The following is a 288,358-nucleotide window of genomic DNA, read 5'->3' as shown; positions in this document are numbered from 1 at the left end:
TTTATTTATTTTTGCACTAATATGCACAATAATATAATTCAATTTGTGCGTGTCATTTGTATTTACATCCTATATGTAACATTGTAAGTGTTCAATGTATGCAGTCATGAAAACAGTGTTTGGCTAATTATGTATTTTACTTTACGAAAAACAAATTATAGGCCTACTTACTGCACTTAGTTATTCAATACTTTGCTAATTTTCTATACAATGATCACTTTTTAAAATTGACATTTTAATCCAATTGTTCTTTGTTTATCATGTATGTATGTATGTATTATTGTAAATTGTAATTATTCTCCAGTTATTACTATGAATTTGTAAATGAAACAATGCAAATCAAATCAAAGTATGGTACCAATAAAGATATTGTACATCTTTCCTCCTGCGTTGTGCTCGCTTGTTTTATTTTTAGATACACGCAGGTAAGTTTTGTAAAGAAAATGATTTGGCCATTTGGCGAGTACGATGACAAAATTGTAATTCTGATACCTCATGGCCCATTCTACATTCGATTACAAGAATAAAAAGATACCCCCCAAAAAGAAAACAATCCTGGACTCGCACTTTAGTCTATAACTTGTTTCAAAATTGAAAGTTCCCTTTTTGCAAAATGATATATGCAGCCATTTTGTGTTCTCTTGTTTTCTTACATATTTTAAAGTATCAAATGCATATTTCAGTAAGCAACAAATATCACTCCTGCATATATATCTATATATATATATATATATAACTGCATTCATGAGTGCCTATACAAAAGATACAAGACATTTCATTTTACAAATGGCCTCGAAATGGAGGAGTCGCCTTTAATAGTTTTCTGAAATTCCGAACAGATGACCTCGCACCAAGTTATGTTGCTACCTTGGGCATGTTAACATTACATCAACAAAACCTACATCCAGTCACAGCAAAGTGTCAAATTAAGTGGTGGGCGGACTTGAACCTGGGGCGGATTAGCCCCACTCTTCCCTATCCGATTTGTTAGATGTATCCTATTCATCAGTCACTAAATGCTCGCGCTTCGCGCTTGTGTAAATTCTTTAGTTAATTTGATACACATAACAAAAACTGGTAGTAATTTTTAATTTTCTTGTCTTATTACATAAAATATCCAAAAGTTTGAGATGGTGATTCGCGCCTGTAACATCTCGCAAGGATGCTCTTTTGACAATAATCACCACAATTGACCAAAAATCGAATTTCACATATTCAGGTTTTAAATTTTTCCTGACCATTTGCTCGCGGAAAAAATAAAGCCTACGTAAAATTATGTAATCAATCACTAGTCCTAAAGGCTTTGCTCAACTTTAGTACCACAAAACTCACAACTACTTCACGCAGATGATAATCTCATGGTGAAAATATCCGTTTGCACCAAATGCCCATTTTGACATCTAAGTTCCCTTTTTTACTGCCCCTCCAACTTTCATGGGGTGCACGCCTTTTCCCTGTGTACTGCACTTGTACAAAGTGGTAGCTAGCGCATATATAAAAAAGGAAATGACTCATTGAACCCTTTCCCTTCTCAATATCTTTCTCTTTCTTATTTTATATTTATCTCCAATTTTGGAACTTTTGAGGGACTAGAGCCAGAGTCCCCTTCTTTACGACAGTGGTTTTAATTGTTAAAGGACAAGTCCACCCCAACAAAAAGTTGATTTGAATAAAAAGATAAAAATCTAGCAAGCATAACACTGAAAATTTAATCGAAATCGGATGAAAAATAAGAAAGTTATGACATTTAAAACTTTCGCTTAATTTAAAATAACAGTTATATACACATCCTGGTCAGTATGCAAATAAGGAGACTTATGACGTCATCCACTTTTTCTTTTGTATTTTATTATCTGAAATATGAAACATTATCATTTTCTCCTTATTGTCAAGTGATACAAGGATTAATTCCTCCCTGAACATGTGGAATTAGAATTATTTAATGCTATATCTATTTATTTCAGTTTTCACGCAGGGTAGCCCTTTCAGTTATAGAACTGATTTACAAAGAGGCCCTGCAAAATATGGCTTAGTCAAGTTGGTCATTAATGTTAAAACTGTAAAAAATGAAATATTTTATAATTCAAACAATTGAAAACAAAAGAAATAGTGAGTGATGGACATCATCGACTGTCTTATTAACATGTCACTGAGTTGTGCATATCACTGTTTTGTGAAAAATAAGCGAAACTTAAAAATGTCATAACTTTCTTATTTTACATCCGATTTTGATGAAATTTTCAGTTATGCTAGTTTGATTTTTCTCTACTTATTCAAATCAACGTTTTTCTCGGGTGGACTTGACCTTTAATAAGCTAACCATTTTTTCATAAATAGTAAACAAAGAAGGATTACACATATGTTATAAACTTCGGCATTTATTGCCATGTCAGAAATGAAAGTTAGCATTTCAAATAGTCGCAAAACAAATCCTCATTAAAAGAATGATCCGGGCTGAAAATATTTATATCTAAATAAATAGTTTAATTCACTGAGCAAAATGCTGAAAATTTCATCAAAATCGGATAACAAATAACGAAGTTTTATCAATATTTTGTGAAAACAGTTATATGCACATCGTCATGAATATTCATTAGGTGGGCTGATGTCACATCCCCACTTCCCTTTTCTTATGTTATTACATGAAATCATAAATGTTTCATTTTTTCATACATGTGTAAATGATGTGTCTCCATTATGATGAAATAAGTTGCGGCAGTAAATAACTAATGCACTTAATCAGTTGTCAATCCAATTGTTTTAGTTCTTGGTAGAAAATGTTTGAATAAACCTAATTTCATATAATAAAATACAAAAGAACAAGTGGGAAAGGATATCATCAGCCCACCTAATGAATATTCATAAATACATGCCTAGAACTATTTCACCGGCAAAATGCAAATCTTTAATATTCAATAACTTTGTTATTTGTTATCCGATTTTTATAAAACTTTCAGCATTTTGCTTTGTGAATTTTACTCTATGTATTGATATGTAAATATCTCCAGCTGGGACCATCCCTTCATAAGGTAAACTCTTTGGTAAAAATTGTTTATTTGTAAAAGAAGAAAAGCAAGATCTGCAAAGATATCATTTTCTTAATTTCTTTTGATTTTTGGCCTCAGTGCATAGCATTTCTCTATAAATTAGCTAAATCGAAGTCCTGGTTCAAAGATAATTTTAGATGTTTCTCAGTCTTCTCATGCTCATCTTTTCTCATATTCGTCACATCTTTTCATATTTCCAAAATACTTTTACTTGCCTCATACTAGTGCTGGTGCTCACACACATTATTCATATATTCTGTACTCTTATGGGGTGTTGCAAGAAACTTGCTATTGATCGCAAGTCAATTTCAGGTCCCAAAATCAATTGAAATTCATGCATTTCATTGCAAATTTGCAACTGACTGATGGCCTGCTTTTTGCATCAACAAGTATAAATTGATTTGCTTTAGTTTAAATTGATCTATTACTTGTAAAGTTGCATCATAAATTTGCAATTGATCGCAAATATTTTCTTGCAACACCCCAACATTAATTTTAAGGCATCTATGAATTTGACATACATCAAGTAACTGAAGCATCACCAGGCTTAAACATTATAAAATGAATGAATGTAAGTCATTATAATAAGCTTAAGATACAGTACATAAAGCACTCAAGAAACACATGTGCATATAAAGTGCTGATGTAACTTTATTGAAGAAAAATTCAACAAAATACACCGAGATGTAAAGCAAATCTAGTCGTCAATATACTTCATAAAACTCTTAGATTAAGAAAGACAAAAGTCATGTTATCTGTATGATATGGGTAACAAATACTCTACTCCACAAAACTATTCAAATAATAGTTTAAATTAAACTCCATATATCTCATACCATAAGGAAGACCAAACAATTTAGATTAGAAGGCCACACCCCGATGTGTACAAGACAACCTTTTACTTGAGGTGGAGTGGGCCTGTTTCTATAAAATATATGTACATAAAAGAAAGAGCAATCAAAAGGAACAAACGTACTAGCAAAATGATGCTATATATATCTTGTTAAGGAGAACAAAGCAGCAAAATAAAGCGAAGTATAAAGCAAATGAATACTCTGTGAAAATCCTAAAAACAAAACTAGACAAAAGCATTATATATACGACATAAAATTCTTAGAATACAAAAAAAATCATATACCCGAGTTATTAAAATACAATAATATGGCAAGTCAACTATATATTGTTGTTTGTGGGTGGGGGTGGGACGCAAAGCCAAATCCTCGACCACTAAGCCACAACCCAATCCTGATACATTCAAAAACCTGAAATTGATGATTGCACAAACATGAATATCCAAAAAATTATGGATCTATATAGCCAAAATAATAACAGTTCCATGTCTTCTGACTCCATAATTACCAGAGGAATACTATATATTGGATATATACAAATTTGATCAATAAAACTGTAAAAGAGATATTCTAATAAAACACTTTTGATTTGAGATCCAACGCGCAATGTTCACTTTCCAACAATGAGCAGCTCGCCACCAACAGAAGATAGGTACCAGTGACGCCCTGGAATAGACCGGTTTACTAATATAGTCAAATTTATGGATGTTTCTTCCATCGGGGCCTAGTAACGAGTTATTCTATTAACCTGTACCTATTAATGGTATTTCAATACTTGGAATCCACTTTGCATACATTAGTTGTTACTATTTTCGGCAAATATCAGGCAAGCTTTGTTAAACTGGTATGCATAAAATTTGAATATGTTAGTAAACCGGTCTATTGATCCTTGTTTAATTCATATAAAATTAGAATGCATATAATTAGAAATGTTTATTTTGCAGGTTTTATTCTTGCTTGCATTCATGTCATGAAATGATCAGCGTGATGTTTTTGTATAAAAAAAATCCCCAAAAAATAAGAGTGAAAAAATCATCAAAGTCACAAATGGCTTTTTAGGTATAAAATTAAGCATAACTCCCAGACAGTTTTATGACCACTATTTTTTAGTAATCTGAAGACTTTAAATACAAGAACAAAGTCTGATATAGCAGTAGTGTAATCTGGGCCTACTTGCGTGCAGTATAAAAGACATCACCGCATTGGTCAGATCATGCTGAGAGGACTCGCACTACTGCGTACGGTATTGATAAAAAAGATTCACGTTGCATGTCATGTAAGAGTCATATTAAAATCTTTGTGAAACACCCCTGACCTTATAGTGTAACCTAACTAAAAGTGCAACATGGCCTGATAATGTAGTCTTGCCTTGTAATGTAACCCAACATTAAAGAGTAACTAGGTTAAAACTGAAACATGGTCAACGTAACCTGGGGGGTGTTTCACAAAGATTTAAGTATGACTTAAATCGCACTTAAATGCCGACGCGTATCTGAAATGCAACGCGCAACCTAATTCATCAATACGCAATAGTGCGCGTCCTCTTTGCATGATCTGACCAATGTGCAATGCGGTCATGGCTTTTATACCGCGCAAAACTAGGCATTTAAGTGCGACTCTAAGTCATAATTAAATCTTTGTGAAACACCCCCTGGCCTATATAATGTAACCTGGAATTAAAAAGTAATCTGGCTTTGATAGGCTTTAAAGTGTGATACCTGTGCTTATTGTGTAACCTGGCCTTATAGTTTAACCTGCAAAGAGTTAACTTCTTAAACAGTAACCTTGCTTTAAACCTGGCTTTAAAATGTATCCTGATCTTTTAGTGTAATCTAGGCTGAGTTGCCTGATAGTGTGATACCTGTGCTTATTGTGTAACCTTGCCTTATAATGTAACCTGCAATTGAAAAGTCAAGTGGCTTCCATAGACCTTTTAAGTGTGATTCATGTGCTTATTGTGTTACCTCTCCTAATAATTTAACCTGCTTTAAAGAGTTACCTTCTTTAAAGCGTAACCAGGCTTTAGAAGGTATCCTGATCTATAAGTGTAATCTGGGCCTACTTGCATGCAGTATAAAAGACATCACTGCATTGGTCAGATCATGCTGAGAGGACTCGCACTACTGCGTACGGTATTGAAAAAAAGATTCATGTTGCATATCATGTAAGAGTCATATTAAAATCTTTGTGAAACACCACTGACCTTATAGTGTAACCTGACTAAAAGTGTAACATGGCCTGATAATGTAGTCTTGCCTTGTAATGTAACCCAACATTAAATAGTAACTTGGCTTAAAATTGAAACAACTTATAGTGTAACCTGGCTTTACAATGTAACCAGGGTGGTGTTTTACAACGATTTAAGTATGACTTAGGTAGCACTTAAATGCCAACGCAAATAGGCAGTAGTGCGCTGCCTCTACTCATGACCTGACCAATGCGGTCATGCCTTTTATATCGCACGTAATGAGGCATTTAAGTGCGACTCTAAGTCATACTTAAATCTTTGTGAAACACCCCCTGGCCTTATATTGCATGCGTGAGTAGCAGACAGCATGGTAGTCGGATCGCAAGGTGTGCAGTGTCGAAGCTTAAATCGCATGGTAGTCATAAGCCTCGACACCGCACACCTTGCGATCCGACTTTCATGCTATGTTGTCTTTGACTCACGCATGCTGCGCTTTTTGCCATAGCAACTGAGAAAATAGCGCTTACTACGTACAGCGTATGGATGTTGTATATCATATACGCGTCGTGCAACTCTGCTGTCTGATTGGTTGGAAGTTGGATTGAGCCTGCCGTTCAGTCATAAGGATTTGACATGTCAAATCCTTACGGTTTTCCTTGCGACTTGTCTCTGACCGGTCTGCGACTCTCAAGCTGACAAGAGCTGTGACGCCGGATCAGGTCACCGCATTGGTCAGATCATGCTGAGAGGATCTACCTTTTCCTCATCTAAAAATGGGCGGATATCGTTCCATAGGTCCTCTTCCCTCTTCTTGGAAAGTTCCATTGTTGACTTAACTGGGGGCATCTGAAAAAGTATTGGGATGTCCGCAGAGTTCACCATAAAGATAATTTTTCTTCCTCTGCATTGCTTGCCTTCATGTTCCAGTCATAATGCCTTGTTCCGATAACTTAAATCTGCATGTTGGATGAAAGCAAATGAAGAGTGTTATAAAGATACTTACATTGCTTCATAATTTGGAGAGCATATCGAGATTAGAGTAACAAGTGGAATGCCTCTGGCGGTCTTACCTGCATCACGCGATTCAATATAGCAGCAGTGCTGACTTTGAAAACTACTATAACTCGCACAAGATGTTCAGTGATATTTGATTACTCTTACGTCCACGTTTTATGAACTAGACCAATACACTTACAGAGATATGATGGTAATTCAACAAATACCCCCAACATGGCCAAAATTCATTGACCTTACATGACCTTTGACCTTGAACATGTGACCTAAAACTTGCACAGGATGTTCAGTGATACCTGATTACTCTTATGTCCAAGTTTCATGAGTCAGATCCATAAACTTTTAAAGTTATGATGAAACAAATTCGTATATTTAATGAGATGTGACCTTTGAACAGCGGTCTCCGAATTCAAACTTAGCCTGTATTTTGGTGTCATCTGCCTATACACCAAACATTTTTAAAATCCATTAAATATTTTTCGAGTTTTTGTGTGGAAACCAACTCACATATTTAATGAGATGTGACCTTTGACCTACATGCAACTCCAACTTGCATATTTAATGAGCTGCGACCTTTGACCTGCAGACTCCGAATTCGAACTTAGCCTGTATTTAAGTGTCATCTACCTACACACCAAACAGTTTTGAAATCCATTAAATATTTTTTGAGTTATTGCTTGGAAACCAAGTGGGGGGACGGACAAGGGCAACGCTTAATGCCCCCTACGGACTTCGTCTGCGGGGGCATAAAAACCCGGAATAGTCATGTATGTAACCAAAAATGTTGTAATAACACCAAATACTGTCAATTTAACACTGCGATAAAATGACTGGTGTGTTCCTCTATGTACACCGGTTAACACCACAGTTTTTGCTGTGTATCAACCAATGAACAAATTGAGACCTTTGAACCAACTTGCATATGTAATGAGCTGTGACCTTTGACTTTTTAATTTGAACTTAGCCTGTATTTTGGTGTCATCTACCTACACACCCAAATTTTTTTTTAATCTGTTGAATATTCCATAAGTTATCATGCGGAAACAAACGCGTATATTTAATGAGATGTGACCTTTCAACAGCGGACTCTGAATTCAAACTTAGCCTGTATTTTTGTGTCATCTACCTACACACCAAATACTTTTAAAATTCATTAGATATTTTTCGAGTTATTGTGTTGAAAAAAACTTGCATATTTAATGAGCTGTGACCTTTGGACTCCATTTCGAACTTAGCCTGTATTTTGGTGTCATCTACCTACACACCAAATATTTTTTAAATTCGTTAGATATTTTTTGAGTTATTGCGTGGAAATCAACTCGCATATTTAATGAGCTGTGACCTTTGACCTGCAAAATTATCCGTGCATTATTATTTTGTTCCCTCGAAATTCTATTTCGTTCCCACGAAATACTATTTCGTTCCCACGCAATATTATTTAGTTCCCACGAAATACTCTTTCGTTCCCACAAAATATTATTTCGTTCCCACGCAATATTATCCCCCCTCTCTCTCCGATCCGCACCAGCCGTGTATAACACGTGCAGCAAAGCAACATCATCACCCCCATCATCACCCCCATCATCATCATCCCCATCATCATCACCCCCATCATCATCATCACCCCCATCATCATCCCCATCATCATCACCCCCATCATCATCATCATCCCCATCATCATCACTCCAATCATCACCCCCATCATCATCACCCCATCGTCATCACCCCCATCATCATCATCATCATCCCCATCATCATCACCCCCATCATCATCATCCCATCATCATTACCCCCATCATCATCATCATCATCACTCCCATCATCACCCCCATCATCATCACCCCCACCATCATCACTCCCATCATCACCCCCATCATCATAACCCCCATTGTTATCATCCCCATAATCATCATCCCCATCATCATCACCCCATCATCATTACCCCCATCATCATCACCCCCATCATCATCATCACCCCCATCATCATCATCATCCCCATCATCATCACCCCCATCATCATCATCATCCCCATCATCATCATCATCCCCATCATCATCACCCCCATCATCATCACCCCATCATCATCATCATCCCCATCATCATCCCCATCAGCAACACCCCCATAATCATCACCCCCATCATCATCATCATCCCCATCATCATCACCCCCATCATCATCACCCCCACCATCATCATCACTCCCATCATCACCCCCATCGTCATCACCCCCATCGTCATCACCCCCATCGTCATCACCCCCATCGTCATCACCCCCATCGTCATCACCCCCATCGTCATCACCCCCATCGTCATCACCCCCATCGTCATCACCCCCATCATCATCACCCCCATCATCATCATCACTCCAATCATCACCCCCATCATCATCATCATCCCCATCATCATCACCCCCATCATCATCACCCCCATCATCATCACCCCCATCATCATCACCCCCATCATCATCACCCCCATCATCATCACCCCCATCATCATCACCCCCATCATCATCACCCCCATCATCATCACCCCCATCATCATCACCCCCATCATCATCACCCCCATCATCACCCCCATCATCATCACCCCCATCATCATCACCCCCATCATCATCACCACCATCATCATCACCCCCATCATCATCACCCCCATCATCATCACCCCCATCATCATCATCCCCATCATCATCACCCCCATCATCATCACCCCATCATCATCACCCCATCATCATCACCCCCCCATCATCATCATCACCCCCATCATCATCATCACCCCCATCATCATCATCACCCCCATCATCATCATCCCCATCATCACCCCCACCATCATCACCCCCACCATCATCACCCCCACCATCATCACCCCCACCATCATCACCCCCACCATCATCACCCCCACCATCATCACCCCCACCATCATCACCCCCACCATCATCACCCCCACCATCATCACCCCCATCATCATCACCCCCATCATCATCACCCCCATCATCATCACCCCCATCATCATCACCCCCATCATCATCACCCCCATCATCATCACCCCCATCATCATCACCCCCATCATCACCCCCATCATCACCCCCATCATCATCATCATCATCACCCCCATCATCATCATCATCCCCATCATCATCCCCATCATCCATCCCATCATCATCATCACCCCCATCATCATCATCACCCCCATCATCATCACCCCCATCATCATCACCCCATCAGCAACACCCCCATAATCATCACCCCCATCATCATCACCCCATCAGCAACACCCCCATAATCATCACCCCCATCATCATCATCATCCCCATCATCATCACCCCCATCATCATCACCCCCACCATCATCATCACTCCCATCATCACTCCCATCATCACCCCCATCGTCATCACCCCCATCGTCATCACCCCCATCGTCATCACCCCCATCGTCATCACCCCCATCGTCATCACCCCCATCGTCATCATCCCCATCGTCATCATCCCCATCGTCATCATCCCCATCGTCATCACCCCATCGTCATCACCCCCATCGTCATCACCCCCCATCATCATCATCACCCCCATCATCATCATCACCCCCATCATCATCACCCCCATCATCATCACCCCCATCATCATCACCCCCATCATCATCACCCCCATCATCATCACCCCCATCATCATCACCCCCATCATCATCACCCCCATCATCATCACCCCCATCATCATCACCCCCATCATCATCACCCCCATCATCACCCCAATTATCATCCATCCCATCATCATCATCACCCCCATCATCATCACCCCATCAGCATCACCCCCATAATCATCACCCCCATCATCATCATCATCCCCATCATCATCACCCCCATCATCATCACCCCATCATCATTACCCCCATCATCATCACCCCCATCATCATCATCACCCCCATCATCATCACCCCCACCATCATCATCACTCCCATCATCACTCCCATCATCACCCCCATCGTCATCACCCCCATCGTCATCACCCCCATCGTCATCACCCCCATCGTCATCACCCCCATCATCATCATCATCATCACCATCATCATCACCCCATCATCATCATCCCCATCATCATCACCCCATCATCATCACCCCCATCATCATCACCCCCATCATCATCACCCCCATCATCATCATCCCCATCATCATCACCCCATCATCATCACCCCATCATCATTACCCCCATCATCATCACCCCCATCATCATCATCATCCCCATCATCATCACCCCCATCATCATCACCCCCACCATCATCATCACTCCCATCATCATCACCCCCATCGTCATCACCCCCATCATCATCATCACCCCCATCATCATCATCCCCATCATCATCATCCCCATCATCATCACCCCATCATCACCCCCATCATCATCATCCTCAGACATCAGCGCATACCATACCAAAGCATGATGCTATGCTGCACGTGTTATACACGGCCCGTGCAGATTGGAGAGGGGGGATAATATTGCGTGGGAACGAAATAATATTTCGTGGAAAAGAAATAGTATTTTGTTGGAACGAAATAATATTGCGTGGGAACGAAATAATATTGCGTGGGAACGAAATAGTATTGCATTGGAACGAAACAGTATTTCGAGGGAACGAAATAGTATTTCGAGGGAACGAAATAGTATTTCGAGGGAACGAAATAATAGTAGACCGGCCAAAACGATTTTTTATACTTTGGACGGCAAAATTTGTTAATGCTTGCTAATGCTTGGCATCCCAGCTAATAGTCTTGCAAAAATACCCAGGAATAGCGTACGGTCGGATGCCAAGCGCAATTTTGCGTGAAACTGTCTTTTTTAGCGTAAAATCTGAAAGAATGTCGAAAATCACGCATTTTGATATTTTGACGGATTATTTTAATATTTTTGATTATCTTTGATATGCAATTATTTTTATTCAGAGTTTCAAATTATAAGTCTCATAAATATGCATTTCAAATTTGAATATTACACACACACATATGGCACAGGGAAACATAAAACCGCGATTTCCTCCAAATAAAAGTTTGTGAAAACTATCAATAGTTTAAAGTTTCTTACGCAACTTAAATTCTTCGATTTAAAAGCGTTTCTCAATCGAATGTATAGTAAATGTCCTAATGCCACAAAAATTAAAAGAGTTTTCAAGTAAGATGGAATATATCTCATTTTATGTTATCCGAAAGGAGACAATGTGCATTTTACCAGGCGCGCATTTTGAAAGAAAAATTGAAAATACCGTACATTATGTACATAATTACATGTATCAGTACATACTAAAGCGGGTTTTTAATTACATGTATAAGTACATACTAAAGCGAGTTTTTAATTGAATAGCACAATTTGTCAATTCTTTGCATCCCAGCTCAAATTCTTGCGGAAATACTGAGGAATAACGTACGGGCGGATGCCAAGTGCACTTTTGCGTGAAAGTATCATTTTTTGCGTGAAATCTGAAAGAATGTCGAAAATCACGCATTTTGATATTTCGACGGATTATCATCATATTTTTGATTATCTTTGATATGGAATTATTTTTATTCAGAGTTTTAAATTATAAGTCTAGTAAATATGCATTTCAATTTGGAATATTACACACACATATATGGCAATATGAAATATAAAATCGTGATTTACTGAAAATAATAGTTTGTGAAAACTATCAATAGTATAATGTTTGTGTTCCGCATCTCAATTTCGTCAATTTTAGCGCTAACCGAATAAATACATAATAATTGTTGTCATGGCACATATAGTGAAAACAAATGTTGAAATAAGATGCAAGATATATCATTTTATGTTATATGCGAAAGATAACAATGTACATTTATCGGATGCGCATTTCTGATAAAATACAAACAGCGCACAATATTACATCTATATTGCACATATATACTAATATTAATCAGTGCGATACTCGTCATGATAGTATATAGGATTATGTTTACTTTTGTAGAGTTCGATCTTCTTGCTATTTCCGCGAATTAATTGGTGCTGAACGTAAAATCTACCTGTGGCGATATTCATAAATAGGTCTGATATTTAATTTGCCGTTACCGTGGTAATATTAATTTTGTAGGAATATCTATATCCAAAATCATAGAAACAGTAGCGTACCTAGGATTTTCCACAGGGGGGGGGGGGGGGCAAAACCGTCGGCCAAAAAATTTGACGAGCAAAAAAAAGTCTTCAAGCTCGTCAGGGGGGGGGGCAAAAAAGGTCTTCAAGCTCGTCGGGGGGGGGCATGGATACGTCTTTTGCATGGGTTGGGACTCGTCAGGGGGGGGGGGGCAGACTGCCCCTCTGCCCCCCATAGGTACGCTAGTGCATAGAAAATAAACATGTATGAATAAAACGATCGAATTAGCATTTTTAAACTACTCTGTCAATCTACATTTTACTTCAATTATTGGATTATCAAAGTCTAAAAAAATATGGCCGTTGCCACGGCAATACCTATTCTATGTCTCGCCTGCATGAATAGCAGAGCAGGACTAAAGGAGCCAGGGGGGCAGGGGTACATCTCCTGCATGAGTTGTGACTCGTCGGGGGCAGTCTGCCCCCCCCCCTTTACGCTAGTGGTATATTATTTTGATAACGGGACACTTTCAGCTCCACGTAATCCTTTCAGACACTATACATGACCTTAGGAAGCGGGGGGAGGGGGGGGGGGAGAGGCAGTTGCGGTCAGAAATTTTGTAACTCGTTTTAAGTATGTACTTATTCATGTAATTATGTTGATAATTTACAGTATCTTCAATTTACATTCAAAATGCCCCCCCCCCTCCCCGCTAAATTTTGCATGCCCCCTTTCGCAAAATATTTCTTCCATCTTACTTGAAAATTCTTTTAATTTTTGTGGCATTAGGACATTTACTATACATTCGATTGAGAAACGCTTTTAAATCGAAGAATTTAAGTTGCGTAAGAAACTTTAAACTATTGATAGTTTTTACAAACTTTTATTTGGAGGAAATCGCGGTTTTATGTTTCCCTGTGCCATATGTGTGTGTGTAATATTCAAATTTGAAATGCATATTTATGAGACTTATAATTTGAAACTCTGAATAAAAATAATTGCATATCAAAGATAATCAAAAATATTAAAATAATCCGTCAAAATATCAAAATGCGTGATTTTCGACATTCTTTCAGATTTTACGCTAAAAAAGACAGTTTCACGCAAAATTGCGCTTGGCATCCGCCCGTACGTTATTCCTCAGGACTTCCGCAAGACTTTTAGCTGGGATGCAAAGAATTGACAAATTTTGCTATCCAATTAAAAACTCGCTTTAGAATGCACTTATACATGTAATTAAAAACTCGCTTTAGTATGTACTTATACATGTAATTATGTACATAATGTACGGTATTTTCAATTTTTCTTTCAAAATGCGCACCTGGTAAATGCACATTGTCTCCTTTCGGATAACATAAAGTGAGATATCTTCCATCTTACCGGAAAATTCTTTTAATATTTGTGACATTAGGACATTTACTATACATTTGATGGATAAACGCAGTTAAATCGAAGAATTTAAGCTGCGTAAATAAACTTCAAACTATTGATAGTTTTCACAAACTTTTATTTTGAGGAAATCGCGGTTTTATGTTTCCCTGTGCCATATGTGTGTGTGTAATATTCAAATTTAAAATGCATATTTATGAAACTTATAATTTGAAACTCTGAATAAAAATAATTTCATATCAAAGATAATTAAAAATATGATGATAATCCGTCAAAATATCAAAATGCGTGATTTTCGACATTCTTTCAGTTTTTACGTTAAAAATGAAACTTTCACGCAAAATTGCGCTTGGCATCCGGCCGTACGCTATTACTGGGTATCTTTGCAAGACTTTTAGCTGGGATGCCAAGCATTAACAAATTTTGCCGTCGAATCCTTATCTAGAGCACTTTTTGACTTTTGGCCGGTCTACTATAATGCATGGATAATTTTTTCTCCATCATGTCACCTGGCGGGCTCTGTACATCTGCCTACACCTAATGAGCTGTGAACTTTGACCTTGAGCAGACTCCGAATTCAAACTTAGCCTGTATTTTGGTGTCATCTGCCTACACACCAAACATTTTAAAAATCCATTAAATATTTTTTGAGTTTTTGGGCAGAAACCAACTCGCATATTTAATAAGCTGTGAACTTTGACCTACAGCAGACTCCAAATTCAAACTTAGCCTGAATTTTAGTATCATCTACCTTCACAACAAACATTTTAAAAATCCATTAAATATTTGTCAAGTTATTGTGCGGAAACAAACTTGCATATCTATTGAGCTGTGACCTTTGACCTACATGCGGACTCCGAATTCAAACTTAGCCTGTATTTTGGTGTCATCTACCTACACACCAAACATTTTTTAAATCCATTAAATATTTTTCGAGTTATTGCGCGGAAACCAACTCGCATATTCAATGAGCTGGAAACCAACTTGCATATTTAATGGGCTATGACCTTTAGTTTGACCTGCAGACTCTGAATTTGAGCTTAGCCTGTATATTAGTGTCATCTACCTACACACCAAACATTTTTGAAATCCATTAAATATTTTTTGAGTTATTGCTTGGAAACCAAGTGGGGGGACAGACAGATGGACGGACAAGGCTTAATGCCCCCTCCGGACTTCGTCTGCGGGGGCATAAAAAGCCTGAATTTTCATGTATCACGGGTGTACCATCTCACTATTACTTTTTTATTTTCAACTGGCTACACTGTAATAACTGTGGTGTTAAAACTGATACCAGTAGGTGTCTATAGAGGACCACACCCAGAAGTGCTAAAATTACACACTAGAGATTGAATGTCACACCAGCTAGTGTAAGTGTAACAACCAAAAGTGTTGTAATAACACCCAACACTGTCAATTTAACACCGGTGTAAAATGACTGGTGTGTTCCTCTATGTACACCGGTTAACACCACAGTTTTTGCTGTGTATCAACCACTGCCCCCTCCCTCAGGTCAACCATAATTGTTCCAGAATCTAATTAAAGATTACACATTTAAGTATAGGTTCATGAGCTCCAAACCCATATTGTTAAGCTGAAGGTAAAGCCAGCAAATCCAGCTTAATTATCCCAGCCCCATCACTGGTTTTGCCCCATTAATAAAGGATAAAAAAACAACCTTTAAAAAATTAAAAGGAAGGAAAAACAGTGACTTACTTCGGCTGTCATGCAACTCCCACTTCCCTGGTTTATTCAACTTAAAGTCTTAATAAATAAACATATGGCCATTGAGTCCCTGTACAGATTGAATTAGAACTTCGGTCTCTGTATTTGGTGAGTGGAGCCACAACGGAGTTCAGCGGAACAACCAATATAAGTTACAGAGACCAAAACTTTTGGTCTAGAGCCAGAGGTACACAGACAGTCAATTAATAATAAATTACACTGCTATAACAAGATCTATTCTCGAATAACAGAAGTGAGTCAACTTGACAGTCAGCATGCATGTATTAAACAATGTCGAGGATAGAACTTGTAACCCAAACACCGTAACACAGTTAATCCATGGCGATATGACCCGTTCCGCCTATTTGGAAACCGTATAAACCTAAACGAAATTTAGGTTAGTCATTCGCCGGAACTCTCCGCATGCACTGTCAGCGTCACACCGCTAGAGACAGATAGAGCAGCCAAGGCAAGAAGAGTATTCAAAGCAATCACCGCAATATTTGTTGGCGATGTTATTACATACAAATATCGAATGAAGTACATTAGATTGTAAAAATTCACGCCCGCAGTTATATAATTACTCTCTAACATTACATAACTGATATAGTACGATTCTTTCAATAATACTCACGTATTTTATGGAAAATTGATGGTACCGTGTACGGTACTGAATTGATTTTCTCGCACAAACTCCCCATTCAGTGCGCGCGTGTACATTATATTTGCAATAGAATACTTTTTCGCGAACTTACCCGGCGAGTTACACGTTAAGCCGAAGCGTACCTGGGCCTGGATTCAACCATCTATTGAATGATCATTAACAAAGTTAATGTTAATATCGGATCTCAATTCTGCCTTAATTTCCTTGAATCGGCTACAAATGGTCTCAATTTTGTACTTTGAAATCAAAAGCATTCAATTTCATCTGCATCTCCACCACCAATATTCCAGTTGCATCTGGAGATGCATATAGCGCATTTCACATCAACGCTAGCTAGCTATGCATGCAGAGTGAGTTATGGATCGAAAACGAAACACTCTACTAGCGCTATGTATCACAATTTTGCTGGTTCTGGCGCGCTGACCTTATTGTACTATAGCTTATAGCGCATATTTGCTCTGTTCGACCCATACCAGTATCAAAATAAATCGAGTGTGTTTCTATATGTGAGTTTCGCGCTATCTATCATTAATGGGCGTACGGCTATGCAGTATTTAACCCAGAGAGCTCCCGCCCGCACAGCGGGCGGGAGCCCAGAAGCTTACCGTGTATTTTACCATTGTCACCGGACTAGGGTGATTTATGGTCTAAATATTTCTCCAAATGAATTGTGAAAACAGAAAGTATACAATTACCATGATTATATGGATGAAGGTCTAACGAGTGGCAGATTCCTGACATCTGGGCACAGTCTGGAACCTCAAAAAAACGAAAAGTTCTCTCCTTCTACCCCGTCTCGATCGGCCATTTTTGTTAAAAATCGTAACAAAATGGCCGATCGAGACTGGGTAGAAGGAGATAACTTTTCGTTTTTTTGAGGTTCCAGACTGTGCCCAGATGTCAGGAATCTGCCACTCGTTAGACCTTCATCCATATAATCGTGGTAATTGTATACTTTCCGTTTTCACAATTCATTTGGAGAAATATTTAGACCATAAATCACCCTAGTCCGGTGACAATGGTAAAATACACGGTAAGCTTCTGGGCTCCCGTCCGCTACGCGGGCGGGAGCTCTCTGGGTTATGCAGTATTTAGCTTATAGTACAAAGCTCATGCAGTAATCCTGCGCGACTTTTCAGACGAGTGCCGTGGCAAAAACTCCGGTAAATAATCCAAGAATCTAGCTTTATCTATCTACCTGAAGTAAGTCATGTAAGTAGGATGGTGACCTGTATGTGAGACGGGCATCTAACTGTTAGAATTTAGTGTTGTAGGCATTGGAAATACACTATATACAGCAGGCGAAGTTTGTATTAACTAATCTCGCACAACAAGTGTTATAAAACGGCGATTATGTTATTGTGCAATTTGAATTGTTGCATCACGATTTTGTGATGTCCCGTATAACTTACCTGTGTATAAAAATCGCATGCGCCGGTGAGATCGGTAGAAAAGATATATTTTAACAAGTGTAATCTGCCAGCAGTGTGGATCGTATTGCCAAACACTTTTCACAAATTCAATCATATCATACACCATATTTTCTCCAAGTTCATTAAACCTTCGACCTTCACCATGAATAGAGATGATCTGCAGGCTGGCATGACGGGAAATTTTCAACATTTTCTGATTTTCTTGTCCTGTAAAGTGTCAGACGGATGTCGGCCATGGGCATGGGCATGGCCCATGCCCTTGGGCTTGCCCAAGTCAATGGCCGACGAAGGTGCCAGCCAATGGCACTGGCGCATCCACTCTGATTGTACATGTATTTAGGCCTAATATAAATTTATCTTTATTATTTCTTCCTTATTTCCATGTCAAAAAGCAGAATTTAGGAGTAATTGACTATTGAGGATTCTCCATCTGGATGATCTGGCGCACCCTCCTCAATCACTACTAAATTCTGCTTTTTGACGTGGCCGCCTGGTCGTGGGAAAAAGGAAGAAATAATAAAGATAAATTTATATTGAATACATGTACAATCAGCGTGGATGTGCCAGTGCCATTGGCTGGCACGTTCGTACACTCAGCTTTTTAACATTCCCTTATCTATGTTTAGTTTTTTGGGCACTTTGTTGAAGTATAATCTAAATTGTTTTTGTTTTTTTTCACGAAAAAGGGCATTTAAGTAAAAAAACTCTTTCTCATTAGTTACATCATTTCCATACAAACAGGTAGATCTATATTCAAGGGACAAGCCAATGCAAAGTCCACCCCACCCAAGGGTTCATTACATGCCGCCGCGCACAGAAAATTCAAGCCATAGAAGTCGTGTGTTGTGGACCCAAGAAGTGAGATCCCAGCACGCGCGACCCACTAGTTAGAAATCCACTGCCAAACGCGGTTCGTGGTGCGAGGTTAGTATACTAATACTAACCTCCCAATACGTGTGAGTGAGTCCACCCCAACATTATGTTGGTTTGAAATAGAATGGAAAAAGCAAACAAGCATAATACTGAAAATTTCATCAAACTCGGATGTAAAAAAAAAATACGAAAGTTATGACATTTTAAAGTTTCGCTTAATTTCGCTAAATAGAACTTTATAATATTGTAGCATAATGAGTTATACCTTTAAGATGTATTTCATAGTTTAGTCGTAGAGGGCGATATTTTCATGTAGTGTTATGCTTTACGGTTATTGGAGAAGTACGTCAGTTCGCTGGGAGCTGCGGTGGCGTGCGGTTGTAAGATGTAAGCTCCGAATAAATCAAGTTGAACTGTATACTGAATATCTCCCAAGTTGCTTCATTTGCATGATCGAGGGTGAGTGAGCGGGTGATCTGGTGTATTTCAGAGGAGTGAGAGAGTGTACCACGTTGCACAATATACTTTTGTGAGCGAACCTGCCCAAAAAGTGATATAAAAGTGAGGAGAAGCGTGGACCGGGTTCTGGAGACTGCGAGACGGCAGAACGCTACCCCGACAGGGCCCGGTTACACCACACTGGTGGCAGCGGTGGGATTGAACAACGTGGTATTGGAAGCTCAGACAACTTAGGCGCCTGTATTACAGGGAGCGCCACGTATATCGCCTATGAAGATTGCCAGGAGAGAGGGGTAAAGAGAGCGCCGAGGAAGGGTGCCTGGAGAGAGGCAAGAAGAGAGCGCCTATGCACGTTGGTGAATAGCACCCGGAGTGTGTGTGTTGGCGACAGCGTGGATAGCGCAGAGGAAGGGAGCCTGGAGAGAGGCAAGAAGAGAGCGCCGATGCACATTGGTGAATAGCACCCGGAGTGTGTGTAGGCGACAGCGTGGATAGCGGCTATGCATGTAAATGTATAGCGCCTAGGAAGGGTGCCTGGGGAGAGGCAAGAAGAGAGCGCCCTGGGTGTGTGTGGCAGAGATAGTGCCTACACACGTTGGTGAATAGCGGCCTGGGTGTGTGTGGCGGAGATAGTGCCTACACACGTTGGTGAATAGCGCCCTGGGTGTGTGTGGCGGAGATAGTGCGTACACACGTTGGTGAATAGCGCCCTGGATGTGTGTGGCGGAGATAGTGCCTACACACGTTGGTGAATGGCGCCTTGGGTGTGTGTGGCGGAGATAGTGCCTACACACGTTGGTGAATAGCACCCTGAGTGTGCGTGGCGGAGGTAGCTCCTACATACGTTGGTGAATGGCGTATTGAGTGTGTGTGGCGGAGGTAGCGCCTATGCACGTTGGTGAATAGCGCCCTGAGTGTGTGTGGCGGAGATAGCGCCTACACACGTTGGTGAATGGCGCCTTGGGTGTGTGTGGCGGAGATAGCGCCTACACATGTTGGTGAATGGCGCCTTGAGTGTGTGTGGCGGAGATAGCGCCTATACACTTGGGTGAATAGCGCCTATTGAGTCGGTGTGTAGATGACAGCGTGGATAGCGCCTATACATGTAATACCTTGGTCACATTTGCTCTACGGCGGCCGTACGGCGAGTCGAAAAAAGCCGTTTTCACATTTTATGTACGAGCTACATAGAGGTGGTTTGTAAAAAATGAATAAAACGGCTGTTTTCGACTCGCCGTACGGCCGCCGTAGAGTAAATGTGACCATGGTATAAATGTATAGCGCCTACGACGAGTGGCTATGAAGAATGGATCTGAAATTACTTGCAGGATAAGTGCAGCGTGGAGATGGGGATCTCTGAACGTCGAAGAGAAGTACTTGTTGGATATGCAGATACTAGCAGCGAGGGAACTGGAGCTGTCCTATGTTGGGAAGGAGCAAGTCATATCCTATGCTAGTGGGGTACTGCATTCAGAAAGCAGAGAACAACTACTATGGGGCTCATAAAGAGTCATGGGCCATGGTAGTATTTCGGAGCTGCAACATAACTTCTATGGGCGGAGATCAGGACGGAGCATCGGGCACTTGGTTGGATCTTTGCAGAGGCAAGGGTGGTTGCCGTGGAACTTGACATATCAGTAATGAGCAGTTACCAACAGAAAGAACGATCAGGTAGATCTTGAAAGCAGAGCATCAGTCAGTCGACCGGCCCGATTGGTCAACAATGGCTTCAAAGTCTAGTGTGGAGAAGTCCTATTGGAGGATGCACAGCTAGAGATGAAGCAAGACATACTCTACATGAAGTAGGAGTGTGACCAAGGTCGGAATGTAACCTGGCATGTGATGTTGTTCTTCAGATAGATAGTTCGAAGGAATTGCGTTGGATGCACATCCGCTGATTGTTACGACAGGGTAACGCCTTGGCCTCCAAAGAAGTCTTTATAGAGAGAGATTGAGATGATGAAAAGTAGTTCTAGACATGCGCCTTGAAGAAACCCCCAAGAAGAAATCCTCTAGCACTTAGAAATCTGCAGAATAGATATTGGACATAACTTTCACTATAACTTTGTGCCAGAAACAGTAAAAGACTCTGATGCATTTGATTTTTGTATTCAAAATGTTGTTTTATGCCTTGATGTATGCTTTATTTTTTGTTGCTTCCATGTTTTCCCTTTCCTATTTTCTAACCTTTCTTATGTAATTATCATCTTGACATTTTCCTGATCTCAATGCTACTCTCTTTACTCTTTCTATCTATTTCTGTATATAGATTATTTTGGTTGTTAATGTAAGAACGGTACTTCCTTTATGTACTATGCCAATGTATATACCTGTATATTTTTAACATTGTTTTAATGTTTTCTATAATTCTTGGGAAGAGCGAGATAACATTTAAAGAAATTCATGTTTATGCTTTGTTGTTAATACCTGGTCCGAGGACAGCCCAGACTTGGGGAGGGGCTGTGTAGCATAATGAGTTATACCTTTAAGATGTATTTCATAGTTTAGTCGTAGAGGGCGATATTTTCATGTAGTGTTATGCTTTACGATTATTGGAGAAGTACGTCAGTTCGCTGGGAGCTGCGGTGGCGTGCGGTTGTAAGATGTAAGCTCCGAATAAATCAAGTTGAACTGTATACTGAATATCTCCCAAGTTGCTTCATTTGCATGATCGAGGGTGAGTGAGCGGGTGATGTTTAGGGTTAGGATGTATTGTATATATTACACTGTATATATATATTTTTAACCCCCGGTGGCAAAATATTTGGTAATGTTGTTTGTGTATGACAGCATTCCTTTAATTTTGGTACTCTTTATTGACTTCAACCTAGTGTCATATTGTGAAGTTTATATTTTTTGTTCTTGGAGTGTTAAGGAGTGGATATTGATTTATATTTTGAATGATATATGGATTGAGCATTATGCTTGGTTTGGTATCTTTCCTCTGTTTTATTCATAGTTTGTTCATTTTTTTATTGAAGGACTTACAACTGACTTTATCCTTTATTCAAAGTTGTAAGGGAGGAAATATGGAATATACCATTATGTTGATAATTGCAGTTTATCAATTGTGTATTGATATGTCGATCTGTTGATGATTGCAGTTAATCAATTTGTGTATTGATATGTCGATGTTTGCAGTTTATTATTTTAATGTTCTGGCTTGGAAATGCCAAGGGTGTTTCTGTTTCTGAGTGAGTAATTTACTGTTGCTATAATTTACTTCAATACATTGTATGCACTAGTATGATGTATATGACAGTGATTGGCTTGTTATGTGAAATTGTACACTTCATGCTTTCATAGGGCATTATCTTGACAGAGGTTTTAATTATATGCTTACTAATGATTTTTATATTGTCAGATATGTTTGTTCTGAGGATATAGATTGAATTGAATGTTATCGGTTTATTCAAGGTTTTGTTACAAGACGAGGGAAGAAGAAAAGTGGTTGCGCCAATATGTTTGTTTGTGTAATGTCGCCCTCTGCGACAGTTTGTTGTTAAGTCGCCCCTTGTTCGGCCGGCGCTGTTCTGTGAGGTAAAGCCCGATGATGTTGGCTTAATAAACTGTATTATTAACTGTAACTGGCTACTCATCTTTCATTTAATTATTGTCGCAATAAAAAACAAAAATAGTGAATGAGGGGCATCATCAATTCTTTCATTGTTTAATTCAAACAAAAAACAAAAGAAATAGTGAGGGACATCATCAATTCTCTCATTTATCTCTGAGTTGTGCATATATCTTCTTATTTTACATCCAATTTTGATGGCATTTACAGCATTATATTTGTTTGATTTTTCACTATTCATTTAAATCAACTTTTTTTCTTGGGTGGACTTGACCTTTTATGGTAATTAGCCACATTCACATTTGAATTATTATATACCAATTCATGCCATCCATTTATTATAATACATGTACATGAAATAGAAGTAAATATCATCGTCCCATGTATCTCATTGAACTAGCGAGTAGCCAAATCATTTATTTTCAAATGAAATACAATGTACTCTCCATTCTTATTGAAATCCAATTTCAGAGAAGTACAGTGTATTGCTGTTTAGGGGAGCAGCAACTTGAACACACAATACAAAGGCATCTCTCAATTCTACTATTCAGCCCATAATATAATTTTCCAATATTTGTACATTCCCATATTCTACCATCTTTTTGTCTATAGAATTAGCAAGTGGAAGGAGACCATTTGAAGACCATCATCAGTGACCATGTCAGAAGCACAAGCATCTGCTCCTCCAGGTTCTCCAGAGAAGACATCACCGAGCAAACAGCATGCCAAACTGCCCTTCTTGGTTCCAAGTCCTGTTCCATGCAGACGAACCAGAACAACCTCCATGTAAGATTCCTCTTCTGTGTTTTTGGTCAATGTTGTTTTAATTACTGTGGTTGACACTGGTCCTGGCTTTTCCACTGCATCATTCCACCACTTTCAAACTGGCTGTCAATCATACTAAAACCCATCTAACTGGCACTTATACCCCATGAAACTAAATTCAGACTGTTCAAACTTTTGTAACTTTCTCATTTTGTAACAAATAAAAGTTACTGCTTTTAAGGACGTTCCACAGTTATGTTTGTGCGCATCATGATCTGCGCATATTTTACACTCTGCGCGCTGACGTCACAATGGATGAACTTGTGATTTAATCAGCTGTAGGTAATGTGAGCTGATTTTTCTCCTTATCTACATTAACTGCAGATCTGATGTGTTATTTTATGAAGCTAATAAACTGGAATTATTCCATGGACCATTTTTTAAAATTCCTCTACAATTTCAAAATAGTTTCTCTGTAGTGCTGCAAAGTATGATGATTATGACCCCCGAGTATGAATAAATGGAAAAGTGGTTCGGAATTTTTCCTCACAGATACTGCTTTTGGCGCATTTTCGGGTGTTTTAAGAAGCAAATTTGCTTTAATAAGAGTGCTGATAGTTTCAAAACAAGCACATGAATATGAGGCGCCGAATGTACCAATATTATATAGAACAATTATTTGTTATATAATCATTATTTATTAAATAATAACTATTATTTATATATAATTTACATTTTATTTGTAAATAACTACTATTATATAAAATATCATTTCTAATTATTTATATATAATTCCAAGTAATACTTCATTATTTGTAAATAATAATAGTTCGACATTCCATTATTTATAAATAATGATTATTTGTTTTTCATTATTTATAAATAATGATTATTTGTTTTTCATTATTTATAAATAATGATTATTTGTTTTTCATTATTTACAAATAATGATTATTTGTTTTTCATTATTTATAAATAATGATTATTTGTTTTTCATTATTTATAAATAATGATTATTTGTTTTTCATTATTTACAAATAATGATTATTTGTTTTTCATTATTTATAAATAATGATTATTTGTTTTTCATTATTTATAAATAATGATTATTTGTTTTTCATTATTTATAAATAATGATTATTTGTTTTTCATTATTTACAAATAATGATTATTTGTTTTTCATTATTTATAAATAATGATTATTTGTTTTTCATTATTTATAAATAATTTGTTGAGTTTTCCATTATTTATAAATAATGATTATTTGTTAAATAATGAAAACGTCTACTTCATTATTTATAAATAATTTTTTCGAGTGCACCATTATTCTCATTATTTATAAATAATCATTATTTCATGTTCGAGTTTTCCATTATTTATAAATAAAGATTATTTGTTAAATAATGAAATATCTACTTCATTATTTATAAATAATAATTTTGTTTCAATATCCCATTTTTTATAAATAATCATTATTTATAAACAATTTTTACAGTTTGCCATTATATACAAATAATCAGTATTTATATACAAATAACCATTATTTATTAAATAATGCCATTATTTATTAAATAATGCCATTATTTATTAAATAATGGAAAACTCGCTATAACATGCAAATGTGGGACCGCCCATGATATGAATATTCATGATGCGATTTCCTTTTTCGTGATTTTTCTTCACAAATTTTTGTCCATTTCCTCTTCATAATGACATTTCTTGAAGCAATTTTCTAGGGATATGGTCTGATTGTAATATTCTTCATTTTCTATATAACTTCGTCTTCGTAGAAATATCAAAAAGTGTAATTTTATACGATTTTTCCTACAGTTCACAATCCCCATAGGCGCGTGTGTATCGTAGGGACAGCCGGTGAATCGACTGAGTGCTCTTCATCGAAATACTACGTTGGTTGGTCCCCGGAAGTGGCGGGCGGAATTTAGCCCGAATCCTCGATGGAAGTCGATCAAGTGCACATGAGCTGAGAGAGTGAAATATCAGTGTACTTGTACAGGCCCTTCTACTTTTTATAAATATTTCTAAATACAGTTCTAATAATGCACTTCAAATACATTTTGGAGTGTCTGTTTGAGGCGTTTAAGCGTTTGGGGCGATTTCACCCTGGCCCCAAAATGCTCGCAACGACAATACGGGGGCATGATGACCCCTAAATTTTTAAAAACTTATTTTTCTATTGAAAATTATCACAAAATTCACCAAAAGTGTGCACGAAAGCCTTCGTATTTCACTTTTAAAACTCCAAAAAGTGCCCAAATGACAAGCTTGGTCGCTTCGCTGTGTCGCTTTCAACTTGAGAACGTTTACGCGTCTGCTTCCCCCCCCCCCCCCCCCTCCTCCGAAAGAAATTCTGTATACGGCCATGCTCTAAAGAGCCTGGCACATTGATTTATGTATACTTCATTTTCATTATTTTTATCTCATTATCATCATGGCCTTACGCAGAATTTTTTCCGGGGGGGGGGGGGGTGGGGGGAGCAGGACGCGCATAAACTTTCTAATAAAAATCTTGAAAAAGCGAAGCGACCAAGCTTGTCATTTGAGCTTGGTCGCGTCGCTGTCTCGCTTTCAAGATTTTTTTGAGAAACTTTACGCGCGTCCTAGCTGCTCCCCCCCCCCCCCCCCCCCGGTAAAAATTCTGTGTAAGGCCATGATGATAATGTGATAAAAATAATGAAAATGAAAAGTACATATAAATCAATGTGCCATATGCTCTTTTGAGCATGGCCGTTCACAGAATTTCTTTCGGGGGGTGGGGGCAGACGCGCGTAAACGTTCTCAAGTTGAAAGCGAGACAGCGAAGCGACCAATTAAGCTTGTCATTTGGGCTTGGTCCCGTGGCTATCTCGCTTTCAAGATTTTTTTGAGAAAGTTTACGCGCGTCATGCTCCGGCCCCGGCCCCCCTGGAAAAAATTCTGCGTAAGGCCATGTTGATAATGAGATAAAAGTAATGAAAATGAAAGTATACATAAATCAATGTGCCAGGCTCTTTAGAGCATGGCCGTATACAGAATTTCTTTCGGAGGAGGGGGGGGGGGGGAAGCAGACGCGTAAACGTTCTCAAGTTGAATGCGACACAGCGAAGCAACCAAGCTTGTCATTTGGGCACTTTTTGGAGTTTTAAAAGTGAAATACGAAGGCTTTCGTGCACACTTTTGGTGAAGTTTGTGATAATTTTCAATAGAAAAATAAGATTTTAAAAATCTAGGGGTCATCATGCCCCCGTATTGTCGTTGCGAGCATTTTGGGGCCAGGGTGAAATCGCCCCAAACGCTTAAACGCCTCAAACAGACACTCCAAAATGTATTTGAAGTGCATTATTAGAACTGAAACTTATCTCTACACCAGGAAAAATTAACTTAACAAAAAAAGCAACAAGAAATATTTATAAAAAGTAGAAGGGCCTGTACAAGTACACTGATATTTCACTCTCTCAGCTCATATGCACTTGATCGACTTCCATCGAGGTTTCGGGCTAAATTCCGCCCGCCACTTCCGGGGACCAACCAACGTAGTATTTCGATGAAGAGCACTCCGTCGATTCACCGGTTGTCCCTACGATACACGCGCGCCTATGGGGATTGTGAACTGTAGGAAAAATCGTATAAAATTACACTTTTTGATATTTCTACGAAGACGAAGTTATATAGAAAATGAAGAATATTACAATCAGACCATATCCCTAGAAAATTGCTTCAAGAAATGTCATTATGAAGAGGAAATGGACAAATATTTGTGAAGAAAAATCACGAAAAAGGAAATCGCATCATGAATATTCATATCATGGGCGGTCCCACATTTGCATGTTATAGCGAGTTTTCCATTATTTAATAAATAATGGCATTATTTAATAAATAATGGTTATTTGTATATAAATAATGATTATTTGTATGTAATGGCAAACTGTAAAAATTGTTTATAAATAATGATTATTTATAAATAATGGGATATTGAAACAAAATTATTATTTATAAATAATGAAGTAGATATTTCATTATTTAACAAATAATCTTTATTTATAAATAATGGAAAACTCGAACATTAAATAATGATTATTTATAAATAATGAGAATAATGGTGCACTCGAAAAAATTATTTATAAATAATGAAGTAGACGTTTTCATTATTTAACAAATAATCATTATTTATAAATAATGGAAAACTCAACAAATTATTTATAAATAATGAAAAACAAATAATCATTATTTATAAATAATGAAAAACAAATAATCATTATTTGTAAATAATGAAAAACAAATAATCATTATTTATAAATAATGAAAAACAAATAGTCATTATTTATAAATAATGAAAAACAAATAATCATTATTTATAAATAATGAAAAACAAATAATCATTATTTGTAAATAATGAAAAACAAATAATCATTATTTATAAATAATGAAAAACAAATAATCATTATTTATAAATAATGAAAAACAAATAATCATTATTTGTAAATAATGAAAAACAAACAATCATTATTTATAAATAATGAAAAACAAATAATCATTATTTATAAATAATGAAAAACAAATAATCATTATTTATAAATAATGGAATGTTGAACTATTATTATTTACAAATAATGAAGTATTACTTGGAATTATATATAAATAATTAGAAATGATATTTTATATAATAGTAGTTATTTACAAATAAAATGTAAATTATATATAAATAATAGTTATTATTTAATAAATAATGATTATATAACAAATAATTGTTCTATATAATATTGGTACATTCGGCGCCTCATACATGAACCCATATTTTTTAATGTTTGCACCTCTTATAGGTATACCTTCCTGAACAACTTTGCAAAGTTTGGTGAAAATGACATGGATTTTGAATAAAGTGCAGCATTTCTTATACTTCTCAAGTTTGTTATTGAAATTTGACATTTTTGAGGTTATATCTCTCCCGCAATTTCTAAGAACTGAGAGTGTTGTTAGACTTAAATGAGCAAACAATTGACAGCAATCGATAGATTATCCATCTTACGGATACAATTATTAATCATATTGCAAAATTTGACGAAATTTTCATGGATTTTGACTGATTAATAGGGCTTTAATCTCAATGTTGTGATCTCGTGAGGTCTAAAAATGCCGAATTCTTTTGGATGCGCAATTCTTAAGAACATCATCCATTTTGGGTTAACTTTTATAAAGCTCTATAGCAAAAAATCAAGCACATGGACCGATGTTAATTTTTGCATATTTGGAATATTCAGGTGCTAAAGTATCTACATGTATGTGCAAAGTATGATGAAAACGACATGGATTTTCAATGTTTGGGAGCAAGACTACGGAACCACCCGCATTTTAGACGGTATTAACAGACTTTTGCTTGTTTTCGGTGCATTTTGGGCTGTTTCAAGCCAACGCGCAATACTTTGGACACTGATAATTTTAAAACGAGCACATGGACCCCAAATTTGTAATGTCTTAACTTCTTTAGAATATATTTTTCTGCAAATCTAGAGAGTATGATGAAAATGACATGGATTTTGAATGTTTGGGAGCAGGACTAAGGAACCATTCATATTTTAGACATTTTGGACGGTATTAGACTTTTGCCCGTTTTAGGCGCATTATAGACTGTTTAAAGCCAACTCGCAACACTTTGGACACTGATAATTTGAAAATGAGCACATGGACCCCATAATTTTAACATCTTAACTTCTTCAGAATATATTCCTTTACAAATCTAGAGAGTATGATGAAAATGACATGGATTTTGAATGTTTGGGAGCAGGACTAAGGAACCATTCGTATTTTAGACATTGTGGACGGTATTAGACTTTTGCCCGTTTTAGGCGCATTATAGACTGTTTAAAGCCAACTCGCAACAATTTGGACACTGATAATTTGAAAACAAGCACATGGACCCCATAATTTTAACATCTTAACTTCTTCAGAATATATTCCTTTACAAATCTAGAGAGTATGATGAAAATGGCATGGATTTTGAATGTTTGGGAGCAGGACTAAGGAACCATTCGTATTTTAGACATTTTGGACGGTATTAGACTTTTGCCCGTTTTAGGCGCATTATAGACTGTTTTAAGCCAACTCGCAACACTTTGGACACTGATCATTTGAAAACAAGCACATGGACCCCATAATTTTAACATCTTAACTTCTTCAGAATATATTCCTTTACAAATCTAGAGAGTATGTTGAAATTGACATGGATTTTGAATGTTTGGGAGCAAAACTACGGAACTATTCGCATTTTAGACGGTATTATTAGACGTTTGCACGTTTTCTGCGCATTTTAGGTGGATTTCAATATTTTCAAGCCAACTCGCAACACTTTGGACACTGATAGTTAAAAAACGAGCACATGGACCCCATATTTTTAATATTTTAATGTCTTTAGAATATATTCCTCTACAAATCTAGGGAGTATGATGAAAATGACATGGATTTTGAATGTTTTGGAGCGAAATATGGAACCATTCGCATTTTAGACGGCATTATTAGACTTTTGCACGTTTTGGGCGCATTTGGGCGATTTTCATGCCAACTCGCATCACTTTGAACACTCATAGTTAAAAAACGAGCACATGGACCCTATATTTTTAATATTTTTATGTCTTCAGAATATATTCTACAAATCTGGAGAGAATGATGAAAATGACATGGATTTTGAATGTTTGGGGGCAAAACTACGGAACCATTCGCATTTTAGACGGCATTATTAGACTTTTGCACGTTTTGGGCGCATTTTAGGTGGATTTCAATATTTTCAAGCCAACTCGCAACACTTTGGACACTGATAGTTTAAAAACGAGCACATGGACCCCATATTTTTAATATTTTAATGTCTTTAGAATATATTCCTCTACAAATCTAGAGAGTATGATGAAAATGACATGGATTTTGAATGTTTTGGAGCGAAATATGGAACCATTCGCATTTTAGACGGCATTATTAGACTTTTGCACGTTTTGGGCGCATTTGGGCAATTTTCATGCCAACTCGCATCACTTTGAACACTCATAGTTAAAAAACGAGCACATGGACCCCATATTTTTAACTTCCCTACACCTTCGATATGCATTCCTCTACAATTTAGCCGAATTTGATGAAAATGACATGGATTTTGAAAGAAGTGCAGCTTACAAAATACTTTTTTAATTTTTGTGTAGATTCACGTCTTTGAAGATTTGTTTTTTCCGAGTTTTTGCACCATTCTTGCCAAATGAGGGCACTGCTGACTCCAAATAGATATAGTTCTACCAATTAAAAGACTTTCTCTTTCTTTTGTATACACTTTGTTATATATCTTGAAAATTTGATGAAGTTTGATGCGGTATCTACTGAGTAAAGATGATTTACACTCATTAGGTGAATTCGTGAGGTCTAAGAGAGGCATAATTCTCTTGATTGCGCAAGATTGCATATCATTCAAATACGGCGACTTTGAAGACCCGTAGAAAAAAAATAAGCACATGAACCTATGTTATTTTTTGCATTTTCATAATGCATAGATACCAAAGTAACTCTCTGCAAAATTTGGTGAAAATGACATGGAATTCATTTTAACTGTGGAACGTCCTTAAATTGAAATTGATATTTTCCCAGGGTTTCCCCTGTATTTATTTGCAGGACATGAGTGGAATGTTACGTCAGGCAACCTGTCTCTGATTTTCACTGATGTAACATTCAGTTGTAAGGAGATTGGTATCTACAATGTACCGGTATTGTCAGTGAATGCCACCAGACATTGACCTTCATGGACTGCCACCCTGAGGATGTTTCACAAAGAGAAAGCGTGACTCAAAATCGCTTTTAAATTCCCAGTTGCTTGTGGAATACCTGTGCAGATTATCATCGCATTGGTCTGATCATGCTCCTACCAAATTGTTTATGAGATTATATTGTCGGCCTCATGCCAAAAGGGCCTAAACCCAATTTTGGGGTGATTTGAATTATTGATATCATCGTGAACATCTTGACATGCTCTTTAGAATGATGTCCTTAATTTTTCAAAATTTGTTATAATTATGACGATAATTATGAATTCTATAAAGCCCTAAACGAGTATTACCAGCTTTTTCGTCTGCCAAAAGGGCCTTAGATAGGGCGACATTGAACCCAATGTCCTGTATTTCTCATTCATCTTATTGTTTTTTTATTTATTTTTTTAAATTTATTTTCAGGTCTAGGATAGCCTCTGAGGGTCCCATCAAGACCGGTGTAATCACTGAGTTTGAAAGGAGCAAAGGTCATGGCTTCATCAAACCAGATGATCGTGACTCAACAATATTTGTTCACATCTCAGAGTGAGTAGACAATACTGCCGTACAAGTTTTGGCAAAAGGAAGCAAGTTACAAAAGTATCATTTGTTGTAAATTAGCAATATGTGTTTGTCATTTACATAGGCATCAATGCAATTTAACAGCATATTTTTCTTCAATATCTTTCTTTCTCAAATTTTGCCTGAACGTGCAACATACAAAGGGTGTTGCAGAAATGTGTCACTTGCTTACTTTTGTCAAAGTTGGGCAGAATAGTTGTACCTGAGAAACTGCATTTTTTGTAACTTGAGGGAGACAAAAATAACCCCAAAAGACTTAACATTTTCAGGAATTAAACATGTTTTCAGCTGTTTACACCTTGTCATCCCTCAAATCATACAACAAATCATTTGTGGTATTTGTACACTCGATATCATATATACTTGATTACAGAAATATTTTAAGAATTTACTTCTTAGAAATAAAGCATAAGTCTATAATTTACAATTCATGAGATAGTGAATAAACATTTGAATTTTTTACCCACCCATGGCAAAGCAACTAGTCAGTATTAAACAATTAAATATGTCTTTTATCATAAATAATAAACAAATGAATAAATAGAGCAGTCAAGGAATTTTAATTTTTGTCAATAGAGATTTTGCAATATACAAGAAAAAGCATAAGACTTAACAAGTTTCATCTAAATCAAATTGAAATAAAGTTTATTAAAAAAAAAGTTTCAGTTAATTTCTTAAAACAGTTAATGCACAACATAGGTGATATCTGATGATGTTGAAGGCTTGATTGGTGGTATGAACAATCAGAGAAGTGGTTTACAGTACACCGTGTGTAAAGTCCTGGAAAGAACTGAGATAAAAGTGGATCGAGATGGAAGTGAAATGGAAAGGCAAGAAAGTGGAGGTTGGGAAGTAGTGTATTCTTTTCGGAATGAGTGCAGTCTGTAAAATTACTGTAAACCAGAGAGGTGAGAGAGGCTTGAGAAGAAGGCTGGCTTGAGTTGGTGAATGGAGCTGTATAGCAGGAGCAGGAGAGAAGGCTCGACGTTTCGGGGAGGTTGACTGTCTATCTTTTGGAGTGAGTGTTCAGAATGGGTGATATTATATGAGGGAACTTATGACACTGGCCACACATTGTAGTATAATTCCTTTTCTTATGAAAAACATGGTCTTCTTAAACATTGCTTCAATCAAGCACTTCATATCAATCTACAAAATCAAATAAAAATATTGCATATTCCTTGTAATAATATGCAAAACAAATTGAGGGTGTTTGTGATATAGATTCTCATTTGGTCATCAACCATAGTTTGGGTATTAACTCGGTTGCAAAATGGTCCTTAGGCTTAGTGCAAAGCACTTGCATTTAAAACCGCAGGAAAGTAAAGTTAAATGAAAACAATTTGTTCAAACACCCAACTCCCCTTCTTAACGATGCTGAATGAGTGAATCAAAGTATGGATCTTTATTCACACTTTAAAATGGGTTCTAAAAATACAGTTCATCCATGATTTTTTTCAAAACCTGCACATGTATGGGGCAAATTTTAAAAGGGGCCACACATGTATATAACAATACCCAACCCCATAAAACCCCCCTTGTTTCACAACGCCTATCTTTCTTAAAAGCCCTTTTTAAAGTGATTTGAGTTTATTTTTTTCCTATGAATCCTATCAACCCAATGTAATAATGTAGTAACCTGTCGATATTAAATAAAATGAAATATTTGGTGTGAGTTTGCATAATTTACTTGCTGCTATATTAGACAAACTTTCAGGTTAACAGGAATAGCCTCTGTTTGAATAGCGTGCATACAATTTGGGCAAGTCCAATAAATCATGCTCGTTATGTATGGGACATTTCAGAGGCTGGAATAATCTGAAAAATAGTGTTAAGGGGCTTTGATTAGATTAAATACCATCATGATAATTTGGATCCGTTGACATCTGTCAGTTAAATATGATTCTTTCCAGTCAAGTACTACACCCTTAATACCAAAGTATTTGTTTTATGCTGTAGGTAAGTATGATCAATGGTATCGAATGCACTACTAAGATCTAATAAAAGTAATATGGGGACTTATCATCCATAGCCATGAGAATATCACTCTTAATACTTAAAAGTGTCGTTTCAGTACTTATTATGAACTGTAGATCTAACTGAATGTCATGTGTATGGTATTTGTTTTCTTGGTTGAGTCTCAAGCATCACCATATAAACCCATCATAAATTCACAATACTATTATGCCATATGCCGATGGTTAAGTAGTGCCAATACATTTCAAGTTTAGATAATTTAAAGTTATTGGTAGATAAAATTAGTGCTTGGACAGTTGGGCTGCTGATGGTGACAACTGTTCCACTTGCTAATGGAACAAAAAGCATAGGAGTGTCATCCTAAATTGTAATTCTAGTCTTGAAGTAGCATCACTTATCAACTGTAAATTTAGGCATCACATCCTGCTTTCATGAAAGATTTATTCCCAAGTGAGAGCACGCTTTCAAACTCCTTTGGTGGATACACAAATAATGATTACACATGCATACACCTACATTTTGTTCGAATCATTTGGGTATTATTAGTCTTCACTTTTGTGTATCTATTTGCAGATTGTTTCTGGCTCACAAACTTATTTACATGTATACCAGGCAAGGTTACACCTGATGATAATGTTGCACTGAAATTAAAAAAAAAGTTTTAATTGAACTAGTCTCTGGTTTGCTATTATAAGTCCACTTTGACAAGGAACGGAGAATGATATGATCCTAGGTACAGAGCATCCCCAGTGTCTAGGACTTCGCTGACAGAAGGCACAACCTTTCCTGTGGGATCATGGAGACTTTGTACAATCTCTCCCTTCTGATTCAGCTCTATGATCAGACCATACTGGGGCATGTAGGGCACCAATGATGTAGGGTCAACAAGCTGCAGGAGATAAGAATATCATTATTATTTGTAATATTTAGTAATTTCATTCAACATACATGTAGCATGTGGAGATGAAGGTGGTACACATGTGTGAAGGCTTTGGTTTGCTTATCAGGGATAAAAATATTGTAACTTTCCAGGTAGTAAATTTTTAGCCAAATAAAATCTTTTATTGATTACTAGCCCAGGTCTTAAAAGAGCTTTCACTGTTAGTGGCTGTCCATACCTGAAATGGTTGGCCTTACCTGAAAGCTTTCATGCCTGTTTTATCAGTCTGGTACTTCCAAATAAATACTGAAAATTACTGTACAATCTGTTAAAACTTGTATTGGTTGCTCTGTTTCATTTCCATAGAGACATTACTGTTCTATTAAATAGCTGGATATTGTGCCAGCAACTTTTAGTAATATATACCTTAGCGACAATTTTCCTGAGCCAAGGCCTGGAGGCAACAACATCCATCTTCATCGGTCCCATCCTGGAGTTGGCCAGCGCGAATCCCACCCAGTAGCCCCCATTGCGACTGGGGCTGATATTGTCTGGCATACCTGGCAGGTTATTTGCAAAGATCTCCGTTTTGCCTTTCTTTGGACCTTTTACATAGTACCTGGGAGGCATGAAAAGGGGAGGAGAGATTATGAATGGAAAGATATATTTTTTATGACTGGTATTCCAAGTAAAGACAAGCCAAACTTCACATTTAGGTACTTTCTGGTGTCTCTGTAATAAAAAATTGACCTTTAATAACATATTTTGATTTAAATAAGAAATATGCCAGATTCTAGCTTTTAAATCTTGGTCTTGATAAAATTATTGTAGCTTTGAAATTATCAATCTTTTTTAAATGTAGGGATATTTTTATCCTTGGACTGGAGGTCATCTGCACTGTATCACTTTACCAAACTCATACGGAGACACTTTTTGTGAGCAGGAATGCCTGCTGATTCTCCCACTGCTGGAATCCTGTGCAGTAGTACACTGCTCGGATTTTTTTTTTCACTATTGAAAGACATGGACTCATCCTGTTCATAGAATGGTTGTTATTTTAATCATTATCTTGATCTTGAATTAAAGTGATGACAGAGTTTGTTTGTTCACTGCAATTGCAGAAAGACAATACATAACAATCCTTTCTTCTGATGAAAGCTTGTTTTTAGTCCATCAAGCTACTGTCTTATGACAAATTCTCCTTGATATCAACCCGAGGATGTTCTTACTTTGTGATACGATATCTTGTTGATTCTGCGATGAGGAGAAAGTCTTTCTGAGGAGAGAGTTGAATGCCATTGGGAGAGTAGAGTCCGTCCTTTGCTACTCCGCTGGTCTTGGTGTCAGGGTCGTACCAGAGCAATCTGATGGGGTACAAACAAAATCCATGAATTAGCAGGTTATTATTCAGCAATCGTGTCAGTCAGATATTAAACTCCAGGTGGGTGTTTCATAAAGCTGTTCGTAAGTTAAGAGTGACTTTAAGAACGACTGGTAATCCTTTCTTGTGGTAAATGGTATATTTATTGGCAATGGTTTAGCGTGTAAGAAAGGTTCACCAGTCATTCTTAAAGTCGCTCTTAACTTACAAACATTTTTATGAAACGGCCCTCTGGGGAGTGTTTCATCAACATTTTGTTGTGAGAACGTTCTTTGATTTAATTGACTGAGAAGCACATATATTGTGTATGTCTAAATGTTACTGTGGTAAGTGTCAGATAAAACAGATTTTGGTTCGATAAAAATCCAACAAATAACCTGTAATCCTCTTCTGGTGCTCCACAATTGCCCTGGCTTTTTAGCATACTGTAGCTGCCAATTAGATGCTCTTGAATTTCAAGGACCTTGCCTTGTACCAGAAATGAGTCTATAATATACAAGAGGAATCTAGTAATAAAAGCTGTGTGCATTCAATGGCCAATGTTAGATTAGCTTGAATGTTAGATTAGCTTGAAGAGATAATTTACTTCTTTTCTACAGGGGACAATCAATAATAGCTTTACCTTCCACATGCCTTGTTTTCTAAGACCAGTAGACCGTACTCTGTCATGTGCCACTTATGACTGGTATCGGAGAAGAGGAATGTTCCATTTTCAAGCTGCTGAAAATCATTGGCAAACTTCATTGTGTGGCCTCCGAGGCTTGTTTTAGTGGAAACAAGTTGTTTTGGTGATTTTCCTGATGGGGAGAAAAAGGAAGAAACAAGTTGCCATTTCATACTATCGATATGGCAGATAAAATTGGAAAGTACATTTTTTTAAATATTATTTTTATGTAATAAGATTTTAAAAGTAAAATGTATTTAGCTCCAATCAATCAATTATACAAACCTTGTCATCACTCAACAATTTTAAGTCAATGGTAAATTGTACCATTCTGCAAAACTAATGGTGTGTTGAATAACGGCATATCTGATTTTTTATATGCATATCAGACAAGCTAACATCATTCATGTATTGAAAGCCAACATTTCATTATTCCAGCCTGTGATGGATTTTAATGTGTCCTGAACTCTTTCCCCTATATGGGGGCATTGCTAGAACTTCCATTGTACGTTCAAGCGTACATGATGCAAATCCCTATATCAAGCTTAGTTTATTTGATCAAACACAAAATTGCAGTTCATTTTAATACATTTGGTTGCAAATTGGCTTTTTTGCTATGCCCAATTACACTTGATTTTGGGATTTACTTTTGATTTGCAATTAAACATAAGTTTCTTTTCACACCCCATTAGACTTTTAAGAAAGAACTGCCATCTTGCAGTAATTTCATAGGCTTTTAAACTTATTCAACCCCAATGGTAGAAGGTAGACCTCTTCATTTGCAATCTCCATACCTCCTGTTATGTCCAGCTGATAGAGACCAAAGAAAGCATCCATAACATAGAGCGTGTCATTAATAAACCGCACTGCTAGAGGTCGTCCACATCGCTCTTCTTCACCAAAACTGTCTGAATTTGCAACAAACGATATTGATTTGTGTGAGATTCAGATCACAAGCTTGAAATGATAGAAAACTCTGTTCTATAAAAATTTGGTGACACAACAATTGCTCAGGGCTTTATTTCGTCTAAGATATAGGGTTGCATGTAGGGACTTGGGGTTAAAGCTCGTGGATAGTGTTGGTAAAGGATACAAAAATTCCAGTTGAATGGATCTTTCCTATTGAATAACGATTGCTGATGATGATTCAATGCGAAATTGACAGAATTTCTTCTTGGAAATATTAAATTTTAAATAAACTCCGAGAAATAAAATCATTCTCCTCGGCTGAATTTCAAAGACAGTTCGCTGAATTTATGCGCACTTATATAGCGCCCACTTTCGTCCACGACTGATTTTTCCCCCTGTTAGTTGATCACTAGCCGTTCCACTTTTAGCAAACCGAAATATCCCTGCGAGAGCGTAGTCTGCTAATTCCGTGTACGCGCTCGTCGATCATTGTTCCTTAGTTTTAGCATGGCCTCCGTCGAGTTTCTCCCCCAGCGAGTTCGGCGAGGAGCACAGGAAACCGTTGAATTTTTGTTAGATGGGTTAGATAATTATTTTTAAAAATGTGGACTAACTTACCCCTTATGCTGTCCCTCCAACCTGTAGTTCACATGTTACAGTAGTTTATTTTGACGTTCATGAAAACGTATTAGAGATGAGTCTGTCAAAATTTTGGCTACAAATTTCCACGTGCGACAAGATTGGTTCATGGTTCTTGAAACTGCGAGATACATTATACTGCATGCGATGCGATGCGATGGACATTGGTCACGCTCGCTCAGCTCGGCGCTTCGGCCTGACATTCTCTCACGCTTTATCCGACTCTATGCATTCTGTTCATACACAGTTTTGCGTGTACGATGTGTTCATGTCTTTCACGTCATATTTCAGCGCATGCATTGGGGAAGGGAAATTAATTTGGAAGTGGGAAAAGGGAGAAATTAAAGAAGAAAGGGAAAGGTAAAAAAAAGAGGATAACAAGTAAAGGAAAAGAAAGAACAAATGAGGCAAGGGAAACAGGAAATAAGAATGGAACGAGCTAACATGATAGCAGAGGCAGATCAATTTCGCGGCCAATATCACGAATATGGGGGGGGGGGAATTTTTCACCCATTATTTTCCACGATCGACCGCTCTGAGTTGATTTTTGTTTCTTTCTTTCTTTGAAGGTGTAGACCTAACAGTCAGCTTTATTCTTATAAAACAACATAAATGCAGGGGCCGCAGAATGGTTTTCAAAGTGAGGGGGGGGGGGGGCTGAGTCAAATGTTTTATTTTTTTTGGGGGGGGGTGACCATGCAAAAAATCACAATCAAATGGTCATTTTTACTTTTTTGAACACGGTTATGGAAAAAAGCAGGGGCTGGAGCCCCCCCCCTCACTTCCGCGACCCCTGAAATGTATAATCCTATACGTACTATTCAATATAGTGCGAGTGATGCGCGAGTTAAAATTTTTCGTAAATGTCATATTTTGTCCTGAAAATAAAACATCTAACTAATAACTATACTGCAAATACGAAGCACGAGCAGATTTTTTTTTCATATATATTCTGGCCTGATAAACAAGGGACCTGTTCTGATTGTAGTATTGAAGACGATACATAGGCCTATATAATTATGATGGCCTATTTCAAGAATGGAATAATGCGAGCGCGAAGTGCGGGCTGAACATTTTTGACATTCCAACAAGAAAATTGACATTCTAAGCATTAATCCTGAACTGAATAGGTATATAACTAGACAATACGAGCGATAAGCGCGATGGGGAAAATTAAGATTTAGAGCTAAAAACGGGACACTAGTTCATGTTTTGTAAGGCGTGAAGATGGGTAATTAGGCATCTTCCTACGTAATGCGAGCGGGAAGTGCGAGCAGAATTCTAATCTGAAAACTATTTCAAACACTGAAAATGAAACTGACTGGATGTGGATCGCACTCAATAAATGATTCAAGCGCGAAGCTCGAGCGGATATTTTTCGGAAATTATTCTGACCTAGAACGGGAACATTCTAAGGACATTTTGTCATATGAAAATAGAAATTATCTACCTATTAAGTGTCCCCAAGCGCGAGATGAAAATTCTTTCAATTATAAAAAAAGACAATATAGTTATTAGCAATTCATGAAATGTTATTGTTATTATCTTATTTATTACTCTAATAAGCCCAATAAGAGCGAGAAATTTGTTAATATCAATTTCTGAAAACTGGATATTCTAAGTATTTTTCTATTTATGAATAGAAGGCATTGGTTGATATATCTTTAACAATTAATGCGAGCGCAAATCACGAACCGATTTTTTTTTTAATAAATTGTCATGAAAAGGGATTTTAAATAGTTTGTTATAGAGATAAATAACTAACCAATCGAAATGTGAGCGCGCAGCGCTAGCTGATAGGTTTTGACAATCAGAGCTGATATGTTTTGACAATCAGACCTGAATAAGAATATTTTGAGAATTTATTGTAAATACGAAGACTAGAGATTGGGTACTTGACAAATAATGCGAGCGCGTAGCGCGAGCTGCATTGATACTCGATCAGACCATAAACGGACTACGGCTGCACATTAAAAAAATCAATTTGTAAATCAAGCAACGTGATATTTTAAGCTCCATATCAGCCCATTGAGGATTATTTGTATCTCGATATCAAACATGCAAGTGCGAGCGAAAAATTCATATAGTGATATGAAAGATTCTTATTTTTTTTGTATTTTCCAAGTCTTCTTCTCACCTTATTTTTTTCATTTGTCTTCCTCCTCTTTTCCTCCTTTTTTTCTCCTCTCTTTTCCCTTTTTTTATTTTCCCCACTCCTAGAGGGACCCGGGAACTTCGCCCTGGATCCGCGCTCGCATTATTCATGTTATTAATCTAGAAAGATCCCAAATTACTCATCCTTTTCATTATTTACAAAACATGAATGATGTGTCCCGTTTTAGTCTAAATCTCTTTTTTTACGCTCGCGCTTCGCCCTCGCATCAATAGTTCAGGGATATACATATCCTGTTTACGTTTACAAAAAAGCTTAGAATTTCCCTTCTTTAGGTAAAAATGTACTTCTATTTGATTGTTGAAATATGCAACGCATTCATGGCTAACTGCAAGACGTCCTTGACAGGTGCATGGTTCCTTTTCGATCAGATCAAAACGTATATTTAAAATTTCTGTTCACGCTTCGCAGTAATTATTTAGTTGCATATATACACGATTCGTTCAGGCTCACAAACATTGCCCAGAATGTTAAAATTTCAAATACAAAATTAGCTCGCGCTTCGCGCTCGAACTATTTATATAAGGCTTATGAGATTATTAAATATTTATGTTGATTTATAGGAATACAGCTAATGGACTACCCCTTCAAATAAACATACATAAATCAACTTCGAGCGGCCGATTGTGGAAAATGTGACTGAAAAATTCCCCCCCCCCCCATATCAGCGAAGCTGGATCCGCCCCTGTACCCAACATATCATTTGTAAATATGCCTCTATAAAGGAGCTATATACAGTTCTTTACTTGTGTTTCTGCTCAGACTCATTAGAAAGGTGCAAATTGGAAACTTGAAACTGATCATGCATCCAGTGCCATTTGGCCAGGGTATACCAATCATGGTACAAGAGCGATTTATATAGTTTATGGCAATATCGAATTGGACTGTGTCAGGCAAGGTCGCCAATTATAGTAAAAAGATTCTTATAAAATTTTACGTTGTGAAGAAAGTTCAAAAATGGTCACTCGTTTCGTGTTAGATGTCAAGTAAGATTTTTTATTTATTGGAACGTGGAACAAAAGGTTACATGTAGAATAGGGTTTTATGATAGGTTTAGGGTTGGGCTTAAGGGTTTAAGATAGGGTATAGTTTTACAAGGTTTCAGTCAGCTTTGAAGTTGGTCATCCCATTAGTGTGTCAAATTTTAATACAGGCGAGCACTTGTCGCTGGAGCAAATGTCATGGAGCCGAAAATTCTACAACTGTTATGCTTCACAATGACTTATCTCACACCCTTTATGGATATGTTTTTATGTGTTCTGTTTGAGTATGATATTGAACGCTGTCTGAGTAACTATGATATTAAATAGTTTCTTAAGAATGAAATGTTCTTGTAAAATTTAAAAAAATGACAAGGTTGATCCACTTCCCTTGCTCTACATGTGATTGATTCTAAAGTCATTTATCATTCAAGATGAATTTTGAAAGTCCTTATAATCCTGATATCATTCATATAACTTTTATGCAAGATATGAATGGAATGAAATGAAGCGAAGAGTACTTATGCTAACCACCACATGTAGTTCCTCCCAGACGAGCTACAACCTTGATGTCTTTCTCATTGTTGATCTCAACTACTTTCCCATCAACAGTCCCAGTGTAAAGTTTGCCTGTACCAGTAAAAAGAAAATAAAAGTAGAAAGATGATAAATAAGTACTACTTGTACTTAAATCATACTACTACTTGAGATACCAAATTTACCTATTCATAAATAATTAATTTTCTAAGTAGACTCTAGAGCTTGTAATAGGATATGGTTAGTAATATTTGTGCAGTAGATTAGAAGCACCAGCCAAGAATCGTTTATAATGCAATGAATATGATAACAGTGAAAACACAAACTACATGTATGGGTAGCCAATGATATTACATATAAATTCTTTTTCATGTCTTTGGCTAACCATTTGTGTAGTTCAATTACAGATTTATAGCATAATTTAATTTGAAATTGAGTAAGATATTTTTATTTCAAAATATGGGCCTGAAGGTTATTGAAGGGTGTAGAAAATATGCAAATGGAAATTCATTGAAGGCAACTCTTAAAGAGTTGGATTTTATTGCAAAGAAAACCCCACACAACATGAAAAAAAAAATGCTGGAAACAATGTCATACCATTTTGTAGAGCAAGTGACTCGGGTCCATGGACTTTCTTTTCCATCAACCTTCTGCCTTGCTGAAGCTTGTTGTTCTCAGACAGAGGGCCAGTCCAGGGTCTTGGAGGGGGCAAACTACATTGATAATGAAATGGAGCGCAACAATGATTTTGCAAGATATTTCCTTGTTCTTAGGGGATGGGGGAGCCGAGAGACATTAAAGGTGATCGTAAAGCTACTTTAATGTTGATTTATTAAGATTCGGCAGGCCAAATTGGTGTATTCGTCCAGTTTTAGTAGCATCTGTTAAAGTTTGATATTTTAGATGTATTAAACACGTTTTAATTGGTAAAAAGTGTGTTCAAATTAGATGAATTTTTTGGAAATAGAGTGTTACTGTTCTGATAGTTACAAGAAATTTTGACATCATTTTTTTACTATTTTAATTATAAGAAAGTTACCTCCCATTTTGACACTTTATACTTTTACAATAGGCTACGATTTTATGTTTATAAGGTTCAGGGTTAGGTGCAGTGCAGGGGCAGCAGAAGCAAAACCTTGCACAAAAACGTCAAAATGACCATATGATAGTGATTTTTTGCATGGTCAGCCCCCCCCCCCCAACTTTGAAAACCGTTCCGTGGCCCCTGCAGTGTTGGGTATAGTGTACTGTAATCCATGGTTGAAGTTAATATATTGTCTGAAATTTATGGCAGAGCAATTATTGTCGGAGCAAATGTCATGGAACCCTTTAATTAGCTTTATGAAACAGTCCCTCATAAATTTTTTGCTTACCGATATGACTCTGGTTCAACTGGTGTTGACTTCAGTGTGAGGTAGATGACCAAAAGAAAGAACAATACAGCATCAATGTACATCATCTGTTTGCAGCAACTGGATCTGCAATGTGTCAGAAACATTGCTTGTACTGTAGCAACTTGTAATATTTCAGTATCATATCAGGGCCAATTGATCCAATCAATCATAACTCTATGGAAATCCATCAGTGTCATAATTTTTTCTACAGGAAATTTGCTAAATGTCCTTTGTAAGCAAAGGAGAACACACCAAATTGTCAAGAAATCAATGAATTTATGGATATACATTCATATAGATCTAGAATTTTTTTGAAGAAACATGCATTTTATATGTTGACACCGCTGGCCGTCCATAGTTGCAATTGATTGGATCAATCGCAACTCTTTGTAAGATGGGGCCCTGATGTACTGAGTTTATACTAGTGTGCATGGTGATAGAATTCATGAATGCTTGCTAGATAGATTTTATATTTAGTAAAATATGATACAGTAAGTCAAATCATTATACATGTCATTTATCATATTCTTTTCAATTTCGAAAAAGAGCTGAATTTGGTGGAATTTTTGAAATTTCTATAGAATCCTTCATACTATCTGTATCATTTATGTGGATGTAAATTACCTCAGATTATAGTAAATTAATGTATCTCAAAAGGTAGGAATCTTTAAGATAAAAAATAATTAAAATTTGGCTTGTCAGTATTCTCACAGCCCATTTGGATTTATTTCTTTATCCTTAGAATTTTGAGTGTGTGTATGTACATTATGGCAAACGTTAAATAGAAATTTAGAACTGTATTTCATAGATTAAAAAAATGAATAAGAATCAGAGTTTAAAATATTTACAATGTGAGATTCTAATATTCATGTTTTCTGCCGGGCAGTGTCAGCCTTAAATCCATTATCTTGCATTGTTAGCAATAATTGGATCCTTACAGGAAGCTTTTCTCTTGGTGGTGACTTTTCTTTGTTGTTGGTTTATCCTGAGATTGCCCTCGTAAAGGCCTGCGTTGACGGATTTTGTCCTGTGGGTCCATTCTGAAATCTGCTAGAAAGTAGAAGAATATTAATCAGTGTAATCAATGCTTATTGGCAGTCCAAGTTCCATTCATATAGATAGATAGATAGATATATATATATATATATAGAGAGAGAGAGAGAGAGATACATGTAGATAGATAGATAGATAGATAGATAGATAGATAGATAGATAGATAGATAGATAGATAGATAGATAAGATAGATGATAGATAAGATAGGTAGAAAGATGAATAGAGTGAAATACCTTAAATTGGGTACAATACATGTACCATGTATTTTGAGAATATTGTATTTTTACCGGGAGTAATCGTATACCGGTAACATCTTACAAGGAAATTAAATTGGCTGAAACAAAACCTGGAAGTGAAACTGAAATACATAATGATAAATAGAATTGTTTTCTATATATAGAAACTTCTTGTGGATACTAAATTTTGATACTTTCAAATTGGAGTTTTTAGAATAATATGTAAATAATTTGTGTACCATATTGAAGTTTCAAATGAGTGGTTTTCAATTATAATAACATGGGATCACAGTTCCACAAACCAAATCTCCATGAATCTCAAATTCACAGGTATCAAATAAAAAAAATGCATTAATTAACTACCTATCTATTGGAAGCCCATTGTAAAAAAACAAAAAAACAATAATGGTCCTTCCTACATGTATACTATGTCATTTATGTGGTGAAAGGCTTATTACGTTACTTTTTATTCAGCTCTGAATCTGACTAATATTATTCCAAAATTATAGTTACCTTATCAATATGAATATTAATTGACATAAATTCATGGTCTGCACGTATAAAATTGTCTGAAAGTAGCAATATGGAAGGTTGGATGTGCATAATTTATGATGATGAAATGATGAAGATAATAGCATATATATATATGAAAATAAAGAGATAGAAAAAAGTTATACATTACCGGTATGTGATCTTTAAAAAATCTACAAAAAAGTAATGAGATGTAAATAAGGTAAGAAAATATGGATAAATATTACTTGCTGCCCTTCACAATGTGAAAGAGATCCCACAACAAGCTGGATTGCTGATAGCGTCCAGGAAATATAGTGATGGTAAAATTGCTCAGTCACGCCATATCCCAGCCTACGTGCACAGTGCTTGAGTGATTTGAAGGAGAGGGAGAAAGAGAGAGATCCGGGGTAGATTACATGACGGTAATACTGCCTGTTTATATTCACACTCACAGCAGATCATATTTGCTTTATGATACCATTTTTTTTACAGTGTGATTGGTATATAGGCAGTGCAGTTCAAAGTTTGTTTTCCATGTGTCTTTATTAACAAGGAAGGATGGGGCATCAACATGTATTTGCTCAGGCAAATTTTCTACTTCCAGAAATTAGTCATCATCTTTAACTGCATGCCCATTTATTTCATTTTTTAAGAGATTAAATGTGTAGAGTGATAGGGAAATCCCAGTTAAGGACCTGAGAATAAGGAATAGCGAGATAGTGCTTTATATGGAAGTTACATGTATTTTTGTCACATGCATTGGGTTATCTTTGAATGCAATTTTTGTCTGTAATTTTTCATTCCAATTCACATTCTGTTTTGGCTTTGAACCAAGAAGCATTTATGGAGACTTTTTCCAATGTACATGTATGAATCATGATGTTATTGTTTAAAGATTTGGAGGCAAACTGCCTTTACCCCCAAGTTTTCTCTGTTTGTTACATCACATATTAAAAATAATTTAATATTGCCTCATTTTGCAACCAAATGTTTAAAGACAAAGGAGATAAGGAGAATGTTGTCAGCCTGATTGTATTTTTTAAAATCAGAGTCAAGATGAGGAGAATGGTGAAAGTAAATATGAAGACATATTGTGAGCATGTTTATATTTCCAGAAATGATCAGTCAAGATGAGAATAATGGTTATAGAAATCATGGACCTTCATAGTAGGGTCCATGTAGAAACAGTGATTCTCACCAGGCTAAAACCTCTTAATGGCCAGTACAATAACAATTATGAGATATTGTTGTCATTCATTGGCTGTGATCTAAACTATGCATTTTTTTGCTTCTGCGACAATTACTCCGGGCTTTATTTTGTCTTAAGGTGTAGGTTTAGGGTTGTTATAGGATTTTATGTGAGGTTAAGGGTTATGTTTAGGTTAAAGGTAGAGTGTTCAATCCAGTATTCTTAATTGATATCTCAGTAATTGTCACTGGAGCAAATGTCATTTAACCTAAAATAACAATCTGAAGCATTTACATGTAGGTAAGTTTAAGAAATAATTTATGTTTATGTTTATAAAAAGTGGTATCAAAATGGGCTTTTATATAATTTAGAAATATCAATAAGATTTAAATCGATATTCTCTCACTCTCTCTCTCTCTCATCCTTACAGCATTGAAGGTGAATATGTCATATGTGCTGGTGACCGGGTGGAGTTCAGGGAATGCCCCCTTCCTCCCAAGATGACAGAGAAACAAGCTGTTGAAGTAATGCTCACCCAGCTCAATCCAAGCTCAAAACATGAGCGCTGGAATAGCGCAGAATGACCATAGACACCTGCTAACTTAGTCATAGTGCAATGACTTTAGTGCATAAGGACAATCATAAGGTACTTAGGAAAATAGTTGGAATGACTTTTGGTTGGATATTTTAGCTCTGTAAGGTTGCATAAAAATTTCAGTAATAGGGGTATGACAACAGAAAAGATGCTGAAGGTGATTCCTACTCCGCCTCTTTTGCTTTCTAACCATCCAATTTCAGTAAGGGGAATAAGAAGAGAAAAAATACTGAGTAGGAATCTTCAACATCTTTTTTTTTTCCAACCACACCTTTTGCTTTCTAACCATCCCATTTCAGTAAGAGGGGATAAAAACACCAAAAAAAATGCCCGGCGACGAGTTGGGACATTCGGTATCACGCTCGGTGTTGGTCTTTCTGTCTGTCCGTCCACTAACTTTTCCTTGTAAACGCAATAACTTCAGTTTAACTTAATCTAGGCTTATATAACTTGGAGTGTATGATACCAGCATGAATCCCAGGAAGCCTATTGGCTATGAGGTCAAAAGGTCAATGTTTCCATCTTACCCTTCTGAAGTCCTTGTTAATTTAATTGAATCGAATTGAATTGAATCGAATAACTTTATTGTCCATAAAGGAAATTCTTCTTTCACTGGTTTACACACAAGTAGATACAACATATATACACAGAACAAAACAAAAGATGTTGAAAACATGTCAACATGAGGAAATAACTCCAACTCAGGTATACATGGTACACTCAAAAATTTACAATACACAAGTTTTTGAAATACAAGTCAAGGTTAATTGGTTTAGGAATAAATTCATATTCTAGAATAATCATGTTTAGTTATACAAGTACTGTAGTTATCGGCAAGAAGTAATGGATCAAGCGTTAACTTTAGTTTCACTTAACCTAGGTTCATATAATTGAGTGTGTATGATACTAGCATAGATCCCAGGAATTCCATTGATTTTGAGGTCAAAGGTGAAGTCGCCACCTCCAGTTTCCGCGTGACAGGCAGGCGCATTATGTGCTCATTAGCGACACTCTTGTTCTTGCTAGGTATCCCATTTCCTAAAAGAAGACAACTGAAGAGGGTTCATGATGAAAGTTTCAGCCAGAAGTGTTTCTCCTAGCTTTAGAGTGGTCCCTAAAACTACATCTATAATCAGATAGACTTGAACTTTTACAATTAACTGTGAGAAGACACCTTTTGAAGGTTATATTACCCAAGTGTCATATCTATTTTATAGTAATTGTTATTATTATCCATACGGGTACATTATATGTCTGGACAGGTTGTATGTCCTCTCAAAAGAGCTATATGATTAGAGAACTTTATTTACAAATATTACCATCTCAATACTCAAAACAAAGTTTGATGTTTCAAGTACAATTGCACAAAATTAACTAGAATCTACTGAAATTTTGCACCTGAGATATATTTTGTGACATCTATATATAGCAGTAAAATGAAAAATACCATGGTTGGTTCACTGATATAATTCTGATCTACCATACTCGTTCCTTATCATCTTCATTATCGACCTGTCTATATTGAACCCCATCTTCATATTCCAGCTATGGGAAGCATTTATGTGATGGTAGAAACATTGTATAAAATACCCCATTAGAGCTGTAGATAATGTTGTTTTACATGTAAGTAGAATACATCACTCATATAGCCCCCCTCCTTCTTCTGGCAAAACAAAAGGGGAAAAATAGGTGTTTTTTCTCTCTTTCTTCCTCTTGGTATTTATTCTTTCTGAATGCAAAAAGCAATGGGCATAGTGCCATACAAGTCGATGTAGATCCAGTGTAGTCATGTTTTGTACTATTTACATGAAAGTTTAAAAAAAAGCCATGTATGTATGCCCCATGAAAGTCCCCAGTATATTTTTTGCATGTGGGAACTGGATAGGATGATATGTGCAAAATGTCTAAAGAAGCAATGTTATAGGTAATGATGATATATATTATTACTCTTTATTGTGCAGCAAATGTTCAAATGTATTATATATACTATGTAGTATTTGAACTGTCAAAGTCTAGTTCAGAAATGACACATGTCCCAAACGCAACATTTTTGTGTAGGCACCTATGGTATTAATTAGTAGTGGCAGAAAAGTGTTGGACAGATAGGAAGCATTATTTTGTCACCAGGGCTCTCTAAAACAAAGGTTAGCAATCATTCCCAAAGTGGCCCTGTCCAATCAAGATGACGGTTGCATGGGCTTTAGTTCAAATCTCTGACAAGGAACCAATCAAAATTATTCTTCATATTTGCAATCTTTTGCAGACTTTTGTAATATGGGGCCCTGATTGGGAAACGCTATTGAAAAATCCAACTCTGTTAGTGCAAAATATGATGATATGACTGAGTAAATTGGTACAGGTTTTAACAAGTGTTCTCAAATTATTATAGAGATGTACATTGTATTCAAACATTGGAAACATCACTCATTTGTCACCCCATATCTCAATGAGACATTAGAATTGATTTTATTCCTAATCACAAGGTATTTTTGATATTTTTTACATGTATCATGTTCTTGTATAAAAATCTGTTTATATTTAGCACACTATGGAGTATTTTAGCCTTTTAGGCAGAAGATTCACAATTTACCTGAAGCACAATATATTTTGTATAATACTGATTATTGTACTAATTTTAGAAGTAAGCTACATATATACCATATAGTTGTAATTTGTTTAGTGTCTTATTTTTACTGTAATTACAATTTATTTTGTAAGATATTCTGATGATTGAAAGAATTTTGTTTATTAGTAAAATAGAGTAAGTTGTACGTTGTTTTGTTTGTAATGTCACATTTTTTTGGTTTGGTGTGATTTTGGAAATGTAATGATTGCATCATGAAGATGTATTAATTGATAGAATTTGTATCAACCATACTTCCCCAACATTAGGTTCTATTATGACATATTTGCATAATAGATTATAATGATTTTACTATTAATAGTTCTAAATTAATTCAAACTACAACAACATTTAAATGACTCGCTATTTTGTGAACAATATTTGCAATAATTTTCCCTGAAATCATCTATGTTGTTTAAAAAAAGTTTTATTATCAACCTGTGCTTGATTGTTCACATTTGTCGATTAATTTTGCATTCCATTTATTCCATTTTGTGACATTCCCACATTTTGGATTTAGGGCTACTCTCTATATTGTATACAAAGTAGAAACTATCAAACTATGTAATGAAAACAATAGGTAACTTAAGTACAAACATAAGTTATTTGAAGAATCATGCTTAATATTATACTGTTTGAGTTGGGAGAGAAGAAAAGAGATAGCTTTTGTTTGACATCTTGTAATCTCTTAACATGAAATTAGATGATTTAAAGATGAAAGGGGATTTATACATTTTCACCCCAAGTAGAATTTAGCAACAAGTATTTCATTAAAAATAATGTTGCAGTGTAATTGCCCAACATTGCAGCGGAACATTTGTTTTATTGGTAATGTGATTCTTTTATTTTTTCATTCGAAAGAATCAGAAAGAGGCAGATTGCTGCTATACATTGGTCATTTTTTACATGACAATCCTCACAATAGATATTTGTAACTTTGTAGAAAAGGGATATATATTTCATGAACTGACATTTTTATTTTTTTAAATCCCAACAAAACAAAAACAAAATCATGAGACTAGCCAACTTGGAAAAAGTGGTTTCTGTACCATTTGCCCCTAAAGGTGATGTAATTATGCATTCAAGATGTCAAATTGTTTATTGACTAGTGATAATTTCCTGTACTTTTTTAGAAAGGTTAGATTATCAAGAAATGTGATATATAAAAAATGAGGAGTCCACCTTTCATTGTTTGTAGGATGGGATTGGATCCATATTAGGAATTAGGAATATATGAAACATATTTGTACATTTTCCCAGACCAAAGACATTTGTAAGACACATTTGTAAAACACTTGTCTTTTTTACTGTGATTTCTTTCTGTGATATTTTTCTTAACATAGTTACATCGTGCAATGGTGAAACGATGTGTATTTTGTCATTTTGTATACTCTAAAATGTAATTCAGTCATTGATCATATTGATGCATTAAATATATTTAGTATGCACATTGATTGCACACATATTTGACTGTGTGTGCTCTAAAGAGGTCCACGATGATATTTCATTCAGTATACACATCAGTAGTACAGTATGTACATTTGTAAGTGTAGTTTTTAATGACATTATTATACTACAGAAAATAACTTTGTATTTCTGTTTCCATCCTGTTCTCCCTGGTGTAGGATTTTTCATATAACAATTTCAGGTTTTAAAGAATTACATTCCAGGGAAATTTCACTCAAGGATTTAGACTTTGAACAAGTTTGATTTATATTAATAAAGTATACAGGGTTTGTCAAAAGAATTATGGGTAGACTGTAGAAAAACGAAAAGGGGAACAACTCAAATGCTGATAAAATCTCATCGTTTTCTATGATATTGAAAGAATCTCAGTAAAGGGATTAAAAGCCAGATACATAGAAAAAAGGAATAGATCAATGAATTTACAAATGAAAACATTTCAGAACATTCCCCTTTTACTCATACTCTTAGCATTAGATGCTTCCACAAAAGCTGGATTTCTTAATTCACAAGATTTCTAAAATAAATGTCTTTTTGTAATGATGTAAAACAGTAAACATATACATGTACCTGTGGGAAGTATAAATGCAATATCCCTAGTCACCTATGCCACTCCCATACAGTGACTGCATCCATGTCAATATGTTTAACCCTCTCATCCCCTCCCAATACACTTATTGACCAGGGCCCCGTCTTACAAAGATTTACGATTGATCCGATCAATCTGAAGTGTATGGAAATCCATCAACCTCATAATTTTTTCATCAGGAAATTTGCACAATGTCCTTTGAAAACAAAGAGAAACACACTGAATTTTCAACAAAGCTATGAATGTATGAAGAGACACCATATCTAGAAAATGTTTTGAACAAATGTGAATTTTTTATGTTGACGTTGCTGGTTTTCCATAGTTGTGGTTGATTGGATCAATCGTAACTCTGTTAGATGGGTCCCAGTTGTTAGAAACTCTCTGTTTATGCATACTAGTATCTATAGTTCTCTTTTCAGTTTGTATTGTTTGTTTGTTTCTATATCCTCTTGCAATCTAAGTACTAAAAATACTTTTATTAATGAAGTAATACAGACAAGTTTATTTAAATCTGTTCTCTTGAGACCACAGGAATATGTTCAGACTTGAAGCATTTTCCTTGTAAATAACACTTCTTTGCACAATTTGGTCTGAAAAATTACATTTTCTCTTCGGCATATAATTGACTTAGGGGGAGGGGGTTGCAAGACAATATTTGCAATCAATTGCAAATATTCTGTTCCAATTTTACAATTGATAGATCAATTTTAACTCCCCAATAGACATGGTTGACTTTGAATGCAGGCTCTACCGTTTATGATGTAAAGTACAGTTGGCACTCTATTCATGATGTTTGTACATTTGAAGATGGTCAAACTTTGCAGCAGTTCTCATGCTGTGAAGTTTATTAAGATTATTCTGATTGCTTTCGTGATGTCATTCTTGCACTATATTTTTATTTTAACTGATCATGTAACCCATGAAGACAGTACATCATTACGATCATATAAATTGTTATTGTCATCTAATTTGTTTATTTTAATTATTCTGAAATGTTAATGCTTTTGTAATGGCATTCCTGCTCTATGTTTGGCTATAAACTGATCGTGAAACCGATGCTAACAGTATATCTTTATGGTCATATAAATGTAGGTCATTATATTCATGACGTTCGATCGCTTTTGTCCATTTTTTGTTTTTCTTGAATAATGCAAACATATGTAAGGGTTGCTATATTAAAGGAATTGAGAGAAGGAAATGAAAGAGAGAGGGGGAGGGGGGAGAAAGAGGGAGTAGAGAAGAATAGAAACATACATGTAATTGCAGGAGGATGGAACACATGGGTGATTCAATAAGACCAGCCCACTCTTTCTGACCCCCCCCCCCCCCCCCGACACCATTTTTTTACACCAATTCCCCCCCCCCCCATTTCCAGGTACCATTTTCATCCTGTAATTGGCATTTTTAAAATGAATCCCGTTACCGGACGAGCCCGCCACGCCCTGCAGTAGCTGATGACGATCACTTCACTACATGTCTTCAGAACAAAAAAGTGTTATGCTGTTAATACCAACCCCTCCCCCGCAGAATGAATGTATTCCATAGCATTTAATTGTCCCTGAATCACAAAGAAACACCCCAGAGATTGCAAAATTTACTGACTTTAGAACTGGCCAGCTAATAGAGATTTCAAAACGATATTTAAAGAAATTTATTATACTTTCATTACACATCTTAAATGAATATTCTATCATCACATATGGAATTCGAACATACCACTCTTAAAACAAAAAATACATTTAAACAGTGATGTATATTCATTTGAAAACGACAAATCACAGAAGAAACATTTTGGCTGTACAAAATCAAATGGGGAAAAAGGGCTGCCTGTCAGCATTGTTGGCTCATGTTCTGAAAGCAAATGATACATGATGTGATGGAATGGTTCAGGGGAAGAAGCCTAAACTGATAAAATCATGTATTATGAATTGAGTCATGAACCTTTATAAGTATAATTCCTTAACCCAGATTTCACTTTTCTTACAATTATTGTGATAATAACACCAATTGTTAACATTTTGTGATTACTTAATTTTGTACAAATATGTAAACATAATTAAATTTTTGAGCTTTATAAATGCATACTATTATTATCAGGCATGTATGCAGGGGGTGGTTACAGGGGTTCAATCCCCCCTTAAATTTTGATGATACCACCCCCCCCCCCTCCTAAATTTTTTTGACAAACTTTTTTTTTTTGCTTGTCAATTTTTCTTTGGTAGGAAACGACCTACAATTGTGGTGAAGATCTTTTTTTTTTGGTTGTCAACATTCATTTAGCTTGAACCTCCCCCCTTCCCCCTTTCAAAAATCCTGCCTACACTATACTGATTATTATTCTAATCATATTCACATCAATAATTTTATGGGTCCTATAACACAAAGATTAGCGATTAATTGTACACTTGATTCAGTAAAATTGTCTACAATTAATAGCTAACCTTTGTGTTATGGGACCCTGAAGATTGAATTTGGGAGGGCACCCACCCGGGGCAACCAATTCTCGAAATAAATTAAAAATTAGATGAATATATAAATGAGTAAATATTATGAAAAGAATAAATTAATTAATAAAATATGTACATGAATAAATTAATTTTAAAAATGAATTAATGAAACAAATTAATAGATGAATAAATAAGTAAGTGGATGAATGAATGAGCGCATAAATTAAAAAAAAAGAAAAAAAAAATCTAAATGAATTTTTATACAGGGAATTATGGTCATCACCCATAGGCTATGTATCAACCCAGCGGAGTTCGCCATTAAAGGCCTTTGCACAGTTTCAACGTTGGTGTTGTGATACTTTTCAATAAAGAAAATGTGTGTCGTACCATGACAACATGTATTGTTGCTGGAATTTCCAGGGATTTAAAGTGGATATGGTGTGATCAAACTATGACAATTTATAATCCATTATATCAATGGTCATATCATGACTTTAGTTAAGAATATCGTGCGCAAATAAAGGCAGATCAGCATAATTTCATATCATTGTCTAATACGTAATAGATCGAGTGTGGGAGACGGGGGTAAAAAATTTCAACATTTTATTATCTTTATTGTAACTAAGTTCTCAATTTTTTTAATACTTTCTTTCTATAGTATGTTATTTTGTTGTTATTTTATTGTATATTTGTGTTGAGTTTGACAACTCTCCAGTTTTTTTTAATGTGTAAGCTAAATAAATAGTAAGTGGATCTTGGGGCTATATTGCAATTGAAATCACGCACGTCAAGTGGCGTAATTCATCTGATCGGGGGGGGGGGGTGTGAGAGCAATAATTATGTTGAGTTAAAAAAAAAATGGTCCCCCCCCCCCCAGAGCTGTTAGTAGACGGGGATATACAAAACGTGTGTGAAGGGATGGGGGTCAAAGCAATATATTGAGCTGAATATTCAACAATAATATTCAAGGGTAACTCATCCCCCCCCCCCCTTCAAGAGCTATCAGTAGACAGGGGCGGATCCAGCCTTTGCCAATATGGGGGGGGGAGCCGAATTTTTTAAGCCACATTTTCCCGATCGGCCACTCGAAGTTGATTTTTGTTTGTATCTTTGAAGGGGTAGTTTTTTTATTATAATAGTCTAAGCTTTATTCATTTATAAATCAACATAAATATACAATAATCTCATAAACCTTATTTGATTAGTGCTGGGCGATGTTTGTGATCCTAAGACAGATGTGTATCCACCGCAACTACATAATAATTACTGCGAGCGCGAAGCGGGAACAGAAAATTTTTATATATGTTTTGATCTGATCAAAAACAGCTGCTTGCAGTTAGCCATGAAGACCTTACATTTTTCAACAATCAAATAATGCGAGCGAAAAGCGTGGGCTAAAAATTTTGACATTTCTAGACGAAGTATGGAAATTCTAAGCACTTTTTGTAATCGTGATAATAATAAGTAAATGTCTAAACAATTGATGCGAGCGCGAAGCGCGTGCGGAAAAAAAATCGAGATTTACACCAAAAAATGGGACACTCTGATCATTTTTTGTAAATCATGAAAATGATAATTGGAAATCTTATAATGCGAGCACAAAGCGCGAGCAGAAAATGTTTGATATTTGGATGATTTAAATAGTGAACAAGCTGCGTATCTGAATAAACATGCGCGACCTAGAATCTGGGCATTCTAAATATCTTTTACATCATGAAAATCAATAAAGCGAGCGCGAGCTTAAAGTATTTGATATTCTGATCTGAAAAAGGGACAATTTAATCTCTGTATTTCAAGCACTTTGTAGGAAAATTGTGAGGTGGATTTGGATCACAGTTTTAAAAAAGCCGATATGTTTCAATAGGACCGGGACATCCTAAGAACATTATGTCATCAAATGAAAATGATGACTGTCTTCCTATTTCTCTTTCTAAGCACGAAATAGAACTTGTCGATATTCCATTCTGAAAACAAGGACATAGTGATTATTAAATTAATATCTTATTTATTAGTCTAATAAGCCTAATGAGAGCACGAAATCTGTTAATATTATGGCTTGAAAAATGGACATTTAAAGCACTTTTGTAATTATGATGCACGATTTAATATATTTTCAACAATCAATGCGAGCACAAATCGTAATCCGAATTTTTTTATAATCTGTCACGAAATGGGGATTTTAAGTAGTTTGTTATAAAATCAATATTGAGATATACATAACTCACCCGGTGTATTGGAAAAGAGAGGGAAAGGAGCACCCCCTTCTCCCGATCCGCTTGAGACAACATTATACCTTCAACTTTCTTCTTCGTTCTCTTTTTTATATATTTCTTGTACATACCATCTCAAGATCTTATTTATTTTTAATAGTAATTCATATTAATATTTATAGTGTAAACAGATTTTACCTTTTATAATTACAATTCTATACGTGTTGAGGACCCCACTGAAAATAAGCTTTCGAACGATCCTGTTAAAGATTACTGACTTTTATTTTAATTTAATTTAATTTCATTTATTTATTCATTTATTTATTTATTCTTACTCATTATCATTTTTGGGAGGGGTCCCTTCACACCCATAATCATCAGACAATAATCGTTCCGAATCCTCCTTCATTTAGGTTATGTAAATGAAATACTAAAATATTAAATTAAGAGGAAAGGAGTTAAGACAAAGTAATTTTACAGCTACAACTATGATTCATTTGCGAAAAAGGGTATTTCTTTTTTATTTTAAGACCGCTCGGGGGACATTCACCTTCATAATGTAGTTTTTAGTCAAAAAAATAAATTGTGTCAGGAACTCGTTGGCTGCAGTAAATAAATATTGTTTTTAAAAATGGATAACCATGAGAAACAAAATATCATATCCATCTTTAGTCGAAGTGCCAGGAATGAGCTCTTTGGCAAGCTCTTTGGTGTAAAAACCGCTTGCGAACCAATTCTGCACATTGAAAAATAAACGCTGACTATAAGCAAAAGAAAATTATAAACTGATTGATTGAAATTGCCGTTGCATACGATGACATGTTCAAATAAAATTGGAATCATGCAGTATTTTGTTTGTTATACACAAAGAAAACTCAGACCATGACACCCGTCATGATTTTTGTATCCAATATGATTCTATAACATATATTTACATCAGGACAATTTATATAATATAGACACACATAATAGAAATTGTAATAGATATGCGCTATACTAAACAGTCAATGTGAGTATATGCAATCTTGACCTAAATTTGCCTTTTGGTAATTCAGGAAAGAAATAATAATTCTAGAAAATGAAATCATTTATGTGTTAGGTATATTCCGAACATTTTCCAAAATCGTTAAACCATTAATTTCACAGATTAAGTGTCAAAATTAAGTATTAAAGTGCGAAGTGGTCATTACAAGGGGAAAAGGTACGTGGAAAATACCACCTTACACCAGTATGGGACTAAATATCCGTCCCCGCAGACACGGCGATCAGCCCGTGTGCGCAAGCTAAAATTTATCATTCTGCGGCTCGCGTGCTAGGAATGAACTTGATTTTTTCTCTCAATTACGAAACTCATCGTGGAAAAGGTTATCCAACATGCAATGATATACTCGTAAAATTTGTCGTCATGTATCATTTACACACAGATAATAGAATATAACCCTTCTTTTGGAGAACTTTTAGTTTTAGTATAAGTTGTTCGAATCTAACGATTTTCTTTTAAAAATATAACAACAATTTACCTAATTTCAAATGCCTGCCATTTCTTAAAAAAAAACTAGAATCAATAAGCCACCACCGTTATCAGTTGTGAAAAATTCTAGAAAACGTACTAAGATGCTTTTGCAAATAATTAAAATTTAAGGGGATATGAAAATAAGGATTTTGCAATGCTATATCAAATTTCTGTTATATTTTCATCAATTTGGGATTGCATCGAAATGACTGATAATTCAAAGTCTTACCCACACTTGCTTGTAAATTCGGTATATATTGGTACAATGTAAATGATAAACATTCATAGCCTCACTAAAATTCAACAAATCCATTGTTTTTAGAATTTTAATGTCGCAGACATTTTGGAGAGTGAGCAAAGTGATGCTAACGAACGTCGCTAACAATATTGCTAGGCGAAATGGCCTTTCAATGGCGCGCTCCACTGAGTTGAGGCCGTGAACCAACGAACGTAGAGGGCAGCAACACACATAAATAGACAAGCGTGTTGCTATAAGGAAGGTCAACTCGATACGCGCATGCAGCTGAGCTGCGCGCGTATTTTATTGTTCATGCCAACGAAATCAAATGCCGATCCAATACAACAACAAATTAGTAGCGATCAAAAAACGAATATGAAAGAATATGACTACAACAATATCAAAGATAACTTAAAAAATATGTTGAGGAATATACATACATATAAAAACATACTTTGATATTTAAAACTTTACAAATATAAGTTTCAGGAAACTAAAATCATTACCAAATCGGTGATTGTTGTTATCAGCGATTTCACCAGACGGCTGTATTAGGTGATTTGCGTCGAGACGATTTTGTGACCACTCGCAAAGCATTTCGGGATTGAATATAACCACCTTATTTTCTCTGAGCTCTTCGCTGAACCCATCATCACAGTGCAGCTGCAGCGCAGCGCGCAGCCAATGCAATGCATCCGATGCATGGGTTGTTTTTTCGCCGTCCATGCCATGGTCTCGGACTCAGAGTTGAAATTTAGGCCCGGATTTCGGGGATACAGCGCCTTTATTTCAGATTTATAGACTTAAAAGTCAAATGACATTTAAAATTTGAAATCTAACCTTGAACAATCATCGTTGATAAACATCAGCCCTGAAGCCATTACACTTCAAATCAGGCCAGGCAAATTAGACGTCATTGTCTAAGTTGCTAGATCTATGACGAGTCGCCTGAAGCCCCAGCGCATCATCAACGTAACTAGCTAGCTGCGCGACCGGCCCAGACTCGGCGCACCCAGGCCAGAAAAATGACCTCGATTATTACGGTGGTTGTCTATGCATTTATTAGTGGTGCAGCGAAATTCAGCAGAAGAAAATAAGAGATATGAGGTATCCTCGTTACAGGCTTAATATTCCAAAATGAGGAAAAATGTCAAAATCATGATTATTTAAGCTAACTATTTTCTTTAAAAATGTAAGTAATATTTTTAATATTTATACCCAGAATAACCGATCTAATAATTGTTCATTAAAAAATATTTGAAATTAACAAATGAAAAAAAATCAACTCGACAAATTTCCCAAAACCCCACCTTATTTTTTAAAGTGGTCACAAAATTCGAGCGGAGTTGACCTTCCTTAGAGCAACACGCTTGTGTGTTGCTGCCCTCTACGTTCGTTGCCGTGAACATACGTGGGAATTCGGCGCTTCATAATCTCTTCGCTAGTCAACTGTTCTTGTTGATATTTTGCATTTCGGACCGGAATCACTAGCTCGTTTGCAAAATGTGCTTACTTCTTGGACCTTTGGGAGTTGGAAAAACACTGATTTTGAAGCGTCTGCAAGATATCCTTTCCAAAGTTTTGATAAAGCAATCAAGTGTATAAAATGTGTGTTTTGAAAGAGGATTTCATTCGCACGCACGGTACTGTACCGCCGCCGGTACCGAAATGGCGCTGAAGGCCGGCCGAAGCGAAGGCAGCGCAGCTCGGGCGAAGGAAGTGTCGCGCCCAAGGGGGCAGCGAGTGCCTACCAACCGCTACCTGGATGTGATTGAGTGAGGGGGGAGCATGTCTGCGCACATAAAATTTGAACTGAAGATTAATGTAAACATGACTTTAATAAAAAAAATCGGCATTATCGTGGTTTATGTCACCAGTCCATTCACTGCCGTTTATTTCGTCAGCGGTGGTGACATCTTTCCACTCCCATTGTCAGCATTGACTTTGTACACAACGAGCGCGCACACACCGACACACACGAGAAGAGAGGTGACAAATTTCACGATCAGGCCAAAAAATCTTACAGAACATTTCAGTTTATATTGTTCCTGACGCTAATTTAGTTCCGCACCGGCCGACTTCGAGCAAATTAATTTCTCCACCAGATAAAAAAAGAAGGCAGAAATTAATTGTTATTATCTATCATTAACATTCGGCAAACCACACCCAAGGGTTCATTACATGCCGCAGTGCACAGAAAAATCAAGCCATAGAAGTTGTGTGTTGTGTTGTGGACACCAGAAGTGAGATCCCAGCACGCGCGACCCACTACATAGTTAGAAATCCACAGCCAAACGCGGTTCATGGTGCGAGGTTAGTATACTACTAACCTCGCAATACGTGTGAGTGGGCAAACCAGTGCCGTGCCCGGGGGCATACTAACGTACTGATTTGAAATGTGATTGAGGTCAACTCAACTCGAGGCCCTGGCCTGGACTTGCTAGTAAGTAGTATGACATTTGTAATAACAAATGTCATAGTATTTATTTAGTAGCAAGTCCAGGCCAGTGCCTCGAGTCAAGCTCAATCACATTTCAAATCAAGGTCAATATGGCACTGGTTTTCTGAAAATATCGTAATCAGGAATGGCTGTATTTTGGCTTTGATCTCCACGTCATTGTTCTAATCCTCAGACATCGCTTTGCTTGGCTGCCTTCGCCATAATTTTGATATGGACTTAAGTTAGCGACCAAATCATGTGGCGAACAAACTGCCGCAGGCAAATCTTTTGGTTGCTAACTTTAGTAAGTATAAAAATAATTTGAAGACAAGCAAAGCGATGTCTGACTGAGAATTCAAACGAATGTCGAGATCGGAGCCAAAATACAGCCATTCCCGATATTTTCAAAAAATGGTGGGCAATATGGCATATTTTTTTATTGACCTCGAAAGATGACTGAGGAGAGACATGCTATGACATTTGTTAACAATTTCTGGAGGGAAAATTTGCTCGAAGTTGGCCTGTGGGAAACTGCATAGCGCATTCTTCCTTATATTCTGAAGTTTTAATCTCTAATTCTTTCCTCCCAAAGAGGCAAAACCATGCCATGGCATGACATGTCCAGCTTTCAAGTCATCTTTAAAGTAAAGTCTTTATTCTTTAAAGGTCAAGTCCACCCCAGGAAAATGCTGACTTGAATAAATAGAGAAAAATCAAACTAGCATAGTGCTGAAAATTTCATCAAAATCTGATGAAAAGTAAGAAAGTTATGACATTTTAAAGTTTTGCTTATTTTTCACAAAACAGTGATATGCACAACTAGGTGAGTCAGTCGATGATGTCCATCACTATTTCTTTTGTTTTTTATTGTTTGAATTATACAATATTTCATTTTTTATAGATTTGACAATATAAGGACCAACTTGACTAAACCATAATGCTAATTCCACATGTTCAGAGAGGAATTAATTGTTGTATCACTCGACAATGAGGAGAAAATTGGAATATTTTCATATAATAAAATACAAAAGAAATAGTGAGTGGATGACATCATCAGTTTTCTCATTTGCATATCGACCATGATGTGCATATAACTTTTTTGTGAAATTAAGCGAAACTTTAAAATGTCATAACTTATTTTACATCCGATTTTGATGAAATTTTCAGTGTTATGCTTGTTGGATTTTTCTCTTTTTATTCAAATCAACTTATTGTTGGGGTGGATTTGTCCTTTAAACTTATTAAGCTTAATTTTACACTCTAATGTTAAATATACCTTGTGTTTATTGCATTGTGGTGTTCTGGGCATTGGATCACAGAATTGAAAAAGGGGACAAACAGGAAAAGGGTTTTAATTTTGGGAAGCCATACATCTACATGTATGCCATATGTTTTGTATAGTCTCACTCAAAATCTAGGCTTTTTAAAGTCAAATTTCTTTGTATTTAAATTGTTTTGATACCTCTACTTGAATCTGGATATAGAACGATCTTTGTATCATAATTGCACAGTGAAAGTATAATGAACTCAATGCTCAAAAGATTTTCATTGTTTTTTTTTAGAGCCAATGTCCTGGTAAGCAGGGAATAAACTGAACATGGTGAATGCGATGTGTGGCTGTTCCAGTGATTGTTCCAGTCCTTTAAAATTCTGATGTTAACTTCCTGTAGCTTCCATGTGATTGCACCAGTCACTCAAACATGCCTGTGAAGAACTGAATAATAAACCGGGAAGTTTATTTACTTTAATCCCATATCATTTTCATTGGTCTTTTTCCATTCTGTGACTTTGGATTCAGAAACCAAGTAATGTGAGGTGCTGTAGCCTCTCTGTTTGAACCAATCTCTTTAATAATTATGGACATGTGCTTATACATACTTTATTGAAGCTAGTCTGTGTAAAAATATTAATCATTTTGACAGAGTGGAATTTGTGCAGTGCCCTTGCTAAAAGTTTTATAAGTTTCTTTTTGAACAGTTTATTACCAGTAAATTCTATTAAAAAAAAAAGGTTAGAAATATTGTAAAAATGTCCTCAGAAAAGACAGATATTCCTGTCTATTCTGAGACATATTGGCACCCTAGTCTAACACAGGTTGTAAGTGAATTTCCTCATGTAAGCAATACATGGAAATTCACTTTTCCACCAGCCAATAATCAACCTTCGAAGAAATGTGGTATGACTATAGATTTTAAATTTTTTGATAGAATTGTTCATTTCTTCAAAATATTCATGATTATTTTTGCATTTTCAAAACTACTGTGGTACCATCAACCAGAGCTCTGGAAATAGTTGTCTAGACCTTGTTTAAATACTCATTTCAATGTGCAATTAATACAAACAAGTACTAGGAATCTTTGAAAGAGTTTTACTCTCCATGCCTCCTGGGCCTAGATTAGACTAGATTGGTGCCCAACACAAGTGGAGTGACTGATAACCATTAGGCCTGTACACATTAGTTCATTGACAAATAGATTTTGACTGGAGCTAACAGTGACTTTTTAATACAAGTTTTCATTCTCTGATGATTACCATGGTGAAAGTTAAAATTCCTTGACAGAAAGTTTACTTTATTCTACAAAAGGTTCGTTTGAAAATCTGAATGATGCTCCATCAACAATACCAACGGTAAGTACATGTATCTAAACATGTTTTACATGGAAGAGCTACAATACACCCCCCCCTGCAGTACGTGTAATTTACTTTTCAATTTTTGATCGGGTGGGTGTTTCATAAAGCTGTTTGTAAGTTGGGAGCGACTTTAAGAACGACTGGTGATCCTTTCTTGTGGCAAATTGTATATTCATTGGCGACGGTTTAGCATGTAAAAAAGGATTTTCTGTCATTCTTAAAGTTGCTCTTAACCTACGAACAGCTTTATGAAACGGCCCCCTGGTTGGAGTTTTTTGTCCACAAAATGTTATTGCTTTCCAATTTTTAGAGAAAATTTTATACTTTGGTAATTTCTATCCCAGTCTCCAGGATGTTGGTTGTGCTACAGCAAGGGCAATGATGACAATTAGCACCAATCACAACTTATTGCAAATAAAAATCTTAAGACTTAATTGTGCAAAACACTTTTTGTTACATAATAAGAAAAAGTACAGTAATAGTATTTTCCACTGTCAATCGCAGAATGGGAAAAAATCATTGTCCCTATTAAAATCAAATCTGCCAAATTAGAATGAACTACATTACAAATTGCACTATAGCTCAATGATAAAACTGATGAAGATGATAATCATTTAGTAATAATAGTCAATAATGATCGTAATAGTGGTAATATCTAAGAATGATAATTGATGATAATGCTAATGATATTAATGAGAATGAATAATTAGTTCTGATTTTAATTATTAAAAAAAAAAGGTTTTGAGTAGAAAGCGTATATTTGAGCATAATTTCTTTGATTATTTATGAATATTTTTGTGGTTTTATTCTTAGGTTGGTACAAACCTAACCAATGTTCAGCTCAACAAGAAAATAGAGGTTAGAGTGAGAGAATTAGGAGGCATGATGGCCCCTATCTGGCCTAACTACTTCACTGATAGTTCTATAGTACTGGTAAGTGTAAAGACATATACAAATGTATGGGGCATTGCATGAGACTTGTGTTCCATTCCAAAATCAAGCATTGATTAAACACAAATTTGTAGTTGATTGATTTGCATTCAATTTCAAGTCAAATTTATTGCAATGATCACATTTGATTTAGGGAAATATGCTTGATTGGTTATTAAATTCAGGTCTATTTCAAGGCACCACCAGACTGAGTCTGATCAAGTTTTGAATAAATTGACCATGGGTACTCAAAGTGACACAGATAAAATAGACAATTGTCTTAGTCTGAGTGCTCAAACTGTTGTAATTGTCAGGGAATAAGTTTTCTTTATTGAAACATGAGCCTAAAAGTTACACTGCCATCACATTTGTTTGCCCGCAGTAAAATGACATATAAAACCATGGTTTGCATGTAGGTCATTGTACAGCTACCGTACATGATACATGGAAGATGTCAGTGACATATGCAAGGGGGTGGTTACATCGTGCCCTCTCTCACCCGCTGCATTTATCCCAATTGGTCCAGCAGTGTATACATCCAGATCCAGGTGTTCAACCTCCGAATCCCCCCCTCCCCCCTATAAAATGTTGAGGCCCTTTTTTTAATATTTTTTTTGCTTGTCAAATTTGTGTTAGTGTTGGGTACAAAATTACCTAAAATTTATGGTGAAGACCATTTTTTGGGGGGTACGAAACGACCTAAAATTTGTGGTGAATACCTTTTTTTTGGGGGGGGGGTTGTCAACATTTCTTACAGCTTGAAACCCCTCCCCTTTCAAAAATCCTGCGTACGCCACTGGAAGATGTACGTCACAAGCTCATTGTATTATGATAAGTGCTGTCTGATGTCCATTGTTGTGTTTTACTTGTTTCCCTTTCAGTATGTAGTTGATGTATCAAACATGTCCCAGGTGTCCAGTGCATGTATCCAGCTTCTTCAAGTATTGACTGATCCCAAACTACACAATGCTTCCATCTTGGTCGTTCTGAATAAAAGGTTAGTTTCAAGGTAAAAGTTTCAGTCTCTGTTTTAGTTTTAATAGTTTCGCTGGATCAGGGGAACATTTCATCAACATTTTCATGCAACAAGTTGTCAGATCTGACAACTTACCTTGATTTTGATTGGCTGATATTCACTGTTACTATGGTAACTGTAGGATAAGCAGGACTTGTCTGATAAAACATCCAATAGGTCCTTTCATGAAATGCACCCCAGATCTTTCTTGACTAAACCTCCTTCATAGACTGAAGTCCTTCTTCCACTCTCTACAGGGAACCTACAGCCCAGTTTTTTTTAATTATTAATGTCAATTGCTCAGGGTTCCCACAGTCATGGAAATCCTGGAAAATTTTGTGGTCATGGAAAGTCAGAATTTTGAAAATTTGTGAAAAGTCATGGAAGTGCATTTACCTCTTGGCTATGGCAGCTTTCCAGTTTGTCGTGTCTCGCAACCTTCATTCTCTGTGATCATATTCTGCTATTATAATTGGTCTTCATGATTTCTATTTTTCCCAGTTTTGTGACATCCCAAATTCTACATAACTCCTGCGATGTCACAGGAAGTCATGGAAAGCAGCAATTTAGTCATGGAAAAGTCACTGAAATGTCATGGAATTCTGATTTCAAATTTCTGCGGGAACCCTGATGTTACCATTACTACATAATTTTTCATCAAAATATAGGTTTATAAATGATAAATAAGTTTTGAAAATAACCAGATTCTAGACCATCAACACCACCTCCATGAAATAAGATAACAAAATAAGATTCATCTTGCAATTAGAACCCCTGCTTTTAGGGGAATAATACCTTGAGCCTGCGGGGAATGGGTCTCTCACAGTGTGTGCGAGATGGCTAATGTCTTTGTAGTCCTGAGAAAAAAATAAAAATAAAATCTTGATTTGCAAGCAGATGGATTTCAGCTTTCAAGTTTCAAGATAGTCTGTATCTAGTTTCATAGGGAGTGTAGTGTAACTTTCTGATTCAAATTTTTATTCTCTGATAGTTACCATAATAACAGTCATAGACAAGTACTTCCCAGCCAGTCAATTATAGGAATGATATCTTCATATACTGTGCAATGGTTTATTTTCATTTGGTCCAATGCCATTTCGTCCAATTGCCAACTCGTCTACTATCATTTGGTCTACCATCAATTCGTCCAATATCCACTTGGTCTAATTGCCATTTCGTCCACTCACCATTTCATCTAATAACCAGTTGGTCCAATAGCCATTTAGTCCATTTACCATTTGGTCAAATAATTAAGTGTTAATTGGGCTAAATGAATGAAAATAAAACAAATATTAGACCAACTGGTTGTGAGACGAAATGGTCATAGACGAACTGGTGATTAGACGAAGTGATGATTGGACCAAATGGTTATTGGACCAAATGTTTGTTAGACAAAATATTGATGGACGAAATGGCATTAGACTAAATGAAGGTAGACCATGTGGTGAATGGACGAATTGGCAATTTACCCTTTGCAATATCGTAAAGGTCATTTCCAAAAGTTCACCAGATTCTTCCATTACCTATCACTCACAGTGACCTACCTCTCCCAATGAGCATCCAACAGATCCGATCCCTGCTTCATCTGGATGACGTAGCAACCTCGGCTAGCCAGAGGATAGAGGTTCTAGAGGTCAGTGCTCTCACAGGTCAAGGGTTAGATGAGGTCGTCAGGTGGCTCAGCTCCAACGTTAAGGGATAAGATACTTCTTGTCTACTCTTTTGTTACACTCTGTATATTCATATGATGAATACATGTAAAGGCCTGGTCCCACTGGCCGATGGACACAAAACATATAACGGAAAGTAAAAAGCAAAAGTAACGGATAGTAACAAGCAAAATTTTGGGGTGGTTTCATCCGTTGTCAATGGACAAAATGGGCGAACAATGAAATCACAGTGGACGAATGCTGGATGGATATAGAGCGTATGAAACATGAATGCAAAGAGTACACAATGGATTCATAACGTTTTCCAATGGATGGCAAGATTCTTTTCCGTTTTACATCCTCTGTATCCGTAAGTGCGGTGGGACCAAGCCTTAAATACATATCTTTTAATCTGTAAATAATGCTGTACAGTATTTATGATGTACATATATTTCTGTAGTAAAGGCTGCAAATTCGTCCATTGACAACTGAAAGCTTTTGTTTTCATCTTATATCCCTGTATACAGCTCATTTAGAGGGATGTGATGAATATGGGTTTTGAATTTAGTTTTATGTGCAATAGTTGTGGTTTACAGTATTTGTATTTTTATATGCACTTTCATAAGCCTTCCATCTGATCATTTTGTCCTCTTCAAATCACAGGGCCATGTAACACAGAAAAGTTTTTGTTTTGGATTCATCATGATACTGAATTTTTTATTTGATTGCATTGAGCATTGTTTGGAATTCAATTTCAAAATATTAATAGTGTGATCAATCGTGTCATGGGTCCCAGGGCCCCATATCACAAAAGTTAGCGATTGGCAGTGTAGTTTATTTGTACGCTTGATTTCACATAATGATCAATATAATCAACTATAAAATCCTTTTTTTTTCTTTAACAAATACCTTTTACTTTAGTTATTTGTAACTCATCATCTTTCTCACAAACCATCCTGAATTTATGTCCTAACTGAAACATGTTTTAAGATTAGCTTGTCTTTTATGACTATTTATTAAAGGGATATATAAAGTAATAAATTTAATTTTCAATGCCATGATGGGCCATCTGGAGGTCAAATTGATAGATGTATTCCATCCCAGTGGCTGGTACAAGGAAGTAGATAGATTAGCTATGGTGGCTTGTGAATATGGTATTATGTAATCTTAATGAAGTGTAAAAGGAGTAACTCCACTCATCCCCTGCCCCTTTTTATACCCCTGATTGATGACTTGGCATTTGAACGCACACATTCATTATGCTCTCATACATTTTCACATGGATTTATTCTTTTCATCTAACCTAGAATATTAGCTTAAACATTTCCTCTCAGAACTTGAAATGGGCATTCTAACCAGCCGTGATTCTGGTTATGATTTCTCCAACTGGATCATCGTGTGTCCCCAAAATGGATATAGTAATATGTTAGTACTCTTTGTTATTTCTGTTGATAGGTTCGAGCTTTATCAAATACATATTCTGGAGCACCTGATTATGTATTTCATAGACAATTTTCTTTTAGTAATGACTCATCCAGCTGCTCAAACTCGCAGTTATTGGCTTGTCTCTTTATTTCTGTTCAGAACTTAGCAAAATTGTCACCATCATGTTGGTGGCGGGTATTGAACAGATTCTTATTTACTATCTTTCAGTAATGAATCCTGTAGCTGCTAAAAATCACAGGCAATGGGCCGTATGCATAAAAACAAGCAATTGCTTGTGCTAGCCTTTTGCTTGAATCGGTATGCACACAAACAAGCAATTGCTCATAAGCAAAAGCTTTTGCTTACAAGCACAGACAATTGCTTACTACTCGTAAGCAAATGCTTACCAAACAAGCAATTGCTTAAAACCGTATGCATAAAACAAACCTTTTACTTGTCTTGATAAGCAATTGCTTGCGTTTTTTCAAGCACCTCCAGACCAGCTTGAGCTCTTGCTTACTCATGGCATTCTCGTTTAAGGATTAAACTTTCATACCGTTTCAAGCTCCATATTCGAGAGGTTATGTGGTGATTTCATATCTAATCAAATTCCTGTTATTTTAGACTTTTTACGGCAATTTTTGTCCATCGATCTACACAGAAACCCCCCCTGATGCTCTGCGCTGTTTTCCCCCTATTTGCGTAATAAAAAATACTTCTGCCAGGTCGGGAACGAAGCGTCGTTGTCCTACTGTGCGATGTTCGCACAACCGTAACGATCCTTTGTCCAACACATAAGCAATTGCTTAGGCAGTGCAAGCAAAAAGTTTCAGCACAAGCAAAAGCTTGTGCATACGAATTTAAGCAATTGCTTGAACTTGCCCTTTTGCTTGACCAGCTCTTGCTTTTGCTTAAAGCATTTGCTTATAAGCAATTGCTTGTCTTTATGCATACGGCCCAATGGCTAGTCTCTTTATTTCTGTTGGGAACTTTGCATATTTTTTGCCAGGAACTTTACAAATTTTTCGCCAACATGTAGGTTGCGTGTACTGAACTGTTCTCTCTCTCTTCAGATGTCTCCAACATTACAGAGAACAAATGTCCTTCTTGAGCCTCAGCACATACACTGTTTTCTGCTGGATCCTTGGTCCATCTTTCTATGCTGAAGTCAAAGAATGTGCATTTGTCATGGCTGTGGATTGCAGGACATGAGTGGAATGTTACATGGAGCAGCCTGTCTCTGATTTTCACTGATGTAACATTCAGTTGTAAGGATTTTGATAGATTGGTATAGTTGTCAGATATGGTTTTATGCGATTCTTGTGTATCACCATCTCTTTCCTGCCATCATCTAGACCTTGGATACGAACTGTGGGATCAGATGAAGAAGAAGAAACAATCATGTATAGTCCTTTCCAATTAGCTGCTAGTTTACTTCTACTCGTAGCATTGTTGAGCCAAATTGGATCTCCAAAAAGATATTGAATATTTCCTTCCTTCTTATTGTAAGGAGCTTGTTTGGTTTTCACTGCCTTGTTTGCTTGAAGCAGCATGCTGAAATGCAAGATGTAGGCGAGAACGTAAATCTTGCACATACTGATGGAGGAAGATACCAGTCAGGCTAGTGTCCGTGGACGTTTGGAATGAGGGAAGCACATTTCTCTTCCATACAGTAAGAAGAAATGTGTATACCTACTTGATGAGTGTACTGTTGACTTGTATGCTAGTTTAGCGTATTTTGAATGTTGATCCCATTCACTTCCTCTTTCTACCAAGTATTTAGCCAGCTGGTCTTTGACGATACGGTTGGTTCGTTCTACTATGCCAGCACCCTGGGGGTGGTAAGGAGATGAGCGGGATTTCTTGATACCAATCTGTTTACAAATTTGATGAACAAGAGAAGATTCAAACTGACGTTCCCTGATCAGTATTTAATACATCAGGTAAACCATGTTCCCTGGTATAATCCTCAAACAAGTGTTTTGATGCTGTGGTAGCTGTTTAATCCTTCATGGCGTATAGATTGATGAACTTCATGAAGTGATCCACCACTACAAGCATGTAGGAATAACCAGAAAAACTATGGGGTAACATTGCAATATCAGCATAGACTTCTGGAATGGGTAGCTTGTTACAATAACGGTTTTGTTTTTTCCTGGCACGGACTGTATACTGCTGATCTGATCTATAATTTCTGTAACATCCACACATTTCACATAGTCATTCATTTAATAACTCTTTGTAACAACAAATATAATGGTTAACGCTCGCATGTTGGCTAAATTTTTTGGCTGAATAAAGTTTCCAGCCTTTTTCTTCCTTTGTGCTCTTGCTCTTGCCCTCATTATTCGCTTCTCATTGTCTGAATCATGACCCAGGTCGTTCCACACGTATGCATCCACCCTTGCCCATCCACCTTCCGAGCTATCTGCTATTGTAATGATTTTGTGCTTTTATTCGATTACTTCTATACCTTCTGCTAACTTTGCACTCGCTTCTTTATTGGCTCCAACGTGCTCCTCACTTAGTAGAGAACCTCTGCCTGCTTCATCTTCCTCGAAATCCTGAATTCACTTGTTCATTTCATCTGCATCATAACTTAAATTCTTCTTTGTTGACCTCAATTTTCGTTATCTGGATATCACTCAGGTCATGCTGATTTTCTTTGATTGTCTGCTGAAAGCGCCCAACTGAAGTTATCGATTTCTAAGGTTTCTAAGGTAAATAATCGACATGTGCTTCGAAGACATGAACTCAATGATAATAATACCAAGATGTGGATGGGATTCATTTCTGCATATTTGTATAACATTCAAACAATATTAAGGCATTTGGGAGCCCTCCTGTTCTTCAAAAGAAATATGATAAAATTTGCTTAATCATTTCATAGTTCATATATTTCTTTCACAAAAAATATTCATACATGGTAGTTCAAAAATAAGATAAAATAGATTGTCAACGTGACATAAACTGAAGTGGTTACATAAATCATTTCATTTATGTTACAGAGTAGGATTCCGGACTTGAAAGTTACACAAATTTACATTTTGAAAGAAAGAGACCTTAAAAAAAACTAGGCTTGTCAAGACTAGGTTCCCAGTTAGGATAAGATACATGTATAGATGTTTAAAATACCTTAATTTAGACTTCAAAACTAAATCTACGAATGGAAAGAAAAAGAAAGGACATACAAAAAGAAATTATTAAAATATAATTTATTTATTTATTAAATATCTTTATACAGGATGGATAACAAGCTCAGAGTGACTGTTTTCCAGCATGGTCCTGTTAATATAAAATAACAATATATACATAATTGCCAAGCACTAGTCCATGAACAGAAACTATGTATTGTTCTAAAGGTGGTTGAGATCACTTTCATGATTAATGTTTTTAGTCTTTACCTCCATCTACTTGAACAAGGGCTATAATTTCTGCCATCTCAAGTCCATGCAGCCAAGAGAACGAATTACATCCATTGCCTCTTCATCCGTGTTCTCCTTCTGTGGTATCTCGAAGAATCGTAGGCAGTTTCTTCTAGCGAACTGCTATTGAGTATTGCATAGCTGCTCATCTTTCTTTTGAAGGTCCGCCTTCAGATTTCAGTTCCTTAGCCGACGCTTCTTTCCCTTTCTCAAGCTCAAAAAGCCTCCCCTCGTGCCTTTATTATATTTAAACCAATTGTTTAACCTACTTAACTCGTCATTTGTTTGCCCTTGACACATATACATGTATCATCATTATGAATAATTGGTACATTACCATGACTATTTGATTCTACATGGCTACAGAAACTCTTCTTTTTAGCAACATATATTATGGGTAACGCTTGCCTGAGGACTATGGGGGAAAACGAGAAACTCCTTTTTGGCTGAAAAAACTTTCTAGCCTTTTTCTTCCAGACTCTGCATCATTGTTATGACAGGCAATGTCTGCATCATCGTCATACTCATTTATGATCTGGGTGAACTCGTTCGGGACCATATCCCACAGCGGGATGGAGAGGTCTGACGGTTCCTTGGGCGGCTCTATCCTTTGCCCGTCATCTTCCTCTTTGTAATATACTCCGTCCATTTAGCCTTCCCAGCAAGTTTGATTTGCTTCCATAGGTCCTGAATCTCATTGAAGCTCCTCCTTTCTCCATACCAGGCCCATAATTCTCCATGGATATTCTCCATAGATTTCTTCCCAGGCCCTGATCTTGGCCGAATTGGCCTGAAAGTCTTCTCTATCATACTTTCTTCCCAAGGAGGTGCACAAGGAGAGATTTCTTTGCTGTCCTAGTTCCTTTTCTTGGCCTTTTTTTCTTGGCTTTCCTCCATGAGATTTACTAGTAGCAGAAGATATCAAAATTAACACCAAACCTGTTTTTAATACGCATGTGCAATAGAAGCAGACAAAATTTCTGCTTCAATTGCACATGTGCAGTAATCCATCACCACCACAGACAGTGGGTTTAAATTGGTCTACATCAAAATCTGGGCCCGTATTTATTATTAATGCATTTGATGTTTTTTTTTATGTTTACAACAGAAACTGATGATTAAAATATCAAGTTGTATGCAAAGCTCATCAACAACTGGTCATTTCCATTGTGATTATTGTGGAATAAACTTTAATTGTAATAAGAATGAGTATGGAGCTGATGGGGGGGGGGGGGAGTGGCACCGACAATTTCCAGTTTAAAAAGACAAAGAAAAAAATCTATGAGAATCACATGACATTGAGAACAATAATGTAACATTCATATAAAGCTGTTCAGTTTCTTTGTGATCTTTAAGTAAATGCTTTCTGTTATTTTAAGGTCAACATTGTATCCAAGCTTAGTTATTGTTGTCAAATAGGAAAAGAATCTTTTAACACTTGCAAAAGCATGTACATTATTTTCGTCCACATGACAGTGCAGACATCTTCCATCTATTATAGCATTCCACTTAACAACTTCTTTTACACTGGCAATAAATTATTATAAATGATTTTGAAATTGATTTTTTTCAGTTTATTTTCTTTACAGTAATGCAAGTTTCTTTTAAATATTTTTGTCCAGTCAAGTGGTGACCCTATTATCTGTTCCCAATATAAACATGTGTTAGTGCCTGATACATCTGATGATAAGAGTCTATAGTTGATAATCGTTGACTTGAAATATCATTAATATGTTTAATTTGATTTTTGGCTCCTACATTTATTTTTGGATTTTGTTTTTTATTGATGGTTTAATATTGCTGTTTTGTATTATTTATCCAATTTTTATGGATAGCCTGAAGTAAATTCAATTCAATTCAATTCAAGTTTATTTCCACTTTAAAAAGCAACAATATATACAAATCAATACAATGTTCAATACATATAGGTATAGTGGGGGATCATGAAAGCACAAAAGATGGCTTGTTAAAAATGACCCCTTACAGTACAAGTAAACAAAGATAAAATAACATAAATGACAACAGTGTATAATACAAAATAAAGTAATAAAGTGTAGTCAAATATCACTCTTTGCTTTAATACTTCTCTGTGATTTAAGGGAAGAATTTCCATTAGAGGTAAGAAATTTCCATTCCTGAGAATATCTTTCAAAAATACTATCCCAGATTCATACCATCCTTCAATTTTGAGCTGGTTCGTAAAATCATTCAATGCCATGCGCATATCTTTTTAGAGGCACAAACCACATATGTGCCGCATATCCACCACATTTAGGTGGGATGTTTTAATTACGCTTAAATGAAACATATTGCCTACATGCATTTCAGAAGCATTTTTAAGAGAGGTTTGAATGGTTCCATTACTATGTAAGATCTTTGTTTAAATTTCACTCACCTTCCTGATTGAGCGTGAGCAGGAGCTCATTTGCAGGCCCTTCAAATATCTTTTGTCCGAGCACCTCCTGAACCACGAGTCTGAAGAATTCCTTGCGAGGCCCCCCCCCCCCCCCCCCCATGTCTACTGCTCCTTCAGATTTACTGCCTGAACTAAACATAACATCAAGGCCAGCTGTTGCATCGAAGGTCGGCCTCAAAGCCCGAAGGGCACCGCTCATCACCCCCCCCCCCTCGATATGATGCCCATGCCAGTGGAAAACTGGCGCCTCTTCTTGCTCTGCTATGCAGGGGAAACAATAAAACTGAACTGAGACAAGGTGTATACACAGGGTTTATTCCCGGGTACTAGCTAGTTAATAGTGCTTTTCTGGTGAGGAACAAAAACGACCACTTACTTTTCTTCATCCATGGGAATTTCCTCCTGAAAGTCCTCTTCTTCTTCCAATATGTTAATCAATGCACTACAAAGGAAAACAGACATAACCTATGAACCATATACAGACATTTGAAACTCAAATATGCTCTATAGCCATGTGTCTTGCACTCTCCACACAAAAAAGGGGTGTTGTTACACTTCTTCAATATTCACTCCGTTTAACAGACAATATCTCAGTCGAACAAAGAGATATTGTCATGAAATTGGTATCATTTTGAAGCTGAATATATACCATATCAGTATCACGTCTGTAGAGATGAGTACAAAGCATGCTGCCATTGGTTGAATGAACAAGTGGAGCGCCTCTTGCAGTCTCGCCAGCATTGCATAATTCAATATTGCAGCTGTGCCGATATTGAAACCAACTTTTGAATAATCATTCACAAAAAACACCATTCATATGATGATAAAATACTATGTTCACTGACCTTAAATGACATTTGACTTTGATCGTGTGACCAAAGATTTGTGAAAGACAATCAGTGATACTTGATTAACCTTAAGTTGTTTCATTACATGTTTACATGGGGGGTATTTTAGTAAAAACACTTTTGAGTTGGCAGTCTGACAGTGCATTAAAAACATGGCAGTATGATATCAAAATTCTATACTGACTGTCATGTTAATCTCATTTTGCTGGATATGCCTTTTGGAAACCTACAAACTTTATATGCAATTGTTGGTTTCTGCTGTGAAAAATGAAGCCTACAATACTTACTCTGAAGCATCATGTCTGTGCATTGGGGTACCTATCTCCCTGGTATTCCCTCTTCTGTAAATACAGAAAAATAAGAGAAGTCAAGAAGTATCAAAATTTAAAATACTATGTAAAACTTTTAACATGTTGCTATTTGGCCATCTATATTGCCACCTATTTGGTTTCTCCAAGCAATTGACGGGACTTACCAGTGAAGACCATATTTTTTTCAAAATGAAGCAGATTTTTAATAATAACATGAAAATGTTAATCTTCCTACAGAATAAGAGGATAGTTAGGCATGGAAATGGTGGTGGGGGCACACTTTCAGTTCCTCCACAGAACATTTTTCCATCTTGTACTTGCCATCTGCTCCTCTCACACACCTCATTTGACGAATGTCTGGAGTTTCTGTGAGGCAAATATAGCCAACTTCATTCTGAAGCTGTTTTCTCTGAGATTTGCTAACATGTCTAAGTTGTTAAGAATCAGTGGGCCATTATGATATTTGCATCTTTCTAAGATTGTTAGAGTTTTACTAGCTTTCTTCTTCTTTAACTTCTCATTCTTATGCAGTGCAAATTTCTTTGCAGATACAACAGTTGCAATAAAGTCTGCTTCGAGCTTCTATACTGTGTTCACCTCTTCAGAACAGCGAGCCCACTTCCACCTTTCCTTCCTTTCTTCTATACTCTTACTTTCAAATTCAGGGTGTACCAGAAGACCACCAGATGCCAGCAGATTTTTTTCCGGAAAGAGTCTGGACAGAAGAACTTCCACCAGTAACTTTGAATCGTTGCACTAGCTTTGAAAATTCAGACTCACATTCTAAGTTGGTAAAAGGAGCATAAATCATGCCATCAACATTCAATTTTTTTAGTAAAGTAAAATTGGTCTTGGACATCTGGCTCTTCACTGTATTAATAACTTCTTCAATCACAGCAGCAACCAGCCTATCTCTTCCAGATCCTGTTTCTTTTCTCTTTGTCCACCATAATTTTCTCTTACCCGTCTAGTACTTCCTCAAGGAATCTTCTGCCATGTTCTATCCCCAGCATTCTGCTCACCCATCTTGTCGATGCCCAGCAGTTCTTTCATCAGGAAGATGATAAGATAACCTGTCATTGTGTAAATTTCTCAACAGCATGTGAACCACTCATTCTGAATGAATGTAGCCACTGCAAGAACAAGTTTGTAGTTGTTGGTGTCCACAACTGCATTGAAGAAAGCTTGGATGGATTCACGACATGACAGGTACTCCTTAGCAAGTTCTGCGATTCTACCGAATCTATTGGCTACAAATCCTTTGAATCCTTGGCACTGAATATTGCTATCTTCAATCCAAGAGGGACACTAATTGCTGAGCATGGCTAGGAGACAATAACTTGGAGATTGCGATTAACCTTAGTGTATGGATTGAAAATTCTGGACATACAAAGATCCTCTCACCTGCTGATACCTCCAGTAACTGGTGGATGCAAATCTTCTGCTCTATGTTCCTGAACACTTAATTGCATGATCTGTAAACAAGATTATATGAGCATTTTAGGATTGTAGTAGGGTCTACTCCAAGGGCCTGAAGAAGGACTTCAGTCAGCAGCTCAATCTGTCATCCAGAATTCTATTTCTGATTTCAATTCATCAGCTGTGGAGTTGGCAAGAATGGCTATAAAACACTTGAGCCTGAACTCATAAGCTTTGATCAGCCCCATCTTGACCACTATGACTCAAATTTCCCACATAACCTGTAGTCAGGGATGTCCTTTTACCTGAAGGTCCAGTTATGGTGATGTGGTCTGATTTCAGATTATTCATATCAACTGAAGGCCTATGTATTTTCAACATTGATTCATTAAAGTAGTTTTTTTTTGTTTTTGTTCATAACTATGATAATAAATTTACTAACCATATGACATTCACTATTTTCATTTATTTTTGCTTACAATGTTGATCTTACCATTTATCACCATGCCTGTACCTCAATGTCTTAAGTATGCATATATATTTCAACTCAGTACCCTAAAAAAAAATTTCTGATGTTCAATGTAAAAATATGGCCCAAAGGCCATTTTCCCGCCATTTTTCAAAACATGGCGGGAAAACAACTTTATCTCACCACGCCTATACATCAAATATCTCTTATAACTCTTATGATTGAGTACGCGGTATCGATACATTCACTTCGATGAGACGAGTTAGCATTTTTACTCATTCAACGTTGAACGTAAAGGGAAGCAAAAAAGGCAACGCTACATACTCATGAATATCTTTACTCTTTTGGTCATAAAGCTTCCCAAGAGTTTCAGAATACTCGTCCAATTCAAATAATGAGCACTTCAATGAGTGAAAGATTTTACTCCCAGAAGACAGTTTTCAGTTTTTGTGTGTGGTCTAAGATAAACCCGACTCTTGATTACGGGCCATTTTCTTTGTTGTCTATATAGTGACACGAAAATGCTGTGTGGTCACACATACAATATGATACAATACAATACAATATTAAACATGCTTAATTTATTTATTTTCTAATCACTTTTTACAAGGCCACTGCTCAGTTATTTATTTACTTTTTTAGTGTAATTATGTATGAATTCATTTTTCTCCTCAAGGGTCTATTTCATCAGAGGAAGTTTTTAGCTTTTAGTCCTTGTTTTGGTTTTTTTTTTTTGTGGGGGAGGGGTTGCATAAGTGTTGAAAAATTTGTTTAAAGTGAAGGAAAATGGCATTCCTCCATGTTGAAAGTACCAAGAGCTCCCTACCGTGGGAGTGGGGATACCCCCCTCCCACACCCACCTCTGCTCGGTCGCTTCGCTCCCTCATAGTCCACGTAAAAAAGGATTACTATTTTTAGTCTTCAAAGGTTGGCAGGTATGTTTATATCAAAGAAGATGATACTTTTAAGAGTTGTTACCCTTCCACAGATCCACCATTGGGCTGCCATTGCCTGATCAATATCCTCAAAAAGTTATTTTTTTAAATAATTTCCATAATAGAATAAATGAAAAAACAGGGGTCTTCAAGTGTGGATACCCACATTTTTTTTCTTGAAACAGAAAATTCATTTATAGCCGTCATTTGTCAACAGATGGTATGTTCATAACTGATTTTCAGTATTAAGTACTGAAAAAAAGAAGAATACTTATAGTTTCATGCAAAAGACTGATTTCTTAAGTTTGAGTTTTATTTAATGTCTTAAGGTATTATTGAAAATACAAATTTCCTCACCAAAATACTGGTTTTCAGCTTTTTAAGTTCTAAACTGTTCTTGTTCAGATTGGAAGCTCTGAAACCCTTATACTGCTCAACTCCTTGATTCAAATATGTTACATTGAAATTTTCTTTATCTGTCTTTTTGTTTATGTTTTTTATAATAAACGTTTGTGACATGTGTGAGTCATAATTGATTGGTTTTAATATGATAATTTTTTTTGTTTCAAAATTATTAACAATTAAAAACATGTGATCGAAAAACAAGCTCATTATATTATTATGTTTATTTTATAGTCTGATAATGAAATTTGGTAGATTGTGATTTTGTGTAAAGAGATTTGCTGCAAAATGTCCCTTGATGGTGATCTTGTTTACTCCTTCTAAAAGGGCAAAGTAGATAGAGTGTGGGTTTTGAAAATGAGGAAGAGAAGGTTTGGATGGCTAGATTACATCAAATGGGATGATGTTGAAGTGGCATTGGTGAGTGATTGAAGTTTGAGGGAGAAGGATGAAAAAGAAGAATTGACAACTGAGGAGATATAATAGGGGTGATGATGGAGACTGATGATGATGAATATAGTGGTGGTGATGATAATGATGATGATGATTATAATCTTGCTATTATGTTAGCTCCAATTACCAAATGTTTTGCTTATATGTGATGTACTATTCCATGTAATTGTACCTGACAGTGATATCTGGTATTAAATTTAATTTAAAAAAAAAATCAAAATTCGATGATGATGATGATGATGATGGTGAATATGGTGATGGTGGTGGTGATGATGATGATGATGGTGAAGATAATGTTGATGATGAAGATAAAGATGATGGTGATGATGGTGATAATGATTATAAAGATTATGATGGTGATGGTGACTGTAATGATGTCAACTCACATTTTATTTTGTACTATTTGTCTGATATAAAAGGTAAAATAGGGGAGCAAGTCCCTTAAGAAAGTATTTTCCTCGCAACGCACTTGCGAGCAAGTTGACAGAAAAGAAAATGCATAATATCTCATCTTCTTCCCAATTTAAATACTGGATTTTGTGAAGCATTAATTGAGGAATGAAGGGAGAAGGTGACAGTGAAATGTATTCCATATACTGTGGTAATAAGACATCAATATAATAACAGATTCATCTGCTATTTAGTAGGTAAACTATTTTTTATGTTTGTGAAGGGCGGCATGGAAAGTCATTTAACTGACGATAAATTAATTAGTGCGTGATAAACAAGTACACCTCGATACCGGGGGCGGAAGTGCCAAAAAGTTTTCCGGTCATATCATGGTGCGAGCTCGTTGTGGTCTAGTGGTTCTGACTCTCGCCTTTCAAACAGAGGGTCGTGGGTCCGAATCCTATAGCCATGGTGTGTTTTTCTTCAGCAAGAAATTTATCTACGCTGTGCTGCACTCGACCCAGGTAAGGTGAATAGGTACCCGGCAGGATTAATTCCTTGAATGCGCTGAAAGGCAGCTCGAGCTAAAGCCGGGGTAATAATAATAACAATGCTTGTTGTTGTTGTTGAATATGATGGCGCTCTTCAATCTCTCCAGATTATACGCGCCAGTCACTTTCGTAAGTAGGACGTCGTCGGCAAAGGCGATCCATACGACGTTAAACCATTGGTGACGATTATATGACATATTAATATAGATTAGTCACACATCCACCTATTATATTAGTAGGTCCTACAAGATTAAACATCTTCGAGGAATAACACTTCAATACAAATAGACAAATTAAATATCGCGCGTGCTAAATGATTGTTCGTGAAAAAGGGCACACCAGCTAACCAATCGGCTACTAGTTATATATTTATAGAATTTCTTAAAATAAGGACACACACCTAACTGTAAAAACGGTTAGTGGCATATATAAAACAATGCGCTCGGAATAGATTATTTGTAGATAGATGGCGCTATATAAATGCCTATTATTATGGTATGTACAGGCAATGGCGTAATAAGGCAAAAACTTTGAGGCGCCAGCACTGGTGGCGAAAGCCAAAAAATTTAGGGGGGGGGGCCACCAAAACTTTTTGACAAGCAAAAAAAAAAGATTATCAACCTAAAAATGTGGGGGGGATGCTGGAAAAAATTGACAAGCAAAAAAAAAAAAGTTAACAAAAAATTTAGGGGGGATCGTCCCCCCACCTCAAGTTTAGGGGGGGACACGTCCCCCGCCCCCCCCCCCGCTTCCGCCGCCTATGGGCGCCAGATATGGTGTATCGGGTAAAATTTCTATCAAAAATAGGTTAGTTGCGAATGAGCAACAATTTTCATATTTTTTTTTGGGGGGGGGGGGGCTTGATATAAGTCCCGAGCGAGAGAAACGAGCAAGAAAAAATCACCTATTCATGAGAATCTAATTTCGAGATTTTGACATTATATTCTGAATATATCATCATATCTTAGACTTTTCCTATACTTTTCTTTCTTTTTCCCTTTATTTTTTTTTTGTTCTTGGTTGTGGAAATTTTAGGGACCGTGGCCCAAACCCTTCCATCCGTACGCCAGTGCTATGCGGCTTGGGTCCGGGGGGCTCTGTCCCCGAACCTCTTGATATTAAGGCCATTTTAATCCTTGTGGATGGCCGCTAATTTTTTAATCAAATCGCATATATATCGTATAGCTATTACACAACACATTAATTCAATGCATTTGCGTAGTAAACCAAATTATTTGAGGAGGCGCAACGTAGCACATGTGGGAAAACTTGTACAAAGTCGCGAGCGAAAAAATTGCCTTTTTCAAAATTAAATTCTGATCCTAATTGTGATAGATTTTTACATAATATTCAGCAAATAACATCATATTTCATTGTGTTCCATGGTTTCATTTCGTTGCCTCCTTTATTTTCTTTTGTTTTCCCCTTGGCTGTACGTGTAACCACCCCCCCCCCCCACCTGTACGCCAGTGCTTCAAATTAAGGGGTCCAATACAGGGGCCCGTTGTTGAGCCCTTTGAAATTTACAGATGAAGAGGCCCTATTGCACGGGGTTATGGGTAGAACCCCCGGTAGCTTGGGAAATTTTAATAGCCAAATAGTTTAAGGTTTCTCTCGCCAACGTAAGGCTTTTCTTATAGGAAAGGACATAAGTATACAAGCTACAATACAGGGGGATATGTCCAGCCGTTGGCTAAGGACTTTTTTGTTATGATTGCGACCATATACTTCATACATAATGTTATATGCCACCCATCTTTCTTCCCGTTTTTTATTTTCAATCCTCGGCAACCCGGTCGTCTCTTGTTTTTGTTAGTGTTCCTTTTATTCATTTTCCAAATTAGACTTTGGCTCATTCAAAATGTATGTACCTATAGTTCATGAAATTTGGCAATAAGGGTAATCAAATATTACTGAACGTCCTTCCCGAGGTTCAAGTCACATGACCAAGGTCAAAGGTCATTTAGGGTCAATGAACTTTGGCCAAGTCGGGGTATCTGTTGAATTACCATCATAACTTTAAAAGTTTATGGATCTGATTCATGAGACTTTGACATAAGAGTAATTAAGTGATCACTGAACACCCTGTGCGAGTTTCAGGTCACATGACCAAGGTCAAAGGTCTTTAAGGTCAATGAACTTTTGCCATGTTGGGGGTATTTGTTGAATTACCATCATAAGCGTATTGGTCTATAATACTAAATAGGTTCATTATTGCGGACTGAAATAATCGCTAGAGGGTATTCATTTGTCTCGCAATCTACTATGGTCAACAAGGAAATTCGTGATCACTCTCGCAAAAAGTGTTCACGAATTTCCTAAAAAGCTAGTGAACACTTTTTGCGAGAGTGATCACGAATTTCCTTGTTGACCATAGTAGATTGCGAGACAAATGAATACCATCTAGCGATTGTATTGGTCTAGTTCATAAAACTTGGACATAAATATCACAGCAGATCCTGTGCGAGTTTCAGGTCACATGACCAAGGTCAAAGGTCAATGAACTTCGCACTTGTTGGGCGTATTTGTCTAATTACCATCATAACTTTGAATTTTTATGGATCTGATTCATAAAACTTGGACATAAAAGTAATCAAGTATCACTGATCATCCTGTGCGAGTTTCAGGTCACATGACCAAAGTCAAAGGTCATTTAAGGTCAATGAACTTTGGCCATTTTGGAGGTAATTATTAGATTGCTGTCATAACTTTCAAAGTTTATAGATATAGTTTATAAAATGTGGATATAGGGGGTAATCAAGTATCACTGACAAGTCTTAAGTCGCATGATCAAGGTCGAATTTCATTTATTGTCAATGAACATAGTATTGTATCATTATATGAATGGTGTTTTTGTGAATAATTATTTTATAGTAGTTTTCAAAGTCAGCACTGCTGCTATATTGAATCGCGTGATGCAGGTGAGACTGCCAGAGGTGTTCCACTTGTCTTTTCACTCTTCACTTTTTCCCTTTCTTTCTTTCTTTCTTCCTTCCTTTCTCCCCTTTCTCTTTTCCCTTTTCCCCCCGTTGAAATCCACCGAAGGGGGGGGGGGGAGCCTGCCCCCGGCATGCAGTTACGCCACTGCTTGATACACCTAATTATGTTTTAACCTTAGATGTTAGATGTAAAATTTCCTGTTTTAACGATCGACGCCTATTATCCCTCTTTGTTCATTTGCATCACCGATATTGATCATTTAACTTTTTAGTAAAATTGATCAACTTTAAATGTAATAGCCTTATTAATTTACATCAGATTTCGATGTGTTTAGGTTGTTTGATTTTCTTGTCATTGTAAGTCGCTTGCTGTCGGGGTGGATTTATCCTTCAATATTTCCACTATGTGTGTTCTAGACCACGCACCTTTCCTGAACGGAAGATCACATAGTAATTCACACCTGAAATGGGAAACAATTGCACACTGCATGTCGATATTTTTCTTTCTAAAAATAATTTCCTGTCTTTGCATGAACCTATCAAGAACCTCTTGCTCATATACTCTTCGGTGAGAAAAAAGTAAGGGTTTTTACATCTAAAATAAGAAGATAAATTTCGAAGAAAAAAAATCAAAGCTTATTCTCAAATTCAAGTTCGCTTCAAAATTTTATTCGAGACGATTTCCAGCTGCAAGTATATTGTAATAAAAAGAAATCATAATGCTACTGAACCATCTGTATCACTGGTTTGTCAAGCTTGCTGCATTTGTGAACTGCAGATATGGAGGTGATATTGTATGCGAATTCATTCTATAGTTTTGAGAGGTTGGTAACTTTTTCAGCTCATTTGAGGTCGACACACATCACTAATTTTGAAAGCTTTAAATTTCGAGTATCAAAGGGTTTTTGGTCCTCGGAATCGAAATAGCTGACAAAGGCTGTTATTATACAGTGCGTCCCAGAAAAAGCGAAACCGAGATTTAGCGATGATTTATCATAACTTAATCACAAATAAAATAGACAAATGACCTACCATTGTAAAGCTTAGAACCTCCTCTTTCATCTGAAATTACTTAGATTATTTCTCATTCACGCATGAGTGAGCAAAACAATTTGAAAAGGGGATACCAAAAAGTCACTTGGCGGGCTGTATCTGGGTTTCAAAATGAAAACCACATTTTCAAAAAGTTCAATATCTGCTGCTTAATTTGATACCTCAATTACATAAAATGGTAGAGAAATAACAAAGTTCAGGTTATTTGAAATCAGGCTTGAATTTCAATAATTACATATTAAAAATGAAGAGGTTTTACAGGCCAGCGTTTAAACTCACTCGACACTCCGTTTTGTTGACGATCAGCCATGCATTAAGTCTTTTGTTACCGTGCGATAGCTTCTGTGGGAAACCGGTGAAAACAAGTTTATTTAATGAAATTATGGAAATACAAGCATTGTTTCGAGGGAACATAACTTTTTTACTTCTTGACCATTTTCTGTGATTAAGGTATCAAATAAAAGAGCAGATATTGATCTTTTTAGGCATGTGATTTTCTTTTTGAAATTCAGATACCCCCCGCCAAATGAGTTTTTGGTATCCTTTCTTCAAATTGTTTTTGCTCACTCATGCGTGAATGAGGAATAATATAAGTAATATCAGATGAAAGAGGAGATTCTAAGCTTTACATTGGTAGGTCATTTGTCTATTGTATTTATGATTAAGATATGTTAAATCATCGCTAAATCTCGGTTTCGTTTTTTGTGGGACGCACTGTATATAACCTATTGCTGACCAAAGAGCTTCCGTTTGACTAAATCGCTTTTTATCATGGCCCTGCGCAGAATTTTTTTCGGTAGGGGGGGGGGGGGGCAAGAATCATTATAAGAACCGAAGCGACCCAATTTGTCATATGGACTCTTGCATTTTCTATAGTGAAATTGAAGGGTTTCTTGCACACTTATGGACGTTGTGAAAATATTCATTTAGAAAAAGGATGTTTTCAAAATTTATGGGACCAACACCTCCATGCCCCCCCCCCCTGCGCTGCGTCCAGCATGTTCTTTACATTTATATAGGCTTTCTTTGTCGAAAATATGCATGACGTAAATAATAGCTCACTGATTTAGGCAAGGTAGGTCCAACGAATCTGTGTATCAATCCTCATGATGCGGGCGTGTCTTTTGACAAGCTGACCTGAACTTGGATCATTGTTGCAGCCATCAGACAGAGTAGGGCAAACAATCAGGCGCCAGGATTCGCCATCTGATCACCTTGAAAGTTTCACACATCTCAATGCCGTGTCCTAGACAAGTTCTCTTGACAAAATTGAGCAAACTCTCTACAGAGAGCGAATGCGTAGGATGTAACAGGCATCGGACACAATCGTCTAAATCTAATAGGGTGCGATCTTTTCTTTTTCTGATCGAGAGTGAATTGCAAAGGATATTGAATTTGAAAAACTTTGAAAAGAAGGAGAGAGAATATGTTTGCATCGCGATTATCCTTGAGGGTATCCCCTGCCTTCAGGTCGTGTCCACCTCTGCTACAGAATGGATACCTTCCGAGGACGATGATGATCAGGGCGTCGACGTCGAGACGTAACGATGCGATTGAACCATGTCGGCGTTTATTGTCGACATCATCATACCGACATCGCTCTAATTGGAGTAGAAAGACAGCGAAGACAGCGATCAACAGAGATGAGACGTCGAGACCGAGGTTCATGGAACATAGGAGATCATCAGGTATGGTATAGCCTGCAATAGACATATATACTGTACATTTGAATTAAGAATAAATCTTTAAGGTATCTATTCAATTATATTTGTATGTGTGTGTAAAAGTGTGGAATACATTGGATCCAGCTATAAAGCAATGGCATATGCGTTGATCACTGAATTATTGTGAATTGTGGTCCATCTTAATTGATATTTGCACATCTATTGCTCTGGTAAGTACGATTTTCACTAGGTATGCGAACGATTTCGAAGGATTATAACAGGGGCGGATGCAGGATTTTCCAAAAAAAAGTGTTCACTTTCAAAGGCTGTGCCCTCACCCTTGATCTGCCAGTGGATAATAGTATATATAAAAAAAAAAAATATCGGTGTTCAGAAGCTTTATGGTCAATGTTTGTTCGGGGGATGCAAGAACGGAAAAAAACCGTCAACAATCGGCACCGTTTCCGAACCACTATAGTTTGACGAAGTCTTGGCTTGGTGCATGAAATACAAAAAAAAAAGGAATGTTGGCTTCTTTTATTTTTCAACAACTCGTTCGCTCGCACCGTGTAAACTTTAGAATCCTCGTGTACGTCGATTGAAAGTCGAGTAAGTATCCTTCGATATAACATCGGAAATCCGAAGTGCCATTTTATTACGATGGATCCAGTTCCTAGCCAAACCAGACCTTTATCTACCTTCAATAAGTACAAACGGAAGGTGATGGTCATGGTGGTTCCTGCCTGGTTACCGTCCTTAGGCATATCAAGGAAAACCACCCTTCCGTCCCATCCATCCTCCTTTAAAGTTAATACCGTTTATTTCCCAATTCATTTCATTTATTAACCCCAATTCCTTTTTGTTTACATTTATTATTTTATTATTATAACTCATAAAGAATCACAATATTAATAGTAGATCTTTCTTTGGCGTGAACTCAGTACAAGGGCATGAAGGGAAGGAGTGGAATCTGTGCATAGCCGTACGCATAATATTTTGCTGGGGGCAGGACACGTAAACTCTCAAAATCAAGAAAGCGAAGCGACCGAGCTTGTACACTGTAAAAAAAAATCTTTGAATCAGTAGTTAACACTTAATGTATTTAAGTAGAATTTACAATTTGTAATTATTTTTCGTTGTTTTTAAGTAGTTTCAACTTGTCTTTTAATTTACTTGATTTACTTGATGTATTTGGGTTCAATATACATTTAAGAAAATTCACGTATTGATAGCTTGCTTTGATTGAGTAAATCTAACTCAATTAGGCAAAGATGATTGTTACTTATAAAATCATGTTGAATGTACTTATATTTTTCAATTAACGCCATATTTAAATAATGCATGAATATTCATTAGAGCAAGTAAATGTTATTTTTTTTAAAATAACTGTCATATCTATTTGTGTTTGAAATTGTTTTGGATAAGGGTGTGCTAACTATTGTATTCTTTTGTTGAATCAATGAAAAGGCAATATTAAATAGTCATTTAGCAGAAAATTATTCTCACTGTTTTATTTGTAAGAATGAAACGATCGCGTATAAATATAAATGTCAGTACCTATACATGTACAGGTAAGTGACAATTCACAAAGTCTAATATTTGGATAAAACATGTCTAAAATGAAAATGATGCCACCAAAAGTGGGACGATGGGGGAGCGGACTTTCGAATCACGAAAGTCCACTCCCCCATTTGATATTTTCAAATATTTTGTTGATTGTTTTACTTAATTGAATTAAGTTATTGTAACTTAATTTTCTTGAGTAAAATGGAAGCAAAGAAAATAAGTAAATTTTACTTAAAACTGCCAAAGTCATAAATACTTGAAAAAATTAAGGCAATTTTTTGCCACAATTTTATTAAGTAATTTCTACTAATTTTTTTTTACAGTGTAATTGGGATGCTTTTACATTTTGTAAAATGAAATTGAAGGGTTTCGTGCATAATTTTGGTGCATTTTTTGATTTTTTTTTGTTTAAAAATGTAGGTATTCAAAATTTCTAGGGGAGAGGGGCAACTGACCCCTGCCCCCCTGCTGCGTACGACCATGAATCTGTGCAGTTTATTCGACTGATTTATTTCTAAACATCATTTGCATTACATTCAGAGGATCCGGTGCTAAGCCCCGAAGAAGCTGTCGAGATCGTCCTTCGGCCATCTACCATAGACGACTGCCATGCAATCTATAAGATGCTTCTCGCTCAAGCTGAATGGGAAGGTTGTCTAGATCTGGTCAAGATAACGGAAGAAGGTTTGAAAACTTTTCCATTTTTTTTTTGCTCTGGATCCGATCAAAGAATATACACATCTATTTTTTTTATTATTGGTATTCATTCATTTTTCAATTAGTTCATTTGCTTATCCATTTATTTGTTTATTTATTAATTGGTCTACTATTATTTATTCAGAAAGTCAAAAAGGGGCCTAAGCTTTCGATCCTGGCAGAATCTTCGTCGGAGGCAAAATGACCATTATTTATTCAGGTTAATTCATATAAAAAAGTGGCGGTCTTCTATGACGCCAAGATAAAAAAGAGAGACTGTTTACCCCCCCCCCCTAATAAAAAAGCTGAAAAAATCCTCGACTTCCAGGTGTTTGTGTTATTCCAAATGTGTTAATGATATTAGTAATCGCTTGATGTATAGAGCGCCTTCTCCAGAGGATACAAGGCGTAACTCTTTCCCCCTGTTTTAGCTTGAGCTTCCACTTCCAGCGCTAAGTGTATTCAGTAATATAATCTTAAAGTACTGGTATACGAATGGGGAACGGTGCCCTCATCCAACAAAGAAAAACTTCCACGACCGAGATAATAATTATTTTCGCTGATGTGGTTTACGGTACACCATGTGAAGTGTTGTAGAAACAGTGGATAGGAGAAGAGAAGAAATGGATAGGCGAGAAAGTGGAGATTAGAGAGTAGAGTATTCTTTCTTGAAAGTAGTCCTGAAAAGGACTGTAAACCAGGAAAGATGAGTTGAGAACAGCTTGAGTAGTAGAGCTAGTGAGGAGATGCTGGCTTGAGTCGGCGAGTAGAGATGATGAGTAGTAGAGAGACTCGACGTTTCGGGCAGGTTGACTGTCCGTCTTTGTGCATAACTACGGGGGAAACTCTACAGCGCATCGATTCGTTTCGAAATGCAATTAAAATCACAATGGAGAGCTGAGTGGCTTTTGTCGAAAGTTGGTGGACTGAGACTGCAGATCATCCGAAGATTTGTACCGAACGAACAATTGTAAATAGTCGTCCAGAGTCAAGAGATTCCAATGCTATCCCGGTCCATTAACTTTCGACAAAGCCTCTCAGCTCTCCATTTTGATTTGATTTGCATTATTAAAGGAATTGATCCGTTGTAGAGAGATTCCCCGTAGTGATAATGCGAAAGGTTCGGAATGAGGAAACAAAGGAGGGGGCAATTTTGGCAAACTCCCTTCGCTTGCTCGCGACTATTTAGATTATTTCCCGGTATGTGATGTTCTGCCCTTCATTTTTTTTCACTCATTGCGGTAGACTACAGATATCCATATCTATTTTATGTCCCTTTCGAGCCCCTTGGACCCCACCCCACCGGAATACTAATTGGTTTTACATCTAAATAACGGTAAATTTTAATGTGAAAATTTATTTTCATTATCAACTTTTCTACAATACGATAACCGGTAAATTCATTAATAGACTAGGTGCCGTGGCCGAGTGGTCTAAGGCTCCAAACTGCACCATGAAAATCCAGGGTTCGATTCCCGGTACGGCCCTTGACAAAGGCAATTTTATCTACCTTGCTCTTTTATCTAATTGCATCATATAAACGAAAATGCTCCGTGCATTATTGATACCAACGTGTTAAGAAGGTATTCCCCTTCTTTTTTAACATCATCACTGACATGCACGAGACGATTTCTTTTGTACAGATATACGAAGAGATTTTTTCGGTGAGAGCCCAATAAGCTATTGTGACCTCGCAGAAGTACACGGTGATAGCGGCCAGACATCACTCATTGGATATGGTCTTTATTCCTTTCATTTCTGTGCATGGGAAGGAAAAACTGGTGCAGGAGAGAACATTTTCATTCACCATCAGTACCGAGGTATAAACGTTTACATTTAATTTTTGTCAATTAAGTTTTACCACCGTAAATTACAGACAAATTACAATAATTGTAACAGATTGATTTTGTCTGACGAGCTCGCCTTTGGATTTAGTCTTTCAAACACTTGATGGAATTCCAGTATATAAATTTATCTTGGAACATTTTTTAATCAGACAATATTTCAATAGCAAATAGTTATGAAAAATTACTTTCTATTACTACCATTTACAATATAGAGTGAACAAATATTTTTTCTCTTTCAGATTCTCTGAAGTTATGAAATTTGCTTATTCTAGGTTTGAACATGCCCTTTTCCCCCATATCCCAGAACTTCAGGATGATTATTATATTTCTAGCTTATTCCATGTAATATTCATTTCATTTATAAGCCTAACCTTTAATAAAGTGAAAATAACAGGGAATAAGCTTTAAAGCTATGCCATTTTAAAACTGAGTGTTTTATTAAAACCAAGGGAGTAGTCGGGGGGGGGGGGTGCTCGTGCACCCTCCTGCTGAGGTAGAGGAGTTCCGACACTGGCAAGCAAAACAAAATTTGTACCCCTTCTTCTGCTTTCAACAGCTAATTTTCTCAACTTTAGTTCCACCTTCCCAAGATGTGCACCCCGATACCACTTAAATTCCACCTCTCCATGCTCAAACCAGCCTACGCCCTTGTAACAAAAAAAAATCAAAATTGTAAATGATTTAAACAGGTAAAGCATATGCCGACATCTATTGAACAAAATTCGAATAATTCCTATCAGCCACCATGCCTAACTACATAAGCGACTAGTTTCTCTTCAATGTATGTATAATGAAGTGGAATGGGAAATAAGGAAAGGTCGTGAATATTTAAAGTAACTTTTATAACCGATAAATGTGTTTAGATAGGGATTATGTCAACCAGTTAGACTAACACGACGACAATGTTCGGATATTAAACCAGACGGAAATGTATTTTATGGGAGGAGCGGCACGCAAGACGCCGCTCCGCATCGAGATTGATACCAAATTATTCATGGGACCAGAGCCCAGATTGCCATATTGCTTAATTAAGTAATAATAAGAATTCAACTCGGTTTATCTGCTAATTGAAAAAAATGAATCTCTCAAGTCTACTCTTTAATAGATTACAAATTGAAAAAAAGACATTTGTTCATTGAAAGTGATTGTTTAATGTTTTTGATGAAATATAACATAATTCACGACACCCTAAATGCGGGGTCGAAATGTTTAATTGAAAATGTGTATTTTTTAAAATAATTATTCATAATTATAATCATTATTATTACAACATTTGTAAGGCGCTTAATACAGGTGTTTCTAAGCGCCCAGTTTTATATTAGCTATAAAATTACCGGGAAAAATAAAAATGTAATCTTAATAAATGGAAAAAAAATCCCCCATAACGGAAAAAAATCGTAAGTTCGCATCAAACAACTATCAAACCTTGTTATATTTTCAACACTTTCTCGGGATGTCGCCTAATTTATTGTCTATATTTTTAGCAAGTTATCTATATTTAGCTGCTGATCGAGGGTCGCGTTTGTTATCAAACTCATTCCAGAATCATATATCCGATGATCTAGCATCGTTTGTGAGATAACACCATCTTCTGCTTTAAACTAGTCGTGGTTGAAGATTGAAGAGATTTGGCATCGTCCAGAATCTGCGGAATTATTTCATGAAAAATAACATATTTTCGCAATTACTTCGCAGACGCTTTCTACCATTCCTTGGAAAATACAAGTCAAATCACAATGGAGAGCTGAGAGGCTTTCGTTGAAAGTTGGTGGACTGAGACCAGGGGCGTCGATCCATTTTTCAGATTGGGGGGGGGCAAAATCATGAATCAACTTTCCAAAGGCGCTCGATCACACAAAACAAACTCACACACACACACACACACATATGCCTATATATATATATATATATATATATATATATATATATGACTCATGAGATATCTCATCAACAAATTAATGCGAGCGCGAAGCGCGAGCTGAAATTTTTTAGTATACTGACCTGATAACAGGAAAAAGGTGCCTGTTTAGGACTGTTTGTAGTAGTAACTCCTGAGGAGAATACATATCTTAATACACAAATAATGCGAGTGCCGAGAGCGAGCTGAAATTTCTTTATATTCTGACCTGAAAGCTTGATATTCTAAGCATTTTTGGTACCAATGATTAAGATGGGTATCTAAAAAAAAAAGCAAAAGATGCGAGCGCGAGCTGAAAATTTTGATATTTCGATCTGAAAAAAAATTGAGTTTAGTGGACGTTTTTAATACAGAACAAGATATATATTCAACAAAAGATTATTGCATATCGAAGCGTTAGTTCTTTTGAGGTTTAGACCTGAAAGCGGGACATTCTATTCACCTATTTAATCATTGAAAAGTATGGGTTTTTGCTACAGAAATGATGCGAGCGCGAAGCGCGAGCTGAACAATTTTTGTATTCCACTCTGAAAAGCTGACATTTTGAGCACGATTTTAAATAAAGAACGAGTTGTGTATCTCAATCTCGCTTGCTGATTTCTGTGTAATATTACAATCTTATTTTATTTTTTGCACATGCAGAATTATTGGGGGGGGGGGGGCAAAACGATATGTTTGCCCCCCAATATTTTCATTGGTGGGGCGATCGCCCCCCTGCCCCCCCTTGATCGACGCCTCTGACTGAGACTGCAGATCATCAAAAGATTTGCACCGGACGAACAATTACAAATATCCTTTGTCCAGAGTCACTGACGATCGACACCGCTGTTTTGATTCATCGAATTTCGACAAGTTATGTTTTGTCATTGAAGGGCTTTGACAACAGATTCTCTTTGTTATAGAAAGCGTCTGCGTATATAGTGATTGCGAAAATGCCATAAAGTATCAGCAGTCGGCACAATAAGTTGTCATTGCCCGACAGTTACCGTGGTAACAGTCGGTCACCTGAGAATCCCAACCAATCAAAACGTGAGAAGAAAGATGTCAGGTCTCTCAACTTTTTTTCAGACTTAGTATTGACGATTTTTCCCCAGTAAAGCTAACCCAGAGAGCTCCCGCCCGCGCAGCGGGCGGGAGCCCAGAAGCTTACCGTGTATTTTACCATTGTCACCGGACTAGGGTGATTTATGGTCTAAATATTTCTCCAAATGAATTGTGAAAATGGAAAGTATACAATTACCACGATTATATGGATGAAGGTCTAACGAGTGGCAGATTCCTGACATCTGGGCACAGTCTGGAACCTCAAAAAAACGAAAAGTTCTCTCCTTCTACCCAGTCTCGATCGGCCATTTTGTTACGATTTTTAACAAAAATGGCCGATCGAGACGGGGTAGAAGGAGAGAACTTTTCGTTTTTTTGAGGTTCCAGACTGTGCCCAGATGTCAGGAATCTGCCACTCGTTAGACCTTCATCCATATAATCGTGGTAATTGTATACTTTCTGTTTTCACAATTCATTTGGAGAAATATTTAGACCATAAATCACCCTAGTCCGGTGACAATGGTAAAATACACGGTAAGCTTCTGGGCTCCCGCCCGCTGCACGGGCGGGAGCTCTCTGGGTTACAGTAAAGCCTGTCTGTATTCATTAACTATAAACCCCAAACAGTGACCATTAGAACGCAAGAATGATTTATGGTTAATTCTTGTCTTCATTTTGCCTTATTCTTCAGATCTCGGAATCGGATCCATATTGTTGCATGAAATTTCAAAGGTGAGTTTAAAATACACATGAATATGTATGTAGGCCCTACTATGTTATTTTTTTGTAATTTTCCTTTATTTTCCTAGATTATAATGATATTGCATACTGAATGTAACTAATATTTCAATTCGACATACCTTATGTCAAATAAAGATATGATGGTATGGTGTGGTATTTATAAAATCATGCATCGCAGTTACAAAGACTGAATTACACATAGATACAATTTGTTAAAAGGTGTACAGTTTCATATGTATTTTAAATAACTTACTTTCCATAAAGACATAAGTTACGCTACAAAGTATTTTTTTGTTGTAGTTTGTTTATTTTTATCAATATTAATACGAAGCAACTTTGAAATTTAACGAATGATGTATTTTTATGTCTCGAATTTATATGTGCCAAATTTATTGTTCATTGTATTATCAGTAATTTTATTTTTAATCTTTGTATAATAATTATGTATATTTCTTATTGTCATATGTAAGATTCATGTTTTTGTCTGTTAGCACGGTCCTTTTGTAAAACAGCCTTGTAGCTTAATAGAGCTTTTACCTTGAACAAATGAATGAATGAATCAATCAATCAATCAATGAATCAATAAACCAATCAAATCAATCAATCAATTAATATAATGGGTATATATACTGCGGTGAATTCTGCAACCGTGAAAACTCGCCAATTCAACTTTGTCGTAAAAGAAAATTTGTTGGGTAACTGCGAATTTCATGTGCCTTGCAATCTTCGATGGTTTTTAAAATTTGTTTGAGAAACGTAGTCGCTATCTTCCTCTTCACTATACGGTAACTATATTAAATAGACCATTGAGGTGCCAAGTTTGCAACCAAGTTTCGAATGGGAAATGGTAAATCGGTAAATTTGGACAAAATCGTCGAATTGGTATCGAACTCCATTATTATGATGGAATGAGTTACGCAGGGTCACAAAATGAATGTGACATGAAGAGATTATACAGCCTATGACAAAAAAACATTGTGGCATGATATTTACAGCAAATGTAACTAATTTCAAACATAATTAGCCTTAAAATTACAATTTTAATTTTAGTAATTTGTACAATGAGTATTAAATATTCAATGAAGTTTTTCATTTAATGGAAAAGTCTTATCTGACCGATAGAGTGTGTTTGGTGATGAAAAAAAGAATCGCATTGAGTTTTCACTCCCCAAAATGTGGCAAGTTGCTGAGTTGAACCTTATTTCTCAGAGTGCATAACTGTCAATAGCTGTAGATCCATATCATTCAAAAAGACATACGCGGCGCCGAGATTCGAACTCGGACCACAACAGACAGTCTGACGCCTTACCCCTAGACCATGTAGACCACGAAACTTAGTCCACTTTATGTAGGTTTTCGTCCTGTTATCCTTGATGATATACTGTAGATTCTGTTGATTTCAAATTCATTTCACCTTTAAAGTGTATTTCTTTATTTTTTCGTCTCAAATATCTGAACAGAAAATGTACGCACTCGGCTGCCGCTCGATCTCGGGCTATTTTGACGAGAACGAGATAGGATTGAAACGCTGGTACATCGCGGAGGGTTACGAAAATCTCACGGAGAAGCACAACTTTCATCTTTACTCGCAGTCTGGGGAGAAATTGGAGAGATATATACACCAACATGATAAACATGATGAGTACCTGGCCAAAGCGAAATCACGTGGTATTCATATCGAATCAAGGATACCAAATAAAGACGGGAAGATGATTTTGTAGATCAGAGACTATTCATCAGCGTTTTTAGAGTGAACTGTTCAATCGTGCAGGAAAACTTACAGAAGTAATACAGTATTATTGTTTAACTCAGTATGGTAATACAAAATATTGCCTATTGCAAAAGAATGCAACTTACGGAAGCTTTTATAAGTGTCAAACAGATGACGAGTACAGGATAAGAAGACGAGAAACTGTGTTAAATGACGAGAAGACGAGTTATTGGAACTCTACAAGTCAGTTTATTTGGGACAAGAAGGCAAGACAACAAGTAGTTAAAACTTTGGAAATGAGCTCAAGTTGTTTTGGAAGATAAGACAAGATGACGAGTTGTTGAAACTTGACAAGTCTATTCGTGTGTGACAAGAAGGCAAGATGACAGGTTTTTGGAACATGGCAAGTCGACGTGTTCGACAAGAGGGCAATCTGACCTGTTTATATAACAGGAAGACAAGATGACGAGTTATTGGAAATTGGAGAGACGACCTGTTTGGAACAAGGAGATAAGATGACACTATTAAAATTAAACAACTCGTCATCTCGTTTTAATTCTCTTTCCAAATAAGTCGATTTGCCAAGTTTCATCAACTCGTCATCTTGTTTTCTCTACCCGAACAAGTCGACTTAGCGAGTTCCAACAATTGGTTTTTCTCGTCATTTAACCCGTTTTCTCGTCTTCTTAACCCGTTATCTGTTTGGCACTTATAACTTCCGTTGTAACTGACCATGGAGATCATTTTTTGTCATTGATAGAGAAAATGGAATGGACACAGGGCCAAGACAATCATTCTAGAACTTAGAACGCATGTTTGCGACAGAGACACCCACAAAATAGTCAATCAAATTGCTCCGAAGAAATTACATCGTGCCAATCTGTGCTTAAAATCATCCGGATAAATATGTACAAAATGCTTACTTTTACTTAAAAAAGAATACAGTATGATATTTTTACTTTCACACTGCTTTTTAAATTTCAAATTTATTCTTTGTCTTGTTAATACTCGATGTTCTTTTCATCTATTTGTTTTCAATGATATTTGCTTACAACACCATTTTTATTGCGAGCTGTGTAAACTAAATTGATTTTAATCAAAAGTAGAAAAGTAGAAATAATATAATTAGGCATAATGCATTCTGACATGTAGGACTTTTATATTGGATTTGAATACGAAATCACGGTCCCTGTATGATATAAATAGCTAGTCTTAAGATATACTTTTTTAGATAATCATCAATAATACAAAGAAATAAATGGCTTCCAATTTTACTTGTATATACATGACTAGAAACTAAATTGTTTTAAGAGGAAAGTACCTGTTTATCTATTCGGTAACATAATGATTGTCGTATAATATGTATTGTGAATTAGTGTGTTATCGATCCAATGGGCCTAAATTTCAAGACTACACTGCACATAATACTAGTATTGCATTATGGGTTGGCAACCTGGCCAGAGCTGGGTAGGTAAGAACTTGAGAGTTGAGCCTACAATTTTACTTGTATATATAAGAAACTACATTGTTTTGAGAGGAAAAAGTAATTGTTTACCTACTTGGTAACATGATTATCATGGTATAAATGAGTAATAAATCGGTGTGTTATCACCCCAATGGGCCTAAATATCAAGACTACACTGCTCAGAATGTTGAATTATGGGTTGGCAACCTGGCCAGAATTGGGTAGTTAAGGACTTTAGATCTGCTTTAAATATTGCGGAACATCGGAATAATAATAATAGTTACAGTTATGTAGCACTTATTACATTGTAATTATTATTACCCCGGTCATCAGATCCTTGCATGCCCGCAAACACTGTATGCACTTTCTCCACTCCCTAGGGAGCATTTCAACAAGAGTTCCAAGACTCAATTGCTTGGTATACTTCATAGGCTTTCGCATCCTACTGGGTACCCATTTAGCACCTGGATGGAGAGTGGCAAATTGTGGATTGAAGCCTTGCCAAAGGACGCTATAGGCCATGGTGGGATTCGAATACACGACCCTCTGATTGTAAGGCGAGAGTCAGAACCGCTACACCACGACGCATCCACACGAAGTCAATCGAAGTCAATGGTCGTATGTAGGTATGTTTGAGAGGGTGGGGTGGGCAGGGGTTGAGTTGTTCAAGAGAGAAACGAGGAAGTGAAAATGTGTGGATTAACCTTGGCATGCCAGAAGCCGCTACACTCCATTTTCCTTTTCTCTTTCATAAGCTTTATACATGCATGCCATTTTGATATGTTGTAGTATGTGATATTTTATTGATTTGTCAAATTTAATCTGTCAGATGATTCAAAGATGTGAATAAATTTAATTGAACTGAACTAGACTGAATGAATTAAATTGAACTGATTCAGAAATGAGAGAATAAAGCAGGAAAGTAAATAAAAATAGCAAGGTGCATGGAAACATGGACGACAAAAATAATTATCAAAATACTTCCGCGTGGGACTTGAAGGTACATGTGGTTTTCATTTCCTTGTATATTTCACCCAGATGTATCCATTTTATTCTATATATGTTTCTTAACATTCATTTCCTTCTTATCCGTACGATGTTTATGACTATGATCCTATGGTTAAAAGATGCACAGTGGATAAATTCAAATGTACATGTAGGCCTACATATATGTATATAAAACAATATGGCATAGATATAGCTTTTGTTAAAAACGCATTGTGAGACACCTATACATGTAAATGGCTGAACTTTAAATCAAAGAATGATAGCAAAGGGTGGTTTAACTGCTTTCGTCGATAACTGAACATATCAAGTACCCCCAAGGTTGTATCAAAAGGTGTTTTTTTTATCTTGAAAGAGCATTCAGTTTCGATCCGATCGTGATTTCACGATTAAACCTTTTACGGTGGCGTAGCCTACAGATGTGGGTGCTTGCCCCTCCCCCCCCAAACTTTTCACGACCAAGAAAAAAAGGGAAAAGGAAAGATAGAATGGTAAAATATATTATTTTCTAATTATGTCAAAATCTATCACAAAATTTGATTTTTGTAATAAATATGTCGATTTTTTTAGCTCGCTTCGCTCGCAGCTTTTTACAATATTTTCCGATACGCCATATCTAGCCCTTCAAAATTTTGGACACGTTACGCCACTGACCTATTCTTGTGCTTGTTTTTCCTCCTTTATTTCTTTTTTTCTTTCTTTCTTTTTATCTTTTTTTTATTCATTCATTATTTGTTTCGTTCCTTCTTCTTATTCTTCTTGTCCAGTGTAGGTCATCTATGCATTATTTCCGGAAAATATTGAAAGTGCGTGCGATATAACTGTCAATTCGTAACAATAATTTAAAAAAATAGGTAAATAATTGAACAGTACCTCGCACTTGTACTTGCGATGGTTCAGATTCAGAGTTTTGTCAGTGGGAATTCTTTGGTTATACATGTGCGGGTCTGCATGTGTAAATCTGTATTTCGTCCTTTGCTCCCTACTCCCTCAAAAATAAAAATAAATCAGTCAGAGATTCAGCATAGATGGCATCCTAAGTGGTCTTGTGAAATTGTGATTATAAATGATATCGACTTTATTTTATGTAGACTTACTCTTAACCGATTGCCTTATGCATGAGTGGGTTCATGAATACGCATTACATAGTTATTTTTATTACATTATTTTTCATCCCCACCCCCCCCCAAAAAAAAAAATCACTTTACCAATCCAGTATTGATATCTCTGGTAATGGAAACGTCACTGGAAGTCCATGATGATACCCCCCCCCCCTGATCTGTATATAGTGGGCAGGGGGGGGGGCGGTGGGCAAGTGAAATTATATGTCATAATTCAAATAAGTTGATTGCACCGCAGCTGAAATACAAAAGTACCCTCCTACCAGGGAGTTAATCTATTGCTCAAGAACACAAAATCTTTATTAAAAAAAATCACTGTTAATGCGATGAAAAATTGTCTGTCATAATTCACCATCTTCTGACCACACCTACAATGAATGAACAAAATGATTATTGATTATTTGGTTTTTTTTAAAGAGAAAGATATGAATAGGCTGCGATCTACAGGAGATTTCGCCCTGAATATTCTTTTTGAGGACACAGCACTGGTGGTAACTTAAATCAATAAATCAATATGTTGATGAATAATTATGAATGAATCTGATATTTTTAATCAATAGATTCGTCGGCTTTTACGAGAACTAGCAAAGACTATACAGTCTTTGCGCCAGAAAGATAAACTACACAGTAATTTGAGGTAAATACATGTAACAAAACACGATTATCATTCACATCAAAACGGCTTTAGGATAAACATTCCTACAATTTGGTAAAATTTTTCAATGGTGACCAATTTGAGGTTACCCAAACTTAACAGAGTCTTGAAACACATGCATAGAATAATCATTGATATGTAAGCTTGTCCTTTTCTCGTTGGCACCCCCTCTCTCTAGTCTAAATACATCAAGACGTACTTAACTCAAGAACCCACCCAACTTCATAGAATTTCTTCCTATGGTTGGTTTGTTCCAGTTTAATTTAAAAATAATAAATGATGATAGAATAACCGATTTTATCAAAAATCGTAACCAAACCAACTGTCAACTCAAAATCTTACCTAGAATTACACCAGGGCTATTTTTATTTTCGCCACACACCACCCTCTCCAATTTCTTTCTTCGTCATCATCTATATAATTCTTTTTATTTTATTTTGCTATCCACAGTGACATATGAAATATGTAGCAATTTCGTTACCGTCATTAATGTTCCTTCCTATAATCATTAAACCTATGTTTATCCGTAACCTAACTTCCACACTTGTATGGAATGCTGCTCTTCATAATAGTTCTTTCAAATTCATGGCAATTGTATTGAATCAATAATTAGTTCATTAAAATTCATAGTATATTTTTATTTTAATATTCTTTCCATTTTCATGAAAAAAATATATATTTTTGCTTCAGGGTAGCAATAACCTTCAATTGGTGAATGAATCGACAACAGGAGGCCGTTTCATAAAGCTGTTCGTAAGTTAAGAGCAACTTTAAGAACGACTGGTGAGCCTTTCTTACGCGCTAAATAATCACCATTGAACATTTCATACCACAAGAAAGGATTACCAGTCGTTCTTAACTTACGAACAGCTTTATGAAACACCCACCTGGTACTCTGTAAAAATGTGGTCTTTAAAGGACAAGTCCACCCCAACAAAGAGTTGATTTGAATAAAAAGAGAAAAATCCAACAAGCATAACACTGAAAATTTCATCAAAATTGGATGTAAAATAAGAAAGTTATGACATTTTAAAGTTTCGCTTATTTTTCACAAAATAGTGATATGCACAACAAGGTGAGTCAGTTGATGATGCCCATCACTCACTATTTCTTTTGTTTTTTATTGTTTGAATTCTACAGTATTTCATTTTTAATAGATTTGACAATAAGAACCAACTTGACTGAACCATATAGTATCAAACAATGCTAATTCCACATGTTCAGGGAGGAATTAATCGTTGTATCACTTGACAATGAGAAGAAAATTAGAATATTTGATATTTCATATAATGAAATACAAAAGAAATAGTGAGTGGATGACGTCATAGTCTCCTCATTTGCATACCAGCCAGGATGTGCATAAAACTGTTTTGTGAAATTAGGCGAAAATTTAAAATGTCATAACTTTCTTATTTTACAACCGATTTTGATGAAATTTTCAATGTTATGCTTGTTGGATTTTTCGTTTTTTATTCATATCAACATTTTGTTGGGATGGACTTGTCCTTTAAGTTAAGCCAGCTAAGGGGAGCGTTTCATAAAAGGGATTGTCAGACGTTTTATCCTTCAGTTACCATAGTAACGGTGATTCTTACCCAATCTGGGGAGCGTTTCATGAAAGGACTTGTCAGACGTTTTATCCGACAGTTACCATAGTAACAGTGGCTATCAGCCAATCAGAATCAAGGAAAGTTGACAGACGCAAAATGTTGACGATACACTCCCCATGTACAACTAAACCATGACTATCAGAATATCTCCCCTGTGGTTAGACCTGGAAGGGCTGCTTTTGGATGATGGAATGATAAAGAGTATCCTTATTGAAAAAATATAACTTCAATGTTAATTTCCCTTTTTATAGCTAGGTACATGGTTAGAATCATTAAAGAAACGCGACAGAAAAAAATGAGATTTATAAAGAAATCCTTTTTTATTCGAATGTCTTGCATTATCTTTCACCATTTTCATGAACAGTCAATTATGTTATTGTTACTCAGTTACAGTACACATGGTACAGGGTTCAATAAACGTGTCCTGCATACAGCGTGCTATGAAATACTGGAACAGAATCTATACCATCTCTCAAACAAGTACTGTAAATAAAATTACAACAAACATGCCAAAATATTGACAGATAAAAAGTAATGATAGTTTGAATTATGGCAATACATTGGCATTCTCACACACACACACACACAAAATGTTTCATTCTCTAAGATTTTTTTTGTCCAACCTTCATGTCGTAATTAGTTTATATATATTGCCATATATTACTGTATACAGGTTTCAGACGGAAGGAGAGATATGTATATCTTCCGAACTGGTGCATAATACCTAAACTTTTTTTTAGATGGAAGTCTATATAGGTGAGGTTCGTTAAACACCGTGACTTGAGAGCACCCTTCGGGTAGACCGCAGTGAAATCATTGCCTGCTGCAAGACATCTTAACAGTATGGCGGTATCCTTATGGAAAATCGTAGATGTTTAAAAAAAATTACTTACAACCTGGCTTGAAACGACTTGCTGGATGATTCATAAAGCTGTTCGTAACCTACGAGCAACTTTACGAACGACCGGTGATCCTTTCTTGTGGTACCGGATTTTCATCGGTGTTTATGTAGTTCAGAAGAAAGGTTCACCGGCCGGTCGTTTCGTAAAGTCGCTAGTAACTTACGAACAGCTTTCAGAAACACCCACCCGATCAGTATGTCAGGCCTTAAGTATTGCAGTTATAATTGAATTAGTAGCTGAATCGGTGAATTTTATTTGATATGTTTAAAAATCATAATAGTGTAAGACAATAGGCCTATCATCTGGGGAGCATTGCATGAAAAGGCTTGTTGGATGTTCTATCCAAAACAGGTTTTATCCGATTGTGCTCCTTGGTCAATCGACATCTAACAAAACTTGTCGGATTCGACAACTAGTCAGACCAAAGGTTGATGAAACGCTGTCCAGAATTTCATTTCATACTGAAACCAATTCCGTCTGTCGGCATTGCATGTACTCAATGACATCATGCTTTGATGTGTTGAAACTGAAAAATAGTTCTCTTAGTTAGCTATATATTCAAAGAATGAAAGGAGAGCAGCCTGCTGAACTAACATCAAAATATACACAAAAGCTTTCATATTTTTCAAAATCATAGTTTGATAAGTGAAATTTGGAATGCAACGACCATAGAGTCCAATTGAACATTGATCGAATATTCATAGATTGCACAAATACAACATTCGGGCGCAAATAAATAGAGTTCAATGATTGCTAGAAATTATATACACTGGGACAAGGTAAACTTAAGCTATGGTCACACCAACAAAAACCGACTCCAACCTTCTGGTACGAAATCCTTTATTTGTGGTTGAAGACCTTTTTTTTTTTTTTTGCTTGTCAAATTTTTTGGCGGACGATTTTGCCCCCCTCCCCTGTGGAAAATCCTAGGTACGCCACTCGATGGCATGTAATAACTTTCTGTGAGTCGATTTCAGCGATGTGACTGTGATACTAAGGAGCTTTCGTAATTTGCGACGGGGACGGATTCTTCAACATAGAAAATCTATTGTCAAAATCCTTTCATAACAAAGAAGACTTTGTCGAAAATCGGTTAATAAATGCAGCAGTTTCCTTAAGGACTCTGGACAAATGACATACTTGCAATTTTTCATCAGCTCCAAAACTTAGAACGATCTGCTGTCCCGGTTCACAAATTTTCGACAAAGACCTCTCAGCTGTTCATTGTGATTGGAGGGGCATTTTTAGTGCATTTCCGTTGCAATTGCAAAAACACGGTACTTAAGGCCACCGCACACCTATACGACTGTTCGCGATCCGATTTTGGAACAAATCGCAGTTTGCTCATTTTCTTTTCTGAATATATGAATGGACCATATCATTTTATTTGAGGTTAAAATTAATTGAAAGAATACTAATATAACAATTTTTTAAGATTGTAAGCCAAATTAGTTTCAAATCGTAGTCAATCGTATGACTGCTATGACGTCATTACGACTAGATATTATATTTGTTTTTATTCTAAGAAGGATGATAGCATAGTCACAGGTTTACGTATTCGTACGATGATTTCGAACATTACATAGGAAGATATTCCAAGTCTCAATATTAACATCAAATTCTACTACGTTTTATTCCAAAGTTGAGTCGCAGACCAATCGCAAGGTGTGCGGTCGCCTTTAGCTAAGTTTGGCAACTATTTGAACCATACCATGTTTATTCTACAGTCACAGAACATGTAAATGCTTGCGTGTCAGTGAAAACAACACACAACATTATATTACTGAGCATGCAGCTGCTGAAGCTTCTATTGCAATCCTTCTTTCTCTTCGTCTTTTTCTTCTTTCTTTTTCTTATATTTTCTTTTTCTTCCTCATTCTTTTTTGTTTCGTTTTCTTCCTGCTCCTTTTCCTCTTTCCATAATTGATCTTCCTTCCCGGGCTTCCTCGTTCTGAACCACAAACGCCTGCTAGCTGTGGATCCGGGATTTTATAAGAGGGGGAAATGTTTCCAGTTTGTTTGGCCAAAAAAAATGGGCAAAAAATAAAGAGAAATACTGTCGTTGGCAAGAAATTACTTAATCAATTTCTTCCATAAGCTTACGAATTTTCATTTCGTCCGCAGTGAGCACTCGACATTATATCGACATGTTTTAATGACCAGGGGCGGTATTCTGAGGTCATTCTATCTTTAAAATATTTTATTTTATCTGAGATAAAATGGATCTCAGAATACCACCCCAGATCTTTTCGAGTAGAACATTTCCATCTCTATATACCAGGGAGTATTAATCATGTTAATAGAACAAGATAAATGTTATTATGTGATTACCTTTGTCCAATAATATGGTAACAGTATGATATTTAATAATGTGACAAGGTTAATTTTTTGGTAATTAACATGAAATTGAAATACATTCATGGTCTCAGGAATCTAAATACCACACATTTATCTTTTGTAATGAATATTGCTTTTGTGCAGTGTTCACTATAGCACCTGTTCTGATAACGTAGATCCCTTCTCTATGTGCATTGTACCAAGTTCCTTCCTCCTCAAAAACGTTTGCCTCAGAAGGGAAATGATTTTCACCGAGGTAGCATAATCCGACATTGCACTTAAACGCTATGAAGCCCAATTTCAGAGCCATTGTGGTCGTCAGAACTTCGCTCTGTAAATTTATCATTTGCTCCTTTAACGCTTTGACGTAGGCGATGACGTTCGGATTGGCTTTCATGTACGCCAAGCTGAGACTCTGGGTGCGGATCGCGCCGAACGTTATCCAGAGATCACACTTGTCGTATTTCTGCCAAAGCAGAGGAATTGGGTCTTTCAACCACACTGTATCAGGGGCTATATGCACGACATCAACTCCCGCCTCGAGATAACCGAGTAACACGTCACAATCAGATGAAGACAACCCAGCAATGCGCGCACCTTGTGATCGTCTGCCGGCTACAAAGCTCGTCCTCTCGAATTTCTTCGAGTTTTGTTTCATCATTGTCAGGGTTTCATATGTACGTTGGTCATCTGCGATTAATGTGACGTCATACTTGATATGTAATCTGCTAAGGCTCTCAAACCAGTTTAAAGTAAAATTGAGCAATTTGATGTTTGTCGTACCGATTATCCGTATATTTCGATCAGTGTCTGATTTCCGCGCGCTTCCGTTATTCATGACGCCTTTTCGCTGAAAGGGCGCGAATCGAGTATCTCTGACGAGTTGATCCGTGACATTGCTATGGTTTCCATGGAGATGATGGCGATCATCCATGTTGGTTAGATGAGAAGCATTTTTAAAAAGTTGATTTTTATGACTAAGCGGGCTGGAATCAACGGTTGTTACAACATAGATCCTGTGAGCTGAAATTAGAAGAAAAAATAGTCAGTGTGAGTTATGTGATTTACAAAAAAACATCAAGCTACATATATTTAATGGGGGGAATGGCAATCTATACAGCTATTCTCTTTTAATTTCACCACGCTTTTTAACTAGTCCCAAAAGGGGATTCTCGCCCTAAAATTATTATCCATTTTAAGCATAATATTTTCTGACAAACAAAACAGAGAAATGTGGGGTTTTTCTAAAAAGAAACATTGAGTTTTCCATTTGTTTATCTGTGGTTTATCTACATTCATGTTTTTATCGAATTATCGAATTATCCATTTATTCATTTACTTATTTCTCTTTCGATTTATTTATTGGTCCTAGACCCGCCACTGCAACTTACATCGAATATAACAAGCCTTGATTGTCCATACGGAAAACAGCATGAGAACAACGATCTGACCCATGGTCAATGCACACAGCAAGAATTTAGAGTGATTGCATCTGCCTGAAGACCATCCCAATGATTGAGTGGCGTATTTCCTGGTGCCAGGTGTGAAATGATCGCTGGTATCAAGATCCATTTTAACAGACGACATCGCTCGAGCACCATCAGCCATGACGAAGATCACTGTAAATTACATCTGATCAGCACCAGCGTGAAAGAAAATGATCCACTGGTGATTGTCGTGCACGACCGGTTCTGCGTGACGTGAAATGGGATCGAGATATTTATATTAGATAGAAATATAACGAAATTAACTATGTTTGATTTCAAAATGTGAAAACTTTGAATGCTGCAATAGAATTAAGTGAAGAGACGATGCAGATACATCGACTCACTTGGCACTCTTCGACTTTACCAAGGCTTTTTGTCAAGGTTGGCGATGAGAGATTCCTTGGTAAACTATAACATGGAATCAGGAGTCTATTACTGGACTTGCTGAGAGAGAGAGATGCCTGTAATAGGCCTAATCCAACGTAGCCAAACGAATTATTATTTGGCGTCCCTCAAGGAGCAGTCTGGGGGACACTGATGTTCTTACTGTCAATCAACGATCTACAACTATATCGTAGCCAAGCAAATGACTATTGGGCGTCCCCCCAAGGAATAGTCTTAGGACACTGTTGTTCTTACTGTTCATCAAAAAATCTCCAAGACATCATTCGGAGGGGAAAATATTTTGAAGAAAAAAAAATAGAAGTGTGTACATTTTAATACCCAACGCCATGCCCTGACCCGAAAGGGGTGTGAATTAGATTTATAGACTTTATAGGGGCTTGTCTCATACATTTAAAGAAAAGGTGAACCAACCAGGAAGTTAACGACAGAGGTCCTGAGTATACCTACCTAATTCATACGAATACCAGAGCATTGTTCCGGGAATTGTTAGTGAGACTCCCACTTCGCTGTAGATACAGATACATAACAATGATGCCTGTTCCGACAAAATCAATGTGAATGTATTTTGTGCTTTGACCTATAAACTGAGTAAAATCAACATTTTTCCACGAATTTATCAGGTTTGTAAATTCGGAACCTATACCTTATCCGGATCTAGTAATCTCATGTCCCCCGCCCCCCCCCCTCTCACTCTCTTTGTGTGTCAATATCTATTCTGTACATTAATCAGTATTAAAGGTCAAGTCCGCCCTAACATCAAATTCATGTGAATAAAAGGAAAATCACCCGAGCAACCAAAATACTCAAAATTCTATCAAATTTTTGCCTAAAATTGTTTAGAGATGAAACTGGATATGGATAGTGCGTCCTAAATAAACAGTTTCAGGAGACATTTTTTTATCCATCATTATCTATCTATGTAGATATAACATTCACACGCACACCCTCCCACACCCCCTTATACATACCCTTACATATATATATACAGTGTGTCCCACAAAAAACGAAACCGAGATTTAGCGATGATTTATCATAACTTAATCATAAATACAATAGACAAATGACCTATCAATGTAAAGCTTAGAATCTCCTCGTTCATCTGATATTACTTAGATTATTTCTCATTCACGCATGAGTGAGCAAAAACAATTTGAAGAAAGGATACCAAAAACCCATTTGGCGGGGGGTATCTGAATTTCAAAAAGAAAATCACATGCCTAAAAAGTTCAATATCTGCTCTTTTATTTGATATCTTAATCACAAAAAACGGTCTAGAAGTAAAAAAGTTATGTTCCCTCGAAACAATGCTTGTATTTCCATTATTTCATTAAATAAACGTGTTTTCACCGGTTTCCCAAGACTTAATGCATGGCTGATCGTCAACAAAACGGAGTGTCGAGTGAGCTTGAACGCTAGCCTGTAAAACCTCTTCATTTTATGAAATTATTAAAATTCAAGCCTAATTTCAAATAACCAGAACTTTGTTATTTCTTGACCATTTCTGTAATTGAGGTATCAAATTAAAGAGCAAATATTGAACTTTTTAAAAATGTGGTTTTCATTTTTTTTTTGGAACCCCGATACAGCCCGCCAAATGACTTTTTGTAATCTCTTCAAATTGTTTTTGCTCACTCATGCGTGAATGAGAAATAATCTAAGTAATTTCAGATGAAAGAGGAGATTCTAACTTTACAATGGTAGGTCATTTTGTCTATTGCATTTGTGATTAAGTTATGATAAATCATCGATAAATCTCGGTTTCGTTTTTTGTGGGACGCACTGTGTATATGTATATATATATATATATATATATATATATATATATATATATATATATATATATATCGTTTTGGTTGTAAAGAGAGTGGATGTGTCAAAGTGTGAGAGGGAGAATGTTAAAAGAGAGGGACGCATAATATAGCTGATACATATCAGCTGTAGACTTTGATTTATGATTTATTAGACACAAGTGTCAACAGGCTGTGCTTTATTTAGATGTGCATCGTGCAGTAGAGATTAAACATGCAAGGACGAGTCTGCTCTCAACTACCTGATTATACAATGTACACAAATATGACATGAATATATGATGATTGAGGTAGGCCTATTATCATACAAGGCTCATTTTAATCGTAGGAGTTAGGACTATCCTTACAATAAAATATATCATGAAGAAGGCTGTACAATTAAATATAGTCATGATTCAAATTTCTGCCTTCTGCTATTATATTGTGCATCGATCATATATTACCGACATATGGATTTGAAGCTGTAGGCATATTATTTACGTTTTGTGTAGTGTACATAATACCTGGTAGAAAAACACATTTTTCATCAAAGCAAGGCCAAAACAGCTCAATTTCTTCCTAAATGTAACAAATTGCAAGTATACAGTGTGTGCTCAATGGTTAATGAACCTCACTAGAAAAATGAACACATATAAAGTGCTAAAGACCTGCCAATGTTTTGATATTTAAATGTGTAATCAGGTGATAGTATACTCAATAAAGTATGTTTCTCTGGGCTTGCCGAACATTGCAATTTTGTTACTTTTGAGCACAACTGTATATCTTAAAAAAAAATCATACGTGATATACTGAAAATTACATTATGGTTCATAGGGCGCCTTTATATTTCTGGAAAATCAATAGGTCACCATCCTGTTATTTATGCTTGGAGTAGAAGGTAAATCTTATTCCATTCAAAGTGGAACATAATGATGATAACATTGCACTTGAACGCTGTTTCCGGTGACCTTCGAGACAGGATAGACACTCTGTCCCTACAAAACATTATTAAACCAGAAATTGGCTTAACAAATCAACTGCTAGCTTTCTATGTTATTATGATTAGAGTTCAATAGCTACCAACTTAGGCTACTGAAGATACTGTATCTCCAGTATCATGAGTATACAGCTAGCACCAACATTGACATGCGGTATCATTACTACATTGGGAACGTATGGCAAATACCGCAGGTAGAGTAATTTTACACACACGACAGACTCTTGAACTCTATAAAAGCAATGTACCTGACCATTCATCAGCATACCCCAAGCATCTGCATAAGCAATCAGGAAATATTTTAATTTAAAAAGTTGAACATACCATGGACATACTACCATGAACATACACACATATACACTACCAAATGAGTTTTCTAAAATATAGAAAGTATGTAATTTCAGATTAGTAGACAAGTATAAGCCATATATACATGTAAATGATGGTATAATTATTGGTATAAGTATGAAGTTAGGTGGCTATGATGGCGTTTGTTTGTGCGTGTATAAAAAACTATTATCAATCTTAATAAAATATACTGCTGTAATTTATTGCACTTGCTTGAACGGGAACTGTATAAAAATCTTCAGGGATTCCCCATATATATATATATATATATATATATATATATATATATATATATATATATATTCCACAGCATCAAATGCATAATGCATATATATACAATACGTACAACAAGTACTTTCGCTCACCAATATGATTCTCACTCACATATACAGCAATGTCCAATGCAATGCTCCTTGTAATTATGCTATGCCGGTGTAGCATTGGACGTGAATCCATTTATCATCATAAGCTTCGACGACGATGAGGTTGCAATCTACAGCTTGCATTATACTGTTATACTGACAATAATCCTGGCCCGAATCCTGGACATAACAGTTACGTAGTATTATACACGGCACATCGTCGGTAGTGGCGCGACCGAAAATCGCTGTATGCATGTGATTGAAATTTGTTGCTTCAGAATTCACCGAGCGTTAGTAACATTTTTCCTAACACTCTCCTTTACCTTCAATCTAAAACCACAACTGTATTCGTATTCATTCTGAACCTTGAGCCTCCATTTCGAGCTAAAATAACGATGGCACAACAATTCGAAATGAATGTATGGAGACCTTATAAATATTTGCATTTGTACAAAAGAACACACACCTTCCTCGGTCACCAGGGATCGGCGAGCTTGATATATTGGTGTGCACATTTTCATTTGTCAGTGCTTGTATCTGGTGGAAGCACATACTGTCTGAAACCAGACTAATATGGTTGGATTTGTTGTTAGAATACGAGTTGAAATGGGTGATATATGATGTTTGTTTGTTTGTTTGTTTGTTTGCTTGCTTGGTGGGTTAATTGTTTGTCTACATGGTCAGAGAGGAGGAGCTAAAGAGGGGGGAGGGGGTGGGCGGCGGTGGTGGACGATAGATGTGGAAGCAAACCGACTGGATTGAGTTCTGCTTGACTGCGTACCAGTGTAACTGTGATCATCATTGAATCCCATGGACATTTTATTGAAGGGCTCTTCAACAAAGCTTCAAGTTTGGAAACTGATACCAAACGCAATATCATGGCTGTGAAGGCTTTTTATTAAAAAAAAACCCTAGAACTAGCAACATGCATTGACAAGGAAGATCTAAAGTCGATTTGGATATAAAATACTAATCCCCGAATAGGCCTATCTTGGCGATGTTGTAATTCTGATGTGAATATCAAGAAAATGTGCCTCGTGTGTCTTGATTTTTACCCAATTGGTAAGAAAGCATGAATGCTTGTAAATAGAGCACATAATGCTTAAAGGACAAGCTAGTCCACCCCAACATAAAGTTGATTTGAATAAAACGAGGAAAATCCAACAAGCAAACACTGAAAATTTCATCAAAATCGGATGTACAAAACAGTATTATGCACATCCTGGTCGGTATGCAAATGAAGAGAGTGATGACGTCATCCACTCACAATTTCTTTTGTATTTCATGTATGAAATATTCTAATTTTCTCCTTATTTTCTTGTGAAACAAAGTTTTATTCCTCCCTGAACATGTGGTATTACCATTGTTTTAACATTTTATCAATCATCTGTAAAAATTGAAATATTGTATTATTCAAACAATAAAAACAAAAGAAATAGTGGGCGGTGGACATCATCGACTCTCTTATTTGCATGTCACTTAGTTGTGCATATAACTGTTTCGTGAAAAATAAGCGAAACTTTGAAATGTCATAATTTTCTTATTTACATCCGATTTGATGAAGTTTCAGCGTTACGCTTGTTTGATTTTTCTCTATTGATTCAAATCAACATTTCTGGGGTGGGCTTGACCTTTAAGGTTCTTTCCGAGGGACCTGGTAATAGGACAAATGGCAAACTAAAGGGCATTAGCGCAATTATTACCTGTTCCGGGTATTTCTTCTCATACATGATAAGCAAAGTAAATTGGATTACATTATAAAGTTGACAAGGTATACATGTCAAGAAAAATAACAAATTACTCAATGACTAAGTTGTAAAAGAGGTTTCTGCAGAAAAGCAAAAGTTGTTGCACCTAGATTAAAAGCAGGGCTTGGATAGGTCCATAAAATATGAATGGTATAATAATAATTTCATTGTTTTTCATAAAAGTACAGGATTAGCCCAACACTGTTTTGACTGGAACCATAAGTATAGACAATTACAAAGTGACAAATTGGTATTAATAATACAAAAATGTGTTACTCATACCAATTTCATTACTGTTGATACTTTTTATCATTTTCGCATTAAGATATATCGTTTTAAACTTGTAAATAGGCATTATTTAAAAAAAAAATCATTTCTCAAGAGGAAAAAAATATTAACGTTCGGTCTAATAATCGACAAGTAAAAAAAAATTATAGAATCAGAATCATAGTAATAAAAAAAATAATTATAGCTTGATTTATAAAGCGCTTTTTGCCTGGGGATACAAAGCACTGCTATTATTACCCCGGGTTTAGCTGTGCAATCATCTAGCTCTTTAGGAATCCCCATTTCATGTTTTCTTTTGTATTCACTGCAAAACTTACATTAAAATCCGTTTCAGTTATTCCGATGAGAATGACCAGTAATTTAAAGTGAATCTATCTGGATAGAATTGGTAATTGCAAGAAGACACCACTTAAAACTCAATTTCTGTTTATCATTATTATTTTAATAATGCATGATTTTCAATATAAACTTATGTTTGTTTTCACTTGGCGAAGGAAGTATTTGCACAAACAAAACTCGAAGCGGAAAAGAGATCTAGAAAGAGAGAAAGGGAGAGATGATTCAGAGAAGAGATAAGGAAGATAGCAAGACTTTCAATTCTTCAGCCGTATGTAACACAAATCTGAAATAGAACAATGATGTTAATAATGTGTATGATAATGATAATTGATGACAATAATAGTAATAATAATAACAATGATAACAATAATGATAATAATAATAATAACAATAACAATAATAATGATAATAATTTATCAATAATATGGTTAGTATTCGGTAATTAAGGTCAGACAAGTATATAGTGCATAATGCTTTTACAATAACATGAGTATCAAAAGAACCATACTACATGGTAATGAACCGGGAATGGTATCATTGTAACAACTAACGTGCATAATTCATGATTCCAAATTACATTTTTTCACTTCGACGGCGAAAATAATCTTATCTTATGAACCTTTTTTAGAAAGGACACTTTATTTCAGAGATATATAAATCATGATAATCAAGAAGTTGTATTAGCTTTATGTGAGAAACACATAAAAGGTTTATATACACAAGCCCGGAACAAATGTTAGAGGTTCACTTGATATGTCAACATAAGTGCAACACTGGAAAATGACTTTAAAATGCGTAAGTTACTTACTTTCAGCATATCCCAGACGTACAGCTATCCAAACATATTTGACTGCCTACAATGTTCCATTTTCTCTTCATTATTTCAAAAACACGCACGATGAAGTTGAACATAAATCCTTTACGATGTTAAAATCTACCACAGCATGCCTTTACATGGGTCAACTAGTCGTCAACCGGGTCGTCAAATTCGGGGAAGATGAGAAAGGTGGCGCCTCTTCAATTATGGAATCGGTGGTATTCAACAAGAACATTTCCTGTTCATCTTTTGGAGTGAAAGGGCGAAATTTGATCTATTCTTATTAAGTACTGTACGTACGTAGTTCATGGCTCACAAGTGAGACCATTGATTCTGAAGCAGCTTGAGTTTAGGTAAGAGATATAAATAGCACTATATATTTACAGATACATGCAATGTGATTTTAATGAGAACCAATCAACGCGTGTGAACGTGATTCCCTCATTCCCTTATTGTATTACAAGTCATGATGAAGAGATCCTTGGCTTTCCAAACGTTTGATACCCCCTCGAAAATGATAGATACTTTCATTAGGGGCTCTTAAACTTTTTATGGGGACTGGGTCACTTAGTTTGACTGAAATACACATTTCAATTTGATTCACAATTTATTGATCTACCTGCAATCCTCACACATTTTAGGGTTTTCATGACATAATTTAACAAATGTGAAAAATACAATTAAACTATAACAATTTAATATAAACCGTCAATACACGAAAAATCTGAGTAAATAAAAACCTTTGTAAATCTGACCATATTTTTACATGGAAAGAACATGATGCGCATCGGATTGAATGGTAATAAAACTCTGTCGATGATAATTATAAGAATCGGGGGACATGACATTTGCTCCTGCGACAATTGCTCCGGACTTTCGTCAAACTTTGTTGCAAATAGGGTTTCATGTTTGGTTAAGGGTTAGAATGAATCTATGGTTGAAGTTAGAGTCATGCGATTAGTGTGTGGAATTTATAGCGGAGCAAATGACATGGAACCAAACAAACAATTCCAAACCAAATATGTACATGAGCCGTTCCCATGTTTTATGAAGGCTGTTGGCAAAACATGCAAAATAAATGTTTTTAATAGTATTTTGAACAAGGAGGCTCACATACATCAACCCAATTATTTCTCTTTACAATACCATGGCCTTGATGGGAAGTGGATGTGCTGGGATGCTGAAGCAACCCAACCCAAAGATTTTCCTTCGGGGTGCTGCGTGTGTTATTTTCCATTGGCAGCACCCCATGGAAATCTTTTAGGTATGCTAAATGACAGAAAGGTAACAAAAATGGGATATTTTTTTTTAATGAAACCCCTTTTTTTACCCCCCGTAAAAAAAATATTTTCCATGGGCCTGTACAATGCCACACACTAGATCTATACATCGGTACCATTCGACGATTATGATAATACTTCAATGGCCTTTCGAAGAAAACTATGATTTTTAAATAGTTGTGATTAAGTTTTGTTTTATATTCAGATTATTCACAGACATGTACAAAATTAATATGAATCTAATCATCATCTCTATAGTTCTCCGGGGTTTCTTTTTTATAATGCTTTTTCAGGTAACGCGGTCTATTGTGCAAATTTCGCAAGCATCCATATGTCATGATTCCTGAAATCAGTACAGGTTCGTAGTAAATAAGTATTATTATTTCTTGTTTTAAATATTTGTTTAAACAAGACAAGTGCATACATATTACTAACTCTGGTACAAACTAGCATGCGCCCTCATTTGAAGTACGACATAGATAGCATATTCTACCGCGTCATGGCATTTTTTCTTTATCGCTTTCTCGATCATTGTTGTTTATATTGGTTTCTCTTTTGTTTATTATTTTCAAGTACCATATATATATATATATAATGAAGTCTAATTACGCAAATTTTGCAAAATTCCATATCATTCATGTCATTACTCTTTATATCAGTAGACTTTTTCTGTATAAAATGATATACTACATCTACTAAGGTACTATATATATATAATAGATAGGAAATTCTATCGCGGAATTAGATTTTTCTTCATAGATCATCTATTCATTATATTACCTATTCTCAGTTTTATAAAAATGATAAAGTGTATTTCATCAACGGCCACAGAAAGAAATTTTCAATCCTATGACTGTGTTCTGTGTTTTTTTTAATAGATAAGTGCTTAAAAGTTATCTTCTCGAATACTCTCATTAAGTTTGTCCATGATTTTACTGTATATAGGCTATCGGTCATTCAGCTTTTCCTTAATAAAGGCCCTTTATTTGAATTGATGAATTGGTTTCTCACACGGGAGAAAAACAATTTTCTATATAAATATATTTGAACATCCTTATCATGCTTACTAAACCCAGTGGTGGTTATATTGCGATGCAGCATAAGCACTTTTTAGATTTAAAAAAATATCATCTTAACATTTTCTGTTTATCAGTTTATGATCAATGTTCATTTCTCGGGTATACTGTTTGTGTAATACTCAGTAACATCAATATCACCGCTTTTTCTTGGAGACGGAGGAAGGCCTATTAAATATTTTGATTTATTTACAAGATTTTCGTATTTGCATAATGAAATGGTAGTCCAGTTGTGTCTGTTTTGAGATCATGGAAACAGAAAACATGAATATTTTTTGTAACTTTGTTGTTGATGAAATCATCATTTGGATATTGAAAAACAAGCGAGAGTCAGAAAGACAGAGACACCGAGAGAGAACAGTGGGGGGTATGTTTGTTCCTATTTGTATTTATTAGCGAATTAATGTATCAGGAGCAGCGGAATCGGAGGCTGGTAGCCCAATTTTCTTTTTTTTTCAAAACCCTGTATAAAAATGTAAAAACTACCATCTGATTGTGATTTTTTTTGCATGGCCGCCCCCCACCTTCAAACCATTATGTATATTATATCCCCTGTGTATGATGTCGTCAAAATGTCGTCGAGAAAAAGTGCTGGACGAAAACAAAATGGTTCAATGCTCATCTGTATCGTTGATCGATTTTTTTTTATCAAACCCTCCCACCACCTCACCCAGCTAGGTTTTGAGATTTTTAATGAATATCCCGACCCTACAGATGGTGTGTCCTCCACCCTTGGTGGAATGCCACAAAAGGTATACCTCTCAATGTCAAACATTCATTCTTCCCCAATAGACCGTGACAGTGAGTTGTTAACTTTATTTGTGGACTATACAATTAAAGCACTATCGGCACAGTCAGTCAACCAAATCGAATATAATAATTTAGCTCCATAACAACTATATCATATATACATGTATGAGGACAAATGCATGCAAAGGGGCCATGGTATTATGTTTGCATATTACACCCAAATACCAAAGACAACCCAGACATGGCATAGAGGAACTGCGTTCTTGCTGAAGGGACTAGCTGGAATCTGGATACTCAACGGGCCTGAACAATCCAAATATAGGGTAGGTTCACATAATATCAGTCATTCTTTGTTATCTTCCACATTCCTTTCCTAATCAAAGAAACATAATGTATCTTTTCATTTCTTTTCTGAAGTATAGGGGAAGGCGGGGTAAGTTGTGACACTTTTTGCATTTTGCATGTTAGAATTGATATGACTAATAATATTGTAGAAATAAGTACCTTGCCTTTAAATTTGATTCTTGCGAAATATTTTTCACCTATATATAACTTTCTACCCCCACACTGAAATTCATTGTGCCACTTTGTGGGGTAAGTTGATACACAACAACTATGTACAAAAAGTATGCGGGAAGAACCAGCATGTCAATTTTTTATTTCAAGTCTTTTCACTTGCTTATTCTCTATAAATACTAACATCCTCTAAAAGTAAAAGAACTGTCATGCAGATTTGCACCTTTCTGCATATCATTGGCTTTTCAAGGTTTGTTTCTTTTTTATTATACATTACCATACGAATTACCATGGCTCAACTTGCCCATGTTGGCTGGCTCAAAGTACACCAGTCCGAACTTAATGCGATATTTTCACATCCACACATTTCTTATGCATCCATCATGTAAAAGACAATGACAAGAATGAAGATCAATACCTGGACTAACAATATTGTTCTTATTTCTTTATTATATTTAAAGACGTGTGTGAGTAAAAAGTAGTGATCTATTTTGCACCCTTTTTTACTTTTTTGGCAGAAATTTTTATTTTTCCCTCGAAAAAGTACTTTTTGTTTCCAAGTCGAAAACAATGTGGTGGGGTAAAGGGTTATGTAATGGGTCATCAATACATGACACCACCACAATGTCTGACTCATTCATTATTGGCCTGGGGGTGGTGGCTCAACTTGCCCCTATGCTCAACTTACCCCGCCTTCCCCTAATGATGTATAATGTATGAATATCATTTGTAGCCATGTCGTATAAAATGCTAATACGTTGAGATTTTAACTGATACTGTGTTATAAAGCTTTTATATGATAATTAATAAACACTTTGGTCAGTATTGAAATCATCGTCAGAGACGGAGAATACACACTGCACTGTAAGGATGTGTTTATGTGTGTGTATATTCATGCAAATATGCCAATTTGACCTTGACAAATATAGGCCCACTTCAGCACCAGTGTCTGCACAACTGAAAGAAGTAGAAGAAGTTTTGGAATTATGCCTCAACACGGTTGATAAAAATCAAGGATTCCTCGAAAGTTACCACTGGATGGTCATGATAGTAATGACATGCTATAAAAACGCCGTTTGAAAAGTTTAGCACGTTGTTTCAGCGCGTCACTCCAACATCTCATATTGTTGAAGGTTTTAAACGAGTTGTTAAAAAATGCACAATTTAAAATTTCTAAACACTTGATGTTATGTTGTTAGAGTGACTGGCTTAAACAACGTGCTTAAAATTCTAAACAAAATCTTTACAGTGCATGAATACTATTGGATGATAATACTGTAATAGCAAACTTCAATGGGACCCAAGGTTGCAAAATGACCAAACAGGAGAAGAATTTTTCAGAGTTGTTTTGGCGCAAATATTCACTGCTGAATGATACTCGCCGTATAAGTAACACTGTAAAAACGCTTTAGACACGTTGTTTAAGCCCGCTACTCTAACAACTACTGTTTAAACTTTTTAAACAACTGTTTAAACATTTTAAACAACTGTTTAAACTTTTTAAACAACTGTTTAAACTTTTTAAACAATTGTTTAAACATTTTAAACAATTGTTTAAACTTTTTAAACAACTGTTTAAACTTTTTAAACAATTGTTTAAACTTTTTAAACAACTGTTTAAACTTTTTAAACAACTATTTAAACTTTTTAAACAACTGTTTAAACTATTTAAACAACTTTTTAAACTGTTAAAAAACCGTTGAAACATTTTAAACAACTGTTTAAACTATGTAAACAAGTTGTTGAAAAAGTTTAAACAACTTGTTGTTAGAGTGACAGGCTTAAACAACGTGCTGTAAAACAACAGCAACAACAACCAATTTGTAAACCATATCTGTTAACAAGGTCCGGTTTCTATTTCTACCATGTATGCCATGTGAAAATGAATTGTGAGAGACTAACGATGTATTGTGACATATCAAAGGGATAATTTCCATTCATCCAACAGGATCATCAGTTTAAATTGACAGTGACGGGGTGAAAGAGGAGACACAACCAGACGGGCATCATGTGGACGCTTAAACTTCTTCGTTTTGATCAGGTAAGCTTAATCTGGAACAACTTAATGTATAGATAAAGTCTTTTTTTCATGAAAATATTCATATAAGATAAAATTGTAAATGATATCAGTGAAGTAATAATTAATACCAGCAACAACTATTAATTCGTGATGAATTAAAGAGTAAACAGTTCGTATCAAACAGTCAAAAGAAAAGTTACATATACATGTATGTATTTAAATGATACTTCAAAATGTGACAGATCTGTGAGTGTTGACAGATACTGTAATATCACTTCTATCGACAAGATGAGATGAGATGTATCAGATACAAAACGACAATACTTGTTCATGCCTGAGTGAGCATTGATAATGTTTGTATAGAGTGTCACAACATTTGCGCAAAGTGGAAAAAATTTGTATTCCCCTCTCGCCCCTCCCCCTTCATACTCTCTCTCTCTCTCTCTCTTTCTGTGTCTTCATGGCCATTCCTTCCCTCACCCTTTTCTCTTTTGTATATCCCTTCTTCATCAGGTTCCATCTGATTTTCGGGAGCCGTTCATCATCTCGGGATACCGGTCCTGTCAAAGTAGCGCATCATCCTGCCTGGCTAGTGCGCTCCAACGCACCAACGAAACAATCAACTTCTGGACTCACTTCATCCCCGCCATCATCTTCCTTCGCCTTACATGGATGGTCGCCGTCAACGATCACGGTGTTGCCCACGATCCCTTAATGTGGCCTGTTATAGTTTTCCTATTCGGTACCTTTTGTTACACGATGGCCAGCTCCGTTGCCCATATGTTCAATAGCATGTCCCAGTGTGCTAGATACACATTTTTCTTCATAGACTATTTTGGGATTAGTATGTACAGTTTTGGTACTTGTCTAGGTAAGAAATTAATTCTTATACCCTCGGTAAACAGTCAATGATAGGGTCAATGATTTGGCCTACCATACAACATCCGATGAATTTCAACGATTAAAAGATATTAGGCTCACTTTTCTATGATCATTTTTATAAATTATGATCAATCGTATCTATCACAATTTCTTTGATTTTCGGGATTTATGTCTCCTTCATTGTTGTCATATATCTCAATAAATACGATTTACTTGTTATCATGTGTTTATAATGAGAATGCGTTGCAAGTGAATACAAGTATTTTTTTATTGAATTGGCGTGTAAACGGAACAAAATGTTTAGACCAAAGTGGAAAATTAGCCGTTGCACATGAGAAGAATGCATGCAGTTTTACGAATATTTTGTAAATTCATATGGGGTTCCCAATTCTTTTTTAATAAGCAGGTGATAAGTTCATGAAAGTAGGCATATATCTTCATATTTAGCCCTGACATAATATTTTCATTCTATTTCTGTTCACAGCTTGCTATACCTACTCATTTCCACCGGAGTTAATAGACACGCCTCTTTACCATGTATACATCCCTGTTGCTATGGTAACGGCCTTCGGAAGTACTTACTTGGCATGTTGTAGCCGGTTTTCCACCTGGGCTCCCCTCCGAGATGGCGGTCGTCTGCCAGCGTTTGCTATACCTTACATCTGGTGCAAGTAAGAAATATTCACGAGGATATCATTGGCGAACCACTAGGGTACAGATGGGGGGCGCTTGGGAGCCATGCCCCTCCCCCAAAAAAGTTTCCCGATGAAAAAAAAAGAAAAAGAAAAGGAAAGAAAAGGGTGAAATATGCTATCTTAATTTCTTTGGATATTAGGTCAATATTTATCCCAAATTCGATTTTAATTGTGTCGGATTTTAAAATTTGTGCTTACTCGCTTCGGTCGCTCGCAACTTTGAAGCAATTTCTTCCCTTACAAACTTGGCGCGGTGAGATTATTAGATTGATTTGTAAAAAATATCATTTTTAAAATGCTTTTTTTTTCTTCAGAATTCCTTTAGTCTATCGCCTCATCTATTGCGAGTCAACGGGGTGCGACAGCGATGCTCTTTACTTCCAAATGTGGCAATTTTATTTCATATTCGGGATCTCATTACTCTATTCCACGAGATTCCCAGAGGTCATAGCGCCTGGGAAGTTCGACTTCATTGGCCACAGTCATCAGTTCTTCCACATCGGGAGTAGTCTCGCCAGCTACTGCCATTACCTCGCCTTTCTTGCGGAGTTGGAGGAGCGCCCAGATTTCATTGAGCAGCACGGCATGCCTACATTCATGTCAACCTTTGGTGTTTTTCTCGCCGTGCTTGTCGGGAATGTCGCCATCGTATGGGTTCTGTCGTTATGGGTGGTTAGGATCAAGTCGCGATCAAAAGCGACAGAATACTCAGACTGATGTTTAGATTCAGTATGCTACCGTGTGTTTCATCATGTTAGATGAAAAAAAATCAGATCTTAAGCAAGCCCAAGGGGATCTTTCCATCGACTTTAGTCTTCCGACAAAGTTGTCCGATTTGACAGCTTGATTTCATTGATTTTGATTGGCTGAGAAGTAATGATACCATGCATCTGTCGAATAAAAGACACTAATTTGTGGGATAAATCATCCGACAAGTCCTGAAATGCTCCCTGTGTGATTGAGGGGAGAGGACTGGGGGCTGGTTGCACAAATCTTACTTTGACAGCAAACACAAGTTCCAAAAAGTGCGCACTTCTGTTTGGTTGGATTTCAAGTTCGTTATTTTCGAGAATTTTTATTAATCAGTGGTTGAGGTTGATAAATTTTATCATACTTAAGATTTGAACAATGCGGCATCCCATGCAATAACAATTCTCTTCCATTTCAGATAGAAACTACCGTGTCTTTCATTTGTAGATATAATAGTTTTCACTATATTTATATGTATTAAAAAATGACACAATTATAGTATAAGAGATTATTAGAATGAGAGGAAGAATATTTATTTAAAGTTTCTGTTTTGCTGTTGAATTCTGTATACTTCATAGTTATATAGGCCAACTTTATGATGTTTGTTAAATATTTTACTTTACCGTGATTGCTGATTTGATTTTTGTTATTCAACAATTGATTTATTCTTGTAGTTTATTCCCGTGAGCCATGGGCTTATAGCAGTTCGAAGGCTGGAGTGAATACCGTGTTGAAATAAATAAACTTTATGATTAATGAATTAGAAATATGCTCTCGAAAACATAATCATCGGTCATCGGAGAATATAGCTGAATATATTATATCAGAAAATGAATATACAGCATCCATATTTTTTATTGCAGTGCTTGGAAATTGTTTGAAAATTTTGTAAATTGTTTTTAGTACAGAAGATAAAGGAAAATTTGAATAAAAAAGTACACATTTGGCAAACCTCGGAGAGAATGGTTTTGGGTCAATGAAATAACAATGACTCCAGCGGCGTAACAGGGGTCGGGGGCCAGGGGGGGGGGGGCAAGAACCAAAAATATCCCGGTCATGAACAGGCGTAATGGTGTAATGAGGCGACTTTTTTGAGAAGGCCAAATATAGCGTATCGGGCAGAATTTATCTTTTTAAAAATGTTGCGAGCGAGCGAAGCAAGCGAGCAAAAATTCTGACCTTTTTAATAAAAAAAAATCAAATTTTGTGATATATTTTGACATGATATCCAGAGAATAATATATTTCACTCTTCTCTCTTTAGATTCCCTTTTTTTTGGTCTATACGCCACTGTGAACAGGATTTTTTGCGGCAGTAGCGTGAAGAGTAAAAAAAAAAAAAACGAGGGGCGCAGTATAGCACATGTGCTAAAAAGCTGTTTTATATAAGTCCCGAGCGAGCGAAGCGAGCGAGAAAAAAAACCACCTTTTCAGAGAATCTAACTTTGAGCTATTTTTTTGACATTATGTTCAATAAATAAAATCATATCCTACACTTTTCCTTTGCTTTTTCTTTCCTCCTTGTTTTTTGTTCTTGTTTGTAGAACTTTTTGGGGCCATGGCCTAACCCTTCCATACGCAGTGCTGTTGGGGACCGGGGCGGAGCCCCCGGAACTTCTTGATATCAAAGCCATTTAAACCTCGCAGATTGCCGCTATATTAATCAAATCGCGGGCATATACAGAATATAGCTTTTGCACAAAACATTTATTCAACCCAGTTGCGTAATGAACCAAATATTTTGAGGGGAGAAAAACATAGCAATGTGGGAAAAATTTGTAAAAAGTCACCAGCGTGCCTAAAAAAAATGCCTATTGAAATTAAATTCTAATTATGTGATAGATTTTTCCATTATATTCAGCAAATAACACATTTCATTGTTTCCATTCATTTTCATTATACGTTGTCTCCTATAATTTCTTTTATTTCCTCTTGGGTGTGGAACCAAGACCCCCCACCAGCCTGTATGCCAGTGATTGAACGGGGGCGTTATAGAGCCATTTGAAGGTTATAAATGAAGAGCCCCCTTGCCCCGGTAGCTTATTTGCGTAAAATTTAGCATGCTTGTAGCACAATGTTGTAAATCATCGGCAGCCCGGTCGTATTATTTTTTTCCCTTCCCTTTTCTTTGTTTTCCAATTTAGCTTTTGACTAATTACATTCTAACTTCGTTTCCCGCTATTGATTGCCATTTTGTCATCTTTTAATTTATTTCCCACCGTAATAGTGCATTACATAGGCCTATTTCGGAATGATTTTTTCTTTCTCAAATGTTCTTCTTTCGTACATTTTCCCGCTTTCCTTCCTTTTCCATTAAAAAAAAGGTTTTTTCTTCGTTTTCTTTTCCCTTTTCCCTTTCCCTTTCCTTTTCCTCCTTTCCTTTTTCACTTTCCTTCCCCTTTCTTTCTCCCTCCTTTTTTTCTTTTTCCAGTTTTTTTTTTATTTTCCCGGTGAAATCCGCCAGGGGGCAGATTGCCCCCCCCCGCCTGTTACGCCACTGAATGACTCCACAATATTATTATTTTTTTAACATAATAAAAACCAATCCATTAAAGTTCTTATAGGCAGGGTATGGGTTTTGTATTCTCGCCTAATCTATCTCTTATAATGATAACAAAACATAGACATCAAAGATCAGGTACTATGGAATAGCCCGCTGATAAAGACTTGTACAACAATCGACAAAACTTTTGATCATTAATATTAAAATTTTATTGGATGAACAAGACAAGTTTCTCTCACATCAACTTTTTAAAAGCGAAATATACAAATTTAATTGTAATTATTAGTTCTGAAGTGAACAAAAAATATCCATTGATTTCTGTCAGACCAAATTAATCAAAAAATCAAATGCGATGAATGACAACACGATGTTGAGAAGACCCCCCCCCCCAAAAAAAAAAAGTTTCTAAAGTAACTAAGGAAGTTTATCACCCTTTTATCAGTATACAGCTATACAGTTGATGCTTTATTTGTGTTAAATTACTGGATTTAATATATCGTGTTTGATTTTGAATAAAATCTTTCCTTTGATTTAAAGAAAAATAATGTGATTTAAATTGCTATCAAATTTACAATGATTGTTCAAATCGATTATGAAAGTTCATCTGTGTTGGTTGAAAATAAGTAAAATTTAGATTGTTCGAATCTGTATAGTGCCCTACTATTCTATTTCATGTTGATATCACAATAAAAAAAACACCTCACTTTGGCAGTTTACATGAGTGTGTGGCTGATTTTGCTCGAGAAAGGATGAGAAAGCGTAAGGAAGAGAGAAAGAAAAAAAAATAGTAGGGGGGAGTGCGAAGCACAGATGAGATACTTGTTTTTATTTTTATTATATATATATATTTTTTTTAAACAAGTGCACACCTAGTTACCAATAATGCACATAGCATTTCCATTTATTTGAAAGCAGGATAAAAGAGCAATGTAGATTAAATGCCTTGCTCACGGGCATAGGTGCCGCGGCCGGGGATCGAACCCCGAACTCCTATTCATAAGAACCCCGGACTCCTATTCATATAAGAAGAAAGATAAAACTGCTGTTGAAAATTATAGACCTATCAGTGTTTTAAGCATAGTATCCAAAATTCTAGAAAAGGCGGTATGTGTTCATATCGAAAAATATTTTAAAGAAAATGAAATGATTTACGAATATCAGTCTGGTTTTCGACATGACTATTCGACTAAGACATGCCTTATTCACTTGACTAATTATCTGAGAACTAATATTTTTAAGGGACAATTCGTTGGGATGATACTCCTAAGTAGTTATGGGAGAGACCTCATACCTAATTGACCTTTGACCTTTGACCTTTGACCGCATGACCTTTGACCCCAACTTCCGGTCACTGTTGACCCCGTGACCCCACCTTCCGGTCAATCATGACCTTTGACCTTTGGGTACGCGGTAAACAGGAAATTGGATAATGGAGCGCGGGAAGCGATTTTAATTGGATAATGGAGCGCGGGACGCGATTTTAATTGGATAATGGAGCGCGGGACGCGATTTTAATTGGATAATGAAGCGCGGGGACGCCATCTTAATTGGATAATGAAGCGCGGGACGCGATTTTAATTGGATAATGACTCCGCGTGGGGACGCGATTTTAATTGGATAATGACTCCGCGTGGGGACGCCATCTTAATTGGATATGAGTCCACGTAGGGACTCGATCTACAGGAAATTTAATTAACCTCCGCGTGGGGTGATCTCCCGCGCCCTCGCCTATAAATGATGGGAGTAAACCGAGAACATGAACTTGGGATATCCTATTCAAGGTGAAAGCCGGCTCTCTCTGTCTCTTATTACAACAATTATTGGTAATCCAACATGTGATTATAATCCTGATAACAGTGGCATCTCAAACTCTACTCATTCCAGACTTTCCCCCATCAAAACTCTCTGACTTTTCCATACTGTTTTGTACATACCTCCATACTTTTCATTTTAACTCACATGACCTGCACGGCTCTCTGACCCGCAAAAGTATACTATATTGAAACCCGTAGACGACTCCTTTCAATCAACTTCATTCATCCGCAGTACAGATGGTGATAACATGAAACACTATACAGTCAAGGATGATTCTTTATTATTACTATCATTTATTCTATTCCATTTCAATGTAGATAGGTTCAATTAGTGTATAAACAGCAGATTTTGATACAAAGGTAAAAATAATGTAAGATATGTTCTCAAATTACGTTGTCACAACAAAATAATTAACTGTTCATTGTTAATATTAAAGTGAAGTTCTCGTTTTTTTTTCTTTTCCTTCGCTTAACTTATTGGATTGTAACACATGTCTATGGATGGCATTCAGAAAATATGAACACAATGAAGTTCAAACTGTCATTTATGCCCGCATTTATGTTGACGGCGTTTTCTTGGATTATTCGACAAGCTGATGTTTGTGCCTTTAGTTGTAGGTTCCATCTTCACCCTCCGTTTCTTCTCCACCATCATCATTATCGTCATCGTCACCTTGATACTGGAATAAACCATCGAATTGTGAACCATGCCTGGCTAACACTCTCTGTACGGCTTTCCGGAATTCCATGCCATTCTCTAATCTTTCCGTGAGATCGGACACGATTTCATGATTGATGTCAGCGTCTTCGAGGTACACGTTCTGCTGCAAGAACTGAGAGTACAGATCGAAAAAGATGCGTTTGACTGCCCACATTAGTTTCACGTGAGCCTTTGCTTTAGCGTCTTCTTCTTCCATTCCTTCTGAGATGTATTTCTGATATTTTTCGTCTCTCAAGTCCTTGGTGGCCGTCATGGCTTGCTCTAACCATCCTCGATAAGCGAGGTTGTCTTCAGTTTCTTCCATGTTTGCTGTCATTGACGATTCGTGTCCATCGCTTTCTGATACGCTCGTTTCGGAATCACCGTTGGATTCTTCAACTCTTTGCATTTGAGAGGATGGGTCGGATTCTTCATCTTCACTCGTTTCTTCTCCAGTATCATGCTCAATTTGTTCATGCCTCTGCATGTTATATTTCCTACTAAAAGTTTTATCGCATCGTGAACAAGCGTGACGGTTGGACATATCCAATATATTCATGCTGACTCGATGATTATTTGTTGGGAAATGAAGAAAATTAACGTTCAAACTTGTAATTATACGTAATCATGAAACGCGCGCGAAGGTACTTTGATTCTTACGGATTTTTACGCATTCTTACGGATTCTTACTCATTCTTACGGATTCTTACGGATGTTTACTCATTCTTACTCATTCTTACTCATTCTTACTCATTCTTACGGATTTTTTACGGATTCTTACGGATGTTTACGGATTCTTACGCATTCTTACGAATTCTTACTCATTCTTACGGATTCTTACGGATGTTTACTCATTCTTACTCATTCTTACTCATTCTTACGGATTCTTACTCATTCTTACGGATTCTTACTCATTCTTACGGATTCTTACTCATTCTTACGGATTCTTACGGATTTTTTACGGATTCTTACGGATGTTTACGGATTCTTACGGATGTTTACGGATGTTTACGGATTCTTACGGATGTTTACGGATTCTTACGGATTCTTACGGATGTTTACGGATTAATCAATGCTTTCCTATAATCTCAAGGAAAATATGTTCATCCACGCTAGAATGACCCATGCATGGGTCATTCCAACGTGGATCCGTAAGGATCCGTAAACATCCGTAAGAATCCGTAAGAATCCGTAAACATCCGTAAGAATCCGTAAAAAATCCGTAAGAATCCGTAAGAATGAGTAAGAATCCGTAAGAATGAGTAAGAATCCGTAAGAATGAGTAAGAATCCGTAAGAATGAGTAAGAATGAGTAAGAATGAGTAAGAATGAGTAAGAATCCGTAAGAATGAGTAAGAATGAGTAAGAATGAGTAAACATCCGTAAGAATCCGTAAGAATGAGTAAGAATTCGTAAGAATGCGTAAGAATCCGTAAACATCCGTAAGAATCCGTAAAAAATCCGTAAGAATGAGTAAGAATGAGTAAGAATGAGTAAACATCCGTAAGAATCCGTAAGAATGAGTAAGAATCCGTAAGAATGCGTAAAAATCCGTAAGAATCAAAGTACCTTCGCGCGCGTTTCATGATTACGTATAATTACAAGTTTGAACGTTAATTTTCTTCATTTCCCAACAAATAATCATCGAGTCAGCATGAATATATTGGATATGTCCAACCGTCACGCTTGTTCACGATGCGATAAAACTTTTAGTAGGAAATATAACATGCAGAGGCATGAACAAATTGAGCATGATACTGGAGAAGAAACGAGTGAAGATGAAGAATCCGACCCATCCTCTCAAATGCAAAGAGTTGAAGAATCCAACGGTGATTCCGAAACGAGCGTATCAGAAAGCGATGGACACGAATCGTCAATGACAGCAAACATGGAAGAAACTGAAGACAACCTCGCTTATCGAGGATGGTTAGAGCAAGCCATGACGGCCACCAAGGACTTGAGAGACGAAAAATATCAGAAATACATCTCAGAAGGAATGGAAGAAGAAGACGCTAAAGCAAAGGCTCACGTGAAACTAATGTGGGCAGTCAAACGCATCTTTTTCGATCTGTACTCTCAGTTCTTGCAGCAGAACGTGTACCTCGAAGACGCTGACATCAATCATGAAATCGTGTCCGATCTCACGGAAAGATTAGAGAATGGCATGGAATTCCGGAAAGCCGTACAGAGAGTGTTAGCCAGGCATGGTTCACAATTCGATGGTTTATTCCAGTATCAAGGTGACGATGACGATAATGATGATGGTGGAGAAGAAACGGAGGGTGAAGATGGAACCTACAACTAAAGGCACAAACATCAGCTTGTCGAATAATCCAAGAAAACGCCGTCAACATAAATGCGGGCATAAATGACAGTTTGAACTTCATTGTGTTCATATTTTCTGAATGCCATCCATAGACATGTGTTACAATCCAATAAGTTAAGCGAAGGAAAAGAAAAAAAACGAGAACTTCACTTTAATATTAACAATGAACAGTTAATTATTTTGTTGTGACAACGTAATTTGAGAACATATCTTACATTATTTTTACCTTTGTATCAAAATCTGCTGTTTATACACTAATTGAACCTATCTACATTGAAATGGAATAGAATAAATGATAGTAATAATAAAGAATCATCCTTGACTGTATAGTGTTTCATGTTATCACCATCTGTACTGCGGATGAATGAAGTTGATTGAAAGGAGTCGTCTACGGGTTTCAATATAGTATACTTTTGCGGGTCAGAGAGCCGTGCAGGTCATGTGAGTTAAAATGAAAAGTATGGAGGTATGTACAAAACAGTATGGAAAAGTCAGAGAGTTTTGATGGGGGAAAGTCTGGAATGAGTAGAGTTTGAGATGCCACTGTTATCAGGATTATAATCACATGTTGGATTACCAATAATTGTTGTAATAAGAGACAGAGAGAGCCGGCTTTCACCTTGAATAGGATATCCCAAGTTCATGTTCTCGGTTTACTCCCATCATTTATAGGCGAGGGCGCGGGAGATCACCCCACGCGGAGGTTAATTAAATTTCCTGTAGATCGAGTCCCTACGTGGACTCATATCCAATTAAGATGGCGTCCCCACGCGGAGTCATTATCCAATTAAAATCGCGTCCCCACGCGGAGTCATTATCCAATTAAAATCGCGTCCCGCGCTTCATTATCCAATTAAGATGGCGTCCCCGCGCTTCATTATCCAATTAAAATCGCGTCCCGCGCTCCATTATCCAATTAAAATCGCGTCCCGCGCTCCATTATCCAATTAAAATCGCTTCCCGCGCTCCATTATCCAATTTCCTGTTTACCGCGTACCCAAAGGTCAAAGGTCATGATTGACCGGAAGGTGGGGTCACGGGGTCAACAGTGACCGGAAGTTGGGGTCAAAGGTCATGCGGTCAAAGGTCAAAGGTCAATTAGGTATGAGGTCTCTCCCATAACTACTCTCCTAGATCTTCAAAAAGCATTTGATACAGTTAATCATGGCATCTTATTGAAAAAAAAATACAAATAATGGGTTTTAACCAGGCTACTGTACCATGGTTCAAATCCTACTTGTCGAATCGACATCAAGTAGTGGCTATTCGCGATATTCGTTCCAAAATTATGCCTATAACGTGTGGAGTTCCACAGGGAAGTATTTTAGGCCCAATTCTATTTTCAACTTATATCAATGACATGTCTATTTGTATAAAAGCTGACTGTAAATTATTATTGTATGCAGATGATAGCGTACTACTTTGTTCAAATTCCAACCCAAAATTTGTTGAGGAAAAACTTAGCGAACAGCTGTTGTGTCGATTGGATGACTGATAATAGATTATCGTTACACTTAGGCAAAACCGAGAGCATTCTGTTTTGTTCTAAAAGTAATTATAAAACTTCATTTGAATTTGAAGTATCATACAATAATAAGATAATTCAGAGGAAAGAATCTGTAAAGTATTTAGGCATTAAGTTGACTAGCTCCCTTTCATTTTCATCTTTAGTATTCAATTGTGAAAAAGGCGAATGCCCGTTTGAAATTTCTGTACAGGTATCAAATTTGTATGGATCAAAAAGCAAGGCGTATTCTCTGTTTTGCTCTTATTCGGAGTTTATTTGACTATGCTAACATTGCTTGGTTTAGTGGCATAAGCGAACTCGATAAAAAGAAGTTGAAAATTAAACAGAATAAAATAGTTAGATTCATTAACTGTTCTGGTCCCAGAACCCATGTTGGCTACACCGAACTCTCTGGAGCAGGTTTTCTTGAAGTCAACAAAAGTTCAAAACAGCTTATTTTGCACCACGTGCATAAAATCTATCACAATAGATCGAATCATTACATTGGATCAAACTTTAATCTAGTTACCGAATTACATAACTATAATACAAGAAACAGCCATTTCAACTTTTGCTTACCAGAAAGGGTAGGTAGTATTGGTAACTCCTTTTATTACAATGCTATCAAACATTGGAATTCCCTTCCCAATGATATAAAGGAAATAGGAAACTTTTTGCATTTTAAGAGGAAATTGAAAGAATATCTTTCACTTGAGAGTCAAAGAGAAGATGCAAATGATATGTTATACGGTTGATTTAGCCTGAACACTGACCACGTTCTTTTCTCTTCTCTACCAGGTATTATTATTTATTTTACATAGTTTGATTGAAGCTTCGATATGTCCTTTCTTGTATTCTTTCTATTTCTTTTATCTTCTATTCTCCTCTTCGTGTTGTTATTGTTGTCGCCGTTTTTGCTGTTGTTCTTCTCCTTGTCTTCCTCATCCTTTTCTTCCGTCTCCTTCTCCTCCTCCTCCCTTTCTTTTTCTATTCATCCTCCTTCTTCTCCTTCTTTTCTTCTTTTTCTTTATTTTCTTGTATATATTATCTATATATCTTATTTATTGGTAATAGTAAATTCTGATTTTTTTTTCTTCATTTTTTTAATATGTAAATAGTATAATTTACCACTTTATTATCTTAATTCTGTATGTCGAGGACCCCACTGGAAATAAGCTTTCGAGCTTTCGTGGGTCATCCTGTGCAAGCCTGTTGTTGTAATGCTACTGTATATATGTTATGGTGACTTGCCAAATAAAATCAATCAATCAATCACGGCACCCCTACTTTTTTTTTTTTTTTTTTTTTTTGAATAATATTTTATTTTCTTCCTCTTTCAAATCAATAAGTTTACAATCACAATTCATATAAATAAAGATTCTTTGTATGTATACAATCAATAAACAATCAAACAAATAAATATATCAATATCAATGAGTTTACGAATATTTTTTAAATGATTACAAATTAAATTAAACTGCCAAATTTCTCTTCTATAACAATGTGAAAGCAGAGGGGAAAAACCCGTATCAATCGACAAAAAAAAAAAAACGTACTTTGTAAAAAATGACTTTTTCCCTGAATAGAATAGAAATAATCTCTTTTGCACATATTAATTGTACGAAAAATAAAAAAAAAAGGATAAAATATTATTTTAAAGGTTAATTAGAGGAAGGTTATCCTAAAACGTCCCTACACACTCACCTTACCCCCATACCCCCTCCCCCCTCATCTCTCTCCCCAGACACTCACACAAGCTCACTTCAAACCACCACTACTCACAGCTCCCCCCCCCCCCCCTCTTCCCCGTCACAAAACTCACACATCCATCTACACACGTACACCCACACACAATGCATCCTGCTCTGGTACAATTATCTGTATTTGAACAAATAAACAAAACAGAAACAAAATGAAGCAACCAATACATCCATAGTATTAAGAAAGGTATGCATTGATTTGTTCCCATTTCCTTAAGTGCACCCCCAGCTTCCCCTTTTTAAACGCTATTTGATATTCCGTATCTCTATACTCTTCAACCAAATGTGTCACTTTCTGTACGGTTGGCAATATTCCCTGTTTTCTTGAACTAAAAATGATATACTTAATTAAGAATATAATACAGTTTATTAAAGCTACTCTTGTAGTATTTCCAGATATCCCCATGAAAATTGTTTTCCAAACGTCACTGCCAAGTTCATTCAGTTGAAATATTTTACTCATCTCTTCCCATAATCGCTTAACTTCAGGACAATAAAAAAATAAATGTTGGTAAGACTCAACTTCTTTTTTACAAAAGGAACATAAATTATCTGTCTCAAAACCGAATTTAAAAAGTTCCCTTTTTGTGTACACAGCCCCTTGTAATTGTTTGTATTGAAATTCTCTGTGTTTATTGCATAGCATTGCACATTTCAGTCTCAAAAATACTTCTTTCAGTTCTCCCATTCCCAAATCATATTCGGATTGCCCATCTGTAACATGAAATACATAATCAATTTGAAAATTTTCAATGAAGTGGTCATATATTCGTCTAGATTTTATATCACATAGTTTCTGAACATGCCCACATATCATCAATTGAATTTCAAAGTTGTCTGTATCCATTTCCATAAAATCATTTTGTATCCACTCTTCTGTTATTACTGAAAATATCTTTTGAATTTTGAGCAAGTTTTCAGATTATACCAGTATGAAACTGGTCTTAATTTACCTCCAACTATTATATCCGAGACCTTAACTATACCTTTCTGAAATAATTCAATATAAAAAAAGGTCTTATTATTAAGGCATAGACGCTTGTTATAAAAAATAATGGGATTACTTTTCCCTCCAAAATGTCTACACTTATCCAATTCGTGCCATGCCTTAAGCATATCTATGTAAAATAATGGTATACCTTTTAAATTCATTCTACTCGTATCATAATCACACAGAAATATGATTCGACCACCTAAAGAGCTAAAAAAATATTCGAAGGTTGCTTTCCAACCCGAACTTTTCCCTCCATCCAGCAAACGTTTAATCCACATTATTCGTTGGGTCTTAACAAAGACCTCAAAATTTGGAGCTCTCAGTCCTCCAACAGAATAGTCTTGATATAGAACCTTGCGTTTTATTCTATCTCTTCCTCCCCAAATAAAGTTAAAAGAAATTCTTTTTATTTCCTTAAAAACGTCTTTTGGGACTGTCATCAGGGAAGAAACATAATTTAATTTTGAAAATGCATACATTTTCAAAAGTTTTATTTTACCATACATCGTAAGATCTCTCTGCTTCCACCAACCAATAAGTCTTTTAATTTTACTCAAGATTTCTTTATAGTTCAAGTCATCTTTGACTTTACAATCCCGTGCGAAACATACCCCTAATATTTTAATATGTTGTAACCAATGTCCAAGAAGTGGTAAACCAGGTCTATCTCTTTCTTCTCCCAACCATAAAAAGTTTGTTTTATCCATATTAATCTTCAATCCACTTAAATTTTCAAAATCTGAGAATATTTTCTTTACTCTATGGATCGAGTTCATATCTTTTAAAAACAATGTAATGTCGTTTGCATACAGAACTTGTTTTATTTCCCGTTTCCCAAATCCTATCCCTTTAATATTAACATCTCTCCTAATATAATGAGCTAATAATTCAATCGCTATGATAAATAAATATGGAGAGAGTGGATCCCCCTGCCTTACTCCTCTATTAACTTCAAAATATCCCGTAGAGTGCCCCCCGTTCAACACACAACTACTAACATTATAATAAAGAGTTTTGACCCAAGAACACAGATTTTTCCCAAACCCGAAATGTTCTAAAGTTTTGAATAAAAATTTATGAGAGATACAATCGAATGCCTTTTCAAAATCCACTGCAATTAAAAAACCTAAGGGTTGATACAAAGACTGAAAAAACAGATCATCAATTAACCGAACTGCTTCCCCAATATTACGATCTTTGACATAACCCACTTGATCACAATGAATAATATCTCCCAAGACCTCTTTCACCCTTGTCGCTAACACTTTTGACAAAATTTTATAATCTACATTCAAAAGAGTTATCGGCCTATAGTTTTTCATGTGCAAAGGATTTTTGCCTTCTTTTTCAATTAGAGTAATTACCCCCTGTCTCTGCGAATTTGACAACATTTTAACTTCAAAACTCTCATTGAAAGCTTCAACTATGATTTTCCCTAAAAGTGGCCAAAATTTAAAGTAAAACTCTGCGGTAAAACCATCATTGCCAGGCGATTTATTCCATTTCATTTCCTTTAAAGCCTGAAAACATTCTTCATGTGTTATCGGATATTCACAAAACTCTCTATTTTCTTTACTCAATTTGGGTAAATCACTAAAAAACATGTTTTCAATATCATCATTAGTTTCAAGATTTTTACATGCATATAAATTTTTATAAAACTCCCGAATGATTTTTATAATACCTTTGCAATCTCGCACCGTTTCCTCATTTTTATTATAAATCTCCTTAATCGCACTTCTCCTTTTTATCTTACGTTCAGATACCGGTATGTCGCCCTCTCTTGCGACAAAAAGTAATGCGATTAAAGAGAATTAGAAGAAAAAAACTACAATCAGCCTGAAATAAAAAGGGGGAAGCACCATGGAATTACAGGACTCTTTCTACATCAAAGCAGAATATATAGAAACAGTAAGTGCCTGGTTTTGTTTTCCTTCTATTTCATTTAAATTTTCTATGTAACTTGTGCAAAAAGTGTGTTTTTAGATCCATAGTAAATCAGAGTGTTAATAAATCGTTGTCCCACCCATTAAGATTTGCGTTGTGTCGATTTGGCTCGCACAGCTCAGCTGCAGTGCCAGTGGCAGTGCTTTCAAGTTTGGTGTTGGTGTTGAGAGCGTGAAAAGGCTGCTGAACCGTGCTCCAACACTGAGCTGGGTTCAGAGGACCAATCGATCGCGTTATCGATACTACGATAGCCTATGTCGTCACGCCTCTGCGCTGCGCTGATGGAAAATGTTCACTTTAATAGAGAAAAAATGAAGTTTCAGATTTCACTTAAGTTAAGCAGTCAAATTTTCTGAGAAAGTATTCTATAAAGTTTTAATTTCCAATAGAAAAATCGCAATATTGATAAAATTTTGTATTTTTTTCCATCATCAAAAAAATAGAATAGTAAATTGCAAAATCTAAAAAATTTGGCTATTTTTAAACAATTTATCTTTCCTGTCTCTACTAACAGTAACAGTAACAGCAAATAAGGTCCCAGAGGTCTCTTTTAACTTTTGAATAGTTGATTAATGTTTACATCAACAGAAAATCATTGTTAAATTTTATGCCATTCATCAATTTTAGAGAAATTGATCTTCAGATTTGTGTGATTTCTTTACCATTATCAATGTCATGTCCGTTACGTTTTTCACTTAAAGTTTTCACAGCTTACAGGAAATTTGTCTGAATGTACTGCAGATTCAGATTCTTTGTTAGAATTAAACCCCCTACCATGTGTAGCAATCATTTTCCCTTACCACTTCTCATTTTCATAAAAATGGCGTAACGGACATGACACTTTGCGTAACGGACATGACGCCTTATGACAAAAGGCATCATTCACCAAAACAAAATATTAGGCTCAGTGTCACAGACTGAGGTCACTCTCAATTGCTTGAGGATAGCTGGATGTAATAACTCCTAGAATTTGCATGTCATTCAAGCTATTTTTAGAAGTTGGTGAATGATGAAAGTTCAGCTCTTGTTCTGGTATATTTTTCTGAGAATTAATGGTATGCCACATAATATTAGGCTAAGATGCATCTAGATCTGGCAACATACTCAGATCACAATCTGCATCATTTGTGTTTGAACAATACAATTGATTATCTTAGGTGCTTGCACTGACACTTTAGAGCATGATAAAATACTAACTTGTGAATTCATGAGATCATTGATGATATTGCTTCAAAGTATCTGACTTTCACCAACCTCAACTTGTTCAGTGATGGCATTTAAAAATAAGTTTTTATTCAGATATCTGTGTTACATGATGTAGCTCTATGAATCCATGAATCTACAGTGGCACTTTTTTGCAATATCACAAAGCAAAGGGGCTGTGGAAGGAATGTGGCGCGATAAATTAAATAAATTATGTCATCATAGTATTTTGGTCAGCCAAAATCACGATTTGAATGATGTATCTTCATTTGTACACAAGCAGCGCGGACAATGCAACGAAATTAGAGACAGCCACATTTGTCAGCAAGCAAAATCGTAAGATTTAGAACATCCATGATCATGAAAGAATGATTATAAATTTATACTCAGGATATTTATTTTGAATGAAAAATATCTGAGGGGCATTTTCACCACAGATGGACACAGAGGCAAAAAAATCAAGTTGATATTCATGTAAAATGCTTTATGTTTTTTAATAAAACAAGACCTGAAGTTTTTGAGACAAATTTTTTTTCCGACTCTGGCAGCCATTTTTTATTTCAAAATGGCTGCCAAAGTATGGATACAAATTAGTGTTGAAAATAGTATATTGATACATATTTTGTTTTGACAGATTTTTAAAGAACAGGTTTGATCATGATGGTTTCGCCTGTGATTTAGCTTGCTATTATAACACTTTTTAAAATCCCACAGAAAGAAACACCAGTAATTCATTCATCTGATAAAAAAACATTGATGAAGTATGTGATATGGTATGTAATGTCAGTTACCGAAAACATGAACTTTTTTTTCTCATTTCCTGGAAAAGAGGATATATTATATGAAACTTGGTAGATTTCCTCTCTAGGTAACACCCCTCCCTTCTATACCAAAATTAAAGATTACCAATTAACAATAAAGCCATAGGGTACCATTAAATATATGTAATGTCAGTTACCAAGTGGAAAATGTAATGTCAGTTACCGAGATGCAATGTCAGTTACCATGATAAAACGTTGGTTACCAATATTGAAATGCAAATATGTGGTCAATTTTATGGTGAAGAAATATTGTATACTTGTTATTTAAGTCAAGTCACACCAGAAGGAGCTTGCTATTGACTTTTAAAATGTATAGTTCACAAGGAATACTATATGAAATTATGAAGGAAGTTGCATTCCCATCGTGCAAAAAAAAATTACTATGAAATTGTTTTGTACATGCACTTACCAAGTAAATAATTGTTTGTATCAGACAATTTTTTGTTTGGTTTTCGGGGGGGGGGGGGGGGGTAGGGGGTACTTTTCCCAACCTATTGCCTAAATCTGCAACATTTTTAAAGCTTAACATTGTGATGAAGGGGATTTTCAGGGTCCCTTTTTTAGTTTCTAGGATTCTTTTGAGCATTGCCTCGCTAAAAGTAAATTCCTGGTTTTTATACCTGTTAGTAGTGTGGATGTGTGATACAATTTTGTTTTTGGTTTACAAGTATAGATGAAAAGTGAAATTTGACAGTTCTGATCAATGTTGCATGGATCTACTAAAACTGGTGTTTTTTTTTCTAATTTACAAATAGTTTATTTTTTGTTGACAGCTTAAAAAAGAAATTAGCAAAGAAAATGATTAAACAAATTATGAAGAGAATTGAAATCCGACAAATATGAACAAGCATTGCTTGCACTGACCAGAATAGAAATCAATAAAACTACATGGCTGCATGAGATTCGGGGGAGGGGTACATGTAGCCTCGGGGAGGAAACCCTTATTCATTTTTGCCTTTTTTGAGGGGAGGGGGAGGTTGGAGAAGGAAAAGGTTTAAAAAGTCAATATAAAACTGATGAATATATTATGGGTGTATAGTCAGAAAAATCCATGCGTACAGTCAATGCAATATCAAATTACTATAGGAAAACATGTAGCTGCTATGACCCACCCCCCCCCCCCCCGAGTAAGTAAAACATACATTTCTTATCTTTTGATAATTAAAAATGTGAAGTATTATGAAACTTTTATGATTTTAAAAAGCCTTACATATAAGTACCAAGAAAATTATGCCTTTGAAAATCATATAGCACTGGTAAATGTTAATGTGTATTGTCAGTTACCGACAAGTAATGATAAAAATGTTCAAATCAAAGAAAGGAATTGAGAAAAAGAAAAAGTTTTTCATTGAAATGTTCCTAAAAACTTGGGTATACTTCCACATCAAGCTCACTTTCATGTGAAGCCCTGCACAGAAGATACAATGCAATGATTCCACACATTTGACTTCCATGTGTTATCTCTATGGCAAATTAAGTGTAATGTCAGTTACCGTAATGTCAGTTACCAGCATGGTTGTGGAAAAATTATCATAGTCCCCAAAAGACAAAAACGAATTTTTTAATATTTTGACACATCTTAACCTAGTAACGGAGGTATATTTACATATTCAAATTATTACTCTATCTACTCAGGGACATGGGATATTTCAATTTTAATGAACACCCTGAAATTGCATGTCCTTTTGCGTAATGTCAGTTACCGATACATTTTTGCTTGCTGATGCGTAAAAAAATGTGGTTACATAGGAAAACTTAGTATCAGAGTATACAGCAAGGTTCACTTTATTAACTCTATCAAAAGCAAACTCCCATCATTTGTTGTTTTGGAGATACACACAATGAAAGGTGTGAAAACATTGTGCCGTGTAATGTCAGTTACCGTGAAAATGCCCTGAGGCGATTTACAAACATTCCGATTACCTTTACTCATACATAATCTATAATGAAAAACTGGTTTCCAGGTACTGCTATTAAATTTAAAAAATACTTTTTAATATTATTTTTTAAAATCTTAAAACTGACATTAATACTAGTACATATTCTTTATCATAAAGTACATTTCATAATATGTTCATCTTGGATTTATACAGGTCTGGTACATTTTGTTTTCTTCTCACAAAGAATGAGATTTCATTTGGTCTTCTCAGTGTGCCGTAGTGGTACTATAAGCATTGTATTCTATATAAAATTATCATGTAGCTTATAGCTATTAAATTAATAATACTGCTAATAATATCTACATGTTTTTCCTAAGAATGTTAGAAAAGGTACTTTGCTGTTACATAATTACATTCATTATTCATATTTCTTTCATTTTGAAACTAAGAAGCGCTGATGAAGTTCACTTCGTAAGGGTGTCATGTCCGTTACGATAGTATATATTGTCACATAGTAAGCCATGAATAAAAAATAATCTTTACAATCAACTTTTTCTCTTTTAATTAGGTGTGGTGGATGGTAGTAACTGGAAAATACTCATTAACTGTTGTTAACTGGTGTAAAATAATTTTTCTAAATATTTTTTTGTTTTATAAATATTGTACTAAAAGCCCCTCTCTCAAATTGCAAAATAATAGGAGATATTACAGATTACCAGTTATGATGTGTGTCTCTAACCTCTAGCCTTAACATGTAAACAATTAGACTTGTACCATATCTTGTAATAAAATAATTATAATCGCTTACAAAAAGTGGACGAAACTGTCATGTCCGTTACGCTTCATGTGTCAGGTCCGTTACGCTACGCTATGAATACATAATGCACTGCAAAACTGTTGTTAAATACCATTTTATGGATAGAGCATGATCTTAAGGTTAAATTAACACCAACATCAGGTGCATGCAATCTAAGAATTCACAGGAATTTTTATAACCATTAAGAGGTAAAAATGCTTCGTCCATTTCGTGTCATGTCCGTTACGCTCACAAAGAGTGCAATTTCTCCGCAACTGTTCAACGAAACGATTTGAAATTTCATGTGTATGTAACTGATACTTAAATGTGTCTGATAAGCTCAGTAACAATTATCAAAAGACTGCAAATTCTACTGTATAAACCTTTGAATTACAAAAATTTGTCTGAACGTCATGTCCGTTACGCTGGAATTGACCATAAGCAAAAAATATAGCCATTTGGACTTTTGTATTCTTTAAACACGTTTATCTAGAGACGAAACAAAATTGCCAATCTGTCGAGGCTATCAAGACATGTAATACCAGAATGCATCACGAGTAGTGTTTTGTCCATCCAGGTGGATGAACCTCTATGGCTTTGTGATATTTTTTCTTTTTCGATTTGTCTCGATCAAACACCATTGAACGAACCAAAGGAGCGACGGTCACCTGAGGTGGAAAAATCGTTGAGTTTTTATTCATTTTTCATATGATTTTCAGCACTTAGATTATCTTTCTAATATAAAGTTATGTTAAGTATCACACTTGATCTAGTTTGATAAGGTTGTGATATTTGGGGGCAAGGGATGGGGACGAAAATAGTCGATGTTTTTTTTTGTCCATGCTATAGTGCCGAGAACGAGGTTATATTGGCTATATAACCTCGTTCGTAGGATGAGTGCACAGTACTTGAAATTACCCAGTGGGTAATTGTGACAACACCGTACTGAAATGATGCTGATGTTAGCCCAGAGGACTCTGTGATATTTTGTTTAATGATTTTGATATTGTCATTACATCACGGAGCCCACTTAAGGGTTCATTACATGCCACTGTGCACGGGAAAATCAAGGCACGATGCATGCAACTCTCTCTATGAGCTGATCCTTTGACTTCTTTGGAGATTCCTGGAGTCCAGATAAAACACTTCCATGCGATTGCACAAAATTACAAAATCTTAAATCTAATCAAATTGTTCCATTTCACTTACCGATCGATAAAAGTCCCTTTGGTGACTTCTTTTAGCACCATGTTCCTCAGTTTTCTTGCTCTTGACGTCGCTGCCTGTACCATGGCGACAACATCAATTTTTTACCTAAAGAGGGCACGCGATCTATATTCATATCAAAGACACGACAAGGGAAAGACTAGGCACCTTAACTATTTTACACGTAAATCGACGCAAAGCATTACATGAAGTCTGTGAAGTGTCCAATCTTTTCATTGTATAGACTTTGGTAGACCGTATTATTGACAACGAACAAAGCTTGTATTGCTGGTTCGATCAAGATACGTACAGTAGATTTTTTTCTATTTATTTTCAAATTAGCCATCGTTTTAAATTATTTGCAAAAAGTGTAATCATCGCCAATAATAATCTTAAATTATGTTTTTGAAGGTATTTCATTTATTGGTGCCCATCAGTACTGGTGCCCATATTTAATCAAGTAGTCATAAGAATTGCTCATTCAAAGAATTCAGACACAGTTATAAAATTACCAAGGAGCTGAATCAAGGTTGTGAAATTCATTAGCGCCACCATCGGGCTTCCTTTTATTGCCGTAGGAGAGACATGCAAAGTCACTTTCCAGGCCGAGGGAAGCAAATTTGCTTTTTTTTGTATGATTTTTATTTTTGAATTAGAAAAAAATATGACTTTATGGCTACTCACCAGAAAGAGCCCCCAGTGAGTAGCGAGAAGGAGTTTCAGCAAATATTACTTCTGTAATGAAACGATGTTTGCTGACTAGAATAGAAATCCAGGGCCAAACGTGGTTCGGTGTACGAGGTTAGTATAGCATACTAAGCACTACGTTGACAACGTGATCAGTCGACTGATATGCCGTTCTCGTTCACTCATTCTAAAGCTCTCTATTTTTACCTGTTAAAATCAGAGAACAATAGATTCTGTCCACTGAATCAATTGTTCTCTGGTTTTAACAGGTAATAGTGAGTCAAAGAATTGTGCAGCTAACATCTATTGCAAGGCAACGCTACTTTTGCTTTTTGCTGAAACCTACGTATCGACTTGCCCAAACTGAAAACTGCTGCCTACAAAGCCATGGTACGTCCACTTGTAGAGTATAGCAGTTCTATTTGGGATCCTTCTACCAACCTCCTGATACATCATCAGGTTAAAATGGTCTGGTGTCGAGCGGCAAGATTTATAATGTGAACAAGTGAGATAGAGCAGCCTATTAATCATTATCGGTTTCTATTTTCGTCTCTCCTTACTTTCTTTGACCCTAAGCCAGTCCTAACTTAGTTAGATCAAATATTCTGAAACACCCCATTCACGCTAATATGAGGTTCATCAATGAGCCTCGCACAGGCAATGTGGGGCTTTGGAATGCAAATATGGTGAAAATATGTGTAAGCAAAAAAGAACACTTGACGGATGCAAAAAATAAGATTGTTGCCTGCCTTCGTTCATTCTCAGTCCAGTCATTCTTCAGGAATCATCCAAACAATTCAAATTGCAATGAAAGCAACATAATTTGATCTATTCTAATTATCTGTTTTGTATGTTGAACATCTGGGGCCTGTGACACAAAGCTAATCATTGTAGAACATTCTTCTACGATTGATTGCATGTATTGACTGCAATGTACAATTGTTCATTAAAATCAAGCTTACGATTAATCACTTACCTTTGTGTTCTGGGACCCTGGTAATCTGGGATATCCTCCTTCAAAGCAACCTTCACAAAACTTTAAACTTCTCTTGTTGTTTCCCCCTAGGCATCCGGCAACAAAGTTAGTAAGCAGTCTGTGTTATGTGGAAGTCAGAACATTGTATTGAATGGAAAGGTAAGAAATCAGACTCTATTATCTCAAATCCATAAGAGTATTTTACAAGAAAATTGTTCACGGCTTCACCAGTTAATGTTGAATATTAGCAGATGCATAATTTTTTTTCTCTGTGTAATATTCACTTAATATTTCTTTGAAACATGAACAATTTAATGATAGTGTCATTTATTTTAATGTCTAACTTTTGTAGCTTTGACCCACGTATATGCATATTGCACATGTAGCATTCTTTTCTGTGAATGTTGTCATATATTCCTTGAAGTAAAAGTTTCAAAGCGCAATTTTTCTGGAAATAGCCTACATGTACCTGCAAGAAACTTTTATGCAAGCAAGTCTAACTCGTGTAACCATGTAGTACATGTATGCCTCATTTTCACAAAGTTTATGAATCTAGTAAACTACTCTTTGGGACAAATTTGAATCCTTTGCTGTAACGAAGATAAAACTTACCTATTGCCTTCTCTATGGTATGTATGTTAATTGGTCCATTTTCTTCTGTTCTTTAGTCTATCATCCATGCAGAGTGTATAATTCGTGGTGACCTGGCTAATGTTCGCATTGGCAGACACTGTGTGATCAGCTCCAGAACGGTCATTAGACCTCCATTTAAGAAATTCAGCAAAGGGTAAATTGGTTTACTTTTACTCAATGGGGGGGGGGGGGGGGGTGGTTGATGCTGTTGACAAATATTTGTATGCCCTATTGCAAATCAAATGAATCTCTGATATGATATATTGATCATGGTATTCATGGTTTGTACTTAATCATTTGATGTAAATTCCACCCAATTCAGCTCTTGGTTGACATTTACATGCACATGTAGTTTTAAAGTAGCATGCCATGGACAGATATTTATGTAATCGGACTTATATCTATACAATGATGATAAATTTTCTCTTTAGTGCTAGCACTACAGGCATTGCTAAGCAACAATATTCCTTGTATTATGACTGTAGGCTATAGTTTTCACTCATTCATACCAAGCAAGTATTTTCCATATTATCTCAAAGATCAAAAAGAAATAATATATTTTGTAATACAAATTAATGTTGAGACTTAATTTAATGATTTTTTATAAACAAATCAAATTCAGATTGGTTTCAAGAAGGGTGTTGGTTATTAGAGCACAAATCTTGTTGCTTGACTGGGCTCCAAAATGGGCTTTTTAGTGTAGAAAATGTTAGCATTTGTGGTCATTTCAAAAGCTTAACATCAAGTGATGTGAATCCAAGCACAAGCATTGATTACTGTCAGCCGTTATATCAGGTCCTTGTTTTTTCCCCAGCTCCAACTTCTTTGTTTAACATCACTCACAGGCAAAGTCATGCAGTACACTTGATCTTCTATATATCAAATATTTTTAGCACCAAAAATGTGCATGTTATCCAGTGAATTTTTCATTAATTTTAAAGTTTTTCCTTTTTTCATTTTTTAGGGTGGCATTCTTCCCTCTTCATATAGGAGATCATGTTTTCATTGATGAAGATTGTATAGTCAATGCTGCTCAAGTCGGCTCATATGTACACATAGGAAAGAACTGCGTCATTGTAAGTAATTTTGATCATCTCTTAATAGGGCTATTATAATTTCCCCAGTTTTCCGCAATATTACATAAAGCAGAAACATATCACAGAATTCTTACAATTTTCGCTATTTACAATTGCTTTTTCATGTTCTGTTTATGATGTTTAGAACACCAAATAACGTAAAATTTGCATTCTGGAAAATGTTAAAGTGGGGACCTAAAGGCTATTATGTTAAGATACTCCAAATTTGGATTCAACAATAATATTGTTATCTCTATGCACCTGACTTATGCCAATGAATTCAAACTTTGTTGTAACAAATAATGCCTGTAGCATTTTCATTTATTCAATTCACAATGAGAGCCATGTACAGTAAATTACTTGCTCAAGGGCATTATTTAAATGACTTGACAGGAATCAATCCCAAGACCTTCATGTGTCTCATCAGGTATTAAAACCTGTGGGCCACATTACCTCTTCATCATGTTTATCGTTATCTTGGTAGCCCATTAGCTATGACCGAATAAACCTACAGTGTACTCATATCAAAATATATCTGTAGTTCAGAGGTTTTCTTGATTAAGGTCAATATATGGATAGAAATAATGATTACTTGATATAAATTTAGGTTTACATGTATCTTTCCAAGTGTGTTTTTTTTTCAATGGGAAGATTGTTTTAGTCCTTTTCCTGTTACTCTGGGCGAAGCACTGTATCCTATGCACATGAATAATAGAATAATCAGCTCATGCAAACTAACACTGAAATTCTTGAATCCAATTGGCTGAGATTTGATTGTTATAATAATAATAATGACTGTGAATACCTTGAACCAGGGTTGTAATAAAAAACGTTTTTATTAAAAAAAACAAATAAAACGTTTTTTATTGTTTTAAAACGTTTTAAATCGTTTTAAAACGTTTTTTTTTCCAACGAACGATGTAATTTTCCTGTAAATCAATTAAATTATACACTTAATACAGTATGATTTAAGCTCTTGATGTTTTAAATACATTTATGGAGTAAGTAAGAGATGACTACAATTTTTGTTACTGAATTTTCAACAGAAAAATTCATATTTTTCCCAAAATTACTAAATCAAGGAAATTGAATGCCGAAAAATTAAGTTGACATTTTATAAGTTTATTCCTCATACATGTAGTCTCAGGGTTTTTTAGTCTTGTCAATCTAGGGGGTGAGGAGAAGTTGTGCTATGTAAGAAAACAACATAATCTATAGAATATAGGCTTTCAAAGCTTAATTTCATTTACTCAATATGCTTTATTTCATTTGAATCAATTATACCAATTTTAAGTAATAATAATGATAATAATAGTCCGCTTTTATATAGCGCTTAATACATTGGAACGATGTGTCTAAGCACTTTACAGATATATTATTAACCCAGTCATCGGATCAATCAGTCATTCCCGCACACAATGTATGCACATCCTCCACTCCTTGGGTAGTATTCCAGTCAGTCGCTAGTGAGGCGCACACAGTATTGGACAAGCTACAATGATTTTCGCATCCTACCGGGTACCCACAAGTGCATGAAATATAAGTTTGGGTTGAAAGAGAAATTCCAGTAATTGCAGTAAACACTGATTTCATCAGAAAGTCTGTAAAACCAGGCTTAATTGTCAGTATATCATCGAGAATCTAGATCTGGTACAGTTACATGAACTGAACTTTGTGAAATCTTAAAATCTACGCTGAAAAATGTTCACACTGAAGATCACCAACACAGATAGGCACACGTGGGACAGTGTATTATTATTGCTGGAATAAAGACCCGACGGAAGTGACCGAATCCGCGCTTATTTTGCTTATTTCTCAGCAATAACACAATTTCTTCCAGAATCCTTTGGCACATATTTTTTATTCATACAAACAGACACTTGGGTGGTCATTATATTAGATTCTGTAAAAAGTCATTTTGAGATCGTTACCAAAACTGGAATTTATCTTTAAATCTATAAATATTAGGCCCTTGAACTGCTTATTTCTTTAATTGAGGAATTCTGATCAAATTGTTTTTTTCAATGTTTTTTTTAACTTGTTTTTTTTATATTTCTTATGTACAGTTTTGTGGTTACTTTTGGGTTTTTTTTAAAGTTTTTTAATGAAAATTATTGGCAATAATTTTCCAATCATTAACAAAAAGCACAAATATTGATTTAGATCAAATGTTGGCAAAAAATTTGCATTGGCTTTATACATGAAATCACGATATTGAGCAATTCTGGTCTGACATGCACTTGTGTAATATCATGGAGCTATCAATGTGCTGATAGCTCCATGGTAATATCATAACCGCATATCCATGCATGTATCCAAAAAATAGTCTTGAACAATATGGCGTGGCCCTGCCGTGCTTATGGATTTATCATAGAAATTTTTAAGGGGGCCATTACAGTCCCCTGGGATTGTTAGGGTTAAAGGTCAAATCTACCCCAGAAAAATGTTGATTTGAATCAGTAGAAAAAATTCAAACAAGCATAATGCTGAAAATTTCATCGAAATCGGATGTGAAATAAGAAAGTTACGACATTTTAAAGTTTCGCTTATTTTTCACAAAACATTTATAACAACTCAGTGATGTGCAAATGAGAGAGTTGATGATGTCCCTCACTCACTATTTCTTTTGTTTTTTTAATTGTTTGAACAATACAATATTTCAATTTATACAGATTTGATAATAATGACCAACTTGACTGAACCAAAAAATGTTAAAACAATTGTAGTTCCACTCATGTTCAGGGAGGAAAAAACTATATTTTACATGACAATGAGAAAAAAACGACATACAAAATAAATAGTAAGTGATGTCATCAGTCCCCTCATTTGCATACCAACCAGGATGCGCATATAACTGTTTTGCGAAATTAAGCGAAACTTTAAAATGTCATCACTTTATTATTTTACATCCGCTTTGATGAAATTTTCAGCATAATACCTTTTTCTTGGGGTGGACTTGTCCTTTAAGGTTTGCTAGCTGATTATCTTATTATAAATTAAACTACTTTTCTTCATCTTTACGAAGCGCAAAGTTTCACCTACTTTAGTGTGTACCTCAAGGTTACAATGTCAGTTATACTGTCTATTTGCAAAATATTATTGTGCTTGTGCAACACTTCCATTTCATTCAAGTACTACTATTACATATTTGAGCTTATTTTTAATAGTGTTTCTTTCCCTGTCTAAAAGTGAGCACAACACTCAAATGCTTGTTAAAATGAGAAATATAGATTGATGTACATAATTGAACAGGAGGAAAGGAACACGACAAAGCAATGGAAAAAGGGAGAAGGGGGGAAAGAGAGAGGAGAAAAAGAGTGGTGTTGAAAAAGAGATTTAGTTAGAAGAAAATAATATACCACTTAAGAAATAAAAGTATAAAAAAATATATTCATGTAAAATCACATCCATGCATATTCATAACACACAAGTCTATGAGGCGTTTTAAATCACGTTTTTTTTGTAAAAAAAACGGGTGTTTTAAAACGCGTTTTAAAACATGTTTTAAAACACACCGTTTAAAACGTGCCAACCCTGCCTTGAACTGCTGAATTTAGTTCGTTAGCACTATTATGCATGATTATACATCACAGTGAGTGGGTTCAAGAAAACATAGAGAGGCATAGATTATTGAGGAAAAGTGTAAGTTTGAACGGCAGATTCGAAGCCAAATTACTGGAAGCGATATTCAGAGATATCTGACAAGAGACTTCTTGAAATAATATCTCCAGCACCAACTGAAGTAGTACTGGGCCATTGCTCATCCATGTGTTTTTATTGTTGTTTACAGGGGAGGAGGTGTGTCTTGAAAGACTGCTGTGCAATAGCTGATAATACATATCTTGCCCCAGAGACTGTTGTTCCACCTTTTACTGTGGTTTCCGGAAATCCAGGTATGTTATTCAGAAACCTAATTGTGTAATAGTAATTTTCAACATCAATATCACTGTAACCATCATTGGCAGTATCAGAATCACCACCATCAACATCATCACTAGCATCTTCATTATCCACCTTGATTTCATTATCATCTTCATCACCACCACCATCATCATCTTTATCATTAGTATCAGCACCATCATCATCATTATCATCATCATTATCATCATCATCATCATCATTAGTATCAGTACCATCATCATCACCACCTCCACCACTACCACCGTTATCATCCTCATCATAATCATCATAATCATCACCACAATCGCCCTTTGCATAATCATTGTCACCATCTTTATCGTCATCAACTGATACTGGTAGCAAAGATGTTCTTGAATTATTATGAACACTGTACAAATTAAATATAATTGGAGTGCTTTAAACACCTTGTTTACTGATTGCGCGAGATATATAAATACAAGTTACTTTGCTCAGGTCAAATCTGTTAAGACCACAGAAATCTCTTCGACTTAGAAGAGGTATATGACACAAATGTTGCATCATCTAGTGTAGAATTTGCTTTGGCTTGGGCAAACGTTTACCTACAAAACCTGTATGGAAGTGGAATTATGCAAGATATAAAATATATCATTTATTGTGTGACTTGGCAAGTACTTTATTCTTCTTTCATTTCTGTAATTATGACTGAAATTATCCATGTCATATCCTATGTCTTTGTTCCATTCTTGTAGGTTCTGTTTCAGGAGAGTTACCAGAATGCACCCAAGAGCTGATGGTTGATGTCACCAGGGGTTACTATCAACATTTCTTGCCAATACAGGAGGCTAAATGAGACCTCCCCTTTTTTTTATAGCCTACCATATATACATCTTATGATCTCATTGCTCTTCAACCAGTCTGAAGTCGAGTTGAATGAGAGAGATGATTACTGCTCGTCATGTGATCTGATGACAGCACACCAAAATCTTGCTGTTTGATTTGCCAGCAGTTTGGTTCAGTTTTTGCGATACTTTGCCATCCAATTTTACAGATATTTCACAATGGTTCAAAATCACAATGATGGTTTCGAATCTGTTGTTTGAAACTATGGTTTATGCAGATTTTATGCTTTTAATTCAGCACGTTTATTGAGAAAGAATAATGAATGCATGCTTTTGAGACAGGATGCTAAATTGGCGCTTGTTACTAAATACATTATTAATGAGTCCACTTTTTGATTGATATACAGGCTCATTGGTTCAGTAGATAGGTTTGATCAATTTAGCTCCATGTTATAAAAGCATGCAATCACTATCAGACACTTCATCAATATATGCATTATCAAGTATTATTGATGCATGAAATCTGTATGTTTTCAAACCATTCATAACATCTTTGTAAATTTAGGCTGTTGAATCCTTATGATTGCCAATGGAATTTAATTCTTAACTGGTCTGCAACTCAGAGGCTGAGAGGACATTATCTGCTTTTTACCCAAATGAAGAGAGTATAAATTCTGAATGTAAGGTGAAGATGTGGGCTTTAAAATAGTGTATATATGTATTAGATTGGTAGATAATATCAAATTAATTTATGTACAGCTCATATATATATATGCATGTTATTTATCTTTACCCATATTTTACCAGTGTATGTACTGGTGCAGTTGTATTACATGTACCCGCTATGGCTTAGAAAAGAGTCCCCTGTTTTCTGTGATACGTAAAACAGAAAATTTCACATAAAATTCAGGTTTTCAGGCAAAAGGATTTGAATTACAAATACAATGAAAATCATCAAATGCATTACAGAATCCTATTTAAAATTTGTAACTAAAATTGTAGCTCTGCCAGACCTTTATTCAATTCATGACTTCAGGTAGAAATTTAGTTCTTTACTTTTTACTGAGGAACTTACTTTGATAAAATACTTAGCAAATTTTATGTTCGAATGATGAATTAAGATAATTATTTCACCTTTGATTTAAGACAGCTATATGTATCAATGAGAGTAAAGCCAATGTAAGAATGTTGGTCTTATGCATCCTGAGTGTTGCAGAATTATAGCCATTTTGATGCAGCAGTTTACTTACGCATTATTTGGGAATGACAATATGATGTCAAATTGCTGTTCAGTGAGATTTTTCTTGAATTCAGCCTATTTAAATATAATGCTACTGTAGGTATGAATTGAATTTGATTCAAGTTTTTTCTTACTAGGTAAATGCATGTAATTTTATAAATCCAAGTATTGAATACCGGCCCTGATTATTTTTATGCATGTATACTATATGTATTGATAACATTCCATTATGAAATGCCAGCTCCATTGAACGTAGGGTTCTCCACAAATCCTAAATTTGAGAACAACATACAAATAAAATCATGATAGAAAATGTAAAAGAACAAGAAGTTATTGGTATATCATTTTCAATTATTCCATGAATCGATATTGAAGAGGTTACATTATTTAATAATATATTGAATAAAGATCAGTTACCATGGCCTGTAAAAAGTGCTGTAAATAAAAGCATACATGGAATGAACATATATTTTCAGAGTTATAAATATTCTGTGTTGTAGAAGAATGAAATTTTGCAGTTTTTTGTTATTCAGCTTAGAATCCTCCTAGGCAATTTATGAAAGAGTCCAGAAAGTTGTAAATGCACATAATAGACTTTGTGGTATCTTTATCAGTCTGGGTTGATAGCACTGCACAGAGAGAGAGAGAGAGAAAAAAAAACGAGAGAATGAGACGGAGAGAAGAGAAAGTGAAAGGAGGCGAATGGAGAGTTTTTAATCCTTAAATAGCATGCCTTTAAATTATTATTTAGCAACTTTACTTAAAGAAAACACAACTCAAGTTTCAACAAAGATATTGAAGCAAGCAAAGGAAGAGATGAAAATAGATGTGTTCTAGTCGATCTAGTGTATGACAAAAATAAAGGAATGGCACATTTTGTTTGATCAAGAGGGTTAGATCAAAGGACCCTGTAACATTACAGATGTAATTGATATTTACAATTGATTGCAAATTTTGTACATGGTCTGCTATAAGCTTCAAGCATCTTTGATTGTAGGATTGATTGATGTAGATGTCTTGGGGGGAGGGAGGTTAGACGTTTTTGACTTCACAAGTTTTACACATGTTTTAGCCCCTCCCCCATCTACAGGAATCACACAAAGACCAAAGTTGATCAAACTTTAGAGAGCTACCATACTCTTCGTTCATAACACCTATAATGATGCAATAGGAAAATACAATACTGTGAAAGGGTCATAGCTTACAATCATGACGATGCTCTTGACTTGGTTTGGTAATAATTTCATACATATTTATTAGAAACATCAAAGGGAAGTAACGATTACAGATTAAGAACCTAGATAAAAACCATTGTGTTGTTTCGTCTTTAATTGTCAACTGCTCTAGGTTTAAATCTAAATAAGGCAGCAATATATTAATGCATTAAAACTGTCAAGTGGGAAAATTATCAAAGGTTAACTAATGTAAAAAAAAACAAAAACAAAAAAACTATATATCAATGGCATTTTGCCTGTTGTGAAAAAAAAAACGACGGGGAGTTCAGTTGTGGATAGATATAAGAATATGTCCCATTGAAACAAAATAGTATGAAGGGCGTAGATACCCCAAATTATGGATTTTGCGTTCACTGGATTCTGACATTGTACCCCGCATTGTACTATATAAATTAATACAAAAATAAGATACATTCATGAAAGTTCATCTGTGTTGGTTGAAAATAACAAATTATTAAACTTTTGATCTCAACACAAGAATAAGATACCCTCTCTGCACAACCAAAATAGACTTACAAAGACAATTATATTCTTAACAATCCGATTACAATGCTATTTTCTCGGCACTCTCAATCGTCCAACTGATGAAACGACTAAAATATTCCTGGAAATATTGCCCATAAAATCATGGTAGTGATGATGATGAGATATCAACCAGTAACAAAAATGTTCTCCAGTTGTAATCTCCATCTAAGTATGACAATTGAATTAATTTTCATAAACGAATTTGCTCGATGGCGGGTAAATGCAGTCGGGTACTTGCACGGTCTTTCTGGGTTCGTTGTAGAATTTTGTAAACCCTGCATCCTTCACAATGTCGAGGACTTCATCCTCGTATTTCTGGCGGAACTCGTCAGGGTCTCGGGCGAGAATGAATAACTGTAGCATCAAAGGCTCGGTCACCACCGCGTACTGGTATTTGTTGTCCTCCACTGGGCCCAGTGCGATTACCCAATCTGAAAAGAGATCGGAGGAATTCAGGATTATAGGGAAATAAGACAAATATGTAGGCTGTTGCCTAGGAAACCACCGTCTCCAACTGTCTATAAACACAATGCGATCATAAAGGTTAATTAGGGTTCATTCTACTACTACTTCTACTACTACTACTACTATTACTACTACTACTACTACTACTACTACTACTACTGCTGCTACTACTACTACTACTACTACTACTACTACTACTACTACTACTACTACTACTACTACTACTACTACTACTACTACTACTACTACTATTACTACTACTACTACTACTACTACTGTTACTGCTGCTGCTGCTAATGACTACTACTACTACTATTACTAATATTACTTCTATTACTACTATTACTACTACTATTACTACTACTACTACTACTACTACTACTACTACTACTACTACTACTACTACTACTACTACTACTACTACTACTACTACTACTACTACTCCTCCTCCTCCTCCTCCTCCTCCTCCTACTACTACTACTACTACTACTACTCCTCCTCCTCCTACTACTGCTACTAGTCTACTACTACTATCATTGACAAGTTTCATTTTTTAACAAAACAATTTTACGTCCTGTCATCGAATTTCTATGTACACGCGCGTTTGCATAAAATATAATTCCCCCTTCCTAGTAGGTTTCTTTCTATTTATCCCTTTCTCCTCCTTTACCACTTTCTTTTCCCTTCAATTACCGATTGGAAGGGGGCACTTGCCCCCGAAGTCTGTAGTTTCCTTTTTCAATTACATTTGTAATGATGTAACAAATCATATGATATGATTTTTTAAATGAAACTTAGGCCTTATGAATAAGCAATATACTATAACCTTGAAGTTAGGCATATATACCAACTTACAATCTCCAAGAGGTATATTAGGGAACTTCAACTTGAGTTGACCGGGTTCAGCTGCGTCAGCAACATATGCCATGCCACGTATCTCAGATGGCTGGCCAGTTGGAGAACCAAGGCGACCAGAATTGAAAACTGTCACAGCAGTATCGTTAATTTTCCCATCTTCATAAAAAAAAATGGAAATGAAATATTATAACAAATATCATACATTTAGATTTTACCTCACATGCCATGTTGCGCCCCTTGTTTTTTTTTTTTAGGGGGGGGGGCGGGACTCATTACGTAACTGGTATTTATGTTATCATGTCTTTGGTAGATTTGAACTAACTCAAAATGTCCAAACATAATATGTAAAGAAACCAATAGAATGACCTCCATCTTATATGCGGAAATAAATCAAGTTCATTTGTGGTTTAACAAATGAAGCTTACGTGGTCATTCACGTAATTGAAAAAAAAATATCCAAACCACAAATGGGGGGGGGGCGGCAATGTATTTCAAGCGTACTAAAATTCATTCACAAAGCGTTATGACTCTTGGGGCTAAAGTGATCAACGAACACACGAATTGCATCACCGTGAGCGATGAATGATGGGGGAATACTATTGTCAAGACAGTGATTGATTTTTAAGCAATCATATATATAGCAAGATTCTTTGTACGCGGAACATAAAATCAGAATAAATGAAAAATATAGGATCGTTTCAATAGTTTTCTTCCTTTTGCCAGACACATAACATAGACAGACAGACTGCAGAAAGGATGGAACTATATTAGTGAGGGGTTCGTTTAGACATTGACTGTTTGATAAATGTGAAATAAATATTTATGCATATAGGCCTATAACATTCAAGAAAGAAGTTGTGACCGAAAGGCAAAATTTCGTTAGATGGCCGAAAGCTACAAGAAAATTATTTAAAAAAAACATAAAACAGAAGCATGCAAAAGTAACGAAATCTTTTGATATTGAGCGTCGTATGTTGTGTGGTGGTTGGCTCAATAGGGGAACTTAAAAATTTTGAGAAAAAGTATAGGTTTACCTTGCCATTTGCGAGTATGATTTAAACCATTATATTTTTATACTTACATGTGGCTGTTGTGCAATATGAATTCCTTTCAAATGTGGCCTTCACTACAAGGTCAGAGTACATCTACATAATTATGATATTAAAAAAAAAAAAATTTGATCGTAAAAGCTATTCAACGACATTATTATACATTGCTATGTGAGAACTCTTGATATGCTTATTAAATAAATTAGATTTTATTTTAAATTGTTCACTGATAGTGCTTTCCTTGCCTGGTTTATGTATGGGTGCTAACTGAAATTTGATTTTTAAGGGGTTTCCGCAAAACGTATAAGCCGCTATACCATATTCTTGAGGATAGTGATATTTGTAGAGCATTTCTTTTTATGCCTTTTCTTTTCCGAATATGTCCTTTTCCCCATCCATTTTGTTCCGTTTCTCCTTCTAAATTATGCCATCTCATTGTCCTTTAAAAAATACTTTTCACCTGTTTTTTCATGACTTGTTCTTGACAACTATTTCTATAACTCAACAATCTTACATGTAAAACCTCAAATATATATTTCATATACAATGATTTGTATAAAATATTGACAGTGCATCCTTCACTATCGTCAATTTTTTTGCAAATTGTATAGCCTATCTTCTGATAGACCTCCATCACTTTGTTGTAACTTTTAAATCTATAATTTATGCAAAGTTTATTAGTAAATCGATAGATAAGTTGTATCAAATAGTTTGTGAGGTGAATGATAATAATTACCTCGTACCACCTTCCGACATAATTGTCAATGTTGAGATTAGTCACTGTCTTTATATTGGGAAAGATTGGTCGACCCTCTACAGAGTTGAAAGATACTCCAAGCAAGAAAGCGAGCAGGAACATAACACCATATCTAGACGCCATCTTGAACGTTTTGATGAGCTCTGCTGTTAAAAGCACTGATCTCTCCACTAACTGGATATGCGGGGAGGGTCCTTTGTTTGAAGCCCGCGAGTTCTATTGTCCGCCATACCAGTTCCCCCAAAAGGAACGCGATCGCTCCACTAGCATGTGCATTGTGAGCGATACGCTATAGCTGTCTGCACACTGAAGCTCATAGGCGGCGGAAGCGGGGGGACCTGTCCCCCCCTAAATTTGAGGTGGGGGGGACGGTCCCCCCCTAAATTTTTTGTTGATAAGGCTTTTTTTTTTTTTTTTTGCTTGTCAATTTTGTTTCCTGCGTCCCCCCTGAATTGAATTGGGCCCCCCCTGAAATGTTTGTGGCCCCCCCCCCTAAAATTTAGGTTGATTACCTTTTTTTTTTTTTTTTTTTTTTTTTTTTTTTTGCTTGTCAAAAATTTTCGCGATCCCCTCCTAAAATTTAGGTTGATAACCTTTTTTTTTTTTTTTTTTTTTGGCTTGTCAAATTTTTTCCCTGTGTCCATCCACAAATTTCAGGTGGCCCCCCCCCCTAAATTTGTTTGCTTCCGCCGCCAATGCTGAAGCTCGTATTGCTTTTCATACAAAACTTCATATATTTAAGGTGCCTAAGGAAGAATGGATGACTTAATTGTCTAGGGGTATTTTGGAGGTTTGCCAAATAACATCTTAGGGATAGGGCGAGGACTTTCTAGGTTATGCAGGCTTATAACACTGCATGGGCTTGAAACCCCTTTTTATTTAAGTCCACCACCCCCCCCCCCCAAAAAAAAAAATCAAACAAGCATAACACCGAAAACTTCATCGCTTAAGTAAAACTTTGAAATATCATAACTTTCATATTTTACTTCTGATTTTGATTAAATTTTCAGCATTATTGTGTGGTTTTTCTCTCTATTCAAATAATCTTTTCCATGAGGTGCAGATGTACCAACTTCCGGTGCTTCAACACGGAATAGGCCAATCAGCGTTATTGTTCCCATCCAGATAGGGGAGAGATCAGTGGTTAAAAGGTTGATTTCTATCTCTCTCTCTTTTGTTTACAAAATTATCTCAAGAGCATACCTTGTTGCATCATCGGTCGTGATGGTTAAATGAAAAGTAAACACAGTTCTATAGGATCCTGTTACACAAAACTTAACGAATAATTATAACATGATGTTAAGATTAATCGAATTAATCATTAAATTTTATAGTCGAACGCAAAGTCAACCCTGATCGATTGCCTGTGTTCGTGTTACAGGGGCCCTGCGTGGCCTGATGGTCAAATGAAATCTTGATAAAACTGTAGATCATTCACAAAGTCAAATGTATCTTTCTTGCCAATACAAGCCAGAAGATCCGTGTTTGTTGACTGAGCAAAATGTTTGCTAGGATTGGCCCTATACATGTATAGTACATAATGTATCCATAATACAATAGATGGTGAAATACCATGCATCGGAAATATAGGCTCCACAGGACAAATATCCGCCATGTCGGTGCAACTGTCCTTATATTGGTAATTCAATAGGAAAATCATATTTAATTGTTTAAACAGACTAATATCCCAGTAGGTGAATAACATTTCTCAAGATAGGTCACAATTCCCGCACAATAAATTATGCAATAGAAATTATCCAGCAGTCATTCAACTAAAGGGCAATTCCATGATATTGCCATGATGCTTTTGAAGGGATTTTCACATTAGAAGGATGAATTACAAATGCATTCGCAAAATTAAAGAGTCTTTGATAATATATATAGAGTAGGAAGGATAAAAATATTTATTTATTCATTAATCAAATAATCCATTTATTCTATTTGTTTATCTATTTATTTATTTTTTTGTTTATCCATTTATTACTGATATTGTATCATTCAAATTTATCCAATGTAACAACGTTATGCTAAAATGGGCAATGATGTTTACACCCTTTATAGATGTTGAAACTTTCCTAAACTTTCACAAAAATATCTCATTCTTTTGTCAACTTGATTTCATCTCGAAAATGTACGGTTTTCAAGACAATATACTTAGTATATCACTGGTGGCAATTTCGTGAGATATATTGTCCGTCGAATGGGGGGGGGGGGGGGGCCTCTCCCGTAGGTTGTTGTATCGAATTTTACATTCGAGGGAAGTGGTGTTCTCTAAGGTTTATACATTGTAAAGATGGTCTCTAGAGGTCAGGGTATGATTAATAACATTTTTCTGTTGTTAGGCAAATGAGATAAAACATAATGAGCGCTAATTCGAAAATGATCTGAGTACATGAAAGTGACTGCAGATCATCTTTCATTTTAAGGAGAGAAAAACCTTTCAAATGCAGTTTTCCCTGGGGTAAGAATAAGTATGTTGATAGCTGGATATGTATCATAATTGATGTCCTGGGTGGTGTGTGAAATGGACCCATATCAGAGACTATTCGAATAATATTACGACAGTATCTCTCTAATGACGTTACGTAACATCAAATAATTCAACAAATAAACATCTCCGATTCCTTTTGTGATTTATTACAACAATAGACGGTATTATAATGTTTTTATTTCATTCTAGCAACATAATTTTGATACAATTATATCACGAAAAGTATAGAGAGAATAAGAATGCAAAATAGTCATAATAAGAAACGCGACTGGGTAGGTACAATCATTAATAGAATCATACCGGAATTAATTTTCAGTTTGTTTATATCATGATCTCAGCTATACACTGTAAAAAAACATTGTTAAAATTACTCAATAAACTTGTGGTAAAAAGTATTTATGAGTTTGGCAGTTTTAAGTAAAATTTACTTATTTTCTTTGTATCCATTTTACTCAAGAAAATTAAGTTACAATAACTTAATTCAATTAAGTAAAACAATCACTAACATGTTTGAAAAAAATCAAATGGGGGAGTGGACTTTCGCTGATGTGTATTCATCTATACATAAAAAAAAAATAGGTCTCCGGCTTGCTCAACGTATAAATGTTTTCACTCTCCCCCCCATAGTTTTTTAGGGGGGGGTAAGGAGGAGAAAGGCCTGTTTTCAATTTTTCCCTCAATACGTATATAACAAATTCTTTTTTTTAATTGATTTATTATGTTACAATATTTTCTAATAAATACTTATTATTACATACAATAAAAAAAATCATACCACATCAGGAAACCTTTAAACCTACACATGAATACGGATTGCAATTGCGTGTTGTATACGTTTTATTTACCAATAGACTTTGTAATGTAGAATAAACGACTCTCACAATATGTCATTTGTACGAATGCGTTAATGTATAACGATTTATTGCGTTTTGGGGCTCGAACTGCCCTCAACAAAAATTTAAATAAATGGCATAAATAAGAATAAAATGAATGAATTAATGCTACTGCAAGTCATATACTTTTATTTCAGTATGCAATTCATGAGGCACATTTGCTTTTTTTATGTGACATTTTGAAATGTCACAATAATGTTCAGGTATACTAGAAACTCTTAAAGACGTGAAATATAAGCATAATCAGAGTAAACATAGCCAAACATAACGATTTTCAGAGGAATCGTGTTTTACATTGATCATGTCAAAGTCCTGCTAAAATGTACGATTCTAAAAAATTGTCTTATTTCATAATTATAATCCACATAAAAATGAACAGCAGAATTATTATGTGGGTGCTGAGAGCCTTTCGAATAGCTATTAAGCCACTATAATAGTCTTAGAACTGGTCCGCTGTTTATTCTCCGCCCCCTAACTTTCAAACAGTTCTATTAAGGTTGAACATATTCGCACTGGTCCGACTGATAGGTCTCTTGGGGTTTGTTCCAGAAGCAGCTGAACCCGGTATCTCGGAGGAATTCAAGAACTTCTGTCCTATCATCTGATCCCATGAACGCTGCTGCATCCCTCGCCAGGACGAACAGTGTAACCTTCCTCGAATCACTCACCACCGCGTACTGGTACTTGCCATCGACTATAGGGCCAAGCTTCAATACCCAGTCTGTTGGGGGAAATACAAATTATTACTTGCATTAATTGTCAACATTAATGAACAGATCAATAGCGAATGAGAATCATTAATTTACCACGGTGTATTACAAGTGTTATTACACTGTATGAAAACGATGTTTAATATTGTAAACGCGTGTTTAAGCTCGACGTCAGTCTAGCAACTATTGTTAAAACTGTTAAACCCAAGTTTAAACTTTAAAAAACATTCAAACTATTGATTAGTACTGTTGTTAAAAGCATGAAACAAGCTGTTAAATATTTTAACAATTATTTAAAAGTTTTAACAATAGTAGTTAGAGTGATAGGCTAAAACTCTAAAACAGCGTTTTTACAGTGTCGAAACGTCAATGAAATTATGGCCTACATGAGCATTAGCATAATTATGTCCTATATGTTAACGTCTTTGGTCCTAACTGAAGACAGGAAAAGACATGGGGAGTAAAACTATTAGTAAATCTGTATTCTTTTCGCAAACTCTCCACGCGCAGCAAGTTGTTTTGAAATAATGTAGAAGACAATAAAAAAAACCATAATATTACAACTCGTCATTAAAATCTGATTTAAAGTGAGAAAGTTATTTTTTTTCAATTTTGCTTGTTTTTTTACACAAAATAATTGTGCTTATCCTTATAGTATACAAATAAGGAAGTTTATGATATCATTGCACACACACAATGTTTATTAATATATATCAGAAATATCAAATTTTATAGATATATTAAAAAAGGAGAGATCGTGAACAAATCTCAATAATCTTCATGATGTTGATCATACCAAATTCTATACAGTTTTGGAGGAAAATGAAATAGGAAATATTTTATACAATAGAAAAAAACCAGTGAGAATGTAACAAAACGCTTACATTCTCCTGGTGCCGGGACTCCCGGGAATTCTACGACGAGTTGTCCCGGTTCGGATGCATCGGGAACAGTAGCTTTTCCCGAAATGGTATTAAACCTTCCATCTGGTGTGCCTACAGTGTTCGCATTAAACACGGATATACTCCCATCGGGATTCAAGCCATCTATAATATAAGTACATTGATAAAGAAGTAGATAAAAATTATTAACCCCCTGCCTACTGGAACCACATAGATCCTATACAAATGCCTATAGAAATTACGGATTTCATTAGCCAATGGGTTAACACACAAATAACTAATTTACTATAGTAAGCAAGTAAATGAATGGATAAAGGATAAATCAAAAAGTAGGTGATGAACAATTAAATATAAAAGTACATTGATAAAATCAATTAATAGATAGATCGAGAGTGAACTAACGAATATGTAAATTACTTCAGGTATATGTAGATATAGAAAAATAAATGAATTATATAGCAGGGGCCGTAGGGTTTTAAAGAGGGGAGGGGACTGACCATGCAAACAAACAAAAATCTCAATACGTGCGTTTTTGTGCATATTTTTGAAAAAGTGGGGGCTAATTCCTCTCAGCGCCCACGTTTCCGTGGTCCCTGTATAATGCTGCATCCAGTGGACATTGTAAAAGAAAGTGTTTGTGCAAGGTCATCCGAAATTAACAATAGATCTTGATAATTAGGCTATCGAAAGGAAATTGCTACATAAAGTGTGCACCATAATAAAACCGCGGTTTTAGTAATAATCATCATCTTAAGTACAACATTCCGATAAATACATTATCTGGTTAATAATGGTTTTGTGTCAATTTGAAGCATCCTTATCACAAAGCACCAAATCATTTCGGTATAACAATAATAAATATTTAAAACAAAAACGCACAGCGAATATCCTGACAACAGATGTAGCTGTTGCTATTCTGCATGTACATTCATGATTATCTTGATTTGAATATTTTCATTTGTATTTTTGGGAGAGGGGGCATACATATTTTTTTCTTTAGATAGAATCACCATGCAGTCTTTCCTAAAAAAATAGTCCGTAACTTACGAACAGCTTTATTAAACTGACTCTATACTTACAATCGGCTGTCACACATTGTGCGTTCCGTTCAAAAGTAACATTCACTACAAGATCGGTGTAAACCTGTCCATGATAAACAAAATAAATATACACCAATATGATTTCCACGCTTATAACAAAAAACTAATCATTTAAAAAAGAAATATCTTTTAACCATGCAGTTGTAAGCCAGTTACAGAAATAAAGTATATATTTTCAGTCATATCTTTCATTATTTTTACTCAATTAGTACCCCATCCTAAAAAATCTAGCTTCTTTGAATATAAAAAATAAATTGAAAAGGAATTAATCTTGAAAGTTTCCTGCAAAGTCGGGACTTGCATTTCAATTTGGTTGTATAAGGGCATGGTTTGGCATATGATTTGGATAGAACTATATAGTCATGCAGGGTCTACTTTCCTTTTTAAGTCGAGGAAATAGAACAAGAAAGGGAAAAAAAGATTGGTCGGAGTAACCAATATGTTCATGAATGTATCTATTTGAACAAATGGTCAAAATCAACCGAAATTCTGGTCGATTCTTACCAATGGTTGATTAATTGACCACTTTTATCGGTCGGACACATATTAACTCAAGCATTAATTGGTTATTTTTACCAATTGTTTTAAATAGTATATAGTCTTATCCTGAAATCTTATTAACGTTATTATCGTAAGGATACTATTTTATATTTTTTACCTGGTACCATCGTCCTAAGTAAGCAGGGACGTCGAGTTCATTGACGGTTTGGGGGGACCCGAAGCACCCAAACAACGATCCAACAGGATAGCTAGTAGACTGACTGATGACCAAGCTTAAAAGGACTACACAGACGATAAGACGCAGAGCCGCCATTTTCGTTTCTTTCTGCTTCTGCTTTAGATAGGAACGTATCTGTGGACCTTAAGATGGCCATTGTGGTTTATATAATGATGTGTTATATATGCCCGTGTCCGGTTTCACAAAACGTTCTTGATACTTTATTCAAAAGGCATTATTTCGGTAGCTTATAACAGCAGCTTGTAAATTCCCATCAACAGGTACCGTGAAACAGGGTCCTGGTGTCGACTTGGTGATTACACAAGAGTTAAGCTTAATTGTTTGACGTCAATATTATATGACACTCCCTGCAAACAAAGTGTTTAATATTCATGGAGTTTTTTTTTTTCGCTGTCTGGATTTAGTTTATTCATCTGGTCCTCTATATACGAGGTTAAAGTTCCGAATCAATCAATTTTATTAACAAACCACTGACCTGAATTTGCCACCCTCGACCCATGTGAATATCCTAGTTTGTTTTTATTTAATTTACTACTGCGTTCAATATCATGATACAAAGTAATATATTATTACACAACATGAAACATATAGGCATAAATACATTTTCATATATAAACACTTCGCCTCCAAATACAAGTATGATACATTGGAATTGTTTAATACATAATTGAAAAAAAAATTATCATGATTTATGAACACAGGACTCAGTCATCATTAGTGCATGTGTTACTTGATGTCTATGGTGGCCTCAAGCATGAAAAAAATAGTTACATATTCTTGGTGTTAATGACTTTGGAGGGTCTATTTATGTGAAGTCTAGATTCACCACCGCGTATGATTATGGATTCGGCTATACTAATATGGTCGAATTGCAGGCAATGGCGTACACATGGGGGCTTAGGTGCCCTGCCCTCCAAAAAAAGCTCGACGAAATTTTCCTACGTATACCATGTTGTAGCCCCCCCTTTTTTTTTGGGGGGGGGGGGGAAGGGGTGCATGGGCTGATTACGCCGCTGATTGAAGGGGTAGGTAATCGGCTTAAAAGTGATTTATTCATAAAGAATTGACAATAAATTAGCAGAAGTTTACTATGAATAAAATTTAATCAGAATTCTGGTCATTTCCAATGATCTGACCTGAAAATCTAATCATTTTGGTAAGACTTGTGTGAATTTGACTATCAGGAATAATATAGGTCAAATTTTATTGCAATCGTTTTCGCTGTGTACACATATGCCCCCATAAAAAACATAAATCAGGATTACATATTAGGTAAGATTTCAGATTAGATTTCTTTTTATTTTCCGTCGTATATATACCATCACTGGTGGGCGTAAATGTGAGAGTGGAATACCAGAAAGAGCAGAATTGCAGTAATCAAGATGCAAAAGCCAGCATGAGTAAGTTTAGCAGCTGTGGGTTGGTCGAGTAGCTTCCTCATTTTCCCAATCTTAAAAAAAAATCATAGCATACCAACCTCATTCCCAGTGGTTGCTGCTTAAAGCCTACAGAAAAATCTTGACAGAGTTCTTGAGCATCCCTGCACCCCGTTTCCCAATTGCGCCAATTACATTTGTTTTATGACGCCCCTTTGGTTGATCGTGGAATCATAATAGCTCTATGGTGGAATTGAGGGAGGGGGGCTTTCTTTTTTTCTTCCTCTCTCATTTTAAAATTTCCCTCCACCTTACAAAGGTGCATATACCCTGATAACCTTTTGTCCCCATAGCTCTGCTTTATGATAGGTAAATAGGCCTATTCATCAGAGATTTAGTCAAGTCACTTTACGAATCTGTTCGTAATTATTATCACTTTTTTACGAGGACAATAGGAGTCGGTCAAATATGACTGAACTTTTATACTTACTTATTACATTGAGTGAATTGAAAATATTTTGGATAAATACATTCGAGGCAACAAAGCAAGCGAAATACCCAGTGATGCAAATTATTATATCAATAGTATCGTTGTTTTTTAATACTTTATTGGTCACCGCTCCACTCATTTGCTCATTTCAAATCTTTTGCTCATCGTTCTACTTTGCACTCATTTCACTAATAGTTCATTAAAATCATCTGTACTTATTTCACCACCTTTTATGATAGAGCAAGATTTATACTTGCATAAGTCAATTTAGCGATTGAGAATACGGTTTTATCATTGTGAATTTTTTTTTATTACATCGGTTTGGTTTCAGGTATTTTTAGTCATTGTCGTTATAATACATTGGTTAAAGACTTTTCTTTTAAGGCAAATCGGCATGTTGCTCTTCATTATATCATTGAAATTCTAAAAAGCATTCCATCTAGCTATTGTCTTCTTTTTAACTTATTCCAGTTGTCTATGATCTATTCTGATGTGTTGCCCAAGGTAGATATAGTGATCTACTGTCTCGATTTCATAATTATCCAATATTACCCTTTTCTCCGTGGCAAATTTGTTAAACATTACTTTTTCGTATTGATTTTCAGGCCTACTTTGTTACTTTCAGATCGTTGAGCATATAGCTTGTGACCACCTTCAGTGATTAGAGTGTTATCATCGGTGACCCTCACCTTCAATGTTTAGCCCAGTACTTTCCAAGTCTAGTTTACGATTTCTTTCTTTCAGTGCAGTGTCGATCAGTTCGGCTGAAATGGTATCTCCCTGCTGCACTCCTCTCTGTTGATGGGGAAGTTCACTGTCTTTGTGCAGGTGAATGGTTACTTGGCTATACATTTCCTGGATGAGTTTGATGTAATTGTGGTGCACACCTTGTACCTGTAAAGCTGTTATTTCTCCCTGAAATTCTATACTGTCAAAAGCTTGTGCGAAATCTACAAACGCCACGCACAAGGGTTGTCTAGAATAATTCGACCATTACTATGCATCTATTATAATGTATTGATGTAAAAAAAAGAAATCTTTACTTATATGATATCCATTTATATTTTCTATTCGCCGACTCAAGCCAGCCTTCTCTTATCTGCTCATTCTGCCAACTACTCAGCTTTTTCTCCTTCTTGTTTAGAGTCTTATATGAATGCACTCATTTTGAAAAGAATACTCTACTTCCCAACCTCCACTTTCTCAACTTTCCATTTCACCTCCATTTCTATTCACTTTTCTTATCTAAGTCCTTCCAGGACTTTATACATGGTGTACCGTAAACCATTTATGCGATTCATAACACCATACAAACCTTCAAACATCATCTGATTTATACATGTGTTGCCATTCACACATTAAAAGCAAATGTGGAGCCTATTATTAGTGCATTATTGTCACTCAAAATTTAATACGATCGCCGAGTATTACACAGTAAGAAAATAAAATAGACTTTGAACCCTGAATTAAACTATGGCAGTGAAATCTTGCACCCTACAAAGGACGCACCTTTTGTTCCTTTTTTTTTTGCTCCCAGAAATGCACCCTATATAAAGATGCAAATTTTAACTCAAGTCTTTATAGGGTGCTTAATAATTTAGCGTCCAAAAGGTGCAAATATGCACGTTCCCTAAAGAGGAAATCAACTATGCGTCGGAAAATTTGAAAAATGTAGCAAACTTCTCCATTAAAGTGCAAAAAAGTGTATTAGGGTGCACAGTTGTATCACAAAAGGGGCTCTTAGTGTTGCATTTGAAGAGGACAGAATTGCCATTTTCTTCCAAGTGTGTATATTTTATCTATTTTATCAAAATATCAATATTTTGACAAGACTTAGAATTCAGATTTAAACCAACCAGAGTGTGTCTGGTAACCATTCACATGCTTGCGAGTGTGGGGAGGATCAGACGATATGCAACACCTTCTGGTCTGCCCCCTCCTACCAGAGCCTTGCCATGCCGAAGATCTGGAGTCCTTTAACCCCAAAGCCAGATCTTGTACCCTCCACTGGGCAGGTCTTGTGCAGTGACCCGAGAAGAAGAAGAAGAAGAACCATGCACATTCGATCTGGATCCAATTACATCCCTGTGACTAAAAGTGTTTAGAAAACAATATTTGTTTACTTTATTTGTTTATTGCATAAATGATATCATGTTAAGTATGGATAGCAAATGCCGATAGCAAATTAATAGCCATGCAATCACTATAGCAATTGACTAGTGCCGGCCGCAAAGAAACATCGTTAGCCTAAGTAACAGAGCGTTAGCAGTAAGCCCAGTCACATCTTCCGGATTTTCAAGTCTAAACATTGATTTCAATGTGTAAGTTAATGCATTTTTAAAAATTAGGCATCGCTGCCACATTACCGGTCGTAACAGGGTCTCTGTTAGCGCATTGTTAGCGCTAACAACATTTCTGTGCGGCCAGTACAGGTGAAGCTTCGATCATGTTTAATCTATCTCCCAGTGTTAAATATTTCACAATACTATCAAATAGCAGCGAAGGCCGAAAACGTGCTACGTTTCGCAAGCATGGCAAGTGGTGACATGAATCACTTGTTGCTGATCGCCAATAGCTATATCGCGATCTATCACGGGTGGTTGTAACGTCTTAGAGGGCCTCCTACTCGGTTTATCTTTGGATCGACGTGCTCTAATTCGGTAGCTCTTCCAATCCGTGACGTCACATTCTATCGATGAGCTCATGTCGATCGCCGTGTAAGTCTTGAGAACAGTTCAATCTTCCTGCAACGCTACCCCTGAGCTTGGTGAGCCCCCAAACCAACGGATGAAACAGCAGCATGAACCCTACCATACCAAGGATCGATCCCGTAGCCAATCCTGGGTTGCCACTGTAGTCGAGGATCGAGTATATCGGTGGATGGCCAGTCCCCCAGTAGACAAGGGTGAATGTGAGATAGAGCAACCCGTAGATCATCGGGTAGATGATGTGGGCGAGTCGGCAGGGTGTCGCAGTGAAGGCAAGCTCAAGGACACTGAACACACCAGGTAAGGCGTGACAGGAAATGTCAAACATCCAGTTTGGATATCGAGGATCGTAGAGGGCGCCCCAGAAGACAACGAGAACAAGGCATGTCCATGTGACGATGACGTTGTAAAAAAGCCACTGGATCATATGTCGCCCTTTTAGTACTGAAATAAGAATAAAGATACAGATAATACTTTGATGCACGTGAAAATATATGGAGGTATGGAAGACAAATGCTATTTGAAAGAACTAAACAAAGAAAATCAAGGATGACAGTAAGATTTTCCTAAACATAATTGGTACCAATCGTCTACTAAGAGCCCTGTGGATTAAAATCCTTGATCAAGGGCACAGGACTGTGCCGTGGCCAGGGATCGATCCTCGGACTTTCATGAGTCTAGAGTCAGGTGTGTTCTACCACTCGGCAACGGCATCCCCAAATCTCCACGACTGACTGAGCAACAATAATTGAACGATTGATCGAGTAACTGAATTAATAATAATAAATAATAATAATAGTCAGTTCTTGTATAGCGCATAACAGATTATGAATTACGTCTCTATCGCTTCCAAAGGACTTGGATATTATTACCCCGGCTGTAGCTCAAGCAGCCCTTCCAGCGCTCGGCATTTCAATGAATAAATTCCTGCCAGGTACCCATTCACCTCACCTGGGTTGAGTGCAGCACAATGTGGATAAATTTCTTGCTGAAGGAAACTACGCCATGGCTGGGATTTGAAGGCCACGACCCTCTGTTTCAAAGTCCGGAGACTAATACACAGGGCCACATCAACGCTCCGTACTACTCCATTCATACTACTAGGTGGTTTACTGATTTGAAATATCTTTGCTAAGTTTGGAACCAGTTTTGTTTATAAGAATACTGCATTGTTTTAGCAATATTATTTTCAGATTACACTGATTTCCGGATACAATCATGACAATGAGTATACGAAATCCGGCTCACCGTTGGAAGCATGTGACGTGTCATAGCATCTCTGAAGACTCATGTCCGTTATAAGGTTGATCAGAGCAATCAAGGAATAGAAAGTGAAGACCGTATAGGTCCAATCAGTCATGAAGATGTAATCATGGATGGTAAACACGTTAGCCCACAAGTAGATTTGGTAACCGAGGAAGTATCCGGTCATCAAGAATCGGTATATCAGCAACACCGCTCTTGGAAAGCTGCACTGGAGACACGAAGAATAAAATAATAATTCGGTGAAATTATTACCGTAACAAAACGACAATATAGGCCACATTGGAGATTATTGTAGCTTTAGGAATAATAATTTTGTGGAAAGTGGTAACTATTGAAGCGTATTCTTAAACATGTTAAAAGTATATAGGCCTACATTCAAAATTGGTTGTATCCTTTTTATTCAATCACAATAGGTGTCTTCGTAAAGATTATTGGGACAAAATATGTTGTCACTGATAGGGGCATGAAGGCCCTCCCTTACCCTTTTGGTTATCATCCCACATGATCATAAGATAAAGAACGTGATTTGTTTGTCGTGTGGTCTAAGCCAATATCGTCGAATTCCAGTTTGTCAGGAATTCCAACTTGAATTCAGCCTTATTGGTGAAATTTGTTTTAAGAATAATTGTTAATTAGACTGCACAGGTCGTCCCGTGAAAAGATTTTGCATTAAATTGACCATAATCAATATCAGGTCAGATAAATTATGATGTAAACATTGTAATATTGAGATCTTTGATCTTTGTCGTTGATATCATAGATCTCATGAGTGAGTAAAAACATTGGGGTTGAAGCTGAATTTCAGAGGGGAGATCGCCATTCCAAACATTATAATGATATACATCAAATTGGAAAAATTGCCAGAAATTACAAAGTTTTCTTTGTTAAGAATAATCTTGTTCAGAGAGATCAGGAATAACATATGCTAAATGGCCAAATGAGTTCATCATGTTGACAGCATGGGAATTTAGACCAATTGTCCAAAAAAGAAGTGTATTGTCTTACCTGAGTTCTTGTAAAAACATCATAGGATGACGTCGACAGACCAAAGTCAGATAATTTGGGTGCTGTACACTCCACCATCTTGCGACTGATTTGGGTTAAAATAAAATACCAAAGGTTATACGTGAAAATCATCATTAGTGCACGATTATAGGCCTACGGTATTGTTTGTTACCGCCGCAATCATTATTACGACAATTGCGCATTATTCCATGTATAGGCCCCGACAGTCAGCATGGTCAGGCGTATCAACATTGTAAATATAAAGGTTATTTATAGGGGTTGTGTTCAGAGGTCTAAATTTTGTATAGCACCTCGGTTTTTAATTGTATCTTATATAATTATATACGTGTACCTCTGATGTCTGTATAAAGGAGTCTTCGACAAAGACTTCTTGGTTGTTCTCAGTCATAAATGGCCCTGATAATACGTTTTCTCTGTTCTTGAATCCTCCTAAAGAGATTCAGCACGCGAAAATATAGTTTCAACAAGAATAGCCCCAAAATAAGTGAATAACATAAAATAATGTTTAAGCTTCCACCAACTTTAATAATACGAGCTTTCATCCACTCTTTGTGACTATCTCCTACTAGTAGGAGCAGAGAGAGGACTGATTTATTGGTGTGTGTAGGGTTTTCCAAACAAATAACTACTAACGTATAAGTGCACATGATCAGGAGGAGCACAAACCCAGCAGCACCTCAAAATATAAATTTTGAAAGTAGTATTGCCACTTTAGAGAGGCGAGTACTGTGAGTTCTCAGTAATGCGTATGAACTTTTATTTTAGTTTACTTGTGTAAGGTATTATTGTGCATGCCAGAACTGTAGTAAATTTCACCGCTTTCCCTCTTTTTTTCTGACTGGATGCCTATGGACTCAACATGTCCGAAACGAACGGAAAAGCGGAACGTATTGAAATAAATTCTTGTAAAACGACAATTCTCATGTAATATTTTTGTTTTGTTTAATGAAACGATTCTTATCTTGGGAAATGCAGAAGGTGTGTCGCTTCCATGACTTATAAAGTTTATTAAGGATGGCTGGCTATTCAATACCCAAAGCTATAGGCATTGAGGTCTAATGGTCTGAAGCAAGTAACACAAATGGAACACTTTCTTTACTAAAACGTGAGTATCAGAATCACAAATTGCAACAGATAAACGGGGAGTTAATATAATATACCGCCCTTTCACACGGTAAAAAAGATCGCAATTTGAATGATGATTCCAGTGAAAAATATGGCTAATGACAATTTTTTAGCAAGTGTGAAACCAAACTAGAATCACGAACGCTAATCACAATCACGAATTCAAATTGTACTCCGGAGGTAAATTCCAGTTAAGTTTCACTCAAATTACAGTACGAATTTTCTGTGTGAAAGGTCCGATGATTCTAAAGACGAATTGCAATCATCATTACAATGATGATTCAAGATTCACGTGTGAAAAGGCCCATTGGTAGAGACACTATCAAGAATCGTTTGGACTTTCTTTTCTTTCTTTTATTTTCAATCTTTAAGCAAAATTTTCACACGTTCAATTTCCAAATGTAAATAACGGGATTTGAGGCCGTTGTGAAACGCAAATGGGTTTTTATCAAAGAATCAAACTAGACAGACTAGACAAATATGAGGAGAATGTTATTTAGGTGACATTGTCAGCCACAGCTGACAGCTTAGTGAATTCATTAACTAAACAATGAATATCCATCTCTTTAAATGTCCATCATCGGACCAAATACGGGTGACAATATATTTCGAGTGTCTCTATTCAGTATTGGGTAAATCCTTTTCATCCACGGTGATTCTTTCACCTTTCTTTTCCAACAGTTTTTGCATGATCCCATCCAATATTTTGGCATGTACTAAGGACATGTTCTGCTACAGTTCAATGGGTGTATAATTAAATCTATTTTGTTGAATAAAACGAGTCTTACCTAGGAGGTACCAGAAGGGGCGTAGCGGCCATTACTTCAAGAAGTCCTTATGAATGGCTGAGGCGTTGTGGTCCACTGGTCTGAAGCAAGTAACAGAAATACAACACTTTCTTCACTAAAACGTGAGTATCAGAATCACAAATTGCAACAAGTAAGGGAGTTAATATAGATAAAGAAACTATCAAGAATCCATTGGACTTTCTTTTTTTTTCTTTCATTTTTTAAATCAATCACGCGTTCAATTTTTCAAGTGTAAACATGGTAAATGACGTGATTTTAAGCACTGTAGTATGACGCAAATAAGTTTTATAATTCATATATTTAATCAATGACAGTTTATCTCTACTAATATGCCTAATAAAACTAACCAATGAAAGCAAAGGCGTGATAGATTCACAAAAATATGTGTTCCGATTCCACTTGCTTATTCATTTATCGACCTACGTAGTCTATATTTACAATGTCATATTCCGGTTGAAAATGACAGGAGGGGCGGTTCCCCAAGCATTTCCTCTCTCACATCGTTTTTTTTAATATATATTTTAAAAGCATTTTTCATTGAAAATTATCATAAGTTTCTCCAGACTAAATTTGTTTGGGGAAGCAAAGACAAAAAAGGGCACTTATATTTTTAAAATGGGCATATTGGTGCAAACGGATATTTTTATACCGGTGTACCGGTGTGTTAGCTCAGTTGGTAGAGCGTCCGTCTCACAACCGGGAGGTCGGGGTTCAAACCCCGGCCGCGTCAGACCAAAAGACGTTAAAAGATGGGAGTTGCTGCTACCCTGTTTGGCGTTCAACGATTAAAGGGATAGAGCCGCGTCGATCTGGCGCTGCACAGCGGCTGCCGGGCCCACGATCAATTGGGCAAAGCAAATTTTCGGAATATTTCATTTCATGTCTATTTCGAACAATAAAATATGGATTTTTCATTTACCATGAAATTATTACAGATAATACCTGCATAAAGTGGTGTATATAGTAGTCTGTTTTCTTTAGTCATTAAGTTAAGCAAAGCCTTTAGGCTGAAGTTGTAAAACTCGCTTTTTTTGTCAATTATGGCGCTAATTACTGTTAAAAGGGCATTCTTGCGAGATGTTGTGATCGCAAATCGCGAGTTAAAATTTTTGACATTAAATTTTCATGTAATAAGACTTGAAAAAAAATATTTTCGAGCATTTTTATTGTCATGAAAAAGATGGGTATCTTACTAAAGAATTGACGAGAGCGCCAAGTGCGAAAACCGGACATTCCAATCATATTCGTAATCAAGAACAGAATGGATATATAGGGCTTACCTTACTACATAATAATTGATGCGAGCGCAAAGCGCCAGCCCAAAATTATTGATTTTCTCACCTGAAATGTATTTTGTTTTCTTTCAAAAAGTGTTTTTCATTTTTAAAAAGGGCACATTTCGTATTAAAAAGAGGCACTTTCCATTTTTTTTTCCTACAAGAAATGTTTTTAGGGGGTAAGTGCCCCCCCCCCCGTTTTGCCGCCCCTGCCAGATGGTTCAGATTCAATATAGTTTGAGTTGTTTCAATGAAACTTCAAATGTGTAAAGAGTTAATATTTTTCAAATGGAAATCTACATAAAAAGTTACTGAAAATTACGAATTTATTATGTATTAAACAATATTTCAATAGGGTGCCCTTTCAGCAAAAGCTGGTATCAAAAGGGGCCCTAAAAGCATATAAACAAAACATGTATATACAAATGATAAAAACATACAACGTAAAAACATTATATAAATCATACATATTAGAACACAGAAGGCATGCAAAGTTCGAGTCATTAAAATATTTGTAACACAGGAACCATTGAACCAATGAACATATTTTTTTGCATTATTTGTTTTTCTTTATAGTGTTGGAAGCGCAGATTGGCATTGCGTCACACTATTCACAGTTACAATCACATCAACGAAACCGTTTTCAATCGATTGATTGATCAGAATAATGTAATACCTAGCTGTGTTCGGTTTGGATTTGATATCAGTGTAGCGGAGCATTGAAGAAAGTTTATTTCTTTGAAATATTTATAAATTACATCATCTAGTTGATGACAGGGGTAATTTTAAATCATCTAGAGCCTTTCTGAGGATGGGGTTAAAAGAAGATGAGATAGGATATCTCCACACAATATATGAAAATATTCCAGCAACATGGAAATGTCTCTTGAAGAAAACAAACACATGCAGGGACACAGCTTTAAATTTCGAATTTATGTTTCATGGAAATGTGAACACACTAGCTAATATTACATATAAGAAAATCTATACGGCTTTGTTAAACATGAAATCTGAGAATTCATGCGCTGTTAAAAACATAAAAAGAACATAATTTTTACGAAAAAGATGGTACAATATTTTTAAAATCCAGGATAGCCATCTTAAATAACAAGTTAAGGGAGTTTCAATTTAAATTGTTATATGAACTTGTATATGCTAAAGAATACTAGCAGAAGCACGTGGAAAATTAGCGGGTCATCTGAAGAAGTGGGAAATTTTTGCACTTAATGACGACGAGGCGTTCCGAATTACATGCATATGCGGACAGATGAAATGCATTTGATCACGATGGATGTGTGTGTGTGTGCAGGGGGTGTTCGTGCGTGAATGTGTGTTTGGTGTGGTGGGGGGCTGTGAGTGTGTGGGAAGGGTCCGGGGACTGTGAATATTAAATCTTCCCTCAAAAATCTTATTAATTGTATTTTGATAATTTACAGGATTCAAAGATTTGTGTGTGATACAACTATCAAGGAATGGTAAATAATTATTTTAGGTTATACTGCATTTCAATGTTTATATTCAATTAAAAATATATAATTATCATGTATGTGTATAAATGTGAGAGAAAAAATACATATTCCTTTAAATACAAATAATTATGGAATCAATCTTGTTAGAAAAAAAAAATGTGTATATCAGGTATTTTGAGAACAAATTGAATTAGCATGGATGTGATGATCACAATAATTGTACGTTCAAACCAAGCTTTGTAATTATGGTGTAATTTGATAAATATTACATTCATGATCATAAATTCAAGACGGTATTGAAATACCGTTTTGAATTTATGTTCATGAGTGTAATATTTTAAATTTGTTTGATGACAGAAGAAATAAAAGACTATTAACAAAATGCTGTCCCCTACTCTTAGTCTGCAGGCACAGACCCTGGTTAAAAATTTTGATAAATAAGTGGGTCTTTTCACAAAGACTAGCACGTATAAAATGTGCCGTTCTTAATTTCTTAGTACAGTGACAATGCATTGTAGACATTCAGAACCTTTACTCAAGCGAGGGCTTGCACAGCACTGACAGCAAACTACCTAAAGCTCCCGCCCTTATATGAAACTCCTCATAAATTCGCAAATTTTAATGGTAGGCAGGACAACAAGAATTTCAAAATGTGTTTGTTGTCGAGAGAATGATATCAAAATATTCCTTAATATCTAATTTATCATGTGAAACCACTTAAAACTTACGTAAAATTCATTTAAACTGTAAAAAAAAGGAAATTCATAGCACCAACATGGTCCGAAAAAGCCATAGACATCGCGGTACCTTTTTAATACACTGTACGTACTATCGATAGTTAAAACGATCACGATGTGCTCGCTAAATGCGCGCGCCCATCGGCGTCTGCTAGCCGTCATCTGCTGTGACTCTCCAATAGCCCCGCATGTGCAATTTTTTGTAAGATCGTCCCATATGCTGTTTTTCATGTTAGTACATACATGCGTGCACGTTATTTGCGGACGCAGATCATGTACGCATCTCCGTCGTCTGCTACGGCTCTCTTTATCAGTCCCAAGTGTGAAATATGTGTACATGGTGTATGTTCATTTGGTCTACATGCAGTTTGCCCACTTGTCATTTAGTCTAATGCCAAATGGGCTAAACCCATTTGGTCTACTGAATTGCCATTTGGTCTACACTACACTTGGTCTAATTCTCATTTAGCGAAATGTCCAGTTGGTCTAATTTCAGCATAACCTACATAATTACAATTTTTTTTACTTTGTCAAATACCGGTACATAAAATTGGCTTTATATCATGCAGTTCCACAGTGTGAAATATGTATATATTCGTTTGGTCTACATGCAGTTTGCCCACTTCTCATTTAGTCTAATGCCAAATGGGCTAAACCCATTTGGTCTACACTTGGTCTAATCCTCATTTTGCGAAATGTCCAGTTGGTCTAATTTTTTTAAATTGCCATTTGGTCTACACTTTGTGTAATTTACATTTGGTCTACACTACACTTGATCTAATTTTGAGTCCAGTCCAGGGTCTAATTTCAACATGACCTACATCATTATGATTTTATACTTTGTGAATTTTTTTTTTCTTTATATAATTTCATTTCACCTTATAGTCTTAGCATTGGTTTCAAATAAATAATACTTGAACAGTGGCAAAGTCATGATAATGGAGCCAAAAGTTTTGAAAGGTCCATATATGGTGTATCAGGTAAAGTTATAAAGTTGTAAGCAGGAGAAGCAAACAACAAAAAATGTTGAAGCGGGGGGGGGGGGGGGGCGGTGTTCATTAATTTCCTTTTATTTTCCAATGCCAGATCAATCTTTGTTTTTGCTTGTCATTTTTTTTTAATGATATGTTCTGTTCACTCTACAATTTTTACTAATGATCTTTTTTTTTTGGCTTATCATTTTTTTCAGACACATTCGCACCCGAACCGACTCTACAATTAAGGGAAGAGAAGGAATTATTGAACCTCTTGAGAGAATATACTGGTCAAGGGCTGTAATAGTATACAGGGGCACTTCCTGAGAGAAAGTTAATTTTATTTTAATTATGTGTTTTCAGGATATCTAATAGTACTATTGAAATGGCGGTGAAAATTATTGCCCCTGCTGATGAGATTTTTCAGCTGCACCCCTCCTTTATTTTAGTGAATAAGGTGTGGCACTGCCCTATATGATTCATTTTGAATTTTAATGGGCTCCAAAATGCAGTAATTTATAAATTATAGCATAATCTTATTTCGATAAAGCCTTTGACATAAACAAAGCATATTTAAAACAGATTTAGTTATTGCATATCAGAATGTTATGTTTGCCTGATGTTTTCTCAATAACTCTAAGCTGTTATTAATGAATTCTTTCTAGAAACAAAAATAAGCAATTTATTCAAACATGTCAGTTTCATTTTGTAGACATATGCATTGAATTTACCAATTCAGTATAAGGTACGTATGCCATCTTTCACAAATGTTGATTTTTATCACTGGTGGATCTGGGGGAGGGCACATCTGGCTCACCCCCCCCCCCTTAGAGAGCCTCAGTCGAGATTTGTAATGAAAATATGCCATTTTCACCAAAGTATGCCCCCCCCCCCGGAAAGCAAGGCCCTTTTTTTGCTTGACAAATTTTCATCATGAAAATGTGCCCCCCCCCCCCCCAGGATAAATCCTGGATCCACCCCTGGTTTTTATTAAGTTTACATGTATTTTCATTTTGAAAAAAAAGGTTTCCTAGAGATTTATAAACAGCATGATTTACACTGAGCGTGTCATACACTTCTGTGCAGAAGAATATTATCTTGAGAAATTTGGTCATTAAATTATGGAAAATATCTTTTGCAAATGAAATTACTTGATTGCAATTATTTCTTACATTGTATTGTCATTTTACTTGATAGAAATTCATTATTTTTTATAACCATGACAGTGTTCTAATTTCATATTTGCTAAATTGTAATAATTCTTTTGATCTTCCTTCATCTTCATGAAAGTATGAATTCTAGTCATCTGCTTCAAAGTCTGCCCAATACAATGGTTACAAAGGGCCTAAGCATCACTTGTCATTTTTTAATAAGTAGTTAAGTCAGTAGTCAAGTAAGGGGTCAGACAGTTTGGCTGTATTATATTTGTTTAATTATCTTACTAGTGTCAATTTACTAAACTTTTGCTGTTTGTGATTGAACCCCCAAATTGCTCGATAGTACCATTATGTTGGACAGACGTTAATATTGACTAGAGGACTATTATTACTTTCCAAACCAACCTGAAGATAATATGATACTTCACGTAGTACAGGGGTATATTGTCTCCCTTCCATTGTTGTGATGTATGGGCTGGGTAATATCATCTAACTTGTCCTGGAATAATCATTCTCTGCAACAAGTTCCACTTCAGCGACTCTCAGTTGAACATCATCATTCCTGGCATTGGCGGCGGAAGCCAAAAATTTTAGGGGGGAACCGCCAAAACTTTTTGACAAAAAAAAAAAAAAAAATAGTGACCAAAAATCTTAGGGGGGGGGGACACAGGAAACAAAAGTGAAAATTGACAAGCCAAAAAAAAAAAAAAAAAAAAAAGGTTATCAACAAAAAATTGAGGGGGGGGGGGTCGTCCCCTCCCCACCTAAAATTTAGTGGGATACGTCCCCCCCCCCACTTCCACCGCCTATGATTCCAGGTGCTTGGAGATCTTCGAAAGGCATGCTATAACATCCACTTAAGTTCCAGTTCCTTTCATGTTTTTTCCTCATCTTAGTGAGCATCTCCAAGTGTTCATATTTTTAGTGTCCTTTTTTAGATTTACCAAACTCAGTTTTATTACCTGATAAATGAAATTACAAAATTCTATCCCAAAAATTGAACACTTTGATCAAGTTTGGTTACTTAAACTTAATGTTAAATAAACTGAAAATATGTAATAAAAGGCAAAATAATAATAATGATGAAAAAAATACCGGTAATAAAAACAAAAGTTACTCAAATTCACTCAAAACCATACACTTATCTACTCTCCTCAAAAATCAGTTCTCACTTTTAGGTATTGATCATTCATTCAGTCAATGAAATAATAAAAAGAGACAGGAGATCCTCATCAAAATAAACACAAACAGTGTCTCACACACACACTACACATTAATAGTAAAATCAGTTTGTATCTTTCGTGGGATTTGTTTTTATGTAAATCTGGATTCTTCTTGGTAGTAGGGCCTTAGGTCGCTCTGACTTGAACTTAAAACTTCCAATCTCAAGAAGGCAAGATATATCTCGGGAGATAGTCATCATCAAGATGTTTATGAGTTCAACCTGGTGGTGAGGTTATTCATGATGGCATCTGGTATTCTGGCAGAAAGAATCAGAAATATAAAATGCATAAATACAATTGTTTATTTTTTTCAATACAAATTAAATTACCTGAGTCATTCAAGATAGTGGGTATTTTTTTTAGGGGGGGGGGTGATGGCATGACAAGTTTTTAGTCAAAATTATTATTATCTTCATTTATCTTTTTTTTCCCACTTTGTATTACCATTTATTCAAAAATTGCAATAAACATATCAATAAATGAGTTTTTAATCTACCGGTAGTTGGCAAAAGTAAAGGCTAAAGCCAGTATTGGCAGTAAAACACTGACACCACGGCACTGACACTGACAGTGAATGTTCATTTTCCAGTGCATGCACATCACTGCCCCATCATCTTCACTCGTTTTCAGAAAATATTTAGTTATTTCTCAAATATGACCATGATTATCTTATTCATGTCATTACTCTGGTGTTTATTCATGATTTTAAATTCAGGAAATCATTCAGCAAACGAAGAAAACAAAGCATTTCTTGACTGTGATTCCGTGTGATTCAAGTTCAATTTCATTTCTGTGTGTATCACAGGTACGCACGTACGTGACGTAATCTTAATCTCTATTATGATGTAAATTAATCATCCCGCGCGCGATTAAAATGGCTCGAAATTCGACCAAATTTAAGGACAGCTCAGCTTGCAAACCTCACTGAGAAGGGCTTCCCCAGCCCTTGCGATTCCCCGCGCTGCAATTTCACTGCAATACACAGAAAGGAAATCAACTCAACTTTCACAATCAACGGAAAATCCGGAACCCTTCGAGACCCATTTTACAAGAAATACAACTAAATAAGGTAAGAATTGAAAGCAACTCAAGACATTTTCGACTTACCGACACTTTCATGTTTATTTTCGGAAGATTTCATGGAATTTGGGGCACGAAAATGGTATCGGTAGCTCGCGAAAGTCCTGTGCAATACGATGACATATTTTTCATCGCACGGGAGGACAATCACAAAGAGAAAATATCATACACATCCGCGCTAACAGGGGCTTAATTTTGACGATATCGCATCGCTATGCGATTGCAATGATTGACATGCGAACGAAGCTTGCGTACAAATTTTGAGCACTTCCGCGACAGCGCCATCTAGTGACTACGGCCGTGCCTATTAATGGATATCATTATTTTTTCCCTTGAGCCTACACACTTTTAACTCCTGCGAATAAAAAGGCAATAATACAATATATAACAATAATAATTTTACCTTGGGGAACGTCGAACTTCAGCTACGAGTTTACAACTACATGATAATACGTCTACCGTCATATGTAATATTAACCCAGCAGAAAAGTGAAACAGGATGTGAAATATCATGTGTTGTACAAAGAAAATAAGAGGGCTTTTCATCTCAACGTACGATCACCATAACAATCCACTTGCAACGTACAGGTTTGCCCTGTTTAACAAGGGCGGAAATCTCTCCCCAAAGATAGGGGGACCAGGGGCTGGAAAATTTGACAAGCAAAAAAAAAGTTATTTACAAAAAGTAAGGTCCTCTCGTCCAAAATACATGTTTTATTTCGATTTTGAATGATCTATTTCTTTACATCATAAAAGACCAAGAATAGTAGGGGGACATTTGATATTTTGTCCCCCCCCCCACTATTTTGGGTAGGGGCGTGTCTCCCCTGTCCCCCGTGATTTCCGCCCATGCTGCTAAAGCCTGTAAATAAAGAAATATAATATCGAAACATAATTATTCTTTTCATGTTTAGAAACCTTTGTTCTGATGCCTAATTGGCACTTAAGCCTATATTCTTATTAACATTTGATTAATTGAGTACTTTTGTGCGGGTCTGTAAAAAAATCTGAGCTGTGGCACCTTGCGTGCTGTCAACGAATGAGATAATGTGAAGCCTAGCTATAGAAAACATCATTACATACTTCATAATAATTGAAAAAAAAATGATAATTTCCCCCTCAATAGCAAGCAGTATCCATGATATGGATGCTTATGGCTGCAGTCATCATTATCACAGCAAGTAAGCGACCGATCAGATTAAAAATCCCTGGGGCCCGGTTGCATAAAACTTTTTACCTGAAAAAACTCAGGTTGTTTTTATCGGAGTTTTTGCCCTGTGTTAAAGTCAATGGCAGAAATCAGACTAACCTTATTTTTCAGTTTTTACCAGAGTTTTCTTAGGTAAAAAGTTTTATGCAACGGGCCCCAGGTGAATGCCTGTCTGACCTAAAGGTTTGTAATTATGATTATAATATTAGCTGCAAGAGAGAAAAAAAAAACAATTTAGATCCTGAATGAAGATAGGGCCTAGCCCTCCACAATCACTTTAAAATGTACAAACACAACGTCATTACTCAATCATTGCATTTTGCACTTTGCATTCACTTCTTAATAAATGCGACGTACTCTCTCTTTCTCTTTCTCTCTCTCTCTCTCTATTTCTGTTTCCCTTTTGTTCCAAGAAATGTTAAATTATTTCGATCACTCATGTTTGTTTTCCTGGTCCTCACTTATCATTATTCCCCCTCGATAATTCCCAGTAACATCCCCTTACCCCCCCCCCCTGTACTCCCTTCCCCCTCCCCCTTCTCTCTCTCTCCCTCTCTCTCTCTCTAGATGATCGGTGCAAAAAATAGCAAGAATTGTTCAGATTATGGTACAAGCATGAAATTTGGCTGACAGGTAGAGTAAAAGGTGCTGAACATTTTCAGCTGGAGGTGCCAACCTGATCTCTCCTCGTATAGCAACAGTTGCTAGGTAACTTATTGACCTTAGCAACCACCAATTTGGGGGTGTAATCTCAATTTTAAAACTATATTTTGACTTCTAAGCGCCAATTTCACAATCACATATCAAGCAACATTCCAACCATAGCAACAGTTGCTAAACAACGTATATAGGTAACAAACCTAATTTCGGTGTAAGTAATTTCATTTTTTCTTCATACTTTTTACTCATACATGACACAGCTAACACACAGAAAAAAATCATTGCTGGGTCATTAAATGTGCTTACTATTTATCAATTACATAGGATCTCTCCTGTTATGAAAATAAGACAGGGTATTGTAGTGGATGTAGCATGGGACACTGGGGAAAGACACTGAACTTTGAGGGCAAAGGGAAGCTGAAATTGAAATTGATTGATATGAACAAAGCTTCATTGTGATGTAAAAAAAAAAAGTCGAGTAATGCCCACACACTAACTTGTCAGTAAGGTTTTCATATCATTGACTGACTTGAATAGCATGCACAGTAGACCTGAAACAGCCCCAATCATCATTGACTGCATGTTCCCTGTATAGCATTTCAGCATGGACAGCAGACATGAAACAGCCCCAAGCATCGTTGACTGTACGTGCACTACTTTTGAATATGTAACGAAGCAGTACATTTGGTGATTATATAACACAATCTCTTGAGAGAAATTAAAATCTCTGTAGGCCTTATTGACACTAATTACTAACGCCGCATCCTACAAATCATGAAGATGAAGCAGTAGACTGCAATATATTGTATATTGTAACAGATCATCAAAAGTATGGTTGGAAAATAGAAAGCAGTGTAAAGGTGCTGGTTTAGCTTCAAACCTGCTTGAGATTAGTTCTTTCATTGCCCATAGTTTCAGCATCTACGTGTAGTTTACTTACGATCTAGAAGGAATTGCCACTGCATGTATCTTTTTTTTTTATTTGATTATAATGCTGGGCAGTAGAATTATTTGCATAATTTACAGACATTTTACAATAATTTCTAGATGATATAAAGATAAATAATGTACAACTGTACACAGTGGCGTACCTAGGGTTTTCAAAGGGGGGGGGGCAAAACCGTCCGCCAAAAAATTTGACAAGCACAAAAAAAAAAAAAAAAAAAAAAAAAAAAAGGTCTTCGATCACAAATAAAGGATTCCGTACCAGAAAAAAATTGACAAGCAAAAAAAAAAAAAAAAAAAAAAAAAGGTCTTCAAGCTCGTCAGGGGGGCAATAAAGGTCTTCAAGCTCGTCAGGGGGGGGGCAAAAAAGGTTTTTCAAGCCCGTCAGGTGGGGCAAAGATACGTCTTTTGCTTTGGTTGTGACTCGTCAGGGGGAGAGTGCCCCCCCCCTGCCCCCCCCCCGTAGGTACGCTAGTGACTGTACATTTTCCAATAGCTTGGGACGTCGGGTACGATTGGAGAGAATTAATCGAACGTACATTTAATGTGTCGCACACGCCTTCTAAGACTCAGGCATATATTTTGTCAAAAAAATAAGTTAAGACTTGGTTAATCATAAGTAGGGGAAAGCAAAGCCACTGTGAAGCATGCATTATGCTCGACAAAGAATATTAGAGGCAACAGACGAATACATCAAGAAGGTTATATTCATCATCCTATTCGATGGGAAGACGAATTTTTCATCTATCGAAAGTGTAAGAAACATTTCTCACCATAAGGACATTATATTGCGAGACAAAATGATAGTGCCATCAGCAGAATCATTTCTATCTGATTTGGACATGCAAAGAAGTATGTGAGGCATATGGAAGAAAGAAGCATATCAGAACTTAATGCTACTGTCCTGAGGCCGAGTATGGATCACGTCCAGCCAACCTGATATTACAAGTGCTTCACTTGTATGTGACAAAGTCAGCTGCACATAGTCCTGCAAGATCTTTGAAGTCATGATAGATCTTGAAGCTGCAGGATCCGAGTCAAAACACCTGCAATCGGAACTGACAGGTCAAAATCTACTTCTGCAAGAGCTTTATAGTCATGATAGATCACGGAGCTGCAGGTTCCAGGCCAACACGCCTGAAACAGAACTGACCGGTCCAAATCAACTGTTGCGAGATCTTTGACGTGATGATGAATCCTGGAGCTGCAGGATTGATCCAGGTTAAAACATCTGGAAACATAACAGACAGGTCCACATCAACTTCTGCAAGATTTAGTTGTGATAGATCAATTATATAGCGGTAGGATCCTGGCCAACATGCCTCGAAATGGAACTGAATGGTCTAAATCAACTCTGGCAAGATCTTTCTTTTCATGATAGATCCTGGAGCTGCGCAGGATTGATCCAAGAGACGGAACTGACAAGTCAAAATCAACTTCTGCACGTTAGGTCCGGGAACAGCATGCATGGAGAACTAATATGATCTTCATTGCAGGCTACGGAAGGGAGGGGTAAAACCAAGGCCTTTCAAGCGACCGACTACTGATAGCAAGGAATAAAATGGTATCCATGCAAGCACTCATTTGGAAATTACATTCTAGCGAGATTTTGGTGTTTGAAATGATTTTAAACTTTGTTGACTGAACCAATTCTTTGCGGTCATTCGTTCACCTCTCCAAGATCGGAGATGTTTAGGTTGTAAGAATCCATGACCTCCTGGTGAGCTCTTGTAAAAAAAAAAGTTCTTCTACAAGAGTGACCTCTCGTTAAATGTTTATTTTGTGGAATTCTTTCCAAGAGCATTTGTAGGTATACAGAGGCTTAAAAGAGATTAATAGGGCCCCCTTGGAAAATAGTTCGCCACAAATTTCCAGTATGTCAACAGTTTCTAGACTTTTAATTCTCGATGATACAAGTGTCGATCAATTCTACCTTTATTGCCAGATAAGTAATCATGAGATCTATTATCATTCAATGATAAGTATGTAACTATAATATAGTAATAACAAACATTAACAAATAACCGTTTACTATGAAAGACACCAAATAATTTAATCAATGATTGATCTTTTACATAATTATGTTTAGATGATAATAATATAGTCCAGGATAGGCCCCAATAGAAACTTGACCAAACCTTGTTTTATTATATATACAATATTTTTTTATGGTTTCTTGTCAATTCGAGGGTGCTGATTATGAATCTGGATGATGCCATTCGTGTAACCTTGAGCATTTTCCGCAAATTGGCAAAATCCAATATGGCCGCCAAAATATGCAAATTACCCATGAAAATCATAAAATTGTCCGCACATTGGCTATGAAATGCATGAAATCGTGTGGCAGGAGTGAAATACTCTCTCAAAAAATGATTTTTGACAAAATATTTATTTTCCTGATATTCAAAATGGCCGCCATAGGCCACTGTATACTCTACTATATACAATATGAATAGGAAAAACTAATTTTCACAAAAATGAGCACTAAACTGCAAAAAATCGCGATGTATGAACGAAGTAATATATGCAAATCATCATTACTAACGAGATATATCATTTATTATGTCATATATGGGAACATTGCTGTATTTTGATATCTAAAATAGCCCACTGGCCCAAACAGTATTATGTACAATGGCAACGGCCGGGGCCAAAAAAATGAAAATTAAGAGTGAGCACTAAAATGCATATTATTAAGATAAAGAGTGGAATACTGACTAAAAACATAATTGTTAATATGCCATTTATGTGATAAATGCTGCATTTTGAAATTCAAAATGGCCGCCATAGGCCCTATATTTATCATGTACAATGCGAATGGAGAAACTAATTTTCACACGAGTAAGAAACATAAAATGCATGTAATTGTGATCTACGAGTAAAATATTGTCCGACAACATGTTTTATGTCATGCATGAGATAAATGCTGTATTATGAAATTCAAAATGGCCCCTATAGGCACTAACAGTATTAACTACAATGTGAATGGGGACATATAATTTTGTAAGAACTTGGATTTTGTTTGACTATGACATCCATATAATCCTGTTGTATGAGTAAAATGTTATTTGAAAACATATTTTTTTTTATAAATTATAGCATTTTTTCTGCCATATAGGTGATAAATACTGTATTTTGACATTCAAGCCCTAATTATATTATGTAACATGCGAATAGAGAAACTAATTTTCACAATAGTGAGAATCATAAAATGCATATTACTGTGATATACGAGTAAAAATATTGTCTTAAACATGGTTTCTAACTAAATACATCACATATTGGTCGTGGAGGTAATAAATGCTGTACTTTGAAATCCAAAATGGCTGCCATAGGTCCTAAAAGTATTGTGTACATTGTAACATGGGACATAGAATTTTGACAGAATTTGGCTTTGCTTGACTCTAAATATTGCATATAATTGTGAATTGCGATCTAAGGGTGAAATATTGTCTAAAACCATGGTTTCTAACGAGATATATCATAATGTTGTGTAATTAAGGTGATAAATGCTGCATTTTTTAATTGAAAATGGCCACCATAGGCCCTTATCGTATAATATGAAATTTGAATGGAGACAAATAATGTTCACAAAAAGAGCATATGGCAGCCATTTTGAATGTTGAAATACAGTATTTATCACCTAAATTACATAAGATATGATACATTTTGTTATAAATCATGTTTTCAGACAATATTTCACTCATACATCACCATTTGGCCAAGCAAAGCCAAAATCTGTTGAAATGATTTGTTCCTATTCACATTGTGCATAATACTGTAAGGGCCTGTAGCGGCCATTTTGACATTCCAATAACAGTATTTATCACCTAACTGGCAGAATAAATGATATATCTTAATAGAAATTATGCTTTCAGACAATATTTTACTCATAGATCACTATTACGTGCATTCATGGTGCTCACTCCTGTGAATATTGGTTTCCCACTTTGCATTGTCTATGGCGGCCATTTTGAAAGTCAAAATACAGTATTTAACACAAACTTGAAACCTGAATGATATATTTTGTTAGAAAATACGTTTTTAGACAGTATCCCATTAATTTATCACAGACATATGCATTTTAGAGCTCACTCTTGTGATTTCTTTGCTCCTCTTTCTCATTGTGCATAATACTTTTAGGGCCTTTGGCAGCCATTTTGAATATCAAAATACAACATTCATCACATACATGGCATATTAATAATATATTTCGTTAACAATTATGTTTTTAGTCAGTATTCCACTCATTTAATCTTAATAATATGCATTTTAGTGATCACTCTTGTGATTTTTTTGGCCCCCATTGCCATTATACGCAATACTGTTTGGGCCAGTGGCGGCTATTTTAGATATCAAAATACAGCAATGTTCCCATATACATGTATGACATAATAAATGATATATCTCGTTAGTAATGATGATTTGCATATATTACTTCGTTCATACATCGCGATTTTTTGCAGTTTAGTGCTCATTTTTGTGAAAACTAGTTTTCCCTATTCATATTGTACATAATAGAGTATACAGGGGCCTATGGCGGCCATTTTGAATATCAGGAAAATAAATATTTTGTCAAAAATTATTTTTTGACAGAGTATTTCACTCCTGCCACACGATTTCATGCATTTCATAGCCAATGTGCGGACAATTTTATGATTTTCATGGGTAATTTGCATATTTTGGCGGCCATATTGGATTTTGCCAATTTGCGGAAAATGCTCAAGGTTACACGAATGGCATCATTCAGTTTGGTAATCAGCACCCTCGAATTGACAAGAAACCATCAAAAAATATTGTATATATAAAAAAACAAGGTTATGCCTCTTCGATCCTGGACTAATAATAATGTGACTTATAAAGTGCCAAATCCACTCTGTAGAGTGCTCAAGGCGCATAAAGAGCTAAGAGTTAAATAAAAAAAGTTTTTAGAAGATTTTTGAAAGTTTCGACTAAGGTACATTTTTTTATGTCTTCAGGAAGGCTATTCCACAAAGTGGGGCATGCAAAAGCAAATGATCTCCCCCCCCCCCCCCCCGAGTTTTTGAAACTTTTGGAATAACAAGGAAGCCAGAAGTGGATGAGCGTAAAGACCTGGTTGGTCTGTAGTAATTGATAAATGATTAATCCCTGATAATTATGGTTTCCAAATGGAGAAAGATTGGTTTTAAGGTAAGTTTTCTAACATGCAACAAGTATTATTATGACAATGATATGGAATCAATAGACAACGTTTTTTGGAAATATAAAACATATCATGCGGTAGTTCAATTTGTGCAAGGTTTTACGTTTTTAAGCATCTTCTAGTATTAGTATCTCTTAAACACATTAATAATGTTACCATACGGCCTTTAACAATCGGTTGCAGAAAACAGGTAACTTAGCAACTGGTACTTATCATGGGCGGGTATACACGGTATACATGTTCCTGGGTTGTTGTGATTAATGTATTAGTGCTTAAATAGAAAAGATATGGTGGCTCATAGAAATTATAATAATAAAAACACCTTATAAGTATTGGTTACTGAGGAAAAATGTTGCCTAACAACTGTTGCTTTTGGTGCTCATTGGGTCTACCTATGGAAACATTCATCACATAAGGAATTTATAGGCCAAAATTAATTTCTGAGCTCTTCTGAGTAAATTATAATGATCTGAACTATGTACACTGCAAAAACTCCGGTGTTTATTTAACACCAGCCCGGATTCTATATATGTCCACACCAGAGAAGTATTGAAACAACACCAGTTTGGAATCAAACCGATGCTGTTTTAATACTAATTGGTGTTGTATAAACACCTATCTGGTGTTAGACCAAAACGAAACTGGTGTTGTTTAACACTTCTCTGGTGTGGACATATATAGATTCCGGGCTGGTGTTAAATCAACATCGGAGTTTTTGCAGTGTATATGCTTTAGACTAAAATATATGTGACATATTGCTTGTGAAACTGTTCCTCAAGCCCAATAAAGCTCAGTTACTAAGGTAAATATGTTACCTAGTAACTGGTGCTATATTTGGGAAACTCACGTTGGCACTCCCTTCTAAAAATGATTAGAATAACTTACTTTACCTTTGTCTGTTTGTCCCAATTTTCATGCTTGTACCATTTTCTGAATATCTCTTTCTCTATCCCCTCACCATCTCTCATCATCACTCACTGCATCCCCTTACTTTGTTTTTCTTTCTCTCTTCTATCTTATTTCATCTCAGTTTACCATTTCTCCTTTTATTCATGCCCCATTCAGTTTAATAGGAAACAATCCTATCCCGTGTTTTCAATTAAACCCAAATGAATAATTTAATGCTCACGATAATCTGTATAGTCATGATAAATTTATTGAACTGTCTTTTAGTCCTTTTGTCCTTTAATAACATACCCTTACTTTTGGATGTATCTTACGATTCGTTATTTTACTTGTTATTACCTCTATAATAGTGAGCCCCCCGAAAAAAAAAATCACAATTAGATGGTCACGTTCAAGACATTGTACAAAAAGTGTAGTACGCTCCCCCTGTATGAGAGATTTCGTTCCGTAACGTACGGAGGGTAAGAACGCCGTAAAAGTATTGAAAATGCCCGTGAAATAACAATGAACAGCCGAGGAGGTCTTTGCCGAAAATTGGTGAACCGGAACAGCAGTTTCGTCCTAAGTTTTGGAGCTGACCAAAAATTACAAATACGACTTTTTTTGCAGAGTCCAGGACGAAACTGCTGTCTTGGTTCACTAATTTTTGCAAAAGACTTGGTTGTTTTTGTTTCATGACAGACTTTTGACAATACATTTTTGTTAAGTTCTTGAACCCTACGTCGCGGACGGATAGCCTCTATGACATCGATGAAACTAGTGTTAAATAATAAGTCGTTGAGGGTTTTATTTTTAATAGCTTTGATAAAGTGGCATGTAAAGATAATTTAAGGCCAAATGAAACTTTAGATTACACAAAGATTGGTGATACAATTCGATGAACTTCGTAATTAGTATTGTTTTGGATTATAAACTTAATTTCTTTATAATTGCTATATGAAACTGTTCGTAGCTTTCATATTATAGCCATTATTTTCTTTCACCGAATCATATAAACATATATTAAACTCAAGTGTCGTTCTGTATGGTTATACATGTGTATATTATTCGAATTTACATCTGTGCCTTGTAAGTCGTATCAATTCCTATGTTGGTCCAAAACGCCAATTCGTCATTTTGGACGAATGCACGAGCCGAATGAATATGATGAAGCGGGCACTAGTCTGTGGAGCTCATGAACAATGCTCGATCGGGTTGTTTTAATTCATTTATTGAGATTTAAAGTACATGTAGTTTTATTTATGCAGATCGCTCCCAGTATAAGTTATAAGGCCTAAAGGGTTTCAAAATGAATTATCATTTACACACCAGCATGCACACAGGATGTGTGACTGAGAGTTTTTATTTTCTTACTCCAAACGAAAATAGAGAGAAAAATCATTAACTTGTAACCTATAAACAATTAAAAAATGAATAAGGATGAAACTGAACAGGCTGATGACCAAAAGATTTGTATATTTTGAGGAATGATATTGCAAATCCACTCAGAGAAGACAGTATCAAAAGGGGCTGAAGGGGCTTTGGCCCCTCCCATCAAGGCCCTTTTTTCAATTGCCTCTTAAGTGGTGAGCATTGACCTCGTTTCTTCTTCTTTATTGATATTTACTGACTTTTTTATACACTGCTGCACCTATTAATTCCACTTTACTTTAATAGCAGTGCATTCGCCCGAAATATTGTGTTCAACGTCAATGAGGCCGCCATCAATTACAAGCTTAACCGCTCACGATGGCGGTCTCCTGCGTTCATTAAATTTTGTTAATATTATTTTTTTATTATTAAAATGTGAAATACAGTATATGCCCACATCATTTTTTTCTAATTATGTATTATGTTTATATTGTATACATTATGGATTATTTTGTATGTTACAAACAATGTAAATATTTTTGATAGTGTATTTTGAACGCAGAAATAAAAATAAAACAAACAAACTGAGATATCAACCTCTCCCTTTCTGAACACGAGAGGGAGTTTTCAAACCGCAACCCAAAACGCTTCCAAGAACATAAAAATGGATTGTCAAATGCTTTTTATGACAAAGAGCAACCAAAGAAGTCATTGTCGAAAATAAGTAAATCAAAACAGCAGTTTCGTCCTGAACTCTGGACAGGCGAAATATTTACAATTTTTCATCAGCTTCGAAACTTAGGACGAACTGTTGTTCCGGTTCACCAATTTTCGACAAAGACCTCCCAGCTGTTCATTGTCATTTGACGGGCATTTTTAATTAAATGTGTTCCTGATTTTGTTTTGCGTTGGGTGCGAAAACTATCGTATTGAGTTCAAAATCCTATTCCGGTGGGCTGGGAGGATAGCGACACTCTGGAGGATGTGGTACTTCATAAGGTGTCTTGACCGGTCCCGTGAACCCATTCAGCGCCACGTATTCTGAGACCTCGTGATCGTAAAGCTCGTAGAATTCCTCGGGATCACGTGATAGAACGTAAAGTTGACGCGCGTCCTGTCCGTCCGTGACTAGACTATATTGGTATTTACCCTCGATCAGCGGCCCTAATTTGAAGACCCAGTCTGAAAAAGAAATAAAGAGTAGAAGTGGTGGTTACATGTATGACTTCCGTCGCCTTGCATTTTTATTCGCTTGATGTGTTATTACTGTGGACGCATTTGCCAAATATCAGACATTGCGCTCCTTGAAAACATATTTATTGAACCTGTCCAATATCTTAATTGTTGCTTAAATAAAAATTTAATGGGTTCAAAAAGACGGAGGCGCTGGGTCGACGAGATTGATGCTCTTTTTAGGATTAAAAATTTGGGATTTGTCCATCTATTAATGGGAATGAATTAAATGATGGTTGTTAGTACTATGATATTTGTGTTCACTATAATTATTATCAAAATTGTCTGTAATGATATCAAGGTTAATTTTGACAATATTGGTGAAATTTCAAACTCACAATCTCCAGCTACTGGTACGCCATCAAGTACGACTTTTAACTCTCCTGGAATGGATGGGTCTGGGACGTAGGCGTAGCCACCCAGTCCGTCCGTAAACTCCTCGTCAAGACGATAATTAGCGTTGTAAACTGTGACGTATGTCGAATTGATTAAGGTGTCTGTAAAGATGCAGTATAAAAATGAGAGATAAAAGAAAGGCAGACATGCAACAAAAAGACCATTAAATTTAATCTCTTAACATTCCATTATATTGTCTTGTTGCTCTGGCAATATACGCCTTACAGAGAAAATCTTCATAATGATCGATTAAGATTTACAGTTTCTGCTTTGGTAGATAATAACAATAATAATAGTAATAATAATATGCAACATTTATATAGCGCTTAATACAAATGATTCTAATCGCTGCATACCATTACCCCGGCTTTAGCACGGCTACCCTGATCGGGCGCATCGAGCATTCAAGGAATTTCTTTTTACCGGGTACCCATTTACTACACCTGGGTCGAGAGTGGCAAATGTAGATAAACGCCTTGCCATAGGACGCTAGTGCTGCGGTGGGATTTGAACCCCGGACCTTGTGGTTCACAGTCCAGAGACTTATCCACTGAGCCACAACACCTCTAAACAATGACAATAGAAGATCGAAAAAATAGCGATTGAAGAAGAAAACGGCGAAGTAGATCAACTTACAATCTGCAGTTCCGCAGTCTGGTTCTTGAACACCGGTGAAAAAGTCAGATACAGCATTTGTGTAAACCTTTGAAAGAAAAAATGGGGATATTTGCTTAATAGTGCCGATTTTTTATATGCCTTAGCCACAGTTACTATTAAAACCACAAAAAAAAAATATGTTTCTTGTCACCGAACAAGTAAGATGCTTTGCTAATTAACTAATTCTTACAAAGCTTCAGGGACGTGTCCCTTACATTTTCGAGTGGTCATGTAAAAAAAAAGAGGGAAGCAGAGAAAGAAATGTAAAGCTATACCCAACACAAACGATTGTGACTTTAGCAATCAAAGTTGCCAAGGTGAGAAAATCAGTGACTTGAAATTTGAGAGGTTAAACTAATTAATCACAATCACTTTTGACTGCAACTACATTATTAGTAGGCCTATAAGGATACAATCACACTGTTTATACCGACTACATACAGACCGACAAAGCTATTACACCTTTTTTTTTCAAGTAACATACAATCGGTCAGTTTTGAGTCGGTACACTGTAAAAGGTTTGGTGCTAAAACTGACACCAATTGGTGTTAACAGAGGATTATACCATGAGGTGTTAAAATTATACCCTAGAGATTGAACATAGCAACAAAGAGTGTAAATGTAACAACCAAAGGTGTTGTAATAACACCTACAGGTGTTAAACTAACACTGTCAATTTAACACCGGTGTGGTCATGTATGTACGCCGGTTAACACCACAGTTTTTGCTGTGTATCGTTGGTGTGACTGTATAGTGTAACTTTATTTTCAAACGTAATAAGATGTTTTCGTAACTGCATCGTGGACGGATTCAACAACACAGTAAATCTATTGAAAATGCCCGTAAAATAACAATGAACAGCTGGGAGGTCTAAGTAAACAATTGGTGAACCGAAACAGCAGTTTCGTCTGAAGTTTTAGAGCTGCCGAAAAATTGCAAATATTTCGTTTGTCCAGAGTCCAGGACGAAACTGCCGTTTAGATTCACCAGTTATCGACAAATACTTTATGATTGTTCATTGTCATGAAGGGCATTTGACAATATATTTTCTATGCTCTTGAAAGCGTTCTGCATAGCGGTGCGACCCCCCCCCCCCCCCATGTCTTGACACTGAGGGCGTTATATAAGTTCCAAGCCAAGTAGGCCTACTACGAAACCTCCTTGGGTGAAGAATTCAGTGATTGGTTACTATAATATATAATGTTTTATGCCTACACTTTTAAAAAGGGTTGTTCAAAATACCAACGTTTTTGTGAATATTTATCCGATCAACGAAAATGGTCGACATTATCCAATTTATTGATAAGAATCTACCAGAATTTTGGCTGATACTGACGAGTTTTATTGGTATATAGGACACATATTTGCCAACAGATTTGTTAATTTTCCCAATCCGTTTAAAGAGTGTATTCAAGTCACCCCATAACGTACTTCTTTCAGAGCATGATTCATTTCTTTGCTCCATCAATGCCCCCTGTAATTTTAATATTCTAAAGTTGTCGAAGTTCCCTCTTTGAGAAGGTATAGAAAAACAAATCGATGTTCACTTACTTGATACCACCTTCCAACGTACGACTCCGGGTTTAGTTCGGGCACAGTGTGCATTCCATGGGAAGTGATGCCAAAGATGGTTAAAATCAAGAATAGAATTTTATCAAACGACGCCATTTTGTGGTGAACCTGGTCCGCAGCTAATTAAAACATTAGAATATCTTGAAACTGATTTCAAACGTGGAACTCTGGTCTTACGTATAGATGAGGGTCAACTCAAGATTTTATCTTATTTTGGATGATGTCATAGTTAAACAGATTTGTGAGTTTACTTGCGGTGTAGCTTTGGGGAGAGGTGACCTTACACTGCATGGTACAATCTATTTGGATTTGAATTACAAAGCAGTTCCTGTATACCAAATAAGAAGTTATCGAAGAATTTTGACAAGAATACCGACAGTGAACAAATTAACACGCGCACTAATAGAAAGGGGAAAGTTTCACAAAATTGTTGGTTAATTTGCACACGATTTTTCAAACAGCTGTGACACATTTATATCCTAGGTTCTGAAAATTGTACCCTCAAATTTGCTCCTTTCCAACAGTTTTGTATTCCGAAAGATACCTTAAAAAAGGATGTCAAACGACATTCTAACACCTTTACTTTTGCTTATTACAGTTTTTCATTGCAAACTGTTATTTGCACAACACAAAGGACGGCAAACCGATTGGAGAGATCATCCCCGAATTTTTAAATAATTAGTTGGTAAAAATTACATTTCCACGATTTCAAAGGGGGTAAACACTAGTTTTACAATAATTGATGACGAAAATAATATTTGATATTCATATAATCATGGAACTACTGGTTCCGTGACATATTTGAATACAGGCCTACATTTTTATCTCAAAGGGAATTGTCAAAATTTTAAGGAAATATACAAGCTTTATAAGCCAGGTAATTATTAGAAATCAAGAGTACCAACAATAAAATTAAGGAAGAAAATAACAAAGACTTAGAGAAATGAAATGCGAGAATGATAATATCGAGATGTGTACAATTTTGTGTTAATTATTCATTGTTGCCGGTCAAATGGTCATCAAAATTTTATTATGGTGCACGGTATGTACTGTATAAAGGCAAAACCGAGTGAAATTTGAAATGTTTTGGTGCCACTATCATTAAAAAAAAAACTTTGAAAATAATCTTTGATCAAAATGCAGGTATGTGTGGGGTATCAGTTTGTATTGTCACAGTTTTACTGTGCAATAATTTCCTTTGTTATTATTGTTCAGATGAAATGAAAATAAACTTGAAACTAACAAAATATATCAGATTTTTTTCAATCTTGTAAAAGACAAGTTACCTTTAAAATTGGGAGAAGTTAATCCTTTGTGATAACATAGACTTTACTCCATCTAGCGACCGGTATGGTTTAATCTTGTAACATGCTTAATGACCTAATTAGACCCGAAATTGTTATATTGGTCAACAAAATTTGTGTTTCAGATATTGCAAGGAAAAAGTATACAAGATCCATAGCAAAACACTTTATACAGGTTATTTAAACTTCACAAAGGCCTATTGTATTTGCTATAATATTAAGAATTTAATGCCAAAATTGAAATATCTAAACATTTGGTTACTTTGTATGTTTTTGTGTAAATCAAAAGTATCAAATTATCAAAAGTCCAGTTTTATTTTATACGTGTGCCAAAAATAGAGTGATGAAATTTTGGAACATACAGTACAACACTGTAAAAACGCTGTTCAAAATTATCAGCACTTCGTGGATAAGACCGTCACTCTAACAGCTACTGTTTAAATGTTTTTTTTTAAGTTTGTTTAAAGTATTTTTAACAATAAAAATTACTGTTTAAAAATAAACAACCTTTTGTTTAATAGAGTGACGGACTTAAACAGTGCGTTCTTTTGAACTGTATATTGTATAGGCATATACAGTTGTGCTCTAAAGTTAGTGAACCCCAACACAAAATGCACTCTTTCATGCTGAGTGTTGTATGTAGACAACGACACTACAATGATCAGCTAGTCCAGAGAAACAAACTTTATTGAATGTAATATTTTAACACTGGATTTCACAACTTAATATTTTAAACACGGCAGAATTTGAACAATTTGAATATTTTCATAATCTGGTGGGGTTCACTAATATTGAGCACCACTGTCTTAAACTCACAATGTCGTATAAGCCCGATTGCTTATGAAATGGAGATCAAAATAGATACGACACTAGAGTTACAAAATATTTGGAACAATTGGATGAACAATCAAAAATTGATATCTAATTGAGACAGATAAGAGATATGTTTGCCTCGGAAAAATACTTTATTATAAAAGAAATGTGACTGTTATCATCGCCATTGTTTGTGTAGTGTCAATAATTTGTGTTACTTAACTATTTGCATATATTCCTTCATTATATCACGGCCGTTTTGTTTCAGGTACAAATACATGTACTTCTTCTAATTAAATGCACAATAAAAATAACATTAACCTCAATAACTTGCTAATACTGTTTAAATCTAACTTTACTTTTAAAAATTCTTCTTTTTTTGTATATAAAAATCATATTCTGGTATACAATACTCTAAAATCGCTGAACCCCAATTAAAAATAAAATTCTGTTAAAAATGAAAACGAATCTGGCAAAGTGTGGGTAAACTTAATCAGCATTGCGTTGTATTTTTACCAAGAAAAGTATAGAATTTTTATCATTAAGTCAAAATGAATAACACAAACAATATTTTGAAGGAATCATTCTATTAACAATCTTTGGTAAATCTGCCCAAACCGAGCCATTTTTGAAAAGTTATGTCGATCTCCAAGCAATCTAAGATCATTTTACTCTCGGTGTATTATAGTCTGATTATTGAATTTCAGTTGCAGATGGAAATGATGATCAATTTCGATTTAATGGCGGGAAAACGCAGCTTTCGTTGTAAAAAGTGGCATACGGGGCCTTGAAACCATCCACGTAGTCGTGCAGGGTTAGATACTCGCGAACCTCCTGATCGTAGAGCTCAGCGAACACGTCCAGGTCACGGGTGAGCACGAAGAGGGGTCGGGCCGAATCTTCGGCGTCAGTGATCAGGGAGTATTGGTATTGGCCATTGATGATTGGCCCTAGCTTGAAGATCCAGTCTGTTGGAATAGAAAGAGAGAACATCGCAAATCAAGCAATAATGTCGATATCATTCTTTTGAATAATTGAACCATTAAAATGCAATAAATAGTCTTGATGTAATGTTAAGCAAGCAAAAAGTATTATCAAAATAATGTTATATTACTATCTATTAATAATGTTCGAAATTTCAAGTAAATAATGACGAAAATAAATGGAGAAAAAGGAATTAGAAAATGCGACTAACTCAGGTACCTGTCCATTTGATTTTGCTATTAAAAAAAAAAGAACTACGAGGAAAAATCTGATCAAGATTATGAATATGAACATAATATGTTCTTTTATATATATATATATATATATATGTGTGAAATTATACATGTACAACAGCTTTGGCAACTCTTTTATTTAAATATTTTGTGAAAGAAATGGATGAATGGATGGATATATATATATATATTATAATCACAGTGAGTAATGGGGACTTACAATCTAAAAGGACGGGAACTCCTTCGAGCACGACGTTGAGCTGGCCTGGTTTATTGAGGTCTGGGATGTAGGCGTAGCCGTTGATGTCGTCTGTACGCTTCTCGTCAAAAAGCCAGTTGGCGTTATAGACGGACACGAATGTTGCATTTATGACCCCATCTATGATGGGGAAGGGGGAAAAGGGAGATAAAGAACGAGAGAAAGGAGAAGAAAAAAAAGAAGAAGAAGAAAAAAGAAGAAGAAGAAGAGGAAGAAGAAGAAGAAGGAGGAGAAGAAGAAGAAGAAGAAGAAATAGGATGGGGAAGAAAAGAGAGAGAAAGAAGGGGGAAGCAGGAGGAAAGACATAAATAGATAAGTAAAGAAGAAAAATGAGAGGCACAAAAGAGAGGAACAATTACCCAATATATTCGTAGTTTTATTTTGATTTTGTTCATATTCATCAATTAAAAGCATCATTGTGAACTTGTTGAAATAGTTGTGTACAGACAAATAATGAATAATTATCAAATTTCATTGAATAACTTTTGTTATGGAAACCATTGTCATTGTCATAGAAATCCTTTCCTCTTCATTTCTGTCATATTTCTCATTGTTCCTTATTTTTCGCAATCGTGTTCGTCATCAATGTCGGCGTCATTGTAATCACCATGATAGGGGATGTACATAATAATATCGCAATTAGTAGTTATACTTAGAGACATCCCTCAAATTTAAACAAAATATATATATAAATATTGAGAATCTTACAATCGACCGACACACAGTCTGGTTCGATGACTTGGATACCAAGATCAGCCCATCGGTTACTGTAAGCCTGCAGATAGAATAAAAGGCAACCATGTTAAAGGGGTTACTCAGCATAAAGGTAATAATATATAATAATAATAATATATAAATTTATAGAGCGCAGAAATTATTCCATAAAGTATATATTCTACTAAAATGATTACATTTAAAGAAATATATTAAACTTCACCGAGCAGATGGTTTAACATTTCATCTAAATCTAATCTTAAAAAAAAAAATAATTTCAAGTAAAGCAATATTTTTTTTGTAAAACATTCACTATTCACGCCTTCATGAATATGCAATAGGAGGGCTGATGATGTATGTTAATTTTCTTGTATTACTATCTGAAATCATAATTATCTTATATTTTCATACATGTGGGTATACCTTCCTCGTAAAAACTAAGTGTCAGCAGTAATTATTTTATACATTATGTAATGAGTCAATCCAATCTTTTCTCCAAAGTGGGAATAAGACGTCATCAGATTGCTCACTGCATATTTATGAAGGCATGCATAGGATTCTGAGGAAGTAATGGAAAAAATGAAAAAGTCGTAACCGATTTTAATGAAATTTTTTGTGTTTTGTTTGTATTATTTTTCTTATTTGACTTTAGAAGAAAGATATGTATAAATTATAAAGGCCTCTATATGAGCCGAACAACCAGTGAAATCCCTGACCAAATATTCATCAGTGTCGATATTTTGGTCGAGGTAGTGGCCAGCTATATCTCATCGTCACCGTCATCACTCTTAGGGATTAATGAATAATTTCAGTCGCGGATCTACGGGGGTAGGGGTAACCCCCCCCCCCCTTGGGCTGCCAAGTAATAAAATAACAACAATGTGCATTAAAAATCGCCATCATTATGTCCAGATCCACACAATATATTTCTGCAGCATGAACTGCCTTTTATGGTCTCCACTGCTCTTAAGGGGATTCAAAAAAGCAACAACAACAACAAAATCGGCTCGCCGCGTCACGGCTCGCGGATGATGGTCCTTTTGGTCAATACCCCGCCCTTGAAAAAAAGTTAGATCCGCCCCTGAGTTTCGATAAAGGTTTACAGAATGTTATTGTAGATAAAATTATCTAATTGACAGATTCTGTCTTATTCTATTCTACATTTGCCCATCTTGGTAATTAATCTCTTTCTCGTATATATTGTCTCTCTTCCTAAAATAAAATCTTCAGTAGAAGTGGCAATGTCATTATACTAGTTACTACGGAAACTGATCATGTCTATCATGCTTGGATGTTTGTTTATTATGCTAATCAGGTCACACTATAAATATTCACAAATAAATGAATAAACAAGCAGTTTAAATTTATTCAATATCACAGAGTACCTACCTGATACCATCTCCCCGCGTAAGCTTCTGGAATAAGTTCAGGCACTGTATGCATGCACTCAACCGCAAAAAATGACAGGACGAAAACCGAAATTAATACTTGGACACGAGATGCCATCCTTGTTTTACTGCTACGTTAAGACACCTAAGGTAAATATGATCTATTCAGCCCCGTACCATTTCAACCCTTAACAAAACAAATATATAATTAGTGCAGCTTCTTGAAGTTGTAACATCTAATCGATACATTATTTGTCCATGGTATTTACCCGCTGAACGTACCTAAGATGTGTGTGTGCGTAGACATATGTGTGTGTGTTTGCAGGCGTGAGTGTGGGTAGAGAGCGTAGGCTAGTAAGGAAAGGACGACGTTCATGTGCGTCTTTCTCTCTCTCTTTGTGTCTCTGTCTTTGCCTCTCTCAATCTATATTTTTATCTCCCACACATACTCTCGCACACACACACACCATGTCACCCTCAAACACTCACGCACTCAACGCTAATACACACACACTTGTAATTCCCTCTCCCTCTCCACACTTGTCTGTCTCGATCTCGCATGCATTTATTCTCTTCTCCCTCTTACTTCATAGCCATTCTCTCTCCTTCTCGTACACCTCTGTATTATTTTATCTCATTTCCCACAGTCTATTTCCCTATTCTTAAATTGTGTGCCTTAATTCTTTTTTCAGTATTCAACTAAATAGTAATTTTGAAGTTTTCCCCTATCATTTTTACCTTTTTTCTCCTATGCCGAGCAAGGAACTATTTTGTAGCTTTTATTCTTCATGATTTATCCTGAAACATGGTCAATATGATATTTTCTGATGCATTGATTATAAGATATCATGTTTTTATAATTTTGTTGTAAAATTATGTTTAAGTTGCGAAAATACTACCATACAAATAATATTTCATTAAGTTATTCAGTACATCAATGAGAGCAGACGTTTATTTTTTTCCCTCAACTATTCAGTTAGAGATAATAATTTTCAACGTTTAAATATTAGATTTTTAATATGGTCAAAACACAATGAATTAAACCCATTCGTTTGTTTTTACATAGTATTATGGGGTAATTGAAGAACGTTGCGCACTTTACAAAATTTGATTTTACTATTGACTTCAATGAAATCTTTATTAAAGATAAACATGAAAATACGTTAGAAATTAATTTTGTTTTTAAACCACTTTTATTCACTGGTTTACATATTGCATGAAAAATTTTATAATGAAAATAAGGAATTGCAAAGATATTATGAGATGGATATAAATAAATGAACATAATTATATTGAAAAACATATTCTAAGAAAATATGTACAAGAACTCTTATCGAAGAAAAAACTAATAACGAATCAATTAAGAAAACCACTAACAAAATAATGGAGGAAACTACAGTAAATGATACCATGAATAAATATTAAAATAAGTATAGGTTGTATAGTTTCATACAAACATACATTTCTCTTGCAATGTTCCATTAATCTTGTTTCATTATTCACCTGCAACTGTTGGAAGCTCTAATACATGGAAATTCTTTTGAATACAAGATAAATTATCAACTGATAAAATGTATACATATAAAATGCATCATCAATATTCAAATTCAAGTAAAATTGGCACATACGTCAAACGGGGCGCATTAGTTTTTCATTCTTTATACAAGAAGTCCAAATCCCATCAGAGTTCCGGTTTGAACTAAACCATGTCCTTGATATTGGGTTTAACAATAGTAAGTTTTCGCACTTGGCCGCAAAACGAATTCAAGAACGCAGTAAATATATTTAAAATGCCCGTCAAAATGAGAGTGAATAGCTGAGAGGTCTTTGTCTAAATTTGGAGAACCGGAACAACAGTTTCGTCCTAAGTTTCGGAGCTGACGAAAATTATGTCGCTTGTTCAGAGTCCAGGACAAAACTTTCGTCTTGATTCACCAATTTTCGACAAAGACTTCTCGGTTGTTCTTTGTCATGAAGGGCATTTGACATTACATTTTATATGTTCTTGAAAGCGTTCTTCAACCAGTGCGAAAACGCAATGATGACGCTCATATTTGTGCAGAAACCGTCTTAGTTTCTTGGTGGGTATACGCAGTCATCATTGTGCGTGATGGCGTAAGGTTCCTTGCGTGGCCCTGTGAACCCCTGAAGTGGTAGATACTCCATCACCTCCTTGTCATACAGCTCAGCAAACTCTGCAGGATCACGGGCGAGGACGAATAACTGTCGGGCAGCTTCCCCGTCGGTGATCAGGCTGTATTGGTATTGACCCTCGATGATCGGACCGAGCTTGAAAATCCAATCTGTAGTTTTCGAAATAACAAAAAGAATGAATGAATATCCTGCATCTTATATTTGATTTACGAAAGGTAACAAAAGAGATGCGCTGATAGATAATGTCAAATCCAACCGATCCCTCCCCCCCCCCCAAAAAAAAAGTTAATATGAATAAAAAGAGAAAAATCAAACAAGCATAAACTGATAATTTCATCAAATCAGTTGTAAAATAAGAAAGATATAAAAGCAGATCCTGGTCAGGATACAAATGAGTGGACCGATGACAATACACACTCAACATGCCTATTAGGCTATTATCATTATATGAAATAGGAAATATTCAGATTTTTTCCTCATAGTTATGTGAAACAAAGTTTTATTCATTTCTGATCATTTTTTTGCTCAATCAGAAGAGGGCCCCTATTGTCAAATATGTACAAAATTGGAATACTGTTAAATCTAAAAAAATAAAAAATAGTGAGTGAGTGACATCGACGATCTCATTTGCACACTATAGAGTTGTGCATATAACTTTTTTGTGAAAAAAATAAGCTAAACTTTAAACAGTCATAATTTTCTTTATATATTACGTCCGATTTCATGAATTTGTTTATAGTTATGATTGTTTGAATTTTCTCTATTGATTCAGATCAAATTTTTTGGGGTGGACTTGAAGATCTGGTAACAATGATACGATGAACAAAACCGGAATAAGAGTGCATGCTTAGAGGCTAAAACAGTGTCATTCTTCAGAGTCACTTGGGAGATTTAATCTGTGGGGAAGCAATTGGAATGTGTTTTAAACAACAGACCAAAACAGAATTATATTATTTTGACAGAATGACGTGTCTACTTACAATCTCCTTCTACGGGAACGCCATCGAGTACGACCTTGAGTTTACCGGGATCATTGACATCGACGATGTATGCATAGCCACTGATATCATCGGTACGGTTTTCATCAAAACGCCAATTGGCGTTATACACAGACACGTAGGTACTGTTCAAAAGAGCGTCTGAATTAAAAAAAAAAGGTATAAGAGATTAATGAATCAATATAAATCCTGCATATCTGAAAGGCCACTTTTGATGAAAATTAACTATTCTTTACATAGAAACTTCAGATATTGTAGACAATTATTGTTCGGATCGAGAGCCGTGTGTATACGTACTCGTTTGATCTATAAATAATGTGTGTCTAAGAATAGAGGGGTTTTTTCGATTTCAAATTGAACGAAAAGATGATCGAAATGTGAAGGCTGATAAAAAAATGGTGTAAGGCATAACCGGTGAAAAAAATATAACCATCTAAATTTACTGAATAATTAGTGGTAGCCAAACTTACAGTCAGCTGTTACGCAGTCTGGTTCGAAAATGTTCGAGAAGAGATCAGCCCAAAAGTTAGTATACACCTGAAATTAAAAATATATATCATCATGAGTATGAAAGCAATATATTTCTTTTATTTCATTTTAGTTAATGTAATGGTACACCTGAATAATATGTCAAATCAAATCATTTTAGATAAATCATGTTAGTAGGTCGTTCGCAAATATGTGTCTCTGTTCAAAATCATCTTGGCAGTATGATCCTCGACACAAGAAAGGGTATTTGCAAACGACAGTTTTACATTGGGCAACAACGGATCGGTGTTAAAATAATCGTATTAAGTATAATTTTAATCATTAAGACCACCCCCTCCTCCTTATACATAGTCAGATGTTGCTCATCAGTCATGGTATCACTCACTCCGAAGTATATACCATGATCTTATTGGGAAGTAAAAAGTTTGACAAGTCATGAAGATCATAGATTAAAATGGTAATGTTGGATGCTGATTTTCGTACCTTGATATTAAGAGAGGGGAATCATTAAATAAATTACCTGATACCATCTGCCAATGTACGCCTCTGCCTGAAGTTGTGGGACAGTGTGTATGGCATTACCGCCGAGTAGACATGCGGCAAAACACAGAGCAATCATCAACATCTTTGACATTATGATGTAATTTCGCCGATTGTTTCTTCAATATTTAGTGAATTAGAAAGAATATTGGCTGATCTTCGCCTAATCAGGAGTTTCAAAAATCTAAGAAGGGATTTAGAACATTTCATCTTTTATAGGATACGGATGGTGGCATGAAGATTGTGTAATATGTGTTTAGGAAGAGATGGCGTTCTTGATGGAAGGGGGCGGGAATAACGGGGGCATAGATGTGAACACAAAGTCGTCAGAAATGATGACGATGTAATGTTTAGTGTGTATAGGAAAGAAAGCATCTATTTTCGTTGGACATGACCTCCGATATCACTTTTCCTCTTTCTCTACCACTTTTCATGTCCCCTTTTCCATCGGGGAGGGGGCTTGGTGGTGAGCCCCATGCACCCCAATTCTAAAAACTATCAAACATAACCCCACGTGGGTGGACGAGGATTCAAACGTGACTTATATCTGTTTGTAAGTCCCTGTGACTCATAAATTAAGATGAAAAATATATATTTTGTAATCCTTTCTTATCTGTGAAGCCATATTTCCATGAAACCTTTTTTCTCACGGTGTATTTTTTTATTCGTATCTTTGAGAAAGGTTCCATATGACGGTTTGAATTATAACCATTACATAACGTAAACGAAGACAGTCACGTTGTCCTACATATGGAAAAGAAAGATGAGATTAAAAAAAGTCATGTCGATAGAGTCGGGGAAAAAAGACTAACACGGACACACTTAAAGGAAAAACGAGAAAAATTTTGCTGCAAAATCTTTCAGTGCAGTCATGCTCCTTTATACATGAATACGATGCAGAAATCTCTTAGTTGTAACACACATATTAAACAGAGTGTAGAATTTTTGACACCCAAAATAATGCGATTTATTTCTTATTCATTCATGGTTAAGGTTAGCAAGTATAGCTTACCTCACCCCAATTGGCACACTCCTTCTTTGATGAGAGAAAAAATATAAATATCGAAAACTCTATTAAAGAAAACATATACATGCCCATCCACACACACTACAACCTTACACATATACTATGAAGGCAAGAGAGCAAGCCCCTCCCTTCAAACGGTACAGTCATGAAAATAAGGGTTCCTTCTTGAATTGAATTGGCACCCTAGGAAGCTTTTTTGCAACTTTAAAAAATGAAGGGTGCAAAGTTGCACTGTTTAGAGAAGGTACAAATTTCCAGCTTTTTTAGAGTAGAAATCTTTGCACTAAAAAAATGAGCAAAGTTGCATCGTTTAGGATGCAAGTAATAGATTTGAAAGGTGGTGACGGTATGACAGTGTAGCATTTCGAGTTCAAGCATGAATCTTTTCTTTCTTGGTGTGCAATCCACGCACACTGACATGCTCTCCTATTGCATACATTTCGTATTATTTTTTCATGTTATCGAATGACTTTCTCTTATTCTCATAAAAATGATTCAAATTAAGTTGATTTAGGCACTTCCAAGAGCTAGTCTACGGGCCTACAGTGTGCACTGGTGCAACAATATATAATACTTCGAATAAAATTATATTGAGTTTTCTATATTATAGAAAACTCAATATAATTGTATTCGAAGTATTACAAGATGCGGGTTCTTAATTATATAAAAGGGAAATTTGCACCTTTGAAATAACCATCACCCCTTACGATATCAAACGAGATAATGATATTTTTTTATGAAAAAATGAATAACCAATAAATTGCATCATCATTATCACGTGTCATTCCTCATGACATTTTCGTCCACATGATTTACATAAATAGTGATTCTTCCACCTTGGAACACAAATATTTATTCTAATATGATTTTGAAAAGGATTATCTTCTTACACAACGAACCCAACTAACCGCATCTGTGAGCTTACGCAATTTACTTATCTGCAACATAGCAGATGAAAATGGCATAAATTTTCTATAAATACGAGCCACAATGACATGATGATCATCAGTAGCAGTTTACCACCTGGAAACTAGAAGAACTGTATCACCGATATATCCATCTTCTCCTCCTCGTCGTCATTCACGGGAAAAATCCTCGCTATCATCATGTTCAAATTGTTTGTTCTTGTCGCCTTCTTGGCCGCCAACGCCATCAGTAGCGATGCCATGCATGTCGTACCCGACCTCAACCCCGCCGCCTACGTCGGCAGATGGTACCAGGTGAGATAGTATACTATTATCCAGTAAATAACATTAATTATGACTTGAAAGTGCATATATCTCACATTTATTTGAAAGACAAAACACCCTAAATAAGTTGATAGCCATTTTGAGTTGCTAAAATGTTCACCTCTGATTTGGAACATATTTAGCATGTTTAGGAAATCAATTACGGCAACTGGCGAAAATTATAAGGATGTTATATATAACGTCATTTCATGAATGTTGTGAAAAGGGTATAATTTTTCTAACCATAACATAATATAATTATGATACAAATATATTGTCTTACATTTTATAAACATTGTTAAAGAAGCACATTCAACTCTTTGAACTATAACAGCAAAAATAGTTTGATGGTAAAATCGTGTTCTCTTCCTTAAAGAAGAATAGGTACAAACAACATTTTATTCTCATCGACTTGTAATTCTTGCCTGACACAAATGGACAGGCTCATTTGTAAAACGAATTATTTCTGATTGGTTTTGAAATAAAAACTTCAGGTGTGTGCCATACTGCCATAAATATGTATTGGTTGATCGCAGGCCTTTATTTTGCTCTTATAGATGATAAAACACAAGTTTATCTTTGGGACATCTTCATACATTCCCTTGTTCCTGCTTGTTTTCATTCAGTTTGACGAGTTTTTAGTGAAATATCGCTAATTTGTATGTCTTATTATATATCTTTTGTTTTCATTTTTAACAGGTTTATACCAACTACTGGGCTGATCTTTTCTCCAATGTATTCAACCCTGACTGTGTAACAGCTGATTGTAAGTTTATAAATGTTTACGATGAATTAAATGTAGTTATTCCCTCGTGTCCTATTACATGTACTGAGAAAGAAGAAATGCATTTTTTTTTTCATTATCAATTATAACGTATTAACCTCAATGTTGGGTTCAATCATTTTCGTCACTTTAAAAAAATATCACACTTTCGAGATTACAGTATGCCACAAAATATTCTTATGGAATTAGGCATCTTAAGCATCTTTCAACTATTTTCCTTCGTCTTTGCTACAGATAAATTGTTTACTCTTAGAATACCTGAATATCAAATGACAATCAACATTTAAATTATTTATTTCTAAATTCTCATCACAGATGCCCAGATCAACGCTACCTACATATCAGTATACAATGCCAACTACCGATTCGACGGCGAGTACACAGACGACATCAGCGGTTACGCCTACATCCCTGATATCAAATACCCTGGAAAGCTCAAGGTCGTTCTCGAAGGCGTTCCCGTCGAGGGTGATTGTAAGTTGGATTTCACAAAATTATAATGAAAAAGAAAATCATTCTTTAGTTTCTAATGTTCCAAGCGAATTTGAGCTCTATGAGATCAGTGTGTGTTATTTGTTGAATAAAGCAATTAGTGTCTAGGCAATAATTGTTCCTCATATGTATATAAGATTTCGTATGTAATATTAGCATTTCCTTAGATGTTATAAGGGTTTTAAAAAAGTTATGTTTTCTAACGAAGATGAAGCAGATATCGTTTAGGGTTGGTCATGTCATATATTTATATATTTTTAAATGGAAATACAAATAAATGAAATAAAATGAAAGAATGCAATATGTTATTGAGAATTCTATACCTTTGATTATAAAGGGCACATACATGAACACGAACAATTGGTATTAAAATACCTAACTAATAAATCATGAAATAAGGTCGTTTTTAAATGATTTTTTTAATTGATCATTCTTCAATTCAACTTTTTCTACTAGACTGGATTTTCGATCTCGGACCCGTGGTCAACGGCCAGTACGAATACAGTCTCGTCACCGATGGAGATGCCGCTCGTCAGCTCTTCATCCTCGCTCGCGACCCCGCAGAATTCGAATCCAAATACGCCGCTGATGTCCTACGTTATGTATCCCGTGTCGGATTCACCGGCCCTTATAGGAAACCGTACGCCATTCCACATCCAGCGGAATGCGTCTACCCACCCACCCAATAAAAGTCCCAATAACTCCAACAATTAATGTATAAATAATTATATTAAAGCGCCGGCTTCCCGCAATAAGAGACTTAACGATAACTTTTACGATTATTTTGTTTAATTATGCCCTTTTCAGTTTACTGATATTTTGAGTTTTACTTGAAATTTCGAAATAATTTTTGGATCATTGGATAGCCTAAAATGTACTCTTTCAAAATTTGAAATTTAAAAAAAATCGTAAAAAGTTACCCTAAGTCCCTTCTTGCGGGCAGCCGACGGTAGTTAAGTCCATTTTGCTCGTGTTATTTATTGAATAAACTTCTTGAGAAAGGAAACGATATTACCGTGACTATTTTTTTTAATTCTACTACAGTTAACGTTGTGTGAGTTTATAATAATTGGTGAAAAAAGAAGTTCAGAAAATCATTTCACAAGAATGTGCATGGTAGAAATGGGAACACTGTATTGCTCACAATAATGAGGATGAAAAGGAAATAGAAAGAAGTTTTTGGATGAAAAAAAAGAAAAATAGAAGAATTCAGAGAGGATGCGAGAGAGAATGAAAATTACATTCGATCGAGATTGGGAAAAGGAAAATGGAAGGTTTAAAGAAAGTTGAAATAACAGCAGGGTGTGAAGTAGAATATGAAAGAGAAGAAATTTAATTTAAATCATCCGAAAAAGTTAAGGAAGAAAAGGAAGGATGAATAAGAGACAAACTAAGAAAGAAATAAAGAGACAAACTAAGAAAGAGAGAGAGATAGAGATGGATGCAGAAAGAAATTTAAGTAATAGAAAACACACATAAACAGAATGAAAGGAAGTGATACATTTAGATGAAAAGAGGTAGATAGATAGTTAGTAAGATAATAGACTCGTAAGACGTAGTTACACAATTTGTGAATTTTCTCACGAATGACTTGAGAGTGCCGTGAGTTGCACGTGCGACCATTTCTGACAACATAAATGGTAAGATGGCCTTAAGTCTGACGAAAGAAAGTCTCAAAGCACTATTACGAAAAACTGACTTATTCTAGGGGTATTGTAAAATCGTAAAACCAGCGGGGGCACGTGCCCCCCCCCCTCCCCTCATCGGCTGGCAAAAAAAAAAACGGGAGCAAAGGAGAAAGAGAGAGAGAGAAAGAAAGTGAAACGTAGTGGGGGAAGAAGAAATCATTGTATATGATTTTTTTTTTAAAGTATTTTTGTCATAATTTTATGAAACATAATTTGCTTAGGGCCTATGTGTTCATCATTCCAGGTGCTTGCATTATCTGTGTAATGAGATATATGACCCTGTTGTACTAAACCATCCCGTTTTCAAGTCACAAATATATTTCCTTGCACTTCGAGTTATCATTGTTCTATGTAGTGACATATGCTTCTTTTTCATGACTACTTTTAGTGATTGCCCCCCCCCCCCGTTTCAGCTTTGAATATAAAACATTTCCAGTCCGTACTTACGTTCGCATTAGTGGATTGGTGAGATATGTCTGCTCTTCATGAATTCTTAAAAAACTGTCCTTAAAATGTTCCTTTTCTGGTGTGAATATAAAAAATTTGGTTAATGAAATACGTATGGTCTTAGGGAATTCCTACAAATAAGCCTTTGATTAGTAAGATACGTATCATGTTCATGATTACAATGACTACAAAAAGTGCTTCATGTGTTTACGTGTAATTCTTACAAAATCAGCAAGCGCTTGGTACTCGCATTAGATGACTATGGTGAGATATGTATGCTCTTCATGAATTCCTTAAAAAAATAATCCTAAAAATGTCCTTAGTTGAGGTAAATAAATACACAAATTTCAGCTCGCGCTTCGCGCTAGCGTTGTTTGTTTGGTGAGACAGGTACGTATCACGATTTAAAAAAAAATTGATATTATGTCCCTTTTTGGGGTCTGAATATCAAAAATTTTCAGCTCGCGCTTCGTGCTCGCATTATTTGATCAGTAAGACACATATCCGTTTAATGGCACAGTCCTTAAAATGTCTCTATTAGGTATTATACCTGGCACTAAGTGACTCAATTTTATTGCTGGTGCCCCCAATGTCTTGACCCACGGTACGCTACTGCGTAAAACCATTTCGTTTCTCAAGAAGTTCTTAAGTCGTTCTTAAGAAGGCCGTAAGATATATGCTCCATCTAAGAATCTCTAGGAACTCAAGTTCTTATGAACATTAAGATTCGTATGAACGCATCGTTCGTTCGAATCTTTGTGACCGTGGCTTAACATTTTCCTAGGACCATGCAACAATGATATCCACTGATACTAATGTATACATGTTCAATTAATTTATTTAATTGAAAGAGATGGATTGATTTGTATGTGGAATTTGAAACTTGAAAGCTAGGTGTGACAGGGAAATTTCCTCTGAATTTGTTCATGCAGCTTTTTTTTTTATCACACAACCATATGAGACTAGATTTTATCTTTTATGACGAATCTAAGGCGAAAATGGCAGTTTCAGTATGATCTCTAACACTATTTTAAAAATGTATGTTACCAAGAACCATTTCAACTTCATCTGACATGGTATTACATATCCTTACTCCAGGGTTTATTTGTATAATGTCAAAACATAACGACATGAAAAGAATATGAAAAACCATATGCAGGTTTTGGCAACACCTTTTTTTTCAGATCCTTAATGTCTAAACACACGATTTTCGATTTGGGGATGTCTTGAATTACCAATATCTCGCTGGATATTTTTACAAGAAGAAGTACAATTGTGATCCTTTTCCATCCAAAATATTCCAACGATAATTGTCCGAATTTCGATGATAAAATGCAATTTTAGTTGTCATCAAAATAACCAAAGTATGTCAATGGCACGTGGACTATAGTAGATCATTAACCAGGGTTTAAAAGGAAGATATCGATGTCTCGGTATTGTAATCTTTACTAATCCGTTGTGAAGGTGCAAGACACGAGAACTTAAAGAGAATGTGTAGGCTTATAGTAGTTAAAAACAATATAATGGTGGTGATGGCAATATTGTCATAGTTTATACTATTTGCTATACTAACTATAGGACCCCATTGGAAATAAGCCTTTCGGCTTTCATGGGCTATCCTGTCAAGTTATTCTTCAATTTCATTGTAATCTCCTGTGATATTCTTGACGAATAAAATCAATCAATCAATCAATCAATCGACGATCATTATGAATATGATGATGAGGAGGAGGAGGAAGATAGACAAGTAGTAGTAGTAGTAGTAGTAGTAGTAGTAGTAGTAGTAGTAGTAGTAGTAGTAGTAGTAGTAGTAGTAGAAGTAGTAGTAGTAGTAGTAGTAGTAGTAGTAGAAGTAGTAGTAGTAGTAGTATTAGTAGTAGTAGTAGTAGTAGTAGTAGTAGTAGTAGTAGTAGTAGTAGTAGTAGTAGTAGTAGTAGTAGTAGTAGTAGTAGTAGTAGTAGTAGTAGAAGGATGAGAAGGAGGAGAGTAGTGGTATGATATGATATTTGTGGTGGTGTTATTGATGGTGATAATAACATTGATGATGATGATGACGATGGTAGTGACTATAACTACAACGGACAAATTCACGGTGATGGTGACGATAATTTCTTCCAAAATAGGAAATGAAATACAGGGGCTAAAAAAAACCTGAAGAGCAAGGGAAGAAAACGAAATAACAAAGCTGGAAAGAAAAATAGAATAGAATACTTTAAGTACCACAATCCGTTTATCTATGAATATCAATAGTCTTATCTTAAATTAGGATAAACTTCTGGACCACTATTATCCGTGCTCATTTGTTGACGAAGACCGATATCATTTGGGTGTGACCAACATTGCATCAATCGCTATCAACTAGTTGAATACATCTTGTCTTCGATTTCATGATATTATAGATTCAAGCAACAAGCAAGTCCCTGCACCATCTTTCTACTGCAAACTTCGACTTTCCTTCCGTAGAACAAAATTAAAGAATATAAATGGCTACGAACACGTACTGTTGGTTTGCGCTGGTCGCAATTTTCGGCGCCATTTTGTCTATTTCGTCACCCGCCGAAGGTCTTGGAACGGTGTATGATATCGACGTTAACAAATATGTCGGAACGTGGTATAACGTAAGTTGAAATATTTATTTTTAATGATAAAATGTCTGATAATATGTTGAAAATATACAAAGCTATCATCGTAGAAAACCTGAGAAAATTGAATTTTTAATACCTTGGCTACACTGAGCATCCACTTTTTTTTTTTTTTTACTTGATATCGGATGGCGTCTAAAAATGTTAAAGGAAATAATACATTCCTGCCTTTTAAGGATCCACAACCAAGTTACTTGAGATCAGTTGTTCTATTGCCTCTGTGTATGTCTTAAGTTCAATCATTCCAAATAGGCCTTGCATGCTGGCTGGTCCAATTTGAGTTACCTCTTTCCAAATCAAAGTGGCCTAAATAGCCACACTAATACACATTAATCATATTAAATTCACATTTATTTACAATTTGTGAATTGAACATGACTGCTCGCTCGTCCCCAGAATCCATCCTGCATTTTGTCACCTTTTTAAATTTTTTCACTCTTTTTTTTAAATTAAGATGCTTCAAAGAAAATGCATCCTACCACCACCAACCCTTTTCTGTTTTTACTTTTTACGTTAGCTTTTCCTTTTAGTGAGCATATCCACTCTCTATATTGAGTTGCAATATTATTATTTTCATGTTTGATGTTTTTAACCAGTTGTACACTATGAATGGAATAAATTATAAACAATCAAGCTTTTTGCTGCAAAGTGCAATATCAATAAAAGCTTTCAATTCAATATCTGCAATATTTAGATATAACTTATGTTATTGTTTTATTTTATCATGTCTGTCATCGTGTTTTCTGTTTCTACTGAATTATATGTTTCACCATCACTATTTATACAGATGTATACAAATTTCTGGGCAGACCTATTCGCTGGCACGAATGGCGCAGAGTGCACTACGGCTGAGTGTAAGTACTATAAATGAAACAAAATAAAATGATAATCTTGTATAGATATTTAAAAGATATCGTATTACAAATATGCAAATTCTTATTACAACTTATTTAGTACATCAACCACTCACAAAATGATTTTGCTTATGATTTTGCCAAGTCTTGTATTTGAAACATGTTTTTTTTTATCTTCGGAATAAAATTATTCAATCTGTTTAAATTCATCTTTCATTTTTCAGTCAGCCTAAATATTTTTTTCTTTTATCCTCTTAATCGAGGTATTTACTCACAATAACATGTACATATATAAACAAAAAAAACAAAAAAATCAATTCACTTCAATAATGCAATAATTTTTTGAATATCACATTTTTTCAAAATTCCGAACTTGCTTTTTTGTTTACATAAACTTTCTAAATAAATAATCATAAATAATGAAATTATTCAATCTGTTTAAATTCATCTTTCATTTTTCAGTCGGCTTAAATATATTCATTCATTTTTCACTAAGTTATCCGAAAACACCCCGCCGACACATGAACGCGGTGGTTAGTGTGTCTAAATCTCCATTAAATAATTCCATGATCCCTAAATTAATCAATCCATTTGTTTATCGATTCCCTCCTTCCTTTCCTCATCTATCCAGCAATAATCCATTGATATTATATGGCAAGATGATTTCATCAATTATACCAGTACGGTGTTCAACGTTTCAAGCACAGTCGATACGTTTGAGCATTCTTTCTTTTTTTCGTTCAAATTTTGTCGTCTTTCCTTATTCATCAATCTATCCATTTATTGATTTATTATTGTGTCCATCAATCTATCAGTTCATAATAATTTCTATATTTTTACTTCGGTGAAGATATCACACGTCAACAAATCGAACTTGATCTTGTTCAAGGTTTAATTGATCTATGAATATCGCCTATCCATATACCCTTTTCTAAAGAAAACCAAAAACCCCCAAAAAGAAGCAATTTTATTGGAAATGGTAAAATGAGAGGAACAATTTAAAACAGGTTTCATCAAAATTGGTTGTGAAATAAGCAAGTTATGGACGTTTAAAACGTCTTGTTGTACTTTCTATGGGATCCTCAAATTGGCAAACATGCTTCAAAATGGCTGATTTTGTGGACAACTCTCCATTTGTTTTGAAAACAATTTTTCAGATTTTCCCTATTGTCCTGTAAATTGCATATTGCCCCATTCTGAGCATAACATATGTCATGGGGAAAATATAATCCACACCACATATGTCAAAGTCAGGTGGAGATGATGTGAAATAATGCAAAAAAGGGGGAAATCTGAAAATTTGTGTACAAACAAATGGAGGGTTGTCCATAAAATCAGCCATTTTGAAGCGTGTTTGCCAATTTGAGGATCCCCATAGAAAGTACAACAATATTTTTTTTAAACGTCCATAACTTGCCTATTTCATAACCGATTTTGATGAAACTTATTATACATTGCTCCTCTCATTTTACCCTTTCCAATAAGATTGCCTTTCTTCTTGGGTTTTGGTTTCCTTTATCCAGTCAGCTATTATTTCTAGTCATCCTTCCTTCCTCCCTTTTTCCTTCACTTCTTCATTTCTTAATTCTTTCTCTGCTTCTTTCCTTTCTTACTTCCTTCATTTCTTAATTGTTTCAATTCTTCTTTCCTCCAATCTTACCTTATTTCATTACTTCCTTCCATCTTTCGCCCGCCTCATGAACGGGAGGTCGTGGGTTCGATCCCCGGCCGGCTCAAACCAAAGACTTAATAAAATAGGACCTTCTGTCATATAGGCGCTCAGCATTTAGATTGGAGAAAGGTATAATTATAACATATCTATGTTATGCAGTGCCGCTGGTAGAGCAGTTTTCTAACTGAAGTGGCTACCCTGGGTATTTTTTTTAATATATTTTATCTTATTTCTTTCTTCTTCTTCTTCTTCTGGAAACAGTACAGTCCACCGTCTGGTGTATTGTCGTATTTCCTTCCATCTTTCCTTCCATCCATCTATCATTCACCCATGTCTTCCATCCTTCTCCCTTTATTCCACCATCAATCAATCTATTAACTATATTCTTTATCTTTATTTTTTTCAGATCAGAAGATAACTGAGACCAACGTGACTGTATTCAATGCCTACAGTGTTCGAGGGGGTCGATCTGACACCATTGAGGGGTATGCCTACATCCCTTTCCCAAGTCTCGAACCAGGAAGGCTTCTTGTCCGACTAGAAGGAGTACCCCTGGCAACGCCATGTAAGTTTTTTTTCCTTTTCATGTCCAAAAACAATGGGGATGTGGTGTTTTCTCAAAGTGGTTATACAAACGTACTGCCTGAAATGACTGAAATGCGATTTTAATTCAATTTCAAGTTCTTTTTTTTCCAAAATAATTCAAGATACAGAATGTCTCTTTTTTCGTTGAAAAACAGTGTAAGGGCATATGGCATACGCCCTAAATGGGCGTCATTTGAATTAAATTGTTTCAAATAGGCTTGTAGAGTCATGTTTTTTTTTAGTATGCTATGGAATCAAGAGTTGTCTTCAAACGTCTCTTCTGGATTTTGTTGCGATCAATTTACTAGCCAAAATTCATAAAAGTCACTTACTAAAAATCGCATTATTATTATTATTATTATTGTTAATATTATTAGTATTGTTATTATTATTATCATTATTATTATTTTTATTATTATTATCATCACCATTACTATTATTATTATCATCATTATTATTATTATTAGTAGTAGTAGTAGCATTAGTAGTATTTATATTATCATTTCAATCCAGATTTTATCATCAAACTTGGTCCGATAGTCAACGACCAGTACGAGTACTCCATCGTAACGGATCCTGCTGCTGCGGCTCTCTTCGTCCTCGTCCGTGACCCCGCGACCTTTGACATCAAGTATGACGCAGAGGTCAGGGAATACCTTCTTGTGACGGGTTTCACGAGCCCAACAACGCAACCAGTGCGCGTTTACCACGGAGATGACTGCACTTATTTCTCACCAAGAGCATAAAAATCTTTGATATTTGGACACTAACATGATAGAGGAAATCTCCATCAAAAGTTGGCAACTGATCAACTATAGTCTTGTTTGGGGCGACCTCCATGAGGACCTCTCATTTTAATTAAAATGCACTTCTTTTCTTCGTTTTTTGTGCTAAAGGTTTTTTTTTTCTTATCTTATAGGCAACCTGATGTTTTTTTTTTTTCAATCCCATTTTCAGCCAAGAACGAAGTCAATAATAAGCACTTTCCCCATTTATTCATTCATCTCGCCATTATTATTATTATTATTATTATTGGGGGAAACGTATGGAAGGCTTAGATTATGCATGTATGAAAACATTCTCTTCAACAATTGAAAACTCACAGAGTAAAGCTTACTGACTAGGTCATTAACAACAACAAACAAAAGAAACAGTCGTAGTTCAACAAAACCTAATTTTTCTTGATTTGGCTATTTTTTCTCATGTCACAATATTTTTCATTGTTTAAATATATCATATTATTGTATCAAAGTTTTAATATTTCTTTGATATCTATCTGTTGTTCCTTTCCTGTCTTGTCTCCAAACAAAATTACGGGTATTGGAGATGAAAAGAATTGAATAAAAACATGTTTAGCAGGCATACCCATCAACCACAAGCTAGGTCAGTTATGCTCAAAAGCGAATAGTTTGTCACAGCTTTACGTGGCGCCCTCATCTAACAGCATTTCATTCAGGAGTGAATGTGCTTGAAATTAAAAGATAAATTTTTCTCATACGCAATCCTCAATTCCGTTTTGAAGGGAGTTCTCGAAGTTACCTATATTTTACCCCGAAATTTATTTATTTATTAATCTCACTCCTAAAAGCATGACTCATAATCATTACAGAAATGTAATAGTCGTTACTTTAATATACCTAACTCTAAAATTACCAGACTTCAAAAACTTCAGAATTCAGCAGCTCGCATCGTTTCTCTGTCAAATAAACTCGATCACATCACTCCTGTTCTTAAAGACCTCAATTGGAAAAGACGCTATATAAATCATATGTATTATTATCATTAAATTTGTGAAAATTCCCGCAGAGGTTACTGAACTGCAATATTGACCACAGTCTAATAATTTTAGATAATCATGGTTATAGAATTATATTTCATAAGCCATTACTCTTTTTACGTATTAAGTCAGTCTTTCATAATTTTGGTTTCATAACTGAGTTTGTTTGCTTCACGTTATCGATCTACAAACATCAACCCATCAATAATATCCCATGATTATGAAATAATTTAGAATTCGGTTTATAAAATATTAAATGTAAACACTGACGTCAGAGTATGACGGTGGTACGAGGAGTTGATCAGGTTTTATGAGTGGACATCGATAATACGAATTCAACTAAAATAACATTTCGAAATAGATAAGAAAATATCAAACGAAGAAGATATTTATAAATCCATCAATGAATATTCGAATTATAATTGAATAATCCATCCAAGATGTTTGATTAATTCGTTAGACCGCCCTCATGACTTAGCTTTTGACAACTGCGTGATGTAATTAACGAATTCCCCTCTTCCTATTGGACTTTAACATAACATATCGACAGTGTTAATATGATGTCTCATTAAGAAAAATAAGATTCAGGGTATAGAATCCGATTAACTTTTTTCCTATTCCAGCAAATTATCGGTGTGGGCTGTAAAATGGCTTAATGAAGCTTTTTTTTTTTAAAGATCCTACATTCCTTTAACTAATAATATCAAATTTTACTGATGGGTTTATTTTTCTATAATTATTCATGAATTCTTAATATCATTAGTTAAAAATATGGAGTTGTTGTTATGTTGACAATGATGGCGGTGATGATGGTGATGGCAGAATGCATGGTGATAGGGATGACAAGAAGAAGAGTAAACTGGTTTGCTGTCACAGGTACTCATCGACCAACGAGCTTGCATGGGAAAATATAAATGCTACCCATATATCAGAGTTAAAAATATTATATAATACTGATATAGCGCTTAATACAACTGTTTCTAAACTCTTTATATTATTACCCCCAGCTTATATAGGCAAAGCTTTTTAGGCGTTTTTTTTACCTCATTTACCTCACCTCAACGCCTTTTCCAAAGGATATTAGTGCCGAGGCGAGAATCGAACCCCGAACCTTGTGATCTATAATCCGGAGACATGTCCACTAGACCACTGAGAAACAGTATATATGCAATAGTAATATGTAAACAAAGCGATATATATCAACGATTTGGGTGTTGGATATTAGTGTAAATTGATACTGAATAACGTAGTCGACCGTCGATCTCATTAGTAATAATACATTTTATAAAAGAAATGTTAATCGGTCTTATCTGTTTTAATATTGAGGGCGAAATACAGACTGCATGGGCTAAGTGCACATCTTGAGTAAAGTACCAACTCCTTGAGTTATCAACGGAGATAACTGCCTTTTGCTGGCGTAGCTCCAGAAGGTGTTTGGGTGACCCTGACCTCCCTACTCGTGTTGTTTTTTCGGCGTTACTGAAAATGAAGCTTAAACAATTATGAAATATAGATTTATATATGCATCGGAACACTCCAGTTATTTAAGTTTGTCGTTGGGTTAATGAAATTAAAATGTATGGAAAATGTTTAACCAACTTAAAAAGATCTCATAATTCCAAAGAGGGGAAACAGTTATCAACGCGAGTTGTTTGATGTCGGCAACCGCGAAGAAATTTGACGTCATTATGCAAAGTCACTGGGAGAATGAGATATAGAACTGGAGAAAGTGGTGTTGAAGATGATGATGAGGAGGAGGAGGAGGAGGAGGATCAGGATGAACAACATCATCATCATCATGATGATTATGACGACGACGGGTCAGTGTAGCAGCATCATTATTAAGATTTCACCTGCAGAAGACATAGGTGACTAAACAAACACAACATCAGAAATAAGTGTATGAGTAATTTCCACTATACAGATAATTACCTGGCTTTGCTTGACACACCCTTGAAAATCCTAGCTACATTTATGCCCTTGATCACCGGTCTATAATCATCAACTCTAGTACATAATTACTGTTTGTTCACACAACTTCGGTCGTGTTCCTCATAGCTTAAATTTTTTATTTAATATAGGACTCAATTCTCTAGCCATTTTGTCCGTGCACAAATCGACCTCCGCTTCATCCATCCTTCTATTTCAAAGTTTTGCTAGGATTAATTACTGAAGATGAAAATGGGTAATAAGAACGCTATGCTGTGGTTTGGAGTTTTGGGCGCCATGTTGTTCTTTTCGTCCCCCGCTGACTGCCTCGGGACGGTGTATGATATCGACATGAACAAATACGTCGGAACCTGGTATAACGTAAGTTGGTCGTTGAAAACTATGTGTTTCCTGATTTTAGTCAAAATAAGATGAAAGCACACATAAAGCATACGTAATTATGGCAAAATATGCACATCTTTAATTCAATTAAAATGGAAGAGTTCGCTATGTGGAAAGTATATGCAATGTAAAACTCCGATTAAAAATCATGTCGTTTATACCCGCCAATCAAACAACTATTGTTGCTTGAAGTTTTAAACAATTGTTTAAAGTTATAAACAAGTTGCTTAAAGATTTAAACAGTTTATTTACAGTTTCATGAAAGTTTGCATTCAAAATGTTTTAAACCATTTTCAAAAAGTTTAAACAATTTGTTAAAAGTTAAACAACTTGTTTTTTGCTTGTTGAGTGAGGGGCTTAAAAAATTAACAGTGTGAAACTATAGCAAACCATGCCAAATTATGATTAATACAATTCAAATGGGCGGAGATTGAGTATGCTGTTTCGTTATGATAAAGACTTACTAGTAGTAAAGCCGAATTAGTAGGCCTATATTATAATGTCGGGAGTAAAATAATACAAGATATTAATACACACACACACACACAAATTTCACATACTCACAATTATTTCACATACTCACAATTATTTTAATCAATTAGGCTGATTTGAAACGGATATTACATTCAGAAAACATGTTTAAAAAAATGGTGTTTCTAATAATTAATACGACCTCCCAGAATAAACAACTCTATTTCATCAACGGACCTCATCTATATCACAAACAAAATTATTCAAAATTGCAATAGATTTTTCTTTAAATAACCTAAATATTTTCATTGCATTGAAAAACATACTTAATTATCATAATGTTTGATAGATAAGTATAGTGGGCTATGTACTCTCAATTGCCAGTAATTATCCCATTTACAAAATGAATTACATGTTACAAAAGTTATTTTATAAGTAAAGTGAGCTGTTACTGACTTTATATGATTTAAGATATTTTCATCAGGTACATTTCATCAACATGTCAAGAATATTGTTTTTCAAACCAAATTACGGCCACACTTGTCCAGATGATTCCGAACAAAACGTCGCAACGACAAAGAAAGTTCATTACATACACTACCGGGTTGGACTGTTATAATATAACTTCATTTTTCAATATCTTTTGATTATTGAATATCCTTATCAATATCTAAATGGAGAGGTCAACATACATTATGATCTTCTGTCTTCTGATATCAGAATCCTCTTGATATTATTGTTTGATTAAAAAAAAACAATTGTACTTTGGTACGAGCAAACGCATACAAGGATATAGTTCGTAAAATCTGTCAGAAGGAGTTAAAAGAGTTTTAGATTTATTTTAATGCATGTATGGATATTTTTAACATGTAATCAATAAAGATGGTGCAAAATTTGGGTGTACCATAAAGGATTACCCTTTGAAGCTGGAATATGAGAATTTATAGAATTGTTATTTTTATTTTTCAACGTCCTTTTTTTTTGGTGGGGTGGGTAGGGACGGTGGCAGATCTAGCACAAACAATATGCCCCACGTAAAACGGTATTGTATCTAACCCGGCTCGATCCGACTATCATGACTAGAGGGGTCTTGTGCCCTATTTTTAAGGAAAGTATGTACAATTAAATCAAATGAGTGAGTACAATTGAAATAGAATTAGAAACCACATCATCCACTCTAAAACTAGTTGATTAGCAGTTGCAATTTGGAATGATCACATCTAATGCAACCATTAGGCATCTGTCGATTTTGCACAACTGATTTTGAGAATGTGGAATTAAAGAATCGTTTTAGTTAAAAACGTCGATTTACTTTTCCTTTTACTCGCCTGCCGCACAATTTCCCAAATTTCCCGAATCGCGTGTTATATTCAATATTATAAGATTATTTTAGTTAACATGGAAAATACAGAAGAATTTTGATATCGCCTCACAGAGAAAAAAAACAACTTTACTATTCTTTTTCATATAATCACATCACCATGGGTTGCTAGAGTGGAATTGGTCTCAAGCTTACAGCTCAGCATTGAGATGGGGTGATTTTTCGTTTGAATGCTTGCTTTCTTGTCTACTTTTGTATCAATTTATCACGTATAGATGTACACAAATTACTGGTCAGATTCATTCCTTGGAACAGAAGATGCAGAATGTACAACGGCTCAGTGTTAGTATATAGATCGTTTTGATGACGATAATTACAATGAAAATGGTGTTGGTGGTAATAATGGTGGTGAGGATGGTGTTGGAATAGTTGTCATTCTAAACTCCTCAAAAAAAGTTTGGAAATCTGACTTTGACCGATAATCCCTCCTCGGTTTTAGTAAATATCAATGTGTAATTAATAGCAATGAATAGAGCATTTAATTTTCTTTAAAATGATACCCTACATGATATGATTATGGTTCACATGGAGGTGCAGTGTCTTGAAATGTGGGGCAAGGTCAAAATTCAAAAGTTGCAAAATGACAATATTGAAAATTACTGGGTTTTTTTCCGTGGTGATGAGTGAGTTTCTCAGCATTTTATTTTACTTTGATCGATAATTCCTCATCGGTTTGAGTAAATATTAATGTATAATTGATACCAATGAATTGATCATTTAATTTTCTTTAAATGATACCCTACATGATATGATTATGGTTCACATGGAGGTGCAGTGCCTTGAAATGTGGGGCAAGGTCAAAATTCAAAATTTGCAAAATGACACAATATTGAAAGTCACTGAGTTTCTCAGCAGTTTCTTTTAAATGTTTTCATGCACCTTAACATCACCATTAACATGGAATCAAACAGACCTCTGCACAAGCAAAAACATAACAAACAAAAAACATGCATGGGTATTTCAAACCACGACTCAAACCATGTTATCTCACAGTACCATCACTACAGAAGCAGGGGCTTGATTTGAATGGATTTTCATCTCTATTGACACAGACAAAAGAATCATGTTCTGTATTGACCCATCATGACTAATTCTGTTCGTTTTGTAGCTTTTCAATTCAGACCTCATCCAACACTTTTGAATCCTGCTCTTTTCTTGATGGCATGATCATTACAAGCATGGTAACATTTTAAAGAGAATCAAATTATCTTTTGAGTGGCGCAAAACATGCATTGTGTAACATTGGGAGTTGGGAGAAATTAATGGCCAAACACAGATTTCCAAACTTTTTTTTGAGGGGTTTAAAACATTTACTATACAGTAACAGTCAGAGACAAGTAATTCTCAGCCTATCAGAACGAATGGCAAGGTACCGCCTATGGCGTATAGTAAGCCGACCTATCAGCTTATCAGACGACAAAATGTTGACGAAATGCGCCATGATGTCGGCCTAAGTGATGACTATTTTGGTAATGTGGAGGTTGTGTTGCCGATGATGGTGTAGCAGTAGTGGTGGTGATAAAATGATGATGATGATGATGATGATGATGATGATGGTGGTGGTGGTGGTGGTGTTGGTGGTGGTGTTGGTGGCGATGGTGGTGGTGGTGATGATGAAGTTGAATACGACGACGACAGTGATGATGATTACGGTGATGGTGATGATGATGAGGATGATAATGATTTTGATGATGATGAAGATGATAATGTTGATCATGATGATGACGATGTTGTTGATGCTGAAAATGCTGCTGCTGATGATGATGATAATGATGACGGTCATGATGATGATGATCATGATGATGACGATAATGATGATGATGATGATGTTGTGATGATGACGATTGTGGTGGTGATGATGATGATGATGATGGTGTTGTTGCTGATGATGATAAGACCTATGATTGTCTTTAATGTTAATCTCATCAACCTTTATCTTATGTATTTATTCTTCAGATTCGAAGCTCTCTGAAACCAGCTTCGCTGTTGTAAACACTTACACAGTAGAGGGTGAACTTGTTACTACAACCGGGAATGCCAGGGTTCCTCTCCCGAGTGAACCTGGAAAGATTATTGTCAACCTTGATAACCAAGCCACTGAAAGTAAATGTAAGTACACTCTAAAGCAAATGGTCTTACTCAAATGTTGATTTACTTCCATCTGTAATAGACCTACACTATACAAAAGGGAGATTTCACAGAAAACAAAACTTAAAGAATCATTCTGTAAATTATTATAACGGCAAATTTTCTGTAATTTAATCAGTCTATTTGTGAAAAGAGGAAAGAGAAGTTTTATTACTAGAAATCTGTAATGTGTCATATGCCATAAACCAATTTTCTGTTATTTTACACAATGTAAGTTTACAGGTTTTCTTAAGACCAAGCTACAGAAACTTTTCTGTTTGTTTGTTGGATTTTTTAAAGATAAATTCTTTGGGGCATTGTAAAACTACTCAATTAGAGTATTATTTATTTTTTCTTTTTTTCATCAGATTGGATACTCAAACTCGGCCCAATCGTCAACAACCAGTACGAGTATTCGGTCATCACCGACGACAAAGGCCAGTCGCTCTCCGTCCTTGCCCGTGACCCCGAGACCTTTGACCTTAAATACGATGCCGAGGTCACCGAGTATCTTCTCATTACTCGCTTCACGACTCCAACGACACAGCGACAGCGAGTCTACCACGGAAACGACTGCACATACTAAATTGGAAATGAATAGAAATTAATTACATATCGGTTGAATTGACATTTGTTTCAAAGAATTTCGTTAAATCAAGCTTTATACCAAATACCAAATTTGATATGACAGCAACCCCTCCCCCCCAAAAAAAAAAAAAGCAAAGAAGAAAATGATAATGCGATTGTAAACGAATTCTGGTTAAAGTGTTTTAAAGTTTGTCACATCTCACTAGTATTAGATAAAAAGTGAAATTAGCATGTTTTATTATATTATATAAAATATATATACCTATTACAGTTGTATTTCACATTCCTAGTTAAAACTTGAGTTGTTTTATTTACATCACGTATGAAACATTACATATTTATTTCATAAAATGTTTGACCCTGTTTAGCACAAAGAATAAAAGGATTACAACATATAGCATAATTAAAGAAAAGTTACATAAATGAATTGATCCCGGTACATTATTTTTGATTATTTGTTGTTGCTTGCAAAGGCAGCTTCTGTTTTCAGGGGACAAAGATGACGGTATTTTAAGAATGAAAAGGGGACTTATACAGTTCTATTATTCTTTCCTCTCCCCTAAATGTTCTACGTAATTCTGTCAACATATCTACTCTAAATGTTCTCCTTCTCTCATTATTAAATTTTTGTTTTGATAAGCATTTGATAAATTAAAGAGGCGAACGTCCCATTCGCCGCCCCCCCCCCAGTCGTTGTTCCTGGTTCTTGTATAAACAATGATTGTATGAAAAATGAATCTGGAATTGGAAAACATAAGGTGGGGCGAAGCTTTATAGAGGCCCCGATAGTCACACAAAATAGTCTTGATTGCCATGTTAGTAAGAACAAATGGGGGGGGGGGGGACTATAAAAAAAAGTTTAAGTAATATGAATAGAATGTGACAGAATTACCAGTGAGAAATTAGTATTCTTGCAAAGAAAATAAAGCAATAATTAATAAACAAGCTGATTAGACTGATATAAAACTGGTATTGGTCTGATATGCGCAATATAAACGAGGCATTATAAAATCATGTGCACGAACCCTGAAAAAAAAATTGGTTTGGATGGAGTGAAATTAAAATAACCAGAGAGAAAAATTGAAAAGAAAATAGACATCCGATCCAAAAATAACGAAATAATATGGCATCTTTGAGATTTGTATTATTTTAGCGAAATGGTACAAGCTGTAAAATATATATTATATATTTTTTTACATCTCTATTTAATATCTTAATTGTCACTCTTGTTATAGATGTTCGTACAACATCTCTCCAAGGTATCAATTTGAATTTCTACATGGGTCACATTCAGAAATTGAAATGGTTTTAATGTCTTATAAACAAAAGAATGAAGAATGAATTAAATGAAAAAAATACCATACCTACTACTATGCTAGACACATTGTTTTGAAACACTGCTAATGTGATGTAAGCTATTATTCATTGTCATCCTATTTTGCCGTTTGTTATTTTGTTCTATTTTCTTTACTCAAATAAACTCCACCTGAAGATGAAATATCATTTTTAAGTCCCACTAAAATCACCTCTTGTGGATCTATTGTTCCCTCATGTGTGAACATCGGTGAGGTTTGTATAGCATACAAGTTTAATATCCCTTCACCATAATCCCTTAATGGTGGGATATGACCATAGTTACCGAGGTTGCGGCCCGTTCCGAATGATTTAAGATAGTGAAAATAAATGTATATAGCAAATAAACCGTTTACGGTCTCCAATACTCACTCTTATTTCCAAGGATTTAAATTAAATCCAGATCGGCTGTAAACAGTGACCAGCCGAATTTTTAATTTATTTCAAATCTTAAGGATCTCAAAAGATTCAAAATCTTTTAGATTTGTAGTTAAATCAACTGGGTTTAAATCTAAATATAATATTCGGCTGTTCACTATTCACAGCCGATCTGGATTTCCTTGTAATTTAGAGTGCACACCTTTTTTTTTTTGGGGGGGGGGGGTGGGGGCATGGCTCTAGCTGGGAATTGTACAGACACACCGCCGGTCCCAAGTCTGCGTATGTAAAGCACCCACTGGAAATCCAGTCTGTATTATGAAATAATTAGTTGAAACTATGACTGAAACTATACAATTGATATAAGATTCATATAAGATGCGGTGGCACTACATAGGGTATCAGGGCCCTGCTTGGAACGATTTTTTTTAACGAGGGGTGCTGATGTAAATTTGACAAGCAAAAAAAAAAGGGGGGTTCCGCAACAAAATGGAGGTCAATTTGGCCCCGAAAAATTTGACAAGCAAAAAAAGGGGGCTGGGTTACACTACAATTGGTAATTTTTGGTATATTTCTCAATTTGGCTACATCTACCAAAATTCCCGGGGTGCTGCGGCTGCCTATGGAGTTCACACACGCAGAACCGCCTCGCGCTCGCGTTCTTTCGAGGTTTAGCGCCATCTATCGTTCGACACCACACAACTTTCTGCTTTTGAGTTAACTTGGCAAAACTTCCAATAAAAAACATGTCTTTCCTGTCCCGATTCATCAGTGAGTATGACATATATTACCTTTATAACGTATAGTATTAGATATCTAAAATGTTAGAAATGTTTAAATGAAATATACATGTTCAAGGGCAGGTAAATCCGAGTCGCAACTGTGACTGTAATGTTAGTGATCATTTGTCTGGTCCCACATATTGAGAATGAGATTGATAAAATAGTGAGTGTGAGGCATGAAATTCTGAAAGTCACTGCAAAGTCAAGTGTAGTTGGCTAGGGTCTGTTTTTGTTTGTCCACAGAAGGCAGCAATTTCAGGAACTTAACAATAAATATTTCATAGATTGTCTGAAAGTAAAGGAGACACAGTAAAGATCGAGATCTATTCCGAATCCGATATTCAATTTTGATTGAAATTAAAATGATACTTGATAATGATGGCAGCCGAAGGAATTAGGTTGAACTTTTTTAAATTTAAGCTTATGTTAGGTAACATAAGGAGGCAGCGTAGCTCAGTCGGTTAAAGCGCATGTTTCGGATAAGATTGTAGATCTGAACATGAGGGGTTCGAGTCCCGCTCTTGCCAGAGCGCGTCTAACAAAAAAGTCTGATGCTATAGCGTTGTGTGTTTATAGCTAGACAGCTGGCAGCCGTCTGTTTCGAGGAGTTTTTTAACATTTTTTAATTTTTTTTATTTCTCCTCGTACACAGATGGCTCGCTATCGTGCAGCCACCATTAGGGGACTTGCAATGCAAAATCCTCCCGTCGGGGCTCTTCAATTTTTGTCTTTAATGAATAAAATTTTTGAAAATTAACGCGACCAAAATGCAAATCAATATTCCCTCTTGGCATTAATTGCCAAAAAACAGAGAAAAATCAAGTTAAAAGGAACAAAAACAGTGACTTACCTCGGCTGTCGCGCAAATTCACTTCCCCGTTTTATCCGCTCTTAAGTACATAAACATATGGCCATTGAGTCCCCTGTACAGATCGCGCTAGAATTTCGGTCTCTGTATTTGGTGAGTGAAGCCAACGGAGTTCAGCTGAACAACCAACATAACAGAGACTGAAGCTTTTGGTCTAGTTTATAGCGTGCCTCACCACTGTATTCAGTGCAGGTGCGAATGCAGTTGGAAAACACTCCGTCCATCGGAAAGGACGCAAATGTTGGTCTCTTGTATAGGAGAGTCACAACCTATGCATGTTAAAAACCAATACACTATTCGTCAAAGAGTAGGGTGTTCACCCGGTTTATTGCACCTGCCGGTCCCGGCAAAATTCAGGTCAAGTACCCGTTGCGTTTATGCCCAGGAGGGCCCTGCATCGTATCCAGATCCAGTAACGTAGGACAAAAAAGTGAAACAGCATTTCTACTAAAAAGCATTTTAGTCTTTATTAGCATTATTATCACAGACATTGCTCAAAACTTTAATTTCCTAAATAGTGAAAAATAAGGCTTAAATACCCCATAAAATGTGCCTGGAAATACATGTAGCATATTGGTCCATCTCTATAGGCTATACTGTGTGGGTTAGTGGCTAAAAATAGGCATTTTAAAGTCTTTATGCTGACCTAGACTGTTTGAGCCTCTGTGATGAGCCGTGGAAACTTGTCACATTAATCAACTTGGTTGCCAGAAAATGTGAGGGGTCGCTGCGTTTAACTACATTGTTCATTCAATATAGAAAGAAAATTTGAGGCCACTTCACCTATTGACTTTTTGGACACATGTGTACAGCACTAATCTAGTGCGATTGCCTACTCTACTTATGTTGAGAAAACCAAGATAAAAGTATGACTTTAATTTTCATCTATTTAATATAATGTGTCGGAAACCCATCCTGTTAGTTATACTAGGCCCAGAGAGCTTAATTATGTTGGGCTTCTTGTCCTTGACAAATTACAAAGAAACCTTTTGCTTCTTTTCATTCATTATCTTGTTGTACTTGTAGGACCCTGTGTTCACCAGGCCCAAAGGTCTTTGGTTGCCTCACAGCTTTCCAGGAATGGTGTCCCAGTCAGCCAGACCCTCTCCAGGATGTATAGCAGTGATGATGGACTAGTCAAGGTAGAAAAAGATAAAGGTGGGTCATTTCAAGGTGATTTTCAAGGACAGTTGACCAGACATAGTCCTGCAGCAATGGCTCCTGTGAAAATATGTTTGATGATTATGTGGGTAGGAGGCGCAATCTAATGTGTTGCTGAAAAAAACACTGTTAGATTAGGTTTAGGTTTAGTTTCCAGATTAGCTTAATGTGCAGATTTTCCTGAAACCCCTGTTCTATTATGCCATTTTTCACAATGTGGCAATTTCTCAGGTTACGCAGGATCAAGCAAAATGTAAACTTGCATCAGGAAAGAGCAACAAAAAGTTTATAAAAAAGAACTTACGGTATAGTTCCTTTTCTTGTGTTGCTGTAAGAACATATGATCATTCTGGAAAGACCTAATTCCTATGCCCATCTCAATATTGTTTACATTCTTCTGTTTGCCATACAATTCCAAATTAGCCTTTTTTAATCAGGAAGGTCGGCAAAAACTTTCTTGTCGATCTGAAAAAAAAAAATTATGCCTGCTTTTCCATCGGCACAGAGTTGTTGCCACAATGCTTGTTATTGCAAAAGCTAGTTAGTGTTATAGGCCCATATTCCCTCTGAAGTCAGGACCCCATAACACAAAGGTTAGTGATTAATCACTAAATGAAATGGCCTATGCACATTTTGCTCAGTAGACTGACTAGGAACCAATCAGAAATGCTCTTTTAATAGCGATCAATCCCTAACCTTTGTGTTATGTGGCCCTGGTTTAACTTAGACCATGGTCTAACTCTCTGCTGATATTATGCCAAGTTGACTCAAAAGTTTGTTTGCAATGTTTGTTTTTTATGTTTACTTTTCTGTTTCAGGGGCCGCAGAATGGTTTTCAAAGTGGGGGGCTCACCATGCAAAAAATCACAATCATATGGTCATTTTTACGTTCTTGTACACGGTTTTGAAAAAAAAAAATGTGGGGGGCATGGCCCACCCCCCTGCTTCCGCGGCCCCTGTGTTTCCTCATTCTTTAATGGTGTGGAAAACATTTTTAGTTATCTTTTCCTGACAACTTTAGACCAGAGTTTATATTAAACCCAAGTTCAGAATACTGGCCATAATCTTCTACTGTATCTCCTGTCTGTCATATCCACAATGCAGCATTTTGTACAGGAAGGCCCATATTCTGAACCCATGTTTAAATTAAACCCTGGTTTAAAGTTGTAGTTTAACTATAGAGAGCCAATCGGCCTAATGACACTCAAATCATTTATAACTGTCTCAGAATGATAACTGAAATATATTCTTCATTATGAAAGCAAAGGGCAACAAAATAGTAAATGTAAGAAGCAGAATTATTTGGTTTTTGGGGTTAGACCATGGTCTAAGTTAAACCTGACTTCAGAATACCGGCCAATATGTTGTTAACATTGTTTTCTTCCACGTGTGAACAAACCCTATCAAAGTATTTCATTTATTTCAGGTTATGCTGTCTTGTCAATGAATCGTGCCCCTGTAAATAGTCTGAACACAGTATTCCTTCAAGAACTCAAAGCTGCCATTGATGATCTTGAGGAAGACCATCATATGCAGGGTCTGATCATTACATCAGTGAGTTCATACCTTCACTTCTTTGTTGTTGAAAAACGTTCTAATTCTAAAAAAAAGATGTGTATAGGATGTGTACTTTGAGGGCTTATTGGAAAAGATGAAACTATAGATAATAATGAAAGATCATTTGCTTTTGCATGCCCTACTTTGTGGAATAGCCTTCCTGAAGATATAAAAAAAATGTACCTCTGTCGAAACTTTCAAAATTCTTCTAGAAACTTTTTTATTTAACTCTTAGCTCTTTATGCGCCTTGAGCACTCTTCAGAGTGGATTTGGTGCTTTATAATTCACATTATTATTCTTATTAATGATCAATCATTTTACCCTGATAAGGAAGTTATTTGTATGCTCAAAAAGTTTGATCTTTTGTAGTGCAGGAGAATATACACACAATTCCTGCGCTTTACACATTTATGCCATTACCATTATCAACATTAATGTGCGAGATATCTAGGAGCTATATAGCACAACTTGTACAATAATAACCTCTGTAACATCCCCCGACCCCCATCCAGGGATGTCCAAAGATCTTCTCAGCAGGTCTTGATATCACAGAGATGTACCAAGCTCCTCCAGAATCAACAGATCGCTTCTGGCGTAGCCTTCAAGATTTCTGGCTGACACTCTATAACAGCAGATTAGCAACAATCGCTGCAGTCACGGTATGATGAGCTCCTATACTATTGGGCATAACTTCTCTGTGTGGGGGCCATTTCTTGGCATTGTTAATTACAATTCTTCTTTAATTGTGCTAATGATAATATACGGAGGTTATTTTGCTCCTAACTGATGCTGTTTTGGTCATTGGGCAAAGTATCCCCCAGCCCTTTGTATCTTACCCTCTGTTTCGTACTTTTTGTTTTGAAAAATCATTTTCCAATTTTAATTCAGTTTTTAAAGGAGGAAGTGTTTAGGAATAGAAGCGTTATAGTAGCGTTTGAACTGGATTTCAGGTAATGTTAAGTTTGGTTAGCCTCTGGTGAACATGATTTCATTTGAGTATACTGGTACTACATATTTTCCAGAAATCGTAGTCCAAGTTATTGTGGGCATGGAGCTCAACTAGCCAAAGACACAAGAGAGCATTGGGAGGATGGAGAGAAACAAAAATGATAAAATGTATTGGATTTAGGTTACATGGGAGAAATGATAGTGCCAATGTGTTTTTAAAACTTTGACCTGTCCGATTGTGAGGTATAAAAAGAATTGATAAATTTAAATGTAGTCGGTAGTGCAATTGAAAGCATATTCCAGGGTATTACTTGTAATTGTCAAATTTTATGTAAAAAAATACAATGCAATGTTTGATTTGTGGTTCCTTTTTCCCCTCCGTTTTTTTTTTTTTTTTTTTTTTTTTTTTTTGGGGGGGGGGGGGGCAAGCCCTTCCCTCCATATTATGTCAATATACCATTCTCATTGTTTTGTGTAGGGTCATTCCCCTGCTGGAGGATGTGCAATAGCTATGTCATGTGACCATCGGATAATGGCTGACGGACCTTTCACTATGGGCCTCAATGAAGTACACTTGGTAAGTTTCCTTTCTTTCCATCTTGCCCAAATAGTGACTGAGAACAGATTTTTATATTTGTGCTAGATTTCCTTTAAGTATATTTGTGAGAGGATAAGCATTGAACTATTAAGCAGTCATGGGGATTAGAAATCAGCTACAACTATGTCGTACAGATGTTATTAGTCCTTTTGTTCTGGGACCCCATCTCCCATGCATACAGAGGCCTGCTATTCTCACCCAAACATTTAAGTAGGCCTGAAGAACATTTTGCTTATTTCCAGAATACCTTGAAAAATCTTCTCCATACCAAAAATTTTGTGTTTATTTTGATGTTCATTCTCCAGCAGTATATTCCCATTTCTTTAAAAGGAATAAAATTGTTTCAATCAGTCTTCAGTCCTGGAATGTTTATGTTCAACAATTTGCTCAATAAATTAGGTGACGTGGAAGGGGTTGGATAAATAAAAATGGAGATGTACTTCAGGGTTTACCAGATAACCACTTGGTGATTTCAATTTCTTTGTTTAGTGTGGATTTCAACAAGAATTAAACATTCATGAATAGGTTTTTACAATCATTGAGTTTGCTTGTATGTAAACAAACATTTTCATGTGCCTTAATATTTCAATTCGATATATTTCACATTTGCATAAAAAGACAATATATACAATTACAGTGATAAAATAGGCATATTACACACAGGATTACACAAAATACAGAGAATACCAATGTGTGGAATTGAACAAAGGCCAACGGCCCATCAAAGGCAAAACAAAACGGTTGTGAACAGACAAAAAGTGTTAAAAACAGAACTAACCTAGGCAAAAACACAAAAAGCTAGAATCATCAAAACGGCTTAAGAAACAAAAAGTTTATGAGAACATTTTCTATAAGTTCGTTTAAATGAGTTGAGTGAAGGGCAAGATTTGAGATCATTGGGTAAACTATTCCAGAGAGTAGGTCCAATATATTCGATTGTAGTTCGTGAGAAATTATATTTGAAATTAGGCAAATAAAAGTTTTCAGACTGTCTGGTAATGTAATTACTAACAGATTTGTTTTTTTACAAAAAAATCATCATAGAAAAGGAAAGAGAATTGTCGAGAAATAAGTGCATGAAAATTGCAATTTGATAGTTCTTTATATTACTGATAGAGAGTAAATTAATTTTTTGTTTACGATGGTTGTGTATTGGTAATTGGTTCTTGGGGAGGAATTGGTAATAACTTGTATTGCACATTTCCATGAAATGATTATTCGGCTTAGATGAACTATTTCACAATTACCCCAGAGTATATTACAATAATTACAATAATATCATGAAAATATACATGTATGGTGGTTGTTTATTTCATGCAGGGTATTGTGGCACCATTTTGGTTTAAAGATACAATGCAGAATACGATTGGCCAAAGGGAAACAGAGAGGGCGCTTGGACTTGGTAAGCTCAATTTTAATATTTGCCCATCAAGATGTTCTTTGATTATTGAGAATACTATTTCTTTTGGTCATCAAATGATTTTTGAGATGTGATTTAGACTGATGTAAAAAAAAAAAAAAGGCAAAAGGGCAGTGACCAATAGAGGTCATTGTTGCATGCTCATTTTGTTCAGGATATTGATCAGGGCCCTGTCTTACAAAGAGTTATGATTGATCCAATCAATCGTAACTCTATGGAAATCCATCAGTGTCATAATTTTTTCTACATGAAATTTGCAAGAAATCAATGAATTTATGGATATACATTCATATCTAGAATTTTGTTTTAAATGAACATGCATTTTATATGTTGACTTTGCTGGCTTTCCATAATTGCGATTGATTGGATTAATCGCAACTCTTTATAAGACAGGGCCCAGTAATCAATCAGAATCATGTTTCATAGTAGCAGTCGATCACAATTCTTTGTGTTACAGGGCCTTGGTGACCGGTTAGCTGTACTACACTTGAGCATGTGACTTACTTATTTCTAAGTGAACAGAAAAATTCTTTGCATGAAGAAGAGTGAAAATTGTGTGATTGTTTTCTGATTATTGTTGACCTTAATTGTTTTGTCAATTGATTTGTCAATTGATATCAACAATGTTTTGACAAGTGATCACATCCATAATGCCAACTCCCTTGATCAATTTAAGAATTTGCTAACGACCCACCCTTTTAACCCTAAAATGGCCGGGGGGGGTTGAATCAACCCCCCCTCAACATTTTCTGCGATCATTCCGCCGCGCGAAATTTTTTGACCGCGCCACTGGCAGAGTTTATACTTTTAAGTCTTGCGCATCTTTTGAGACCAAATTTACGACGCCCGGGTACGCGGTTCTAAAATTACGCAACATTTTGTAAGTGCATGTCAGACCAAAAATTGCTCCAAAACGTGATTTTGTGTGCAAAGTCAATGCAAATTGAGTTTCCTCATCTTATTCATAAAGATATGATTATTTTTACTTTAAACAGCTGAAAGCAATTGATTTTAGCACAATTATGCTTTAAAAAGGTTGTGCAATAAATCTGGTGAAAAAAACAAAGAAAAACAAAAGGTTGAAAAACAAAGAAATACATAAGAAATTCATAAAACAATAAAATACATAAGAAATTGATTTCCAAACCGAAGTTTTTTTCAATTGCCATTGTTAAGAATGCTACAAAGAATATTTTTACCAAAAATCATCATTCTAGGAGCTTTATTTAGTGAATTAGAGCAAAAAGTATGATTTATGCATAAATTAGCATAATTAATTCATATAAAATAAAATCTCTTTATTTTTGAAAATTTTACCATACAGCCTTGTAGATTACATCGCACACTACCAGCGTGCAAATTTTTGCGGCGCTCGCGCGATCGGCGGCCGAGATCTCAGGGGGGGGTTGAATCAACCCCCCCCCGGCCACAGAACAGCCAAAAAAGCCCGGCCTAGTTAGGGTTAAAGGTAAAAGAAAGTAGTTGCAGCAAATAATTATTTCTTGAGAAAGCCTTTAAAATCAAGGTTAATTGCCACAATATTATCATTGATCTAAATCTGGTACATTGAAATACTGACATTTTATGGTATCATTTCTCTGCAACTACACATTTTGTCCAGGAGTCATTTGGCACATATTTCTTATTTATGCATACAAACACTTGGGTGGCCATTTTAACCCATTTTGGAATTGTCACCACTGGCATGTCACAACTGGCATTTATCTTTAATGTCTAAATATATTTATGAAGACTACATTTTTATTTACCCCGGTTATTTACAGTTGATAGGCAGAAAACTGAGTGATTAAAAACACTGGTATTAAGTGCCTTTATAATATTTATCATTATTATAAGATATGTTATGAAATGCAAAAATAAACCAAATAGAACATAATACCTTTCCATTTTCTTTTGATCCTTTACCTCTCAGGTCTGTTGTACAAGCCTGATGAAGCCCTCGGGGTTGGTCTAGTAGATGAAGTTGTACCTCTTGAGAATGTTGTAGACAGAGCACGAGAAGAAATCCAGAAATGGATAAAAATACCAGGTATGGAGGCGCGATAGCTCAGTCGGTAGAGCGGGGGTTTCACATTTTGGTGACTTGGGTTTGATTCCCACTTTGGTAAGGCATTAATCCACATTACCAGGTCCCTCAGAGAGGACCTTAAGATGTCGGTCCTCTGGTTGCTTGCTTACAAGCATTCATGCTTTCCTAGCAATCAGGTAATAAATCACCACCACTTACCATTACCATTTACATTAGAGGCTATGGTCAGTCTTATCTAGTCTTGGATTTAATCAGTAATGCAAGCTAGCTGTACTCTGCCATACTGCCTATGTTGCCTGTTTCATCATTCAAAGTTAAATGAAAGTATTTGCAGTAAACACCGATTTCACAAGAAGGTCTGTAAAACCAAGATCAATCGTAACTATATCATTGCGGATCTATTTCTGGTACAGTTAAATAAAATGAACTTTGTGAAAACATAGAGTCTAAGCTGAAAAGCGCTCACACTGTAGATCGCAGACACTGATAAGAACATGCGGGACAGTGTATGATTAGTGATTGGAAAAATACCTGACATTTGGCTTCAATTTCATGCGTATTCTCCTTCTCAGAAATTACACAATTTCTTCCAGAACCCCCTCTTGTTTGTAAACAGACACCTTTGTATTCATTTTAGTTGATTCTGATGAACTCATTTTGAAATCGTTGCCACAACTTGCATTTATCTTTAACTTTATTAATGCCTCAAAGATTATAGCTTTTTACTGAACTAAAATGAAAATCAGTTATGCATTTTACCATTAACAGGCATGATATTCTCCCGATTAAAATTTGAATTCCATTTTTTTTTTTTTTTTTTTTTTCAGATTTTTTTTTACACGAAATCCTTTGCCCAAGAACATTCTCATGCTGTTTTTTACTGCCTTTAAGTCAAATGTGACTATCATGCAGACTCACCCTGAAAAATAGTAACTGTCGATTTCTTTACTATGCAAGAGCTTGTAACTCAGACCGGGATGCCTTGGACTTTGGCGGTGACTTAGCGACCCTTGGCTGTTTTTCAGATTTTTTTCAGAGGGGAATATCATGCCTGCATTAACTATGAAAAGGGAATTTTTGATTCTATAAGTTTCTTTCAGTTTGGGTTTTTTTTTTTTTAGTATGATAAAATCTCACATGAATTGATCATTTTTCTCTTTGGATTTGCTCTTTTTTCACACCCTTCGTGCAGGTATAGCTAGGATGGCTTCTAAGCGTATGATCCGTGAACACACCCTCACCAAACTCCTAGACACCAGAGAGTCAGACATTGACATGTTCACAAGTTTCATCCAGACAGCTCCGGTACAGAAACATCTTGGACGATACCTAGAAAACCTCAGGAAAAAGTAGATTAGAATTTTTACAAATTAATTAACCCTTTGGAGACTGGCTAATTACTATTATGCTACGCATTTTCCATAGACCTCACGCTGCATATATGTAAGCTCGGTCTTTGATGGGTTAATTTTTTTTTCATTACATTTTTTCTCAAATGTATGTTTCAACTCTTAATTGGAAAGGGCCCGGTGACAATCCAGACAATTGAGCATTGGATTTCTGTTCAATTTGGTTGATTTATTTCTTCTTGTCAAGTATTTTAAACATTACATTATATACATGTGCAAAGAAGTAAATACAAACAAAGAACACAAAACTAGAAAAAAATATTAAAACTTATACAGGGTAGTTCCCAGCCAAAGAAAGAAAATTTTGACAAACATTGAGAAATACAAACCATGCAAATAAAATAAGTTGTAATCCCAACAACTCATCACACTATCAAGCACCAACAATAAATAAGAGGGGGGGGGGATGTGGTAAATGTAAGCACAATGAGAGTAAGCTACTTTGAATATTGGTCAATATATATCTCCTTAATTGTTTGCCCAAATCATTAACACAAAGCATCATTAAGATAGGCACTGAGGATAGATTTAGTGATCAGCAAACATTTTGAAAGGTCTTTGGTTTGAAAGCATCCTTGAGAATCGGTTCAACAAATTTCAGAAAACTTCATGTCATAGCAATGGCAAGACAAATTGCTTTACTTGTTTAAGAATGTGGTTTACATGCATCAACTTTCGAAAACATATCCTAATGTTGCATTGACAAACACAACCTTCACATCGATTTCATTATGTTGTCAGAATTTGTGTCACATGATCACGAGTATCCATGCAACTTTGAACAGATCTTTTTTTACTTTAACTTTTAACCTTAATCTTATTTTTCTATATAGTTGGACTTTTTTTAGACTGGGGTGACCCCCCCCCCCAAGAAAAAAACACCAAACAAACAAAACAAAATGCAACCCCTTGCAACATGAAGATCATTTTCCATTTACATTGCATGCTAAATGATGCTTAGCTTTTGTGATGCCATGTCTGATAATGCTGTGGAACTCTAAAACATGGAACATTCCTAGCGAAAAGACTCAGTTCTTTTTCCATTACCTAAAAAAGGAGTCCAAGCTATTTTGTTTTGTACGGATTGGGGAATTCCCCCCACCCCCATTTTTTTCCTTTTATTTTTTAAGGGAGGGGGAATAGTTCATATCAGCTTTCCATTTATGGTATGAAAAACCTAACAAAAGCAAAAAAGCTAAAATGTGGATATAGAAAAGGAAATGTGGTTTTTATTGGTGATAAATTGATGAGAAGTAATAAAACTTTTTATTATTGGATCTGGTAAGTTTCACCTGATTCTTAGGCTTGAACATTAAATAAAGAAGGAAAATTGTGATTGACATTTGGAATAAATCATCAAAAATCACAATATTTACAAAGGATTTTCATGATTAAAACATTGTATAATCGTGGAGCATGAAAAGAAGAATGTAAAAAGCAGTTTATATTCAAACATGCTTTTAAGAAGGAAGCTCTGAGACAGAAAAAAGACTGATGTAATAAATGATTAAAAAAATAAACAGCAGGAGATAGGCCGTGGTTTAACTGTGTTAAACCTATGGGAAGCCAAAAGGTAAAAATTTGGTTTACTATTCTCTTTCCTAATTCTGTGATGGTTCCCAGACAATTAAGAACTATTTTAGTGTCTAATGAACTGAACATTCAAATCTAATGTTAGAGAATCATGTGATAAATGGCTATCCATGTTAAACCACAACTTTAGACCAGAGTTTATAAATCAACTCTGACTTTAGACTATGACTTTTGTGTCAAGAGGGCGGCCACAGTACATTGCTGAACCTAGTCTCTTAATTCAGACTGCTAATGAACAATCCAATATATCCAGTGGGTTTATACCTGCAAACTACCTCTATGGCACATGTTTGAACTAATAAAAGGGATGATATGTACATTTCCCACAAGATAGGGAAAACCAAAGGAATTTTGCTTATGCCTATGAATTATTTATCATCATAAAGATTGTGCAACAGGGCATTTATTGAGATAATGAGATTAAATATATGGAACATGTTATTGATATGATAATGTAATTGATGTATCATAACAGAATATTTCATAGTGGTATTCAAGGTGAAAGTTTAATTTCAAAATGGGGAGTAGAAAATTGATGTTGAGATGAGCATAACATTTCTGAAATATATATATTTCGTGGCTTTATTGTGGTTTTGAAGATTAAATGTGGCCATTTATCATTGTAAATGTATGACAACAGGCCAATTTAATTAAATGATTTATTGAAAAGCAATGCTGTTATTTTATTTGTTTATCTTCATGAATGTGTAGATATTATATGATTTGTACTAAGTGTTGTTGACAAAAATTGATATTTGCAATTATTAATCATTAAAAAATGAATTTTCACCACCTGATGGTACAAATGATAATAACATGCAGCATTTATAAGGCGCCAATTGTCTACTTGCCTATTCAGTAGCGCACTATATATTACCCTGGATATACCTACAGGCACTTGTGCATTAAAGGAATCAATCCTGCCAGGTACCCATTTACCTCACCTTGGTTAAGTGCAGCGCAATGTGTATCAGTTTCTTGCTGAAGGAAATTATGTGATGGCTTGGAATCGAACCCATGGCCCTCCGTTTAAAAGTCCAGAGACTAATCCACTGGGTCTCAACCCTCCACAATCTGTTAGCCTGCATGGTTATCACCAAACTTGAGGGGTCAAATTCATTGATTAGTTGATTGATTGATGGGTTGATTGAATCATGATTTGCTTGATTGGTTGATTGATTCAGGAAGCGATTGATTGATTGATTGATTGATTGATGAATTAATTGATTGGTTGATTGATTCATGAAGCAATTGATTGATGAATTCATTGAATCGTTGATTGATTCATGAATTTTGTTTGAGTGTGGATTGCTTTCTAAAACAAGGGAACATATTCAACTATATCATAAGATCGGTAGACTGATTCATCCTGGAATAGCTTTGAAGCTGCTGAAACTGATTATTATTTATCAAGGTTCAAGACCAAAGTAAAAACACACATAGCTTACATACATGCCAATGGTTGACACAAACATTAAAAGGATCGTGTGATTAACACATGAATTGAATATGGCACTTAAAACTCAATGACACAAGTGAAGTCGCAATCAGGTATTGGCTGTTCTGCCATTCACCATGTCAATTCATATTTATTTACTTCATAACACAACAATGCTTTACAAAACACTTGCAGCAACACTGGGCATTATTGTAATTTAATAATTGATTTTGAAATAACCCAAAATTAATTGTCACTGTGATTAGAAATAGACATGCCACAGTAAAAGAATGCAAATTAGGGGGTATATTATAGGATTGTTTATCGAATTACAAACAAACAACATGAAATTAGGGATTACAGTTTTAGTTATTGTGGGTCTATGCATTCGACTTTCGATTTCTAGCGCCTTAAAGGTCAGTAACATCTATGCTTAAAAATTAACAATTTATTCATCACAATGAATTTTGAAAGTTGTCTGTAGATGGCATAGCACCATTCAAAGTTATTAGAATCAGAGCCGTTTTGATCACCCCCCCCCCCCCATCCAAGAAAAAAGAAAATGTGTCAGGTGATGCTAGACAGTCATTTTATGTAAAGAAAACAAAACAAATAAAATAAACATCTGTTAACAATTTTTATCACTAGTTTAGAAATGACAGCAATTTTGCCACATATCTCATATTTCTCAAGGCTGACATTTTCATTAATCTGATTTTCTAAAGTGATGATTCTGATAATCCAAAGCTGCCCAAAACAGGGAAAGGGGGGGAGGGTGAAATTCATTTGATTAGCACACATATTTTCTGCACATTAAGGAGAGTGCTCTCAAGAAATATGCAAACTACCTTGTCATTTGTTGCCTGTGACATAACAAAACACAATATTATTTGGAACAAGATAGCTTGTGTGAAAACAGAAAAATCAAAGAAACAGATCAACGAAAGTTTGAGAAAAATCTGACAAATAATGAGAAAGTTATGAGCATAGGAATATTGCGATCACTAATGCTACAGAGATCCTCACATTGGCAATGCGACAAAGATGTGTGATGTCACTTGTGAACAACTCTCCCCATTACTTTAGTATATATTTCACTTAAACTGCCTCTTTTATCACATCTATCAGTAGACCGTGTGTTATTTCTATAGGAGGGCATGTAATACATATTTTTAAAGAATACATCATGGATAAAGATTTTGTATCATAAGGAAAAGCAAGAGACATTTTTGGGGTATTTTATAGTCCATCAAAGGGAAAGTTGTTCACATGTGACATCACACATCCTTGTCGCATTGCCAATAGGAGGATCTCCATAGCATTAGTGATTGCAATATTCAAATCCTCATAACTTTCTCAGTATTTGTCCGATTTTTCTCAAACTTTCTTTGTTCTTATTCTTTTTTTTTGTTTTGACACAAGCCTACTTGTTCCAAAGGTTTCATTCCCCTATAACTGCCTAAACACTCAACCAACTAATTTGATTTGATAATTAACACAGTATAGCCCAAATGATATATTGTTTATATCTAAAGCAAAGGCAATTCTTGTACCATATGCATTGAAAATAAAAAAGAATATAATGGAAGCAGTTTTCCTGCCTTTTTTTTTTCTTGAACTTAAATCATTTCCAAGGGGACCAATTATCTATATCCCCTGGTCTAATGAACCGCGCATGTTCATCATCTCTGCATCCTCGAAAGTACGGGGTATCCCCTGCACGTCTTATTGGCACTTCTTCATCATCTCCCTTAGATAGCAACGGCAGCAAACCACAAAACGCTTTCGGTCTAAGATTCGGATAGGTCTTTACGATCCGGCCACGTTTCCGCCATGCAAAGAATCGATTGTATTGCTCATTGTCATTATCAAGTTTTATCAAGTAGTCGGCAAGATCTTTAGGAGAAGCAAAATCGGCAGCGAAGATAAATGACCCAGGTGGCGCCAGTCTCTCGTATGTCTCCCTTCGCCCGCCGTACACGACGGGGACGACGCCGTTCAAAAGACCGTTATCCCAAAACTTCTCTGTGATGTACTCGTCACACTGGGTGTTTTCCAACGCCAAATAGAACTTGTACGACCTCATCATTCTGGCGCAATTCCTCGATAACTTTGGTGTGCAGGTTACATTACCGCACTCACCGTGTATATCAATTGAAATGAATTGTTTTAACTGTAACACCCACTCGCGTCGCGGCCAAAATGTAAAGTAACAATTGCTGGCCATCCATGCTAGTAGTCTTGTCTTTCCCGCCGCGTAGTTTATGGACTGATCAAGGTCATCCATGGGATATCCTGGGATGTACCGCCCGTATGGGTGAAACAGATCACTTGAAGAATGGTACGTCATGGAATAATGGAAATAAACATCCCGTATAGAACTGTCCCAATTAACCATCATGTTGGGACTCTCCATTCCGTAGAAAACAATCTTCACTCTCTCGGTCGGAAGAGTAATAAGGAGTCTTTCTGAAATTTTGCTTGCGTTAGGTGCCGATAGCACCGGGGTAACATTTAGAATGATGGCATCGCTAGCAGCAAGCAGAGTTTTATTGTCAGTTGGAATGAGCTTGATATCACAATGCTGGTTTGGACAGAAGACGTGTCCAGTTGTTGGAGAGTCAGTGTTGTCCAAACTTCGGTCATCTTCGAACAACCATTCGAGATCTCTATACTCTGGCCAATATCCGAAAGGGTTCATATTATGTGTGTATATAGATACCACTTTAGTACACTTTGGGCGGTTTTTTACCCCATTTATTATGAATAAACTGGCATTTAGACCTTGGTTGATATGCTTACGTAGGCCGTAGTCTTTCTTGCTTTCCATGGAGGTTTTGCTTTTATTATTCACAATGTTCATACCTTCTCCCAACTTGCTTCCAAACGAAACGTTTGTACCACTTTCTTGATGGTCCGTACTGAGTCTTTTTATAGATCTTATCAAGTTTTTGTAATACCTTCTACCTCGTATAACCACATGCTCTTTTCGTAAGGAGTCATTTATTGGTTTTGGTGAGTTTTCTTCGGTATTTCTTGTGGACTTGTAAAAGGAACCATTGACTTGGGTTTCTTTTTCTGAACTTGCATTTCTTCGCGGTTTCTTATTCATCCTACTATTACCTTCATTCCGATCTGGTGGATGGATGTTGATGGTATCAATATAATCCTTGAATTCAATTGGACTTTGAATAGGTCTTATGCTTTGACAGGGGTCTCGGTGCTCCTTTTCTACACTGTCACTCCGCCTTCGTATATTCTGAAAGATTTCTTGATCCTCCCCTAGGTTACCAAGGTTTAGTAGTGATTCTTTGGATAGCCCACTGTCACTGGCTGTGTCCCGGTGCCTCCAAACGAGACGCTTAACATGATGGTCCGACTGAGTCGTCATCAGGTACATCGTTTCAAGTGCATATACAATTGCCACAAGGGATATCATCGTCCACAGAGGTAGTCTTGAGCCTTCCTTCCGACGAAGCGAAGGAAACACCTTGTAAGGTTTTATCTGTGATAAAAAGAAATGGGTTGACGACATGATTTGCTGGTTTTGTGGTAGCTGTTCCGCAAATCATTCCGTAGCCTTCTTTATAGGCCCCGGATGGTGCACCAATATTACAAAAATGGTTCAGTCGGAAATGTTAAGGGTTCTTTTTAAATGCTTTCAAGAGTTTCTTGTTTTAGTGACCCAGTAGACATGGTAGAAAAGGTAATAATTGATCTTTATATTCAAAAGACTTGGTTTCGATTCATTCATTTTGATTAAGATTATATTGATTTATTGATCAATTTGTAAGATTGCGAAATTCTGTCTGTTGGGATCAATATATCTTAGTCCCCCCTTTCCTAAACTGAGTACAAAAGCGTAAACATGACCATCTGATTGTGACTTTTTGCATGGTCACCCCCCTCCCTTCAAAACCGTGAATTGTATACAATATGAAGTGTACAGTAATATTTCAATTTATATCTCTTTCTGTGTTTCTGTTTGCACCTTGAATGAAGAACAAATAGGAATCGCCATTGCTGCATTACTACCTTAATATGATTCAATCCCGGATTCATTATCATTATAATTTCTCGAATCTTCATGTTATCATAATTACTGTTATCAATATTAGGACTACCACACCTTATCACTATTATCTTACATCATTTTCGTAGTTGTTTTTCATCATCATCATCGTCATCAACATCATAATCATCATCGTCCTCATCATAATCATCATCATAGTCATCATCATAATCATTACCATCATAATCATCATCGTCATCATGATTATCATAATCATTACCATCATAATCATCATCGCCATCAGTCCATACTACAAATTGCATACCAAAAATTACCTTTTTGATGAATAATCTTCCCCTCTGTCCTGGAATCATATTCAATTCGATTGAATCATCAGCTATCAGTAGGTTGTGTCACTTTCCTTTTCTCCCTTTGTATGTTTGAGTTCGCTTTCCTACTTTAAACGAGTGTTGAAGAATGAAATTCACAATCATTTAGATTACAGTACGCTCGCAAAAACATAGTTTAAAAAAATCTCAATTGTACTCGAGGCATAATTAGAGAGACTATAGCCCAATACCATGAATACCTGAAGACAACATGAGAGACACGCGTGGGCTTATTCAGGTACGGACCAAATACGTCGAGGTTTGGATATTAAATATTTGATCTGCGTTTGTTAGTTTTCATAAGAAACAAGTATTTTTAAGGTCAAGTGCCTGAAATTTTGTTTTCATGGCACCGGTATATGCTGGTATTTTTGCTGGAAGGGTGGGGCGAGGTCCTGACGTTTAAGAGGCTATACGCATATGTAGGCCATGGGTCACAGGGGGTGATCGGCAAGGAGTGAAGTAGGAAAAATTGAAATAGAATGAAAAATTGGGAAAAGGGGAGTAGGCTCAGACTGGGTCGTGTAACGCCAACTCTGATAATATCCTATTTATTCAATTGCGTAAAAATTACGTCAACTGTATCTCCCCTATCAATATACGACCTGATATACCCTGACGTCGCCCCTTCTGCAAACTATAATGCACGTGCAATGTTTCAGACCATAGACCATGAGGAGAGAAATATATATATAAAGATTATGTCTCCTCACGGCGTATTTATTAAGCATTTATTAAGTATATATATATATATATATATATATATATATATATATACCCAAACAGGCCCTCACATACTCTTGCATACAGACACATACCTTTACGCTAGAGTAATTAAAGCTTGACTTTAGATTGATTGTATTAAAGTTTTTTTTTCAGATCTATTGAGTTTGCTTGCGTGTGTGTTACGCGGGTGTTATCATTGTAATACTGAAGCATTTTAACGGCATTTAAAGGTGAATTCGACATACACAAGAAGTATTTGATAATATAAAATTTATAATTTCTTTTTTGGAAGATGGAGGTTTGCTCAAGGCCACCCCTCCCCTTATGGATTTATGCTAGTGACACATAACCGATATGCTGACGGGGCCTTTTCTTCGATCAAACGACATCTCATACTCCTATGTACTCTGCTGTTTTCTTCAGAAATGACATGATGAAGGAGCTCGTGAATAAGAATGCATAAAATCTTAACCTTTGCATTATATCAAAGAATTGGGAATCTACTTCAACAGTTCCATTATGTTTGTCATGTTATGGGAAAATGTATTATACGAATGATAATGCAGGAGAAAACAATTTAAAAAAATGTCGAGTACCGGCTGTAGGGTCTACCAATCAGAAATTAGTTTCTGGATTTTCTTTAAGAACATATTTTTATAAAAGAAACGAATAAGCGCCAAGTATACACATTTTCAAATCGAGCTGTAATGTTATTGTTAAGCGACAAACATTTCCTTCTTTACTTAAAAAATTGAATTTTAAAATAAAAACAATCCAAATTGTGCATGGTCCATTATCAATGCAATAACAAATAAATCTTGGAGCGACTTTACATTATTTACATTGTTAGTATATAAGAGCAGTCGCTTTTTAAAAGTCCATTTTGTTTTGCATGTAACAAGTAATCTTACTTTTAAAACTACAATGCGTTCATTTAAAATCAGAGCCGTTACAAATGAATGAACAAGAAAAAAGATTTTTAAGTGGTCATGTGGTCAGAAATGTCGACACTAAACTCCAACCTAAAGTACATTTTATCACGCAATCTGACTCACTTTTTTTTTATTATTGTCATTATTTTTTGTTTATTATAGTTCATGAACTTTCATTATCATATCGTTGTAAACAATATAGTCAGCCTTAATCATGATTATCGATTAATTTGATAATAAATAATATTAAATTTTATGCTCATATTAATGTTTTGATTTCCGTACAGATTCCAGTTTCGTATGATTCTATCGATCATTTCTCTCAAATTTCTTTCACATTTAGAAAATTTACAAACATGGAAAGTGACACAGTGAAAACAATGTTATGAAGAGGTCAGAAGAGAATATTCCTTCCTAAAAAAAAAAGACTTAACACTACAATCAAGGTCCATTAAAAGTATTTACAAGAAAATTCATTTACAAGAGCATTCAGTTTCTGAACTCACATTCCTTTGATTTATTGAGAAAAACACATTGCATTTAAGTCCTCTCACCCCCTGTAAAAATAGTATGGCGTCGAGAAGAAATAAATTTTTATAAAGCAAATTTCTAGGTTGGGCCAGGAAGCAAACATACCCCTCATTTAATATCATACCACTTTTCTTTGTAAAACTTTGTCTTTTAAATATATAATACAGTCAGTAGCGCAATGAGCCAAAACAGTGAGGGGACTGGACATGACATGGGGTAAAATTTCTAAATAATCTGCGAGCGAGCGAAACGAACGAGCAAAGATTTGACCTATTTTAATAAACAAATATCATTTTGTGATAGATATTGACATAATAATAATCATAATATATTATCATACATGTAATTCAGAGCTTTTTCTTTTCTCTTTTTTCCTTCCATGGTCGTGAAAAATGTGGGGTCCATAGCCCCAGTTCACATCTGTACGCCAGTGTACCATATAAAATGAGTAAGTGCAGTGAGCAATGAAAAAGTAAACTTTTAATTAATTTGCCTCGCGATAAAAGTTCGAATAATTTTGCCAACTGTCTGCTCGATGTGGCTATACCATTAGCGTACCTAAGGGGGGGGGGGGAGCAGACTGCCCCCCCTGACGAGTCACAACACATGCAAGGGACGTATCTCTGCCCCCCCCCTGACGAGTCAAAACTGATCCCTGACGAGCTAAGTGGGCCCCTCCTTTGAACTTGAAGACCTTTTTTTTTTGTCAATTTTATTCTGGTGCGAAATGTCCGTCTTTATTTGTGGTTGAAGACCTTTTTTTTTTTTTTTGCTTGTCAATATTTTTTTATTCTGGTGCGAAATGTCCTTTATTTGTGGTTGAAGACCTTTTTTTTTTGGGGGGGGCGGACGAATATGCCCCCCCCCCCCCTTGGAAAATCCTAGGTTCGCCACTGGGCTATACCATATTATTTGTCACATCATGTCTTACTCCCACGGCACGAGAGAGTGGAGCGATCTAGCAAAAGTATGAGGTGATTTTCATTCAATGATTTTTCACCACCGTTTGTCTCACTACATTACTCGTCTTATCCTTCAGTGCCATCGATTCAACCAACTTCTAAGAAGGTTACGGTAGCTGTTTCGAACTCTTCTGTTCAGGAAAGAGTATACCAAAGGGTCGAATAGTAGGTTGGAACAAACCAACCATGCCGTGAGGACATCTAACCAATGTGAGACATCCAAGGACAGGCTACATGAGTTTACGATGCCGTAAGGTGTCCAACATACGACGGTGGTTAGCACCAGTAAGGTTCCTGAGGAGAAAAAAGACAATGCAGAGAATAGAACATAAGATATATATATTTGAAATTTATACTCATAATCGCAAACTTCTAAGAACTTTTATAGTGTTAACATGCAGCTCCGTGTTTCACCCCCCCCCCCATTACATGGAAGGTATATATAGGTCTTCGATACGCTATAGTCACATATCAGCAGCTAACCCCGCCCTGCATGCATCACGAAACTACGAAAGCTTAAAAGTGGCACCCAGATGTTCAGATAATCATCTCGTCATGTCTGCATCTTGTAAAAGGAATGATCAGAATGATGGGGGGGGGGGGGGGGGTTCTCGTGATGTCTTCATCCCGTTGGAAGAGAATGATGACAAGATCTTTGATCCCGTTATGTCTACAGTCTTGTCATCTTATCATGTCTCCCACTGGATGTAGACATAACGAGATCCGAGATCTTGTCATCCCATCATCTCTTCTACTGGCTGTACACATGACTAGATCCGAGATCTTGTCATCTGATCATCTCTCCAACTGGATGTAGACATAACGAGATCCAAGAACGCGTCATTTTTATGATCATCTCTTTACAAGATGCAGATATGATGCCAAGATCTCGTCATATCATCTTAAAAAGAGATTTAGACATGACAAGATGATTATCTAAACATCTGGGTGGCACATTTAATTTAAGCTTTAGGCTATATCGGGTCGTGTGGTCTAGTGGTTATAGAGCATTGGACTCATAATCGCAAGGTTGTGAGTTCGAATCCCCACTCTGCCTTTGCATGTCTCCACTTTGATAAAAGACCCGAGAGTAATATCTGTCGTCAGTAACTTCAGCCACTATGACTGATCAACCTATATAGATATAAAACTTTTCCTAGGTAATTGGTTATATACAAGCTTGGCGTTTACCAGCAAAAAGCTGTCTTGCCGAGTTGCTATACGAGAGACCATACAACAGAAAACGGGAAAGCAGGAACAGAAGCTTCCATACGAAACTACTCCAGTAAACCATGTTTATATTACAGTTCCGGCTGTGCATGTACCCACATGATGATTTATCTAAACAAGCACGATGACTGAGCACACAACTTAATACTTTGTAATCTATTATGATATGAAATTTCTATTCAGCGAATAAATGGCTGACTAATGGTACCCTGAGATCACAATCAATATGAATCAATGTGAATTGATAAAGTTGGCGAGAGATGATAACATAATATTTTCAACAAACTGTGGTGGGGTCTGTGCCATTCACTCTTGGGGGGAAATCAATATAAATCCAAAACATGATATACATACAAAATTATATTTACCAGTAAGGGCAATTCTTTTCTCGATGTTTAGTTTCTTCTCCATGGACCTGTGGTTTTTATCCTTAGACCGTAATGCCACGACCCCCTGTTGAACAGTCTCATGTTCTTTGTTTTCCCTTCCAGCAAATTCAGGGTCAGCTTCTTCGGTGTTTGGAGATTGAGTGGGATGACCCAAAGTAGTTGTGGTAAGATTCAAGGAAGTAGCCCCTTCGTTCGGCTTGCCCACTTCTAAAACTGTCATCACATGACTAGCAGTGCCCGGTTGAAGGACAGCATGGGACCTGAGCAACCGCTTCTGGCGCCAGACGTGCAAGAAAACACCAACATAGCAGAATATCATCATAGGCACGATGGCACCATAGACGATGGTGACGAGTGTGGTATAATAAAAACAGTCATTCTGCCACTCTGGCAAACAGGTGTGGGCATTTTCTTTATATCTGATTTCAGAAACTACTCCAAACAACGACGGAAGGGCGGCTGCAGAGGCGATCACCCAGGTGATGACGATAAAAGCGATAGTTCTCGGTTTGGACAAAGGGAAGCGGCCAGGCCAGACAACTATCAGATACCGATCCACAGAGATGGCAACGACTGTGGCGAAGTTCCCGATGCCAAAGAGAATGCTTCCATTGATCTGTGCACAATCATAAACATTATACCGTATGTGAGTAAAAATAGAACTTGACCTTGACACCTTGTACAAATCCCCCAATTTAAGGAAACAATATATCATGAACGCATGATCATTATATATGGCTGGAAAGAGTATATTCTCCAAATAATTTGATACCATATTTTTGTGGTATTTCTTCATGCTTGAATGATCAGGAGGTATTCTTTGCAGTGATTTATATTTTGGTTTGCGCCAAAGTAAGACATGACTGCAATGGATGAGTCATAATCTCACATGAGTTAGTAAACATATTTGCTAATCCCTTTACAATGAAATTAGCTTGAGAAATGAAAATAAAATGTGTTTATTAAACAATTAAACAAGTACTTAAAAGGTGTTTTTAAATGGATTTTAATGCAACCCTTGTAGGATTATATCATTGACATCTGGTTTCATTCATTGTAGTTATGCCTTACTTTGGCGCAAATCAAAGTTTACATCACTGCAAAAATACCCCCTGATCATTCAAGCGTAAACACATACCACATAAATATGGTATCAAATTATTTGGGAGAAAATGCTCTTTCCAGCAATATATAATGTTTTTTACTCACACGGTAGTAAACGATTAAAGTGATTGGTTAACATTGGTTTGACTTTAAAAAATCTGAGCTAGAAGGTCACACTTGTCACCTGTGTCTGTGATATGTTACAAAAATGAAGCCCAGAAAAAATTGCGTTCGAAAATAATTATTTAGTGCTTCAAAAATTGAAATATAAAGTGACCGAAAACGCAATCTTAATTTCATCCCATACACTTATGTGTACTATTTAGGCGTCTATAAGACGCCTATTTACAAAATCTGGGTTTGCCTTGTAGTTTTAGCTTTTCATTCTCAATAATGGTTGTTTTCAGGGTTTATTAGTTCTAATACATGCACTTGTACACATATTTCATCTTGGTTTGAGAATTTTTTTAAATCGGCTGCTCACAAAGTTAAACAATACCTTTAAGTTAATTAGAAGTTAAACAATTGTTACAGAGTTTTTGTACCATCGATTCCATTTTGGGATGCAGAGGCATACCGAACTCAACATAGGAGATATAATATTTTAATCGCTGCATATACTTTTTAAATTTCAACTCCATGCTCACAACATAGGTGAGCTCCAGAAATAGCTTCAGAATCATTTGAGATAAACTCGTCGTTATCCAAACATTGTGTTTTTAAGACAAGTCAATAATTTGGGGTCTCGTCCTCAACTAAACTACCTTTTTATTGCAATATCTTGAAGATATGTCTATACAATCTCGGAAAATGTTGTACGAATTCATGAAACCTGATGCCTTTGCTTTCAGCAATTTAAGTTTGCCCCCATTAATTCATCGTAATTTCATTTTACACTCTTTTCCTATTAGACAGACAAACCACTTCCATCTCCACACAAACCCGGTGGGTGTTTCATAAAGCTGTTCGTAAGTTAAGAGCGACTTTAAGAACGACTGGTGATCGTTTCTTATGGCGAATTATCGATGGTTTTGCGCGTAAGAAAGGATCAACAGCACTAGCGTACCTACGGGGGGGGGGGGCAGAGAGGCAGTCTGCCCCCCCTGACGAGCCACCACCCATGCAAAGCCACCACCCATGCATGTATCCCTGCCCCCCTGACGAGCTTGAAAGACCTTTTTGCCCCCCCCCCCCCTGACGAAAATCCTGGAAAATCCTAGGTACGCCAGTGATCAACAGTCGTTCTTAAAGTCGCTCTTAACTTACGAACAGCTTTATGAAACGGCCTCCTGTTCTGTTTTTGCTAATAGTTTCTTCACCTTTACTGGACATGAATTCTAAAAAAAAAACAGTCTTCAATGATAACTGGTTCACAGCTCCTACATCAATTCTTTCAAACCAAAGCTAAAATTTCACCTCTTGCAGAAATATAATTCGAAATCATACATATGATTTTATTTCCGTTTTTTATATTTCTTTAAAATATTCCACATAAGTCTCATATTCTGAAAAAAAATACATATGCTACAAATATTTTTTATTTTTGGTTGCTTTTCGCAATTTGCTAGTTAAAAATTCTATTACCATCCCTGTTATCTAAGCAATTGCTTTAAAGGTGATATGTATATGTTTCTCCGTAAATAGAGTTAATATTGATCCAAATTTGAAAGAAAATTGATTTTTGAGTGAGCGAAGCGACCAAACAGAGAAGCGACTGGAGGATATACAGGGATTTACAATTAAAGAATGTAAACAAATCATAAAATGTTCGCCTTACTTTTATATTTTTATACATATTTAAATGGTAATATTAATCGTCATTACTGGTATCATCTATTATTTCAGGATCACCTTATTTCTAAAAATACAAAAAAAAATCATGCTTGGTCGAATACTTACCAAGCACGCAGCACGATGGTGGATCAGGAAATACCCGTGGTCGAACACCGATACGATGGCGAAAGGCGTACACAGTATTGTAAAACTTAGGTCATTTATAATCAGGTTCAAGATAAGCCAGTTATGGAGGTTACCCCGTAGAACCTTGTCACGAATGATCGCTGTCATTGCAAGAAGGTTAGCGATCAGGGCACCGAGGAAAACGATGAAAAGGGTGAGACCCTCAATGACAGCCACCAACGATGTCGACTCGTGGTAAATCGTGACATTATCAGATTGATCGTACGAGGTCGGGGAGGTATTTAGACTTGGAATCATATCAAGAGAAGACATCGTAATAAAATGCTATCTCAAAATGGGAAAAAAATATTGTTAAATTTGCTTCAAAGATTATGGTAAGAAATACCATACAGACAGTAAAATAATAAATGTCATCTGATATCTTAATGAATTGAAACCATTCACATAAACAGAATGATCATGTGACTTTTCTAACTTAAAATTATTGCCGGAGTCACGTATAAACATTTCAGTTTCATTGTGTAGTATTGAGTAATGATAACGGGATGGACGAAGTTTAACTATTTACAGGTGAAAATCTTTAATATTTCTTGCATTGGGATCGTCAAAAATTGCTAAACACACATGTCATTAGCGCTAGATATACATTGCAATGAAATATAAAATAAAACAGTTATGAAAACAAAATATTTATCTACAATTATTTTCATTTATTTAATGAAATAAAACACTTATGACAAAATTATTTATACACTCTAAAAAACGAAGAGCTACGAAGAGCGTGTATGGTGACTGCACTTCGGAGTGCTCATTTTTCTCATTCAAATTTGAACTAGACAAATCAGCACTCCGAAGTGCAGTCACTATACACGCTCTTAAAGAGCTAAATTAGCTCTTCGTTTTTTTTTGGAGTAAATTCAATTTTATTTGTTTACCCATCGCGATCTTATCAGTAATTTAAACACTTGTTAACCATGCTTTGGAGAGCTGCACAAGAAGATAATACAATATGAAAGTTGCAAACATAATTATATAACAAAATGAACAGCTGAACAAAGAAAAAAGAACATCATTTACACTGTAAAAAATGAAGTGCTAATTTGGCACTTACAGTGCTTGTATAGTGACTGCACTACGAGTGCTGATTTTCTAATTTAAATTTGAACTAGAAAATCAGCATTCGCAGTGCAGTTACTATAAAGCAACCACTGTAAGCGCTAAATTAGCACATCATTTTTTACAGTGTAGCTGGGAGGGGGGTTCATGTCAAGTTACTATTCCTATAAGAAAAGTTGCAACAGCTAAACTTGTATCTAGAATACATTTTTATCACGCAATCTGACTCACTTATTAATCTTGTTACTATCTTTAGCTTTCAAACTGAAGAGTTAGCAAAATAGTTCATGAACTTTCAATATCATATTGCTGTAAACATCATGAAAATTGATTAATTTAATAATACATAATACTTAAATTTTATGCTCATATCGATGTTGTGATTTCCGTAAAGTTCCAGTTTCGAATGATTCTATCGGTCGTTTCTCTCAAATTTCTTTCACTCTTAAAATATGTACAGACACGGAAGGTGACACAGCAAAAAAATTGTTCTAAAGAGGTCAACAGAGAAAATTCCTGCCTTTGAATTAAATAATAATATAATGTTTAATACTACAATCAAGGCAGAGGTGGCGGAACATCAGGTTCATACAATGAAAGTGGAGGGACACCCATTGTTGGCAGCCAAAAGGTGCCCCTCCACTTTCTTTGTCCGATCCCGATGTTCCGCCGCCTCTGAATCAAGGTTCAACAAGAGTATTTACAAGAAAAAAATGCATTTACAAGATCATTGAGTTCCTGAACTCACGTTCATTTGATTTATAGAGAAAAGTACATCACATTTAAATCATCCCACCCCATGTAAAAGAAAAAAAAAAACAATTCTGGTGCCACACTTATTGTGATAATGGATCATATACGACAAATATTTGGGATGTATTTTGAAGAATTATATTATGAACTGCATGATTATGCATTAACTACATTAATAATGAACGAAATTTAATGAAAACATATAAACAAATGAACTATGGTAGCTAACTTATCTCTTGTACTTGAAAAAAAGTCTTTTTTAAATGAGTACAGTGAGCAAGGAAAATTTAACATCTTGATTCTTTACCTCAGCCATAAAAAAATAATAAGCTACATGTAAGGCTACGGTCACAACCCACAAACTTAGCCTGCTCGGCGACCAGGCGGCAATTTTTTTAGCCAATTTCACTCGGGCACCGAGCGGCGGTCGTCCGGGCAGCGCCGGGCACCACTGGTTATTGGAGCATCGCTCGGTCGCCGCTCAAGATTAAGCGCAGAGTTAAAATACTGGCGGCGCCTGCAAACTTTCACTCGCCGCCCTAAATACGCTCGGTACCGGGTGGTCGCCGTCCGGCGTCGACGTAATCGAGCGGTCGCCGTCCGACGATTTAGGATGAAAGGCTGTCGAGCGGTCACCGGCCGCTCAGATATCGGTTGATGATCTCGCGGCGAACTGAAATAGGCCGATGGCCGGTGGAAGACCGCCCGGGAATCGGTGAGTCGTCAGCTGATCACTGCTCGGCCGCCAAACAGAAAAGTGTCCGGCCGATTTGACCCAGAGTTGGCCTTGAGTAATGGGTAATCAACAAGGCACTGCTCAACCATCGATAGGTCTTTATAGCCCGCTCGACTTCTACAAAAATCATTGGGCGATGCCTATAAAGGCTTCAAATCACAACTCAAGTGGTGGCAAGTAACCTGCTCGGGCGCCGCTGGAATTTAGGCATCGCCCAACGGTTTTTGTATAAGTCGTGCAGGCTGTAAAGTTTTATCGGTGGCCGAGCAGTACCCTGTAGGTTACCCATTACTCAAGGCCAAATCTGGGTCATATCGGAGGAACTTTTCTGTTTGGCGACCGAGCACTGATCGGCTGACGACCCACCGATTCCCGGACAGTCTCCCATCGGCTACCGGCTTATTTTTAAATAATTGACCGTCTGATCTTGAATTCGCCGCAAGATCATCGACCGGTCTCTGAGCGACCGGCCGGTGACCGCTCAACAATTTTTGATCCAACGAGTTCATTTTTTTTTTTACCTTAATCGTTCGACGGCGACCATCCAGGTACCGGTGCCCGGGCGAAATTGGCTAAAAAAATCGCCGCCTGGTAGCAGAGCACGCTACTTTTCGGAGTTGCGACCAGAGGCGCCCGAACAAGCTACTGATCGGTCGATCACCGCTCTGGTGTTGTGACTGAAGCCTATAACTCTATTCTAGTTGTCTTTTCTTATTCCCATGAGATAGCTGAGTAACCTAACAAGACCTAATTAAAAGTGATTTCCCCAAAAATTATAATCTCATGATACTCATGATACTTGTATATCACTCAAAGCCATCGATTCGACCAACTTCTAAGAAAGCTACAGTAGCGGGTTCGAACTCGTCTGTTCAGGAACGAGTAGATTAGAGGGTCGAATAGTGGGTTGGAGAACCCCAACCATGCCGTGAGTACATCCAACCAATGGGAAAGATGCAAAGACAGGCTACAAGAGTTCACGATTCAGTATGGTGCCCAACAGACGACGGTGGTTAGCACCAGTAAGGTTCCTGGGTAAAAAAAAATACATCGCAGAGAATATTGGTCGTCGGGCTGTGGTCACACCTATAAAGTACAGAATTTCGCCTTGGTCTACAAAATTGCTAATGGTCGTGAAATATAATATAGGGGAAAAATCAATAGGACCCTCAAGCCAATCACGGTCATACCCGACAACCCCACCCCTTTTACACCGTTAAGGATGCAACACGGATCCAAATCTGTGGTGCCAAATTGATATGGTATTGTCAGAATATGGTCTTAACTGGGTATTTACACCAGTGATTTACACGGACGAGTGCGGAAAAGCGCGGTTACTACAAGGAGAGACATGTATAGCTAGGGATCTACTTGATAAGCTATACCGGAAGTCAACACGGAATACACGGATACTAGTTCCTTAAACGGACCTTCACGGTGGCTTACATTAATTGGCCAAGACTGAAGTTTCTTTAACATCTGAAGCATACGCATATGTGGCCGTGAACACAGACTAGGGGTCATGTACGCAAACATAGAAAATTTTATACCCCGGATATAGAGCCGGTATATTAGCAAGGACCTAGCGATTCATAGACGGAGCCTCCCGAATACATTTTGGTAGCTACACGGATGTAGAAGGTGGCTACAAGGGCTACAATAATCAGGATGAACACGGGTGATTACTCTGGGGTGAAATATTGAACATGTTCCATTTTTCTCCAGGACATGCCGGTAAATCAAGGATGGCATCAAATGAGTAGCCGGTGTGTACACGGTATTCCCGTACTGTAACACAGATGGTCCCGGATCTACAATCCAGGATGATCCGTGTTGCATCCGTGAGGGTGTAATTAACAAAGGCTTAACCCTCCCTCTCATTATATGCTTATAGGCATAATAGGCGAATACCATCTACTGTAAACTACTTTTTTTCGTGGTAGTCAGGATGAACTACTGGCATCTTTTTTTTACCATTTAGTTATTGTCTCAACACAATGCAGACCCTATATCACACCAACACCCAAAACGACACCAACAGACCCCAATTTTTTCCATTCCTCACATTCTTCTTAACTTTTTTTCCTCCTCAGGAAATTCTTGAATCAATTTTTGTTCCTACCGCTTTGAGGAATCCGTGTAGATACAATATGATTGTAAAAAAAAGTAATTGAATTTGGGGAAATGTCATGAAGGTTGATTTCCATTCAGTTAATAAGTTCTGTAAAAAAAAAATGAAATAACATGACGTTCGACTTCAAGGAACTATATGGGGAACTTATCCTACGGTCACAAATACCTTTACGAATTATTTCATACCATTTGTTGCAATATATAGAAATCGTACGGTGTTCATAAAGGTATTTGTGACCGTAGCATAAGCTGAACGAACATTGTTCATTGAGACACCTCCCACAATAAAATTTGCCGGATAGGGCCTAAAGTTTGCGAGAGATGATAACATAATATTGTCACTGAATCAGGGAAGTGAGAGTTATTGAAATGTTGTGGGGCCTGTGCCGAATTCTCGTGGAAATTGGAGTAAAAATGATTGATCTATTTGTGAATGTAAGAAAGGATACTTACCAGTTAGGGCAATTCTCTTCTCAATGTTTAGTTTCTTCTGCATGGACCTGTAGTTTTTATCCTTAGACCGTGATGCCACGTACCCTGGTTGAACTGTCTCATGTTCTTTGTTTTCCTTCTCAGAATATTCAGGGTCAGATTCTTCAGTGTTTGGAGATTGGGTGGGATGACCTAAAGCAGTTGTGGTAAGATTCGAGGAAGTGGTCCCTTCGTTCGACTTGCCTGTATCATCTAGATTATTATCATTGTCAGTATCATCACAATTATCATTAAGAGCAACTGTGACCATGTTACTAATGCCTTGGTCACATTTGCTCTACGGCGGCCGTACGGCGAGTCGAAAACAGCCGTTTTACTAATTTTAATTCAAACCACCTATTATGTAGCTGGTACACAAAATGTTAAAACGGCTGTTTTCGACTCGCCGTACGGCCGCCGTAGAGCAAATGTGACCGATGTATAACAGCGCTTGGTTGAAGGGCAGCATGGGACCTGAGCAGCCGCTTTTGGCGCCATACGTGCAAGAAAACACCAACATAGCAGAATATCATCATAGGCACGATGACACCATAAACGATGGTGACGAGTGTGGTATAATAAAAACAGTCATTCTGCCACTCTGGCGAACAGGTATGGGAATTTTCTTTATATCTGATTTCAGAAACTACTCCAAACAACGACGGAAGGGCGGCCCCAATGGCAATCACCCAAGTGATGACAGTAAAAGCGATGGTTCTCGGTTTGGACGTCGGAAAGCGGCCCGGCCAGACTACTATCAGATACCGGTCCAGAGAGATTGCAACGACTGTGGCGAAGTTTCCGATGGCAAAGAGAATGTTTCCGTTGAACTGTGCACAATCATGAACATTATACAGTGCGTATCAAAAAAAGTTTACACTTTGAAAAAGCCCTGGGAATTAAAAAATATATAACATGTGGGTATTTTTTTCACATATAATCGTGGGTTTGGGTCTCATCTACCAATGAAAGTAAAAGTTTTGACAGAATGTTACACTTGAGTGAGCACTGTTCATTTTTGTAAAGCTCGCAAAAATCTGTTTGCGCAGAAATGCTCGTTTTCACGCTTTGTCAAGGGGAAAGGGCGAAATCAAACTTACCCTGCGAAACATTTCTCATAAATTTCCCTTGCACTTTTAGTCAATTGAAATATAACGGATACATTCAAGCATTTTGTAACAATTTTGCCACCCAAATTGAAATTCAACACTTAGTAAGCATAACCTTTACCCTTTTTGTGCCAGCTGGATCTGAGGACATAACTGCATCTGAACAAAAGTTTATATCAAACATCTCACCAAGTTATTATCATTTAAAGTGGGTTTACATTTCATTTTTTATTTAATACTTGTTTCTTCACACTTTTCCCAAGCTTGACAATGATTAACAAAATGAAAATCAAGCCTAAGCTATTTTATGTAAATCACAGCTCAGTGTAAAACAAATATCGTCACGATGGCCTCGGTGGGTGGGGTAGTGGGGTGGGGCGAAATGCACTCTTCGAAGTGTTTTGGGCAGGAAAAAAGTAAAAAAAGGTAAAAGATATCTTCAAATCAATTTTACTAGCTAAATTCCACGTGTTCTTCATGATTAAGGTTTACTTTTATTCGCATAACTATTTCAAAGTTCTGCGCAAATCATTTTTCACTAACTTTTCAAAAGTAGGTGGTGCTCACTCAAGCGGAAATATTTTTCGACAGTTATATCGTCATTTGCTTAAATGGATCTGTACCAATGTTAAAATGTGGAAAAATCTTCAGGATATTACAAAATTACAGGATTTTTTCAAAGTGTAAGTTGATTTGAAGACAACATTATTACAGCGTTTTGGCACCACCGTTTCCATAGAGCTATTCTTGGATGCAGAGGGATACCGAACTCAAAATGCTCAAAGAGATATGATATTTTAATCACTGCATTCTTTTTATTTTATCTCCATGCTCACATGGTTAAGCTTCAGTTATAGCTCCAGGACCCTTTAAGATAAAGTCATCGTTATCAAAGGCCTGTTTTGAAGAATAGTCAATAATGTTGGGTTTGATCGTTGAAAATTGCATTTTTATGATTGGAAAATTTAATAATCTAATATACATTATTTAAATGATAACATATTCACCATTAACTAGTATGAACTATTATTTCAGGATGGCAAACTGACATAAAATAAAATAATGCTTGGTAGAATACTTACTAAGCATGCAGCACGATGGTGGATCAGGAAATACCCGTGGTCGAACACCGATACGATGGCGAATGACGTGTTCAGTATTGTAAAACTTAAGTCATTTATAATCAGGTTCAAAATAAGCCAGTTATGGAGGTTACCCCGTAGAATCTTGTCACGAAGAATCGCTGTCATTGCGAGTAAGTTAGCGATCAAGGCACCGAAGAAAACGATGAAAAGTGTGAGACCCTCAATGACAGCCGTCAATGATGTCGACTTGTGGTAAATCGTGACATTGTCGGATCGATCGTACGACGTCGGGGAGGTGTTGAGGCTCGACATCATGAAATCACGCATGCCTTCACGAGAATTCATCGCAATGATTTGGTATCTCAAAATGGTAAATGATCGTTTATAGCCTATAGGTAATGGTTAGAGATAGCAGACAATAACATAACCTAAAACTAATGTAATAATTAGTTGAAACCATTCACGTCAATCAAATTAATCACGTGACTTGTTGAACTGAACATTTTTGCCCGAGTCACGAATAACTATTTCAGTTTCATTCTGTATTGTGTAAAGGTAGTGGACGACAGAGGCTGCGAAACGGTTTTCAAAGTGACGGGAGGCTGACCATGTAAAACAGCATAATCAGGTGATCATTATTTTTTACGTATTTTACACGTTCAGTGGGGGCAGCTGCCCCACGCTCCCCGGCTCATAGGCCCATGGATGAGATTATCTTTCCTCATTTTCTTTCCACGTCACATTACCGTTCATAAACTAGGCCTGTGATAAGAGAAATTGCAACATATCTAACATGTGGTTTTTTGTCTCGCGGCGTCATCAACATCAAATCTTAACCGAATGTTAAATTTTGTCATAACTTAACAAGTACATAGGCATAGTCCATGAAACTTGGACATAATGGTTATCAAGTATTACTAAACATCCTGTCAGAGTTTGATGTCATATGACCAAGGTTAAAGGTCATTTAGGGTCAATGAACTTATACCATGTTGGGGGAATCAACATCAAAATCTTAACCGAGGGTTAAGTTTGTGAAATGTCATCATAACTTAAAAAGTATATGGGCCTAGCTCATGAAACTTTGACATAAAAGTGGTCAAGTATTACTAAACACCATGCTTGAGTTTCAGGTCACATGACTAAAGTCAAAGGTCATTTAGGGTCAATGAACTTAGATTATGTTGGGGAATCAAAACGAAATCTTAACCAAGGTTAAGATTTTTAAATATCATAACTCTGAAAGTCTATGGATCTAGTTCATGAAACTTAGACAATAAGAGTAATCAAGCATCAGTTAACATCCTGCGCGAGTTTCATGTCACATGACCAAGGTCAATGAACTTGGCCGTGTTGGGGGTATTTGTTGAATTACCATCATAACTTTGAAAGTTTTTGGATCTAGTTCATAAAATGTGGACATAAGGGTAATCAAGTATCACTTATCGTCTTGCACAAGTCTTTGGTCACACGATCAAGGTCAAACGTCATTTAGGGTCAGTGAACATAGTATTTTATCATCATAATTATGAAATGTGTTTTTTTGTGAATAATTATTCTATAGTCGTTTTCAAAGTCAGCACTGCTGCTATATTGAATCGCAATGCAGGCGAGACTGCCAGAGGCGCTCCACTTTTTTTTTATCATTACAGTGTATCGCCATTCTTAAAGGACAAGTCCACCCCAACAAAAAGTTTATTTGAACAAAAAGAGAATAATCCAACAAGCATAACACTGAAAATGTTATCAAAATCAGATGTAAATATGAAAGTTATGACATTTTGAAGCTTCGCTTAATTTCACAAAACAGTTATAATATGCACATCCTGGCTGGTATGCAAATGAAGAGACTGATGATGCCATCCACTCACTATTTATTTTGTATTTTATTATATGAAATATGAAATATTCCAATTTTCTCCTCATTGTCAAATGAAAAAACGATTAATTCCTCCCTGAACATGTGGAATTATCATTGTTTAATACTTCAGTCAAGTTTGTCCTTATTTTCAAATCTGTAAAAATGAAATATTGTATAATTCAAACAATAAAAAAACAAAAGAAATAGTGAGTGATGGACATCATCGACCGACTCATTTGCATGTCACTGAGTTGTGCATATCACTGTTTTGTGAAAAATATGCGAAACTTTAAAATGATATAACTTTCTTATTTTATATCCGATTTTGATGAAATTTTCAGCATCATGCTTGTTTGATTTTTCTCTATTTATTCAAATACAGAAAACGGTTAGCCTATAATTTTATTCATATAGAGAATCTTTAATACGTTTGAGGTGAAAGTAGGCCCTACTTGTTTTGCTATTAGTGTGGCATGCATGTACTGAGTGGTGAATTGAGTGTGTTATCATTCCAGTGGGCCTTTATTACAAGACTTATTAGCTCATAGCTCAGAATGTTGTATCATGCTAGCCAGATGTGAGTAATTGAGGTCTTGAAGTGGCTGCTATACAGTTCATTGCAGCTTTAACACAGCTCTCGGGAGCTCCCGCTTCCCTGACTATATACTCGTTGACTAAAGATGGCGACCTTCAAAACTGCATGTTGAGTGAAGCTGTTTCATATTATATCTGTCCTGGCAAAAAAGGGGTACGAACTTTTAACATATTTCTACCTGAATTATTAAATGACAAATGCAAGTTAAACTGCAAGAAATTCATTTGACTTTCACGATGTAAAGAGCAAACGAAATTTGCTCATATATTAAACATAACCAGAAAAGAGTTTATGATACAGAGAATTTAATTATCGATTAAAAAATATGACAAATAATCCGCCTCAAATTATGATAAACATTAAATATCGTTTTCTGATTAGACTGGTCTTTATTGATGAAAATTATAACGTCTGAAAGTCCAGGGGAGTGTTTCATCAACATTTTCATCCGACAAGTTGTCAGATCTGACATCTTTCTCTGATGTTGATTGGCTGAGAGGTACTGTTACTATGGTAAATGTCGGATAAAATGGGACTTGTCGGATAAAACGTCCGACATGTCCTTACATGAAACGCCCCCCAGCTTTCATCAACTCAACAGCGAACAATCAGACTATTACGACTAACATGTACATACCACATAATATATAAAGGAGAAAATAATACTCATGCCAGTAGCTACTATAGTCTTTGGCAGTAAAACAATTACCCCCAAAACCCTCTGAAAGGACAAGTCCACCACAACAAAAAGTTGATTTGAATAAAAAGAGAGAGAGAAAAAAGCATAACCCTGAAATTTTCATCAAAATGTAATGTAAAATTTTCAAGTAAAATAAGAAACATTTTTAAATTTCGCTTAATTTCACAAAACAGTTATATGCACATCATGGCCTTTATGTAAATGAGGGGACTGATGACGTCACCCACTCATTACAAAAAGATTTCTTTTGTATTTTATTATAAGAAATATTCAAATTTTTTCCTCATTGTCATGTGAAAAAAGTTTTATTCCTCTCTTAACATCTGCAAGTAATGATTTAACCTTTTAAGGTTCAGTCAATTTTGTCCTTATCGTAAATTTGTAAAAATAGAAATATTGTATAACTTAAACAATAAAAAGAAAACAAAAACAAAAGAAATAGTGAGTAAGGGACATGATCGACTCTCTCATTTGCATGTTTAATGGATTGTGCATATAACCATTTTGTGAAAAATAAGCAAGACTTTAAAATGTCATAATTTTCTTATTTTACATCCGATTTCGATGACATTTTTAGCAATATGCTTGTTGGATCTTTATATTCATTCAAATCAACGCCTTCCTATGGACTTAGGAGAATGAAACTCTTGGAGCAAGTTAGCTTTTGTGAAAGCAGAAAAATCAAGGAATAAGATCAACAAAAGTTTGAGTAAAATAGGACTAGCAATAGAAGAGTTCTGAGCATTTGAATGTCGAGATCACTAATGCTATGGAGATCCTCCCATTGGCAATGCGACCAAGATCTATGATGTCACAGATGAACAACTCTCCCCTTTTGGACACTGAAAATATACCCCAAAACATCTCTTTTTGCTCATTCTAATCATACGACAAACGATTCATCAATGGTATAATGTTGTGAAACCTCTGTACTTGTCCTCTCATAAAGAGAACACCTCACCTTGTGATAGACACTATAAAAGTGAGAATATAAGTGAAATAAGTACTAAAGTAATGAGGGAGTTGTACGTGTGTGACATCACAGATCTTGGTCGCATTGCCAATAGGAGGATCTACATTGCATTAGTGATCTCAATATTCAAATGCTCATAACTTTCTTATTATTCATTCAATCTTCCTCAAACTTTCAACAATATGTTTCTTTGATTTTTCTCTTTGATATGGATTCAGCTGGTTTCAAGGGTTTCATTTTCCTAAGTCTGTGTATAGAGAGATAGGAATACAGAAATATATGAGTACGCGACGGGAGATTGAAAGGCAGAGTGAGAAAGAAAAAGAGAGAGGGGAGGGGGAGAGAAGGGAAGGGGAAGAATGGGCATGTTCGATGTTTTTATATATATATATATATTTCATGAAGTGAACAGATGTAATAAAGATAAAATTAATACTTTATTTTTTCATTTTTATTCAAAGTAACCTGTTTTTTATTAGTATGTATTTAACTTATTGATATTTAGCTGTGTTTTAAGACCTTCGTCCATCTTAATTCGTTTGTTCATCAATCTTATCTACTTTACTATACTTGTCATTCGTTCATTCATTCATTCATTCATTCATTTATTCATTCATTCATTCGTTCGTTCGTTCGTTCGTTCGTTCATTTTTTCATTCGTTCATTTGTTCGTTCATTCATTCATTCGTTCGTTCATTCATTCATTCATTCATTTATTCTTATTTTCTAATAAGTAGTCCGACTTACTTAATCAGGGAGATGAACTGAACTAACTGTTTATTATATGATGTATCTATGACCAAATCAGTGGCTCCATATATATCCATCCCATTTTATTCAGATAACTTGAGCCCCTCGTTCCGTATGTGCTATGGTGCTTATGTGCTCACGGTACTTATAAAAGTCCTGCCGCCATCAGCGGGCAACAAGTGTAAATCGATCAGCAGAAGTCAGATTAGTCTGCAGTCACAGACCCATAATTTTCGCAATAGTGCATAATGCAGATTGCAGAGTCTGAGGAGGTGAGAATAGATTCACTGTGTACTGTGAATAGCTCTGTTATTTTACACAGGTAGATAGTTTGGAGTCTAGTCTTCACTCTAGACATGTTTTTGGCTAAAGTGTCAAATTTGAGTCTGTGCTTGCAGACTACAGTCACACCATCAGCTCCGACCTCGTCGACTCGCAGCTTGTCAAAAATGCACCGAACATAGCTACTACTTCAGCGGGAGAGCCTCGGCGCTAGCGATAGCGCTCGCGCTCGTGTATGTACATGGTATTAGCGGTGCGTATCCCCATATGCTTGTGTACTGTACGTACGAGATGAGAACGATCATTTAGAACTTCAAACTTGTACCGTTCGCAACTCGGATGCTGGGCTCTCGAAATCTTCTACTTTGTGTATCTTTTACGGATTATACTGCTGATACTGTGTCCATTACAACAAACTTCATTTCGACTTCAAAACAAATTCAAAATGACGATTTAACAGGAAGAGATGAAATATTTTGATTGAGGGTCGCTTGCGGGCCCACCACCACCGGGCACCAGTCTCGAGACCAGAAACCAGTGCATCTCGGGTCGAACAGGTGCTTTCTCCTCCCCGTTGCCAGACGTGGATTGGAATGCAAGCGTTCTTCCCTGGCTCGATTGTTTGAGGATAGGAAATTAATTGCATTTTATTAATGTTACATCTTGAAACAAAAAATGTTTTGTGACTCACCATTTTAAAGTCTTCTTGAATTAATTGAAATCTGTTCTAACTGTTAGTTGACTTCGAATACAAAAAAAAAGCAATATTGAATAGAAAAAAACAACTGACTTATTCTTAAAAAGTAGTTTGTTGGTGATATTTAAGAATTAGGAATGTCGTGAATCCTGCTCAAGATTGGTGTACACTTTTGGAAAGATGGCACTTCTTATCACATTCACTGGAGTTGTCATCCAGCTAATTTGTTCTTCACTACTTTCTGGTAAGTTTTTGTTATAAATAGATCTAACTTACATGTATTTACATGTATGTAGTGGTCAGTTTTACATATTCACTCATATAAAGTCAGACATAAAAACTTGTCCTAATGTTTGTCATATGTAATTATTGCTGTTTCAAATTTTGGCCCCAATTTTCACATCCAAATTATATTAAGGAATAAGGTAATAAGGGTTTTTTTTTGCAAGGTTTTTTTTATTTTATTGATTCTGTAAATATTGGGTATATTTTGGGGAGGTACTGAATCTATAATAACCAAATCATGTTTCTTATGTTTCTTTTATGTTTTTGTTAATTATTATGTAACATGTAGACCTATGTGCACTGGATATTTAAATGCTAGTATTTAGTAATATGTTTTAAAGACCAGTTTAAGAAACTTCGAAGGAATGATCGGAAGCACTACAGGACTACCTACTTCTTCCGTACAACGATGATGATGATGATGATGTTCTGAGATGATTCCCATTCTTCAAACCTTCCATCTACCAGTTACTGCATCACCAAAATGGCTGATTTTGTTTATTTTGTGTGTGTGTGTGTACCAGTTCACTGTTCTTCATGAACTTTCCATCTGTCAAATGTAGCTTAACCTGCGTTAGACCATGTGCAGGCCCAATCATTTAATATGTTTTGGAGGAGCGAGTCAGTAATGATGATGATGATGAAGACACTTATAGAGATGGTGTACCGCCCATCATATTTCGATGTTTTCTTCCACACGAATGACTTCAATTAAATATGAGTTGTTCACTGCCAGAGACATACAATCTGTTTCATACTTTCATCCAAATAAGTTTTGAGCAAATCATCTTCATGCATAGAGTTCAACCTTCTTTATTCTATATTTCTTTGGGGATGGGATCACTCACATTCAGTTGTCCATTATTACACAACTGCTACTAATTCCAAATGATTATTTTTTATTTTAACTTGCACAACAGTCAACAACTCTTTGTGAATTAGTCTTTAAAGGAGAATGAAACTCTTGGAGCAAGTTAGCTTTTGTGAAAGCAGAAAAATCAAAGGATAAGATCAACAAAAGTTTTGAGTTAAATAGGACTAGCAATAGAAGAGTTATGAGCATTTGAATGTCGAGATCACTAATGCTATGGAGATCCTCCCATTGGCAATGCGACCAAGATCTATTATGTCACAGATGAACAACTCTCCACTTTTGGACACTGAAAATATACCCCAAAACATCTCTTTTTGCTCATTCTAATCATATGACAAACGATTCATCAATGATATAATAGGCGGTGCTGCACCATCCCGAGTTTGCTCAATCTCGAGATTTTAGCCCGATCAGCCCTCTTCGCGATTAATCTCGAGATTCAAGAAACCCCGTCTGCACCATCCCACGAAGAGCGATTCCTGCTCGAGCGAGGCAACAAGCCCGATATTACGAGCATGCGCACTTTCGGATCTTGGAGTTTCAACGGCCCGCGCTTTTGAATAACTTCCCGCGATATGCAAGCAATGTACTCCTTTCACTAGCACTTTCGCCGAATTCAACCGGTGTTATGCAACAATCCTCTCAGCTCAGCGAGTGAAGAAGTGATGTATTCTTCGTTAAATATGATGGCGGAGTAGGAGGCAACGACAGAGAGAGAGAGGGGGAGAGAAGGAGGAAAGAAATGCTATTTGCTCACATTTTGCGAAGGAAGACAACACTGCTGTAAGTGTTGTTATTGAATATGACCATCGTCGATGAGCGCCTCCCCCTTCGGTCTGGTCTCTCCCAAAATCCATTCACTGGTGGGACACCATCGTTGCTTATGAACGCTATTCGCATGTATAAAGTTGACTTCCGCACGTGTTTATGTTTTGACCAAGGCGGAAGTGGAACGCGAATTGCATTATGGACTGACGTCATGAATAAATTACCCCGAGTCCAATCTCGAGTGCGTCTGCACCGACGAATTAGCGGGATAATTCGTAAAATAGCGCGCTATTTTGCAAATAAACCCGAGTTGACTTGGGATTGCAATCTCGAGATTAATCCTACGAAGTAGCGCGATAATTGCGTCTGCACCGCCAACTATCTCGAGATTTTTCAGATCGGGATAATTTGCCGGATCAGAAATAGCGCGCTAATTTGAAAACTCGGGATGGTGCAGACGGCCCTAATGTGAAACCTCTGTACTTGTCCTCTCATAAAGAGAACACCTCACCTTGTGACAGACTCCATAAAAGTGAGAATATAAGTGAAATAAGTACTAAAGTAATGAGGGAGTTGTACGTGTGTGACATCACAGATCTTGGTCGCATTGCCAATAGGAGGATCTACATGGCATTAGTGATCTCAATATTCAAATGCTCATAACTTTCTTATTATTCATTCAATCTTCCTCAAACTTTCAACAATATGTTTCTTTGATTTTTCTCTTTGATATGGATTCAGCTGGTTTCAAGGGTTTCATTCTCCTTTAAAAACCAGGCCCTGTGGCCAGTTTCATAAAGAATTTACAAAGTAGTAACTTTGACATTATGGCAGCTACCATTGTACATGTAACAGGGCTCAGCAGCCGATCTCAAACAAGGTTTCCATGGAGGTTCAAATTTTAAAAAAGTCACCCTACATGTAATTACAAATCTTTTCAGAGGTCCAGTTTAGGGCCAAACGAGAACTTCCAAGATTTGTGTTTCTTTAGTGTCTGTTCATGAATGTAAAGACCCAGCCCAATGTACATTTGGAAATATGGGGGTACATTACATTCAAACTTGCACAGTAGATTACAAAGGACAAAGAGATATAAACTTTAATTTTCTGTATGTAATTAAAGTGATATTTTGATACAAATAATTTACCATATTGTACAAGATCTGCTGTAAAACTGAATTTTGAGCCATCCTGTACTTAAAATTTGTGATATTCTGATTAGAGAGCATGTATGACATTTTTATTTTTGAAAAGATTTGTCATGTAGGCCTACATTATCAAAATTTTGTATGGTTCTGTCAGCCCACATGGCTGATCCAGTTTTTAAATTGCACCGTGAGAGTGGATATTACCTTGATCATCCTTTTTGTTTTTTTCTCATCATCGAAAGGGAAGGAAATAAATTAGAGCCATGGTTGAGTTTTCATCCAGGATTGTCAATCTTCATCCTTGGAGTGGATCCCTTTCGAAAGTTACCAACTTATGGGTTTTGGTAGTGGCACACAGTCTCATAATAATGGTGATATTGTTGTTGGTTGGGAAGATGAGTCATATATATACATGTAGTAACTCTTATATATCAAATTGGGAAACACCCAGCTATGGAAGATGTCAGACTTGATCATAAAAGCTCAAATGATGCTTGCCATGGATGATGGTACAGTTTACTTTTTAGATGGTGCCTTGATCATTATTATGAAAATAAAGTGTACCCTCCCTTTCCTTGTATATCTACAATATGTGTGTCACCTCAAAGACCTTAAAGTGATTGGTTAACATTGTTTTGACTTTTAAAAAATCTGAGCTAGAAGGTCACACTTGTCACCTGTGTCTGTGATATGTTACAAAAATGAAGCCCAGAAAAAATTGCATTCGAAAATAATTATTTAGTGCTTCAAAAATTGAAATATAAAGTGACCGAAAACACCATCTTAATTTCATCCCATACACTTATGTGTACTATTTGGGCGTCTATTAGACACCCATTTACAAAATCGGGGTTTGCCTTGTAGTTTTAGCTTTCCATTCTCAATAATGGTTGTTTTCAGGGTTTATTAGTTCTAATACATGCACTTGTACACATGTTTCATCTTGGTTTGATAATTTTTTTAATCGGCTGCTCACAAAGTTAAACAATACCTTTAATTGCTTCCTAAGTATTTTTGTGGTATTGAAATCAAGTCATTCATTGCTCATGCACATGTATGTGTACTGCAATGCATGTCATGACTGCACATCTTCAGTGGTTAGTTGCCATAGCAACAGATTCCTCCACTGACACTGCCAGGCCTTTGTTGTCAGCTGCCAGTAATTTTGAAGACACTGTGTAGATGAATTGATGAAGTATATTTCTCCCTGTGCAAATTGCACTCTGTATACTCCACAGACCACAGAAATCCATTACCATGACTCATCACACTTTGTTTCTCTCTCAGATGGGTGTTTGTTGTGGTGATTCTGTGATGAAGCTGCAAGAACTATTATGAAGATTGTAAAAATAATATATTTGGCATATTCTCTACATTATCAGGATCCATGACCTACATGTACATGCACTTTAATACACAGCATAACAACCAGTAATGGAGAGGAATGTAATAGCAGAAAGTCCTGCTGTGATTTTTTTTTAATTTTCATTGCAAGAAGAAGTTACTACGTGTGATAAGGCTCAGATCAGGGCATACATCTAAAATGCTATTAAGATTGGGAAAAGTAATGTTTTGATTCTGGATATTTCTCCTCATTGTCCATTTTGGTAGTAGACTACCTGTACATTGTAGAACATAACCACAGATTGTTACAGAAGGGCCTATACCTACAAGAGCCTACAAAAGTGTTTGAACAAGCATATTGCACGCATGTTCATTTAAAGTTCACGATGTGATTGTGCATACTGTACATGTACAAAGGAGCTTTTAGTTGGATCAGTGCACATGAATTGGTTTCTCATTGCATTCAAGAGAACATTGAATTGCGGAATCATTTCATGTACGTTTTGTTCTGATTACGACAATTGCAACATGCAATTTTTCTCTGTAATTCACTTATTCACATACTGTACATGTATAGTTCTACAATATACAGGCATGCAGCTGTTACAGTGCTTGTACTGTTACATACATGTATACAGTGGTGCTGAAAAGTTAGTGAACCCCACCAGAAAATGAACATTTAAATCAAGTTCTGCAATGTGTTAATTGTGAAGTCAGGTGATAAAATATTACATTCAATAATTTGTTTCTCTGGGTTTGCCGAACATTGTTGTGTTGTTGTTGTTTACATTCAACTCTCAGAATGAGAATTGTCCAGTACGAAAATACACCAGACGGTGGACTGTACTGTTTCCAGAAGAAGAAGAAGAAGAATGAACGAGTGCATTGTGTGGTGGTGTGGGGTTCACATATTTTTATAGAGGTCTACTGTACTCTATGACTGTAATTGTTATCTAGGCATCATGGATTGTATACCAAGAAGTCAGAGCCATGTGGAACCTAGACCATCATCCCCATGTATTCCTGAGTGGATCCAACATACAAATGTAGTTAAGCAGAACAACCAATGTACATGCTTGCGTCTTTTATCCCTAATCCTGACATTCAGGCGAAAAATTTGTAACTTAAAAAAAAGGCCGGGTTCATGCTTGGATTCCTTTCTTGCCCCAACGTTATGTTCAGGGCTTTTCACTTTGTCTTCTGTTGGCCGAAACCCAGCAACCACATTCAGTTATTTGGTGGCATGAAGGAAGTGGTTAGTCAATCAAAAGTTGTATTGAACTTTGATATAAAGTATGGTTTATATCATGATGAGTTTATTTTTCCATCTATGGCTATCATTTATCCAATCAAATTCAAAACTAACAATAACTTGATTGATGAAAGAGAGGTAATCTGAGATGATACTCATCCTGAATTTCTGATACAGTATCATTTTTTTTGTTCCTGATTTTTTTTTAAAATCTGGTATCAATGAATGAATAATTGATATCCATTTCCTCCATGGCTTTACCCCCCCCCCCCCACAAAGCATGTTTCAAGCATTTGTATTTAAGGTTCAATGAAATAGGCTAAATGATATTTGAGTATCATTAAAATTCAGTTTCAAAAAGTGTATTGACTGTTTATATTTTGTTCAACCAGTGATTCTTTTTTACTTGTTAGGATGTACATGTACATGTTACGGTTTAATTTTTAAAGATCATTCAAATGTTTGTCTCAAACATTTTGATACTGATTGAATGATTATGACAAAAATATGTGATAAACTTGGGCTCCCTGAAACCCTGTGGGCTCCCTCTAAAAAAGTGCTTGAGGAGCCCGGCTGGCTCCCTAAAAACAGTTAAGGTCATGCGGCCCTGCTGATATTTTTCAGCCCATTCTATACTAGTTAAACACCATTTGCAGAATATAGTTTTGTTTATTTTCAGTAAGGCGAGGATCCTGTCAATTAATTCATGCTCTGTCAAAGACCTTTTTTTTAATTTTAGACAATTTAGGCCCATACACCTGCAAAGTCTTGATCAGCTGAGTATTCTTGAGCATCAGAAAGGATATTGTCACTTTTTAGTTGTTCCTTTGAACTGTCTTCGAATTTCCTCCATGAAAAATTTCATTTCATCTTGAGGGGGGGGGGGGGAATAGCAACTTACTTTGTTCATAACTCAGTGGGCAATCCCTGCTTGGAATGTTTCACGAGGATGAAATCCAGCACCGGAGGTATCAAAAATATTTCAAGGAAAACAGTTTGAGGTGGAAATATGAAACAAATTTTTGTTTTTCCAGAGTTTGACAACCTGTCTTCAAGCAAATTTTATCTAGGCACTGCTCCAGACATTGTTTTTTCAACAATGAGATGCATTTCACTTGCTCTTTAAAACTTTTGTTCAGAAGAAAACTGAACAACAACAATTGCCTTGTAGTTGTAGTGTGAGATGATTGGGAAGGATTGGGGGGGGGGGGGGGGGAGGCTGTCTGAGGAAGATGTTGATAGAGTGATACAATTGTCTTTTTGATGCAAGTACAAACAACCACTTTCCAAGGATCGAGGTCAATGACATTGATCTCATAAGAAGTGATCCGTGAAGACAGTACTGTGGGGGAGTTGAGGAGATGAATAAATGGGAGCACCGTTGATTCTCTTGATAAATCTGGAATTTGGTATAATATGAGATAATGCACTACACTGACTGTAAAGTTGAATACAGAGCTCTATGTACAACATCTAACAGGCACAAACGCAGGTGAATATGACATCCCCCCTATTTATTATAAAAGTATTAAGGTCAAGTCAACTGTCAATCCGTACAAAATGTTGATTTATAATTAATAAAGAATCAAACATACAGTACCACTGGAAATTCCATCAGATGGGATGGAAAATAAGAAAGTTTATTTACTTCAAAGATTTATTTCACCCCCCAACTTCATCTAGCATGCATGCTGTACACTGATGATACACATGTGAAATAGCCAAAGATGTGACATCACACAGACACTATTTATTTTGTAATTTATACTTTATACATGTATGTGCAATTCATGTTGGAAAGATTTCAATTTTTGTTGATTCAACTATTGTAAAAACTCTTGATGGAATAATTACAATATTTGCAGTTACATGTATGTAAACATGTTAATTTCAGTTTTTGACAGACTTGCCATAATTTGCAATCACATCACATTTATTCCCCAGAACAAAAGATCTTGACTCACTGCAATTTATGTCTGAAAGATACACAGATTTCCCGATATTTGCAGCGGGTATTGTGGTAAAATATGGGGCAGAGACCTCGATCGCCAGGCAGGCAGGCACGTACATGTAGTAAAAGAGCGCAGTTAGAGCAGTAACGTGATTCCCCGACGCTGTGGATTTTAAGCCATTCTTGGTATCAGGTTCCTGCATAATGACAGGGACAGTTCAGGGGTATACCTCTTATGACTGAATGGGTTGTCAAAGACACTGTTGAGAGGGGGAAAATGCAAAGTACTTGAGGAAGTTGTGCATGAATACATTATCCCCTCCACCCAAATGCTTGCAATTCAATATTTTGAGGATGTCACCTCCCATCTTAGATGAGAGTTGATATTTGCATGGATGTGAAATCAAGATCATAAGTGGATGAATTAGCTAAATAAATTTGGTGGCAAAGGCATGCAGGTTATCAGGTTGTAAATCAAACTCATGTTTGTAGGCCTACATCTATTCTTGTGCTACAGTCAGAGGTTACCACTCATGATGGATATCAAAGCCTGGCTAGTGCTAGCAATCACAAGTGAAGAGCAGTAACATGTCATTCACATGTTATCACCACTTGATGATACAGTAGCTTGCTACAGGTGATCAGTAACATGCCATTCAGAAATATGACTAATTGCGAGAGGTAAAAAGTTTTGTGCTCATCCTCAGGAGCATAGTATGTGCTACAATGCACTACTAGTATTTCCATGTGTGTGGTGATTGCAAACTGTATTTAATGCACGATGTAGCTCTACCGAGTTACAGTAGCAAGCATTAGCATGTTGTAATTCAGATGTTACATGTACCTTGAGTTGTTATCCATGGCACAAACTTGGTTGTTTTTGGTGACAGTGGTCGCCATCTATCACCCTGGCTATCACCAATAAAATGTGGATGAATGTCTTATCCATTGTCATTTAGCAATAAGAACACAAACAAGAGGATTGTATATGGGCTATGGCTATGACAGGAATACCGGTATAGGCCTACATGTACGACTTTATGGTCTCTATGTGAATTACAGGCCTGTGTTTTAAAAGTGATTATTAGCTGCAACATACATATGACACCCATTTAACTTCATGGTGTCCACAGTACTCGGGTAAAGAAGTCAAATCTACTTTATCATACACATGTGCCCTTCTACCACTTATTTCCACTATATATTCCTATCTGTACTATAGGTCATCGAGGGTGTCTGATGGGATGTACAGTACTTGTAGGCATAAATGTTGAAGCAATTGGATGTCATATGGATTTTGAAATTGAATTACCTACCAAGTGGCAAAGGAAACACTTGTTTTCACTGTTTCGGTTGAATGACTGGTAATGCATGTTCTAATTGGAATTGGGAAGTTTATTCCAAGCCAAGCTGGTATTGATTGCCCAGTACAGTGAATGGTCTGAATTTGAACTCTGTAGACAAATAAACAAGATTTCTGTTGTTTGGTGCATTTCCATTTTAAATGTAGATCTACTTGTACTTTGAAACTTGCCAATGCCCTTTTAAAACCCATTTCATGCATGTAAGGATTTACAGGTAAAAAGACCAATTTTTGTCCCTTTTTTGTTCATGAAAAGACATTATACCGGTAATGAATTCATGGCAGTATGGCACTTGCAGATAAGTAGTTTTAAGACTCGAAGCTTATCAGTAGGCTTACAGTACATGTGGTTCCATGACTTTTGCTCTGGCAACAATTGCTCCCATAAATTTCAGTGATTCAGCAGGACTGGTTTATGGGAAGATACTGCTTGTTACCAGCTTTTCCATCACATTTCTTGTCATGTTTTTATAGGCAAATACAACATGTTCTATTTCCAAACAACTGTTTTTTCGGCTTTTGCGCCACGTTTGCACACCCAGCTTCCAGAGCTCAGCTTGTGACAGCGGGCATAGCAGCCTGACTCTTCCAGTTTTGGGGCGATTAACTCCATCGAGATCTGCTATTCATGCATCTCTCCTAAAAATGCATACTGTGGAAGTTGAACGATCCATTGACTTGATATCATTTCAAATTGTTGTCTACACTGTGGGATTCACATTAGGATGTGTTCTCACATACGTACAGAACGTTTTTAAGCATTCGAAGAGCAAGAGTGCAAATGCCGCACCCTCAAGTCGCTTCACCGTTTTGTGGCGTGATGCTACGCCTGATCCTCCAGCCGAGCATCGGCTCGGCCTGCTCGCTTAGGGTCGCTCTCACGCTGGTCTATGCTGTGGCCTGGTACGGGTATGTCGACTGAAATTGAAAATGTTTTCATCATTGTAAAAACGTGATACTGAACGAGCGCTGTAACCACTTCTGGTCAACCAGGACTGCGTTGCAGTCGCAGAGAAACCAAAATTCTGTAATATTGCTCTTCCCATTTACTGTACATATTCTTGGACCTGTAAATAATTAGCACCACTCTGTTGACAAAGTTTACCAGAACCTGACCAATACACCTGTCAAAGATTATCTTCCTGAACAAAGGCTGTAAAAACATCCTTTATGGACTTGCCCTTTGCTTTGAAAAATAAGAAGTAGTTCATTTTGGGCTTATCTTAAATCCTAATCCTAATCCTCACTATCAAGACACCTATTATGTGGTCAATGTTATTGTGTAGAGTTGAGAGACCAAGAATTGACCTATACCCTTTTTACACAGGCTAAAATTTCCTTAACCCCGTACTATAGGTGGGGCTAAATGGCAATTTAGCCCCACCTATAGTACGGGGTTAAGCTTAGCCCACTTTCTTTTTACACAGCATTTTTGCAAAGTGGGCTAACCCCACCTTTAGTACGGGATTATTTGGCCCTGCAAAAAAGCAGGGTTATCCCAGCAATTGCGGTGCTAAGAGCGATAGTACGGGGTTAAGATCGCTAGTGTAAAACGAAAGTGGGCTAAGCTTAACCCCGTACTATATAGTACGGGGTTAAGGAAATTTTAGCGTGTGTAAAAAGGTACGAGTGAAGTACTTGTACTACGAATGATCGACAAAAACCACTAGTCCGGGGTTAGCGAGTTTCGTGTGTGAAAAGCAAGCATTCCTTATCCGGGGTTAGCGATAACAATTTGGCATGTGTGAAAAGGAAAAAAAAATAGTACGGGGTTAAGGATAGTACGGGGTTAGCGATAGTCCGGGGTTAAGAAAATCCTGTGTAAAAAGGGTACTACAGTACTTTCTTGAGGATTATTTTAAGCAATCCCTTCTTGGTTTTGACAAGGTTTAAATCTCCTTGGTTTTTAATATTACTGTAAAGCAGTAGGCTAGAATAAGAGGTATGATGTGTTGAAAAGACTTGAGCCATTAGGCCAACATGAATGAAGGCTAAACTTTCTTGAGTTTACACTCATTGACCATGTTGAAAGGGTTACTGTAGACAGTTATAAATCCTTAATCCTCTACCCTTTTAATTGAATTTTAATAGACAATGCACCTTGCACTATTCAAATGCGTAAATTACTCCTGCTCTATAGAAACATGAAACACGAATGTTTCTGACCCCATGAGAACATAGCCTACATGTAGACAGTATGTACTGTAGCTACAAATAATGTATTGTTCACATCACACAGTCATGGAAAAACAAAATTTCTCAGTGTTCCCTCTTCAGAAACTAAATGTAAATTGAAAAAGTCATTTAAAGTGTTGCATTTCTATATTCAACATATATGCCTATTGATGTGTGTGTATATATATTCGCCTCATCGTACATTTTACAACAAAAAAATTGATGGTCTTTCAAATGACTCTAATAGGGCACTTCAATTTAAATTCTTACGACATGTAGGACCCTCCAATACTGTGTCGTGATCATCACTGGCTTTTATACACAGATCCACTTTTTCAAAGTACTACGGACCCTACTATGCATGCCCCCTTCATGATTCATACCCTCTTTCTCATCTTATTTTATTGTTTATCATCCACACATCATTCACTGTCTCCCCTTCACACACCCTCCCTATTCATGCTCATTCATTCATCCTTTAGAGTTTGTTCAATGACCCCTTACTTTCTTAAACACAACACCTTTGTGGTCATGCCTTTGTGTGTTGCTTCAATGGATGGTAGTTGTGTTTGGTAAAAACTGATGAACAAATGCTTTCAAAGCCCCAAAGGATGTGGTGATGGACTTCTTGGTCAAGATGAAGAGATTGATAGACAAGTTCTGATGATAGTTGGGTTTTTTTTAATTCTATAGACACATGTACACTATAACAGCACTACAGTATTTAGACCTTATTCTTTTCACTGTTCTTGGAATTTATTGGTAATTTTGTGATAGATCAAGTAATGTATACAACTAGAAATATATTGATGATCTCACACACATACATGTACTTTTTATTTTTGTGGAGACAATTTCACATACTGTAAGTCAAGAATGTCCATGTAGTTCATGAGCTTTGATCTAATTTTCAGTGGGGTGTTGAATTTATTACGGTAGTATGCATTTGTACTTGTAGCACAGTGAGTCCAAAAATAGGACCATAAATATGAAAACATCGAATTATATATCATATATGATGTTATTTCTTATAGGAGGTTTCATATTTGACCTTTCACAAAATACAATTTCCAGATAGTAACAGATCTATTCCAGGAGTTGGAAATTGAAAATGAAAGTTTCTCATTTTAATTCATTGACTCACCTACTCATCATTGTCATCAGATTGTTCTAGCATGGTACTAGAAACCAACTTTCACTAGTTTGTACCAATACAAACATACACCTGTTTGCATGTTTACTGGTACCTGTACTGTACTTGTACATGTATTTTGTAAGCCTACTTTTCTCTCTCTCTCTCTCTCTTTGCAATTATTCTTATTTCCTTTGTACATTGAAAATAATCGCATTATATTAAGAAATTGGTTGTCAAATCCAAACAGTCTGATCTCACACTCTCACAAAAGTGGCGGTATTTCTCTGTAGCTTGAAACCAAAGGAGATAAGATGGTACATGTATAAGGGTGCGTTTATCCGCCACTTTTTTACCCTAGAATCATGATTTGAATCATGATTCAAATCACAATTCTGCAGAATCACGATTGCATTTAGTCGAAATTGAATATAATCATGATTAGAATCACAAACATGAAACACGAAAAAAGGGGCGTTTGGAAAGACGTTTCTGCAGAATCACGTACGAAAATGTTCGAATAAACGATATCGTGATTACAATCATGATTATATGACCTCACTGTTGTGTCGGGCTACTTTCGGTTTGACTCTTGCCAAGCTCAAGGCGCTCTATATGCTCATTGTATGTACATGACTATGTACTATGAATTCATTTCTTGTCATGTTCAAGTTCTGTGTTGGTCATCGCATCGTCCACTACTTTTCATTTTTTGGTCATGTCTTCAACTTCAAGTTCTAGTAAATGAATTAACTGGACAGACAATGATTTCAGTTGTTGTTGCACAGTATCAATATCAAATTGGATCTACGCTGAAATTCACTTCCGAACACCATTTTGGATAAACTAACAAGATGAATAGAAGCATATGGACCCTTTATGATAGAAGTAAACAAAATGAGGTAATAGACTGAATTCTGATGGAAGCAAAAGAATTTTCGAGAGCCGAAACACGTGCGAAAAACTTCCTCTGTCAAACTGCGCACTAGTGATGCGCACTGGATTGGCCCGAATCTGAGGAGAAACAGCATTGGAATGAAGGTCGTCTAAACACTGATTCTGTGATATTGTGATTCATGTTTGTGTTTTGAATCATGATTCAAATCATGATTCAAATCATGATTCTGGCTTGAGGTCGCATAAACGCAGCCTAAGAGCAACTTATAGGCAATCAATAATCGTTATGCTTTTAGCCACTCACTGCGACTAATGCTTGTTGATCTCATATATAAACAAAGCTGAAGGATACATGTTTATCTCTAGAGGTGTCAGATCTTCACCAGAACCAAGTGGCTGCTCTATCTACATGCTATTGCTGATCCGATGAATGAGCTCTGTCAGATAATATTGGGCTTATTTTTGAGCTAGCCAGCTCATTTGCTCAAAAATTAAGCCTGAATTACCTTGGACTTGTTTCCAGAATGGCCCGGAAAATACCCAAAGTAGCCTGTGATTTACCTTTCGGTGCAAACCCCAGACAACAAGCCTCATAGACATGCAGCACTCGTAGATGCGCATGCGTTCCAATTTTTTAATTTAAACACGAAAACTTCATACTTTGGCCGACTCCATTCTGTTGAAGACTCACAAACTTAAGTTCACTTCAGCTGATCTACATGTAGGCTACGTATATCTTGAAGGGGGCTGGAGCAAATACTTCATTCTGTTGAAGATGCACCTACATGTAGAAATATCAAAGGTGTTCAAAGTGCTAAAATAGAGCCATTCAAGCAGCTTCTTATGACTGAAAACTAGAAAGAAAAAATCACATACTGGGAATAGTTTATAGAGCACATATCAAAGTGAAAACATATTTCCTGAATAGCCACTATTGATTAATTCTTAAAAGTCGCTTGAAATAAAACTGGGCTTTAACCCTTTGTAGGCCTACATTTAGCTACAGCATATGGTTACTGCAACCATGGACCTATTACGAATGGACATTCAACGAGAGTATTTTATGACCACCACCTGTTTCCAGCTGTCAAAATCGCTGTCTAACCCTTAACTTTCTCTTTACGCAGTTTTTACGACCACCGCCCGGGGCGATTGTTTACACAAGCTCCTTTCGCCCACTGATCGTCACCGATCGATCACTGGCCCTCTTTCGACCAAAGGCGGTCATGTTTTAGCCCCGATTGCCAAAAGGGAAAGTCCCTACATTACCTAGAATGCAATGCGCAATTCATATCCGGTTTTTCAGTACATTATTTTAGGCTGTCTATAATGTGCGATTGTCGTCTGTCCATAAAAAAAAAATCCTGTTAAATTTCATCAATCCTGTGGAATTTTATGCCCAAATGAAAATCAACTTCTGACCGAAGGTAAGCGCTACTATCGACATCAATACTGTCCGAAAAAGATGAAATTTTAACGTTTTTCCGCAGATTTTTTCGTCAAATTTCAAGTGCTTTTTTGCCATAGATATACGGATCTGCAAGGTGATGTCAATGCATTTCATTTCCGGTTGTTAGCGATGTACGTAAAAAATACGTTTATGCACGCCTGTTTTCTTGTTTCTGCTATCATTTTCATAGCGCTAACGTTCGCTGCTGTGCGTTGCTGTTGATAAAGTGAACGAACAACATCGCAATGTGTAGGAGCAGCGTACAATTGATTTCCGCTGTCCATCAGTGAGAGCATGGTGAGAGCGTTTTTTACGACCGGCTTGATGGGTGTCAGCTGCCAGCGCTCTGTTTATAAAAGGATTAGCGGCGACGGTCTCTGTGTCAAAGGAGGGGATTCGTTGAATGTCCATTCGTAATAGGTCCATGCTGCAACAATGCCCCGAACTGGTCAAGGCCCCCATAGCATTGTTAATGCATTGGTCAACTGTTTGAAAATGCAGTTTCCATTAATTGCTCTTTTTCTTTCGATCATAGTGATCATAGGAAATTCTCAAAAAGAATTTTCATAAAATTCTAGCTACTTGTTTATAATGAAATGGCTTGTGAATGTACAGTACATATCCACACATGTAGACATACTTTTCTTTATTACAGAACTGCCTGCGTAAATGCACAGACTTGTACAGTGTCATTATCTAAGTGACTTTTGTATCACCCCTTTTAAATGGGAGGCTATTGTTCTGGAACTCCTTTGTCAGTTTACTTTGTTGCAACTTAGAAGGGGTAAAATGGACCTTGGGGCAGTTTAATAGTATTCCTTTGTTCATTTTTCATTTTCAAAGCAGTGATGGGTGCTGTACACATTGTGTACCCTGCATGTATAAGTAGATCTTTCTACATAGTTAAATTTACTTAATTCATACTCTATATTATTCATGTTATGATGTTTACATGTACTTGCTGTTTTTATGTAGGCATAAACTCTAAATTACTGGGATTTTAGTAAAATATATTGTGTAGAATGTAGATCAATTTGGCTTTATTTTATGATTTACAGTTTTACAATACATAGAATGGCCAAAAGCATGTACATGTATAGGGCCTAGGGCCTACAATATAGGCCCTGTATGTTGTACATGTACATGAAAATACATGTAGGATGGGGGGTCGGGTGTCCGGACACTTCATATTTTTGAAGCCTTCTTTTTTGTCTTTGGATTACACTAAAAATATGAATTCAAATGACTTTCTAAAATTAATCGTCCGGACACACAACTGGGTATACTGTACTGTAGGCTACCTATTAATTTGATCATGGCAACATTCCATTTATGTTTGGTCACAAACCACTTGTTCACCTAAAGGAGATTGTACTGTGTGGCAGGCCAACCTCTTCTCCTGTCTAATGTCTTGAGATACATACATGTAGGTACTGTTCTATATATACCCCTTTCATAAACCCAATAAAACACAATTATGCGGCTAATAGCAGCATAATTTGGTCGTAAAATCAGAGGAGGACAAGAGTTATCCGCATTATTCTGATGCTGCTATTATCCGCATAATAGCGGCATCGGGACAAGATTTTGAGTTTATGAACGTATTTCCAAATAATGCGGATAATTGCCATGGTGCGGTCACAAGGTCACCCTTTTCCAACACAACCGCATTGGAGGGGGCGTGTCCAGTTGTCATGACGATTATCCGCCTTTTTCAGGACGGGCGCTCGTAAAAATAATTTATGGAGTTTGTGAACGCAATTTTTATTGAATTATCCGCATTACTCTTAGGCGGCTAATTGGAGGATATGTTTTATTGGGTTTATGAAAGGGGTAATAGAGAAATAGATTGTGGCTTTTCAGGGATTTGTGGTCAGACTGGTTCTAGACCAATGCAGAGATTCAGTGACCGGAGTCCACATGTGACTGCACTCTAGTCTACATGTACATGACTATGCATTCCAATAGAAATTTCATTCTTTGAGAGTCAAAATGGTTTATCATGCCCCTAAAGATAATTGTGAATATGAATTATCCTCCAAATAATAAATTGAGAAAATTTATATTCTTTCAAACTCACATAATCAGTATCAAAAAATATAATCCTCGGAATAGATCTGCACATGTATAACCAGACATTTTTCCAGGCGCAAACAACACAGACAATGAGTAAAACATGGCCTCTGATTGTGAAAAACATCATGTACAAAAGCCAAATGAAAAGACTGTTATGACAAACTTTTTTCAACCCAAAGGCTATGAGATAAACTGGTCCCTTCACTATGGGAGAAGCCTGATATCTCTTATTTAAAGAAAAGGCAAAATATCCAGTGAGTTTCTTTTTCAACAGTATCATCGTCACTGAGCTTCTGGAGCATTTAGTTCCAAGTAGTTTTCTGAAGTGCAAGCCAAGAGTTCAATAGTCTCCTGGATTTCAGCCCTCTGGTTTGTTTAGAGAAGAGGGTAATTTAGCCGAGATTCAGCCCACAATAGCATGGATCTTCTGAAAAGAATCGTTTGGAGGTTTGAATTGAGTGGGTCCACAGAGAGGTGAGGGTTAGGGGTACGGCTTAACTCTTGGCAAGGCTCTTAGTTTGAATACTCCTTGCAAATCTTCCCCTTGGCATATACTACAGTACCCGTGGTATTGGAGTGCCAAATGCTGGTAACACAAGAGGTTTTCTGAGAGTCCATGTTATCAGTTTTCCATAAATGCAATTTCTTTGTTTTTAATGTTTTTCTTTTGTCCTCTGTTCTTTTAGAGCCACAGAACATTATACCATATCTACATGTACGTTAACAAAACAAATAAGGTACAATACCATGGATAACAAGATAAGCAATAGCACCATTAATAAACTCATGATCATATCAAAGTACTGGCATGGCCCTGGAAAGCGGGGGTGCTGGGGGCCCTGAAGCACCCCCAAGATTTTCCTTGGGGTTGATGTGTGCATTATTTTCCTTTGGCAGCACCCTCCTGGAATTCTGTTGGGTGTTAAAAAATGGGAAAATGTAACCAAAATGACTTATATTTCTTTGTAAAAACTTTTTTGTCAAATTTCTCGGGACCAAAATAGCTGTCATTTTGAAGTAAAAGCTGGTTTTTTTTTTGGGGGGGGGGTCAAATTTCTTGGGACCAAAATGACCTTCATTTTGTGGGGAAACTTTTTTTTGTTGTTGTAAATTTACATCAGCACCCCCACTAAAACAATTGTTCCCAGGGCCCCCGAGTACTGGTTAAAATAACAAACTTAAATGATGGTGATGATGAACAGCTTTGGATTATGTAGGCATACATAAGGTGGTTTCAAACCGCCTCGATCACAAGAATCCCCGTTAAATTACGAGAACTTTTTTAGGCTGAAAAATACCCATTAATTATTCCTGCATTCACACCGCCCTGAAACATACCCTTCGGGATAAGTTCCTGAAGTTACGAGCATGCGCAGTATGGTCTGATAAGCAGCAAGGCGCGAAATTCAAAATCACTAGCCCAGCAGCAACCCATGCACGGCGCCGCACCCAACGACACGCTGGGCTAAAAGTTCCCGTAATTTGCTTTCAGACCGCCAAAATACCCACGACCTTGGAAAAATCCCGGCGAAAGTTCTCGTAATTTCGCCAAGTACCTACTATTTATCGGGTATTTTCTTTCGGGGATGTTACGCGTAGTTTGCTTTCACACCGCCAAAATACCTGGTATTTTCTGATCGGGGTAAATTTCCCGATCAGAGAATACCTGGAACTGGCGAACTTCGAGGCGGTCTGAAACCACCTATAGTTTACAAATAGCGAATTGGCATGAGTGCGGTGGTGCGAGATTTCGCATGAGGTGAAAGAAAGATGCTCTATTCAACGAGGCGTTAGCCGAGTTGAATAGTGCGTCTCTTTCTTTCACCGAATGCGAAATCACACACCATTGCACGAATAAGAATATTCGCTATTTGTGTTGTATAACGCCTCGGAATTTAGCGAAAATATGAAAAAAAACCAAGAGTTTATCCCTGTAGTAATCTATGAAAAGGGAGCAAAAATACTGAAAGCGAAAAGCAAAACTGCCACAGGCGCACATGACCTCAATGGGCAGCATTGCGCGTTTAGTCAGCAGGCTTATACGCGTATTGCACCTTCATTTTTACTGAGCGCAATGAATTAAATCGTATTGTGACGTCACTTCCTAAAGCCGTGCAACGGTACATTTTGGATGGTACGTCTTTTGTGCAACGGTACGAATGTTTGACATTCAGCCTCCCATTTGCTTGCGTACAACAAGCTAAGTAGGTGTTGTACAATATGTAGTAGATAACATAGTCACGTCTGCCCTGTTATATTATGTATCACAAAATTCACAGTGCAATATTAGAGATAATTGAATGGAGCTTGATTGATGAAGGAAGAGCATGCGTTTCCTTCCAATTTTCATCATGATACCATTACTGAATTATACTGTATGCTTGTAAAATTTATGAATAATAATAGAGACTCATCCATCAAGCTGTCAGCTTTATATGCTGCAGAATTGAAACTAATCAGAATATATTTATATGCTGATTGTTCCAGATTCATGAAAAACCTTACATTCTGAATATTATTGAAATATTGTGAGATGGATACACGTACTTATGTACATGTAGACCTACACGTATCATAGATAATTTTGAACTCATCTATATTAATAGGAAAAGTTGTGTCTTCTTTATTCCGCATACCTGTACAGTGGTACCGACTTTCACAATGCATTGTTTACATGTAGATATGATGTACAGTTCGTGTACTTTGTTGATTAGATGTACAAGAGGAGATAGACAATGAATTCAAATTTATTTCAAACTGAAGTTCAAGTGAGTGCATTTCCTTCTAAGGAAGGAAGTAATTGCATTTTCATGACAATGTTTCAAACCAGTAAAAAAGTACATAATATCTTGGTGTGTTTGTTATTCATGTAGCTTGTCCAATATTGCTACAACCAGAGTAACACATTTTAACTATGATCAGCAGATTGTTTTTCCACCAATATCCACCCAACATTATTGCCAAGGTCCTTATGATGCCAGTGAAAATCACGTCCCATCCGTTATAACTGTCATCACTCATTCATTACACCATGCTCGTTCTGCTCCTCCTGACACTTCACGCTGTCGCCAATCACTTAAACAAGTGTCAAAGCACCCCGCTGTACTTAACGAGGGATAACACCTGGAATAGGAACTAACGCCTTGTAATTAGTTGCCTAATGGTTGTCTAATCATGCTATTTCCCTCTCCCTGGGGTGATCTGCCAGGTTGTTCAGGAAAGTGCAAGAATTTGTAAGTGATCCATCAACAGTGTATGATAATCTAATCAGGGAATTCTTACAGAGATTTCATAGTAGGCCTATATTTATTAAATCACAACCAACTCTTTAAAAGTACATTTAGATCGTCGATTATTCTAAATGCACTTTGCATTGAAATGAGTTATCAACAATCCTTGATACGCACCACAAGGCGCAATGAAAATTGAAATTAAAGAAATTATTTTTGGAGCAAATTTATGATACAAGTAGTTGATGTTCTCATGTTAGGGAAATCCCCTACACTACACATATTCATAAAGAAAGACTTAAAGCGCATTGCATTGTCCATGTTTTTGTCATTGCAGCCTAGTTACAGGGAGTTATTTTCTCTGGTATTATCATGTGTGATACATATTTCATAAGACTGCTCTCCAAAATGCCTTTTGCAGAGCAGAGTTTACCTGGAATTGTAGAAACCTCAGATTAAAAAAATCCTTTATTTCGCATTGACCAAAAACTGCTGATCAATTTTGGAATATGATGTTATTTCTTGCTTTTGTAATTGTTAAAGGACATGGATTTTGTAGAACATACCCTACAATCTTTAATCACTTCGTTGAACCTGTAGGTCCATGATGTCACCAATGCAAATGAAATCACCAGACAATATGTATTGATGAAGCGAATTACAAAAGGTATTACTAGGAAAGATATTTGAAAGTGTTCTATTTTAGTCTTTACAATCTGACTTTACTGAATAGTCTTTGTTAGCTTTAAATATCCACTCCTGTTTGTTTAATACCTCTTTTAAAGCACATTTGGGACTTGCAAACTCTCCCCCAAACCCAGTGTGATTTCACTTCAACAATAGTCAAAGATATCTCTGATTATTACTGTGATTCTTCTTGCTTAGTCCATACACTCCATGAAGCGTGTTGGAGATTACTATAATTCCTCTGCAGGCTCAGACCCTGTTGTCTCATCTTTTGTTCTGACGATTGTTGCAGCATTTAATATGAGATAGGGAAAGTTTGCTGAAACACAGAATGGAAATGAGAAAGAGTAGGTGGGTGGGGGGGGGGGGGGTATTATGCAATAAAAAGGGACAGCTGCAGGAGCCTAACACACAGGGTGTACTACATACAGCTCAGACAATCCAGCTCAGGGGAATATATCTTTTTCAAAAATAGATTTAAAAAAAAAATCTTGGATAAACCTCTTCAAAGTTTTACATGTAGGTAAACAAAAAAGATCCTTGGCTTTAATAATGACAATTACTGTTTGTTTTCATAACATTCAATATCATAATGATTGATGACTTTTAAAAATCTGAGATTTATTGGTTGTAAGAATTGGAGCCTTGGTCAAACAGAGTATTATGCTATTTGCTGCTTATTATACTAGGTTGTATTAGACTGAGCCACGCTGTTCTCTGTTCAACTCTGTGTATATGCATGTTATGAAAATGTGTGTGCCACCTCTGTGTCACTTATGTTGGTCAATGAAGTTAAGATTGGAATGAAGCATGTGAGTCAGTGACATTCACTTGTTCATGAGAATGACAAGCTCTCCTAAAAAAAAAATCTTGTGAAATATGAATAATTCAAATAGGCTTTTTAACTGTTTGTAATTATACAACAGGCGCGATAGCTCAGTCGGTAGAGCGGGGGATTCGTATTCTGGTGACCCGGGTTTGATTCACACTTGGTGCGCTAGTGCCCTTTGGTAAGGCATTAATCCTCATTACCAGGTCCTTTCGGAGAGGACCTTAAGCCGTCGGTCCTCTGGTTGCTTGCTTACAAGCATTCATGCTTTCTTAGCAATCAGGTAAAAAAATCCCCACCAATTATGCAACAGAACAAATACCGATACTCAAGTACAGAACACATTCTCTTAATGTACAAATTATTCAAGTAATAGTGTGATGAGGGAATGAAATGATATTTGACCTGGGACCTGTTGCAGTAAAAGTTTCTATTAAATGATGATTTTACCACCCAATGGTTAATATCAAATCAAAGATTTCAAGGAAGATGCCACTTGGTGGCAAAGTACAGAATTAGCATGATATTAACTTTTATACACTTTATGCTGAATTGATATAATTTATGTTTATTCAACAGCCATATCTGTCACTTGTGTCTAAGGTCAATGTTAGGAATGCAAAAACAGTCTTTGAACAAATACAGAATTTACAAAACAAACAATTAATAGCAAGCAACCCTATTCTGTAATTCCAATCAAATTATATTGGCTTCACAATTCATGAACTTCTTGAAGCATTGCCCACCCACATATTTTAGTACCCCACCCACACAGAGTACAGTAAATAAGTTTTTAATTGGATGTTATTTTAAAGTGAATCAAAGTTCAGGGACATTGCACACACATACACAGTGCACACATTAATTTGATGACAATCATTTACACATAGCAATACCAGTTATCTATAAAGTGTAGACATAAATCGTTATTGATTAAATTAAGTTGTAATTGAATGATACTGATAGAGATGAGTATAGCAGTCTGCACATAGATATACATGTAGGTCTATATGAATGCATTTTACAAGTTTTGTCATACCACATTTCATCATTGCTCTGTAAGTATCAAAGTCCAACCATGATAGATCCTACCAGGAGGACCCATGGTCCAATATACATTGCAGGGGAAAAATTACATGAGGGCTCAGAGCGACTTCACCCCCCCCCCCCCGAAATGCCCAATAGATGAGCCCTGGAAACTAAAAATGGAGCCCTGATAATTCACCATTCATTGCATTGCATACAAAAGCTTATCCATTGCAATTTTAGCATTTAGGCAGAAGGTTTTGAAAAGTAGCCCCCCCCCCCAAAAAAAAAAATATAATACTTGTTATTGAATGAAAAAAAATCATACGTTTAACATTTTTTAATTGTATAAATTACAAATGTAAGTGTGTATGAATCTAAAGTGTACTATTGAACTATTATTTTGTACCGCACCCATGCCCCCAGTCTCTCTTTCTCATTTTTGTTGTTTACTTTATCTTTTGTTTCTTTTGTCTCTTTCTCTGTTTCTTGACCTGCCCTCCAATCCTCATCCCTCTCTCTCTTTATATCTGAGTGTCTGGTTCTTTCCCCTTCTCACTATTGAGATTATGATATTCATTTTGGCAAATATTGATCAGGAGTGACCTTAATTAGGGATATCATTTACCGCCAGGCTGGAATATTGATTGCCAGGTTTGCTCCCCTCAACCGGATAATTTGTGTCAATATGGATGCACTTCAGACGTGTGAACGGCTTAAAAGGTTCTCGCATCACACTCCTTGGATGGGTGGAGAGATCTGGAAGAGACTTTGGTGTGAACTTAAAGCGATGTTATATATTATTAACGCATCTGTAATTGGTATTTAAGCTGTTCCAGATTGCTCTTCAAATTTGTATATGTTATTTTTTTTTAATGTATTGGCATGTAGACCTGTAAAACAGTTTGCAAATTCAACAAGAGTAATGCCATGAATATCAGCAAAGTCTTTGACATCTATATGATATGGCCAAGGTGTGGTCTTTGACAGCACATAGAATTTACACAGGGTAGTTTAGGTTTATATGTAGTAAGACTATGTAGTATGTACATGTACATCAGTGCATATGTTCCAAAAAAAAAACAATCAGCATTATTTTGACATTTTATCACTTTTCTGTATTTAGCATTGTAGAAATGGTGTTCTGGGGTAATGGAGTCCATATTTAGTGAATTAGTGGGTTCATTCAGGGAACCATCTCTTTAAATAAATCCAGTTTCGGTGACCCTCCTCTCATACTTTCTAACCTTCCCGACAGCAGATCCTCAGATGATATCCATTAGGTATATAGCATTTATTGAAAGCTAGAAGGGCATAACTGATCAGTTCCACACAGAACTAGTGTCATTCTGATTCTAATGAGCTGGTAAACCCTGGCTAGATTGTTCAAGGTAACTTCAAGTGCAGCAACTGCTTTAAACCGAAAGTGAAGAAGCATGTGTGTAATTCATAGGCTTTCTTTATCCTTTGGATCAGTGATTTGGAAAGCCACTGCACTTCTGATGGCTATCCTTGAAGTAAGGTACCAATATGGTATAAATTATGTATTATTTTGTCTTTATATGTCAAAATTCACTTTTTTTGCATCATCATACATGTAGAGTGATGTCCATTGTAAGGAGTATAAAAGGAATATGCTGTAGAACTATTTTTTATATGTTTTTATTTATGAGTTTTTATTGGTTTTACAATCTTAAACATAATCACAATATTTACATATCATTTGTATAATTACATGTAAGGGGGGAAAACAAGGTAATAACATGATAATAACAGCAGTAATAATAAACACAACAAAGAAGTGACAGACAAGAAGAACATACTGTAGTGTATAACTCTTGTTTGGTTTGGAACAAACTGTTAGCCAAGTTTCTTTGGCTATACGGATGGTGATGGGTGCCAAGTAATATATTATAAACTGAATCCAAATGGTTTTTTTATAGGGATGGAAGGAATAAGTGCATTGATCATAATTCAAATTGTGTGATTAGTTTTAGATTTCTGATCATAATAGGAATTGAGTTTGCATGACGAATAACGACAAGTGTTTACTCCCTCGTAATTATGTACACAACTCCATGCACATGAAGTTCTGAAAAGAACTTTGGTTCATGTACATGTACAGTGTAGGGTCCATCTCGTCTGCTGGGCAAACCCTTCACTCGAGTTAGGGTCTGAATGTGCAGCCTACTCATGCCTTGTTTACTGAAGGCCCTCCTGAATTGAAAAAGCAAGTTTGTATGTGATAGTCTTTGTGTGGAGACATACTTGCTGATCAAAGTTTCAATCAGGGTCTATTCCTGCAGACTAGGGTCCATCCGTGGTATTATTTGACCCTATAAATTCCCAACTGGTGGATTTCAGGTGTTTTATGAACCTGATGAGTCCCG

The 288,358-nt window shown here is 36.1% G+C and overlaps 19 protein-coding genes and 1 long non-coding RNA gene across 30 annotated transcripts; 9 read left to right on the top strand and 11 right to left on the bottom strand.

Annotated features, from left to right (window-relative positions):
* Window positions 1-3,680: 3,680 nt before the first annotated feature.
* On the bottom strand, window positions 3,681-16,999 carry LOC135155744 (uncharacterized). Its single transcript, XR_010294923.1, has 2 exons — window positions 16,935-16,999; window positions 3,681-7,042 (listed from the first exon to the last, which is right to left on the bottom strand). It is a non-coding gene; the product is annotated as an uncharacterized LOC135155744 (long non-coding RNA).
* Window positions 17,000-17,992: 993 nt separating this feature from the next.
* LOC129270114 (cold shock domain-containing protein C2-like) lies at window positions 17,993-53,324 on the top strand. 4 transcript variants are annotated; one of them, XM_064105864.1, is made up of 5 exons: window positions 18,031-18,176; window positions 19,139-19,321; window positions 23,916-24,089; window positions 32,261-32,383; window positions 47,376-53,324. In XM_064105864.1, exons 3-5 carry the CDS (start codon window positions 23,962-23,964, stop codon window positions 47,527-47,529), a joined length of 405 nt encoding a protein of 134 aa, XP_063961934.1. In that variant the 5' UTR covers window positions 18,031-18,176; window positions 19,139-19,321; window positions 23,916-23,961; the 3' UTR covers window positions 47,530-53,324. The 4 variants fall into 4 exon arrangements, with proteins under 4 accessions (XP_063961932.1, XP_063961934.1, XP_063961935.1 ...); XM_064105862.1 differs by lacking the exon at window positions 19,139-19,321 and having other exon boundaries at window positions 17,993-18,176; XM_064105865.1 differs by lacking the exon at window positions 19,139-19,321 and having other exon boundaries at window positions 18,039-18,127.
* Window positions 32,258-46,420, bottom strand: LOC129270112 (adipocyte plasma membrane-associated protein-like). Of its 3 annotated transcripts, none has more exons than XM_064105861.1 (10): window positions 46,002-46,420; window positions 44,892-45,003; window positions 43,933-44,037; window positions 43,157-43,272; window positions 42,554-42,652; window positions 38,116-38,229; window positions 37,280-37,454; window positions 36,506-36,640; window positions 35,703-35,895; window positions 32,258-35,285 (listed from the first exon to the last, which is right to left on the bottom strand). In XM_064105861.1, the coding sequence occupies exons 2-10, from the start codon at window positions 44,990-44,992 to the stop codon at window positions 35,085-35,087; spliced, it is 1,239 nt and encodes a 412-aa protein (XP_063961931.1). In that variant the 5' UTR covers window positions 44,993-45,003; window positions 46,002-46,420; the 3' UTR covers window positions 32,258-35,084. The 3 variants fall into 3 exon arrangements, with proteins under 3 accessions (XP_063961931.1, XP_054763494.2, XP_063961930.1); XM_054907519.2 differs by having other exon boundaries at window positions 44,892-45,000; window positions 46,002-46,255; XM_064105860.1 differs by having other exon boundaries at window positions 44,892-45,000; window positions 45,926-46,104.
* Window positions 53,325-60,022: 6,698 nt separating the features above from the next.
* On the top strand, window positions 60,023-79,143 carry LOC129283990 (ADP-ribosylation factor-like protein 16). 2 transcript variants are annotated; one of them, XM_064105859.1, is made up of 6 exons: window positions 60,023-60,188; window positions 63,634-63,692; window positions 64,509-64,628; window positions 65,507-65,622; window positions 67,177-67,273; window positions 76,814-79,143. In XM_064105859.1, the coding sequence occupies exons 1-6, from the start codon at window positions 60,128-60,130 to the stop codon at window positions 76,832-76,834; spliced, it is 474 nt and encodes a 157-aa protein (XP_063961929.1). In that variant the 5' UTR covers window positions 60,023-60,127; the 3' UTR covers window positions 76,835-79,143. The 2 variants fall into 2 exon arrangements, with proteins under 2 accessions (XP_063961929.1, XP_063961928.1); XM_064105858.1 differs by having other exon boundaries at window positions 67,177-67,330.
* Window positions 79,144-85,353: 6,210 nt separating this feature from the next.
* On the top strand, window positions 85,354-97,848 carry LOC129269500 (thialysine N-epsilon-acetyltransferase-like). Its single transcript, XM_054907005.2, has 5 exons — window positions 85,354-86,013; window positions 88,096-88,239; window positions 89,895-90,071; window positions 93,752-93,792; window positions 95,262-97,848. Exons 1-5 carry the CDS (start codon window positions 85,752-85,754, stop codon window positions 95,520-95,522), a joined length of 885 nt encoding a protein of 294 aa, XP_054762980.2. The 5' UTR covers window positions 85,354-85,751; the 3' UTR covers window positions 95,523-97,848.
* Window positions 97,849-101,664: 3,816 nt separating this feature from the next.
* LOC129270111 (uncharacterized) lies at window positions 101,665-113,520 on the bottom strand. 3 transcript variants are annotated; one of them, XM_064105857.1, is made up of 3 exons: window positions 113,177-113,520; window positions 105,999-106,298; window positions 101,665-105,630 (listed from the first exon to the last, which is right to left on the bottom strand). In XM_064105857.1, exons 2-3 carry the CDS (start codon window positions 106,213-106,215, stop codon window positions 104,696-104,698), a joined length of 1,152 nt encoding a protein of 383 aa, XP_063961927.1. In that variant the 5' UTR covers window positions 106,216-106,298; window positions 113,177-113,520; the 3' UTR covers window positions 101,665-104,695. The 3 variants fall into 3 exon arrangements, with proteins under 3 accessions (XP_063961927.1, XP_063961926.1, XP_063961925.1); XM_064105856.1 differs by lacking the exon at window positions 113,177-113,520 and adding an exon at window positions 110,016-110,504; XM_064105855.1 differs by lacking the exon at window positions 113,177-113,520 and adding an exon at window positions 109,997-110,466.
* A 2,801-nt stretch (window positions 113,521-116,321) lies between these two features.
* LOC129270110 (membrane progestin receptor gamma-A-like) lies at window positions 116,322-124,361 on the top strand. The gene is made up of 5 exons (XM_054907517.2): window positions 116,322-116,614; window positions 118,756-118,848; window positions 119,341-119,698; window positions 120,194-120,380; window positions 120,719-124,361. Exons 2-5 carry the CDS (start codon window positions 118,816-118,818, stop codon window positions 121,119-121,121), a joined length of 981 nt encoding a protein of 326 aa, XP_054763492.2. The 5' UTR covers window positions 116,322-116,614; window positions 118,756-118,815; the 3' UTR covers window positions 121,122-124,361.
* A 10,181-nt stretch (window positions 124,362-134,542) lies between these two features.
* LOC129269499 (dynactin subunit 5-like) lies at window positions 134,543-150,406 on the top strand. Its single transcript, XM_054907004.2, has 6 exons — window positions 134,543-134,668; window positions 142,364-142,432; window positions 142,942-143,060; window positions 143,871-143,982; window positions 147,773-147,875; window positions 148,614-150,406. The coding sequence occupies exons 1-6, from the start codon at window positions 134,621-134,623 to the stop codon at window positions 148,712-148,714; spliced, it is 552 nt and encodes a 183-aa protein (XP_054762979.1). The 5' UTR covers window positions 134,543-134,620; the 3' UTR covers window positions 148,715-150,406.
* Window positions 150,407-151,169: 763 nt separating this feature from the next.
* Window positions 151,170-155,133, bottom strand: LOC129269498 (outer membrane lipoprotein Blc-like). The gene is made up of 4 exons (XM_054907003.2): window positions 154,812-155,133; window positions 154,108-154,171; window positions 153,024-153,182; window positions 151,170-152,134 (listed from the first exon to the last, which is right to left on the bottom strand). The coding sequence occupies exons 1-4, from the start codon at window positions 154,953-154,955 to the stop codon at window positions 151,887-151,889; spliced, it is 615 nt and encodes a 204-aa protein (XP_054762978.2). The 5' UTR covers window positions 154,956-155,133; the 3' UTR covers window positions 151,170-151,886.
* Window positions 155,134-157,453: 2,320 nt separating this feature from the next.
* LOC129270109 (apolipoprotein D-like) lies at window positions 157,454-162,062 on the bottom strand. Its single transcript, XM_054907516.2, has 4 exons — window positions 161,587-162,062; window positions 160,908-160,971; window positions 159,811-159,972; window positions 157,454-158,937 (listed from the first exon to the last, which is right to left on the bottom strand). The coding sequence occupies exons 1-4, from the start codon at window positions 161,740-161,742 to the stop codon at window positions 158,708-158,710; spliced, it is 612 nt and encodes a 203-aa protein (XP_054763491.2). The 5' UTR covers window positions 161,743-162,062; the 3' UTR covers window positions 157,454-158,707.
* A 1,557-nt stretch (window positions 162,063-163,619) lies between these two features.
* On the bottom strand, window positions 163,620-178,858 carry LOC129270108 (protein rolling stone-like). 3 transcript variants are annotated; one of them, XM_064105853.1, is made up of 5 exons: window positions 178,788-178,858; window positions 170,447-170,526; window positions 168,513-168,597; window positions 167,490-167,715; window positions 163,620-166,685 (listed from the first exon to the last, which is right to left on the bottom strand). In XM_064105853.1, the coding sequence occupies exons 2-5, from the start codon at window positions 170,476-170,478 to the stop codon at window positions 166,216-166,218; spliced, it is 813 nt and encodes a 270-aa protein (XP_063961923.1). In that variant the 5' UTR covers window positions 170,479-170,526; window positions 178,788-178,858; the 3' UTR covers window positions 163,620-166,215. The 3 variants fall into 3 exon arrangements, with proteins under 3 accessions (XP_063961923.1, XP_054763489.2, XP_063961924.1); XM_064105854.1 differs by lacking the exons at window positions 170,447-170,526; window positions 178,788-178,858 and adding an exon at window positions 168,865-169,121 and having other exon boundaries at window positions 164,819-166,685; XM_054907514.2 differs by lacking the exons at window positions 170,447-170,526; window positions 178,788-178,858 and having other exon boundaries at window positions 168,513-168,773.
* An 8,664-nt stretch (window positions 178,859-187,522) lies between these two features.
* On the bottom strand, window positions 187,523-192,824 carry LOC129270107 (uncharacterized). Its single transcript, XM_054907513.2, has 4 exons — window positions 192,478-192,824; window positions 190,906-190,972; window positions 190,212-190,370; window positions 187,523-189,822 (listed from the first exon to the last, which is right to left on the bottom strand). Exons 1-4 carry the CDS (start codon window positions 192,592-192,594, stop codon window positions 189,584-189,586), a joined length of 582 nt encoding a protein of 193 aa, XP_054763488.2. The 5' UTR covers window positions 192,595-192,824; the 3' UTR covers window positions 187,523-189,583.
* A 1,920-nt stretch (window positions 192,825-194,744) lies between these two features.
* LOC129270105 (uncharacterized) lies at window positions 194,745-198,593 on the bottom strand. Its single transcript, XM_054907512.2, has 4 exons — window positions 198,195-198,593; window positions 196,800-196,866; window positions 196,053-196,211; window positions 194,745-195,583 (listed from the first exon to the last, which is right to left on the bottom strand). Exons 1-4 carry the CDS (start codon window positions 198,309-198,311, stop codon window positions 195,342-195,344), a joined length of 585 nt encoding a protein of 194 aa, XP_054763487.2. The 5' UTR covers window positions 198,312-198,593; the 3' UTR covers window positions 194,745-195,341.
* A 345-nt stretch (window positions 198,594-198,938) lies between these two features.
* Window positions 198,939-202,628, bottom strand: LOC129270104 (uncharacterized). The gene is made up of 4 exons (XM_054907511.2): window positions 202,355-202,628; window positions 201,816-201,882; window positions 201,328-201,486; window positions 198,939-200,496 (listed from the first exon to the last, which is right to left on the bottom strand). The coding sequence occupies exons 1-4, from the start codon at window positions 202,466-202,468 to the stop codon at window positions 200,264-200,266; spliced, it is 573 nt and encodes a 190-aa protein (XP_054763486.1). The 5' UTR covers window positions 202,469-202,628; the 3' UTR covers window positions 198,939-200,263.
* A 1,619-nt stretch (window positions 202,629-204,247) lies between these two features.
* On the top strand, window positions 204,248-206,912 carry LOC129270103 (uncharacterized). Its single transcript, XM_054907510.2, has 4 exons — window positions 204,248-204,621; window positions 205,330-205,396; window positions 205,730-205,888; window positions 206,363-206,912. Exons 1-4 carry the CDS (start codon window positions 204,508-204,510, stop codon window positions 206,593-206,595), a joined length of 573 nt encoding a protein of 190 aa, XP_054763485.2. The 5' UTR covers window positions 204,248-204,507; the 3' UTR covers window positions 206,596-206,912.
* A 3,383-nt stretch (window positions 206,913-210,295) lies between these two features.
* LOC129270102 (uncharacterized) lies at window positions 210,296-215,045 on the top strand. Its single transcript, XM_054907509.2, has 4 exons — window positions 210,296-210,659; window positions 211,471-211,537; window positions 213,616-213,774; window positions 214,308-215,045. Exons 1-4 carry the CDS (start codon window positions 210,525-210,527, stop codon window positions 214,538-214,540), a joined length of 594 nt encoding a protein of 197 aa, XP_054763484.2. The 5' UTR covers window positions 210,296-210,524; the 3' UTR covers window positions 214,541-215,045.
* A 2,538-nt stretch (window positions 215,046-217,583) lies between these two features.
* Window positions 217,584-223,544, top strand: LOC129270101 (uncharacterized). The gene is made up of 4 exons (XM_054907508.2): window positions 217,584-217,881; window positions 219,970-220,036; window positions 221,711-221,863; window positions 222,250-223,544. The coding sequence occupies exons 1-4, from the start codon at window positions 217,747-217,749 to the stop codon at window positions 222,465-222,467; spliced, it is 573 nt and encodes a 190-aa protein (XP_054763483.2). The 5' UTR covers window positions 217,584-217,746; the 3' UTR covers window positions 222,468-223,544.
* A 1,260-nt stretch (window positions 223,545-224,804) lies between these two features.
* Window positions 224,805-237,258, top strand: LOC129269496 (enoyl-CoA delta isomerase 1, mitochondrial-like). The gene is made up of 8 exons (XM_054907002.2): window positions 224,805-224,971; window positions 226,877-227,008; window positions 228,438-228,565; window positions 229,082-229,228; window positions 229,996-230,094; window positions 231,436-231,517; window positions 233,469-233,585; window positions 234,778-237,258. Exons 1-8 carry the CDS (start codon window positions 224,947-224,949, stop codon window positions 234,936-234,938), a joined length of 891 nt encoding a protein of 296 aa, XP_054762977.2. The 5' UTR covers window positions 224,805-224,946; the 3' UTR covers window positions 234,939-237,258.
* Window positions 237,259-239,649: 2,391 nt separating this feature from the next.
* On the bottom strand, window positions 239,650-241,425 carry LOC129270100 (uncharacterized). Its single transcript, XM_054907507.2, has one exon. It carries the CDS (start codon window positions 241,423-241,425, stop codon window positions 239,650-239,652), a length of 1,776 nt encoding a protein of 591 aa, XP_054763482.2.
* A 4,054-nt stretch (window positions 241,426-245,479) lies between these two features.
* LOC129270508 (octopamine receptor beta-2R-like) lies at window positions 245,480-250,533 on the bottom strand. The gene is made up of 3 exons (XM_054907880.2): window positions 250,200-250,533; window positions 247,176-247,812; window positions 245,480-245,871 (listed from the first exon to the last, which is right to left on the bottom strand). Exons 1-3 carry the CDS (start codon window positions 250,530-250,532, stop codon window positions 245,651-245,653), a joined length of 1,191 nt encoding a protein of 396 aa, XP_054763855.2. The 5' UTR covers window position 250,533; the 3' UTR covers window positions 245,480-245,650.
* Window positions 250,534-288,358: the final 37,825 nt, after the last annotated feature.

This window comes from Lytechinus pictus, chromosome 10 (assembly GCF_037042905.1).
Source record: "Lytechinus pictus isolate F3 Inbred chromosome 10, Lp3.0, whole genome shotgun sequence".
Classification (NCBI taxonomy): Eukaryota; Metazoa; Echinodermata; class Echinoidea; order Temnopleuroida; family Toxopneustidae; genus Lytechinus; species Lytechinus pictus.
The sequence above is the reverse complement of the archived record's forward strand: the minus strand, read 5'-3'. Positions and strand labels throughout refer to the sequence as shown.

Excerpts from the sequence above, each read along its gene's own strand:
- LOC129270114 (XM_064105862.1), top strand. The coding sequence starts at position 23,962 with ATGTCAGAAGCACAAGCATCTGCTCCTCCAGGTTCTCCAGAGAAGACA. Across the intron at positions 24,090-32,260 it reads CGAACCAGAACAACCTCCAT|GTCTAGGATAGCCTCTGAGG; the intron begins GTAAGATTCCTC and ends ATTTATTTTCAG. Across the intron at positions 32,384-47,375 it reads ATATTTGTTCACATCTCAGA|CATTGAAGGTGAATATGTCA; the intron begins GTGAGTAGACAA and ends TCATCCTTACAG.
- LOC129270112 (XM_064105861.1), bottom strand. The coding sequence starts at position 44,992 with ATGGACCCACAGGACAAAATCCGTCAACGCAGGCCTTTACGAGGGCAA. Across the intron at positions 37,455-38,115 it reads TCAGCTGGACATAACAGGAG|GAAAATCACCAAAACAACTT; the intron begins GTATGGAGATTG and ends TCTCCCCATCAG. Across the intron at positions 35,286-35,702 it reads TCAGGAAAATTGTCGCTAAG|CTTGTTGACCCTACATCATT; the intron begins GTATATATTACT and ends TATCTCCTGCAG.
- LOC129283990 (XM_064105858.1), top strand. The coding sequence starts at position 60,128 with ATGTGCTTACTTCTTGGACCTTTGGGAGTTGGAAAAACACTGATTTTG. Across the intron at positions 60,189-63,633 it reads GATTTTGAAGCGTCTGCAAG|TTTATTCTACAAAAGGTTCG; the intron begins ATATCCTTTCCA and ends CAGAAAGTTTAC. Across the intron at positions 67,331-76,813 it reads TCAGGTGGCTCAGCTCCAAC|CATGTGAACCACTCATTCTG; the intron begins GTTAAGGGATAA and ends ATTTCTCAACAG.
- LOC129269500 (XM_054907005.2), top strand. The coding sequence starts at position 85,752 with ATGTTTGCATCGCGATTATCCTTGAGGGTATCCCCTGCCTTCAGGTCG. Across the intron at positions 90,072-93,751 it reads CATTCACCATCAGTACCGAG|ATCTCGGAATCGGATCCATA; the intron begins GTATAAACGTTT and ends CTTATTCTTCAG. Across the intron at positions 93,793-95,261 it reads TGTTGCATGAAATTTCAAAG|AAAATGTACGCACTCGGCTG; the intron begins GTGAGTTTAAAA and ends ATATCTGAACAG.
- LOC129270111 (XM_064105857.1), bottom strand. The coding sequence starts at position 106,215 with ATGGCTGATGGTGCTCGAGCGATGTCGTCTGTTAAAATGGATCTTGAT. Across the intron at positions 105,631-105,998 it reads CAAGGCTTGTTATATTCGAT|CTCACAGGATCTATGTTGTA; the intron begins GTAAGTTGCAGT and ends TTCTAATTTCAG.
- LOC129270110 (XM_054907517.2), top strand. The coding sequence starts at position 118,816 with ATGTGGACGCTTAAACTTCTTCGTTTTGATCAG. Across the intron at positions 119,699-120,193 it reads CAGTTTTGGTACTTGTCTAG|CTTGCTATACCTACTCATTT; the intron begins GTAAGAAATTAA and ends TTCTGTTCACAG. Across the intron at positions 120,381-120,718 it reads ATACCTTACATCTGGTGCAA|AATTCCTTTAGTCTATCGCC; the intron begins GTAAGAAATATT and ends TTTTTTCTTCAG.
- LOC129269499 (XM_054907004.2), top strand. The coding sequence starts at position 134,621 with ATGGAATTACAGGACTCTTTCTACATCAAAGCAGAATATATAGAAACA. Across the intron at positions 134,669-142,363 it reads AAGCAGAATATATAGAAACA|GCATCCGGCAACAAAGTTAG; the intron begins GTAAGTGCCTGG and ends GTTTCCCCCTAG. Across the intron at positions 142,433-142,941 it reads ACATTGTATTGAATGGAAAG|TCTATCATCCATGCAGAGTG; the intron begins GTAAGAAATCAG and ends TCTGTTCTTTAG.
- LOC129269498 (XM_054907003.2), bottom strand. The coding sequence starts at position 154,955 with ATGGCGTCTAGATATGGTGTTATGTTCCTGCTCGCTTTCTTGCTTGGA. Across the intron at positions 154,172-154,811 it reads ATGTCGGAAGGTGGTACGAG|ATGTACTCTGACCTTGTAGT; the intron begins GTAATTATTATC and ends ATAATTATGTAG. Across the intron at positions 153,183-154,107 it reads ATATTGCACAACAGCCACAT|ATGGGAAAATTAACGATACT; the intron begins GTAAGTATAAAA and ends TTTTTTATGAAG.
- LOC129270109 (XM_054907516.2), bottom strand. The coding sequence starts at position 161,742 with ATGGCGGCTCTGCGTCTTATCGTCTGTGTAGTCCTTTTAAGCTTGGTC. Across the intron at positions 160,972-161,586 it reads ACTTAGGACGATGGTACCAG|GTTTACACCGATCTTGTAGT; the intron begins GTAAAAAATATA and ends TATCATGGACAG. Across the intron at positions 159,973-160,907 it reads ACAATGTGTGACAGCCGATT|ATGGCTTGAATCCCGATGGG; the intron begins GTAAGTATAGAG and ends CTTATATTATAG.
- LOC129270108 (XM_054907514.2), bottom strand. The coding sequence starts at position 168,647 with ATGATGATTTTCACGTATAACCTTTGGTATTTTATTTTAACCCAAATC. Across the intron at positions 167,716-168,512 it reads ATGTTTTTACAAGAACTCAG|TGCAGCTTTCCAAGAGCGGT; the intron begins GTAAGACAATAC and ends TCGTGTCTCCAG. Across the intron at positions 166,686-167,489 it reads CACGTCACATGCTTCCAACG|TACTAAAAGGGCGACATATG; the intron begins GTGAGCCGGATT and ends TTCTTATTTCAG.
- LOC129270107 (XM_054907513.2), bottom strand. The coding sequence starts at position 192,594 with ATGGCGTCGTTTGATAAAATTCTATTCTTGATTTTAACCATCTTTGGC. Across the intron at positions 190,371-190,905 it reads AGACTGCGGAACTGCAGATT|ACACCTTAATCAATTCGACA; the intron begins GTAAGTTGATCT and ends GCATCTTTACAG. Across the intron at positions 189,823-190,211 it reads CGTACCAGTAGCTGGAGATT|ACTGGGTCTTCAAATTAGGG; the intron begins GTGAGTTTGAAA and ends TTTCTTTTTCAG.
- LOC129270105 (XM_054907512.2), bottom strand. The coding sequence starts at position 198,311 with ATGGCATCTCGTGTCCAAGTATTAATTTCGGTTTTCGTCCTGTCATTT. Across the intron at positions 196,212-196,799 it reads AGACTGTGTGTCGGTCGATT|ATGGGGTCATAAATGCAACA; the intron begins GTAAGATTCTCA and ends TCCCCATCATAG. Across the intron at positions 195,584-196,052 it reads AGTTCCCGTCCTTTTAGATT|ACTGGATCTTCAAGCTAGGG; the intron begins GTAAGTCCCCAT and ends CTATTCCAACAG.
- LOC129270104 (XM_054907511.2), bottom strand. The coding sequence starts at position 202,468 with ATGTCAAAGATGTTGATGATTGCTCTGTGTTTTGCCGCATGTCTACTC. Across the intron at positions 201,487-201,815 it reads AGACTGCGTAACAGCTGACT|ACGCTCTTTTGAACAGTACC; the intron begins GTAAGTTTGGCT and ends TTTTTAATTCAG. Across the intron at positions 200,497-201,327 it reads CGTTCCCGTAGAAGGAGATT|ATTGGATTTTCAAGCTCGGT; the intron begins GTAAGTAGACAC and ends CGAAAACTACAG.
- LOC129270103 (XM_054907510.2), top strand. The coding sequence starts at position 204,508 with ATGTTCAAATTGTTTGTTCTTGTCGCCTTCTTGGCCGCCAACGCCATC. Across the intron at positions 204,622-205,329 it reads ACGTCGGCAGATGGTACCAG|GTTTATACCAACTACTGGGC; the intron begins GTGAGATAGTAT and ends CATTTTTAACAG. Across the intron at positions 205,397-205,729 it reads TGACTGTGTAACAGCTGATT|ATGCCCAGATCAACGCTACC; the intron begins GTAAGTTTATAA and ends TTCTCATCACAG.
- LOC129270102 (XM_054907509.2), top strand. The coding sequence starts at position 210,525 with ATGGCTACGAACACGTACTGTTGGTTTGCGCTGGTCGCAATTTTCGGC. Across the intron at positions 211,538-213,615 it reads AGAGTGCACTACGGCTGAGT|ATCAGAAGATAACTGAGACC; the intron begins GTAAGTACTATA and ends TATTTTTTTCAG. Across the intron at positions 213,775-214,307 it reads AGTACCCCTGGCAACGCCAT|ATTTTATCATCAAACTTGGT; the intron begins GTAAGTTTTTTT and ends ATTTCAATCCAG.
- LOC129270101 (XM_054907508.2), top strand. The coding sequence starts at position 217,747 with ATGAAAATGGGTAATAAGAACGCTATGCTGTGGTTTGGAGTTTTGGGC. Across the intron at positions 217,882-219,969 it reads ACGTCGGAACCTGGTATAAC|ATGTACACAAATTACTGGTC; the intron begins GTAAGTTGGTCG and ends TATCACGTATAG. Across the intron at positions 220,037-221,710 it reads AGAATGTACAACGGCTCAGT|ATTCGAAGCTCTCTGAAACC; the intron begins GTTAGTATATAG and ends TTTATTCTTCAG.
- LOC129269496 (XM_054907002.2), top strand. The coding sequence starts at position 224,947 with ATGTCTTTCCTGTCCCGATTCATCA. Across the intron at positions 224,972-226,876 it reads TTTCCTGTCCCGATTCATCA|GACCCTGTGTTCACCAGGCC; the intron begins GTGAGTATGACA and ends TTGTACTTGTAG. Across the intron at positions 233,586-234,777 it reads GAAATGGATAAAAATACCAG|GTATAGCTAGGATGGCTTCT; the intron begins GTATGGAGGCGC and ends CCCTTCGTGCAG.
- LOC129270100 (XM_054907507.2), bottom strand. The coding sequence starts at position 241,425 with ATGTACCTGATGACGACTCAGTCGGACCATCATGTTAAGCGTCTCGTT.
- LOC129270508 (XM_054907880.2), bottom strand. The coding sequence starts at position 250,532 with ATGTCTTCTCTTGATATGATTCCAAGTCTAAATACCTCCCCGACCTCG. Across the intron at positions 247,813-250,199 it reads ACCATCGTGCTGCGTGCTTG|ATCAATGGAAGCATTCTCTT; the intron begins GTAAGTATTCGA and ends GATTGTGCACAG. Across the intron at positions 245,872-247,175 it reads GAAAAGAATTGCCCTTACTG|GAACCTTACTGGTGCTAACC; the intron begins GTAAATATAATT and ends TTTTCTCCTCAG.